Consider the following 241687-nt stretch of genomic DNA (forward strand, 5'->3'; position numbering starts at 1 on the left):
CCATTAAAGTTTGATTCCCTGCAGCCAGCTGGTTTATACCACCAGTGACAGCATACACCGTTCAAGCACGACAAACCAAGGGGAAGGAACAGACGACAATCCAGCTGAAAAGGTTACAGTGAAGAACGAGGAATCTGTTGCCTCAATTTATTAGCCTTCACCTTTGGGTTTAATACCCCAACTAGTGTTTGTCAAAGGCATATGCAGGGACCTCGGTTCTAGTTTTATTGTCCAGGACAAGCTAAGCACAGTCAGACCTGCTCTGCACTTGGGAAACTATTATAGAAAACGCCGAGATAGCAAGAAGTGCTGATTTGTTCTTTCTCGCTCAGGATTAAGCCAGGCCCCCACCATAAGGCAAAAAGAGAGGCAAGGTAACCAGAAGTGGCATTCAGGTGATGTCCAAAACTGGGGAACCCACGGCATTGCCTTGACCTCCTTACAGCCCAATCTCACAGAGAAGGGGCTGTTTTTTCCATCCATGGAAATAGTGGTCTAAGTGATGACTGACAATCTTGAGGGCTTCAAATCCTCAAGTGTCCAACTTCTTAGAAAACATCATGAAGCATCCGGCCCTGCTCCTTAGATATGTCAGTTTGGGAATCCAGCAACCGGAAATCTCAAAATTGTTCTTTGACCCTGGCTGTAAACCCAGCTATAAATGATTTACCAGCTGCAACTATATATGTGCCTGTATATTCATTTAATGGGAGAGACTGCTGCAAGAGAGTAACACTGTGGGAGTCTGCCCAACACCCAGAAGCTAACAACTTCAGTTGTTCAGCTGCGTTCGTGTTTGCCAGGAGACCGTCTGGTAAGTAAGTGGGTCTCCTCAGTAAAGCAGCTGCTTGCCTGCAGAGGTAAAGCAGAGCAATGTTTTGAAACGCTGTAGGGAGAAACTTCTCATTACCACCTTTATCCTAATTTGATCATTAGGCAAAGCACAGCTACTTTTCATAACCTCCCATCCCTCCCGTCTTGCTGTGCTTGCAGGTGGGCGGTGGGGATTTGCCCTCCTCTTCTTCATATAACTAGCCAAAAATAAACTCATTCCTGGAATTCCCCCTCCTCTTCCACCATTTCCCCCAAAAAGGAAATCCTCAGCCAGCCAGGGAACCTTCCTCCAGCTTTCTCCTTTCTTCCATCATGCATGCTGATGAGAAGGGAAGACAGCAGAGGAGCTTGGCCCCTCTTACCTTCCTCCCATAGACAGACCTCACAGCTTCCAAAGCACCAGCTGGACCCCAGTTACTTTCTGGCATTTGCACACCTCTCTCCTGTCAGCTCCCACAAAAAAAGCAAGAACTATAACACCTGAGCGTATGTTATCTCTTCTGACCTTTTTTCTGGTGGTTCTCCGCAGCATTCCACGATTCACCAGCGGGCCTGCTTCCCCTCCTCGATGGCCCTTGGTGACAAGCGTAACCCATGGGAGGCGGTCCTGGGGCCAGGCAGTGCAGGGCCAAAGGAGGATGCCAGTTCTCCTTCACCCATTGCCATATGAAGCTACACAAGCATCGCTGTAGGCCAGGGGGCAGCAGGTGCCTGATGGGGCACTACAGGAGAAAGACAAAATCCTGCTTCCTGGCTGTTCGGTATCACCTGTTTAGATAACCCAAATAAACACCAGTACTTGGCACTTTAAAGCAGGTTCCTGAGTGCAAACTGCAGCTAAAGAACAGGACACGGTGGCAGTTCTGTGTCTTCTCCTCTTCTGTCAAGACTGGTTTTCACCAACCTCCTGCTCATGTCGCACTATGGAAGCGCTGCTTCCACAGAGCCAGTGATTTCTGGGAAATAACTCCCTTTGTGTAGGCAGTACAATAAGATGATTTTTATAAAAGATACAGAGAATAAAAAAACTCCAACAACAGTACAGTCATGCATAGAAAGTTTAGAAAAGCAAATGAAAGCAGAGGATGGAGAAAAATAAAACCCCTGACTAAAGCTCACATTGACGTTACTTACGGCGTTTGCAGGAACTAACAAGATATGCAGTGGACTGCAAACACTGCTCCGACTGCAGCCTGTGGAGACATGTTGAGCTTGTTACACCATTGGTCTGTCTTGACTATTTGGATGTATACTGTACAGCAAGACAAGCACTCTAAAAAGTTGAGGTGGGAATGGAGTTTTCCTTTAGCATATTTCTAATGGAAAAAAAGCACTTTTCATAACTTCCCTTCAAGAAAATCAAATTGCAGCTTGCCAGCTGCCATCAATTCCTCCCTATAGACTGATCAGTTTTCCTAGTGGGTGATCACTGAGGCAAAAATGAAAATCAATATATTCCAGAATTTCTATTCTGCTCCCTAAAATTTTGGCTTTTACCTTTTTGTCCAAAATTAAAAATTTGAAAAGAAAGATACCAACATTTTCACCAGAATGAAAATTTCTGCTCTCTAGCTAGCTACAGTGCCTAGCACAGTATAGCACAAATCACAGTGAAAGCCTGTCCGCACTACTGTAATCACAGCAATTAAAGGCTTGATGACCACAGGTACCAGAAATACCAATACAGTTGCACAAGAGTGCTCGGCAACCATGGGGAAGACTGAAATTCCTATCAGTGCTCCCTCTGTGCCTTGCTATGTTACTCTTGGATGCCACAGTGCAGATTAAATACCACATTTGCAGATAATTCACCTTAAGTATAACATACCTGCTAGCTGCATCTGTGGCTGGGTTCACAGCTAGATGGGATTAGTGGATTAAGGACATAGCTTGAGCCCTAACAATTTTAGATGAAGGCTCTATTCTGGATTAATGGGACACCAGGGAAGCACAAGAGCTTAAGTTTCTCATGAGAAGCAAATATTTTATGCCACATGATCCTTTGGCCCTAGAACTAATGTCTGTACATGGTTTAGGAGACACTTTTAGAAAAAATGAAATCTAAAAGCCTAACTGGTGATCATTTAGTTTGGCAAAACACTGATGACCAGCTGTGCCCCCAGCACGGTGACTCTGGTGCTTACAGTGCCTGTTATTCTTACCTTGGGTGAAGGTTAAATATTGCTTTCTTCCAGCATAAGACAATAATTTTCTCTTCTGTTAAAAAGTGATCAAATACATTTATTTAGCAGATCATCCACCTTTAATGCATTTTGTGCCATATGTAATACATTTTTAAAAAGACACAATCTCCCAATCAAAATACATACAACTCAAACTATTAGTTTTAAAAGCTATACATGTATACATACAGTTAGTTACAAAAAGGAGAGAGTTGCCTGAAGAGCTCCAGTTATAGCAACAGAACATAGAACCATTTACTGAGTAAGATTATAGTGTAGCGTCATTGATCTGAACCCCTTTAAGCCAGTCTATTAAAGTCAATATGGGCTTTGTCACACTACACATATTCCATTATTGGAAGTCTTGTCTTTTCAAACTGAATTCCACATACACTCTTCTTTGTGAATACAAAGTATTCCAAAATATTTACATTCTGAAGTTTAAGCACAGTGTAAACAGAATAAGGTTCTATTACGTTTTCTAAGTGGAATAGTGGCATCCAATATTTTTACCCACATCTTGGTTATGGTTATGGAGAGAAAAAAAAAGCCGTGTAGTGCTGTACATTCTCTGTACTGCTGAGAGTTGTGAATTGTACTGTTAAAGTCCAGCAGCTTGAGGCTGAACTTCCAAAAGTGCTTTTTCAGAGTTACTGTCTTCCTGGACTGGACTGCTCTATGGTGGGAACAGCTGAGGTGGCCTCAGGAACCAGCAGGACCACAGCCACCACTGACGTCGGCACTGAGCTCACCCAGAACTGCAAGGTGCATCCAACCTGTTTGTTGGCTTTTATAGCCACAATTTTAAGGCCTGGAATACTAGACACAGCTCGCATATGTGACAGTAAGAGACCTGTTAGGATTTCACTACTGATTTTCCAGTCATCATCATCAGTAAAAGCTTTATTTGACAAATGATCAGCTAGGGGACTGCAGTCTAACCACAACCTATGCTTGTCTTCAGAAAGAGTTGGAGGTGGGAAGAGAGACCACAATTAAACTGAAACTAGGCTGCCCTGAACTATGTCACAAATTATTTAAGACTTTTTTTAAAATGGCTGAAAACTGCCATTTTTCTTTCTAAAGAATACTTATTTCTCATCAGTACTATTAGGGTGTCCATATCATCTAGCAAAAAGAGACATAATGATAAAACTTAGGTAAGACAAAAGTGCTGTTTTTTCTCTTTACTTACACAAGTAAGTACACTTGGGCCTCAAGAAACCAAAATGCATGGGATCTTCTGCATTTCCCATGGGACCTTACGAAACCTCCATTTTCTCCTGCTTTCTTTTCTCCCTGAGCTTCACACTCTAAACATCAGCTTTCTTGTCAGGACCTGCTGCTGTCTTATTCCATTTGTGCATTTTCAATGCTATTCTTTAAATCAGTCTAAGAGCTTCTAAATGAGTAACATGAGCCAGGGAATGATATGTACCATCTTCTCAGTATGTCCTAACAGCGAAGCTGAACATTAACAGCAAGGCCTGTGCTCTGTATCTTCCACATGACAGTGCACAGAACTGCCCTGGGTCTGACCAGATGCTAACTGTCTCAAAAAAAGCAATCTCAAAATTTTGTAGGATTAAAGCAGAAACTTATTAGAGTGTGAAAGTATTTTTTTTTTTTTTAATATTTACAAACAGGTTAAAACAACTACAGTTGCTTACATAAGACATCCGATCAGAACCCAGCAGAGCTGTTACCTCCTTGAAAACAGATGTTGCATTTGCTAACAAGAGGCAAATTACAAAAACTCCTGTAACTAGGCCATCGATTCAAATGCTATCTTCAGTCACTTGGATAAATTCCCTGAGGCTTCTGTCAGACTCCTTAGCATGGGCAGAAACCTATGCTTTAGAACAGCCACATGAAGCCCCCTGACACAACAGATAATCATCTCAGTTAGATGCTTCTAATTCTCTCTGTAAGACTTTAGTCACAGATGTAGATTCACCTTAATGAAAACAACTACCTTCACAGGAACCTTTCTTGGCTAAAAGAGATGCTTAGCCTCCCAGCAGTGCTGCTCCAAAGGGATACTTGTAGACTACCAAGTGAAGCTTCTGTTCCACTAAATTCCTACCCTCTCCCTGCCAAATTGCTGGAGAAATTAAACATGTTCTGTCAATAAATCAGGGTCACTCAAAGCCAACATTGTCTTTTTTACCAAGTCTGCACTTATTTTGAATGCATTTCAGAAATAAGATATGGAGTTCTCCAAGTTGGAGGTGTACCGAAAATTATTTTAGCAGTAGATACTATTCACAGAGCATTGCAGTTCTGCAGACCTCTTAACAAGTGTCAAGGAAGAACTTTTCTGCATTACAACACACAGATGAAATAAGCAAGGAATGGTGGAAAAAACTCAATTTCCAAGTTCTCTGGCTAAAACTTCCTGAATGAACTTCAAGGTATGTTGGTACAGGAAAGCATCTCTCTTCTTTGGCTTACAGATATTTAGATGATTGACATCGACTGGAATAAGGTCTCCAACACCCAAATCTGTGAAAAGGAAAGAAGAGTAAACTAACAAAGTTCAGTAAGACAATCTAGACTGAGAGGCATATTTAGCATTAGCAATTTCTCACTCATCTCCTGTCTTCTGTTCAGCTGTTTTATCTTACATCAGGTAATTTTTTTAATGTGCTAAGCTGTTACTAATAAACTCTGCTAATAACTCAGAGCTACATATTGTTGCAGAACTCACCTTGGTAAGCTATTAGGCCTAGAGTTCTACTGTCTTAATTGGGAATTCACAAATGTACATGTCTCCATACAGATTCCCTTTGAATAGTCCGAACTTCATTGACAGGCACCTGAGAACAAAGTCCTGACTGTATCAGGAGGTATCAACTGTATCAAGTGTTGAACAGGGACATGGTTTAATCCAAGGTATCTGCATTCAAAAATCATCTAAATGAATATATGGTTTTCATACCACTATTAATTGTTCATATTCCTTGTAAAATACTTTGATGTGGAGATGTAGAGGACTAGTGTAGTCCCTAAATATGCAACAAATCACTAAATCACTAATCCTGCTAAATAGAAAAAAAAAATCCACAGTATATTTGCAGAATATAGTGTTCTACTTTCAGTTATCAATTTTGGGGCATGCTATAGCATTTACACTTTCCTGGCAGCAATTGCTACTACTGAACATTCCAGTTTAGGTTATGCTGTGACTGCCACATTCCAATTATTATGCATTCACTCAGCCTCCTGAGAAATCACGTATTTTGCTTGGAACTTTGTATCTTTAGCCACATAAAATGACACTAGAGCAGGATGAAGGCTTGCATGTGTGCAAGCAAGTGTATAAGAAAGAGAGAGCGCACTGCTTGTCTGCCTGACATTTGAGCAAAATACGTATGGTGTCACTGAACTGTAGCAAACCATATTGAGAGCACTCGCACACTGCATTACCTATCACCTATCATCTAGAAGAGGAGAACCATGATACAAAGTTGTACGTGCATGATGCTTATTTGTGTGCTGTTTTACCCAGTCTTTTTTCCCGTGTGTTGCTAAACCAGCAAAAATTAGTATCTAGGTTTTCAGTCCTCACCAATAAAATTGCATCAGCAACATTTTCACAAAATTTTGCATCTTGAGAGACTGAAAAATACTGCTAAATATTCACACAAGGAAAACAGGAATGTATAGTCAGCCTTTTTCAGAGCAGCCAGCTTTGCATTTAAGCCAGAAGATTTAGCTGGCAGAAAGTCTGATCTAAAGCCCAATGAAGCAATGCTTCTGCTTGAGGCTTTACAAGTACCTTAGGCAATGCAGAAGAAAGTCTTGTTCAAGGTAAAATCTGAGAGTATCAGACTTTAAAAAATTCTAAGCTGAACACCAATAAACAAAACAAAAGAACAAACTGGCTGTTTTTCTCTTCTCCTACTAAAAGGTAAAAAAATCATGAGAACTCTTCTGGAGCTGAATTCTATTTTAAAATGCATTGCTTGAATTTAAGTATTTTGACTACTTGATATATGAAAAATAAAGGATTCTTAACACTGAAAAGTAGTTTTCTGATCCATTATTTTTACTAAGCAGCTTACTAATTTTTCTTTCTTCTTTTTAAAAGGAGGAAATAGCTGGCACTTGTGGGAGCTTCTGAAACACTCAGCATACCTATACACAGATGGAGGACAGTTACTTATAATTACAAACAAAAGGACTACAACACAACATTAGATCTGGGCCTACCCTGTTCTTTTCAATAAGTAAATAATATTAGCATTTGGAAAAATCAAAACAAACAATTGCTGTACTAAGATATACACATAGCTCCCTCTGATCTCAGCAGGAAGATCATAGTCTAAACTCGGTCAAAAATTCAAACAAAAGAAGAAAAACAGGTGTATTTTTCTAGGTCTTTCTACTATAGTATTCATAATCCTTCCCCCCTCCATCAATGTCTACATTAATATTTGCAAAATTAAATAAAAATAAATGGCTATTTGACATACCTGCTGATTCCAGAGGTACAACGTGCAGTTTTATCATGCTGCCTATGTGTGTTGGTAATGTTTCTGCAAAACTTAGCACTGGAAATTTCTTTTCTTTGGCAAAAGATAGAAAGTCATCGTTCAGCTCTTTAAGGGCTGGAGAATCTGAGAGAAAGTAACATAATTTTTGCAGCATTATCTTAAAATACAGATTTCAGAATTTGTCTGAAAGACTGTGTTCCCAAAGAAACGTTTTGGAATAATTAAAACCCCAGTAAGAGGAATAATATTTTGTTTGTAGTTCCCTTCTTCAGGCACATAAGCAACACTTCAGTGTTTCTTTCTTTTTGTATAGCATGGTATTTAATTACAACATACAGTTTGTGAATTTCAGCACACAGTGAGTTATTACACTGGCCTAAACTACTCTTCTATAAACTAGGTCTCACTCCTTTTTCTTCCTCTGCAGTCAAGTACAACATTTATTCTGTCAATTCAACATACAACTGTAAATATAAAAAGGAGGGCTGTTGTTTTTAGTCAAGTATTTTCTGAGAGCATGATTAAAAAAACAGGAAAAGAATAAATAGATTCCTGCTGTTAAATGGTGACAAAGTGAGCATACCCTTGCTGAGTTCTTTAACCTCTGCAGATGGAAAGAGAAGATATCTGGCATTTATAGAATATTCAGCCAGCTGGGAACCATGGTGAGGTACGCTATAAAATATGATTCCTCTGGTGTTGTTTACAATTTTATCCATTTCTGGATTCTTGGAAGCATCCACAAGCATCTTTTTGACAAGAAGACCTGGCAGCAGAAAATGAATTAATGCAAGGATTTAAATCATTGTGAAAATAATCATCATCATGCTGTACTATCCGTGAAGCAACTAAACCATATTCTTGCTTTGGTCAATTAGTCTTTGGTTTGTCAAATATGTAATCTTAAGTCAGAAAAAACCTCAGACCTGAGGAGCAATTAAAATCAAATGTCAATGAATGGTGCAAATCCAATTCTCCAAACTTACTCTGTTTGCCTTAAGTACTTCTAATGACACTCACTATACATCTGATCATGAAGAAAATTTAGCTCCTGAATTCCCAATTAGGTGAATTTCAACTCATCAATTTTGTGTTTTTTATTAACATAGTACAAACAAAAATCACCAGTAAAAATCCTTTCAAAATGTATGCACTATTGAAATAATGCATTAAGAAAGTAGAAATATATTTTGCATTTTTAGATCTCTGTAAATTTTTGAGATAAGCTATGTTGAATAATTGCATTTCAGACTGAATTTGATTAACAGCTTACTCTAACATACAACAGCAGATAAATATGTTATATCAAACAGGCAATTTGCTTACCACCCATGCTATGTGAGACCCATACCAGAGGCCTTTCTCCAATGCCAGCAGCTCTGAGCTTGTCAAGTAGCTCATTGCTCCTATAAGCAATAGACTTTCTGTAACACAACAAACACAAGCGTGATGAATAATGACAGGTGAAACGACAGTGTTAAAACAGAATGAATCTTCAGTGCTGAATGTTTATGAAAGGGAATTAGGTATGTGTACCTGCTGACTATGCTTAATTACCATTAGCACATTGAAAATCGAAGATCTTAAAACCTTTGCAAGGTTGAGTTCACAAGGACAACAGGAACTGAGCTAAATTCAGTTTTTCAGTCTTGCTAGAAAGTAATCTTTTAATTTGATTCACCAGTCATTCCCTTTAGCATTATTTCTGCACATCCCTTTATGGGTTTTTGAATAACCTCATTTACATATCATTAAAAAAAACTATCTTTTTATTTTGGAACGTGTCATCAATGCATAATAAACTCTGTACCCTGAAACAAGAATATACCGAAAGTCTGACAAACATGTGCTTTGCTAAACAATGCTCAAATTGTGCAGCAATGCACAAGGAAATGAGTAACTCAGTGCATGATCAACCAATACATTCAAAAATAAGGTATTTTTTTCTCTTCTGTCATATTTTCCAAACAATAATCTTCAAATCCTTTATACGAGAATAATATAAAATCTTAATAGTTTTCATTTTATAAATGAAGCGACTGAGGTCCAGAAAGGATAGGCTACATGTTAAAGGTTGAAAACGGATCTGTGGTAGAACCAAACATAAAAGTAATGACAGTTCCCAGTCTAAGCCTGAAAGCTTGACATCGTTAATCCTTGCAATGTAACAAGAATTAAACACAGGAGATCCCTAGATAATGTAACAATTCGTAAAATTAAATGATCAACAGAAACAGAATATTGGGTAACTATTGTGAAAAAGTCTAATTTGCTTTATTACTACTGGTTCCTCAAGCATACCATGATTGTACCCAAAGTTTTTCTAAATTTGACTTTTGTATGCAGCAAGAAAAGTAAGTTGACTGTTTCACACCAGGTGACCCCAAGGAATAGCTTTACGGATCTCCCTCCTTCTGCCCCTCCAAGATTGCACTTCATTTGTTACCTGTGAGCCTCAACAGGACATTTTGCTTTCCAGTCACTCAGACGGGTGTCATACTCCACAGATATAATTCTAAGGGCAGGACAGTCTGATGCCAACCATGTCTAAATTAATTAAAAAGACAGCATAATTAAATTCGATCCACAGCCATTTGTTCTCAGCCATCACACAAAAGACTAGTAATCTACTGTTAAGCTTGATACTGCTTTTATTTGGAAAATAATTCCACCTTATATTTTACAGATTGTTAAAATGAGCTATGTAAGAAATGATGCCTTTTCCAAAAGTGTGTTCCCAGTGCGTCTTTTAAGGCAAGAAGTGCTTTCTTGAAAATGATTCCCCCCCCCCGTAAATCTTTTCCTCTACTGTTAGCATATTATACTTCCGACAATTTATAGAGAAATAAACTGCTAAATTCTGATTTTAAGAACAATTATTATTGGTAATGCCTTAAAATCTGATTTTAAATACTGCAGACTGGCAATAAGAGAATATACTTTTTGAGCTTATAATTGAAGTACTTAAGCAAGCATTTTACCAGCAATGAAGTAAAACTGTTATTATGAGAACAAGTCAAGGAAGATTTCTGCTCTTCAGTTAACCCTCAAAATACATCTTACACGTAGACTATTATTCTTGTATTACATGCCAGCAAACTCTTTAGCCTGTTCCCTAGCCACAAAGTAGGCAAAACCTGGAAATGGATTAGTCGTGCATTCCTGGCTCCCTCTCCTGGGTGATATGAGAATTACTAAGATTACCAATGGGGACCTATCAGTATTTTTTACATATATTATGTATTTTTACAAAGGTACTTTGCTGGTTATACAAATGCAACTTGATTAAAGCAGTAAGTACTTATTTATCAGGAATGTTTGTGCAGAAATCTGCAAAAACTCAGGTACTCAGACACCTATGTATGAAAATATACTTAACTTTTATAAAATATAAGAGAAAGAGCAGACATTGCTTCCTCTTTTAGTAGTAGTAGAATGCTATGAAAGCATTAAATTTAGGAGGAATGTTACTTTGCAGGAACAGCTTGCTCAAAATTTCAACTTGCTAACAAAAGTGTACCAGAAACTCAGAAAGTGATACTTGTGTAATCAGAGGTGTTTAGATCCCAAATAGGCAAATTCCAAACAAGTTAATTCCAGAACCTCTGGACAGCTCTCCTTAATGGGAAAACAGTAGTCCTGTGTGAAAATGTTATTGCCTTCTTACTTTTGGCCAGCATTGGCTATAATCCTCTTCTCCTTCTGAAGCCTTTGGAGCCAAAGGCCGGTCTATATCTTGTTGCCGCCAGGTTTTAAATGCTGCTCCCAGAAGACCATGAATAAAAAGTATGTCCGCTTTGATGGGCTGTCTGATACAGAAAGGAAATTTTATGAGATGGATGGTATGTATTCTTTTAGCAAATTACAATTTACACAGAACTTTCACCCTAAGGGATGCCAAAATGCTAGTTTTAACACTAGATACGATTCCTGATCTTATGCAGGACAAGATATTGCAAACAGGACACTCGTATCAATATGAGAACCAAAGATCCATCCAGCATAGAGGCAGAAAAAAAGGACATGGGTACTTAAGTACTAGTCGTAGGGCAACCACACACGCACCCTGACTTTTTGGCAGTAACTCTGCTGCATTTTGAGACATAATAGTAATCGAAAAGACACCTTTTTAACTTATAAGATGTTTTGGAAACTAGATCAACCATCCCACATCTGCAACATTCAAAGGAAGGAGAACTACTATTTTCATGAGACATTAACTATCCCAAAACATTGAAAAGTATATTGATTTGTCCAGAAGTTCCCAACACTACTAAGGTAAGAAACATTGAAGAAAGACTCCATAGATAATGAGAAACGATTCTAGATCCTGTCACTGAACCTGACTCCTGCAGTGATAACTTCTTTTTTTAGTCATTCAAGTTAATATTTGGCTGATTTTGTATGAAATGTGCCTCTACAGAAGAAGGTGGTCCTGTTGCTGTATTAATACAAGGTAGGAGATGCTGGCATTAACCAGATGATAACAGGAATTATTGTAGGAATAATTACTGAATATATTTCAAAGATAATTCAGTGAGAAAATTTTACTGCCATGCAGAAGAAATGAAGTTAGATGGGTCACAGAGAACAATCTGTATGTTTTCAATATGAAGGTTTGTCAAAATTTTGCAACAGAAGTTGCAAACAGGAGGCGCACAGGTACAGTGCTGTTTCAAATGCAGCACAACCAACTTTAGGTGAAACCCTGTATTGGAAGGGTTTGTATTAGAAGTACTGGAAGTACCAACCTCATATGTTGTATTCTTCTATAATGAAAAAGACCACTCTCTCTCCACCTGCTATTAATACAGCCTGATACTACAAGCTATATCATCAAATTAAACTTTTGCTTTAATCTGACTAACACCAGTAAGCCAGGGAATATAGCTGCTACTAAATGACGTATCACACTGGAAACTGCTTCATTCCCAGATATACAATCACAGTTAAAAGAAGCTGACAGAATTTTATGGGATTTCTTAACCATAAATTAACTGCAGCTTAGGCCAAATGTGCTGCTCCCAACAGAATGATTACAAGGCACGGTATCCTACGAAAGCCAGTGCAAAGGCTACATGGTTGCAACGTATGCAAAGTAGTAATTCATTTCACAGTTTGTATTTGGATTTTTACATACAATACAGGAATACTTCTTTCAGGGCTATGGACTGCTCTGAGCATTTCTGTTGTTCTCACATTTGAGAATACAAACCTCATCCCTTCAACCCATCAAAGATTAGGGAAAGCAGGTGACATGAGTACACCAGCATCTGGACTTCACTGTCATGAAGTTTTCTTGTAAGCGAACAGCATAGCCAGTAGCACAAAGTATGGTGCGATCTTTCTGCTTTACCTGCTACGATACTGCGGATGCAAAACATAAACACCATCTGGATACTTTTCTTGCACTGTGTCCCTGTCCAGGTTAGCCAAAGCTCTGGATGCATGAGAAGACTGAATGACATGTGGAGATTTCATTACTTCAGCGAGTATAGAAACCCAACCTACATTGCAAAAATAAAGTGGCTATAATTAGGAATATCATCCAAACAAGAGAATTCAGAAACACCATCCTTCAAATTGGTATTTGTGAAAATAAATGTTAGAACATAAAATGGTGACATCAAAACAGATTCACTTCTCTTTACCCAAAAAAAAACAATGGCAGATGAGAGGAATCTCCAAAATTGAACATGAAAAATCCAAAATGGTGAGGAGGCAATGCATTTTTCTATTATCCAGCTTATGATCTGAAGGAGGATTCCTTCTCAAAGGGAAGAGAAAGCATATCCATAAGCCACAGCAGTAGTCAGAGAGGGAAGAGACGTCTAGTTTGTTTCTGAAGGCAAGTCATTAAAAAGACAGAGGAGCAACGTCCTCATTCCAGTATGCAGGAGAGGAAGTGAGGCTTCTAACAGGAAATGCATACAAAAAATATAAAAGTAGGAGTAATGGCAGGTGTAAAAATTGATGCTTGTTTTAAGAGTACAAGCATCTCTAATTTTCTCCCATCACTGCGACTGTCTTGTTTTCCGAGGCTCCAACTAACTTGCAGAAGGACAGCAACATGGCTCCTGCCTGCCCCTGGGTTTCTCTGCTCTTCCCCTCTGCGCTCTCTCTTCCCATGTTGGTGCGCTCTTAGCACCATCGCAGGCCCTATCCAGCTCATTCTCCTGGCAAGGCGTCCTGAGATGCCCTGGTCATTGTGAGACCTTCTGCAGAAACTGTTCAACTAAGGAGAAGAAAGGAGCGGAAAATACATTTAAAATGCTTGAGAATTCCTCTCCTAGAGCATATCATGAGTGAACATATTAAAAAAAGAAAGGATTAAGAATGAACACCAGAATACTTTGAGCTTCCAATATTTTTAAAGCAGATATACATACTGCTTACATATTATCGTGTTTTGTATCAGATGTCTCCATCTCCTCCCATCAACCAGAATCTGAACCTCCCAAGCTGCTCAAGGTTTTTCACTAGCATTTTGGTTCACATAAGCCAAAAAAAAAAAAAGTACTTAAATGGAACAGAAAAATAAGCAAACTCAAAGCAGAAAAGATTTAAAAGTCTGGAAAAAAATTTAAAATCAAAAAAAGTCAGGAAGTTATTATTGTGTGTGTTATTTCTTCAAAATTCTGCATAATCCTTGTTGCTGCTAGCTACAGCAATCCATAAATCACAAGTATGTTAGAATCAATTTCATAAATAGAACCTGAAATGGCTGAAGAGAGATCTTCAAGTTGAAGCTGATTTGAAAAAGAGAAATAATTTATTTATTGAGCACTGTTCCAAAATCTTTTTCAGATTTATTGGCATTTGAAAATAGGTGTTCTTCTGTCCAACCAAACTTTTCCTTTCTACTAGATTTGGTAGTTAAGTCCTCATCACAAGAGGAGTCATTTCATAGTACTTTGCAACTAGTATAATGAGCAAGTTGCTAATTCAAGATACCTCACTCTGCAGAGCTATGAAAAGAATGGACTGATGTGGTTTTTGTTTAAACATAAGTATCTTTGATAACTGGCAAAAGTAACTTTTTTTTAAGAATAATTAATTCAAATTACACTTCTAAAGTGGAATGTATGTTAACCAATGTCCAACTTCTTAAGAATACTACTAAAAATTTATTGTCAGTTCTGCAAATACAAAAGCTAATTTTAGCATGATTAGAACTAGTAAGGTCTATGTGTTTTTCTCTCTCAAATGAATCAAGAGGAAGGGCCAAAAACTGTGTTGAGAATCCTTCTGCCTCCAGACACCACATCACAGCCACTACATGGTGTATCACTCTTTCCTTCTCTTCCTGTGCCAGCAGATTTTGCAAAAGAACCTCAGAGGCTCCTTCTTTTGCACATCTTCCAGTAACAGAAGGGTACTGTACTCATCAACTCTTGATCAGCAGCATCCAGCTGCTCATCAACTCTTGATCAGCTCTGCCCCAAAGAGCTGCTGACTCTTCTTTTATGATCTCTTCCTTCACATGTGTGGTTTTAGCAGTCATAAGAAAGAAAGAATGGTCCTATAACTCAGAACAAAGGCTTTTGCTGTCTAGTAGTCTTTCTCCAAGAGTGAGCAGTAAGGAAATGTGGGGAACAATTAAAGAACAACGGGGAAGTACATAGCGCTGTTTCCCCCCTCCACCCTCTCAGCTTCCTGCAATCAGTTTGGGATTTTCTGAGAAAGAGATGGCATCTGTGTATACAGCTTTATAGATTATTCTTTGAATTAATATGTCTAATCACAACATTTTTAAGACTTCAATATGCACAATACTCTGTAGCAAGTTTTACTTTAGTTATGCATTGTATTATATATACTTTTTTTGTTTTGTTTTGTTTTGTTTAATGTACAAGAACTTTGGTCTTGTATTATGAGAAACAGCAGATAGCCTCCTCCCCTTCTCCAGGCCAGTGATGATTTTATATTTTATATTTTCCTTTAGTTGTTTTTTCTAGGAAAAGTCTTAATCCAGTTTGTTTGAACCAGAGCCATTTCAAGCCTTTAGTCACCTTCACAGTCTTTCTCTGTACCTTTGTCATTTCTCCTTTGTGAAGTGTGAAGACTAAAAATGTTTACATTTTTAAACACTGCCATGGAGGTATACAATAGTACATTGGTATTTCCTATTTTGGCCTTTATTTGTTTCCTAATAAAATATTGGGAATTATTTGTTTATCATTAGAACTAGAAGGAATAATTTAACAGTGGTCTTTAAAGGATATGAAAAAAGGTGCACCAGAGGAAGGTTTAACACAAGTTCCTAGCTTAATATGAAACAAGAGAGGGTAGGAGAATATGCTTCAGTTTATTTTGAAAGGTAAGGACTGAAAGCAGCTTTGTTTCTTTATGAGATTAAAACACAGTCGATAAGAAAAATTCTAGTTTACAATGCAGCCAATCTGTGAGAAAAAGAAACTCAAAAAAACCTGTTCCAGTAACCTGAACTGGACATTAATCATGGCCAAATTTTCAACATCCATTAAAGACTTACAGTGCCTCTGAGGCACTGACATATATTGGCTAGACAGAAAGAAAAGTTTTTAAACCAACACTGTCTAAACTGTCTATATTTTTTGTGTTTAAAAAAAAATACACCTCTACCTCTTGCATTTTACAAAAGCACCAAATCCACTGAAAAGCTTTGAATAGAAATCTGGCACTCAGACTACTTTCACTTGCTTTCCTTTTACCTGCATGTACTATGGATGAATGAAGACGTTCATCCAAAGCCATATTTCCAATAATGCGAATTATGTTCCTTTGTATTTTTGCAGAATCTTTACGTAGCTGGTATATCCTCTGTAGTAGTTGCAGGCCTCCTTTTGCTTCAATTTTATCACAGTGTGAAGAAACCTAGCATTATATAGCAAATACAATGTAAGTTGATGTTCTGCAGAAGGTTCTTTGAGATGCTGTTAATACACAGAGTAGGGAACTTTAAAGAGCTAATATAATACAAAGCACTTACTACATAGAAATTCTTACTTCATCTAGAATTTGTCATGCCATACAATTGGAAAGGGAGTAAATATTTTAAGATGTTAAATGTATGACTCCTATGGATTGACAACCTAAAAAATATTGAATATCTTCACTTCACTCTCACCTATGTCTGTGGGAGGTGAGATTGCTCTCCACTTGGCATGATCAAACTTCAAGTAAAGTTCAAGAGTCTGAAGAGAATTGTCTGTATTTGTGAAAGCATGGAGCTACTTGTCTTCCTGTCCACCATCTAAAATTCAACTATAATGATCCTTTTCCTTGAAAAACAAGAGTATTTTTACTTTCCAAAGAGTATGCAATGATCTTAAAGGCAACAACAGAATCTAGTCCAAGCAGAATCTGGGCCAGCTGTAGTGTCAAAGACTGATTCTGGGCAAATGCTAGTGACTTGAACATTTCATCTACACTGCTTAAGGGTGTATTGTAGGTAGGCAGTTGCTAAAGTCCTCAAGTTTTTGGCTTTCAACATAGACAGATACTTCGCTTTCTGGCAACCTGGCCATAGAGTTAGATTAAGAGCCATAACAAGAGATCACTTGTAAGCTTTTTGGTCTGATGTACACAAATTCACACAAATCCATGCACACACTGCACTGAGAATTTCATGTCATCAGTATCTTGCTTACTGAAAAGCTGCAAAGCAGAAAAACTTAGCTTCTCCTCATTAAATCCACCTTTCACCATTTGACCATGCTAGTGGGAGGTGAGCCTGCACAGAGTAACTTGGTAAAGCCATCCTGACTCCAGTCACTCTCTCTCACTTGCCTCTGCCAGAGCTGCCCTAAACAAATTCTTAAAAAAACACAAGCAGATATGTTACAGGGGAACTTACACGGGCTAATTAGAAACAATACCTACAATAGCTAACATTAGATCCTATGGACACTTCTACCAGAAAAAATGAGTCTCGGTTGTCTCAACATTCTTATAAAAGGGGTGTGGGGTAGGAGAAAGGAAACAATAACTCCTTCCCAATATATGAGAGAACATTAGAATAGAATGTTTAAAAATGCAGCTTTTTAACTAGAGTTTGAAAGACAGATTACCTTAGAATGTTGCACTAATGCTTGCAAGCAGAAGAGTTCTACCGTCTCTGAAGGAATTTTACTCAACGTCTCACAATATGGAAGTCCATTTCCTCCAAAACACCATAAACCTCCCTGAAATGATAATCAACAAAATTACACATTTAACACTTTGGTTTAGAAACGCTTACTTTATGTAGCCATTTGGAACGTGGTGTAATGATCTGTAGAAGTTGCTATAGACAGTGCTCAGCAAATACATGCTTTTTAAATTGTGCAAATTATGTAACAGTACACCATAAAAATGTCTACCATTCTTAACTGAAAATACTAAACAGCTTTTTAGATCAGTAGTCTTTATAGTTCCTTAACTTCAAAATACACAAGAAAGGGTGTGTGTTGGGGAAATGTAGGATTTTCCTTTAGGTTAGTATGTGTTTTATTTTAAAGTTATGCCTAAGCTCCATTCTCTTTTATATTTACTCCTGAAGCACAGGAAGTTCAGCCTGACCGTGAGGGGGAATTTCTTCCCTGTGAGAGTGACAGAGCACTGGCACAGGTTGCCCAGAGAGGTTGTGGAGTCTCCTTCTCTGGAGATATTCAAGGTCCACCTGGATGCAACCCTGTCTAACATGCTCTAGGTGACCCAGCTTGAGCAGGAGGGTTGGACTAGATGATCTCCAGAGGCCCCTTCCCACCTTACCGATTCTATGATTTCCATGTGATACCTACAGAGCTTACATTTTCAGAGGTGCAAACAACTTGTCACTTAGTTTGTTAGTAAGACTTAACAAGGTTTTAATCATCTGAGTAGTAAAAAAACCAAACAGCAGTAGGATAAAATGTGACAAATCATGGTTCTGGGTAAAATGTTGAAATACGAGGTTTATGGGAAGGCTTGTAAGTAGAGATATTATTGCTCACTGTATCAGCTAATACAGCTGGGAAGATAAAAAAATAGATTTTAAGCACATAAAAATAGATTTTAAGCACATAGACTGTACACAGAAGTGATTTTACTTAAGCTGTAAGGTTCCAAAGTCTCTGTATTTCTCTCACTCTTAGAATGCTCATAAATAGATTTGTATCTTTGTATATATAGGAAATAGATTTTTATCTTTGAGTGCTGCAGGAAAAAAAGAACCCAAATACTTCTATTCTGCAGGTGGGAACTCACCCTTTTTGCAGCAAGAGTCTGACTACTTTCACGTAATGCGAGAGATGTGAAGTACTGGACACATGGATCAAGATCAGTCTGAGGTAAAGATACTAATAACAAACGAAGTTCATCTTCTATGGGATAATCCTGTGACAAGCGAGCACAAATATCTCTTAATTCAGTCCACAGTACGAAGCAAAACACAATATGAAAGAAAAGGAAAATCTGAAGCAATGGAAGCAGCTACATTAATAAAGTTGTAAAATAGAAAGCCTGGACTTCAGTGCTCTGCAACTTAACTTTAATAGTATCTCCTGTAAAGAATTTGGGTATGTAAAATTCTAAAATCAGCCAGTAGAATGACGAAAAATATACTTTAAACTTCCTGCTTTGATAGCCTTATTCCAACAAGTATAGAAGGGCAAAAGAAAGGTCGCTCTTGGAACATGAAGCTTAGAAGTTCAGCCTCAGCTACATGATAATTTTAGTGCAGCAGCACTAAAATGAATGTATAAATTACCAGTCAAATATACAGACAATTCCTTTAGATTTTTATCTTCAAAGTATTCATATAGATTTTCATTTAAAAATCCAAGGTAGGTGACAGGAAAACAGATTCAACAAAGTCATGTTATTTGCCCGCAAACATAGAGCTTGCAGCCGTTGTAATCCTTGCTGCAGTCAGATAGAGATGTATCTGATGTGCAGAGCAACAGTTGCTGCTAGGATGATTTGCTTCAACTTCCTAAGCTGCAGATTGGGAAGTCTTAGCTTCAAATATCCAGCAATCATACTGCTGTAATAGTAAAATATATACATAACCATACACTAGTATAACCTGAGTACCTCTAGGCTGACAGGTAGAAAATAATGTTACAAAGACAAGAAATCAAAAAGTTGTAACTACCAATAAAAGCTGGATTTCAAAGTTTTGCTGGCCAAAATGTACATGTATTCTACGACAAAAAGACTTCTTCCAGTATTTATTCTATTAGCATTATGAAAGTCATATATTACATTTTGAGCACCAATATTAAAGAAACTGATACGATGAAAGGACTGCTCACACTGTCATGTGTAGATACTTACTAATTAATACAAAAACAAAGTCAAATCTATCCAACAGATACTTATTCTCACCCAAATGCCTGCGATAAAAAGATAGATGGTCTTACAGCATGCCTAGACATTGAGAAAACCAGGCTGGTAGATTTTACTTTAAGTAGAAAGGATGGGGAGACACATATCCCATCTTCAGAATATCTGCAGGCATTTGGGAATTTAAGACATAGTACTTAACATCTAGATCAGCTTCAAATATTTGATCATCTGATTAATTCCTAGTCACTGCATCAAGCTATAATGCATTTCAGCAGCTAAAATCCCACTTAATGAAGTTTCCATTGGAATACTATTCAATTAAATCTACCAAGTACTGTTGTAAATGAAGTAAATTAAAATTTAGTTTATAGTAATAATAGTAAAGTTCATCTCCAAACCCTTTCTATGACTGCTAAAATCAAGAACAAGCAGATAAAGATGTAAAAAGTAGGACAGCAGAACCTGTGGTACTATGTTACAAACTCTGAAAGACAGTGTGTCTACATGAGTGATTCAGTGCATTGGAGCTTTTCCAAGCAGCTAATTTGCCTTGATTCTACACCTGGGAGTCCTATGGTATACTCAAATTTTCTTCTCTATGTTTACAATCAAGATTAAAGCTTTGTGACAGCTTTTATCTATGACACCAAACTAGTAGGATGGCTGCAACGTCTTCCAGCAGTGTTCTCTACTTGTGGGATTCTGTCAGTAATGACAAGATAAACTAGAATGACTGTACGTAAGTATGCTCTCCATTGCCTGTTAGGTACAGATAGGAAATGTGTAATTCAGAATAGCAAGGGGCACAAACATCAATGTTGGTAATCATGTAATGTGGACACTATTGTTCTAATCTTGGACAACAGTGGCTCAAATCTCAGTTCTTACTTGTCTGCAATATCTGCAAATCTGTATTCACCAGTGCAGATGCACCCCACGGCTGTATTGCTATAATATAGTTTCATATTTTGGTCTTTATTTTACAACTCATTAATCGCTTTAGAAGAACTCCACTTTAGTATGGTTACTAACAATGAAGGTACTAAACAAACAAGCAACAATCGGCTAATACCTATTTTTCATTTACTTACATCCTTTATTTTTGGCAGCGGTGGTGGAGGCAGGAAAAATCGAAGGTCGATATCTTTAGACCGAGCCAAACCTATAGCAGTCCTTTGATCACAGGCTTGAGCAACTGTCCTGTACTGATAATCTGCAGCACAAGAACTTCAGAGTCAGAGTTAAAACTAACCATTTCAATTAGTGTTAAATGTAGTTACTGATCTTCTTCATAAATGTAATTGAATACAGAAAAATCTCTCCAAAATTAGCTCTGAATTTGTAGTTACAAATTTCAAAAGGGAAAAATAGTAGTTGTTAGACTAGCACTACACTGAAATGAAATATACCTGCAGGGCACTAATTGTTCATCACAGACCAGTTTGATAAAGGGCCTCAGATATCAGATGAAAACATATGAAAGCAAACATTCAGTATTGCCACTGTGAAAGGAAAACAAGGACTGCAAAGCCAAGCTTAACCCCCTGAACTTGAGTCGAAAGACATCTGAAAAATGTTTTTCTACATACTGTATTAAAAAAACCATGAGCGTTAAATCTAAATGTTGCCAAGATTTGCATAGACACTTAACTTCAAATGCTATAAAAAGCTACGTTTCAATAATATTACTGAAGTCATAAAACCCTGTAACCTTAGAAAAGGCAGGAATACATCACAGCACAGTTTTAATTAGCTCTTCCTTATTGAACATACAGGATAGACCTTCAGTCACCCAACTGAAGGGAAGTCAGGCTTAAATAGTGACTGCTGCTCCTTTCCAAACAGTCCCTACTTTTTAGCTGGACAAATTGAAAGGCACAAAATAAAAATCAAGTGGGAAATGAAAAGAACAGAAAATAAAATATTAAACTTTTCTAAAAAAAAAAATGTTTCTAGCCTTGTAACTGTTACATAATTCCTAAACAAAACCATCAAGCCATTTAAAACACACTTTTCACCAACATTCACAGATTGGGCATCTTCCTTGGTGCAGATCATAGCTGCAAACTGAAGTCAGTGAAGCTGTACTTTGGACAAGCAAAATATTTATGATAACATTTATGCTGAACAGTTCGCTCCTAGCTATCAAAAGCTAGAACATACTTTCAGCTTTAATCTTCCTAGGACTCGGTTTTGGAAAATCAGGATTAAAAAAAAAAAAAAAAAAAAAGCAGCCAATTTCCCTTATGAGGTTGTTAGCAAAATAATTAAAGTTTGTGAAGCGCACAAATACAACAGCAATGAGCACTACAGTGAACAGAACACAGAGAAAAGGAGAAAACAAAGAGCAACTTGATTCCTGAGTACTGCTCATCCTACGCACTGAAATGAGACCTCTAAAGAAAGGATCTTGAGATCATCTGCTTACAGGTTGTGTTCACATGAACACAAGGAGGCTACACTAAATTAGTACACACAACTTCAGTTTTGTTATATCCTGGCTTTCAAATGTTTTCAAACATGTTTTTTGATGTAAACTGGTTGGGGTGATTTATAGAGAAATAGAGTTTTAAAGAGGAAATCTGAAACAACATATATTGAAACAATATAATTCCCATAATGTGGAATTACACTGGAAGAACTCCTCAACCAACTGGACTACCAGAATAATCAGGGTCAAGATTCAAGCGTCATCTGGTTTATTGACTAGTAATGCAGTGGGGAGAGGAGGCACATACATGCACATACACACAGACACACACGCCTTTACCTAGGGTTTCATCAATATTGGCTACTAGAGGAACAAGGAGACACAAGAACCTTAAGTTTGATACCAGGCTTTAGAGGGCTGTTTACATGATAGGAAGGTGGATAACAAGGGGAAAAGGATATTTATTGAAAATTTATAGTATGTAATGTAATATGTAGCAATAATATAATGTAAAATATCAAATATTAAGCCAAAGTAAATTAAAAAAAATTATTTGGATTATTTCTGTGGGAGGTTTTTTATTAACTGAACCATAGCCATAATCCCATTCCTACAAAGCCTTCCCCAAATCATTGCCAGAACTGGTGATCCTGTTGGCAGACACAACAGTAAGGCCAAGGAACTAATGAATATGAAGTGCTCCCCTACACTGAGGCAATATCATTCTAACTGGCGGTTATGATTCGCTGGTGGAAAGATAGACAGAGGTGGGCAAACACTGCAGACACACACACTGTATCAGGGTATTACGAGCATATAATTGCTTGAGATGCAATTAAAAGGAGATTTTAGACCAAATATCAGAGTGTATTTACACTCCTTGCAGTTATTAGCATTTTTTCCACATTAGCAGCAGATTTGCAGCAACTGAGATCTCGTTGCATTTGAGATGAATTAGGATACACCAGGATACATTACCATGCCAGTGACTGTTCTTTGCAAGGTCTTGGACAGCCTGCAGTCGAACCTCTTTGTCTTCTGACTGGCTTCTCTTTAAAAGGAGCCATAAGGCACATTCATGATCTTCTCCATCAAATGTGCTGAAGTGTTCTTTACCAGAAAAGAAATAAAACTCAAGTTAAAATTAAGGTGCATCCTGCTGCTCTGCTCAGCCCTGGTGAGGCCTCATCTGAAATACTACGTCCAGTTCTGGGCTCCCCAGGACAAGAGAGACATGAAACTACTGCAGAAAGTCCAGCGTAGGGCTACAAAGATGGTTAGATGACTGGAGCATCTGTGAGGAAAGGCTGTGAGAGTTGGGCCTGTTTAGCTTGGAGAAGAGAAGACTGAGGGTGGATCTTAGCAATGTCTACAAATACCTGAAGGGAGGGTGTCAAGAGGATAGGTCCAGACTCTTTTCTGTGGTGCCCAGCAACAGGACAAGAGGCAATAGGCACAAACTGAACCACAGGAAGTTCAGCCTGACTGTGAGGGGAAATTTCTTCACTGTGAGAGTGACAGAGCACTGGCACAGGTTGCCCAGAGAGGCTGTGGAGTCTCCTTCTCTGGAGATATTCAAGATCCGCTTGGATGCAACCCTGTCTAATATGCTCTAGGTGACCCAGCTTGAGCAGGAGGGTTGGACTAGATGATCTCCAGAGGTCTCTTCCAACCTTAACCATTCTGTGATTCTGTGTGATTCTGCATTTTAACATTATTACAGCAATATTAGCTGTTAATAGTCATTTGGACTGTAGTATTTTAAATTAGTTGAGTAAGAACAAGAATAAGCAATGAAATAGAACAAACAATGAAAAAATGACATTAGAAAAATGATGATTCTTAAATTAATAGAAGTTTTTGATTCATTTCAGTGGCACCAAGTCGATATCCCATATATTGAGAGGGTTTTTATTTGCATTACGCATGTATACTAGCTGGCACTTACCAATCAGAATTGCCAGGTTTCAGCAAGAGCTAGAAACAATTAGCAGCTTTGAGGCTCAGACATTGAATTTCATAGCTCTTCTATGAAGGTACATAGTGTTATAACCATTTAACTGATAGTTAAGGGAGAACAGGTAGTAACTTGCCTCAATTACATCAAGGAACACAGTCTCTTAATATGAATTCAAATTCTTATTTTAAATTAGTCTAAGAAACAGTGACACATAAAAAGATCATGCTGCTTTCGGTTAATATGTGCAATCTGATGAAAGCACAACATACTTTCTCAAATGACTCTTAATATTTCATCCCCCTAAACAACTTCGGTATGAAATTTTACTTTGGTATCAAATTTTAACTTCATATCTAAATCTTCAAACCTCTTCTGAAAGGAAACACAGATTCCCCTCAGACACTCATACTTAAGCATCACATTTACTGATTTTAAGGACAGTGTTTAATACACAGAAAATATGTTAATATTCTTTATTAGTACAGAAGATTCCACTAAACACTACCATTACTACTAGTAATATTTCTACCACTGTTTCAAACAAAAAGGAAGGTATTAAGTTTGTAAGAAACAATTTTACTTCCTAAAAGATTATTATTTTACTATTCAAAATATTAACCACAGGTAAATCCATTCTTTTAATACCTACCGTTAAAAGGTCTCCGGAGAATTTTAGCTTCTGTTTCTAGAATCTTCCTCACCGCTCTATGGATTTGCCTTCTGGCTTGGTATGTGATGCCTGAAAGAGTATTTTTAGATAATTTAAAGTTCGAAGGAGAAGTTCTTACACTATTACATCTCAGAATGCCTTAAACAACAAAAGGCCACCATCTTAAAATAAATTCTGCAAAGGCAGTCAAGAGTATTTTTTTGTTTTCCTAACAGAGCTCAGGAAATATATCTTTCTTGATGTAAGAGCTACTTTTAGAAAAATCAAAATATTTGTGCAAATTTAGGAGAGGTCTTAGATGTGGGTTTGCAGACTAACCTATATGCTTTCTGACACTTTTCATGAGACTAGGGGTTTCTCACCAGCAGTATTACCCCTCCATACTCTATACTTTATAAAACTCTATAGTTTTTCTCTATTCTTCCCCCATACACTGCATGGTATATATTGCTTGGACGGAGACAATCTGTTCAAGTTGCCTATGTAACAGCACTGCTATGACTATGCAAATGGTAAAAGGTTTTGGTATTCCTTGAGAAGACAAGGACTACATACATTTGTAAAAGAATAATAAATATAGTTATATAGAGAGAATTATAGTTTAAAGACAAGATACTGTGGTTTTTTCCCTTCTTAGGAAGTATTTTCACAAACGATAATGTCAGATAATAGCAGACCACCCTAAACAATTGTTCATATCATGGTCTATGTATTAAGAAACAGTAAGTCTCGTAAGTTGGTAATACTCCTTAAAGAAAAATGCTTCCTTTAAAGATGCATAGTATTGATTTGGGTCTTTACACAACATTTCATCTGTTACATGTAAGAAATTGAAAGCTAAATTAACATACAAGATGTCATAATAATCTAACTTCAGTGGGTTTCTAAAGAGTATTAGACATGCACTGTCAGATAAATTTGGGTGCAAGGCTAATGAAATAAAAAGTTTGTTATGCTTCTTGATCCATACAGGTTTGCTGAGACTAGTGACAGATGAAGCAACTCCATAAACAAATGTTCTATCTAGTCATGTTGCCAAGTAAGAATGATAAAATGGGACTGTATGTAAGGATTCATGAAACGAGTAGTTTACTCAATAATCAATTACATCACATCTGATATTATTTTAAAGTTAAATATAATACAAATCAGTATCACCTTTACCGTTTGCTTTCGAAAGACAGAAAGTTGAAAGTATACTACACGTACCTTATGCTACTCAAGTATAATAGCTGCATTTCAAAAAAAGGACAAAAGTTTCACACCACTCCATGCCAGGCAAGGCACAAAAGCTGAAGAAACGTAACTTGTAAGTATTGTATTGAAGTAGAGGAGCAATATTCTGGTGAAGATGTTATGGCAGACAGATATGAAGTCCTCCTGTAAGGCTTCCAGTGACACTTACAGCATTAAAAGGTAGAGGACTGTGTAGTGGCACACCACCGGGAGAAATGTGTAAGGGCAGAATTGCAGCATGACTGGATGACAAGATCCCACGCTGCACTAAGGCCCAAGAATTTGATTACAGAGAATGCTGTAAGTCTGTCAACTCTCAAGGCTGTCGGATTACCTGAGCTTCCAAACAAGCCTGCAGTTGAAAGGCACAGGGGGGATTAAAGTGCCCAGCATAACAGAAAGGGAGCCATACACTAGTGGAAGAACATTCTGCTATGTCTGTAAAACTAATATGTTTGCTGTTGATATTATCTGGTTCTTTTTTATCATCCCAATATATTTGAAAAGCCGTTTTCTTAAGCTTTTACTTTTTGCATCAAGAAAAGATTATACATCTTACCTTGATAATCACTTGGATCCAAAGAAGTTGTACGTACATATATATAAGATTTAAGTTTTTCTTGATGTATAGCTTGAGTATCAAGTTTCAGTAACTTCTTTAAGGACAAAACTTCATATGTAATGAATACAAAACCTCTTTAAATAAAAGAAAAATGTGTATGAATATCATTAAAACATAAGATGACAAATATATGTTAACAATTATTTTGGTATAAATCAGTTTTTGCTTGTACATACCTAATTTTATATATAATAGCCTACAGATTCTTTCAATTTAGCACAGTAAAGGAAAGAATTTAAAATAGTTAAAATAGCTACAAGAAAAGTAATAGCTACAAGAAAATATGCTTCAAAAAGTACGTTCTATCATGTCTAATGGTCTCTTAATGTCATCATATCTTTGGAAAGTTACATGACTTAAAATTTTAATTGTATATGTATACTTCTTAGTTGCAACTTACCCTAATATAAGCGATCCAGCTACATTTGCAATTTTTCCTTAAAGAAAAAAAAGCCCATGAAAAAAAGTTGTGTGCATCACCTTAGTATAAACATAGTTAGCATTTGATTACCAAAGATAATAAGAGTTTCAGCAACTACAATTAAGCTTTCTAGCATTTATTTTTCTATTACTCTTTGATTTTCAGAAAATCAAGACCTAGATTTCCAACAGAGAAAATGTTATTAATTTCCTGCTCTCCTAAGCAAGATGATAAAACATTATCTTGCTGGAGACTTTTATTATTATTATTATTATTTGGCAGCAGGGGTAATATTGCTATCCTATCAATTATACTCATTGCTCAGCAGCAAGAATCACTTATCCTGTCTATATTATTAGCATTCACTTGGAACTCCATATTGTTTTAAGGAGTTAACTTTTTCTTCTATGACTTGGATATTTCTTCAATGTATATGAACACATATAGCACTATATATGTTCTTTGTCAAGTCCTGCAGGATGTCCCTAAGAAAATACTTTTTAAAAGGTAATTCTATCAAATCTAATTTATTAAGGCAAATATCTGGAATAACACATTACATACACTGCTTCCCCTTTTAAATCTAAGGATTCCTGTCAAATTTGAGCTTTTTTACTCAAATTTGAGATGATTACCTGGATGAAAGGATCTCAACACAAAGAAAGTCTGTTATTATTAGTAGCAGCAAACCCAATGCAACACATCTCACTCTACCATGAATAATTCCTTTTTCTCAGCAAGAATTGGAGATTTGCCTCATGTGCACTCCTACCAGTTCTACCTTTGTTGGGCTTGAAGAATTCGGTCATGGAGACAAGAAGCAGCTACTTGCTGAAGAAATAACTTGCAGAGAAGGTAAAAAGGCAAGAAAGGAAATGCTCACTGCATAGTAGAAATGGAAATAACCTGTTTTTTAATGCTGGAAAATAAACTTTAGAATCCTAGTAATATTTATTCTATACAAAAGGAGCCAAAGAAAACAGAGACTAAGCCGGGAAGATGATAGAACTACAGTAAACAAGGAGGAAGAAACAACAAAAACAAAGTTTATTAAAGTGCCATCCTGGGCATTAAGGTTTTATGGATGCAATTTATTTATGGCTGTAGAGGGGGAAAAAAAGTTACAAAATTGACTAATCCTGTAATAACTTAATGAGATTTTAGTTTGGGGGGATTCTTATCTTTTATCTACCCCTTTTTCCCAGAAGCAAGCCTCCAACAGGCATGAATATAAACTCCAGAACATGAACCAAGTCTAAATCAGTGTGAGGATATTCACCTGAGAGACGAGAATTACCCAATTCACATTAATGATATGCTGACACTGAAAACTACTAGAATCATTTTACATATCACTATGCTAAGCATGTTCAGACACAGGCATACACTGCAGAAGAATATAAAACCTTTTGATCAGAAAACATTCAAGGATTTGGAACTTTTCATATAATTTAATAATGCAAAGTGTCATACCAATAAAGAATTTTTTTTTATTAAGACCTCAGATTGATTTTTATAGAACTGTAAGAATTACACTTACTGGGTAGGTGGCTTTTTGTGGCTGGACCAGAGGTTCCTATTTTTCTACAGCAAAATACACAGTAGGCTGCCACTGACATTCTGTACATTCAAAAAAAAAGTTAATTACTGATTTGCAAAAGATAACAGACAATCTGTAGCAGGTTTTTCCCCTTGTCTTTTCACAACAAAGGTTATGATAAACACTCTTTGTATCATTTTAATATTATATATAAAAGCTCTACCTTACAAAGTGTATGAATTACTGAACACAACAGTCTACATTTCAATTACAGAAAAGTTTAAAGCAGTATTTCATACAGTTACATGTTACTGTCAGTTTTAATGAGTATGCATCTCCAATTAACTTCTCCTCTCCGCTTTCAAGTCCACTTTCCTACTTCTTGATAATTCTCCCTTAAGTACCAGATGTGGTCACATCTCCAATTCATTACTCAGTATCACACATGCTTTAGTACAGCTTAGTAACCAACTACTTTTAAAGTTCATAATTGATTCTGTGTTATCAAATAAGCTGGTTATTCTGATTAACTGGGCTCCAAGAACTAATATACATTTTTATCTTTTAAAGGTAAATCAAACTAACATTTATAAGTCTTTTCTGCTGAAAGAGTTAAAATTCAAAAATTCAAAAAATTACAGGTACCAAGTATTCTAAAATGCTGAGACTCCATGGGCTGCTAAAACTCATATAACATGCTTACAGGTAAAACATAAAGGACAGATACTTTCCTAGAAAAATTCTTAAGCATGTAGAAGAAAACAAGAACCTAGAAATAGTAACTAAGAGGAGAAATTTTTCTAAAATTAAGACCACAGCAAGTCAACGTTACAAAGACAGTATATTGGCAGACTAATTGCACTGCATTAAATGAACGCTGAAATCAAACATCAGGCAAAATAGAAAATTGCAGATGGCAGTTGCAAACAAACCCACAAAACAAATTTTAGAACTATCAAAGGTTTGAATATGTAGACCAATTTGCAATCAGAACCTAATACAATTACTAGTCTTCTTAACTGCAATATGGTTTCCATGAAGGTAGCATCAAAGTGCTTCAGAAATATTAAAGCACTTATTTTTCTTATACACCTATGATGCAAGGCAGTGCCTTTTCCCATTTTACAGATAGGAAACTGAGTTAGAAGAAGATATGCTGTGACTGCCTTATATAGTCTAGATACTACCTTACATCTCTAAACATTAAGTGGAACTATTCAGGAAGGATTGTAAAGGTGTCATGTTCCATAGCTCACTGATTAATCTCTGCACAACAAAGTTCAAAGAAAGTATGGCTGTATTAGTCAAGCCTGGAAACCCCAGGCACTTCAGGCCAGGCAAAACACCAATTCCTGTTTCTACAGCTCACACTAACTCATTCAAACCACCACACTGTGCTGCACAGATGTATTGTAAACTATTTGTCCAAAGTAATGAGAGGTACATCCAGAACCATGCAGCTCCTCTGACTCAGCTTAGTTTCTTTATTATAAAAAACATCATTTCTCAACACACGTAATCTATATATTGCTTTTAAAAATTACTAAAGTCTACTTTTACTTCCCAGTAGTAAGTTTAATTTCCTCCTTGTTGAATTATTATGAACACTTCTGCTTTCCTGATGTATGTAAATTGCATAGGAAATGTAACATCATTTATAGCAGAGTTAATCTATGGCCAGATCCCTACATGGAAATTCATTAGTAGATGAGCTGCTGCTCCCCAGCTTCACTGCTCTTAAAACACTATTGGAAAAAAAAATAGTAACAAACTGCAAGCATAACTACATGTAACTGATGGAGTGAGAAAGATGCACAAACTTCAGGACACTACACTAAGTAAGTTATGCCAAAAGCACTACCTTTTGAAAGAGTTTGTTTACATTCTCCCCGCTGATTTCTTCACTTAACTCACAAGGCATTTACATATTAGCAGATGTTACTCCCTTTACCTTTTTATTTATACTAAAAAGAATTTACCTAAAGTTAGGAAAATATATAATTTAACTTTGGCAATCCATATGAACAGCCAATTATGAACATTCCTTCTGCTGAAGACTTCATGTCAATTCTTAATAGATACACGCAGCATTTTAAGTGCAACAATTATGTTGAATCCCAAAAAGAATATTCCATGTTTATAATAAATACACACAGAATCTGTTGCTGCATATATTGTATAAGTAACATGAATTTCTTATTTTATGATACGCAAAGTTCTAATGTCTGCACTTATGCTGACAAAAATATGGACTTTTTATGTATTTAAATATATTTTAAAATGCATCACCATCACATTTAACAAATGAATTTACTGTAAACAGTCATTTTTAATTAAAAAGGTCAAATTAGATCACTGTATCACCACAATGACAACTCCAAATCATAAAATATGTGTTAATACAAATAGATACACACTCTGCAAGTGACTGATTTTGAAATGTAAGAGTCCTCAATATTTTCCTTGAATTTAAGGTGATCTCTTAAGAAAAAAAAAAAGCATACATTGCTGTTACTGTTACTGTCCAGTTCCTCAAAAAAGGGATTTGTTTTTGTTTCCTTCCTTTAACATGCCTTCCTGTTTTTCCTGTTTCCCCAAAGGTTTTGATTTGGCCTGCTTTCCTCCTTGTGGTTGAGAGATTTTGGAAAAAATGTCAGCATTACCTCAGCTCTGCCACTAACAGACAACTTTTTGCCACCTGTCATTTCAGCATTGTGATTATCCATTCATCTCAACAGAGTACACAACACCATGAAATATGCCTAAAACTAATCATCAGTCCCCTTGAGAAGTTTGAAAAAATGGCACACCCCCCCCCCCCCCAAAAAATCTATTTGGCCCACAGTAGTTCCTTTAATACTTTCATTCATAGAACGGTAATAACCACAGACAAAACAGTGTGCTTTGCAGCATAAAAGCATCTACTTTTTTTCATCTCTAGGATAAACAATCATGCAGTCAAATCTTCCTTACAAAAAGATTTGTATACTACTTAACCACAGTCTAAAATTTCAGTAAACACGTAACACAGTAACAATTGTGCCACAACTTCCTAAATTCAAAACATATATGTAAAAAACACAAGAAGTAAAAGTAACTTCTTGTTATTAGATGCCTTGGCTTAGGTCTGACCTGAGAACAAGTATGCTCACATATATGCAAGTCTAACACAAAAAGCACCGTTTTCCATCCTGTTTCACAACTGGTTCAACAAACTGCTGAACTCTGCAAAAAACTCTTGCATTGGGTTATTCCGTGGTATTAACCCTTCCTTCGTTCCAGCAGCATAGGGCCCTAACAGAAAGGCTGGATGCAGAAATATTGCTACCTTGCAAGTGTTTAAAAAACAAAAAAACCACAGCAACACTACACCTAAATGGCCGAAGTGCAAAGTGGGGATAACTCTGTGCTTCCTTCCAAATGAAAAACCGGGCTTGCTGCCTTTTATATGCTCGCACAGAGTGAACAGTGCTTACAACGCTGTTTTTATTTCTGGATCTTTTTTTCACTGCAGGCTGGCCGCCCCTGGGGGGGACTTCCCAGGCCTGGCGCCGCGGCAGCCCCGAGCCCCTCGGCCTAGGCCTTTAAAAAACCTTAGTAACAACAGTAACAGCGTTAAAACAGGAAGAGCCCCTCCGATACAAACAGACGCCCCCATCCCCCAGCCCGCAGTGACGCCGGAGCTGGGGCGTCCCCTCCCTCCGCGGAGCCCGGCCCCCGGTGCGACCCCCGCCCCCGCGCAGCCGTTACCGCCCCTGCGCGGCCGTTAGCGCCCCCGCTACCTGCCCCGCCTCCGCCTCCGCCTTCACGCACCCAGCGCCGGCGCCGGCGCGGCCGCCCACGCGCTTCCGTGACGCTAGCACGCTTCACGCGGCTCGGCCAATCCGGAGGCGGCGGGGAGGAGGCGGGGCCGGGCCGGGAGTGCGTGGCGGAGGGGGGTGGCCGCGCGTGCGCTCTGCGCGGGGCGGGGGGTGGCGCGCGTGGCCGTTCGTCATTCGGGCGCGGAGGGGAGACGTCCTTAATCTCCTGCGCGTCAGGCGCTCCTTCCGGCCGGTTAGCCGGTAACCAGGCAGCGCCGCGGGCCCGGGGCAGAGGAGAACGGCTTGTGCGGCGCTCGGCCTGCCGCGGGCCACTGCGCGCGGCTCTCGCAGCCGTTGCAGCTGCCCCGCGCGAGCCGTTGGGCCCGGCGGGGCGGGGGGAGGGGAAGGGACCGGACCGGACCTGTGGCTGTGGCTGTGGCTGTGGCTGTGGCTGTGGTGTCTGCGCTTGGTTGTGTGTGGGGGGCCGTCTAAAGCCTGGCCCTAAGGCCTGTTCTGATGGTGGGGTTTAAGTGTCTTGTGGGCTTCTGCTTGCTTTCCTTGGTGTCATCTTGGAGGATCACTCGATGCAACTGAGGCTCTGTTTGTTTTTCTTACAGATTTCCTCTGTTTGTGGGTGTAATCCAAATCAGGGCTTTTTGTTACCTGTTCTTTTTGGCCTTTGTAAGAGACCGAGAAGATGGTGAATGTCCTGAAAGGTGTTCTGGTTGAATGGTCAGTAACATCATTCATTGCTACTCCCCGATGATTTCTTTAGCTGTAGAAACATTGTAGGTATTTTAAGAGTGTAGACTAAAAACTGGAATTTTTGAAGAAACAACGATACATAACCAAACAAGCAGAGGAAAGAAAAGTACATACGTGAACTGGGGGGAGAGAGAGGCAATTCTAGGTAATCCTAATTCCAAACCACCTTTTCCATTTCACTTGCAAATTTTTGGTACTCTTGAGTGAACTCTTTACTAGTTCTAGAGGGAAATGAGTTTTTTTTTTAAGTTAGTTCCAGTCCAAATTCTGGTTAAGACTGACATGTATTTGTTTGAAGTTCATACTCTAAAAACAATGTGCTTGCAATTTATAGAAGTAAGCTATTGTGCATACATGTTTACATGTAGTCTGAAATATCTAGACTAAGGATGAGGTAATTACTCCAAAGTAAAGAGAAGTACTGGTCAGGATCTGTGGAGTCATTTCATGGTGTTATATGACATGCTTTCTGTTGTACGTTTACATTGTAAACCTCCTAACGTAGATTATAACTGCACAAATGGGGAAAAAAAAAACTAAATCTCTTATTGGTGCATCTGTTTAGTGCGTACAGCTGTGTGCTTGCTACAGCTGTGTCCTGAGATGACTGAATGTGAGTCAGCTCAAGTATAGATGTCTAATGACTGTATGCGAGCAGCTCGGACTCTGAATTCTGCTATAACAAAAAACTTATCTACTCCGGTTTGGCTCTATGCTGGTATGTTGACAAACCTGAAGCACAAGAAAGTGTCTGAGTGCAGGGGATTATTTAAGCATACTGACAACAGAATTGGTGACTGACAGTGCAAAAAGCTCTGAAATCTTAGGCAGTTAGAAAAATGTTGTGTTTTGCACCTTATTAAACTATTTATTTTACATTTTCTTGCATATATGCAAGTAAATTGCTCAAGTTTTGCATGTTCTTCAGCTCTGTGGCCCCATCCCACTCAGTATTAACAAAGTGCTTGATAGATGTTTGCATACAGGCATTTGCAGTTCTTTCACTCACCTGTGTTTTTCTTCCTAGGCTCCTAGCAGGTAAGATACTAAAAGAAAGGGTACAGAGATGCTGTCATCCTAGCTGTGTGAAAACTAGTCTATAAGTAATCCCTAACATCACACAGGCTGCTCATACCAGCTAGGCCAAATATCATACCATCTGGTATACTACTTTGGGTCAGTAATGTACAGCTGAATGAAACAAGCCAAAATGAAGCTTCCCCTGCCCCTAAAAAAAGAAGGGTGTGGAGGAGTTGGGAACCACATATTTCTGGTGTGCAATTTTTTCCTAACTCTTCCTTTGATCTCTCTCTTGATGTGAACATAAATTATGGCTTCTGTAAAGAAGATATAGGTTACAGGCTTTCTCATTCTTCTTGCCTCAAAATTATTTTGTGCTTTGCAAACTTTTCTTGTTCTAGTTATGCTTCTACAGATTTGAGGCTAATATTAAGGATTACTTTTGTATTGCCTATGGGGGGTGTGTATTAAGGATTACTTTTGTATTGCCTAAGGGAGGTGGGTGGGTAGGGGTGTGTGTGTGTCTGTTGGGGAAAGGATTTGTTTCACAGTGCCTTTGCACTATATGTACTTATAAGTAGCAGAGAACTGGTTCTTCTGCAGAATTTAAAATAAATTACTCCAAGAATTCTTTTTAAGATGTTATTGCTGATTACTACATTGGCAAACCAACTGCATTAATCATTTTGCCATTTAGTTCCAATTTTCTGTATGTTTTCTTGCATTGGTGGCCGTAATGAAATACTCATTTTTGCCAAAGAGCCTGCTTTTCCTGTTTTTTGAAAACTGGTGGTGTTGGACTAATAATAACTTCTTCAAAATTACAGTGAATCAGAGTTCTCTGCTTCTGTTTTTTAGAGAAAATAAAGTAGCTTATCTAGCTGCTTAATAGAATGCAGCCATTTATGTTATGCTGTAATTTATAAACTCTGGTATGTTCTTTTTACTTCTAAACATTTAACTTACATGCTGACATGAAAAAGAAGCAACTATACAGTTGTAAATGTACAGCTGAATTCAGTTGAAAAATGTACATTCATAAAATACCACTTTTTTTCCTGAGCTATACAACTTAAGTGAAGTATGTGCTCACCTGGATTTTGGTTACCTTCAAACAAAAATGTACTTTAAGAAAACATATTTTTGTGGTGCCATTTCTGAAAATAGAAATGAAGTTTAAACTCACCTTGTTAAATTCTTCAAGCTACTTTTTTTTAACAGCAGTGTGCTGGCACTTCTGTGTCTATCAAGCAACCAAATCTTCTGTTTGGACTTTCTTAGTTAAATTTTAATCTGTGAATTATTCCAAGCGGTCATTATTGCTAGAGAGACACTTTTGAAAAAGCTTCATAAACTGTTGTTAGATTGTGAACTAAAAGCCATTTATGAAATTAACGTTATTTCCCAAACAAACATTTAATATGTCTTTAAAAGCTTTTTTGTTTGCTTGTTCTCAAATTTATTTTATTACAATGAGGTGGGATCTGATGCATATTTGTCTCCATAGCGACCCTGCAATGAAGCAGTTTCTGCTTTACTTGGACGAGTCAAATGCCTTGGGGAAGAAGTTCATCATACAAGACCTGGATGAAACTCATGTCTTTGTATTAGCTGAGTTGGTTAACTTCCTCCAAGAGAGAGTGGGCGAGTTAATGGACCAGAACTCGTTTCCTATCACTCAGAAGTAAAGACTAGAGAAGTGAGATGACTGCGAGTTTTAGAATAGTGAATTTCAATAGAGTGGGTTGTTACTGTTCTGATAAATACACTGTGGTTAGCAAGTTGTATGTGAAAATGGCTACTCTAGAAAATGGATCATTTTCATAGATGAAATGTTCTTGAATTGGATTCTGATTCTCTCTTTGAAAGATTATATCTTTATTAAAATCCTTAAAATGATACATCAAGGACTTGCCTAGAAGATTTTTGATGCATGCTGTGTTCCTTTAGGATTTTTATCTTTCTTGTGAAATGGTATGACCCTAAAATTAGAGTGGTGTTTCTACATTGGAATGCTATATGAACTCTACTGACATGTTATATTCCTGTGGAATTAATTAAATCTGGTTATAGTGTGACTGACAGAATGTAATGAATGTCTGTTAAAGTATGATCTGTGCTTGATGAAACATCCCTATAAGTTGAAAGCATGATCTGATGAAATCAAATGCTAATTTAACATCATTGTTTTTATACACCATAATGAAGGTGGAGCTTTTAGTTTTTGTAGGTTTTTTCTTTTTTTTTTTTTTTTTTTTGGTCAAGCATTTTATAGATGCCCTGTAACACTTGCCTATGTGTCTAAGTATCAACAGTAGCAAATTAAAGAGAGAACATTAATGAGAGACTTATCTTTTGAATGTGACTGCTTGTCATATTCTTTCCCACCCTCTGTTCCTCTCAAGCTAATACCTAGCTGCAATAAAGTGGGTGAACAGGAAGAGGAAAAGACTGCTTGCTCTAACTATGAAAAATAAAAGCTCTTTATTTTTCTTGTTGATGTTATTTCAGCTTAACTCTTCCCTATTGCCCTTTACAAAGAAAAGATTTCTTATGGCTTTGTACTGAGGGTGAAAACATTTTAGTTTGCATTTGTAAATCACTATCTCACATTGGGGCAGTAGGTATAGTAGTATATTATGATAAGACTTGTGAAGATTTCCATCTTAAAAACATAGCAGATACAGAATACAGAAACAAGAAAAAAAATACGTTAACCTTTCTTCTTGTTGTTGTCCTGCCTCCTGCTCAAAACAATAAGATCTCTTGGATTTGTAAGTGTGGATGAAGGACTATTAGGTTATTACTGTTACAAGGGACATGTGGTTTTTCAAAGCTCTTCCTCAATGGACATCAGAGAGATGGCATCTTTTTCTTTGGAAAAACAATAGTAAAATAGAAATGCTTTTATAAGGAACAGTTTTGCTTTAACTGACTCTCCCACAATTGCTTTCTTGCTTTTTGATGTTTTTCATCTGAAACATCTGAAACATGATTTTTTTTTTTTTTTTTTTTTTTTTTTTTTTTTTTTTTGCTGGAGCGTAACAGATTCCCAAAGGAAAAAGTCCTGCAGAATTACATATCTTCAAGCTTATAAATTTCTAAATCAGTGAATAACCTTTGGGAATTTAAGTTGTGGTGGTGGTAGGTTTTTTGGTTTTTGTTGTTCAGATTTTTTTTTTGAGGGTTCTTCCCCCTACTTCTGTCTGTTGTACTGAACAAATACATTGGTCCAAGTAGTTTGGTCCCTTAGTTCTGCAAGTGGATGCTTCCACAATGATATAGCTCAAGATCCAGCTACATATCTTCACTTAAAAAAAACTTGAAATCTAGTACCTATGTAAATGAGAAAGTCCCATTGAATAGAGAGTAAAAATGATTTATGATTTTTTTACATCTGCTGAGGTTGTTCAAACATTTACTTTGTAACTGTAATCTTGCAGGAGATTATTGGATGCTCTTCTAATGAAGAGATAAGTAATGAAATGACATGATGGATGAATGCAGTTCATTCTTTCTTTGTCATCCTAGTATATTTTTCATCCAAACTTTGAAAGGTAAATGATTCCTTTCTTCAAATGATGATCTCTGAAAAGTCATGTTAGAATTACACCATCTCTGTTTAGTGAATCTAATGTTACAGTATCATTGTGATTTTTTTTTCCTTTTGAGTCTGAAAAATTTTTTGTAGTTCTCATCTTTTTTTCTTAGTTAATTATATAGCCTTATTGTTGCATTAACTGGATGTAAGAGTTTATTTCCATGTATATTTACAGTGATACATGGTTCATGTAATAAGGAGGGATAGAAGTTCTAATCAATAAACAGTTATATGTGAGTTCTTATACTTTCTGCTTGCATTCTTTGTAGAGCAAGTATTTATGGACTTGAATCTCCAAGCCTGATATCCCCCCAGCAATCTAATCAGGCTTACCTCATTCTATGCTGGAAGAATAAACAGGTTGTTAACTATTTTTTTTATATGTTTTTTTTTCTTTATGAGGTTTAACGAGTTGAATCCAGTGTAGTTTCTATGGAAAAAGCCTCTTTAGTGATACCTTAGTTGAAGTCTACTCCAATACCTGACTTCCGTTCTAGAAACTAATGTCTGTTTCTTGCAGGGCAACATACAAGGAAGCAACCATGTAGCACAGGATTTTTGATTATGACCCATAGTTTGCCTAGTAAGAAGTCCTGTGGAACACATTCCCCAGATGTGCTTTAAATATAAATACTTGGGTTTATTACCCTTCACTCATGCAGCATTGCCTGTGTGAGAGACTTCAGCCATAGAGATGATACCCATAAATCATTGTAAATCTAAGCCTGAGACCTCATCTACCCTGACAGAGGCAGCGTGCAGGGATAACAACTGGCATTATCCAAAGAGCTTAGGAATGACTGGTCTATGATGAAAAGGAGTTGCTGATAAATTCACTAATGAAAATTATAGGATATTTGGGTACTTCTTTGTTCTGCTCCTGCTACCACTATAGGTGAATAATGCACATTGGAATGTATGAGAAAACTGACAATAGTTTGCATGTTGTGTACTTTATTTCTTGGATTTTTCTTTCATTTTGCTTAGGAGTTTATTAATTTTTGAATTGATATCTCTAGAGGCAGGGATGCTAGCAAGAATTTAAGGAAATTTGTGATGACACTGAAATACTATGATGCACACTTTCTAGAGGTTTAACTTGAGCAAAGATTGTTTTTTTTATGCAAGTTTCTATGTTACCAAAATTCCACTTAAAAGATAAAGCTCTAATCAACTGCAGAGGGAGATTATTGGCAGGAATGCTGACGGATATTGCTGCTAAAAGCTTACAGGAATAGGTATAGTTGCATCTGTTAGTTTTGTAAAGACAGGTATTTTATACTTTGATTAGTCTGACTTGTAAGGCTAGTACTAATCTGATGTCAGTCTCAGAGGAAGTAGGCAGTATTTTACAGAAAAACTGAAGTCACCTGGATGTTAGTGAACAGCTTATAGACTGAACAAAACTGGTATATACATTTAAGAACTACTGTATTCAAGTTTTCTAGGTGCTTGGCCTGTGGTGCTGTTGTCAGCGCAATAATTGGGCTTTTATGTGTTATTAATATGTTTTGCTTCCAAGCAAATACTGAACAAATACATAAGAAAATCTGCTTTTGTTATTAAATGCTACTTAGAAGGGTACTGTTTGATTTCACATAGAGAAGCCTGATACACTACCCCTTTGTGAGCTGTTGAGAATCCACTTATGAGTTTATATGGTTTGACATGGACAAAAGTACGTACGCATTTGAATCAAACACTGATAGCATTGTGTTACTGTCATTAGAAATTCCTGTTGTTTGCCAAAACCCCCCTACAACTAGGGGAAAAGAAAGTTGAGATTTTTTTTCTTTAATGCTGTCTTTACTATCGTATATACTACTACCAATCAGTACTTTCTAGGTCTCTCTTAATATAGATCGTTGTGATAAATTTTTTCATGTATTCCATCATACTCTATCCTGGTAAATAAGCTATGTACTCTTTTCTGCTTGTTTTTGTTTCTGTAACTCTTTTATTATGTCATTCCCTACTCCCGTTCTTCTCAGTAATATTTCATGTTTTCTACTTTCTCCACTTTTTTTTTTTTATCTGACCTTTATGTTAGCAGAATAATGGAAGTTGTTTGGGGTGTCAGTACTGGGCTTGCACAGAAGCATCTCATCCTAACTGGTGGAGCTAATAATGCTTTCTGGGTGTAATACCTTTTTCTTTCTTTTTTTCCCCTCCAAATTGCAGAAACTTAGAATGTTTGAAAAGACCCCAAGTGACTACATAGTTTCTTTCTTCTGGCATGAAACAGCATTTTTCTGAGATGCACATCTAGCCTGTTCTTAAAAACCTTCAGTAAAAGGAGATTTCACAACCTCCCTAGTCATCTGTGTTATTTTTAATGTTTCTAATGGTATATCTAATTAAAGTTTCCTGTGCTGTACATCAATTTCTTTCTGTATTTTCTTGGTGAATGCAGTGAACAAGTGATTAGCTTCTTTATAAATCTAATTGGAAGACTCTGTTTTGGTGAGACTATTTTCAGTTGTGATGTCTATATTCTTACAGAATTCTATATTCTCTCTCCCTCACCAGTTTATACACCCTGCCAAATGTAGGGAAGGAGAGTTTGGCTTGGCTTCTATGTTCATGCATGATAGTCTTGTACATTCCAAAATTTCTTCATCATTTCTGTGTCATTTTTGTAATAAGCTACTGAAAAAGAAAGCAATCTTTGGTAAAATGTATTTTCAGCAGTATTCAGATGAGGAATACTTATACAGCTTTCTCTGTTCTTTGATGGAAGAGTTCTTGCAAATAGATTTTGTAAGATTATTTCTGTCCCTCTTGTGCCACCTGTTGCATTACAAACTGGCATTATAATCCCAAATTGTACAGCTGCATAGGTGTACAATCAGTTTGCTCACTGTAAATGTTTGCAGTTTTCTTTTGAGTTCTAAAGGGTTTTGGCTTCTGTTTTCAAATAGATGAAATGAAACAGCCAAATTCTTTTATCCAATTTATAGCATTCAGGAGTATCATCAAACTTACTACTTCAAAATTAGGAATCAGATAGTTAGAAATGTAATACATCATGGAGATATCAGCTAGTTTTTGTTCTCACCAGGTAAAGTTTTCCTTTTCACTGCGGAAGTCATGGGGCATATGCATCTCAGCTAGGAAGCTTGTTTTCTTTTACATTTCTTGTCAGCAAAACAAATTTCTACACACAGGTGTGTGGATTCTTTCTTTTACCACACACTATTTTCTGTGATGCATGTTCTTAACTAGAAAAAACTCCTGATGACTTCAAGTATTGTTGCTTGTAGCTCTAAAGCACTTGATCTTATAGACAGAAAGATATGATTGTAGGTCATATGATGATATATACTATATATATGTGCTAACCAAGCCAAAGTTATTTTTCTTTAAAATACAGCGTGCATGATGCACATGATGATATACAATATAAAAGCTGCTCAGCATTCCTTTGCAATGGTCTTATTTGCGGCAGGATTCAAGAGGTAAGACACCAAAACCTATGATCACTGGCACCTAGAGAGATGTTCAGCTCATCCTAATGTAGATGAGTCTAGTGACTGGATCAACTGAATCACTTTTGATTATTTTATTTAAGAGCTCAGATTAGTTGCCCCCACATGAGTGTCTAATGCTATTTGAGATGCCGTGGAGTATCCTGTCCAACTTTCAGCTGCTGCTTCTGCAGGATGCAGATCCCTCATTTGTCATGCCATGTCTGAGGCACCCATGTGGATATGCTGGATATCCTGTGGCATCTTAGATGATACTAGGTGCCTAATGTGCAAAACTGAATTGAAGTCTACATCCCTAAAGACTGTAGTGAGAGCTTAAGACACCTAGAACATACGTAAAAATCTACATGTAGATACCTTAATTTAGGTACCTTATCTTGGACTAAATCCTGCCCTTTATGTTTTCTCTTCAACTGACACTGGTAAAATCTTTATATCATATACTTTGCTAGCATGCATGTAGGTATGTCCACACACACCTATATGAACATACTTTGGAAGGGGAAGACCAGTCATTTTATTTATTTTTTTTCTAGGTTGTATAAGCATTTTCATGTGAGCCAGTAATTCATGTGGTATGGTAAAGGAAGTCCATAAGGAAGCCTTCAGAACTAATATATATATGCATAAAAAGCCACGGTCCCTGGGGCTGAATGAACTTGGATCCCAGAAAATCTTCTGAGAGTTGTGACTTTCATTCAGGGGTGAAGTATTGTCAGTGGACAGAGCTTGACAAATAAACTTTGAGTTATGAATCTCTTTTCAGTAGTTGGGAACAGATTTGAAATTGAGAAAAAGCTAAGGACTAAATTACCTTACATTAAATATGTCACTGTGCAGAGTGAAAATCAATGCCAACTTTAAATACATTTTGCTAAATAAATGTGTTTAAAATGTTGCTAATAAGAGTTACTACGGTTAGTAACTGGTAAAAATGGTAGCTGGTAAAACTTACTTTGGTGCTTGTATCTATTATAGGGACTGTACTCTACTCGGGTTGTACTTGGGCCCTGAAAATAGAGCTTGAATATTAGACTTTTCTCTTACTTCTTGGTAAAGCAGCAGATTTTATCTTGATGACGTTTCACTGTTAGGGGTCAAGCTGGTATTAATTTTTTGCCTTCAGTTTGAGCTGAAAGCATCCAGCCCACTGAAGGAAGAGCACGATAGAATAATCATCTAAAAGTACCTTTGTCTGAATTTCATCCCTCTGTTGTTATTTATTTATTTATACTTGTGAGGTCTAAATAGACTTCTAAGCTCATTTGATTGTGTCTTGTGATGTAAATGGTTGCTTTTGATTAGTTACTGTAACTTTGGACAGGTTTGTAAATATGAATTTCATCAACCCAAATGCAGAAGTCAGTAATACTCAACACAAAGATGCAAACGAGTCTCCAGGTCTGTTTTGTAATTCAGCTTTAGTAAGGCTTACATGTGCTATACAAAATTAAGGATTCAGGTAAGCTGGTGAAGGCCATAATGATGGAAGAGCAAATCCCTCATAAATTGAGTCATTATCTTTGGTTTTATGACTTAGCAACAAATGAGCAACAAATTTTCTTTGAGTAATTTAAAACACAGTGTCTCCTCAAATACGATGTGAAGCTGTTCTTTTCATGTGGAATAGAATTAGTATTTTATGCATTTTTCACTTCAGAACAGGTTCAGCACTGAAGGCGTAACAATTTGAAGGCAGGCCGCTAAGGGGAGCTCTTACCAATATTTTGAACTGCTTTTTGAGAATTGCTACGACATACACAATGGTGGATCACAGGTTTAACAGGCTTTGGAGCATTCATATCTATTTGGATATGCTTTAGTCTGGAGAGGAACAATTTTACTTCAAATAGTCTTTCTAGAAAAATACTTGTAATGGTGAAATTTATAATGCAGTATCTTTAATTCTGAAATATATTAAATGCTTAATTGTTCAAAGTTTTCTTTTAAGCTTAGATGCACAGTCCTGTTATGTTACATTGATGTGTAACTTGGTCTTCCCTTCAGATATTAGTGCCAGGTTTGAGCATCTCCACATCAACTGCCTGCTGTAAGAATTGCTCTGTAATTAGTTGTGTCCTGTTTAGTGAGTATAAATCACAGGAAGACATTGTTGCTTCAGTCAGAAATAAGTCCTATGAAGGTTTTTTTTTTTTTCATTTTATTTCTTGAGCATACAAAATGCATACAGTTTTTAGGGTAGCTGTTCCTCGGTGATGTGCACCATACTGTATGGTGTGCATGTGCAGGAGCTGTTCAACTTTATTGTATTTTAGTCTGCACTGGGGATTTCTACACACTATATTCTAGGGTGTTGCTAGTCATATGCAGAATGAGACACAGCAAATTTTATCCTTATTACTCTCCCAGAGTGAACAGTTTTACTGGTTTACCCCTATATAAAGATAAAATTAAGCATGTTCTCTAAAAAAATAAAAATAAAAAAATCTAACAGCAGCATCTTTCAGCTAAGTTTTAATCTGAGCAAAAACTCATACCTTGAACTTTAGTGGTTGTATTTTCCATACAAAAAAACCCAGTAATTTTCTCTTTCCTAGTTTTGTGCAGCAGTAATAAGGCAGATTAGTCTGTTTCTATTCTGCAGTTAAAAAGTGCTGTCAAATGAGCAAAGGAAAAAATGAAAGCATTTAGAATATTGTTACTTTTTAGCTTTTTTTCTTGAGCAATTCTCGGGGTTGCTGTAACAACAGAAAGTATAAGATTCCTGGAAGAAATGTCACTTTCAAATTGATATCATTCTTTTATTAACAGGAAAACACATTTATAATACACGTGTAGGAGCATGGTCAAATACATAAGAGAAAATGCACACAGTACCTAAACCTCTCCTAGATAATTGATTAGCCCTAAAACTAGTCTCAAGACAGAAAGCTTCTGGCTGGTTGTAGACTGAAGGAGCTGGCTGTCAGAGCTATGCAGCTGCTCACGTTTTCATTACAAGACAGACCCAGTTGTACAGTACAGGCCACACTGAATGATATGTGTCTGCAGCTGTGGAGAGACCACTTTTGGATAAGAAAATACATAATTTTGCGATATTGGCATAGCTGATATCCTGGCAGTAGTAACAGGTAAACATATTAAGCAAACCTCTGTAATATCTTAATATTTGGTTGATGTTTTCCCACTGTTTTGAAGCTATAGATAGGGGGTGGCAGTTGGAAGATGAAAGAGGGGGAAGCGTTATTTAAGGCTTGTAACTAGCATTTCCTATTAATTCTGAAATTAAGGAACAAGATTGCTAGGATCACAAGAACAAAATTAAGACAGAGATTGTGTTCAAAAATTAATTTCAGTTTTGTATCCAGGAAAAGAAAAAGCATTTAACTAGACTTTAATTGGATTACTGTGTCCTGTGTTTATCATCAGAGCCAATATGTCACAAGGACTGAGAGCGCAAGTTTTCTTAAAATTATGCCCATTATTTTACTTTGCTTCTGTCTTGCATGGGACTGCTCTTCCACATGGAACAATAGTGTAGTTTTGCTTCCTTTTAATCTCTGGATTCTCCTACATTGGCCATTTTATTGAGCGTAAAAAGTGATTTGTTTGTGTGTGGAATGTATATTATTGGGTATATAGGTATTGCAGAAGCTAGAGATTCAGAAGTGAAGAATAACCCTGAAATAATGGAGCCTTTTGTATCATCAACCAGCTTGAATTAGGATATGGAAGAAAAATCTCTCTTTAGCTGTCATGTGAAGCATGATTCCTGTATTTGATTTTTCCTTACTAGTGGTCTAAGTTGAGCCTAATTATATCTTTTAATTTCAAGAAAGTTATAGAATCAATGTAAATTTTATGGGAAAAGAGGCTTGGTTCCTTGAGGACTGTTTGAAATGAATATTGTCAAGCACAGCCATGGGAAGGTCAGCATGATAGGGGATTATAAGAGCATCTTGTGGCTGTCCAGGTTGCCATTGGGCAAAGGTATGTGGCAACCAGATGTTAAGAGGAGCAGGAGGGTAGGGTGAGGAGCAAGCAAAGCTAAGCATTTGAACAAATTGTCAGAAGGATGAAGGAAACTAAACTCTGAGAACTAGTGTTTTCCTTTCCTGCTTTGCATAGCTTTTTTTTTTTTTTTTTTTCCCTGTCGTTTAAAGCCATTTGTGCCTGCTTAGCCTGCAATGTGGCTGCAGGAGTTGGAAGAAGCTCTAAGAAGTGAGAAGAAGGGATTCTGAGAGTGTACCTGTTTTAGAAAGTGGGTTGCTGAAGTTGTTTGATGCCACTGTTAGAAACTAGACCAAGCTGAAACTGCCTTTTCAATATGCAGAATTACTATAGTTTATTTCTTTATTTCTTTAAATGTACTACAAAACAGAAGGAAGTATGAAAGGACTGGAGAGAGCTTACCTTATTCAAATTGGTAAGTATAAGAAGCAACCCAGTACACCTCTTGAATTTAGAGCAGTAAAGTAGGATTTAATTTACTGGATCTTTTCATGATTGTCGTAGTTACATAAAGTACATAACCAAAGCAAGCTGTAGAAACAAAGTGAGAAGAGTGATATACAATGTCCCAAGTTTAAGACTAGTAGTCAGACTTTGGCAGCTCTTCATCTTGCTCCAACTTGAGTTTAATCACTTGTGCCAAAACTTACAAGTTTCCACTACTCAGGTGCTGTGGGACATATGGGGCATAATGATAAACCAGATTTGCTGCAAATTTGACCCTTTTGAGAAGAGGAGACATCAGGTTATAGATGTTTCAAGAATCAGTCCCCAAAACCGCTACACCAAACATGACAAATACTTAAAAGATTTCATTTCTTCTTTGGCTTAGTACTTAGTATGCAATAATGACGACCATGCTTACTTCTAATGCTTGTGAAGGTGTATTATGTAAAATGATGATGATGTATCATGTACAATTGTGTTAAAAGGGTGATGTATGTACAGATTTATCTTCTTCCTTTCTGAAAATGTTATAGAAGTAAAAATACAGATGAGAATAACTTGTGTGTGCATCAGTAAGTACTGAATGCAATTCCTTTTCAGTATGATCTCTGGTGCTAAATGATTGTTTTTTTAAAAAAAATACTCATCCATTAAAAAATATGTAAGTTATGTAACAAATGTTGAGAACAGACAAAATGCCAAGTCATTAGTTCCAATCTCTTGCAGATGTTGGTAAGAAAAATCATTAAACAGTCTAATAAATATACAAAGCAAATATTATTAGCATAGTAATTAGGGGTTTGTTCAGGCAAATGTGAAATTATTACCAAGTATAGTGAACTTACTACTCTGAATTCTGTTAGCTTTCAGGACCTGCTTATATGTGATACTCAGCACTGCATTTAATAGTAACTTTTTAACTTCTGTCTTACTGTTAGAGCTGTGAAGATTAATCTTCTCTGAGAGCGGAAGATGCCAACAGCTTTATTTTGGTAAGAATGTCTTACTACATAAAAAAAAAAAAAACAGGTCACGTTTAAGTGAACTGGTATAATCTAGTGGAGAAGTGAAAAGTCTTACATTGCTCAGTGATCTCCAGCAGGTACCTTCCCTTTGCTGTAGCATAGATTTCTCCATCTGTAAAATGGGGATAAGAGTACTTTTCTGTTAAGTAGTTTGGGATCTAGCTGGTAAATAGCATTTGTTACAACTATAATTAAAAGAAGTGAAAAGGATACTCAACGTACATTAAGACTTATAAAAAAAAAAAAAAAAAAGAGGCTGCTTATTCAGAAGGGTCTTAATCCTTTGGGGGGAAAAATCAGAGAACTGAAAATCACTGAAGTATTTAAGTGTGTGTGTTTTTCTTTCTTTCCCAAATGAGATTATCTGTGGGTTTGTTTCTGTGCTGTATGTATCTTTGAGTCTGATCCTACTTCTGCTTTGATAAAGCAGGACTGTGGTCTTTTCTGTATTCTATCTAAACAGAGAAAATATACTACAGAAGTCTGTTCTGCTCACTGTTATTAAAATAAAAGCTTTCTCATGGTAAAAATAAATGTTGGGGTACTTCCTAACATATATAGAAAAATATGAATTCAGTTGCAGGGATCTTACTATGCTAATATGCTAGTTCACATGCATGTGTAGTAAGTATTTTTGTCAATCTGACGTTAGTAAGTATTCCGAGCATTGCATCCTGGCCTAACCATGATTCTGAGTAACAGTCTTAGAATACAGTGATTTTTCTGTGTGTGTGTGTATGTGTTTATATACACATATATATACATACTTGGGTATAAGAAACACTATGCATGTACATATATACAGATGCACACATGTATAAACACCACTGGGTGTGTGGATACATATACAGTGTATACACAGTATATACTGTATACATTGTGTGCTTGTGTGCCTAAAATCACTGCAAATACAGTACTGTCACCTCCTGAGAGAAAGATAACCTTTCTTGTCCAATAATGTTTCTTTACAATTGAGGAAGGAAAATAACGATTTTGTAATCCTTGCAACTGAGTAGTGTCACCAGTAAGCCTCAAGCTGATGGTGGGGTTCTCAAGAGAGAAAAAAAAAAGTAAGATATTGGGGTGCTAAGTGATACTCAGAACTTTCACATCTAGAAATTGTGTCCCTCTGAAAACAGGATACAAATGATCGGTGATATGTTTAATCAGGCATACATGAAAAAAGTTCCTTGCTTTGTGTATACAGCTGCATTTTTATCATTGTATTTTGCTAAAAACAGAAAAATCAGGTAGAAGATTCAGCATATTCCTTATAGAGTGTATTTTCCTACTTTTAGATCTACAGATTACAGTTATTTTATTAGTACAGTTAAAGGACTTAAATATTTCACCATGTACCTTCATAGGATTATCCACAGCAAATGCAGATGTCATGCTGTAATTATGTTATTTATTTCTGGATGACTGATAGAAGATGTTTGAGTTTGCAAGTCTCTTTATTTTTGTTATATTTTCTACTATGTAGAGTGAAACACAAAACTCACTCATTTGGGGCCCTGACTGTAACTGCTGTTACAATTCTGATGCTTAAAGCTTTGAATAACTTGATGGCTCATTTCTTATTCTTTCATATTTTTGGGGAGTTCTGTATTTATTTTTGTATTTGAGTGTTATCTCCGTTGAATTTGGGGGAAAAATTTTATCTCAGCCATTAAGGCACTTGTCTGAAAAACCTAGGGACCTTGGAAGTATTTTCACCAGCTGCTATTTATTTTAGTATTATACTATGGGTTCTGTGGAGAAAGTTGTTTTAGTTGCTTTTTCTTTTCTTTCTTTTTCTTCTCTCTCTCTCTTTTTTTTTTTTTTTTTTTTTTGTATGGTAGACATAGTCAAAGGCCTCACTTTGAACATAATTCTAAACTTTATATATATATATATATATATTTATATATATATATATATATAAAGAGGTGGACCTAACCTAATCTAGCAAATGAAATTGAGGAAAAAAAGAAAAAAAGGGGAAAAAAAGACTATGTGAGTAGGTTTAACAGAGTAGCACATAGTTAGAAGCAAAACTTTCAGGACAGAATCCTGGCCCTTCTCTGTGCCTATTTCAGGCTGAATTTATCAGGTTGAAGTGATCACAACTGTACACAGTATCCCAGGTGAAGTGGTCACAACTGTACACAGTATCCCAAGTGAAGTCCTCACAGTATTAATGCAACAGCATTTATATTCCAGATCTCTGTTGGAAAAACTTCCTGGTTGCCTAAGCCTTTTTCATGATCTCATTGGACTGATGACTCATAGACATTTTGTTGTTGACTGGCAGATCCAGATGTTTCTCCTCCTCTCTTTTCAATTGATGCCTCCATTTTTAAATGAACAGCTATAAGTTCTTAAGTTCATGAACTTGAACTTTATACTAGAATAGTTTATTCAGTTTTTAATGAATTTGTTTCTGTGGTCGTCCATTTTTTTCTGAATGATAGAGATTCTTATTCTACTCTATATTGTTGCTTCTCAAGTTTGTGTCATCAGCAAGTTTTATTACACTCATGTTTTTGTTCTAAGGTCAACTCACAAAAATATAAATCAATCATGATAGTGACCTTTTCAATAACATTTCTTTAGTCTAGTATTTTTTTCTGAGCACAATCCGCTGCCATCCGTATTAGTTCCTCTCCCTTGCCATCTGTACTAGTCCCCATCTCTTCAGTGTGTTTAATTTCTCATGTGGCACCATTTCAAGTGCTAAGTCCAAAAAAGAAAAAAATGAATATATTTCCCTTGTTTAGTAGATCAGTTATCTGATGAAGAAAATATGCAAATAATTAATACATTTCTGTTCAGCTTGCAGTACATATTGACCTCATTTTCCCATTTACCTCAATGTCTTTGTTCTTTCCTACAAAATGTTTTTTCAATTCCTTACATGCCGTTCTCACCAGATTAATAACTCTTAACATGCCCTCATTATTTTGTCCCCACTCAGGTGCCATGTCTTCTCTTATGAATTCTAGGATTGGCAGACTTATTTAAAAAAACAGTGTTGTTGTTTTTAACATATCAGTTCTTTCAGTAACCTGAGATGATATTTTGTGTTCCCTATTTAGGGTACGTTAAGCACCCTGAACAGGGAAGATGCACGTGGAAGATAGGAGCTGCTTTCACAAAGAATATGAGGCAGGAGGAAACTGAAGCAAACAGCCAGTCAGCTTGAGGGCCTAGTTCAGTGTTGTTCAGCCTGGCTAGTCTCCTCAGCTACTGGGGAGATCTTTGCTCTTTGGGGGAATCAGCCTAGGCAGGCTGACTTCTCATCCCCTGATTTATTCCTGTGTGGTAGAGGAAAATTGTGAGCTTAGGTACCTTAAAAGTGAAATGTCTTATAGAATCAGTTGGACGAATGTTTAAAATAAAAATAGTAATAAAAAAGGTAAGTTTGCATGTGAAACTGTCCAATGCATTAAAAATAGGTCATATTTGTTGGAAATGCAGACAGAGAGTAAGAAAGAAGATAGAATAAGGGATACGTCTATGAGAACAGATTTCCTATCATAATACAAGACACTTAAATAGGCTATTCTAGTTTAGGTCCTACAAGGTAGTGTTCTGCAAAGTGAACTGTTTTTGTCCTTTTTTACTTCTATAAAGATGATCAGGCAATTCTTTAAAGTAACTATGATGAATCATGAAGGCAGATGATAGATCTCACTTGCCTATCAGCAATTACATGAACTATTTTTGAATGTGGAAATTTATTTCAAAAAGAAAAAAAACAGGAAACAATGTCTTCAACACACCTTCCATAGTCTGCCCAACCAGAATATCTATTTCTTTTTTCTGTCCAGATAAGATATTCACTGTCTCATTAAATTGAAGAGTTTGTTGTTGTTGTTTGGTTGGTTTTTTTAATGTTTCTTTTGGAGATGTAGCTCTTCATGTTCAAAATCATCCCAAGGACAGTTTCGTTCAAAGCTGGAGATCTAGTAAGTCCAGATAACTAAGGGCAGAAAAAAGCAAAACAAAAAGTTCTTGAGTTATCTAAAGGAAAAAAGTGACCCATTTCTACAATAAAAAGTATTCCTATCTGTTGCAGCTGTAACTCAAAAGCAGGTGAGGGAAATAAGTTCAACATTGGCATGCAGTTAAGTCCACCCTCAAGCCTTGTTATTATAAAAACTTATCAATAACTTTGAGTTGAACGAAATAATGTGCCTAAGTATTTGCAAGACTGAGGTCTTTGCCTTAAAAGTTTGATATGATTTTCTGTAAATAGGATTAAAATGATGCATTTGTTAACATGCAACACAAAAAATGACTTGATGCTGTTTCAGTCTTGACCAGAGTTGCAGAAGGAAATCCTATTTGTACTGTTATTGCCTTGGTGCACTGTTTAAGACCTGCCTCCGTCAGATCACAACTGCATTTTTTTTTGCTGTTGGCCAATGACCTTTGGGAGAACTGCACTGAAACTGCAGCTTTATAACTCATGAGCTGGACTACTCAATCCTTAGTAGAAAGGATATGGAAGGATGACATATGGAAGGATGACACCGGCACATGCAACAAGCTTGACAGCCTGACTATCCTAGGAACATGTACTTTTAAATGTAGCTACAGAACAAGTACAAAATAAAGTTGTACAAGCCTGATAATGTGCAGTAGAGGTATTCTCCCCAGTTGTGATATGCCTTTGCATTTATAGAACAGCAGTGTTCTGCAGGATAAACTTAAAACAGCATGTGCTACTGCTGTAAATAATAGAGGCTGTAACTTCAGCTTTTACTTTGGAAGCTTAGGAAATCTTCAACTGCAAGGATACTCTTGGGTTCCAGTCTCTCAGATTAGGGACTTAATTTGATCATGCTGTTACTCCCTTCTGCGTATGAGTGAAGGACTAGTGCGGTAGTCTCACTCTGATGTGGAATCAGTGTTTGTTGATTCACGCTTGCAGAGGCAAAAGATAGGGGTTGTTCCTCCATTGCAAAGTTAAAATATGGTCTGAAGTACACTGTTCTAGTTTCAGAAACTCTTGTGTGTCTGTGTGAATTTATATGATGAATTTGTCATTTGAAAATTAGTATTTTATATGGATAGAATGAGCTCCAAGGCTGATAAGATAGTTCATCTTCCTGTGTATTTTCCTTCAGCATGTAATAGGTTGCAGGATGGGTAGACTGTTGCAAAATAACTTCCAAAAAGTCATGACCATAGTTTACGGAGACTGGTGAACAGTTGTCAGAGGTAGCTTTTTCTTGTCAATGCAGCTTCTAAAGACTATTAGTACAAGTGAGGAAAGAGACCAGTAGGCAGCACAGTGAGACTAATGTGCTAAGGGTGGAGAGGACAGGATTACAAACTGGGTTAGAGCTATAGTTGTTACTGTTTTGGAAACATTTCTGTGATGCTTTTTGCTCTATCAGATGTTAATCCTTATGACAGCCTGTAAATTAGGAACTGAGCTAAGGCGCAGATGGCTTAAGTTAAATCCACAATATGATAAAAATTCAGTAACACAGCTTTTTAACTGTTTTGACCCCTCAATTTTCCAACAAAGAGGAGATCCCAGTATAACAAATTTAATAAGGTGGCGTTTTGTTCTGTTACCTTTTGCAGGTATCCTGGAGGTAGTTCAGGAAACCTGTTCTCTATGGACAGCACATTGAAACACACTCAGAAATGGAGTCCTAACTCCTTGATAACAGGTTTTATTGCACTTTAGCTATAGGACTGTAGGATACAATAGGACTACTATTTCATCTTCAGAAATGCCCAAGGCTTTACCTTGAAAAACTTAAATAAAAGCAACAAGTTGTTTCTTAAACAAAGTTAGATAAACCAGCAGAAAAAAAATCCATGCTAAGTTCTAACATGTAGCATCTCGGGCTTCAATCTAAGGCTTTCACAGATCTAGCTCGTCGTATGGCACAGTTTGTCTTCTTCTTGCTAGAGGCTGCAAGATGAAATCCTTACAGAGCCTTGGGGAATATATGTGGAATACAGCAAAAATACCCTTTTACCTTTTCAGTTTTTGAAATGCTCAATAATTTGTCATTGCCAAAAATAGTAAGAAACTGGGCCTTTTCATTTCCTGCTCCCGTACTGTTGTTTAGATGGCCTTTTTAGAGCTGATAATTATAGTTTGCTTGTTTCTACTTTCCTTAAATTACTAAGTTGAACACTTCTTATGTTCCGGCCTGTCACTAGTGCTTTCTGAAGAATGCAATATGAACTGAACGTACCACCAGAAAAAGAGCTGAAGTGTTTGCAGTGCAAACGTCTCCTTACTGATCACCTGGCTTGTAGCGTCGATAGGGCCGGACGGCACGTTGTGTGTGCCAGCATCAAGGCCGAAGCCATTCCCCCTCATAGGACACCCCCGATCTCTTATGGCAGGCTGTATTTTCTGGGAGCAGCAGTTACCTTTAGCAGGGGTTGCTCATCTTGCTTGCTAGTCAGCGCAGTTATTTCTCACTCTCTGTGGCTTTTGGTTTACTTCAAAATCGAGGCCTGCGGTGCCTTTGGATTTTACTAGGAGCACTGTGAGATGTTATTTGACTTGTTGGTGCTCAGCTCCGGGCACCAACCTTTTCCCTTCCCTTTGTTTTATCCCTGCAGGTAGCAGAAAAGTGCTTTGGTATCGAATAACGCCCAGTATGATACATAGCCCTGGTTTTCCAGACCGCATCTCCTCCTCTCTCGGGGGAAAAGTCGCAGGCTTGGCGGGGGGGACGCGGGCACGAGGGGGCGGCCGCCGTGGGAGCCCTCCGCTGCCCCGTCGCCCGGTCGGACGAGCCGTTACCGGGCTGCGCGGAGAAGGTGACGGAGGCGCGACGCTGCCCGCGCCCTCGGGCCGGGCCGGGCGGGGGCGGGGCCGGGGAAGTGTGGTGGTCACGTGGCGGGGTCACGTGGCGGAGGAGTCGGGCCCAGCCGCCGCCGCCGCCGCTCCGGTAGCGGTGAGAGACGGAGCCGGGCGGGCGGGGGAGGAAGGGCGGGCGGGCGGGAGGGCAGGAAGGAGAGGCGCGCGCGGGGCCGGGCCGGGCCGGGCCGGGCGGGCGGGGGAGCGGCAGGAGGCGGCGGCGGCGGCAGCAGCAGCAGCAGCCCGGGGACAGCGGGTGGCCGCTGCCCGCCCGCCGCGCCGCGGTGAGTGCGGGGCGGCGGCGGCGGGTGGGTGGGGGGTGCCCCCTTCCCCTCAGCGGCCGGCCCGGCGCCGGAGCAGGGTGCGGCGGGGCGGGCCGCAGGTGAGGGGGCCGCCGCGGCGGGCTGGGCGCTGTGCGGGGCCGTGGCCGCGGCGGCGGGGCTGTTTTTCTTTTGTTCCGATGGGGCAGTTGTGCGTGTGCGTGTGTGCGCGTTTGCGTGAGGCAGAGAGACCGGCAGCCGCCGGGGAGGCGGCCGGGGGCGTGGGGAAAGAAGTCCATTTTGTGCCGTGGTTACAGAAGACCTTCTGAATGTGTGTGTGCATCCTTTATTTAGCCGTTGCTCCAGCGTGCCTCGTTCACAGCGACCTGGGTAGGGAGCCGCAGCACCCCCCCCCCTTCTTTTTCTTCTTTTTTTTTTTTTTTTTTAATGCTTCCTTCTCCTAGCCAGTCTCAAAAACTAAAGGACAGGTGATCGGCTAGAAAACCTGTTTTTCCCTTTATACCTGTGCACTAAAATCCGGATGGTGGGATGGGGACGTTCCCCTTCCTCCAGCAGCAGCCGTTGGGGTCGGGCGGCTCCGGGCTGCCTTCTGCATCACCTGTGACCCTCCACATGCTCTCTGGGTCGCTGTTAATCTTATTTTACTTTGTTTCCCTTCCTCCTTCTCCCCCTTTTTCTTTCTCTGGACAGGGGAGAGCAGACGGTTAGGAGATATACCCAGTGGCGCTGTAAAACTAGCGGAGCAAACGTACCTTCTTTGTATTCTTTGGTGTTGTGTCTTTACATCATACGTGTCCGTAGGCATCCGCATGTGTACATGTTTGAGCGCCCGGGCTTGCTGAAGGCTGGCTAAAGAGTGCAGGAACCGTATACCAGTTCAGTACTTAATTTTGAATTAGACCTTAAAACTTGCAGTGGAAACAGCTTCATGGGGACAGAATGAAGGTCCACCTAGCTCCAAATCCTGTTTCTGAAAGTGTCAAATAGCAGATGCCTAGGAAACAGCATAACAACAGGGTGCGCATGTAGTGAAGCTTTGGGAAAGCAGCCAGGCCTTCAGCAATTTGCGGTCAAGGGACTTCTGAAGTTAGATGTGATGCTTTAGTATTTAAGAACAGTTTTTTCTTCCACGACTTAGATTCATATCTTTTTCAGAAAAAGAAATAGACAAAAGCCTCTGAATAGCAAAAAAAAAAAAAAAAAAAAATCTTTCTCTGCTTCTTTAAAAATATAATTGCAGTCATATCATTCCTGTAGGCAATTCCATTTTGCCAGGTTGAAATCTGCCTGCCCAAGGATTACTGATTCATGAGCAACATACTGTGTTTTTAAATAGGTTAGATAAGAGCTATGTACAACTGAGCTTGTCACATATATGGGAGCTGTAAATAAAATTGTTTCTTAATGGCTGTCTTTACAAATTGTTTGTTAAATCTGAGACTTAGAACTTAAAATATCTGCTTAATGACACTCAGCATATAACCTCAAAATAGCATGTACTCTACCATAATACAGTGTTGACATCTGTAGGATGATTGTATGAATGTGAACCTTAAGCCCCTAGCATCTAACTGTATTTAAACTTAATTTTCATAAAAAGAAGAGATATATTAATGGAGCAGACTTATTATATCAAGATTTCTGGTAAAACTATTTCAGTAATACCGTCACAAATTTTCCCATAATAGTAAAGTCATGATATTCCCTGGGGATTCTAGCTATCAACTAGATCCTGCAGTCTTCATTCAAGAAATAGGAGCTCCTGGCATGAAGTTAACTGAATTGCTCTTATAAGGAAAGTTTGCAGGAGTGGGCCTCATTTTTCATAGGCAATATGAATGTCAAGCAAAGCAGAACTGCTTTAAAAAAGATTGCATATTTCCTCCCCGGATGGAATCCTAATTAGGAGGTCATTATCAAATTTTGGCTGAAAGAAAGTAGTAGGTTGATGCATATAGATAGATAGATATTTAAAAGATTGGAAATAGCTTAGAAAATTGACAGCTGTAACTGTTGTGAATGACTTTCAGGGATTTTTTTTTTATACAGTACTTCTTGCTGCTTCTAGCAACAGATCGTGGAATTTATTCTTATATAGTCAATGGATGTTTACTGTAAAACTCTTAAATTTGTAACTGTTTTGACCACCGCACCCCCATCTTGTGAACTATATTGAACACATGGACAATCATTTTTCTCTCAGTAAGTTAGTGAATAGATTTTTAAATGTTTCGCACATAAGCTAACACCAAGAAAATGGTTGCAATTTAACTCCCATTAGCCCACTGAATCACATTTTTATCATGAAATAATAACTGATTCAGCTGAACTTTCAAGCAAAGTAAAAGGGCCTAATGATAAAATCAGGTGTTTGACTTCCATCCTTATGATAAAAACACAAACTCATGTTTCTGTTTAATACAGATTTGTGTTATATGAGTTTTGCTTTGGTTAGTGATGCATGAATTCATTTCATATTGTACGTTCCATGGTCAGGTTGGAAGCTAAGCTTGAGCTTTGGTAGATAGAGCAGATGTCTACTTAGTGGCAGAAGGGATTGTCCTGAAGACTTAGTCCAATTCATTGATGAGTTAGAGAATGATTCAGGATGGGCCTCTGTTAAGATGATTGAAGTAAAAGTGGTGCATGCCCTACAGTTCAGTTACCAAGGAGCTTGGCTGCTAAGAGAGTTTGTACAGATGTCTCTTGATGTTTATTAGGAAAAAAAAAAGGGAGGGGGATTTTGAATGAGTTATTTGTATGGCTAGGCATCCTTGTATCTCCTTGGTTTCATTCACTTCCACTCTACCATGTTGCAGAACTGATCAGAGATAGTGATTTGGAATCTTATATTTCATTTATTTTTGACTGGAGCTATTTCTTTGCCATAAATATCCCATTTTTGTAGTCTGTATGGTAGCAGAACAAACTTAACGATACTAGAGGTGTGATGTGCATGCTCTTAAATGGTTGTTTTCCAGCCACCTTTGTCAAATCTGGTGTTCAGATGATTATCACTAATTATATTATTGGTGCATTTTAATAGATAGTTTGATTTAGGACTTGAGGTTCTCTATACTGCGTTAATATTTTCCAAAAAAGGACAGAAAACTATTTATTTTGTTTTTAATTCAAGTGAATACATTGTCATTTAGACATAAAATACAAATGAGGAAGTAGCTTTTCCATTATCAGAACTTGTGTGTATGTAATTTGTGTAGGAACTCATTGTGTATGATACTTTCCAGACACATGAGCTCATATAACTTTAGTTGTGAAGTCTTTAGTAAAGGGGGCTAAGGCACACACTGTAGTGAAATGCTTGCCTGTGGTCTTAAAGGTGTAGTCAGTGATTTCAGCTTCCTCCGTGGAAAATCAGGGTCTGCTTGTAGGCAGAGTAGGATCTAGACTCCAGTTAGATCTCTGTGGATTTAGATTTCTTTTGCACAGATCTAATGCCAATATTGAGGTCCAGAGGGAAATGCAAATATATTACATATTTCTGCCTAATTCTGTGTTCATGACCTAACATCCCTACTCTTGTGTATGTGACTCTTACTTTGATCCATGTTTATATATTTGATCCATTATTTCTATTTTGTATGTGTTTTTTAAATTAATGTCTTTGTTTACATTCTTTTACAGTACTTAAAACTTTATTATCAGAGGTCATTTAAAAGATACTAGTTTTTGCTTTGTGCTTATATTCACAAAAGACCTTAGTATTCCTCAGCTGCACATCAAATCCTTGATAATCAAGGATTTTGATTATCAGTCAGATATATATTAAAGCTGATCTGGGGAATCTCCAACTGGAAAACTGGGCTATTTGTATAGCATGGAGTTTGTTTCATTTGTGATTGCTACTTTCTGCATAGCTTCAGAGCTAGCAGATCCAGTTGAGTCATATGCTTTCCTAATATCCTGACTAGTATCCTGAGTTCAAATTCTCTCCAATGTCCATGTCTAATGTAAAGTACTCTTTGCAAAATATGTATTTGAGGATTAGCTCTCTCATTAGCATGCAAGAGATTTAGCACTTCTTGGTACTAGTATCAGTCCATCCTGTCAGTTCTTCCTTTGCTTTGTATGTGTAGTGGAATAGATTTCTCTCCTTTGAAGACATTCTTCTCGTTAAATATTTGCTGAATTGAGTATCTGGTCTGCTAAACATATTTCTAAATAAAATCTTCAAGTGTCTCTTGTTTTATTAGTTAGAATAATTGCAAAGTAAAATTTGGAAGTAGGCCAAAATCTGATCTATTTGCATGACCATTTAAAGAAAATTACTACAAATACTTTAGCAATGATATTTTATCAATGGTACCTGGCTCAATTTAAGCAGAAGAAAAGCATAGAAAGCAATCATAAATTTCGGACACAATGTGAAAGAAAAGGGAGCTTTTCCATGTATGCTATAAATACTATAGAAGAGCAGTGGTTTTGAAGCTAATTAACAAATAAAGTTGTCATGAAAAACAAAAGTTGGCTACCTGCTGAGATTCTGATGGGTTGTAATCTACAGAAGACTTTTCAGTTGGAGAAAGACCATGGATAACAAAACTTTAAAATTGTGAGAGGAAAAGCTCTCATTTTTATTCTGTCTTTAAGCAGTCTCTAGTACAGTGGGACTGATAAATTGGGCACCTAGCTATTGTTACCAATCTTATTACTACTTGTTAAAGAACAGATGTCCCTATTCTAACGGCACGGTGGAATAACTTCTCAGAAATCTTTTCAGTTGTAAATAATTAGAAAAGACATCCCCAAAGCTGTGTTTAAAATCTGAGTAAAATACACACACTAAATAGAGACTGACTTGCACGAATCATCTCTTGAAGGTATTACAGGCTATGGATAAAAGTTAATGTTGTATGGAAATATCAAGAAATTTCATAAAGCTATTTTTAAGCATTAAGCAAAACTTGAAAGGGGGAGTGTGTTCAGCTAAGGGAGAAGTAGGAAGAGTTATGTATTTGTGGTGTCTTCCCTAACTCTCTTGAGTGATAAAAGTATATTAAGAACTGTTACTATATAAATATCTTGGCTGCTATACAAGTGCACTACATAATGTTTGGAAATGAAGGAATTGAACAGTGTAGGTGTTGAACTATCTTTAGATATTTCGCTGTCCTTTTTTCCATGCATAAAAATAGGGACCTTAAGGTGATATGTCAGGTCAGACCAAAGGTGTCTTGCCATTTTACCAAGCTGGGAGGAGTGGCTGATACACCAGAGGGCTGTGCTGCCATTCAGAGAGACCTGGACAGGCTGGAGACTTGGGTGGAGAGGAACCTCCTGAGGTTCAACAAGGGCAAGTGCAGAGTCCTGCACCTAGGGAGGAATAACCCTAGGCACCAGTACAGGCTAGGGGCTGACCTGCTGGACAGCAGCTCTGCAGAGAAGGACCTGGGAGTGCTGGTGGATGACAGGTTGACCATGAGCCAGCAATGTGCCCTTGTGGCCAGGAAGGCCAATGGTCTCCTGGGGTGCATTAGGAAGAGTGTTGCCAGCAGGTGGAGGGGGTGATCCTGCCCCTCTACTCAGCCCTGGGGAGGCCTCATTTCGAGTACTGTGCCCAATTCTGGGCTCTCATGTACAAGAGAGACATGGAGCTACTGGAGAGAGTCCAGCGTAGGGCTACAAAGATTATCAGAGGGCTGGAGCATCTGTGCTATGAGGAACGGCTGCGAGAGCTGGGCCTCTTCAGCCTGGGGAAGAGAAGACTGAGAGGGGAACTTATCAATGTGTATAAGTATCTGAAGGGAGGGTGTGAAGGGGATGGGGCCAAACTCTTTTCAGTTGTCCCATGTGACAGGACAAGAGGCAATGGGCAGAAACTGAAGCACAGGAAGTTCCGCCTGACAGTGAGGGGGAATTTCTCCCCTGTGAAAGTGACAGAGCCCTGGCACAGGTTGCCCAGGGAGGTTGTGGAGTCTCCTTCTCTGGAGATATTCAAGACCCGCCAGGGTGCAACCCTGTCTAACATGCTCTAGGTGACCCTGCTTGAGCAGGGGAGTTGGACTAGATGATCTCCAGAGGTCCCTTCCAGCCTTACTGATTCTGTGATCTGTATTTTGATTTTAACTGTGGACAGTAGCAGATGCCTGAAAAAGAGCATAATAGGGCAAGAGAGAGCGATACTTCCTCCAGATATCCAGCTAGCTTCTGGCAGATTGCAATTTAGGGGTCACTGAGTAGATGTTTTGGTATTTAAACATTTGATATTTAATACTTGTAGTGAATTTATGCAATCTAGTTTTGAACTCTTGAGATCTTTAGCACCCGCAGTGTCCAAGATGCAAGAAAGAGGGAATTGAAAGTGCTCATTTTTTAGGTAGACTGATGGCAACTTAGAAGTCATGATTCTACCACTCCTTGTGTTTTGCATAGTGTAAAACTATCGTTTTTTTAATTTGTAAAACCTTATATCAAATTTATATTGGTGAAGTTAACTGATATATAAAAATGAAGTGTCAGGACTTGTGTGTGGACTTCCATATTTACAGAAAGATATATAAAAAGAACCATCTTCTCACTTTTCATAAAGTTTGATTTGTGTGCCATATATGTCTATCTTACATTTTGAATTTCTCTTGAAATGGAACCTGAAAACTACTTATAGCCAGTTTTTCTTCCAGACACGGATCTCTCTCTCTCTCTCTCTTTTTTTTTTTTTAAAGATGACAGTTTGTATCTGTGTATGAATTGTATCTGTAGAAACATTACAAGTGTAAAAAGCTTGCTTTTGAAAAGTAATGATCAAGTTTGAATGTCTATTAAGAATGAAGAAAGTTTTGATTCAGACTTCGAATGTGCAATATCTGCCCTCTGCTACTGCAGAAATTATACCTCTCTTTATCGTGGGGTCATCCAAAAACATTCTAAGACATTCCAGAATAATTTGGAAATAGTACGTAATGAAATGGTACTCTCCTGTATTTATTAATTGATCTAACTTTCACTGCACCTGTTAGAAATAATGTATATAAATCAAACAGTTTTCATTTGCCTTTCCAGTCCTAATTTGATGTGGACTCATCCCTTATTTGGCTTCCTCCTTCTTCCCCTTAAGTTTTAGGGTTTGGTAGCAGATTTTTAAGGATGTTTTCTTTGGTGCATGAGGCAAAGGATCCTTTATGGCAGTGTACGGTCTTTTGATTTTTGGCAGAAAAGAATAGAAAAAGGGGATATGGCACTCATCATCCAGTAACCCTTTACAAAATGAAATAGATAAAGCAGCAAAAGTGGTTGAATTCTAGGAGAGAGATTTAAGTAGATACGTTTGAATGTTATAATGGCATGGGAAGCTATGCAGTGAAAATCTGCTATTTTAGATAAATGATCAATGGATAAAATTAAACCAGCTCATTCTACAGGTGTGGGATTTGGAACCACTTGCAGTTTTTCCCAAGAGGAGATGAAGATGAAAAAAAGATTAGAGGGATGGGGGAAGGGACATGGTTCTTCAAAACTTACCTATAGTAAGTTCTGTTATTGATTGTAATAGGCCACCATGAACAATAATTAGTGTACTTCTCATAAGAACAAAAATTCTGTGTAGCAACAGGGCTCTGTTAAAAGCAAATTTGAATTACGGAATTAAGTGACTCAGTCTTCTGCCTATGAGTTGTGGACCTTCCAGAGGTAAATTGGAATTTCCAAAGTCTGCCAGCCTGTTTGCAGAGGAAATGCTCTTCTCTGTCTTTATACCAATATAATGTCTCATGTATTAAATCCAGAATATTTCCTACATTGTAATATTTCCTACATTATTTCCCAATATTGGAAAGAGAATTTTGGAGTTTTATAGTCTGTTCAATGGACATAGAGTAAGATTCAGGAGTATATTCGTATGGAACGGTATTATTTGAGCTAGGCATATGCCTATGCAGTATTAGTTCTCCCCTGATATTTTCATAAGTTTGTTTAAATATGGCTTGAGATGATGCAGGTTGAATGGAGAGAGCACTAGAGAACATAGTAAACGGTATGTAATCAAGTTCACAAACTCAGAGAAGATATATAGTGAGATTTTTTTTTTACAATGATTTTGGCAATAATTTTTCATTTCTTCTGGTTATGAGTTGTGATGTTGGCAGTCTTGAATGCTGATATTGTTATCCTTGCCTTTATTGAAATAAGAATTTTGCAATTCTGTTGCAAAACTAGGCAAGACTGTATTTTATTATTTTTTCATTGTTTCCTCTGTAGCTTTATAGCAAGTATAGCCAGGAGATAAATCTTAGGTTTTTGTTCTAAAGCACCTCATTATGTAGTTGATGTAGAAATCTAACTTGAAAATTGTCCTAACTTAAAAAGAAAATAATTGCACACATGCTTGGCTGTACAGCAAGATCTGTTTTTTAAAAAAGAATTCTGTCATGTTTTTGTTTGACTTTAGTAGCCTTGGGTTTTACCTTCATTTGAGAAATCCTAATTTTGGGGGTCTTGTCCAGTCCTTCCTAAATGAGTCCTCTGCATCAAATTTCAGAATAGTTGATATAGGAGAAGATCCACTTACCTGCAAGATAACCTCAGATATTTCAGTAATTCCTGGTGTGTGTTCTAAGTGCTACCTCTGCTTGTTTGGTGTTTACTGTAATGATGTTTTGTGATTTGGAAGGTGGAGCATGTGGTAGGAGGTTGCCGAGATATAACATTAAAAAACAGCTGCAATCCAATGTAGATTAGTATTCTGATGATTTTTTTTTTGAATGAATCTGTGTTAATGTGAATTAACAGTTGCAGTTGGAATTTATTTTTGTTGTGTATTAGTTGATGATTACAGCGGCAGTCTGCACTTTTCTCCCAGTTCTATCACAAGCTTCTGTATTGCCTCAAGATGCTTTAACCTTACTCAGCAGTATAATGGGAATAATGTTCTCTTCCTACTTTCCGTTTGAGCACTGAGGCTAATAGAGCACTTGGAGGAAATTGAATAAAAGATTCAAAGTTTAGTGTAACATTAAAAAAAAAAAATTGTCATGCAGTTGGAAATGGTCCAAACATACACTTAACTGAAGATGAGCAGGTTAGGTAAAGGTAAAAATAAAAGTGTGCAGAAAAATGGAAGGGGAAGAAATGGCTATAAATGCTCTTAAGTGACTCCTTGTTTCCGTGGTCTCATGTTGATTCTTAAAATTGTGAGCTCTTGGGGCGGGGGGGAGTCTCTTACATGTCTGTAAACCACCAGACAACAATGATGCTGGAGTAATGATAACTTGAAATAAAAAGATTAGTAAAAAGCTGCATGCCTGAATAAGGTATCTGTGTAGGTCATAACTGGGCATATATGCTAAAGCACTGATGTAGATGAAAAACTATCAGTTTGTAGCAGATAGTGAACGAAGTAAAGGGTTCAGAGTATTGGTGAATTAATATGTAGTATGTTGAGAGTTTGGAGAGAAAGCAATGACGAGTTTGTGTTGATCATTTATTGCTGAGGGTCCGTATGAGATGGAAAGGTTGAGTAGACAGTCTTACACATTTCTCTCCCGTCTGTGTAGTAGTAAATGCATCTACAGACTATTCAACGTTATCCATGGAGATGTCCTTTTGTCATGGGTTTTTGAGTAAAGATGTAGAGGATTTCACTTTCGCAACCCTTTAGAAATGTCTGTTTTTTTGAAACAATGTGAATAAGGCATGGATGCCCTTTCATTGAAAAGTCTCATCCTACTTGCTTGGGAGTGTTTCTGGCAGACAGAATTCCAGTTCCTGTAACAATTTTGTCTAATACTTATTAACTTAGCTAATATTCCTTGAGTTTATGTTTGAACAGTAGAGTATGTGGCATGCAAAATATAATTTATTCATGTCATAGATCTGTTAAGACTAGAATTAAGCATTGGGGTCATGTAAGTTTTTGAACAGCACTGTCTTCATGTTTGATGTGAAGTAGTTCAGCACTTTGGTTAAGCTGTGGCAGTGCTTTTTCCAGAGAATGTAGTTATGGGATTTTCTGCTGTCGTTAGTCTTAAATTCATGATACAGGTATGAAGGTGGTTCCTTCACTTAGACAACTGTTGATTGGTCTGTTCTTTTTCTGTGTGGAGTCAGATACCTTGCAAAAAGAAGTATACTTCAAGACAAAAAGGCAAAGATGAAATTCGCTAAGTCACAGAGAAGAGTAAGAAAAAGCAAGAAGGTCATTATGTCTTGTATTGATGCCCATCAGTGCTTTGGTGCAGATGGTTATCCAGAAGGGGTGGTGGTCGTGGGAGGGGGAGGATGTCATTCTTTCATCTTTCATGATAATTTTCCTTATTAGATTTCCCAAGTTGTGGTGCAGGGCTTCCTGGGTGTGTCAGCCTGAATTACTTGCCAGATCTCTTTGCAAGGTCTCCTGTTTACCCATCTTTTTCCATTCTGTTTTTGGAAAGGCTTATTCTCTGTCTGCAGAAGTTTACTTGTCTGAGTAGCTGAGCAAATTCAGGGGTGACTCAGGGATTTTAAATTTGTCAAATGATAATACTACTGTCATATTTCTTGACTCTTTCTCCTGTGCTGTTGAGATTTCCGTTTGGGACGCTCTTGTGACTATGCTGCTGATACTCTGCACTGTTCCCCTAAGACTGTTAAGGCTTGTACAGTCTGCCTGTGCTCTGTTTGTCAGGCGGCCTGTACCATTGCACTCAATGGCCTTTAGTTTAAGTTTTTCTTGCAACGTGTTTCAAAGCTATCTATTTTAAAGAAAGGATAAGTGATAATAGGGAGGAAGAAGTTGCAGGAGATGCATGTTTTCATACCAAGTAAAACTTTCAGAAGTGTACCGTTTGTTTGTCAGAATTAGGATATGTAGTGTGTTTTGCAGCATGTTTGCCATAAATTTACAGCATGTTTGCCATAAATTTGCAGCAGAAGAACTTTTATTCAACTTTTAATAGAAAATTAGAAACATTTCAGGCACAGAACTTTAATGTTGATTTAGATAAAATGCTGTTAAGACAAAAAGAAATGTTTCTAGCCACTGATCTGAAAGCCAAAATACTCTTGTATTGAGATTATCAGACTTAATACAGATGGTTTCCACAATGTCTAGTGTTTGAAGGATCAAAGAAACATTATGGTACCTCAGATTCTGAGAGTTATTTCTTACATGCCCTAGCATTCATAGGGAATATCTTGTGCATATATTTTCTAATATTTACAAACAAATTGGACAAAAGCTTAGATGTTCCTGGAGTAATTTGTTTAGTCTGTGTTGGGTTTTGTCCTCTAAATTCTAAAAATCTTTTAGTGATGAGTCTAATTATAAACAAGATATTCCCCTGTGCTGGTCAGAAGTGTGCATCTGCCTTGGGACAAGTGCCTTTTCCTTAAAGTGTTGTGGAAGGCTTGATAATGCTGCAGCAGAGCAGCTTTCCTTCTAATAGAAAGAAATGTTTATCATCAGTGGCTGGTTATATCCTTGGTAAAATATAAATTGATTTCATGTAGGGTAATATGGTCATAACTTCCTTCAGTCAAATAGCCTGGCTTTTATCTTGGTGGTTATGCCTAGAATCAGTAAAGTATCTTAGTGTGCTCATAACTTAAGCATTTTAAGACACACTTTGCTGAATCTTGGTGTTGGTCCGTTGTGAAGACCATTTCCTGGTTTCCATGACTTTTTTCAAAATGCATGTAAACGTTTTGTACAGAAGCAAAAATGAAATACACACAGATTTTGGTTATATGGGCAATTTTGGGTTGGTGCAGGCATATTGATTGTCAAAGAGATATTTTTGTCCAGCCTGTCCCATCCTCCTTGGTCATGGTATATGATTACTGTAATAGCCAAAACTGTGTCTGGAAAGCTTCCAGCATGAAGGTAACACACTGTCTTCTCAGGAGTTTGCATTTTTATTTTTTTAAAACAGATACCTGTTGTATACTTCTATCAGTTAGGTCTCCACAGAAATAATGTGAAAGGAATTACTGCCATCTTAATTTCTTCATCAGTATTTAATCTCTGTTTTGCTTGATTACTCATTGTACTTTTGAGTTCATATTGGGAGAAGAGAGTATATTATTAGAAAAACAAAGTGTCTAATTTATTGAGACAGGATTATCTTGCTTAGTGGATTTTATGAGCATGTCATTTCTCATGTCAAATGATTTAACATTTCATTGCAATGCTAATAAAAATGACTTCAATAACTTTTTTTTTGTGTAACAGTGTCTTAAAGTACTGTTGCTGGAGTGAAAGTTACAGATTCTTTTTTCTCACCTGTATCCTGACTAAGCTAATTAATTAAATACCTTTTAGATTAGATGCAGATGATACTGTAGTATGTATGTATAGGCTGCTGCCCTGTTTACTCAGTTTACTCAGCCTAGGAAACTGATACCATGTCTGAAGTCTGGTTTAGGTCTTTTGCCTGAGAGTTTTAGCACTATATCTTCAAAATAAAACTGCATAAATTTTGCACGTTAATCTAATCTAGTACTCTTTTCCCCATGAGGCTACAAGGGCTTGCCTGTTCTCAGTGTGTCCTTGACTGACCTCGTTGTCCCAGAGGGAAACTTGCTTCTTTTGTCTCTGCTTTTCTCGTGTGTCTGTGTAAATTTGACAAATAACTGTTTTTGTGCAAGTAGATTGCTTTGATTAAAATTTATATATAAATGTATGTGTGTGTATACATGCTGAAATACTGATTTCAGCACAGCTTCCCTATTATGAACTTGACATGCATGTATAGCTCATGCCATATGCCTCCATCTGAAACTTCGTGTATGTTGAGCTTCACAGTATAAAAAAAGTCTGTCCTTTCCTGAAGTTACAAAGAAATAAAACCATAGTATATCTAAAGGGCTTTAGCAGACAAACTGTATCAAAGTCTAACTGTGACAATTTTTATCTTCTTTCCTCATATCTGATAGAGGCTACCACCGCTCAACTTCTGAAAGGTTAAAAGAGAATGTGTGCTGGCATGTCAGGCCCTTCAGGTTATAGTTTGACTTTTTAGCTCAGTCCTTCCTTTATTGTCAGTTTTTAAGACCTTTTGTGTTGTAGTGATGGAAGTGCAGGCATGGGTCCCTAATGGAGGTGGAGCCTTTCTGACACTCCTGGAGCTAAAAGTTTTCATTGTTAGAGGCATGTTAGAGGGAATTTACGGAGTAGTTAAAAATGGTTGTAGAAAAATACTTATTTTTAACTGCCACTTTCCATCTAAATCTATTATAGTAGTTTACTCTTCAGCATTACTTGGCAATTTAAATAGCTTTTAAACTAAATAACATAAATGTATTTTTTCTGACATATTAAAGTATGTCAGATCATTGAAATGGAGGAAATTACTGGGTAAATATTTGGATGCAGTTTGCTGAAGGGGAAGATCAGCTTGCAACAGATTTTCTTCATTAGGCATAGACAGAAAATTGTATGTTTATTTTGGTATAGTTTAAAGCAATTTTCTTCAAAATTAGAAACTGAAAAAGTGTGTTTTCCTCTTACAAAATGTAATAAAAATTAAATGTGATGTTGAGATCAAGTGCGCTCTACTAGGGATGTTGTGACCAGAAGCAGTCACCTTACTTCACTAGCTGAAGATGAGACTTCCTTTGTTTAAAAAATATCGATTTAGTTTTCAATGCAAAACATGATTAATCAAGTCAATAAAACATTAGTGTAGCTTTATTTGTAACACCCAAAACTTGGATTTGTATTTAAATCAAATTTTAGTTGCCATTTAAACTGAGTTGACACATTTGTGAGTTTAAAAGATAACTCAAAAACAATCCTTAAAATATCGCGACTTTTTTTTGTTATGTGCAGCAACAGTGGGAACATTGTATTTGATTGTATACTCCCCCGTGTTACATATGTACATTTTGCATGTGTCAGTGGTATGTGTATGGTAGTTTGGAGGAACACCTGGTCCGAGATATGACAGGGCCATTTGTTGTTAACATCAAACATGAAATTCATAAATCTAAATAAATGTATTTAATTACTTAAATGTGAATGTATTACAGCATTCCAGTTAGCAAAAAGACTTACCATATTTGGGCTAAAAGCTATACTTACTTGCAAATCAACATCAGTTTAAGGTTACGATCTAGTGATAGATTGTCTTTTGGAAAATGAGTAGAGATGCAAAGTAAAATTAAGATCTGTACATTTAGATCAAGTTTTCCTGCTTGATGATTGAAATCTTAACTGTATTTGGTTATTGTAAATCATTTTGAATTAATCAGCTTAGCCTGTCAATCTTTCTGCAGTAAACTGGAAGAGAAGCATTTTGACCTAAGATATATTTCACCAAGTAGTGATGGATGTTTTTAAATATGAGAGGAAGAAAGCAGAATGTTGGTTATGGCTTTTCCTGTGAATCCAGGTAAATTTGAAGCATGATAAAATAGACAGGTAGATGTCAGATGAACTAAACTGAATGAGTGACATGGTCTTAGCACAGGACTGCGAGACACTAATTGTAAATTCTGACTTCTTGCCTTGATGCAGTCTCCACTTTGATTTTAAGAGAAATGTTCCAGCACCATCTGATGGGAAAGTTCCCTGGTGCATCCGAGTCAGTCTGACATCTTGCTGTTTCTGAAAGGTCTCCCTGTGCTGAGTCTTTTGGGTCCTGCCTGCTCCTTTTCTTCAGCTCTGACACTACTTTGGCCCTTCAGTGAGTTGATTCAGCTCCTTAAGCTCACAGAATTCTACTCATGCATATTTATTTTCTGATATTTTAGGAAACTGAATCTGCCCAGTGAGGATCAGACAGGCACCAGACAGTGAGCAGACGGAGGAGGAGGGCAGGATCTGGGAAAGTAAATGGGAATGGCTTTGGGAGAGCTTGGAGAGGGGTGCAGACTAAGAAATCTTGCTGTGGCATAGGCTGCTGTGAACAGTTGCTTTTATTGTAGGCCTGCACCCTTAGTTTCTTTGTCTTTTAAAGCAGGAATTATACTTGCCTGTCTTGCAAGATTGCTAAAGTGATTTGTAATGTGTATTCAAGACATTATAAGTGATGAGAAAGGGTTTATAGGAGCAGTACTACCTTGGTATATATTGTAAGTATTGCTACTTTAGCCATAAAAGTGTATTTGTTAAGAGATAAGATATAAAGGCATTGAATTTAGATAGCAGTAATTCTGCGAATCACGTGTCAGTTCTATCACTTAAGAGGAAGGAAGAATGTCAATGTCCATGAAGAGGTGGCTGTTTTGCCCTATAGCTTTGTGCCTTCATGGATGCACTAGGTGAAGAAATAATAGAGAAATATGTGAAGTTCCTGTATATATTAATAGATTTCACTGTCAAACTTAAATCACTTCTGAAAATACTGTTATATAATATGCACTCTTTCCTTAACATGTGCAAATTATTTAAATATCATGAAAGAGAATGTAGAAAAGTGAATCTTTTGAATGTAATTAAAGTGCTACAATAGGATTTTTTTTTTTTAAGCCAAGGTACTGTCACTTTGTCATGGTGCCATGAAAAATCATAACTAAAGATAATGGTAAGGCCTTACTTGCTGTCAGAGCAAAACGTCTCGGTGCCCTGACATAGAGAAATGGTTTTCTGAGAAGGTTGTTCTTCTGTTGTTGTAGAATGGTGAAGCTTTCCTAATATTAATAATTATGTGGGAAGAAGGGGGCTAACTGCTTGAAACGCTACTATGAGAAACTCAACAACATTTCCATAGAGCAAACCAGTGTAATTATGTAACCCTCTCCTGAAAGTTGCTGTAATTTCAATTATTTGTAGCTCTTCTTCAGAGCAAATAAAACAATAAGAAGTGTTGAGAAAAGGACACAGCAGATGATCTTCATCAATCTTGATTTTCTTCGAAGAGAAAATAGCAATTTTTTTCTGAGTGAGTAGCTGTGTTAAAGAGTTTATCCTTTCATGACTGAAGTCTGCAAATTTTCTGTGGAATCGTTCAAGAACTCTCCTGGTGTTCTTTCAGTTCTCTTCCCATTTATCTTTTGCAACAGCATGCGGCCGCAAAGAAGATAGGCTTGAGTTTCCTTTTAGTCATTTAAGGCCGTGGCCTATTCAAGTACAGTTCTGAGAAGTAGCGGTGAAGGACATCAGCTATCAACCCATAGCTGTTGCTTTGTACTTGGTTTTTGGCTATTGCGAGGAGAGCGTCTGACCCAAGAGTGAAAGAAAACAGTGCATACGCAAATGTTACCAAACTGTAAGTGGCTCTATATGCTCTGCTTAAAATTTTTGATACATTAAAATATTGAAGCTTTGAGAGGGAATAATCCCATGTCATCTTTTAGTTTGTAAAGGAAACAACATTGTTTCAGTGTAGAACATTCCCACCATTCCCAGAATAGACATTCTCCATCCCTGTGGGAGATGCAGGCAACTGCCTGGCAGAGGGATATTGCCCATAATCAGATCCTTGCACTTCTGTATTGCTGTAGTACATCTATCTAGAATCTAACATTGTCTTGTTTTAATTTGCCATTAATATTCCCCTCTGTAAGATGTATTTCTTTATCTGAAATGAAATTTTGTGAGCATACAAATGCAAACTAAAGCTCAAATGACTTGATTTTTGTGAATTAAATTTATATATATATATATATATATAAAGCCCTGCATTACTGGGTGTGATAAAAAGCAACAGAAATATCAATTTAACATATACAATAGAATATTCTGGATGAAAACTTTAGATTATCATACTTTAATCAACATTGGACATACAAAAGGAGATGATGCATGGCGTACGTTTGGCTATACTACTAGTTAATCTGAGATCCGTATGTGACATTTTGTTGCTCATATTAGTTAAAGACTTCACAGAGTACTTTGCTTCAGGTGCTAATAGCAGTTTAGCAACTAAAAAGGCATCCGTTGAATTAGATGATATTATAATTTTATTAGTAGTTGTCCCTTAAAGGAAAAAAAAACAATCCATGAATCTTGTTTATACTCTCTCCCACCTATTTGACATCCAGTAGCAATAACAAACACACTTAATACGTGCAAGAGGCTGAAATGGACCAGGTAGATGTCACAGACCACTCATAGCTGTCTTCAAATTCAGGTGAAGAACAAAGGTTGAATCTCTCTTTTTACATGGATGTAAGATTGACATGTTTATGGGCTTTGTTCATATGTAGCAGGGATGGACAGGAAAGGATGGAATATTTGTTTTGGTTTTTTTTTTGGTGGTTATTCATCAGTAAAATAATGTTTACTGCCACTGATTATGGTAGATGGATGACTATAGCAGTGGCTACATAGAGAATATTTGGAAAATGCAATTGTGACAAAATACAGATCTTTCAGATGAATTAATTTTTAATATTGTTATTTCCTCCATAATTATTATCTTAGGTGTTTACTTTTTTGTGATTGTAGTGGAACATTTATGTATTTGCTGTCTGTGTTATAGTTGTTAGAAGTATATTTAATATTTCTGGAACGGTGTATGCCATTTCCTTATGTTCTCTTTCAGTGCATTAATAAAACTGCAAAACAGTAATGTCGTGCTGGAACATGTTAGGAGTTGATTACTCGCCCTTCTCCCAGAAAATCTTAGAAGCCTCTCCACATTCTACTTTGACCAGTGGCACAGGCATTACACAGACCCTTCAAGTGCATTTCCATGTAGATACATGGATAGATAACAGTAGCAGTAGTAATGTTGTTGCTGCAGTGGTCTACAGTCATAGGCAAGACAAGATATTTAAATATAATATCTTTTTCTAATATCTTTTTTTAAAAATAAGCTGACTTCAGGCAAACAAAACGTTCTTTAAATTATGTGCAAAGGATAACTTAATTTTTTTTTTTTTTAAATTTTCAATTTATCAGTTTTAATCAACTTTATCACCAGCCAAATATAGGATTGGTAGGCTCACCATTCACTGAAATCAGCATCTGTATCACATATTATTTGAGGTTTTAGAGCTTGCTCAGTAACTAGGTTTTCCCATGTTTATTTTAGGTTTTCCATTTCATTTCTTTCAATTTTTTGTATTCTGACATTGTAATTTCTGGTTGTTCGTCATTTGTCTTTGTTGCATACTCTCTGTATAACAGTAAGTGAAAAGTAATACATTGTTTTTGTGTTGAAGTAGAATTTTCTTAAAATGACATCCTTAAGTTACTTAATTCAGAGGCTTTGTATCTGTTTTATCAAATATTACATATTTCACCTTGTTGTCTAAGTAATTATTTTATGCATTCATCTACTAAAGTTCAAAGCTGAAATGTTCTTTATAGTATCTTTTATAATGACAGTTTCAAACAAATGCTGAAGAATTGATTTTATTGCAGTTTGATTAATATAGATAACAAAAAAACAAATAGTTTTCTTCCATTGTCCTGTTATTCTGTGGTCTGTGAATAATACATAGTTAATGGATGAAGCATTGAGGTGTCATGACAGCATTAAATATGAAGGTATACACTGTCTTGTGTTCCTTGAACCTAAAAGGAACTGGAGTATACTGATCCTCTTAAGCTTTAGAGTTGAAATCCCGAAGAAGATGTTTTCCTGTAATTTGTTTTAATAGACTTTGTGAGCTCAAGGAGACCACTGACACTGTAAGATTAAAGATGCTACCTTGCCAGGTTGCTTACCAGAAAAAAACAGCAGCATATTCCTCGAGCAGTTTACAAGCAGACTTTTCAATTCAGAAAAGGAACCTTCAGTACAAATAGAGTTTTATAGAGGGAACGCCCAACATGGATTATATATGTTACCGGGTTTTCTTTTTGTGATTGTTACACTTTTTCACCCTTGCAGATGGACATAAAGAAATAATATTTAATAAGAATTGTACTTTTATGCAGCTCTGAAGCTATTCTGCAAAGAATTTATTAAATGGGAAAATAATTGTAATAATTTTATATATAAGACAAAAATATTTGTCTAAATATATAGTGATTCCAGATGTAAGAGGAAAAAATTCACTGTGTGTACGATAACTTTGAAATTTCATGACAAATGTAGTTTTTGCTTGAAAGGATTTTAATTTCCTTTTATATTCTTCTTGTTACTTTTGACTAGAATCTGCAAACATGATGGTATTCTAAGGAACTTGCATTCGTGTTTATTAAAGGGAGGGGAAAAAAAAGCAAATTTTGTGCATGAGTGTGTGCAGGAATATAACCTATATTTATCAAATTTGTCAGTGAAAGCCTGATAAGTTAGACATGATCTATTAAGTGCAGTCATATTACTTTTGCAAATCAAAGTTCTCATAATTAAGTAGAAAATGTGTGAAATTGGCATTCCTCATCGGTAGGTTCAGTCTTTCTTTTGGCTGTTTTGAAAAGTTTACCATGTTCGTCTGAGGATCCTCACACTTGGTCAAGGCAGTAAGATGATACCAGCAATGGGGAAAAAAGAAAATCTAAACAAAGAACTTTGTTTCTTTTCTCTGTTTAGACATGGATAACTTCAGCTCTTTGTTGTATTTATCTTCTCTGTCTAAAAGGTATAATCTACTAGGATGAATCTTCACTTTTGATTTTGATGCTTCATAGATTCTGAGCCTGGGCTTTATCAAAAAAATCTTGTAGGCATTGATTAGAAAAAGATAATGAAAGGTATTGAGAGCTTGATGTTGAGAGCTTAGTGTTGAGGAAGAGAAAAGTTGGTCTGAAAAGTTTGAGAAGTAAGGCTAGTAAAAGAGTAATAGTAAACAAAAAAAAATTTTAGTAAAACTAACTCCTCTCCCTAAATTTTGTAATAACATTTACAGCATTTGTTTACTTTCTTGGTGTAGTCTTAATATTTGCTCAAGGGAAGAGCATCCTTCATAACTTTGAGATTATAGTCAACTGGAAGCAGGCACTGTCTGGTTGTTGCAGAATTGCACCATAAAGTCTAGTTATCTTAGGATGTCACTGAATTAAGAAAAGGATGCATCAGTACAATGTAAAATGAATAAATTACATATAAAAAAATGACATCTGCCAAAGACTTGCTCTTAACAGACTGACAAAGCTAAACTGGAAGGATAGACTTCTCAACTAAATATTGAGTTAATGGTAACAGTAAATTTTATTTTAAAAAATTTGTTTTTGAATTCTATGATACTATTCTATGATACTAATTCTCTCTCTTCCCTGCTCTTCCTCCCCTCCCCCCCATGGACAACAATCAAGTGAAGTTCTCTTAAAATAACTTTTATTGCTCCTTGAGGGTGCTTTTCTGTAGTTCCTGAAAATCTTTTTCTCTTCTTAGGTTTTGTTGTTGTTGTTTTTCTCCAAATGCTTTTGGATTCTTGATTCTTTGCCATATTTGCATAATGAACACTTGATGCAGGGTTTTCAAGCATCAGTAATAATAGTCTATGAAGAAACACAGACTAAGTTTTTGATTTCAGTGTTCATAATTTTCCCATAAAGTGTCCCAGTATTTCCTACCCCATATTTTTCTTTTTGTTCTTCTGTCAGTCTAGACTGCTGGGCATAGTTCTTTTCAGTAGATGGAGAAAGTACAGCAGAATCTACCTGTGCTATTTTTCTTGTTTCTTCCTGACTCAGCATAGTTCACCTTCATCAAATAAATCAACTTTACGGTATGTAAGTGTATTTTTTTTAAATCCATCTGTAATCATTTTAACAAATGTTTTTTCCATCACATCTAAGAAAATAGGAGGAGGACAGTTCTCTGTAGTTGTCTTTCCACTGAGCACCTTTGGCTCCAGCAATCTCTACGTATTTTGGACTTTTTTAATAAAAGGGCTGCAGTGTCACGTTGTTATGCAAGAGGAGTGATAGTACTGTTTGAGACTGCAATGTATTGAAGCGAGGATAAGAAACAGCAATATTTTATATTGTATGTACCTAAATCTTTGATATCCTGACCAGATACTTTGTTAAAGATGAAAAGAGCATCAGCTGTGAAGACCTTTGTAAAATAAACAGTTGGACAGCAGACTGCTAAGCTAATTTACCTAGATGCAGATCTGTCTTGCAGGCTTCAGCAAACCCACCAGGATGTTACTGTGCCTAGGAGCCCCTGCCTCTTGCTGACCTCCTTGCTCCTGTCTGTGCAGGTGACCAGTCAGCACTTGACATATTAATGCAGACAGCACAGCTCAAAAAGATCATTCACCTTGCTGGGCACATCTCTATGCAGCTAATGCCATGCCCTTAGTCTTGCTAATGAAACAAATAACTTGGTTCTGTATGTAAGTGTGCTTTGCTACAAACGTTTGTTTAAAGCTCTCAGCTTTTACCTTTTACTTTACTTGAGACCTCTACAATGACTCTTGCTTCTCAAGGAGAAAAGCCATATAGCAACCACTTTTCAAGTCTGTCTGTCTTCATGCAACTATATTCTTTTTAATCCAGAGCCATTTGCACAAATTTCCAGAACATGGAGGAAAAGTACAGCATTTAAAACAACAACCAAAAACAGGACTGGTATGAAGAAGGGATAAAGCTGTTAATAAGCTTTGCATCTCTTTTATGTGAGGATGAGGAGCCATCCCTTCTTTTTGCATCCAGATGATCAAGGAGTGATTGTGAAGTGGATGCAAATCCTCCAACATGGATTGAAATCTTATTAATGGCCCTTTCAGGGGACAGTCAGAATTACAGTTCAGTTCTTGATCCCAAACACTGAGAAATTCAAGTTCTTTGACGACTGTGACTCTTCCATTTTTATTAAAAAGTCCAATCCCCTGGAGGTTTGTTTATTTTTATTTTTTTTAAGGAAGTAGCTTGCTTAGCAGTTCCAACAGAACAGTGTGAGCAAAGGGCTGCACAGTGGGGTGTTTATACCCACAGTCTATTTCACACCTGTAATTCAGCCTGCAGATATCACCAGCATCTTCCCTGCAGGCTGACTTGGCATCTTTCTCTGCTGAAACATAGTACATAGGAATTGTGTGTCAAATTTGTGGCTGAAATATGTTTTACGGTCCAACCAAAATAATTCTTTGTTTATGGCTCTTTTGAGTAGCTTCTGTTATTTTTCTCCCTTCCTCTGTCCCTCCTCTTTTTAAAAAAAATTATTTTCAGTGTTGTAAGGTGTGTGTTGCGTATGAAGGTGTATTGGGAGTTTGGGGTGAGGATATCAAAACTTCATCATGTGTTTTTAAGGCAGTTTTAGAAGAGTCTGTGGGTAGATATTGGAGATAATTAGGAACTACATAGAACTGCTGCAGGCTCAAGGGATGTTGGCAGGCTGCAGAACGTTCCTAAGGGAGAGAAATTGCTCTGTAATTACAGGCAAGGTCAGTGCAGACAGTTCCATGGAAAAGAGATAGTAAGAGTCTGTGCTATGAGGATTTTGGCCCTTTTCTGAGAGACAAAATGCATGGTTGTAAGTGAAGAGTTGTTCTTGGTCACTCTTTACATTTCTTTTGTTATCTCTAAAGATTTTTAATGGGTGCTTAATTGGTGTATAGCTACAATAAGTATAAAAGTATAATATCCTTTATTTGTATATTTTTTCATCTCTGAAACAGGTTTTTTGACATCTACCTCAAGTGTTTCACCCACCAAAATTAATTTGAAAGTGGAACATTTTTCCATGGCTGATAGGTAACCTTTGCTTTAGGACAATATGTTAGCCATCTCAAATTTATCCCTCAAGACACAAACTTCTTTCTTCCCCTTTTCTGAGGGCAAAACCCTGATATCGGAAACACGCTGTGGCCAAAATTCAGGAGAGCAAGCATTCAAGTGGCAGTACTAGCTCATTACTGCTGTAGAGCTCCACCACCTCAGTTTTGCTAGTGCAACTGCATATGGGACTGTGCTGGGTATAGTAACAGGGACTGATTCAGTTTAAAACAAAGCAGAAAAAACCCTTTGAGTATGGTTCAAATTGACAGAAATCAGGCTGCTATAGTGTGCCTCCCACTGCCTTTCGTACACAGGTGGTAGTGCTGTTGCATGTGCTTGGGAAGGTTTTTACTCTGTTGTTCCTTTGTCTTTCTAGGGATAAGTACATTTGCACAAACGTTAGCTAGGTTCTTGATATTTGTTTAGAGTTATATCCTCCAAATTAATTTTATGTTGATACTTGTGTAATATAAATGGAGGGTGATAATCTTGGGTGTCTTATACCATGATGGAAAGTGACTGAGGCAAAGATAATTAGAGGAGATGAGTGAAAAAAGAAGAAAAGCTACTTCTTCAGGCCAGAATTTACATTTTATCTTTATGGAATTGTCTCTTATTTAAAAAGATTTTTTTTTTTTTTTTTTACCCCCAAACTAGTTATCCTGTTGTATTTTAGGGTTTGAGTAGTTCATTTCGATAAATCATTTTCTTTCCTTTTTGCACAGGAATATTTAATGCTTTGAGTTGCTTTACAAGTTGGGCTTGATGGATGTAGGTGCCAAAATGGATCATCTGATCAGCTTTCAGCCCTATAGTATAGCACGTAAAATAGTGACTGTATTGCAAGACTTGTACAATATTGTGTTTATTAGTAACATTGAAGGTGACTGGTGCAGTTGTCATTTGATATTTGGTGGGATCATCTGCCATCAGCCTGTGCAGAACCGATTAGAATTGACCTTTCAGAGTAAAATACAAGTTTTTGTGATCTCAATTTTAAGTAAAATACCTTGCCACCTTTTGGATACTGGTATATACTTTTTGCTTTCCTGGAATGTAAAAGGGGGGAAAACTGCTGGGTTTTTTTGGCTTCTTGAACACTTAATGGAAGGAACATGATTAGGCTGAAAAAGCCTGAAATTTGGTAGCCTAACTTTTCAAAGATTCTTTAGCTTTCATTTCTTTCTGTAAGATTTTTGGATGGTCAGAATTTTTAAATGCAGACTGTAAGTCTCTGCTTTCTCTGCTCCCCTGAATTTTCCTTTTCTGCTTTCTCTCCTGTCCTAATCTTTTATCCTCACCTTTGGATATTCTGCTTAGAACCATGAAGAGTGGGTTGTGCAATAAGCATAAAATACTGACGAGCTTGCTGCTGTATTGGTACACTTGGCTGTGCATGACTTCTTTCTCTCAACAAGAGAGAGATGCCTCAATGAAAGATGCATGAAGACAAGCAAATATGTTTCTGGTTGTCTAACTGCGGCTTAACACTTACATTCCTATGGAAGTTAATGGAAACAGTTGGGCAGTAAAAATATTGAGTTAAACATTGGTGCTGAAAAAATGAGAGCCACTGTCAATAAGTTCATATTTTTAAGTTAATACCTAAATTTACTCCTATGATGTGGAAGCATAACCTGCTGCTGTTCTTGCATTCAAAAGGAGCTATGTTGGCACAGCAAGATCAAACAGCGTAATTGTGGATCCTTTCTTTCGTGTGTCAAAAGTCTAATATGTTTTTGTCTCATTAGGTGTCTGTAGTTAAAGAAGTTGTTATATGACGTTATCAAAGGATAGGTTCAAGCAGCAGCTTCCTTTTTTACAGGGGAAAATTCAGAGCAAAGGTATTTTTAACTGCACTTTAAGTGAGAGTATAAAAGTAGATTACTGCTATTTGTCAATATTTAGTGACCTGCTACTGCCAGAAACAATTTACCGGCAAAAATGAATATTTTTTCAGGATCGGTGAACTTCTGTGATTAGCTCTTAACCTATTCAGGAAGAAAAATGTGTTAAGCTTGATTATAAAAACCTATAGTTAGAAGTTTAGTTTGGAAGAGTTTTATCTGAAAAGCTGAATACACTTCATGTAGGGAACTGAATTCAGACCAATGGTAAGATTGTGTCAGTAACACCTAGCTCTTTATATATAGTGCTTTTCACCCTCAGCTCTTTCAAGTGCTTTACTATAGAGGTAGTAATTTATTTATGTTTTGTGGTGGGCAAAAGAAGACAAAAATATTGGTTTAAATGTGTAGAAAGGAGCAGAACTGCAAGACTGCTACAAATAGATGCAATGGCAACAGAACAAGGGCAACTAAATGAAGTACGTATCTTCTTGAGGGAAGACTAGCAACTGAATCTTTTAATTAGATTATTTCATAAGAAATATCAAATGAGTGAAACTGAAAGAGAGAGGGTGAACTGAGATTGTATAGAGGATCTGTAAATCTTTCCATTCTTGTATTGAGTGCTTGCCACTACAACCTTAAAAGCGTTCATCTGTCTACTGAATACAAGTACAACATATAGGAAAGCGCTGACTTTCACTGATTTAAAGAAGGATATATTCCTGTAGGGATTGTTGTATTCCTAGTGACTGACTTTCACATTAACTTTCAGGTATTTTCATTCTCCCTGCCCAGCTTTCCTAGTGCGGTTAGGACCTTTTAAAGAACAGAAGGCTTTGAGTAATCCTGGTAGTAATGGTAAAAGGAACTCGGAATGCTAATGGCCAAGAGGCTTAGGGTCCTTTTCTCAAGCTTCATAGTTTTATATGCCATGAACAAGGACACAAATTGTATGTAGAGTTGTGCAAAGCCGCTGGCTCTATAATTGTCCATATTTTAAAAACCACTCGTAGAGATGTAGTACTTGTGCAGTTCAAATAATTCTGTTCAAGGCTTACTCATGTACTCTTACTGATGTTTCAGACACTTTTTTTTTCCTGAACAAAAACAGTTCTGTTACCTCGCTAGGATTAGCAAAGACCTGCATCAATACAGGCACTGCTGTCATTTGAGGGAAAGTAAAGCAAAATGTCTGCTCTTTAATGCAGATTCTATTGTTTGTTAGGAAAACCGTAGTGGATATTCAAATAACAGCTTTGACTTTACAGATATGGAATCAAGCTTGCATATTGGGTAAGCATAGAGTTTTTTCTTCAAATCTTTGTATTCAGAAAATTTTTGAAATTTTCCTTTATATGAACTTTCTTTGGAAGGTAATTGATGAATATGTCTGGAAATCTAAAGGGCACTTCCCAAATCCTCATCATGCTATGATAAACTTCTAACAGTCAGTTTTAAAATCAGTTGTTGCTTGGTTATAACACTTGAAAGTTCTGATAGAGATTTGGTTGTAACACTGAAAAGTTCTGATAGAGATGCACTAGGCCACACAGACAGAGTATTTCTGATAAATATGTTATCCAGATTGTGTAAACTACTTTATGGCCTTGCCTTGTTATCTATAAATTTTGTGTGTTTTTTTGTCTCTCTCTCTCTCTCTCTCTTTTTTTTTAATTCTCATTGGTATATCTGCGCTATACCAAAAAAAAAAAAAAAGTTAATTATTCCAAATATGAGGTGAGTACAGAGCCATATGTGATTTAGATGAGATCATTTTTACAGTGCTGATGAATGTGATGCATGCAATTCTTAATTTAAATGAGTGAGTTTTGGCAATAATTGTATAGGTACAATAACTATATCCATGTGTGCTTCAGATGCATCTTTTGGAATATCTTGCATACTTTTTTGTTTGGTCTCATCTCTGTATAAAACTTTTTGTCCTTTCTCAAATAGAGACTTATTCAAGATTTGAGCAGTCTTGAAAATCAGTAGATTTTAATAGTAAGGTGTAGTAGATTTTAATCTCTACTAAATAGAAAATAATAGATTTTAGTTGTAAGAGTAGCATTTATTCAAACTTTTAAGCTTTCATCTTGCAATACTTTAGGTTTCCTGGAGATAGGAATTCAACTCCCAGAGGAATCATTCCACTCCTTTATTCTTTTGAGGCTGATAAGTTTAGTACTGTACTTCATGATTTGTGTCTCTTGGTGTCTAACTATGCATCTGCTTGGTAACTGCCACCTTTCTTCCCTAACCTCACTTCAAAAAGTTGTGGAATCTTACTTTAAGAATTTGCCCCAGTGGCTGTGGCCAAAAAAAGTTCTTTTTCTCTAATGTATCCTTCCTGGATGCATTTTATTAGTTTTGAATGCCCACTGTGGAAAGCTTTGGGAACTTAAAAAATGAAAGAAAATTTTATTTTGTGTGTGTGTGTGTGAAAAATATGAGTGTATATGTCTGAATATTGCACACAGGTATTACAGATATTTTATAGGAGTCAAGATAAAATATGTAATAATGCTTTAATTGCTGCACAATAATCTCTGTCTTTCTGCCTAAGCTGTTTTGTGGCATATTTTTTCACTTTTTTCTTTGTGTGTGTGTGCATGTTGTCTTGCAGAGTTGGAAGAATCCAAGGATTTCAAGCTTGGAATGACGGGCATCTTACAAGATCTCTACAGCTAAGCTGAAAAGGCAGATGCAGCTCTTTGTATCAGATTGAGTGAACTTGTGTGTGTACTGTGTGTACATGAATATACACACATTTCTGTCATCACAAAGACTTACTCTTGTATATTTCTGAGAGCTTTGCAATTGATGAAAATTAATTTAAGAACCAGATGGAGCACCTTCACAGCGCAGGAATCAGTAAGTCATGGAAGGACACCTGCCACTAGTGTTCAACTTTCCACATGGTATTCACGGGTGAAAAAGGTGTGCAAGAAGAGGAAGAAAAAACACCCTCTACACAGAAAAAAACTAATAAATACCTCCCCAGTCTAAATCAGTAACTATAAGGGAAACGAGAGAAGACAGACCGACAGACAGACTTTGTTATTGCAGAGGAATAATGAATGATCTTTGGCACATTTTCCATTGGGCTCAATAGATTGTGACTGAACTAATAAACCGTAACCATATGTTGAGTAGTGATGACTGGAAGTAAGTAAGTTCAGGAACTATGGGACAAGTCTGGGCATTGAACTGAACAAACCTCGTCATTCTTCTCGAGTTAGCCAGGTCATCAAACTTGCATATTCTTTCTCCCTCTCCTTTTTCTTCTTTTCACTTACTGTGGTATAAATACTAATTAATTGAGCTCATAAATGTTATTCAAATAAAACGATTGGAATACTTCATATGTTTCCTTCTTGTACAGCTGCAAATGTTGTGTCTGGAACTATGAATCTGTGCTGTAGACAAGCATCAAGAAGGAAAGATCCACTCAAACAAGCAAGGAAAATATCTAGAGAAATAGTGAAACCTGGAAGTCAGATTTTTAATGCTGCTTCTCTTTCTTTTTTAAATGATTATATTTCTTCCTTACGTGAATTTTAGAAGATTCAGAAAGATTGCTTACTTGATGTGCTTTAATTCTGGCATTTGTTTTTACAGTAAGATGAAAAATCTGTGATTCTTTGTAGCAGGAAAAAAAAAGGGAAAAGTAAAAGAAAACCATCTTGTCATTTAGCCTGTTTTGGAAGAGACAGAACTTCATGGTTCACCTGAGGCAAACTTACCAGCTTTAAAAGCTAAAAGCTTTAGAGCATTTTTGATTCTGCTAAATGAAGAGGGGGTTTCTTTTTCATTTGTGTATGGCAGCAAAAAGTGGGAAAGCAGGCAAGATAGCGTGATAAACAGTTCAGGCTGTGTTGGGTCTCTGGTGGAAAAAAAGTGCTGCAATGAAAATTGGATTGGCTTTGGATTGCAAAAGCTGTTGAGTCCAACGAGTGGTTCAGTACCAAGAGGCCATCTGGTCTGGCACACCAGTGCCTGCACAAGTTCGGGTCTGTTTCGCACGGTTTGTGTGCCTTTTTTTTCCCTTTATGCAATCTCTTTCAGCTTTAGCAGCAGAAATACATCGAATGGAAAAGATATGCCAGAGGGCGGCTTGGAAAAGATGAATGTCATATATATACATATATATGTATGTGCGTGTGTATAAATTTCTGCAACTGAACTTTTGAAGAAAATCTGACTGGAGGAAATTTTAAAAGCCTTAAGTTACTTGAAACCTACACATTTGCAACTCTTTGTCTCTGGAATTGCATTACGCTAAACTGGAATCTCAGGCTGTATAAAGATTATATCAAGTTGAGCAAAAAGATGACTTAACTATTTCTTGAGCGCCTCTTATGAAGTAGCTGTTTCTCCAAAGGATAAGTGCACCCTCATTCTATGGACTCAAAAACAAAAATGAACCTGAATTTTTTTTTTGAAGTGTTACTTTTTCTTAGCCAACTGCCATCATCTTTTATAGAGGAATTTTTCACTATGCATTTGGTGGATATTTATAAACACTGACCCCATCCTCCTCCCTTTCAATGATCTATCCCAGGTCAGTCTTATCAATAAAAAAAAAAATTGATTTAAATTTTGTGCACTAGACATATTACTTTCTTATGTCAAAAAATAAAATACTTAAAAAGCATGTATGCAGCAGTGGAACATGGGCCTGTTCTTTGCAGCGATTCCAACATACTCTGCCTCTCCTGGAAAGGGAGAGTCCCCAAAAGCGAGAAGGAGAAACCGGTGTGCAGGAGGCGATACTATGAGGAAGGCTGGTTGGCAACAGGCAACGGCAGAGGAGTTGTAGGCGTCACTTTTACTTCCAGCCATTGCAGGAGAGACCGGAACACCCCTCAGAGAATCAACTTCAATTTGAGGGGCCACAACAGTGAGGTAAGCAAACTGTGTGTTACCGTTAAAGGTTGCGTTTGAAGACAGCTTTACAAACACTAGCAGTAACATTTCTGTAGTATTTCTGCTTGAAATTTGATGTGACAGTATAAAGGAGGCTCAGGCCTGATCTGAATGTGTTTGGAATCTGTTTGAGTCTTTTCAGTAAACTCAAAAGTATGAGGTTTATGGCAGGGAGGAAATGGTGTGAGATTCTTTGGAAGTGGATCTGGTTTTGATTTGGCCTGTCCTTTTCTTCGTTCTCCAGCACCTCCCAGTCTACATGCAAATTCAATAAATGTGTACAAGGTAGTTAAAAAAAAATTGTGATAATTGAGTGCTTACATAGTATTAAAATCTGGCTTGGAAGACTTATGGAAAGGCAGGGTAGTGGGAAAGGAGCTCAGATGAAGTCTGCATGTTTTTCAGAAGTGGCAAAGTGGAATGTCTTATAGCAGGCTGGAGTGACATGTTTTAATTGACATCTGAAGAAAAAAAATGTCATTTTATTGGTAAAGGGTCCGCGTGGGACTCTACAGAAAAATGCTAAGATGCTCTGCATTAATTTACTGTAACTTCGGTGCAAGGCATTGTCCTGAACTGCAATGATACAAAGCCTTTTCCTTTTTTTTTTTTTTTTCTTTCTTTCTTTTTTTTTTCCCTGGAAGGAATGTAAGTTGATATTTTGGCTGTGTTTTACCATCTTCTTGGCACCTGCCTGTGTCTCTGCACAGAGCTGCATGCATTCCTTGCTATGGAAACTTGATGGAAAGTATAAATGATGCCCAGTAGCATAGAGAATATCAGGTACAGATGTTAGTTTTGTTTTGTTCCTTACTATTAAGTCTGCTTTGTAGTAGGTCACATTTAGATGGCCTCATTGAAAAGAATCTGTCTGAATCAAAGTTTTGGTCTTAGCATAGTGGGTGGAATGACAGCAAATGTACTAAAGTTAAAACCAAAGATAAAATGCTGTTTTTCTTATCTTCTGCACTACTTAAGTATTTAACTAATATATGTTGCGCTTTTAACATAAGCAGCATCAAAGATTAAGAGGTGATTGGTTTTGGTCCTTTTGTTAACATTACTGGCAATCCTCTTTAAAAAAAATTACACTCATAAATAAGAGCTTTGACACACTGTGTCTGTCTTTACACAGGAGCAAGGATGTACTGTAAGTTATATATTTTTTGTGTCTAGATGAGAGAGATTTATATAAATGTATTTGTATAAAGTTCAGTCAAAAAATTATAGCCATGTTTTTTCCAAATGGAAGAGTGGTGTTTGAATCTAGAATTCTGGTTTGGGCCAACTTTAATTGTCAGTAACATTTTCAGTTGCAAATTACATTTCATATTTGAAAAGTGATATGCAGTGATCACTTTTTCATGTCTCTATATTTTCTTATTTAACTGTTCTATGAATCTGGTCACCTATTTTTCACCTGCATAATACATGTCTTGGAAACAATAGAGAACGTGCTGTTTATGGGCCTGTGAAGCCTTGTTGCGGGACAAACATGGAAATAGGCAACTAGGTGCAAGTCTGTGCCGGCAAAGTGGTGAAGATGCTGGTGTTTGCACTGCCCTGCAACTGGTGTTGGCTTGTTCTGCATTGCTACTCGGTTGGCTGCAGGATTCTTTTTCTGGGTCACTGCACCGTTGCTTTGCGGAGTGTGCTGTGCTGTTAGCGCAGCCTTTCGCTTAGCATTTATAGGTGCAAGAGAGAATCTAAAATGAAGTGGAAGTATTCTGTGTGAAATTTGGGCAATTTGAGTTCTTCAAATGTGCTGGGTCAAGCTGTCGTTAGTGAAGAGAGTTATGTTTGTGTAAATAATTTTCCTGGTAGTGGAAAACGTGCAAATGACCAGAACAGAGGCTGCCAATTCACTTCTATATAGGGGTTACAAAACTGGTATGCTGGTGCCAGAAGTGAAGAAAAACAAGTAACTTAGAGCACCCAGCTTTCTATAGTGAGTCTGTTACTGTAATCAGACATTCCTGCTGGCATAGTTCTTTGAGCACTGGTGTAAATGAAAGTTGGTCCTTAAAAGATGATGTAATATGTAACACTCTTTGCCAGGTGATTTTTTTTTCCTTAGATTTAGAGAGAAAGGTATTTTGTTTGTTGAAATATTATTTAAAATAGATCAAATTCTTGAAAAGCACCATTATCTAAAACTATTTCTAATGTATGTATAAGAAGAAAAAAATTTTGGCTTTCCCTTTCTTATTTTAAAAAGCAAGCCAACAACTGCCATGTCTTTTCTGCTTGTCACCTTACACAATGGAAAAAATGTTAATTTTGCAAGCATATCCTGGTATGTGTGCTGATTAAAGCTACATTTGTATAGAGTGTGCCCAAAGGGATGTGACTGACTTAAAACTAAAAGCCTGAATATTTCATTGACCAGTGCTAAGATAGTGTTGTGTTTTGCTTTCAGAAATGGTGATTTATACCCCTGTATATTCTCTCTGAGATAAAGCTAATGCCACAAGTCAAGTTTATTGCTTTTCTGACATACATTGCTGCCTTAACATTAGTATACATTCAATTATAAAATGTGAATTGCTGTAATGAACAGAGTGGAAAGGGGAAAATACAAAAGCTAAATGCTTTTCATTTGAGATATAATTAGCAATATGCTGTGGGCAGAGCAGTACACAATATTCCAGTTTTAGGGTGAAAATCTGGAAAAGGTAATGCAGCACTGTGCTTTAAGCAAGAACGTGACACTATTGTTAAGTGAATGGAAAAGGTGGATGCTAGTCGTGGATTTTCGCAATATTTTTATGATTGCTGAAAAGATTCACTGAAATCTATTGGTACACAGCTCTTTTTTTGTGACTGTAATAGGATGCCTTTAGCATACCAGTGCAATTATGAATGAAGAATCCCCAGGACTGAATTACTGACATGCACGCTGCAGTGGTGGAGTCGCATGACTCATAACATCGAACAATAATTGCGAATGAAGTGCTTAGCAGTGTGAGCCATGGTTGTGTTTTAACAATTCCTTCAAGGCTGGTTATTAGTTTGAAACTGGGAAGCGGCTGCCAAATTACTTTAACGGGCAACCTGATGTTTTTGTAGTTTCTAAGGAAAGCTGTAGAGATTGAAATAAGCAGGTTCCACTTATTCTGTGACAGGAGATGAAATTACTGCATTTTTGTAATAGAGCTTGTGTTAACTTGGGATAACACGTTATAGTCCTGATCCTTATTTGCAGCATTCTAAAATGAAATTTTAAATGGACGTATATCAAAGGCAGGAGCAACTTTGACGCGAAAGGAAGGAGAAATGTGTGCAACTGTGCCTGTTCTGCGTGTCACAGGAACGCTCCTCCGTTCCTGACCGTGGACGGGGAGGTATGCCTCTCCGGGGGGGTTACACAGCGGACAGGGTGCACGTGAATGATTGCAGCTGGGCGCGGAGGCGCGTGGTTTGTTCTGGCTTTGGAGCTTTCTCTTAGTCTGGGAGAACGTGCCAGCGGAAGCTGCTGTTTGGTGGGCTTCTTATTTAAGTCTAGCACGAGTTTTAAACGGCAGGAAGATGTGCTAGAATGTGTGAATTAGCAGCCAAAGAGCAGAGACGTGGTTGCTTTAAAATGCCTTCCCTTTCCCTGCACGTGTAAACGTAATGCTGTGCAGAAATGAAGAGCAAAATTTGGAAGTTTTTGATTTTGACCTAACTTGACTTTCCTTGACTGCACTGGGGAGCAGTGTTAGAAAAGTGCCTGAGCACAATCCTTTCATGACTCTGGTTTCTGTAATAACTTAAGGATTAAATGCAAAAATGCCTGTTTGCTTCAGCAAGGTCAGGGTTTAACACAGTGTAAGCATCAGCTCTGAAGCATGACAAACTTTTTTAAAATTTTTTTATTTTTTCTATTTTTTTCCCCAGTGACGTGGAGGCACACGTTCTCAGCTTCTGGTCCATCCTGAGATGGATTTTTTATTTTTTATTTTATTTTTGTTTTATTCTCAGGGAGATCTATGAAAGATATTTAGGGGAAGAGGGAGCTTATCTGCAATAAGCTTCAATTTCTGTTGTAGAGATCTTTTCTGCAGGAAGAAATTGTAGAATGTCTGCGAATCAAAACAAGTTGGATGGTGCTGCTATAGCATTTCTTTTAATGTGTTCTACTATGTCTAGTGTATTAAGATACTAATGGTTTTTATGGCTCTTAATGTTTCTTAAGTTATTAGTATTTTTTTTAAAACATGTTGCAGGTGTGTATTCTTTTCCTTTTCACTGTGCTAATATGATAATTTTGATATAGCTAATGAAATTCAGTATGCTAATTAGTGGACTGAAACATTAAAAAGTAGTGCAAGAATATGCAAATGCTGATGCAGTGAATTCACTAACATGCTGAATACATCATTAAAAATGCTTTGCATACTCACTAATGTACACATAAAATAAATAGCTCATTTATTTATATTTGACATTTTTAGAGTGTCTTTAATAAATGACTGTAATCAGCTGCAAAAAAGATGCCTACTTTGTTTACCCTGGGGTTTGAAGTAGATAAGGGCATAAACGTGTCTTAACTGAGCTGTCGAATTTATTTTTAGATGCAGATTTTCAAAGGAACACTGTCCTTTAAAAATATCAGTAAGTGTTGCTTCTGGACAGATCTTGGTTTTGTTTTGTTTTAGAGTGGAAGGTGGTTACAATTTCATTTTCCTTTTCAAAAAGAAAGCTTTTTTTATTCTCTCTGCCTTTTTGGGGATGTCTGTAGAAGTTTGAAGGAACTGTGGCAGGGCAGATTTTTTTGCAGTAGTTGATTGCTTGCATAGGAGATAAATTAAGAAAAAAAAATCAGTTTTCTCTCTTTTTTTTTTTTTTTGTAGGCTTACCAATTGCACCTACAAGTAAAAACACTAATGAAAGGTTTGTCTGTCCATTTTTTTAAAAAACTTTGATACCTGTTTTAATTTGTGTTTGAATCTTAAGTGTAATTTTTATTATTATTCCTGAACAGAAAAAACAGGTTAGAAAATGAGCCTGGACTGCAATCACTACAGTCAAACACTTCTGGAACAATTGTTACAAGTGAAGACTTAAGAAATTTTTTTGAGATAAGAGATAGCATAGTGATGCCTTTTGGCTACGGGACCCTCAGTGATTACAGGAGGATAATACTGCAGCTCATCATTAACTCTCCTTTCCTGCTTTTCTGTTACTGCATAGGGAAGAAGGCAGGGAAAGATTTGTAGGCAGAAATAATATCTTCTGCTAAAGCAAGCTACAGTATTTGGAAAAGTAAGATAAGCTTTTGGGTATACAAGCATCTGAGGAAGGACTTGTGTTTCCAAAAGCTTGGCTAATTTTTACAACCCCACTAGCTGATGTAATAAAAATTGTTAAATCTGTCTACAAGCCAAGCCTGCCTCTGTCCTCAAACTGTTATGGCTACAGCAAAATCCATCTGAAAAGAGAGGCAGAATTAGAGTGCTTCTGTGTGAAGCCTTGTTGAACACACCAAAGAAAAGAGGAATAACTAGTAGGAGAATAAGTCCTGTGCCTGGCTGACCTGACTCTGGTAACTTTTACTAGTATTGCTATCCTCTTCTGAAAACTTTCAAAAAGGACAAACATGCTGAGATTTCCTATGGGTTCCTTATTCTACCTTTTTGAACTGCCTTCTGTGGTCTCTGAATATGTGCCTGAGTGCTTTTAATCTCTTAAAGCAAGTATTAAAGGACCTAAAATAGATTTTAATCCTCTTTATGTTGGAATTTTTCTTACCATTTATTTAAACTGTTAATTTTAAATCAAACTTCTGATGAAGCTTAAGCATGTTCTGTGCCTTTTCTAATGCAGAGAATTAGCACAGAAAATAAAGCTAAAAGTTGTAAGGGATTGATCCTCCTGCCTTAACTGACGAATGCTACTTTCTGTCCCTGTTTGCTACATATCAGTTTGCAACCTCAAAGTATGGCCTGAACTGTGCCAGTATCCCTCATGTACAGTTTGTTTAACAAGTTTAACCACTCAGCACATCTTCTAGCTTTTGTTTTGTGATAATATCTTTTTTCAGCCACAGTCAGATTTTACTTCCACAACCATTTGGCCCTTTCTGTCTGTCTGTCTTCCTCTGTCGCCTCAGAACTGCAGCCTCTCTAGAAGCTCTCCAGGTTCAGGGGATTTTGACTGCTCAGCACACTTTCCCCCTCTCCCTTACTGAGATAAGTTGTTCCTTTCCTTTCCTTTTTTTTTTAATCATTTATTTTTTAATTCTGTGGTCATATGGCTTTGAAGGAAGCTGTCCAGTATTGCTGCAACTGTAGTCAGACAACAAGAGGTGGTAATGCTGCACTGATGCTTCTTGAAAGTTGCTTTTGTATGGATCAATAAAGTATTTCTTGAGCCTGGTAATACACAAGTATCTTGTTTCTCAGTTCAGAAGTAGCCTGAGAACATACAGAAAGCTGTGTTTTCAACTGCTGCACAGAAGTGATAATGTTAAATGTGTGATTAATTAATAAGCTGTGTTGTTGTAGAAGGACTTGTATTTATCAGAGAGTGGCAGCTGAACATGTGGTCCCTTGAAAGATAGCATCCTTAAAAGTAAGCAGACGACTAAGTGACTAAGAAAGTTTGAGAGTACCTGTCACTTCTTGTTCTGGTAATATTCTTGAGTTAAGAATATATTTTATGACCAAAATGGGACCAGTAATGAAGCAAGAGTATAAACTGGAAGAAGAACATTTAATGTTACAGTTACAGGCACAGATTACTTTAATGTACAAAGCAAGCAGTTAGCACAAGTTAGGTTTTCCAGTTCCTAAGACTAATGCTTTCTCATGTATGTCATTTTAGCAATTCTACTTTGTCCACTGACACCCTGTTGGTCGCAGATGTTAAAGTAGTAGTCAAGGGGAAAACAGTAATTCTTACTAATTGTATATAAAACTTACTTAAATTTCATTGCATTTCCAGCATTCTTACCTTTTCCAGAATAGCATCTTCAGTGGTATCTTTAGATTTAGTAGTTCCTCTGCTAATTAGGAAGCCTAGACCCTGCACTCCACTTGAGAGAGAAATCTGCACCTCATAGGCCCTCTTGAACAGGAACAGTATTTATGTAAGTTGTAAAAACTGTAAGCAATACTTGTTTATTGAGAAACATGACTGAAATATATACATGGCTGTTGTTTGAAGGCAAATCAGGTATCTTCTGAGCCAGTGCTTCAAATTAAGGAATGTTGTTAAGGATAAAATTTATCCTGCATTAAGTGGTAACATTGTCCATAAGAGCAAGACAAGAACTCAGAATTTAGGCCAAGGTGGGCATGAGCAGGACCTGGGGGAATACAGCAATGTGAAAGATAGAGTGGGAGTCTGGGACTGTTTGGATGTGAGAAGCATGAATAATTAGAGGGGAGGGGAGGCAGGGAGAGAGAGCGAGCTTGCCTGCTGCTGTTCTTGGAACAAGCTTTCTTCTAGGTCCTTGAAGTGGACCTACTGTTCTGAAATCCTCACTTTCCTTTGTTTTGCAGATAGCCATCAGATATTGTCAAAATAGCTTCACCCTCTGTAACGAATGATCCAAAATAAGGATGACAACTTTCAATAGCTATTGCAAATCAAATGCAGATAGTAGAGCTCAGTTCTGCTGATTGTTTTGTGAGTAGGTGGCGGATGTCAGGAGTGACATGAAATTTTTCTCCATTTCTTTTGTAAAGCTTCAGCAATTTGGCAGACAGCCATTGCACATCAGAGAGAAAGGTTAAGCTTTCAAAATTATGAAATGTCAGAATTATATACAGTTGTTATGTCAGTTCATTTTTTGTGTTTGTTCATACATATTATTAATCATATTTTAATTACTTGACCACATTTGTTTTCTTTTCCCCCTTGGAATTGTGTTCCAATCAGTACATGGATGGTACCCTGTGGCTGAGGGAGAGTTGCCTGAACAAACTCTGTATTACTAGTTTTGGAAATTAATATACAGTGAAGGACACAAAGGATTGCTAGAAGAAAAATGAATCCCATGGTTGAGGCTACTGAATGATGCTGTGGAGAAGTGGATTTTTAATGAGCTTTCGTCATAATCAGTATCTGTTTCTCATTTTCTGGAGTAATAATTGTACCATCTTAGGTAGTGTGAAGTTGAATTAAATGAATTCTCATTCAGTGCTCAAATCCCATAATTCTACACATATAACATTTACCTCTTTGAAATGCCTATACACCAATGCACACAGCATGGGGAATAAACAGGAGGAACTAGAGATTTGTGTGCGGTCGCAGGGCCATGATCTCATTGCAGTTACAGAGACATAGTGGGATAGCTTGCATGACTGGAATGCTGTCATGCATGGCTGTGTGCTTTTTAGGAAAGACCAGCCAGGAGGGTGAGGTGGTGGAGCCACTCTTTATATGCGAGAGCAACTGGAATGCATCAAGCTCTGCCTAGGGGTAGAGGAGGAGGCAGTTGAGAGCTTATGGGTGAAGATCAAAGGACAGGCTAACATGGGGAACACTGTTGTGGGTGTCTATTGCAGGCCATCTGACCAGGAAGAGGAAGTTGATGAGGCCTTCTACAGACAGCTGGAGGTAGCCTCACGATCACAGGCCTTGATTCTCACGGGAGACTTCAACTACCCTGATATCTGCTGGAAGGACAGCACAGCTAGGCACAGACAGTCCAGAAGGCTCCTGCAATGCATCGATGATAACATCTTGTCACAAATGGTGGAGGAGCCTATGAGGAAGGGTGTCCTGCTGGACCTTGTCCTAACCAACAAAGAAGGATTGATTGGAGATGTGAAGGTTGAGGGTAGACTTGGCTGCAGTGACCATGAGATGGTGGAGTACAGGATCCTCCAGGAAAGAAGTAAGGCAACAAGCAGGATTACAACCCTGGACTTCGGGAGAGTGGACTTTGGGCTCTTCAGAGAACTAATTGGTGGAATCTCATGGGTTAAGGCCCTAGAAGGAAGGAGGGTCTAGGAGAGCTGGCTAGTATTCAAACATCACTTCCATCAAGCTCAAGAGCAGTGCATCCCAAAGAGAAAGAAGTCTAGCAAAGGGGGCAGAAGACTTGCATGGATGAGCAAGGAGCTCTTGGCAATACTCCAACAGAAGAATCATAAAATGGTAAGGTTGGAAGGGACCTCTGGAGATCATCTAGTCCAACCCTCAGCATAGCCCGTACAGGGATTGAACCTGTGACCTTGGCATTAGCAGCACCATGCTCTAACCAACTGAGCTAAACCTGCACAGGTCAGTCAGCCCCACCTCTATCCCTGGAAAGGTGATGGAACAGCTCATTCTGGATGTCATCTCCAGACATATGGAGGAAAAGAAGGTGATCAGGAGTAGTGAGCATGGATTCACCAAGGGGAAATCCTGCTTAACCAATCTGATAGCCTTCTACGATGGAATGACTGGCCGGGTAGATGAGGGGAGAGCAGTGGACGTTGTGTACATTGACTTCTGCGAGGCTTCTGACACTGTCTCCCATAACATCCCCCTAAGCAAGCTCAGGAAGTGTGGGTTAGGTGAGTGGACAGTGAGGTGGATTGAGAACTGTCTGAAAGACAGAGCTCAGAGGATCGTCATCGGGGGCGTGGAGTCTAGTTGGAGGTCTGTGGCTAGTGGTGTTCCCCAGGGCTCAATACTGGGTCCCATCCTGATCAACTTTGTCAGTGACCTGGATGAGGGGACAGAGTGCCTCCTCAGCAAGTTTGCTGATGATATGAAGCTGGGAGGAGTGGCTGATACACCTGAGGGCTGTGCTGCCTTTCAGAGAGACCTGGACAGGCTGGAGACTTGGGTGGAGAGGAACCTCCTGAGGTTCAACAAGGGCAAGTGCAGAGTCCTGCACCTAGGGAGGAATAACCCTAGGCACCAGTACAAGCTGGGGGCTGACCTTCTGGAGAGCAGCTCTGCAGAGAAGGACCTGGGAGTGCTGGTGGATGACAAGTTGACCATGAGCCAGCAATGTGCCCTTGTGGCCAGGAAGGCCAATGGTCTCCTGGGGTGCATTAGGAAGAGTGTTGCCAGCAGGTGGAGGGAGGTGATCCTGCCCCTCTCCTCAGCCCTGGGGAGGCCTCATTTTGAGTACTGTGCCCAGTTCTGGGCTCTCACGTACAAGAGAGACATGGAGCTACTGGAGAGAGTCCAGCGTAGGGCTACAAAGATTATCAGAGAGCTGGAGCATCTGTGCTATGAGGAACGGCTGCGAGAGCTGGGCCTCTTCAGCCTGGGGAAGAGAAGACTGAGGGGGGATCTTATCAATGTGTACAAGTACCTGAAGGGAGGGTGTGAAGGGGATGGGGCCAAACTCTTTTCAGTTGTCCCATGTGACAGGACAAGAGGCAATGGGCAGAAACTGAACCACAGGAAGTTCCACCTGAATATGAGGAATTTCTTCCCTGTGAGAGTGACGGAGCACTGGCACAGGTTGCCCAGGGAGGTTGTGGAGTCTCCTTCTCTGGAGATCTTCAAGGCCTGCCAGGGTGCAACCCTGTCTAACATGCTCTAGGTGACCCTGCTTGAGCAGGGGGGTTGGACTAGATGACCTCTGGAGGTCCCTTCCAACCTTTTTCCATCCTTGCCAATACTGGAAATACCAATATAGTTTGAAAAATCAAGCTGTTCTCTTAATCCTCACCAATAATCAAGGTTTTGTAGGTTAGTGTAGGTCTCCTGTATTATCTGCTCAAAACAGTATCTTCAATGAGTTTAAGCAGGCATAAGGAAATAAACTACTGTGTTTATTAATAGAGAGATTCCTTTGCTTATGAAAGCAACAAATTACATATATTCTTTTTCCCTTATTATGTTAACTGTGCAGTATTAACTTTTTGTCTTGAATGTCAGCAGAGGGTAATTTTGAATACACATGAGGAGCAAATTTATTGAGTAAAGAATTGGTACTATTAATCACTTAACCTTTAACACTATAGTTGAATTTTAAAGCCCTTATATTGCCAGAATGAGGCAGAGGTCTGAAAAATTGCTTGCAGAAGCTGTGCAAACTGTAGAGGAGGCTTTAAAAAGTGGGTAAGAACGCTATGTAAATCTTTTTATATACCTTTTATACTTCCAAGTGGTTGTGGAGAGGTCTTTTGTCTTTGGGTTCACTGCCTGGTTTGCCTAACTTCCAAATTATTTTTGTAAGTGTTCTTTAGCAATGACAATTCCATTGTATCCTGCTGTGGCGCTCAGGGATTACTTCTTTCTGTCAGTATAGATTTAGCTTTGTTGTGAAAGTCAATTATCCCTTCGTAATTTTCCATAACAGGGTTTTTTTGGTGATTTTTTTTTTTTAAGTGTTCTTCTGGATAGTTCTGGTTTTAGTAGGGCATGTAGATTATGTAAAATTTTAATCTAGTCTAAGGATAGTGACAACTTTCCATTTGGTTTTGGGGATGTTTTTTGCTTTTCTTCCAATTTCAAGGGTGAAAAAAACCCAGAGAAATCAGGTAATAAAAAGAGTTTGTTTTTCTTTTCTAAATTGAAAATGTTTGAACTTTTTTACTTAAAAGAAATTTTTTCAAAACCCTCAATCTTTGTAATTCTGATTAAAGAATGTGGGCTGCTGCTTTCTTCACAGAAATCATAGAACAGTTAAAGTTGAAAAGGACTGTTAAAGATTGTCTGGTCCAACCCTCCTGCTCAAGCAGGGTCACCTTCATTCACTGCGTGGGATAAATAGGGAAGAAGAAACCTTGAATATAGTCAAAAATAAAATTGAAGACAAATTTTTCATTTCTTGGAGCCAAAGATACTTTAAGGTGAAAAAGAGAGTTGTTTTGAAATTAATATGTATTTTGAGAATTTCTTCATCAGCAGGAAGTTTGTGAAATGGTTCTAATCATGGTGTTGACATAGTTGTTTGATGGAAGGCACCTGTCTGTCCACCTTGTATTTGGTTTTGGGTGGTTATTAGCAAACTAGTAACTCTGATTTCTATTTGAAAATCTTTTATCTTGTAATTTTCAGTGGAAACAGTCAGTGTCATTGCAAGGAATTAGCCAGGCATTTTATACCACATTTCTCATAGGTAACGAGAAGTGCTTGACAGTGGAATATATCTAGACCAGTGATGCCCAGGCTTTCTACTCGAATAAATCAATAGCTTATTAAGAGAAAATGATGTGCTTTGGCTGCTTCTCTGTCACATGGCTTTGTGTGTACTTGAATCATGTGCTTTTCAGAAGTAATAGATTTAGTAGTAGATTACTATCCATGTACATCTTATGTAGGGAGTAGGAATTGCTGACCCCTGAGAAATGGATGTTTAGCAATGGGCTGCTGCCAGCAGAATTATTCATCCCGCTGATCACAGAGGAGCATGGGGTGCAGAGTCAGCAAGGAGCGGGCCATGGATTGGATAAAGTGTTCCAGCGGGTTGCGTTTAGCCCTTGGGTAGGCGATGTGGGGCCTTGATCGACAGATGCAGAGATGTAGAGAGTGCTCAGTGCCGTGTTTTGTTGAATGTGGTACAAACACTGAGTCCGTGTGTTCTGTCACAACCTTGTTAATGAAAGAGGTTTGACTGGCCTTCTCTTTCATGTTACTATCGCTAGCAGTGATAAATTGTTATACCTTAGGCAACTGCAAGAGCCAGCAGACTCGTATAGTGGTAGCACTTTGTGTTACAGTTAACTAAAGTTAGTCAATTATCAGAGATGAGAAATTGAGTTGTAGCAGGACCTTTAATTTGCAGCCCCCCTTTAGCAGTGTTTTCCATTAATAAAGGATCCCAGCAGTACGAGACTGAGCTCAAGCTGCACAACAGAGAAGACTGAGGCAGAATCTCCGTCACAAGGATACCGAATTGTCTGACATCAAACAGCTTTTAAATATTGCATGTGTATGGCAAACTCTAGTACAAAGTGCATGCTAGGCCTCTTAAAGTATTAATCTATTTTATGATCTCCTTTTACAAGTAAAGCTATATAATAAAGTGCTCCAGGGTCCTTTCAGATGAAAAACATTAGATAATGGCGCCTTTGGATGTTTACCTCTAGTCTGGGCCTGTTAATTCGTTTATCACTGAAATGCTTTATTGTAACAAATCTTTTCTTGCCCATGTGTGGTGTAAAACTATTAGAATGTCATCCTTATTTATCTTAGCTCATTTATTAAGTTGCCTGTTGTGAGACATGTATGGACTGAATTAAAACAAATACGTAACACTAAAACCAAATCCCTACATAAAACTGCCAAATAAAATATGCAGCCAGGCAAGATTAAAAATAAATAAATAATTAAAAAAAGGCTCAAGGACAAGCCCAGTAGACCTCTTGCAAACCACCCACAAAGGAATTAGTTCCAGGCTTGTCAGAGGAAAGGGAAAAACATGGCAGTAGAGACAAGAGCGAAGGGAGGGGACCCAAAACCAGATAAAAATAGTTTAGCTGAAATAAACAAGGCTTGCATTAAAGGCAGCCAGAAAAGGACGAGAAAAGAAACTCCTGGTGAAATGTTACATGAAAATATAAGTAGTTGTACATGGGTGGAAGTCACCTTGCACTGACGGATCCTGATCCTGCAATTGGTAACAAGCAGGCAGAGTGCCTACTGTCAGGCAGCCCCTTGACTTCAGTTTGATTTTTGCCTGGCCATTTCAATCTGCCTGCAAGTTATCAGCTGCAAGGAGGGAGACTGCAGTGCTTTTAAAAATCAGGAAGATTCTTTGCAGAAATACGAGTTTGCTTTCTTTGATTGGAATTACAGTGTCTGGGCCCTTGTTCACCCATAAGCACAGATGACTAAAGTGCTGAAATATTGTGCAGGATGAGGTCTAGAGTTTAAGAAAACTACAAAAACAAACAAAAAAAACCCCAACACATCCTTTTGAAGTTTGGGATTTTCCTGGCCTTGCTGGTTTGTTCTTGTCTTTTCTTTCCCCTAAAAGACTTTGGTAGCTGTCAGAATGCTATAGGCAAAGCAAGACGAAGTACAAGTGCTCATCTAAAACATCCTCTGTTTAGTGGATTATTTCTCCACAAATGGACCCTACTTGTTATACGATCATTTAAATTAAATTTGTTTTATTTTAAGGTTTGTAATCTGAAATGTAATTCTTAGCCCATGCCAGATTATTGTCCCAAGCAGGTTAAATAGCAGGTTAAGTTACTGAGGGCTAGAGAAAAGTTTAATAAGTGGTTTGGCATTTCTGGTAGGGTCCACCCATGCTCCTAGCTCTCAGTTTCCAAAACAAACACACCCTGAATGTTATTCTGCTGCTTTATTATACCTTTTGGCAAGCTACATTTGGTTTGTGCTTTGCATAGTTGCCACTTCATGGAATTCTTTCTGCTGTTGTTTTTTTCCACTTGGCCTATTTAGATCTTTGCTTAATTGGTACAAAAAGCATCTCTTTAGTTCTGCTACTGGTTTCCTTCAAGTAACATTCCTGTTCTCTCTTCCTCCTTCCCCCTTGCAATCATTTTACATTAAGAGTATTTTAATATGTTCATTCAGTTCTTACCATCTTTGCCCTTTCTGTCTTCATTCCTTTTGAATCTCTCTATGTGAAATTGATGCTTGTGAAAACTAGAAGCTGACTATTCTGGAGAATAATTGGAGAGGTACTAATCACAGTACACGTACAAAAGGCAATGGTTGTAGGAGCTCCCATATCTTACTCCACTGGTCTCCATGACCTTTACAATTTATGCTAACCAATTGCCAGCAGAGCCTAATGGTTGCTGGCAATTTTAATACAATTGTCAATACGGATGCGAGGGCAGCTCCTATGTGGAATCCCCCTACCCATGAGGACAGGAACATGCTGGTAGCAGTCATCAAACTAGAGCAATTTCCAGTCATTGCTGTCTTGTCTTACAGTTGTGACCAAAAGCAGTCCAGAGATGAGTAAGAAGATGGTACAAATTCTTACCTATATATTCTTGTCAGTGGCATGAATTGAAGAATCATACCCCTGCTTGTTTGTGACAAATGGCCAAGGCATATTATGAACAGTATGGCATGAGATAGAAGTAGGGGAACAGCAGGTTTATAAAACAGTGCAGCATTGCAGATTTCAGTTCTTCTTTTACTAATGTGCTTGGTATTTGTAAGTTAAAGATAAGAATGGCTGTGCTCATTTAAAACATGTATTAATTAAAATAGCTAAGAAAACATAAAGTGACAGTTTCCATTGCATCACATGGAGCTCTGACTTCAATAAAGCTCTCCTTGATCTCACAGTTGTGTACATAAATCGAACTGCATTATTTCCGTGTAAAACCCCATCCTGTTCAGTGGAACTCTGAATGCAAGGATTGGTACTATGTTCAGATATGCAGAAGCACGGATGAAAGAAGTATGATGAAAAGAGTAGTCTGTTTTACACCGTAGTGTGTAATTCTCTGTTTAGAATTTTTTGATTCCTAAGTTTTCTTCTTTGGTAGCATGCTGTGAGACTTCTGAAAACTTTTACTATGTTACTGGATTTGTGGTTGTGATAAAACATACCATAGTTTTCAGAGCTTTCTGATAATCTGATATTTGAAAATGGAATATAAATAATTAAGGTGTTATCTGTCATTACCACATTTATACATTGTGCTTTGCCTGTATTCCTAATAGTTTCCTTTTTCCTTTTTAGAATGTGAGGAGCTCTTCAGCTGTAGCTGGTGCTTAGCTTCTGTTTGTCTTACTGATGTGTGTCGTCTTAATTACATGAGCTGCATATATGTATTTCTGAAATAGTTCAGTTCCACTTTCTGACTTGCCAACTTGATTCCCAGTTGCTTAATGATAGGCTTGTTTGGATCATAGATTTCTACTTGTACTTTCTGGTGATAATCCAATGAAAGGAGCCTTGGAAGATCTTGGAGTCAGTATTCATTGTAACTATGGTCTGTGGCATTTGGTCTGATGAGGCTCTGTGCCAAGATGTCTGTACTGCAGAAACATGTGAAGCTGCCTGCTTTATTTAGTTATCTTGCTTGTAGTACTACTCAGTATTCTTAAAATGTCTGTTTTTAGGATTATAACTTAATTATGCAGTTGGACCATTTGAGGTGAAGTGAAAGAAGAGATGGAAAGTTAAAACCGTGAAGATTGGCCTTTTGAGAGAAGGGTGAAAAAGAAATATAGAGCAGATTTTTCCAGAAGTAGAGAGAGAAAATGTTAATGCAAGAACTGGCATTTAAAAAATTCGTTTCTAACTGTATGTCACCAGTTTGAGATAGGATAGATGCAATTTTACATATTACAGGCCTTGTAGTTAATATATGATATAGAATCAGACCAAATGTCCAGCTAGCACAGTGCCCTGTCTCAGGAAATGACCAGTCACAGGTACCTAGGAAAGAGTAGAAGAACCAGTAAGCATGTAGCTATACTTTGCCGATATATAGGCCCTTGCTCTGTGGGTGTCTGTAGCTCCAGAGCTTCCTGAGCTGGGTGTGTTGACTTTGTGTTCATGGGTCAGTCTTATGTGAATTTGTCTAACCATTTAAACCTATCTTATTATGGAGAAATATATATTCATATTATGGAGAAATACATGTTCAGAAGCAACCTGCTGATCTTCTGAAGTATGTTTGCTTTTTGGTGGGGAACTTGTGAACAGCATTGAGAAGATACTTGGTGGTTATTACTCTCTGGGAAGCTAACTGTTCTCTTGGTGGGATCTGCAGACTTTTTTTTTCCAATAAATTATTGTTATTTTTTAAACTAGAAGAGAAATATTTGTGAGAGATTAATTGCAATCCAAATTGGACTTTGACAGGGCTTTAGGTGTAAATCCTTTGGTATTAGTGCATGATCTAAAATGATGTTGGCATTAATACTAAAATATGAAGTTCTGGCGTTTAAAATGTCTCATTTTAGGAGGAAATATTATTTTAAAGTCAATCCTTCAGTATGAGCTGCAGGCTGGAGAGAACGGTACTGTCTTTTGAAAGGGGCATGAACAACACCAAAGGTTCACTGAGGGACAGAATCATTGTTGCAGGCATGCAAAGTTAGACAAGGTAAAGCACTTTAGAGAGTGAGATAGAAGAAAAGCTTGCTTTCAGGCAGTTAGAGTAGGTTTTATGAGCCAAGGGAAATACAGTCTAATTGGCTGACCTTACAGAATTTTCTATGAGTTTTGGCCTGAAAAGAAATAACTTCCATTTGAACGAAATTATGTGTATACTTCTTTGAACTCAGTTGTATGACTTGCATTTGTAACTACTGATGTAGATTGAGCTGAATTATGACTTTTTATTTAGGGGTATAGTATCTTTTGATTCTGATTGGTTAATATTCTTACAGTGTTTTGAACATGAAATATGCTATGTAAATGCAAAGTGTTGTTAGGACTTTGAACTACTAGTCTTCATATACTCGCATGAACTTGTGTTCCAGTTCTGATCTCATTGTAATTCCCTTTACCTTTTACCATTTATGTTACTTAGGATAGATGATTTACCCTCTCTTCTCTCTATTAGTGAGACTACAGTTGAATTTTTGATAGTTTTCTCCAGAATCATATAACTGCTCTTTGTGATGATGGTTTCTTTAACTGCTGGACTACTTTTTTTTTTCCCCTGTTTCCTTTGAGTAATCAAGCCTTCGAATTATGTCCCAATGTTTTAATGTCAATTTTAGTATTTCTTTACTTCTTTGTGGACTGTCATAGCTATATTTTTTAGCTTTTTTTTTTTTTTTAATGCCTTCTAATACTCAAATATATTGCACCTGATTCTCCATATGAGACATATATGTAGCGCTTGAATCTTCTGTGACAGTAAAGGTTAGTCATGGTTTGTTTTGATACAGAAATTGCAATATTTTAAAATACAGGATCTTGTTTCTTATATTGATTCCACACCTCACCCAGTTTATTCTAACTGATGGATGCAAATCCATTTGCAGTCCAGCTGGCAGTCGTCCTTTTGTCTTGCTGCATGCAGCAAGACAATTTTGATTTCTTGTGGAGCAGAAATCAATATTTTCAACAATATTTTAATAAGGAGGAATATTTAAACTTACAAAGAGGAAACTGGTTTTGCTGTCTGAGAAAAACATGTTTTTTACCTTTATAGGTCTCTCTGTTCAAAGTAATGGACTGGGGAAACCGGATGTTCTCATTACTATACTGAACAAATCAAGGAAAGAAAATACACCTTTTTGTTGGATTATCAAGAACTTTTATTAGTTCATAAATAGAAAAGATTCAAAAGTTAACTGCAAGTGAAACTGGTCAGTATTAGATTGCTTCAGTCAGTCAAAGGGAAATTTTATATATACATAAAGGGATATAATATGTGTGCATATATTTATATATACATACATATATATAATATGCCTACCTACATATATATCTATCTGTATCTATCTATCTATATCCCTTAGCAGAAGTTATTAACAGCAGGAACTTCTCTTAGAAAATCTGGTAAGAAAGCACCATATAGCTAAAGGCCTTGATTTGATGGGGGAGCATATAGGAGACTGGCTCTATCTGCCTTGTAGTTGTAGTGCTATGAGTGTGGTGAAAGAAATGAGAGGGAAGAACAGAGTACAAGAAGAAAGGAGATTAGAACAGAAGATCTCACTACAGTGAGACAGAAAATATTCAACAAGACCTCCTTTACATTTGCCCTGCCTATAGTTTGATGGTATTGAAAAATTGCTCGCACCAGAGCAAGAAATTGTCCGTCTTCTCAGAAAACGACTTCCAGGAATCTCCAGTAATGGCTAAATAATTTGCTCATGGCTAGAGCTTGATATTTCTTTTTATAGGCAAAAACTGTTTTTGTTATGACCTATTTTTAAAGCTTTATTTTCTTTAGCTCGCTTGTGAAAAGTAGCTTATTTTTTGTCTGAGTTGTCTTTCAGTAGTCACATTTTCCATGGCTTTGGAAGCCTCTGTTGAAACAAGGGTTTCAACAGTGGTTTTTTGGTTCATAGCTTAGAGTTGCAATAACTTCTTGTGAGGAGACAAAGGTAATTAGTGGTTAGTAGAGTTATTTTAACATTAGGTGATTTTAATTTTATCAGAAGTCCTATGATGGCCAGCACTGTTTAATTCTGTCATTATTTGTAGAGCTTTCGTTTTGAAAGTTCCCTTTTGGGAGTCCGGTAAAAAACAAGCCCAAACAACTTGGTGACTCTGGTTTGTGCAGATGTTAAGGAAGTGATTTGAACAGCTATAATTTAAAGCTGAAAGACTGAAAGTTGCAAAAGTCAACAGGCTTATGTGATCTCACTGAGAAAGATTTACTCTGCAGACTAAGTGAACTAATGTTCATTTAAATTGAAACAAAGTTCATTTTATAGCAGTATTTATTTCAGCTATTTCCATAACATCAGTGTGAACAGTGTTGAGGTTCTTTTATTGCTATTGTTGATACCTACATTGCAATTTGAAGAATGAAACTTTTCAAATCTGTAAGATTACAAAGTAACAAGGGACCAGAGCATCATCTAGTTTGGCCAGTTGTATGTCATGAACCACAACGCACATCTGCCACGGTGCAGAACTCAGGAATTTGTAATTTGATCACACAACATATTTTGGATAAAAATCCTTTCTTCCTCCACTTGAAAAAGGTATATTCCATTTGTCCCCTATGTTCCAAGCGTTTGTTTTACTGAGGAAATGCAAATTGTAAGCCCTTGGAATATTTTATCTTACCTTTACTTAAATATCCAGTGGTAACATTCTTGAAATCTGTAAGTTACTTGAAAGTACTACTAACCTTCTCACATGGAGCTGTCAAGAAACATGCAGAAGGCTATTTGAGACAGATAAAGTGGTAGGAGTTACTGAAACACTAAGGCTGCAGGTTCATAGTTTTAAGATCAAATAACCAGATGCTCATCTCTATATATAATAGTGTCTTTTTCATACTATCAGGACTCTTTTTAAATGTCTATCATTGTTCTAATGTAAGAACATGGAAATTTCACAAAATCAATTATTTCTGTATTTTTCTTTGGGGAAAGAGAGATTAAAATAGTGTTTAATTTAATTGCCTAGTTGACTACCAAAAGCTCCCCAAACCAATTTATATGAAAAGATGTATCAGCACAAGCTATAATTTTTCTGCTTGTATATGGATTGTAGAGAGCTTAAAATGTGAGGGCATGCTGCGAGATTATGCCTTTTAAACGTACAGTGTGATGATCTTTTAGGTTATCCACTAGTTCCTAGAAAATGAATGTATTCAGGTAGGATTATTTAAAAAACAAAGAAAAAAAAGAAACAGGCTATGTGTATAATTGTAATTCCTGGAAGTTCTTGTGTGTTCACATAGGTGGGAGAAATTTATTTGTTTTGTAAGTCTTTTTTTTTTTTTTCATTGAACTGAGAGTATATGGTTGGTCATGTTTGTGAAATCGGTAAACTCCATACGAATAATCTTAATATGGTTTATATTTAAGATCTGTGTACTGTCTTGGCATTTTTATATTTTTGGGGATTGTCCAAATAACAGTTGAACCTCATGTAGTAATGAAGTGCCTTGAACTCGTGCAGATATTGTCACCTATGTGATGTTTCTAGGGCATTTTCTAAAGGAAGAAAATGAAAATTAAATCTAAGCAATGAACTTATTTGTGTGGAGCTCAGTGAAAAAAATCGATTTAATTTCTGCTCATTCTACTTAAACATGATTTGTATTCTGCCTCTGGGGGAACAGTGCGACTTTACATTTTAATAGCGTAAAACAAGTTATTAATTTTGGAGTATTAACTTCCCAGTATTTCTCTTCAGTTACAGTTTTGTATGGATTGGTCGCAGTGCATTCTTCTTTTTTACTCTAGCCTTGGGGTGGGACTTCAGAACTGTGTCAATACTGATTCACACTTGGCCAGAAGAGTAGCAGCTGAGCTGAGCACTGTCCTAAGAGCGCTGCTTCTGTAGCACTCCTGGCTTCTGCTCTACCAACCTGAGGAACTTGGAGAAAGAGCCAAAATTTACCCTCAAAAATCTCAAGCAGCTTCAGTAAAACTACCGGGCCTTGGAGGCTGCTTAACAGCTCCGTAAATCAGGCCAGTTGTGTAGGTGCCTCTTTGTGGATTGTGATGCTTAACTGGCTGCATCTGCACAGCTTGTAGGTGACAACGTTTGTCCTGGATGAGAGAGGAGGTTGCATTGCTTTCCTCCCTTTCTCAGTACACTGTGCCCAACTGACACACAAGAATCGAATTCAGAGTTGCACAAAGCTGGTCAGCCCTTCAGGAGTTGGCGAGTAAACCACAGATTGGGGGTAAATGCTCACTGGAGGCAATAAAAATTCTCTTTTGATTGCAGTAGAATCAGTCATGTTTTTAGCTTTATTATAAAGACCTCTTTGTGAAAAGATACATATCCTTAAAAGTATTCTTTATAATATTTTCCAGTTTTTATGGTTTGTTCTTTAAGATAATCAGCTAGTAATAAAAAAAATGTTGCTAAATTATTATATGGTCTTTTATTGCATGCAGTTCTTTAATAGAAAATGACAATTGTTGCAAATTTCATGATGACTGAAGCAGTAGCTCTGAACTGAATTTCTTTTTTATATCGTCATACCTTTGATCCTAATTGAAAGGAGAGTTCAATGCCCAAATGGATTGGTGTGTTGAACCTGAAAGCATCTGTGCTGGCAAACCATCTTCACACTCATGTCAACAGAAATGCGTTCATTTTATCTGAAATGGGATTGCACTAGGCTGTTGCTTGGCATGTTGCACCTGTTCTAGTGTTGAAATGAGTGGGTATAATGTATTTTAAAAATTATGAAAGAACACTCTGGCAGATGAAATACTGAGTGCATGAAAGTCACAGAATTGCTGAATTAATTTTGGCTGGGTGACATTAATTCTCTACCTCGTGCATAGGCATCAGGAAATAGTCTTTAATTATACAACCACATACTGGAGTTTCCTCACTTTCAGAGTGTAGAATATCCAATCTGCTTGCCTTGACTCTGGAAGTCTCCGAAGTCAGCTTGGAATTATCACTTAGGGTAATAGTTGGTTTTCACAAGTGAAAAGACCTTCCCAAACACTCTTGACAGGAAAAGTGTTAGATCAATATCAATTGTGAAGACATTGTAGGATTCCAGGCAAATATTTAAAAAATTAATGTTTGAATCCCTAATTGGCTCATAGTAAGGAGTTTGTTAACAAAGTTCAAAGTCTGGTCTGTAGAGTTGTTTCACATAGGCTGCGAAAAGTCTTTCCAAAAAGAAAACCTTCTTTAAATTTTTAGGTTTTGAATAATTGGAATCATATTCATTTCATATAGGAAACTAAAAGGTGTTGAATCTTTAAGGAATGATTGTTTATATGTGTTTTCTACTCTGTATTACATTTAAAGCAACTGAAATTACAACATCTCAGTTCTGGCTAATGATGAGGGATCAACCTGAGCAGGTATTACAGGGTTAGAATTGCACTGGTAAGAAAGGATATTAGACTTTAATCCCACAGTTGGCCTCATTTTAAGATACGATACTTTCCTGGAGCCAGTTACTGAATTGGGGCTGTTTCCTAAATGCTGCGATGTGGACAGAATTTGCACAGGCTCAGATACGAGAACACATTATGGAAGATAATGAATTGATGTGCAGCTCTCCAAATTATGGTTGTATCCTATGTGTGCACTCTTAGCCTGCAGCAAGTCTTAGATGATTTGTGTTGTGTAGTGAAACTAACTCTCAGTAACTAAGTTATTTTCTAATGGTGATGTTTGCCATTAAAGGTGAAATGATCTTAAGGGGGAAAGAGGCAGTAGTTCTGCTCTCACCTCGGCACCAGATCTAGCGCTTGTCAGCTGAGCTGGTTGATCCCACAGAAGACTTATCCTTTAGATGAAAAACAAAAGTTGTTTTCTTCTCAGAGAAAGGCACCAATCATTTCTTCCATTTCCTAGCTTTCAGTCTGTCTTACTATTAGGATTTTTCTATATATGAGCTATTCAGAGTTTCTATTTGTGTAGAGCTTAACACTTTGCGGACACTCCAGTTTTGCACAGTTAAGACGAATCTGCTTGGATAATCATGGAGTTTTTATGTGGCAATGGCTGGGTATTAACATAGTCTGTGTTCTCAGTCTATGCACTGAGATAGTCTGACACTATTTGAAGAAGACAGACCGACAAAACCAGAGATAGGGGAGAAACTGAAGGAAGAGCCTGTGTAAAGCAGTTTCACAGAATTTGAGAGGGGATTTTCCTAACTCTGGCTGATCGTCAGAGTAAAAGATATTTTGAACTTATGTTGCTACAACCTAGAGAAATAAACTTTAAGAGGAAATAGGTTAAAATTTCAAAATCAGTTAGTCAATAGACTAAATTGCTAAAGGAGGTTGTGAAATTACTATAATTTAAGTGTAACCATAGGATGGATCTGGCTCCCATCCATTAGGGCTTATGGACAGTAGAGTCATTTCTACAGTGCAGCAGAACTGGCTGGCTGAGCTGCTGAGGAGTTCTTCTAAAACTGAAAACATGAACACGGTAAATATCAGTTACTTAATAGCTGCAGTAAAGCTCCATTTAGAGGCTGTCATCTGAGCTTTATCTTCCGTATCAGCTCAGTTTAGCAGGTTTTGCTTATAGATAGAATGGAGTTGCTTTCTCCAATCTCTTACTCTGTCATCGGATGAGGTATTTTCTCAGTCTTTTTTTTTTTTTTTTTTTTTTTTTTTTTTTTTTCAGTGAATTGTTCCCGCTCTTTTCGTTTGCATGTAGGTTTTTGAGTGTGGATAAAAGGCTTTGCTTAGTCAGTTTGACAGGCGGCTCCTCTATGGCCAAGAATGCTTTTTCCCACGCAGTGGGAAATCATAAGCCTCTAGAGTTCCTGTAGCATTTATCTATAAAAGCTCACAGAAGAGGAGGACACTTGTTCTGTAAGCCATAGATCATGATTCAAGGCTGCTTCCACTTTCTCATCTTTTGTAAGTGACTGTTTTGGCCACTCACTTTTTCTGGTTTGAATTTTCCCTGTGTAAATTGTGAATAATATTAATTCTCTTTTGGAGAGAATTGTTTAGTTCGTTTGGTTTGTTTGTTTAGATTGTAAGCTCCCGGGGAATGTTTATTACTGTGTATTTACACAAAACCTAGCACTTTGGGATCCTCATCTTAGCTGAAGCCTCACAGCCCCATCATAGGTAATGATAGGAACAAACAGTTCCGTATTTATCCTAAACCTTAAGACAAGTAAGAACTCGAGATTGATGCTTAGCATAAGACTGAGCAGACTGTAGGCTTCATTGAGAAATTATTGTAAGTACTCACCAGCACAAAAATAAATTTGAAAGCGTTAATTTTTCAACCTCATTTGTATATTCCCATTTAAAACTCTCATTAACATGGGATGTGTGTTCAGAATCTACATGATTAATTTGGGTAAATTTACAAAAATGTTGTAAAGATTGGAAACAAAACAACCCAATATTAAAGAAAGAAAACCAAAATACTAGAAGTTTCTTCTAAGATCAGAAAGTCTTACTTAGTACACATGAGCTAGTCTTCTGTGATGATGTTTAGTAATCAGAAAAGTGACTATGAGTAATAATATTGTATTTCCATTGTCGATAGATTAATGTAAAAGCATAAAAATCTGCTTTTTCTTTCTTTTCTTTCTTTTTCTCTCCCTGGTTTATTGCCAGACAACAAAAATAAGGTCTTGTATGTGTGTTAGCAAAGCCTTAGTGTGGCATGTTTTTTCCCTTATGGAAGGTGATGACCATTTCGAAAGAAAGGACCATCATCTTTTCTAAGGCCAGGTTGTTTCACTGATCTTTTGCGCTGGGAGGTGGCTGTTCGTCCTTCTTAATGGGATTTTCTGTTACGGGGCAAAAGTCTGTTAATTTAAAAAGAGTGGGGGAAGGTGACAGGATCGTTAATCCCTGAACAAGTAAGTAAAATTTCTGAATGATGCATGAGATTGGAGGGAGCTTTTACAACTTGTAAGACAAAGTCTTGCACTAAGATCATTTGGGACACAGTAATGATTTAAAGTGAGATATTCAGTGTTTTAGTAACCTGCCTTTAATTTAATTGATATCTGAGTTTAGCTCTAATATCTACGTTCTATCTAAATCAGAATCTAAGTTCTGATTTTTACTGGAATACTGTACCTGGAATTTTGGTAGTATATGCTTTATTCTTCACACGTAATAGTGATTAAATCTTTGGCTTATGGAAAGCCTTACAACCTCTAAAAACTTCAGTTATTACTTCTGCAGTACCAGGAAGATCAGAACTTGAAAAGCTTGCAGATAAACATAGGCGCCTTATTTCCCTGTGTTGTTATAGCCACAAATCTTGAAATACTAAATATCATTTGAATCCCTACTGAGAAAAAATGTGTTAGAAAATACTTCATTTTCTGATTAGTAGTCCTTTCTCTTAATCTGTGATTCATGAATACGCAATTTAGATTTTTGTCTCATTTCATTACCAGCCACATGTCTTGCCTTTGAAGTTGCAAATAATCTTTGATTGAGCTAAAATGTCAGTTGTCCAGTGGATCACTTAAGCAAGTGCCTGGGAAGACCTTCGTATGTTCCTGGTTATTTGAAAGAACAGAGATAATCTGCTGCAGAAATAAAAATAGTCTGCATTATCCAGAGGAGGGAGAATATAGCTGCCAGATTATAACAATGCTCATTTGTATGCAAATGTACCGTATTTTATTCCTGAATTTGATCCTTAAGAGCTGTAAATATGGAAGGGTAAGAGATGAAAAAAATTGATTCAGACAGATATGGGTCAGCGCTGTTTGGCTAAATCATGATTTGTGTACTCGTGGATTATCTGAAAAATCCTACATTTAAAAAAGCCAAATTGACTGCCTCAGAGAGTGAGGTGCATTATCTGGCATTACTTAGGCTAATGGTCCTATATGGCTTCAGTCATATAAAGATTGTAATTTGCTAGAAAAATTGAATACCTAGAAAGTCAAATGGTAAATGCTGATATTTTTGTTACTAAACATTGCTGATTACCTGTGAAGAAATATTACTCAAAAGAATGGAAATATTTTCGTGAACGATTTTTTTTCCTTTTTTCTTCTGAATTTAATAATTTTTTTCTCTAGAAAATTGGAAGAAAAAGAGCAGCATAAAAAAGAGAGACTCTGCCTTAGAGATTAGTATTTCAGCCAAAACTGAAAATACTTATTTGCACTTTGAGTCTTGTAGAAGCTTTACTGCTCTATTAAATTATCTGAAATTCAAACTCTGCTGACTGAGTTCCAACATATAATGCACTTTAGCTCTACAGTAGAATTTGTCATTCTGAAATTCAGTAACATGCACATTTACCCAGCTAAGTCTGTATGCCTGGTTTTGTGGTCTTTGCTGTCTGATTGCATGCTGTCTATATCTAAGAATAGACAGACCCAGAGATTTTCAGTTCCCAGGTTTCCTCTGCTGTCATGATTATTCCTTATGTCGTAAAGTAACACCTGTATTTTTCTGTATTGAGAAAAAGAAAAGGAAACAAATATGAAATAAATCTGCTTATTTGAAAAGGAAGTAAGTCATTGTTTGAATTAAGTTTATTAGCCTGTCCTCAAATTTGCCTCTTTCGTATGTGTTGCTGCAGTTTAATGGCACAGATGATATATTTTTTACGTTTTCTTCTTAAGATCCTTTGTCTTGCACAGAATAGGTGTTGAGTAGTGCAGAATACAAGAGGAAACTTTTTGTAACTTTGGGCAGACTTTGGCAAATGATGGATCAGTAGCATAAATCCAGGCTAATGTTAGGCAGGAAAGCTTTAGTGCATGTGCACAGAAGACCCAGATTAAGGTTGCTCAGTTCTGAAAAAACTTAATTCTGTCATTCTAAATACATAGTCAAAACCAAGAAATGTTATATTCTTTTAGTTTTGGATTTTTTTTTCTGAATTTATGTAGCTTTTATAAGATGTACCTGATAAGCTTCCTCTTAAAATTTTAAGTTCAGAGTGTTTGCAGTTTTTACTTGGTGCATTGGACTATACTATTTTGTCTTATGGCACAGAATACTAAAAAAAAAAAAATGTAATTATGCAAATTATAAGATAAGCACTTGTAAGGAGTTGACATTTCCTAATGCTTGCATTATTACACATTAACTTAAAGTTGTTGTTGAGCTTTTTTTGCTTTTAACTAATTTTCATCTCTTTAACCTTTACATTTTTTAAAAAAGCTTTCCATCTAGTAGTTGTGGTAATCAATCTTTAGTAATTATGCAGATAGCTTTATGTTAAATGTGGTTATTGATCTGTAGCACTTGGTATAAAATTGAGAAGGGTCATCTGAAAAAATGATTATCCTGGAGGAGGAAAGTGTGTTGTGTGTATACGTGTTTACTTTGGCTAGTATACTTCACAGTCTGTTATCTCTTCATTTATGTGACTTAACCTTCTGCTTAATTTCATCTTTCTTTTTACCTTCTGGCAAATAATAATATGCTTCAGGGTAATGATGCAAGAGGGAGTCAGCAGAAAAGATTAAAAAAAAAAAAAAAAGAAAAAAGCCTTACATACCTTCCTGCCTTCCAAATTTAAAACTGTAAATAGAAATTAGTTAATATTTTCTGTTCAAAAAGGAATTTGGGTAAAAAGACTCCATATTAACATACTGTGGTATACATTCTGTGGTATGTAAATATTTTACAGGAATACAAAATAGGAAAGGAAAAAAGTATGATAGGAATGATTAAAAAAGGTTAATTAGCTTCTGGAAACACTTCATGTTTAGCTTTTATTTCAATGAGACTTCACAGAGACTTACAGCTAAACTATGCTTGAAGTATTTGCAAGATCAAATACATGGGCATATCAAATACAGTGCCTGCAGGGTATTTTGAGTCCATCAAGACTTGGATAACATTTTGAATGTACATATCCACTTTTTAGTGCTGTTTACCACTGTTCAGTAACTCTCTCATCTCCTCTTCACCACTAAATTAGCTCTCTAGGTACTGTAGCACAACTCTGATGCTGTTGTGCATTAAGTGTTTGAACGTGGGCATAGGTTGCCCAGAGCAGCTGGGGAAGTCTCCATCTTTGGAGATGTTCAGAACCTGACTGGACATGACCCTGCTCTAGGTGACCCTGCTCTGAACAACGGGCTTGGACTAGACGATCTCCAGATGTTCCTTCTCACCTCAGCTATTCTGTAACAAAGAGGCGTAGCTTTCTATTAAAAAGTGCTGATAGTGTTTGGGTAACTGCAGGCTGCCACTGAAAGAGTACCTTGGCTTATATGAAGGCAGTTTAGAAGATGTTGAACAGTTGTGGGTAATATCATACATAGCTTTGCAAAATGTGGCCAGAGCAATTGTAGAAATCATAGTAGCTGTTAAATAATCATAAAGGGGAATGAGGATCCCAAGATTCATAACCCACTCATAACTTGTGGGTGGTATGTGATGAGAATGCTGTCAATAATAGGAAAGGCCAGTTTGGGTGCTGAACAAGTGAAATGTCATAGAATAATTTATTAAGCTGATAGCTGCTTAAAGACTTTGAAAATGAAAAACTGCTGCCAGACTGTCCACAGCTAAAGTTTTTCACAGACCTACCAGCAGTTTCTCCCAAACAAAAGCTAAGCAAAATAATAATTTTAGCATTGCCTTCATGACCAAAGGTTGATTTCCATGTTTTCTTCTGTAAAGCCTGGCCAGCAGGATAGTAACGTGAATGGTACCTTTCCACTGTTACCTTGTGTTTCCCTGTTAGCTAGCTCTGGCTGGTAGCATGATGAGGGAAACGGGCTTTGCAGAGTGGCTGATGGGAAGAAGGGAAAAGAAGAGCAGCAGAGGCTTGTCTTCTGTGGCCAGGTTAGTTGCATCAGTAGGCTGGGGAACACAAGCTATGAGAGTTCTGTGTTCAGCACAGCTTCCCTTCTTCAAGGGTCATGAAGTCATCAGGCAGCAATTGTGGTTAGTTTTTCTCTTGAGCTGCTTCTTGGCCATAGGTGCACAGACTTTAAGGCTAGAAATGTTCATTATAAATAATCGGTTAAATCTTCATCTTCATATAGGCCATTGGGCATCTTCCAGTTCTTGTGTTAATGAGCCCAGACATGGATTATCTGTTGTTATGGGCTTAGTAGAGCAACTGTAGTAGAACCCATAATTATCATCACTAATACATGTTTCTTCCTACTGCTTTTCTCACCTCAATCTAACCTGCGCTGTAATCTCTGCTAATGTATGTGGATGTTGAAAAAAGAATCCAGAGGACAAACGTATGATCAATAAAACATCTAGCCAAGAGCAAGTAATTGATTAAAACTGGTGATACTTTCAGGAGTTTAATTTGGGAAGTAAACATAAAAAGTCAAGAATTATAGGACTATATCTGAGCCATGTCATTTCAAGGTCTGGTTGAAGAGATGTAGACAAGAACTGTTGTGACATCCTGATAGAAGACACTGTGCAGGTTTACTATACATCTGTGCCAGTCTAGTGGCTAATTGCTGCCTGAAGAAGCAGGCTCCTCTCCCTCCCTCAGCAGTTTTCTCTATAAAAAAGCAATTGTTTTTTCATTTGCAGGGATAGTTTCCTGTCACCTTAGCCTTTGAAAGAGGGGTTAAGTGAGCGCTCACACCAGAAGAGGTTAGACAGGGACCATTCCTTTCTGGAACAGGTTGCAGTTAGGTTGGCTCAGCAGCATTATGAGGGACCCTAGGATCTAAGCGTCTGACTGGGTACAGCATTGCTGAAAGATTTGTCTTGCAACAGAGATTTGAAAATCCATACTTTCTGAGAGAATTTTTGTTAAGGTTTAGCTGATGTTTTGGCTTCTGTAATACTGACTTTGACAAGACACACACACCCACACACCCGCCCTGAACAAATACATGTGATGGGTGTAGTCCATGCACTGGTGTTACATGACTGCTGTGTGCACAGGAGAGAACAGTTACAACATGAGGTTGGTTATAAGTGCCCTGGGTTCAGGACCTTGTACATAAGGAATGGGCTGAATCAGGAGAAAAGGTGCTGCGCTGCCCTGTGAGTGTGTGATAGGCTAACATCACAGCGAGGAAACAAATCTCATGCTAACACCTTAATTTTCTGTAAGCCTGAAGTTGGCTTTGTCACCATATGCCAAGGACTGTTAGGTTGAAACTATGATAAGCTTCTGCAGATGCATCTGCATTGGTGGTTTTGGTAGCGCAGTCATGTCAGGCTGTTCTGTAGCTGGATTTTCCCTAGCCAAGCTCTTCACCTGAGCTGGATCTTGTTCTTGAAGATAGTGGCAGGAAAGAGGAGAGTATGATTCTTTATTTCAGGTATATATTTTAAAGTACTCATTGAAAAAAGTTGTTCAACACTCCTCTCTTCCAATACATTTAAGAATGTTTTTAGAAATATGTCATCCTGTTTGTCCTCCCTTTACTTACTGATTATATTGGAGAACTGTGTAATTGGCATCCTTTCAGACTTTCATGAAAAGTAGAAAGTGCCTGAAACTTTAACAAAGAAGGATTTTCTCTGGAATACTGCCTAGCTTATATTGGACTGTAGCTTAACAAAAACAAAAAATGCAGAGTTTTAAACAGTGTGAACAAAATGTTCTTCCCTCTCCAGGTCTTCCTGTTTTAGCCTATGGTAGTGTCTGGCGTCATGTATAGTCATATATGTTATGACTGTGTCATGTATATGTCATGTATAGTTATAGCTATATATAGCTTATATAGTGATATTCAAGGCTTGACAATTCTGATGTTAATGGGTGGGATATTTTAACAATGAAAACAAAGGAAATAATCCCAGCCGTGCCAAAATCAAGCCACTTTATATTTGTGTGCATGTGTGCATATGAAGAACTTAATTCTATATATGCTTAGGATGGGATGAAGCAGGCATAGTTGTCTTCTTTGTGCTTATTTATATTTCTGTGGAAAAAATCCAAACTGCAGTATTTAAAAGGATCATGCTATTGGATTTATCCAAATCTGTAAGTTTATAAATCAGGGTAGCACAATATGTGGTGTAAATTACTGAATATTAGACAGGAGGTAAAATGAAGAACCAGGTTTTACAGTCCCCAGTTCATGGAAGCATTTAAGTGCACACTTGGATCTTACTACCATAAGTACAGTTTACGTAAGGGTTTAAGTGCATACTGAGCTGAGTCCTTAGGAATATTTATCTTCATGTAATGGTGCTTTGGCTGTTTCCTGCTGATATTGAACCTACTAGTCAATCACCAGAAGTCAGATGAACAATTGTCCATTCTACTGTTTTATTCCGTATTTTTTCTTTTTCTAGTACTGGAGGAAAGAATTATCTTTGGGACCCATGTGCAACAGTGTATCCCTATGGGCTTTGGTCAGTTGTATTGGTAGTAATTAGGAGTGCATTTTCATCTTCATTATTATAATCCTGTAGAGAAAGTATGCACTTAATGTTTGCATGTGAAGAGTTGTCATTTATTTATAATGTATGTAATAGCATTTTTAATGCCAAATGTATTTATGTAAACCCTTTGAAAGAGCAATAGGGCTACAGCAGGCCTGTGCAATAATCTTGTCAACCTTCAATTGATTTTCCAAAGCAGTGCTTCTCAAGCTGTCGTATGAAGATATTTTCATTTATTTTGCCGATGGCATTCACTATGTCCACTTCCAAGGCAGCCACAGGCAGACTTATTTAGAAAACCAGATGAAGCAGTTATATGTAGCATTCCATTTATTCTTGATAAAATCCCATGGCCTTGTGGCTATGAGGGTTGGACTAGATGATCCCCAGAGGTCCCTTCCAACCTTGCCATTCTATGATTCTATGATTTGAGTTAAAAAGAGCTGTTGATTAGAAAGGTTACCAGCATCTTATGGAAGAACTCCCTCTGAAACAGAAGGAATTCACTGCACCCTATTTACCTAAAGGGGATTTACTTCTCCTCAGAAGATTTTTACAAAAAACAAAACAAAACATGTCCCACCCTATGTGGCTTTGGACATCAGAACAGGAATACCAGAGTAATACTAGCATGCAGTATTTATCTGGATCCACAGTATTCCTTCCTGATCAAAAGAATATGAGTGAGTGTTCATTTTAATTGAGAGTAAAAGCCACTAAAAAAATTGTATTATTTGAGAATCTATTGCAGTTATGAATTTTCAGGATGAATTGAGAAGTAATTGTTCCTAACTGTACAGCCAACTTAGCATATGATACGCTGGAAGAGACACAGGGATCTACTACTGTTCATGAGTACTCATGGACAAAAGTTCTAAATTGAAAGTATACTGTACATATTCATGTCTGCACAAAGTCTGTATGTGTAATATTAGACGTATTTGCACAAAGATTGGTATGGGTATGCTGTACTGCTTTGCCTTGGGAAGAGTTAACATTTTAGGACTGAACCTAGCTCACTAGCTGAGAGATGTGGAAGGTACCTCAGTGTTTCTTGGCAGAGATAGAGTCTGTGCATGCCTGAAATTCAAGCCTATGTAATTAGTGTGTGAAAAGGCATTGTCTGTTCAACTTCTTACCTGCGCTTTTGTCTTGAGATGGAAAGGTCTAAATTTGACTCTTATAACTGAAGCCTGTAGCATTTGTAACTGGATTGAATTGTCTGCCTGAAGAGTTTGTTCCAATTGCTTTCTATTGTAATTTAGTTCTTTTGATTTTAGTTTCATAATATGCTTGCATGGTTTAATAATAATCTCTCAAAATGAGTAATTTTGCAGCTCTATATATGTTATAATAAGCACATGAAGTAGAATATATATCAGTTATACCGCACACCTGCCTGTGTGCCTTTCAGGCAGTTTCCCTACTAGAAGACTTTCTCTCTGCATGTGTTTCATGACGCATTTTACTCAAGATCAGCATTGGCTTTCTGCAAGTTCAGTTTTTCTTTTTGTATCTCTGTGATTTTCAGTACTTGGCCTAATAGATGACACTCATCTTAGAAGGGCCAACTGGTTAAGACAGTTGATTCAGACTTGGAACCAAACTTACTTGGGAAAGCACCTTTCCTAAAAGTGTCCCTGGTTGTAATGGATCTATCAAAATAACTCAAACTTCAATATCTTTACTAATTTTAATGTGGTTGTTATATGAAATATCTTTTTTTTCAAAGTTTAAGAAAACCTTTTTTTTCCCCCAAAGGAAAAAGGTCTTTTTTGAGTTTTCAAAATCTGGATACTGAAGGGACTTTTCACTTACCCAGCTGAATGTTTTGGCAGTTGTGGGCAGAAACACATGTGTAGCAGAGAGATCTTTGCTAGTTGGCATAGACAATCAGTTTATTCTAGTGACATCTCATCAGAATTGACAGAGAAAACAGTTGTTTGAAGTAGAGAGATATTACTTGCTTTTAATACCAAGAAGCTTTTACTCTTAAATTTGATGCAGTTTTGTACTAGCTTAGGTTTGGATACAAGCCTTCTAGTCTTTAACAAAAAAAAAGCCAAGAGTGACCTGGGTTTCAAGAAGGAAATAAAACCTTAGTAGGGACTCTTCCAGTTTGTTAGTTAATAATGTGGTGAATCCAGTCTTGCGGGGATTAGCTGTTGTTAAAGCTTGAGCTAAGCTCAAGACTTGAAGGTAAAGCAGGGGGACTACTACTATTTTCCTCTGAATAGAAAATAAGCATTCTAAGTCTTTTTTAATAGTGTGTGAATTTAAAAATGTTTTGGGATCCTACTTCAAGTCTTGCAGTCTTTAGGGTGTATCTTTATTTTTCAAGAGTCTTTCCATGACTCTGCAAGTTTTTTTCTAGCAGCCACGTGATTTTTGTCCTCTATTTTCCCTTTTCTGCTTAGCAGCATGATCCTAGTGATTTACTAACATAATGAGTACATACAAACCCCCATCTGCATGTACTGAGTCACCCCTTGTGTCAGTCTGTGCATGGTGAACGGGCAAGAACACCGTAACCATTAATTCTTTTACCTTTGGAGATCTTACCTTTGGTTTGGTCTTTTTATATGGGGGCTGCAATGGCAGCCACCGTGGAACTGAAAATCTGTTCTGAACTAAGTCCTGTTCCTGGAAATATGCCCTGAAGTGACGAGAGGGAATTTTATGTCAGGACAGCTCTGAGCTCTGTTTTGCTGCCCCAGCGTACACTCTGCGATGTGTTGTCTTCTGGAGGTTTTGCAGGGAGAAGCAACTGCCCTCTTGTTGAGGAGGGCAGAGGTTTGCTAGCTGATCCTTATGTGCAAGGAAAGAGAGCTGTCAGCCACACTGCATGCTGCTCAGGGGGCGGCGTTCAAGAGGACTACTGAAGGGAAGAGCTGGCAGGGAGGAGACACCCGATAGCTGAGAGAGACAAACAATGTTCAAAATGCACCTAGAAAGAATTGGATGCATGTTACAAGAGCTTTTAATGCTGTCCTCTTCTTAGACAAGCATGCTACCCTTACTACCCTTCCCATGAAGTGCTGCCTGTGCCTGTGGCTCAGAAAGCCCTGCCTTGAGCCACTGTGCAGGAGATGACCTTCTAAATCTTCATATGCTCTAAGAAAAATGGGAGGAAATGCTCTTCAGATAAGTCTTGTTAGTCTCTGAATTAAGCCTGTCATTCTTCAGCATAGATGCAAATAACAGACCAGTTTCAGGATGTGTACTATTCATGTATTTTTAAAACTGTTGCTTCAGGTTGCCAGCGTGACATTGCTGGCCATAAACAGCAGTTTCCCACTTGTCAGGTGTTTCCAAGACTTCTATTTGAAGCCATTCCTGGATGAGTATCTAGATGATAGTTGTGCCTCTGTCTTTGCACAAGCTACCATATATTCTCTATGATGACTAGCAATCTTTATAAAATGTGGTCTTTCCTATTCACTGCTGTTATGACTATGAGTCTAACTTGAATTCTAACTAGTGATCCATAAATTTAAGGTCATGTTGCTGGTTCAGTGACTAACACCGAGGCATTTGATGTTACAAACTACTTCAGGCAATGTGGGCTTGTGTGCAGCCCACGGTATGCAGACAGAAACACTTCAAACAGATTTCTAAAATTACAAGATTGTCCCAAACAGTTATTTTTATGAAATAAAGATCAAGAAAATCCAGTAGGGATCAGACGACTAAACAACCAAATCAAATTTATTTCCTATCATTTTTAGTTAGGAGGAGCCGAAAAGTTAACATCTTGGAGCAGAGGAGAACACAGTCTGCCTCCAAAGGAGTTTCAGTCCAATGTTGGATGTGACGTAGTGATAGCTAGTTACTCTCCTTTGCTTCCCTTCCAGGTTTGTATGGCATCCAAGAGTGTCTGGAGGAGCGTGTCAGGGTGCCCTGGGCAGAGTGTCAGAGCCTCTGGCTCATCTTTCTCCCTAACCTGCTCTTCCTTGGTGCACTTGCTCTGCTTCTTTTGGGCCCTGGTAGACCTCTTCAGAGTTCATCGATTGCATCCTTCTTTCAGTAGTTGATGGTGCTTCTCCATGTGTGACCTGACTTTAGGCAGATGTAGCACTCAAACCGAACTTACCTTTTCAATTTAATTAAAAGTAGTATTTTCAGGAGGTCACATAAAGATACCTTTTAAAAAATGAAAGAGGCAGACTTCAGGTGTAAACTCACTTGTTCATCCACTTTCTACTTTAGAAGAGCTTTGGTTCTCTGTCTCATATTTTGCTCTTATTTGTTTACCAGCCTAGAAAGCAGATATCAGTGTAAACAGTACACTGTGTCATTTTCGTGAAAGAAATGAAAAATAATCCACTAACAAACATCCCATGAAGATGGGAATGAAACCTTGCAGTGATTACTTCTGAGTAATGATGTAAAATATTTAGGTGAAAAGGACTGTTGTTTTTTCCTTTTTTGAACTTCTTTGTGGAAGTGTGTTAGGCAGTAATTCCAGGGAGCCTGATGAATCTGAAATTGGGTTCCTCAGATGTGTTCAGTAGCAACCTCTGTGCCCTCGTCCTGTCACATGGCTACGCGGTCGTGCGGGCTGAGCGCCTGGGGAAGGGACTTGCATCAGTGTGATTCACCTGGCAGTTTGAAACGCAATAGTTGTTCTGTAGCTTTCAAATAGGCACAGAGAGTAAAAAGGAGTTGTTTCCTTGCTTTTCAGCACCCTATTGTTAACTAGGAAACAACAGGAATCATTGTAAGAAAGAAAATAGGGAGAACAGAAAAGAGAAATACAAAAGTGAGAGACATACAGATAAGAGATGAAGAGTCACAGACATGAAGTAGGTGAACAAAGGTGAAGAAAAGATACGTGCTGTGAAAACTCAAATTTGAAATTAATAGCAGTTTATAGTGTAATGTTCAGAGTGTAGTTTATAGGTGGAGCAAGAATTCTGTCATCATAAACTCAGATTAATGTTTGGTCTTCAAGTAGTGGGCAGAAGAGTGATTCATTCCTTCTCTGCATTTATGTGCTCTGTTCTTGTTGATACAAGATTGTGTCCCCTGTCATAGTCACTGGGTGTTTTGAATGCCATGGAGTTTCCCTGTTGAAGGCCCTCATTGAACCTCATGCACTGGTTCATGCTGTGAAGTGATCAGCTATCTGCCTTGGGATATTCTGCAAAATGCTGTCTATTTTGAGAGTGTCTACCTCTCTCTTACAACTTTCCTCTAAATTGGCTTGAAATTCTTGTTGATGTAAGCTGGGTTAAGGTAAAAGAAAATGCAAGTGTTTATGAAGTTCAGATTAGACAAAATTTTTAAAATGTAAGTGATGGAAAAGAAAGAAAACCACACAATTATCTGCATATTAGGTTAGATCAGAATATTCCCATCCACAGTAGTGTGGCCACAATCCTCTTTTCTCTAGAGAAACAGTTTACTATTTTACCTTGACTGTTTTCCTGAAAGTATGTGTATCCCTTGCTTCCCCTGTGATGCCAGTGGAAAGCAGTGATCTCCATTTTAGACTTAGTTTCTTGGTCTGTGATTTTGAAGCTTTTCTGATACAATGATGAGGCATTTCTGGCTGCGCGAACCTGTGGCCAGGGCAATGGTTAATGCACTCTTGTATACTCAGCTTTTAGAATTGAGGTTATTCTGCCACCGAGTTTCATGTTATGGACTGAAAACAGCGTTAGAACTCCGTAGTTGATTTTCATGGGCCTCCCGGCAGACGTCTAACTGAAAAATCTAGTGTAGCTACTGAAGTCAGAAGGTTTGCCCTTCGTGCTTTAAAGGGGACGATTCTTATATTACTCTTCTTAACCTTGGGCAAGTCTTCTAACCTGCCATTGCCTTAATTTCTGTAACGTGGGGCTAGTAATAGTTCCTTCTTTGCAAGGAACCATTGTTACACTTAATTAAAAAAAGGACTTCAAAGTGTTTTGCCATCCTGAGCTATAAATATGCTGTGGAAATGTGAAGTAGTTCTGTAATCCTTCAGGTGTAAGATTAGCACTTTAGGACTGTTCAGTGGAACTGCAGTGTTGGAAAAGTCTTTAAATTCAAGAAGGTGACATTTTGAAGTAGGAGTAAAGCCATGCATGTTTCATCCCCAAAGAAGTACATTTAATGTTTCAATAACCATTCTGACTGAAATGCTAAAATTGTAATATTAAATTTATTTTTAACACCTATTTGCTGTCTGTAGTAGATTTTTAGAAGAGTGATGATCCCATCTCCTTGTGTGTCTTAGATGGTTGGATGATTGTATTATATGGTTGGGCTTTGATATACTTCCAGTCTTTACTTTGTCATTTGGTGCTAGCTTGAAAGAAAATATCTGCATACCTCATAGCTAAGGACTGTTGCCTAATGAATCTTTGCTCTTTTGCTCAAAACCAGTGGGATGAGAGGGAGTCAGTGTCAATGAGGGAATGCAGCTGCTGTTCTTCGTGCACCCTCATTAGATATTACGTATTTCTAGCAATAGTGCTGGGAGTTGAGCAGGATTTTTTGAGGTAAGGAGCTTTTTGCCCTCCATGAACTTGATTATTGGCTGTACTGCAGTAAGCCTAGTGCACTGTTTTATTAAGCAGAGCTATCTTACTGAGTGTTTTTTTTTTTTTTTTTTAATCTGGAAAAGAATCTTCTGTTTAAGTGATTGCTAGATTTGTTAATTTTTTGATGTTCTGTAGAATGAGTGCCTGCCAATGTCTCAATAAATAGCTTAGCAAAGAAGCAGCTATATGCTTATAAAGTGTTTTTTTTGTTTTGTTTGTTTGTTTTGTTTTTTAATAGTTGAGTAAATACCAAGCACCTCTGTTAACTTCAGTGGTGTGTCTTTGTATGTACTTAAGAGTTTCTGAGATAAGAACACAGCCCATAATTTAGCAGCAGAAAGATTCTTCTGAAATAATCCCTTTAAAAATAATTCATTTGTATTAATCTGGAAAATTGAGAACTGTGTATATTTGGCATATCTTCTGTTTAGGGTCTAGAACCAGTGAATACTTAATAACTCATGCTAGCAAAAGACGAAGAATAAATCAACAGCTTAATAATGTCCTCCTTTAATTACTTCTTACTCTCTTCTTGCATTTAATTTTAAGTTGAATGAAGTGTTCCTTAGAGTAATTCACATGTTGGTTAGTTAAATAGATTATTAATGATGGAAAAAAGTTACGTTGAAGTGGAAGCAAACATCTTTGTGTGTTTGTACAAATCCAGACAGTAATGTTTTGTAAGGCTTGTATACTTTTAGCTGATTTACAGTAGATATATGAAAATGTTCACTAGTTGAGGATATATTCTGATATGTTACTGAAAGCACACTTGCAGACCAGGGATTTTAGAGTTGTAGAAGTTATAATTAAACTATACATCCTTCTGAAAATCTGTTATTTCAGTGTCTTTGTATTATCTAAAATTATTGGCTCAGAGCTATTGAGCTGGTTACCCATATTTCAGCCTTGCACACACAACTACTTATTTTCTGTTCTGTATCATTTGACATTTCTCACTTAAGCTTACAGGCAAAATATTTTCCTTAGCTATAACTCTGGTTTAATTGTTATCTGTTGGTGCTAGTAGCATGTTTAGTATTGCTGAAAATGCAGAGCAAGGCCTTGTTGCTGTCCCAAAGGTGCTGCAGTTCTTTCCTGAGTATTATGCTCTTGCAGAAAGGGTTTGTATTCTAGTTTTCCTGCTAGTGTTATTCAAACATTACTCCCAGTGCTGGATCAAGTATATAATCAAGCAAATTGGAGACAACGTAAAACCGTTTATGTTTCATTACATTATATAAATGTGTGGACCATGACTCTGCATCAGAATTAAATCACTGTAATTTAGAGAGAACCTGGATCTGTTTGAGTACTTTCTGCTGAGTCTTCATGCCTTCACTTACATCAATTCTGAGGTAGCCACCATTACAATTTGGGATTACTAATGCATGATTCTTCATTGCAGCATATGGTATTTACAAGAAATTCCCTAAACTGTGCACTCTGTAAAATTAAACATCGCACAGCATCCTTGCAAATAGCCCAGGATCATTGTCATTGACTTTATTTGGAACAGTACAATTAAAACCTCAGTCATTAGTCTGAATGCTGGCAAGGTTTTTTTTTTTCTTTTTTTATGTTTGTTTTTTGTTTGTTTTGAAAACAGAATAGAAAGCAAAGCAGACATCCTACAATAGCATCTCACTGAAATCAAGGTATTATTTGGGGGGGGGGTCACAGATGTCTAGGGTGATTTGGCTGTCAGCTGATGATACTACTACAGGCTGAATGTTTAGTAATTTAATTTAAAGAGTTGGCTAGCACTTAAAATTAGTGGACCAAGTAGTTAGATGTACATGAAAGTCTATGAGTGTTCAGAAGATAGTGTTTGTAATGTATATAATTATATAAGTTGTCATTTGAAGGCAGAAGCATCTTAAATTATTTAGGTATACAATATTTTTACATTGCCTCCTTACTAGAGAACTGTTAAGAGAATGTTAGCATGTTATGCAGAGACTCTGATTCCTTAATGCTCAGCAAGTCTAGAAAAAGAACTTCTTTTCTCTCTACGAAACTTTTTCAAGCAGTGAGCGAATCTTACCTCTTTTTTCTTCTCTTCCCCTTCTCAAAATCTGATTGTTAACCTATCTGGAAGATAGTAGCTTGTAACTCGAAGCTGATGCTACTATGGAAGCTTCACTGCGTAGAGTACGAGGAGATCCGTTTTGTTACGGTTGCGTTTAGCTTGAAAAATCCATATTGTGAACTTTCACTGCAGACTTTGTTTCATGGGCAAAGCATACATTAAGCTGTTATGTCTGCAGTGCCCTCTGTGATACTTCCTTTACTGCCCCTTGGAATAAGTACAGATATGGCTAATAGACCTGATTTTGCTGGACGGGGAGCCAAGTCTCGCTCTCCTTGCTAAAGCAGCAAGCTACTCAGGTCAAAGTGCTGCCTGTTACTGAGGTTGTCTAATACTTCTCGTTAGGGGGCTGTATTTTACATTGCTTATCAGTTTGTTAGCTTGAGACGTGGGCTGAAATTTTTGACTTGTTTGATTAGCTCAGAATTATATATATTTTTTTTCTTCAACTACTTCTGTTATCACCGTATTGTGGAATGAGGATTTCTGTCTCCATATCCCCAAGTCGATCATTTGACTAACTTATAACTCTTTGAAATCTGAACATCCATACCATAGAAGTGTTTTAGCAGTTAGATTTTTGAAGATTTTTGTCCTTCCTGAGTATCTTTCTATCTCTCCTTGTACTCCTCAAATTACACACGCATCTGTCGCGCACAGTGGCTCTGTATGATGATGCCTAATGCTGCAAGGGTGAAGCTGATCAACTTCTGTAGTGGTTGCTTCTGTGTTGAGGAATATTTGAGCGCTGGTGTTAGAAAAAAGGAATTTATCTCTGTAGTCTTTTGTCTCATCACTTTCAATGATGTTCTGGCTGGTGCAGAGTGGAGGAGGAAGCTGTGTAGCTGGAATGGATGGGAGGCAGAAAGGCATCCAAGAATGAGGGAAAGTAGAAAACTGGAACATGAATCTGGAGACAATTGAGCTGACAATATGGAAAACAGGCAGCACAGGCAAAATAAGTGATGCGGACCAAGTGAGTGAAAGTAGGAATCAGTGGGAGGGAAGAGCAGTGGAGCCATATGTGATTAAGAGTTGTAGCGAGAGGAGAGAACTGAATTTGTCTGGGGAAAAGAGATTGGAAGATGAGATGAAGAATAGCTGAAGGGAGTCTGAATCTGCAAGCCCACAAAGAGAGACTAGGAGTGGGAACTGACAATAGGAGAAACAGGGAAAACTTCTTCACAAGGGAATTGGAAAGTGTGAAGTGGGAGGAAGGGAGACTAGAACAAGGTCAGCCAATGATTAGGGGGTGAGGAAGAAACAAGTTGGGGACAAGGACAGTTTGGAGGCAAAGCAGCTAAACAAGTTAAGTGTGCTTTAAAAGGCAGAAAATAACTGTAGTAAACAAGGTAGCCTCCCACAGCTATGATGAAACCTTGCACTCAGGATTCTCTGTTGTCAGCAAATATCTGTAAAGCCCACCTGTAAAATCTCCCAACACTGTGTAGCCTCCTATAGGGATGACAGGCTGCTAATGTTAATTATCTATTATCTAAATATCTATTAATTCATTTGGCAGATATGTGAGATTGATATGTAAGTGCTGTTACACTGGTAAGTGCTGGGAAGATCAGTTGTTTAGTTATCAAAATGGGAGAATTTAGGTGGTTCTTTTAACCCAGCATAACATACAAGAACCTGAAAGTATCAGTAGAATAACCACACTTTATTCACTAGGTGCCATTTAAAAAAGGAGCATTTGCAGTCTGTTGCTGTACACTAGTGTCAGAACTTCCTTATACTTACAGTTAATGTAGGAATTAACTGCACCCTTGTAGATATTAGTGTTTTGAGACTCCAGAAACATAGGTTTTAATCTGAGTTTTGTCACTCATAGGCTGTATGACCTTGGACTAGTTAATTCACCTGAATGTGCTTCATTTTCCTCATCAGTAATTTAGGGATAATGGTCTCTAACCACCCTCTGTACAGGCCATTAAGCTCTGTAAATCCAGCAGTTTATGTAAGAACTAAGAGATGCTCGTGGTGTTATTAATGAAAAGTCCTTTGTATCTCACCGGTGACTGCTGCTTTTCTTTTTCCTCTTTGGATCATTTTCTAAAATGTGGTAGGACAGAAACTGAGATGAAAGGAAATGCTGAAGGATAAGGGCTGTGGTGTAACTGTGACAATGTTCTATTACCCAGACTTATTGTTCCAGCCATCACTGAATGCATTTGTGTCTGCAGCCACACTGACTCCAATCTTTGTAAAGAGTTTTTTCAAAGACACGTAAGCTTCCATAATGGCACACATTTTGTATGAAATCATTTAGAAGTATCTGGCCTTATTAAGTAATTGTGAATGACTGGTATTCTGGAGCTGAATGTGTTTTTTTACAGTGGGTATGATAATACTGTTTGTACAAGAATTACATAGATTGGGGGATCATGAAAAATGGCAAGGTGAGAGACTGGACTAGAAGGAGAGAAATTGCAGAGTAACGTGTTTATTTTTGTACGTTGATGCATGAGTGTTTTGAGAACTTGATTTATACAGCTGCTCTTCATTTGGGCTTGGTAGTCTTTTCCCTTTCAAGTTTATTCTTGCACTTACCATTCACAGCTCCCTTCAAGCAGAGAAAGCAGTTAAATGCTATGCGGAAATGGTCTAGATTCTGGTTTGTGATGTAATTCTGTGTTTTTGAAATTGGACTTGAATTCAGATGAGAATCTGTTTCAGTGTCTTTGGCATCTAAAATTCAGAAGCATTTTTATCAAACACATTTCTCAGTGGTTTATGTCTTATATTTAGTATAGCTGTTATGAATATCTCTTACCCTTTCATCTTGTCATTCTGTCGAAGTAGTCATTGAGCAACGCTTGTGGGTCAGGGTTTTTTGGTATGTCTTACTGTTAGAGGAGGAGAACATGTGGCATAGAGATTGAGAAAATATTTTAATATATCTCATTTACTACTTGTTTTAGAAATAAATTTAGTGAATCACTCCATCCTCAAGAATCTATGCAAGTAGTCAAACTTGAAAGGCAGTCTGCTGAGTAAATTCTTTCAAGCTTTTACTGTAACAGCACCTCTCCCATTAGATTAAGATATTTGCTTCTTTCTTGCCTTTTTTTTTTTTTTTTTTTTTTTGTACTTGAGGCTTAATGTTGATGAAAATGAGTCATGCCTGGAACCCAACAAACTGTAGGTTGGCTCTACACAAGTTGCCTGTGCAGCTCTGTATTTGTGCTTATCCTTTGCGTGCAGAAGCTAATGCAAGCTTGATTCTGAACCAAACCTTTCAACTCTTTGTGATGTTAATATGAGAGTAAAGTTGTTAGATGTTCTTTCTGGGAACCAGCCCAAACTCTGTTAGTTTGGAAAAGCCATCTACTTGTGAATTTTAGACTCTGTTATCTTCCTCAGCTGCAGTATTTACTCTTCTTTCAACCACTTTCATTGGTTGTTCTGTCCTTGCTCCTTTTCCATACCATGTACAAGGTGAAGCAAGTGGAGAGTTTGGACAAAAGTATTTTGACAAATCTGGATGAAAAGTTACAGATAGTGAATTTGTGCACAGAACAAAGTTCTCAAAAACGTTATATTGGAAGCATGCTAAGTAAATTACATGTTATTTTGTATTTCCATGTAGTGTATCATTACTATATGAGAACTATTAGCTACTTGCTGTAAGCCCAGGTCTTCCTTACAGGCCAGGCTCTGTGGCTGGGCTACATTTCTCATGATGTGCCTGCACTTATGTTGAGGAGTCTCTAAAATTACTCTGTCAAGTTGATATTCTATGCTCATAACACTTCCTCAGTGCATTATATATTGAAAATAGACACTAACCCAGTCCAGAGTGTTCAATCCAGTACTGCAAAATAGTCTTGTTTCTGCAATGACCTCATATTACAAAAGAATTTGCTTTGGATCTCCTCCTCTCATCTGTTTTAAGAAAAGAGAGGGTGGTAGTAATTTCCTGAATGCTATTCATGACTCCCAAGTTGAGAATTTCTGTCCTAGAATAAATACTTTTTACTGATGTGGTGCAAGAACAGTCACAGTTGCAGTAGTGCTGCATTGCTCTCAACTCTACAGTTCTCACAAAATACAGTGCTTTAAATTGCAGTTAATACCATGTAGTGAAGGTATAAACTGGACACCAAAGCAGAGATAAGCATGTGCTTTAGGAATAGAACATATAATTAGAAAAGATGGATTTAACTGCTGTGCATTTGTTTTAGCAGTAAAGAAGTTAATGAACTAGCCTTAGTCTGTGATCTGTGGAAGACCATTAATCTTTCTTTCTTTTCTTAAGAGCACCTTTACATTCCTTTTATCTTAGAGACTGTAGATTAAATAGCAGCTCTTTGCCGCTAAAATGTGTTTTGTTAATTTTATCCTTGTTTGTAGAGGTCTTCTCTCACCTTGCTGAATTGTGGTAACTCCTTGTGAAATACATAGGAATTATTTGTATCTTATATCCAGAGGGTCAGGTTCACCAGAAGGAATGGTCAAAATATGATGTAGCCTTCAAAGACTTGGGTTGTATAAGCAGGTGTGAATCTCAAATGAGAACCTACTTGAATTTTGAGAATATGCGTTGCTTGAATCTTAGAGCAGTGTAGATTTAGCCCTCAGAAAATCAATTAGGAAGAAAATCTTAATGTAGATGAATTATCATATCTAGCTTTGTGTCCTTGTTGAGTGGGTGGGTAAGTAAGCCTGGAACACTTAGCTGCTTGAAAATAAAGTTTCTGTAGGACTCAGTAGTGGAGTGGAGTGTGCATTTCTGGCCTTCTTCTTCTTCTTCTTCATTTTTTTTTTTTTTTAATTTTTTAATTCACTTTGCATGAAAACTGTGTGTTAACTTCAAAAGGTCCTGGAGAACTGGAGAGGTGCCTGAGAACTGGAAGAAAGCCAGTGTCACTCCATTCTTCAAAAAGGGCAAGAAGGGGACCCAGGAAATTACAGGCCAGTCAGCCTCACCTCTGTTCCTGGAAACGTGATGGAACAGCTCATCCTGGATGAGCTCTAAGCATGTGGAGGAAAAGACGATGATCAGGAGTAGTTGCCCTAAGAGGGGATGACCCCCTGATTTTATCAGTGTCTACAAATACCTGAAGGGAGGATGCCAAGAGGATGGGGCCAAATTCTTTTCAGTGGTGCCAAGTGACAGGACAAGAGGCAACAAGCACAAAATGAAACACAGGAAGTTCCACTTGAGTATTAGGAAAAACTTTTTTACTGTGAGGGTGACAGAGCACTGGAACAGGTTGCCCAGAGAGGTTGTGGAGTCTCTCTCCTCTGGAGATACTCAAAACCTGCCTGGAGGCAATCCTGTGCAATGTGTTCTAGGTGACCCTGCTTGAGCAGGGGATTGGACTAGATGATCTCTAGAGGTCCCTTCCAACCTCAACCATTCTGTGATTCTGTGATTATTTATAGCAAATGTGAGAGATGGAGAGAGTACTGTTGAAGAAAGAGAAAGAAGCCTTTCAATCATGAATTCTGTTTCTGACTGATGCCAGTCTGGGGCAAGATGCCAGTAATTTCTCACCCAAAATAGAAGTGCTAAAATCCCCCAAATTCACCAGTCTGATTCACGATCTGAGTATTTTCTGAAATTATAGTGAGGAAGCAAAGCATAGAATCTATGAGGCATGTGTGAGCCTCACGATGAGAACAGCAGATAATCCTCTTTGAATTCATGAATATCTGAATGCTGTTTTGAATAGATTTTATTGGCCAATGATGACCTTTATGTTCAGGTGTTGTCAAGATTACTGGGTTGTAAAAATGAACCATGAGCCATCTCAGCTTTTGTGTTCTGCAGTATTTGGTGCTTGGTGCTCCACATGGTGGACCATCCATCAGTAACATGTTTCCTGGTGGTTTGGATCAAGAAATGTGGAAGGCACCCCAAGTAGACATGCAGTTGTTGGTGCTATACAATATTGTAGCCTTTCTTCACCCCCAGGATTCAACAAGCCAGACAACTGGTATATGAATGGAGTTGAGTTTGTCATATGCAGGCATTAAAATCAGGTAAAGATGCTACACTGCGCTGCAAGTTTGGTTTTTCTGTCAGGCAGTGTGACCAAAGAAGCAAGAATGCCGTTCTATGTACAGCTTTTTTTGTATCAGAGCTTACTGAAGAGCTTTATTCTCCTGTACTGCAATTCAGCATCACTTATCATATCAGCATCACTCACATATTAACAGAAATGATTTCAGTAATCTGATTAACAATTGAATCAGCACAGATGAAGGAGCATTAAGATGTGAAACAGGTGTGGGAGTAAGCAGCTGAGATGGGAGCTCTGTCCACTGAAGAAAATTATACAACATCTTTTCTTGAGTCTCATACAAAGCATGGCACCTGGCAGGTCTGATTCAACCAACCTAGGAGTGCTTATATAGCAAAGATCCACTACATTGCCCTGGCACTATTCAACAGTTGTAAATTTTTGTTGAAAGCATATATGAATTCATACTCTTTCACACGTGCCTCTATTTCTAGCCCAACTAAGTTCATTTGATTTAGTGCTACGTTGCTTACATTATGAATCAGTTTTGTAGTTTAGAAAACTGGAGTATTATGTAGACCAATGGTCAAGTCACATTACTTTTAAGGCAAAACAATGCTCCTATTGTTAAAGCAAGTCAAATGTTATTTATTTTGAGTCTGCTTGCAGAGTAGCCTAATAAAGAATTGTTCAACTTACAGAACTTGGGACGTAAAGGCATTTTATGCCTGTCAGTAGTGAAAGGATCAAACAGTATGGACTTTTCCTTTTTCGTACGTCTTGTACTTTTAATGTACACTGTGTGCTCTTCCTCTGTGGCTTTTAGAAGCCATGAGGGTGTACATTTTGTTTGGAGTGTCATCTGCATAGATACTATATAAATGTGATAATAAGGCAAAGAGCAAGAGGCAGAGATTCAATCTGAATCTAGCATGGAGCCATTGTTTCTCCTCATCATCTAGGAGAAGAGGAGAGGCTGTAGAGAGTTGTCTCATTAAAGCTCTTGCATTTCTAAGTTGAGGTATAGTATTCCTTTACACAAACATTCAAAATTCATGGCTCAGACCCAGAATTTATGATATTGTCTTAAAATATGAAAATTCTCATTAGTTTTTGAACTTTTAATAGTCACGTTTCTGCTCTAGATGATGTATCAGCTTCTGATGGCTCAGAGACCAAACAGGGAGAGTTACATTAAAAGTGTGAAGTTTTGGACATTATGATGATCCCTTATATACCAAGAACATTTTCCCCCTATATTCCTGCACAGAGAGGATCAAGGAAGGAAGAGGCTTGGAATTATCCTTTCATAGCAGATTTTGGACAGTACCTTTGCACATATCTGCCCTACAGTCTTACATGAGGGATTCAGTTGCCTTTCTTACGTGTACCTTATGTAGACTAGCAAAAGTACAATAGAAAGGGAAGCTGCTGTCTTCAGCAGTTTCTTAACTATACAATTCTTAAAGGAATGTAAACGACATAAGGAAGTCTTAAAATGGGTAAAAATGAACAGTAAGAATGGCTGAAATAAACGCTGTGGACCACCTAGTTGAAGGAATAGAAACAAATAATAACACTTTAAGTGAATCAGAAGCCTAGAAGTTGGTGAGAAAATTGGTGGATCTACTGGAAGGGTGACCAAGCTTAAAGGGAGCAATTATAGAAGGTAGAATATTGCAGAAATGTTAAATTATTTATTAGTAGCAGTCCTCACTGCAGCTATGCATCTAAGTTTGTTGAGTGCACATCTGAATGAATTGGCTGAGGTACTGGGGGAGAAAAGAAAACATGTAAATTCTTACTAGAAATAACAGAGCAAAAATGTGGAACCAAATGTATTGGGAAGTTCTAGGAAGCATCCAGAGAATTGCAGCCTGGTAAGTTTATACTGATAGCTGGTAAATTAGCTGACATAATTGTCACTGGTGGATCATGATTCCTAAGTTCTACCCATCAAGATTGCCACAAAGGGAAATAGTGTCTTGCTAAAACGAAAAAAGGGAAGAAGATATCTTGGCAGATAGAAAATCATTTGCTGTAATTGATGCAAACCTTTAGAAAGTTTCAATGTCCCCTACAGATGATTGCTAACATGGTTGTACTAAGATAAGAGTCAAGTTACTGGCAGGGCTCAAAAACTGTATTGGAGACAGAATCGAAAAAGTATTTTAACCAGTTAGGTTCTGCCAGTTGTATGTCAATAAAACCATGCTTTAAAGTGGTGAAGACTCTTCGATTCTTAAAGACATGAAGCACCTCTTGTAGGGGTTGTGCCAGCCATAATAGCCCTACTGCAAGGCAGAGTTTAGCGGTGTTTAAGTGGCTTCTGATTCTGAGCATGGAAAGTTAGGAGGCAGTCATAGAGCTCGCCACATAGACATCACTTTAGGAAAGATCAGGACATGGGAGCAGAAAGCTTACTAAACTCCTTCACAGTATGTAGCTGACTTTACAGTACAGTAGTGTTAAAAAAAAAAAAAAAAAAAAAAAAAGATCAGATCTGTGATTACATTATAAAAAATGTTACAGCAGTAAGTTGCTAGGCTTAAGAATTTAACAAGGTTTTAAAGGTATTATTTCAATGGATATCAGAAGTATTTACAGCTGCTGTAATCCATGCTAATGAATTTTGAAGGGGATATTTAAACCCATACACTTGAAATTTGAAGACTATTTCTAGCTACTAAGGACTTGCATCTTACTATTCCTTTGCTAGTTGCTGTTCTTATTCCTTCCTAAGGTAAAGTGTTAGTTAGGAGCTTAATTTATTTAATTCCTATAATATTTGTATAATAGATGTGAAACTAGTTTTAATTCTTAGTAACATAAGCATTGGTAACTATCCCAAAAATTGTTCTATGTGGGTAATGTCTGAATTTAGAGAGGTACAATCTATTTCTGGGAACTGGTTGAACAGAGAGTAGCCCAAAGGGTCATAGCTCTGGTTCTTAGCATCTCCTTGAATAACTAAATTCTCTGACTAAATAGAAGTGTTGCAGGTATGTGGTTCTAGGCATGTAGTGTCAGGAACTGAATGTGCTTGTAAATTTGTGTAGGTGTTGAATTGCTTCTTTTTTCTTCCTTTACATGCACGTTCTGTGAATGAGTAAAAGCTCTTCATCTCTTAAAAATACCCTTAAAGCAAGAGCATTTTCTGCACTTATATTCTGGAGTTCATTTCACTTCTGATAACTGAAAAAGTTGATGTAGCAAGCATTGTCTTTAACTAATGTCTTCTGTTAAATTTTTGAAGTTGATAGGCAAGCATAAAGGAAAATATATTTTATCTAGCTATAAAAGCACTTTTTATTGGTGCTGTAGGTGTAGTATGCATGTCTTTAATGGGTATATATTCACGCTTATTTGCTTATGTAGTGAATAATACATCAGTTTTGTAAACGTTTCAGTTGTACTGAATGATACTAGTCCCTAAATAATTTTGACTCTGTGGCAGATGTTTACGAAACATCAGTCGGTTCATGCGGTCCTGCCATTTTTGCTTCATAGTAACCTTCTCAGGGATCTGTATTTATTTCAGTGTTGGAGTATACCTGCTCTGCATTGTGCCTCTTTTTCAGATGACATGATATTTTAGGACAATTCAAGAAGACAAAAGAGTAAGCAATGCTATTGTATGCAGATCTTAAAGGTATGAAAGGGATATTTGAAAAGACTATTGAAATTAAATCCCCTTAACAAGGAAAAGCTGTATTTGCCAAAAAAAGAACCTGATTTCTGCTTATCTCAAGGAAATAAGGTTATTATCAAAATATTAATGGAAAATTTTGATATTTGGCTTTCAAATGGCAAGCATAACGTAAAACATGATAGTTAAAAAATGATGGGGAAAAAAGGTACTGCTTGAAAGTTTTAGGTAAGTGAAGGGTAATATATTGTGTCTATGCAGTCACAATGCAATAAGAGTTTAGGAAAGTCAAGAACTATCATTATAATTTCTGCTAAAATACATTTTAAACTAACTGAATCATAAATGCAAATAAAACTGTTAACTTTAGGAGTCTCGCTTAGTTACAGTATCTCAGCTATCATGGTTTCACTGCATTACAACAGGCTGTACAGTGCATGAGTGCATCACATGGTTTTATTTTTAGGACTGTTAAATCTAATATTTTAAAATCATGTGAGACTGGTAGGCTGGCTGGGCGCGGGAAGTTACTCAGTAGTCTGCCCGTTCCTCATTCGGTCATCATCTTGGTGAAAAGCAGTCTTCATTGGATTGTAGGTCCCATTTCTCATTCCTCACTTTTGATCCATCTCCCTTACTCTTAAAATCCCCCCTTTTTTTTTCTGTTACTGCAGGAGGAAGATAGTGTAATTTATATATTATGACATGAATCATTCAGAGCCGTGTCATGAGATTAGCTTTTTTTTCCCCCCAGAAAGATCGCTAGCTGTTCAGTAATAGAAACTGTTTAGTTAAAATAATAATAATAATAATAAAATTGACTTGTTTGATCTGCTAGTGATGTCACTGCTGCTGTTATTACAAGTTTCTGGGAGCGTGAATGACCCCCATGCTATTTTGCTTCACCTGTTGTTCTTTAGGAAGGTGCTGTACTCCAAAGATCCTACAAGACATGACTGTAACAAAGAGTACCCACGGCACAAAACTCACTGTCCTGACTGATTGTTTTCAGATCTGCGTGCAAATGTGAAAATGGCTTGAAGCCACTCTAGACAGCCATTAACTAGACTCCTGTGTATGGAGAGACACCAAAATTGTGATTTAATAATAGCTGTGTAAAGACACAGATCATTCGCCCCCGCTCTGTGCATATAACAGAACTCTTATCGTTTTTTTTTTACCACATACTTACCATACTGACTTTAAAAATGATAGCGTTCTACTTAAAAAAAAAAAAAAAAAAAAAAGGAAGAAAATGGAAAATCTGTTGTGTTAGTTACTGATAAAAGTGTATTTCTTAAATCTCAACTAATGAGAAAATGTTCTAATAATAGAATCAATAAATCACATTAATCATCTGCAGTCAGTTAAAAAAAAATCCTGCAATATACCTTCTAATGCTATGTAAAAATCTGTATTAAGTATTAAAGTTTGGCTTCATTCCACCTTTTTCTATAGAAGGCAGTTCAACTATTGCTTTCATTTGTGGAATCTTTACTTGGTATTTAACTTAAAATATTATTTCCTGAGTATCATCCTATTACTTACAGTAACATTTAATAATGCCTTACTTTCCTTGTTTTTCCACATCATCTCAGTATTGCTGACTGTTTTTGTGACTCTACTTTGCCAGTGTGCATATTTTTAGTTTTATTATTTTCTTCTAAGCCAATATCTTGAAAATTTTATTTACTTCTATTGCTTTTTAAAATCCGGCAAGAATGTTAAAAAAATACTTAAAAATCTGTAAAGTACCACAAAGAAAAGTAGCAAACAAAAATTTTCTTTAGCCCAATCTAAAAAAATAAAAAAAAATTTTTTTACTTTCCAGTGATGCGGAGCTTATAAGCTAGCTGGCTCAGGTTCTTGGATATGGATCAGAGAACTTTCATCTCCAGGCTGTGGTTCGTATACTGGCTCAGTTAAAGATTGAATGTTCTTGCTCTTTGGTCTATGAGAAGCAAGTCAATTTTAACTCATTTCCTTGAAAGCTGCTCTCTGCACCAAAGGTAATCAATACCTTTGCTAATATTTACAGCAGATGAGGTTAGATATTATCCTAGACAGTCTAATGTGTGTTTCCTGAGCTATCATTCTTACGGCTGACAATCTGGTAATCTCACGGTGATTTTTGCATTACTTCAGGGTGCACAGGGTGCTTCAGGTCCCAAACTACAGTCCAGTCCTTGGCTGTGTTGTGTGAATTCAGTCATTCTGCATTTTCGGAAGAGCTAGACTTCTCAGCAGTACTATTCCTAGTCTGCTTCTTGGTTTTGTTTTCTAGATGAAAAACTTCAGGGACAATCCTTTCTAATAAACAGCAATTCCAACAACATGAGGGTCTCTTCTGGTTGAGGCTTCCTTATGCTACGGCAATAAAAAAAAAAAGTGGTAATTTTTGTTTTCTAGGATTGTCTGGTTTGCATATTGTGATCCTTCTGTGTGTGTAATTGATTGAATGCCTTATAGCTCCCTTGCCTTTATAGAAATAAAATTATTGGTCCCTTGGCCAACTATATCAGTAGTGAAACTAGTGCAAATTTTGTTTTGTAAGAAATTGAAGATAAAACTGCTTACAGAAGTTTGCTCTGAATACAGCCTGCACGGAATTATGGGTCAGCCAAAGCAAGGGTGGCATTTTCAAAATCTGCTATTTGACATTTCTTAGTTTTGCATTTTCTTAGCTAATATTCAAATTGTGAGAAACAGATTTATATCGCATTTGTTGCAAATTAAGTGGGCTGGTGGGTCTCAGGTCTGAATCATAGCCTCCATGTGGTTTAATAACTAACAAAGTAATTCTTAGGGAGTTATTTCTCCCTAAAAATGTCTTATTTACCGTAATATACTAAACTAAAAGTTTTGCATATAAACGTTAGATATTTTAGTTATCTGTATTGTGCTTGTATGTGGGGATTATGATATTTTGGAAAAGAAATGGATGGCTGCTACTTCAAAGTAAAGGCTCAGAAGAGCCAGGAGAGATTCAGATTGCTTCCTACAGATGATACACTTAGTTTTTGTGCCTACCTCTCTTCATTGACTTTGTAGAGAGTAGGAATCTAATACTCTTGAAGAGCTTTCAAGATTATCTGCATTGTTCAACCCATTCTTGATTATAGATACTCTGTCTAGATACCTAAATTTGTGTTAGACACTTTGCAAATGGCCTTAACTGTAGATTCCGGAGAAGCCTAAATCAAAGAGTGGAATCCCATTATCTTATGTGCTGTGCAAACACAGGATAAAAAGAGAGTATTTGCCCCGAATCTTAACAATGTTCAAATTAATCTTTGTGGTTGCAAATGGTGGGAGGGAGGAAGCGTGATTCCACTCTGAGCTAGATAGCATCCATCCTTGTGAATGCTAAGGTGAGAAAAGATGATGGACTCTTCATGAAGCATCTGTTTGCTTTCTTGTTAAAAGATTAATCTGTTTTGAAGAAAAACGTGAAGTGTGCTGAAAGCATGCAGGAGTACTTACGCACTTATTTATATGGCATGTTTATAAACACGGCCAGCAAACTATATGTTTTGTAAGAGTGAGAAAAAGTTGGGTTTTGGAATTTGTTTCATGCATTCCCTCTCCTAACGATGGAGTGGATTCAGTATAACAGAACTTTATCCTAACTTTATACAACCAACGGCCTCTTTTATTAGAAGAGAAAAGGAGATGTTTTGTGTTTAGGCTAGCATCTTTATACCATTCGCCAGAGTGGCACACATTTCCAAAGGGCAATTATTCTGGATTTGGGGAACATTTGGGCATCCCTAACCATACAAAGTATGGTGGAGAGTGCCCTTTCCCCACTCCTCCTTCAACCAGTTAGCTGTACCAAAGGCTTTTTGCTGAAGGAGGCTCTGCAGTCCGTTGTTGGCTCAAGTAGGTTGCAAGGGCCCTCAGTGGTATGGCAGAAGTGCATGGAGTTATACGGAGAACTGGCATGCAGGCATTGGGTTAAATGCTCTAGTACTAGTACACTGCTGTAGCAGTGTTTGGGAACCGCTTGTAACTCTTGTCTTCCATAAGCTTTCCCTCCATTTTCAGAAACATTGTGGTGCTTTCTGCCATTTGCTGATGTATTCTGTCCCTGTGCCTTTCCACAGAATCATAGAATCAGTAAGGTTGGAAGGGACCTCTGGAGATCATCTAGTCCAACCTCCCTGCTCAGCAGGGTCACCTAGAGCATGTTAGACAGGGTTGCATCCAGGCGGGCTTTGAATCCTCTAGGCGCGGAAGAGGGAAGCATCTGAAAAGCAGGTACCTAGTTCCCCTCCTAGCAGTAAGGTCTAACAGGAGATTTTTGCTTGGCTGTGGGATGTGTGGCCATTCAGATCGCTGCTGTTGGGTCCGCAGCTGGGAAGGTCTCTCACCTTCTCCGATGGTATTGTTTTAAAGGGAGAAGCCTGGGGACAAGCATAGAGAATACTCTGAACTTCTCTTAGGGGAAATCTGAAAATTGCAAGAAAAAGAAACGGAATGGACCAAGTAGTCCCAAACCCAAAATGGCGCATGGAGAAGTGACAAAAAGGCATCTTTTGTACTGCACAAGCAGATTTACGGTTTGTAGCAACTTCTTTAGGGAAAAGAAAAAAAAAAGGCAGATTATGATCTGTAACAACCTAGACCAGTTTGGGCCTTAACCAGCTACATTTATGCACTCAGAATAGTACAGATATTTAAGATGCTGACAACTGAAATAAAAATAAAGGAGGTTAAGTCAGTTTTACTACCCTAAAAATTGAGTGAGCAATTCCTTGCTTTTGTCTTACTCTTTCTGTCTCATCATCCTGTCTTTTCTCTTCTCTTCCCCTTTTCTGCATTTCTTTTAGTCTCTGGAAAGCAACTATTCCTTTCAGTTTTCTTTTTTGCTTTTTTTTTAGCTCATTCTGGATATGTATTCCTTCAAGGCATCGGTGTTAACGATTGAGGACTTTTGGTAGTGTTGATTCTCAGCAATTTTGTACATATCTAGTTAGTATATCGTTAATTTAGGATTCTCCGCAATATACTTGCGCTTCTGGCTCAGCCTGCCCTCAGACCTGGGAAGCAGATGCCTGTCTGCAAGCGCTGTAGTGTGAATTATGAGTGGCACAAAAACATCTCTGTCCTTCCAGCATAAAGAGGAGTTGCTCAGAGGCATCGGAGGGGCAGTAGCAGTTGTGGGAGGTTCGTCTGCTCCCATGTTGGAGGGTGGTTGCATTAGCAGCTTGGGAGCTGTGCTCAGCCTGGTTTTAGGCAGCACTTTCTGATGAATGAGCTGGCCAGAGCCAAAGCTGCTGCTTCACTGGAGCCACTGGGTTGCATAGTGCCAGGCAGTGAATTGGGGGCAAGACTTGTGACGTGATTCAAAGTCACTTTGGCTCTCCTCAATTTGATTTCTGTGGTCCTTATCACTCTCTCTTCCCTTCTCAGGTTTCCCTTCCCTGAAGGCAGCTGCTGGTCATTTAGATTCTCCTTCTCATGTCTTTCGTTGTCCTTAGAAGCTCTGGTGCTGAGCAGTTGTTCTGCCCTTTTTATATTCCCTATTTTACTATTTCTTCCCTCATTGGCATCTTTAGCCTTGAAAGTAGAGTATGTTTCATTTTTCACTTCTTCCTTTTCTGTGTCAGTCTCAGCAATTATATTGGCATCTTCACAGCTGCCCCTGGTGCTGCTAGCTGAGCACCGTGTAGATGAGCCCTCTCAGATGCAGCTGGCAGGGGCTTCAGGTGGCCCGTGGTGGAAGTTAGGGCAGCTGTCCTACATTTGCAAAGCAATTTGGCTTAATTTGGTCATTCTCACAAAAAGATTTGGGAGACACTGTCTCTATGGGTCATGCAAAGCTGGTCCAAACAGTCAAATAAAAATCACACAAATGCTTCCCTATCTGAATTTCTGTAACTAATTTACAGTCACTGATATTCCTCAGATGGCCAGAAATGTTCTACAATTGCATGCAACTCACACAGAAGTCTTACGCTTAGACTTTTCAGGGTAATGATAGTTTATTACTTCTTTGAGAATTCAGGAAGTCCCAGTTGAGCAGTGAAATGCCCAGTTACACCATTTATCTCCATTCTACCTTACAATTCACCTTAGTTAGATTAGTGCACAGCTATTATCATCTGAGAAATGTTAATTGATTTGAAATCCTGATCTATACTCTTATTTAAGTTTAGAATATTTTAACTTCCTTGTGTTTGAAAAAGTTCATTAAGGTTGAAGTGTTGTAGCTGTCAGAGAAATAATCGCACTTAAGCAACACTCGTTTTTATGCCTGCTGCTGAATTTTAAGATCTTTTCTTTTTACATTGCTGACAGAATCAAATTTTTATTGCAGTTCTTAATGGAGGAAGTTCATCTCTGTGAGGACAGCTTGCACAAAGGCTGTGGTGCAATCATGCCCCACATAAGATGTATTTGGAGGATTGCTGTATAGGTGCAAGCTGTGTTGTATTTTACCCAGTGCAGTATATCAAGAAAGTCATTGGCTGGATTCTGGTTATAAAATTTTCATATGCCATACTACTGGTGGCGTACTGGTAGGAAACTGAAATAATTTGTCATTTCACAAGGAGAACAAGTTTTGTTGCTTTCTTTTCTGTGTTAACGAGCACAGTTCTACAAAAAATACTATATATTACATTTCTATTGGTTTCTTTTAAAGTTACCTAGAAAGGCAACTTTTTTTTTCTTTAATAATGTTCTTGTCCAGGCATATATACATGTATGTAGTTAAAATACTATATTTCACTATTGAATGAACATTTTATCAGGAAATTTTAGCCACCAAACTGGGAAGATAGAGTGTTAGGAAGTGTGCCTCTGTCATAGTCCCTTTCTCGTGATTTTTTGCAGCAATTCACTACCCTTGGGCTATTCCCAAACAAGATAGCGTTCTCAAAATTTAAGAGGAACTGTAGGAATTCCCAACAAACTGATGTTGTGAAAGGCGAGGAGGAGAGAATTTCAGTTTGAGTAAGAATGGTTTTAAACTGTATTTTTTAATATTCTATCTCATTTTGTGTCTTGTTATTTGTTGGTGATTCATCTTTTTGCATATAATATGTGGTTTCAAACAGTATATTGTCTTTGATTGCTGTTTTAAAAAACATAGGTAATAGAAGCCATAGACTTCTGCTCTGTGGCTCTGCATCCAATATTTTTTCTGTATTTTTACCTAAGGGGAAAAAAACAGAAGGAACTTCTGGGGTGGGATGGGACATGTTTTTCCCCCCTTTTTGGAACTTCTAATAAAAATGTACATGGCCTCTGAATTAATAAGCAGTGATGATGCAGGGGGGGAGTCAGTGAGGGTCATTTAGTTCTTGTTTTTAAAGTTTGAAATTGATTTACACTCAACTGCTTCTGCACAGCCCAAAAGTGAATGTAAATATGAAGTTTGTAAAGTAGACCTAATTTATATGAGCTGTAATGTTGCATTGTAAAAACAGTAAAATAGGACCTTCATGAAATGAGCATTGGGTTTATAAACTTTTAATTTAATGTAGGCTAAATTCCAGAGAATTTTTAACCTGGTGCCTTTTTTATATTTTTTTCCTGTGGGAAAGTATTTGACCCTGGATGTTAGAACTCAAGGAATTGCCATTTCTGCACTATTATTGCATCTGTCTTATTTTTAACAGCAGTGGACCTTTCTTAATGGTGCCTTCAGTGATTGCCTAGAAAAAGATATTTTTGTATCATTTTTGGCTTAAGCTCAAATTACAGAGAGGAAACGGTTGTTTTTAAGCTAGAACAGTAGTATCTTCTTTCTGTATTGTAGTGTTTTTATTTGGACAAAAACTAAAGCAAAGCTAAATCTCACTTTTTAAGGAGGAATGAGATGAAAGTTTTTTTTATGCTTTGCTTATCCTTGTCAACATTCAGTTTTGATTTCTTTTCAGCAAACTTGGGCTCACCTGTGCTCTTCTAGAAAGTATGTGTGGGCAGTTAAGCAGAACTATCTTGCAGAAAGGCCTGAGGAGAGCAAGACCCTTACTACGAGGCAGTGGCAGTTGTGTGTGTGTGTTAGAAAGGAGTGTCTTTCACTGGGAGTGAGCCTGTTCATGGAAACAGGTATCTTTTCTATGAAAGAGCTTTGGGGTTTTTAGCGTCCTTGTGAAGGAAAGCACCGAGCCCTTCACCGCTACAGTTCTCCTGTCTCCAAGATGGAAGGAGAAACAGGCCCCTGCAAGTCTCCCTTCATAGAGTGAACTTCAACAGTCTCCTCTAGGTGGGGAACTGGCTTCGTGCTTTAATTCTTCTCAGATTACATCTACTTTCTTTAATAGTATTTGAAAGAATAGTTGAAAAATTGGTTCAAATGAGAATTGGTAACCAAACATCTTGTCGATGCATTATGTTCGTATCACTTGTCACTTCCATTTCTCATATGCAACTTCCAGTTCTGGCAAGGGCCATGGCAGAGGTGCTCAGCTGTCCAGATACATTTACTGGATATACTTTGCATATAGGCAATTTCTGTATTTTCTTAAAAATGACGCCTACAGCTTTAATTCTTTGAGGCCATGATTAAATGCAGTGGTTCCAAAGTGAAAGAAGTAATTGCCATTTTTTCTTTGAAATAGACACTGTAAGTCACCTCATTCTTAGGAGCATGATGTCTCGTTTGACATCTGTGAGGGGTATTGGGGGTGCTTGCCTCCACGGTAAGTGCTCAGGTGGCATGCTTTGTGTTCTGGGAATGCACGAAATGTTGATATGGCAAATCCTTTCAGTACTGGGGTTAATACATTTTGTAGGTGTATTTCTTAAAAATGAAGTGTACAACTTATGGAATGTAAGGTGATTGGTAAAGCTTTAGAGCCTTTCTGAGCCCTCGTTTTGGCAGTTTACTATCAAAGCTCCTAAATGTATTCAGTGAGATGTTGACAGTCTAGGTATTTTTAAAAAGACTTCTTACTCACACTAAGTACACTTTATCCCCAAAGTAGTTATCAAAACAAGTTTTTATTGCAGTTGCCTGTTTGCCAGAATCATCCCCTAGAGCCTTTAAAGGTCACACTGCTTTTCATTGAGGGTTGGATGCCAAACATAAGATACCTTTTAAAAATAGGCATATGTGATAGGTTGGATGCCAGCCCTAAGATACCTTTCAAAAATAGACGTACATGGCATTCATCTCCAAAGCAAATAAACACAACTAGTCTGGGAGCATCAAGGCTCTTCCCCGTGGATAAGCAACCATGCTAATGCTTGCTAAGGGTACCAACTGCTCACATGCTGGCATTCTTGAGAGGGGGCGAGCAAGCAAGCGTTGAGTGCTTACCTCCCGCTTGCTTCGTCAGAAGGCTAGCGCTGGGAACTGTAGGACCGTTTGAAATGAACTGTCAGGAACTTTGCACTGCTTCTGCCTGGCCTTTTTTCTTTCTGTAGCAGAGCAGCCCATTTCAGTCATTGTCAACCTGGAACATTCTCTGAGCATTATGGGGGGAAAAAAAAGGAAAAAAAGAAAAAAACATGAAGAGAGGGAGAAAACAAGAGCAAGAATTTTGAACTACCATGTTTTACCTTAATCTCGTAGCATGAATGTATTAATTTGATGCAACTTAATAGCCTCATTCCATGCTTTTTTTTCCAAGTAAATTGTTACTTGAAAATGAAAAAAGCAATGGAATAGGGAAAGTTATGTGTCTGTTTTAAAAAAGAAACAGCAAAGAGACAAGATAAATAGCATTCAGTTTAAAAAGGTATCTTGAGTGTTAATACTATCAAAATGAGCAGTTTTGCAGATATAATGATTTGTTTTAGACCATATAATTTATTCATTTTCTCAGACTGGCGGTAGTAAAGGCCTGTAGCTCAAGACCCCAAAGCAGCTGTACCAGTCAGATTGCAAGTCCATCTAGAGCAGGATCTTGTCTCTGCAGTTGACCTAACAGGAATGCCCAAGTCTGAGCAAGAATAGGGTAAACGTGCAGGATACTTATGTGAGTACTGTTCTAGCTTCCAGTAGCTCAGATTTCATGGACTTTTCTGAGCCATATTTTATGTTTTCTGTATATTTAGTATTGGCCAGTAGATTTCTTGACTGCAAGCTTGTCCAACCTTCTGTTGTAATGGTCCTGTAATGTTTTAGTGTCTGCAGTATTGCACAGCAAGGAGTGTGGCAGTTTAGCTCTGTCGTGTGAAGTGCTACCTCTTTTTGTTTGCATCAAATCTGCATCCTACTAGTTTCAGTTGATACCCCCTAATTTGAAACACCATTTTTTTTTTCTAGGCTACTTATGATTTATAAACCTTTATTCATTTCTTCTTCAACAGTCTTAACTAACCTAAAACTACAAGCATATAAGAAACAGCCATATCCTCTATCATTTACTTTGCTTTTTTCTGAATCTCTAGTAGTTCTCTTGCAGCCTTTTTGAGATGTGTCCAGAACTGCATGTGGTATTCAAGAATGAATTTATAAAGTACTAAAATAATGGTCTCTATTTAGGAAAGGAAAAGAGAGCAATGCAATTAACCATCCCAGTGTTCTTACCTTCTGAAGCCATTCTTAAGGGGCAGAGATACTCATGTATAGATTCATTTAGACTCTTGGCCTGAGGTGCTTGAGTTAGTGGTCTGTTTGGATACCTACTCCAAGCCCACAGTTCACTGAAATCACGCACTTAAAATCTGAATGGCTTTTTAAGGAATTTCTCTCTACTAATAGAGGCAGCCGAAAGTAGCTGATCTCTTAAATTAGGTACCTTAGTTGATCCACTTTAAAGTTCAGTCAGAAGAATCTAGGCATAAGTGATACGTGAAGGCTACAGAGACGTCTGTGGTAGGAGGAAGGTACAGAGTTGGACATGCATCTTTCAATGCACTGGTTAGCATCTCCATTGCTTCTCCAGCCTTACTCTGATTTCAGGTAGAGCAAGGTTAGGTCTCCAGCTGACACTTGTGTCATACTTAGCTTATTGTTAATATTACGTCATAAAATAGATTTTCGATTAAACAAAAAAAAAAAGCTATTCAGATTTGGTCCTTGTGTGGAATTTTTTGTATTTTCAAAAGTACTCAGTAGTTGTTATACTATCTCTCATGTAAATGTTATATTTGTTTAAATAGTATTTATAGAAATTAAAACTCCTTTTCAAGGATGAGAAAAACCAAGATGATAGCTGCTGGCAGAGTAATTTTTTTTGCTCTCTCTCTCCAAGTAAAAAGTAGAATCCTGGATAAAATGACAGCAGACCTTTAGTGTAAGAGTCAAAGTGAAAACTGCTGCCCATGGTAGCAGCTGTGCCCCTCCGGGCCCGCGAGCGGCTGCAGCGCCGTCAGCGCCCGTTGCTAGCACCCGCAGTTTCTCCAAACACCAGCGGCGGGGGTAAGGGTTATTAAAGGACATCCTTGTGGCCCCTTCAATATCTGGAGGCTGTTCCAGTCCTGCCAGGAAGAAAGTTAATTTTCTTATTGAGATTGAAGAAACATTGAGAAATTTGATGTTTTTCTTTTCTTTTCTTTTTTTTCTTTCTTTTTTTTTTTTTTTCCTGGCAATCAAGAAAAGCCTATGTCTCAAAGAATTTGTTCGTGAATCTATAACCACAGTAACAGGTGTGTATGGACAGTTTTTCCTCAGACACTTCCCAGGAATGCCCTGTACTGTGAGATGTGAAGTTAGGGCCCAACTCTGTGATGGTGTGAATTTCTTCAGCTCGCGTTGCTTTTACGGGAAGCTGCAGAACTTCACGTAACTGCTTTTGGAGAGCTCAAGAAAACTCCTTTTGATGTTGATGAAAGGATTCCCTGTGCCTTTCTCCTGCAGAAATGTCTGGGTGGGATGAACTCCTCTCTGCGAGTTGGTCCCCCAGAACTCCCTTGAAACATAAAAAGGATTATATGAAAATTTTAAACACTTTTTAGAGGTTCACTCTTTGACTGCTGATACAGATCTGGTCCTGTCTCCCCATTCCCTCACACATTTAACCAAATATGCAAATATGTCTAAGGCATGGCTCATTTCTAATCTGTTCTAAGGAAAATAGGTTTTTTTTCTTTCTGTAGATTTCTTAGTGAACAAAAACGTGAAACAATCTGTATGATTTCCTCAAATGCCTTAATTCTGACATTGGAGAAGTTTTTTCTGTGCTATTCAGAAGGAGCTATGACTTCACTTTGATATGCTTAACCAAAATGATGAAAGATGGGGAAAGAAAGCAAGATATCTAGACACTGACTGTTCTAAATTTGCAATTCTTTAGCTGCAGCACAATGTTTGTTATTCAAAGTAGTATTCTTCTTCTTAATAATACTTCCTTCATGCATTATTATAGCTGAAAAACTGACAGTTACGTATGTAAAGCAGAGCACTTATAGCTCGGTGTGATGTCTCTGGAAACAAAAAGTCAAAGCTCTGTGTACGCGTGAAAGACAGTGAATGTATCATTAGGTAATGCTGTATGAGAAAAGGGGGATAGCAAGATGTGAGAGTGCCACTCTAAGAGAAGTCTACCACATCTGCTTATTTTTTGTCTAGTATTATTAGTAGGAAGCATGCTTATATAATAGTCTTCGCCTGTGTGACTGAACTAGTTTGAATGGAGAGAAATATCTTGACATCATGGGAAAAAGTGAAGCTCATAACTCAAGATGCAAGTGAGAAAATTTGCAAACAGTATATAGGAAATTAGAAGGGAGAAAATTAAATAGCCTTTATTTTTTAATTATTAATACTTAAAAAATGGTTCAACTTTGTTTCACTGAACTAAACACAGGCAAAACCAGATTTCCCAAGTAATTTTGTGGTTCCAGACAGTCCATAGCTGAACTTACATCTTTTGAAACGCCTAAAAACACACCTTTGCCGTTGTGAACGCCCTGGTTGTCACAGCACGCACGCAATGAAGTCTGCGTGAATGAAGCCGGCCGCAGGATGGGCGCCACGATTTGCTGTTCACAGCCGTAAGCAAACGGAGGAGCGCGGCGGAGCGGAGCTGGGCTGGGCTGACGAGCTGCCCCGGCTGGGGCAGAGTCTGCTGGGGGCAGACTCTGAGTGGGGCTTGCCTCTTCCAGGTTTCCCCGCTGATTTTGCCAGCTGGGAGGACACTCGTTAGCTATGGAAGATGTCAAAGTAACTGGGGGAAAAGGGTTTTAAGTGCCTGGACTTGTGCGTATTGTACCAATTCCAGAGGGCGGTGTGTCCTGCCGGGTGGTTTTCCTGGCATATACTGTGGGGCTTTAATCAGGGTAACAGAGCTAACCCTGTAAGCAAGTCGTACCGCTTAACAAAAGGGCTAAGGGCTTGCATGCACTGAATGATACTCAAACTGGGCTTTTTAATCTAAGAGCAGTAAAATAGGGAGCTATTCAGATTTGCATGTCTGTTTTAAAAATTAATCTCTCTTTTTTTTTTCTTTTTTTTTTTTGAAATTCTTTCTTTAAGGATCACATCTAATAGTTTTGAATATGAGGAACTTACTGCACTGAACTGCCCAAGTTTCAGATTCTAGTTTTAAAATAGACTTGTTCTGGAGAATAAAGTTTTACTATCTCATGAGAAGTATTTGCGTTTAACAATAAGATTATTGAGGTAGATTTGCTTTCTTTATTACCTTATCTCAAAATAGATGTTAATATATTTCAGTCATCTAGGTGTTGATGTGGGTACCAAATGGGAATCATCTAGATAAATATGAGTTCTGAACTACTGCTTGTGATTATATAAAAGAATAACACTAACACATCCCTTCATCTTTGTTGTCATTAATAAAGCGTAGTATGGGCTAGTGTGTTGCATGTACAATACACACTATGTGCATGATTTCTATGTGTTTGTAAATACGAGTGGAGCTCAATCTGCTTACCAGGCAATTGCATAATATGGTTGCTCAATACAGCAGATAGATAATACTCTGATTCTAGATACCTTTTTCAGTTCCCTTTTTCGATGCTTTGTTTCAAGTCTGAAGTAATACAGTCTTTTAAAAACTGAAGACGTACCATTTCTGCCCTGCTTTTAGCAACTGTATCTCTCTGCTGCGTATTAATGTCACATCTATAAAGTTTGTTAGAGATGACTAATAATTCATTTTGCAGTTGTAGCATTTTGCATTTTATTTTAAATCTCTATCAGATGTGCAACTTAAGTACTTCCTTAAAAGTACAGGATTGTAAGAAGTCTTCGAATTACTGAATCCTGTGCTCTGCTGTCGGAGGCGTTATGCAACATAACCTCCTTCATTAGCTTCTCTATTTCTGTCTTCAAAACAGTCAGGTCTTTTACCTTCACTGCTTTGAAGGCTGATTCATATAATCACTCTCAATAGCACTGGAAATGTAATATGATTCATTAGGAAAAAAAAGGCCAGCGGTTGCATTCAGTGTGTAATGCTGTATATGCTTGATGGAGCACAATGCATCAAATCCTGTGCACCCTTAGAGTTCACCTGTAGTTTCAGAAGTGCCCAGGGCAGATACAGGAACTTGGTTCTCTGCGTGTGGCCAGCTGTTCTGTGATTGAATATTTTCAGTCAAGTATTCTCTACTCTGTATCACTGCGATAGTCCGTACATTAGCAAATCTCCATAGTCTATACTAAGAAGTGAAAATCAATGTTGAAAACCACCTGCATCTTTCACAGCATATGCCTGCTCTCCAGTAGAACTGACGGAGAATAGAAAAGGAGAGAAATGCAATTACAGCGAGTGTCGTTCATTTTCTGTAATAAAATCTATCATTTTATTCTAATTTTGGTATGGAATTCTAGGAACTAATTGCTTTTGCCATTTATCCATTTATTTTCTCTAGGTGTTTGTCCCCCACTGCTATAGCAATTATATATCATATGTTTTAAGAACCACAAAGATATGATTTTAGTAATAAATATTCTGAGGCATTTTGGATCAAGGACTTCTGCTCTTCAAAGGCTGATTGATATTTTCAACCATCTCCAAAATCTGTGGTGAATTAAGGAATAATAAAAGCTCTCAGAATGCTGTAAATTTAAGCAAAGTCTAGTATTTTGTCATAAAATATGAAATGCAGTCTAATAAAACTGGCTGTGTCATGTAATGAATTTAAATCATAGAGCCTGGTTTCCATTCGGAAGAAGTTGCATTTGCTATAAGTCACATTTACTAATCCCAAAGTATGCAGTTACTCAAAATTCCTTGTCTAAACTTCAATAAATAGTAACATAGCTAGCTGGCTGATGGTCTTTTGATGGCAGTGTCTTTCTAAGAAATTTGATAGTCTTTGAGGCCAGAGATTTATTAGACTTTGTTTTCTCATTTGTAATAATGGACCGAAAAATATTAGACATAATAAAATGAGATGAAAATGGAATTTTATAACAAAATTAAAGGTATAATTGTAAAAAAAAAAATTATTTGTTGCTTTTTTACTTAGAACAATACAGATGTTTCCCTTTGTCACATGACAAAGCTTTTTCCAAATAGCGTCTGTGAAGTGATTTCAAGCAACTGTGGTTCATAAACTATAGTTTGTTTGCACAACATTTCTCTTACAAAAGTATTATCAACTATTTTGTTCTTGATTAGCTCATAACACTTGCAGTGAATGCACAATCATGTTTATGGTCAAATGTAGACATTTTAAATTAGAGTTTTGAAGATTAATAATCCAATATTTTATTTAGATGCTTTTGGGCAGGAGAAGAAAGTGGGAAATTGGGAGACTAACAAATTAAAATTTACATGTTTTATTAAAAAGGAGTAGTGAAATTCAATGAGAAGTAATGGATTACGATTTAAAGAGGGCAGTTGCTCAAGTACATGTAGACAGGTCAAGCTGTGTAAAGGAAAACAGCAAAAAAGGAGAAATAACAGAAATCTGGTCTGGAATCATATAAGCGAATAGTGGCTTCCACTGTCTTTTCCACTGACCCTGTAAGGGTCAGTATTGCTCTAGGTGGAACAGAAATGGTTGTACAAACTAGGATGATTACTGAGCTGGTACCTTCACAGCAGAGAATCACAATTTCTTTTGGGAATCTACAGTTTCTTTTTAATTCTTTAAACTAAGCTTCAAGTTGCAAGGAGTGGTTGTGTGTAATCCCATCAGGTTTGTATTCTCGAAGCGTATGCCCTGATCAAAATTGATTGCAATCTTTTTTAAAGAGCTTTTTAGAAGTCTTTGCTTTGCTGTATCATTAAGCTTTTTGTTTTAGTGTTAGGTACGTCGGAAATACAGCAACCTTAGGCAACTTGATCAGACCTCTCATTATCTCTGAAGCAGGATGATTCATCATTCCCTGTTTTCTTCTAATAAAAATAATGATGTCTTTCACTTAATTAATACTGTGTAAGGAAAGGTATCTGCATAGGTTAGTCCCTCAATTGAATTAAGAATATTTTCTCTTTCTTAATTGGCTTCTCTTTTAATATATTATCAAGTTTTTTATGTTGAGGAGAACAGATTGTCTCTGGCCAGCCGAGATGACTAGATAAGAATGTAACTGTGTGAGAAGGCTGAAAGGAAGATAGCATAAAGATAGCCAAGATGATAAAAGTATGAAGATAGTTACTAATTCCAGATATAATCAAGTTCATAATCCATATGAATTTACCACATGACTTCCAGGGGACAAAACTTCACTGACTATTGTCTTATTGATCAGGAATGGGAAAAAGCTAAGTTACTTAAGTGCTGGGGAAGTGTTTGGGGCTGCAAAGGTCTTCGTGTTCTGAATGGGTGGCTTGGTTCTCCCTCGACCTGAATGGAAACATTTGGTTGAAAATGAAGCTTAATCAAAATAATCTTTTCATGAAAACTGTGTCTTTTGGAAATAAATATTCAGAAATGCGTAGTTTTTATGTGTTTTGGGTTCTTGTTCTTAGTTCTATATTTAAAAAATCTATAATAATCATTTGACATTTGTAATATAGGTATAAAAATTTCAGGTGATGCTTCATAAATGAAAATTCCAGAGAGGAAAACACTACATCCATTTCAAATTCCCTAAGCTGAAACTTTTGAAATCTTTACAGAATTTTCCTTTCTCAACCTCAAATTATTATTTTAACAAACTGAAACAAAAATGTTTTTTTTGTCATTAACATGCTTTTGACATTATAAATGCTTTTAACCTCAAGCTACAGTTTTGTACTCTAACCACTTCTTTCAAAGATTTCTGCTAGAAGAGTCTTTTTTATTAGAAGAAATTAAAATGAATAACCGGAGACCTAAAATAGGACTAGAAAAGGTTGTATTTTACGTGAATTTCAATAATTTACTCAGGCTGGAACATTAGCTATAAAGAAACATCTATTGATAGTAAGTTGCTCTACCTGCTTTCCATGATTTATTATTAAGATGTGATCATAGAGCCATTACTTCGCCACTGTGGTTTCACTGCTGAGCTGAATCACAAGCAGAGCTTGGCAATTAGTCTTGTACGTACTGAAAAGTGTTGCCATGCTGAGTAATTGAGATGAATGTCCATTAGAGTGCAACCATCCTAAATATTACCAGAAGAGTAATATGCCAACCAAGGAAGTGTTGGTTCTACCTGAGGTTCCCTTTCTCGTGTACAGTGGTGTTAATAAAAAGCCCTTGAGGATGCAGAAGTGAACATTATTGCATAGTAGGATTCTGTGGGAGAGAGGAAAGGAGCATCTTCAGAGTTGCTCTTCGGGGAAGTGCTCTCAGACTGGGACTGCACACCCTGTGCTAGGAGGTGGGCACGACAACCCCCATGGTACTTGTATTCTGGCCTTTGGTCCCTGCTTGGGTTTTTAATGAGCTCAGAACTTAGAGGAAACAAAAATTAGAAGCAAAACCCTGAGCATTTTTTGAAATTGTGTGTTTTCTGTTTCATCTAGTGAATTATGCCTGCTTTCTTACACAATAATATATATGTTTATGAAATCATGGTGGCTTCTGTACAATGTATCTTTCACTGATAAATGACCCTGTCCTTTTAGAAAAATAAAACCAGCAAAAGAGAGAAGTATATTGTCATTATTCACCTAAATTTAAGACTGGTGGATTCAGATGCTTAAACACCTCTCTTCTGCCTGGGGATGACTTATTCAAAGTCTGAGCATATATTAGGAGCACCTGCATTAATGTCTGGTTTTGATTTTTCAAGTGAAAAAGTTATAAATGATTTGTATATAAACCTAATAATTTTTAATGTCTAGTGTGAAACTTAGAGCAGTGTCATAAAGAAAAATCCTTAATTTGTCATGAAGAACAGGTTTCAAAGGTTTTCTTTGCTAATTCTGCTTTATTCCTGCCATTAAAATATGTAGTCAGTTTTTAGGTAGAGTTTCTTGCACCTCTGGTATTAATTAAATTTAATCCTCCAAAATGAAGTTGACAATAAAACAATAAAAAATGGTATTTCAAAACGAGATAGAGCAGCTTAGTCCTGAGTAGCTCTATGAAGATGCTAAGCTGGCAAGTAGGGAACCATAAAAATAACAGAAGTGAAAATGGGGCCTCTGTGAGTTGAAGCTGTTAGTGAAAGTAATGATGTCTTTGGATTTATGGATTAGCAGTAAAATTCCTCTTTGCAACAAGCTAGTACAAAGCTTATGCATTATTTAAATGTGGTATTAATGGGGCATATTTTCAAACATTTTACATTTTAGTCAACATTAAAGTCAAAAGCCATCTTTATACTTAGGACCGTCCTTTCTTTCTTTCTTTCTGTCTGCTTCAAATATGCTAAATGTCCTAAAATGAAACTGGAGATGCTTAAAGCAATTGTGAAGTCAGCACCTGTGGTCAGATGCTAAATGCAAATGACAAACGTCTTTAAAATGACCTCATAAAATGATAATATTGGCTTCGTGTTTAAAAAAATTGAATTTTCAAATGCTATTACCAAATTACTTCTTAATGAATGTGTTATCACCAGGCATATGAAATCGTTGTCTCGCTTTCATCTATAATTATAAAGCAGTAGGTTTATTACCACTAAAGCTTCCAGCTTCTTGGTATTTTGACCTTTGTAGCTCACCAGACAGAGATTTTGGAAGTTACTAATTTGGATCTAATTGGGATGGATGGAGAGAAGCTCTAATTAATCTTGTTTATGTTTAAATGTATCCTTGGATGTTCTATTCAAATGCAAAGAAAATACAGGTAGAAAATTTGAATCAAGATTTATCTTCAAGTTTTAATAAGGATCCTATCTAAAATAGAAAAGAGATGAGGTGCATCAATTTAACTGTTGTCACTTTATCCATAATTTATATCATTAAGTCAACTGGTATGTCTAATCTGTAAAATCATATGCTCTTCTTGAATCTTAGCCAGAGAAAACAGGCCAATTTAAGACTGATAGTAGCACCTTTGATGGTATTAATTTAAAAAACCCATGACATTATTTGAGGAATTAGTTTTATCTTTTGTTGCTATATTCCTCTAAAAATTTATTCTGTTTTATCTGTGAGATGTCCAGTCTGGGGGTAGTCTAAGCACTAAAGGTCTGACTTTCAGTGGTGAAACATATCTTCAACTCTGTTTAGAGTCATTGTTAGCCAAAGTTGTTCTCAGTCTTTAAAGATCAAGATCTTGCAGTATTATCCTGGTGTTACATATGGTGCTTTCTTCATTTCTGTTTTAATACTGTCAGGCATCACGAGGAAATATAATTACGTAGTTGTTGCATTTTGCTTCAGGGTAGATGAAATGATGGCTCTGTATATGTGAGTTATAATAAATCAAAGGAGAATTTTGAAGCATCTGTAGTATTCTTGTTTAGAGGAGAGGCACAGAGTGCAACCTCAATCTAGCTGCTTATAATGTATTCCTTCTGCATTCAAACATTTCTGAAATTTCTGTGTTTTAATAGTTTGGTACTCTAGAATTTTGTTCATGTCACTGTTGATTTGAGTATTGAAACTCAATCTTGATATCAGAGCATTCAAATTGACTGGAAGTTAGCAGAGGTCAGATTTTGACCTAGAAACTGATAGTCTTTGAAGTCATGATGAGGGAAATCACTTGAAAGTGCGTTAGATGGTTTATATGGGGCCTTTGGTTTGCTATTTCTCTAATAAAGTCATACGTTGCAATGTATAGTATGTTTTTGTAAAGTGTGTGTGATGCCTTGCAAAAAGGCTTGATGGTGAGAGATTCTGCATTGCCTGGTAATCATGATAAAATGAGAACTGCCTGATGTTGTGCTGAAAATCACTATTTTGTAGATCTTATTTAGAATTTAAACGTGGCATTTTTTGCAGTATTCTTTATCTGATTCTTATAAAATTGTTGTTGGCACTATATATAGTTTTGGTAATACTGTTTTTGTTTGTAATCTTTTTAGGTTGTGCTGGTGAGATGGAATGAACCATTTCAGAAACTAGCAACCTGTGATGCAGATGGAGGAATATTTGTTTGGATACAATATGAAGGCAGATGGTCTGTGGAGCTTGTAAACGATCGTGGAGCACAGGTTGGTATGAATATTTTTTTCTTAGTCAAGAATGGTCAAGTCTTGAGAGACCTAAAATGAAGAGGAAGATGAATAGTACTGTATACATTTAGGAAAGCACAGAAGAAAACGAAACATTTCTATGCTGAAAGCAGTAGACAAGTGTCACAAAGACACTTTATAAGGAAAATTACTTTATCCGGCTGGTTTTGACTTTCACAAATGTGTATTAAAAATTCTGCTGTAGGCAAAAAAACTTCTGTGGTGTTGAAGTTCTCTTTTGCCTTCTTTGTAAGTACTAAGTGAGAGTAAATCACTCATTGGTTTTGCAAATATATGTGTATTTTTTGAATTGGTTGAAATTGGTCAGATTGGTCAACCTGACCAATCTGGTTAGGTGGCCCAGAGAGGTTGTGGAGTCTCCTTCTCTGGAGATACTCAAAACCTGCCTGGATGCAATCCTGCCTAACATGCTCTAGGTGACCCTGCTTGGGCAGGGAGGTTCGACTAGATGATCTCCAGGGGTCCCTTCTGACCTTACCCATTCTGTGATTCTGTAATTATATCTATTCAGCATTCCAATGACTGTTTTTTGGAAATATGTTATTTTTCAGTGCATGAGGATACAATGAAATTGTGGACTTTCTAAATCCCATACTACCTCCCATCTACTCTGTTAAAAAAAAAAAAAAAAAAAAAAGGTGGGGGGGAAGAGAGAGAAGAAAGCCCTATGATTAAGATGTAGATGATGATAACGTACAGTAGTTCTATCTGGTTCTGTACAATACTGCCTTAAAGCAATAAAAATTACTATATGGATATTATAGATGTTATATCTGTTTTCTTATCTTTAAAATGTTAAGGTGAGCGACTTTACGTGGAGCCATGATGGGACTCAAGCACTTATCTCCTATAGAGATGGATTTGTGCTGGTTGGTTCAGTTAGTGGACAAAGACACTGGTCTTCAGAAATAAACCTGGAGAGTCAGATCACCTGTGGTATATGGACTCCAGATGACCAACAGGTAATGTAGTTTTTAGAGGCTATGAATGGTATCACATTGATACGCTGTGGAATATACCTCTTAAAAAGTTATTAAATAAGTTGTTTGTAAGAACATTTTCCCTCAAAACTGGTGTTTCCACAGGTGATGAAAATTTAATTCATCCCATCATTAGACAAATATGCAAATATACCACGTTACCTGTCATCACTTTTCACCCCAATTCACATGCAGTCTCATTTCAAAGTTAGTCTGAGACCAGAATCTGGAATTGTACCCCTACTATGTTGATGGAGCTATCTTGAAAATATGCAGATGAGCAGACATACAGCATTGTCTGGTAAATATCTGACTAGTCATTTTACTACATAGCTGCCCAGTTTGCAGTTACAGAAAAGGCAGTCCAATCCGCAGATACAGTTATGTTTGCCATCACATGAGCAAATGGATCGAATTGATTTTGAGTGTTAGAGACACTTACAAGATCTCTTGCAGCCTTATACAAACAAAATAATTTTAGAAGGGTGATTTTGCAAACCACTGAATCCAAAACTTATTGGACTTTGAAAAAGGCATTTATAAAATTCTTCTTCACTGCTTTTCTAATGATGCATATGATGTTGGTCATGTTGCCATTTATAGTGGGGCTTGAGCTAGCCCATTGATTTTCATTTGCTGAATTTACAATGACCCTTTGAAATTCAGCTGTTGAACTTAACTTGAGCGGTCTTTACTTCCACATGCTTGCTGTCATTATAGTTAATGTATGTATAATATAGTACTGAAAGAAATGAGGGGGGTAAACTAGTGCAAAGAGAAATTGTATTATTTTTGTATTAGATTATTTTCCTGCCTTTGCTTTGTTTTACTGGTCTAAGACTCACGATATGATTGAATTTAATTTAGAATACTATAAATCTGTACAAGATATATACAGAGTTATTTTGGGAGTTGCAGGTGGAATATAATAGCACTGATAATAAGCATTTCTACAGCAGCTTTAATAATTTTAGAGTGCTCGCAAAAAATAATGAATTAATTATTACAACACTACTCTTTCAAGCCAGGGAGTCTAACTGCCCTTTTTTTTGAATCTGGGGAAATTTAAATCTTGACAATAAATAATTTACTCAAGATCAAGAGGAAAAGACAAGCAGCAGAACTAGGAAGGAAAACCAAGATCTAATAGCTCTCACTCCTATGTTTTAAACATGAGGCTATCCCCTTTGTGTGATTCGCACTTGTAGTTCACTGCTGTATTTGGAAACATCTTCACTTGAGTGTTTAATTTGGGAGGACTGACTGCCTTTAATTTAAATTCGCCAGTATGTTTGTACTTTCTAATCTGGATGCTTCATAAGTGTTTATTACAAAAAACAAATATTTCTTCAGTGTCCAGATAAGCACATACAAACATAATGGCCAATTCCAGTTCTGTGAAAATCACTTGCTTGAGTTAAAAGATTCTGCTGCTTACAAACTTACTGAAATAGAGATAAAAACCAGACATGGGCTTGATGTTGCTCTGTACAACTTTCCAAACCATGGGTTTTGCAAGTTTAGCTGGTGATGAATCTTCCTGTTCTCCAGAGTTGATGGAGAGATCTTCTAATACGTATTTTGGTGTATTTGTCTTTGAAGGCACAAGACAAGAGACTATGCTCACAGTTCATGCTGAAAATATAAATAAAAATTTTTGGGAAAAAAGGACATTGCATATATTACACACAAGCACATACAGAAATGGATGCTTTCACTAGCTTACATGCTTATCTAATTTTTCTCCTTTCAGTAGTTAGCCAGATTTATATCTGTGCAAGTGAGGTCAGATTATTCTAAAGTAGCTTCAGCATCTTCCATATTATGTAATGTAATCTGCTTGTCTGTGCAGTGAATGAAAAATAAATGTCCAAAATTGAATTTCTGTTTTCATAATTTTCTTTGTCACCCCTCTGGCAGCTTGAAAATTGCTTTTGAAAGTATTCCTGAAAAATATTACATTCTATGTTGCCATGACCTTCAACAAAATTAGCTTTGAAAGTCAAATTTCCAATGAGAATTCATTGTTCAGTATCAGTTTTCTATTGTCCTTGTAAAATTTTGTTTGATCTAGTCTGTCTAAAATGCTAGAATAGCAATTAGTTTGGGAATTCCATTTCACTTTTGGGGGGAGAGAATGGGAAATTCAGTCTCAGTTCTTTTGCAAATGCGAAGTTTTCACATGTGTTACATCTGTTCACCTCAGTTTCTAGTTTTCTTAAATTTTCTTGCTCTGTCCTTTCCTATGTTCATCCTCATCTTTTCTTCCAGTTCTCATTTCCATGTTCTCTCCTGTGTGTCTGTTCAACACTAGTAGCCTGTCACTTACCCTGTAGCTCCTCGATGCTGCTCTCCAGCAGTTCCTGCAAGAGGAGGAGAAATTCCTAGTGCTGTCTTTCTGTTGGGGGAAAAGTGTGATTGGAGCTACAGTATTACTAACCATCTTGTTTTGTCATAGAATTGGGCTGTCAATACTGGTGTCAAATACTGCAAATAGAGAATCCAGCTCTTAACTGTGGCTGTGGTTGTGGCAGTGTCTTCCTGCCACATCTTCTGGATTTGTTTTCCTGCTACGCTCTGATGTTAGCTTGTAGGTGAAACATCTGAGATAGTGACTGATGCCATCTGTGACTGAAACTCCATAGTTAATAGTTCCCAAATTCTTTTGAGAGCTTAGAGACAGAATGATAGTTGGAAAGAAGGCTAGGGTTGAGTGTTGGTCTGTTGAAACTGAACATACAGTTTTGTGTTTTAAATAATTTGTAATGTACTTTGCTGTGAGGGAGTCATTGGCTGATTTTATTAATAGTAGCTTTATTTGTTATGCATCTCCTTTTAGGAAGGGAGTGATATGATTCATAATTTGTGGCTGTAGTAGTTTTTTGTGATATCTTGAGTTCTGCACTGTATGTTGGGGACAAACCTGCTATGAGTCATAGGACAGTTACTATAATCTGGTTCGCTTTGACACTTTCTTTCTCCGCATCATATGTCATGAGATGATGCTGGCAACGAAGGACACTGGCAGGTTCGTACTGTGCTTCACACCTTGGCTTTGAGCCTGCACATTGAACTGTGGGTTCTTTAGATGATTCATTACACAGGCCTTTTGATTGTGATTCTACATATTTGTTGTAACGGATTAGAAGTTAATTTTGTCACTTCTGCTGTGTATCTGTTGTCCCGCACGTGGAAGGCTTTAGGTGTTTTCTGCACCTGTACATTTTGTTACCCGTGCACACTTCTGGCTGAGGTGCAGAACCCCATAATCCCAGGGACTCTTGTGGATATGCAAATGATACAGCCTTCCTACTGAGTACATTTGTGTGTCCTCTGTGAGCAGCATACCACTGTTGTGTGAAACTTGGGCTGATGGGATCATCATTGGGATGAAAAATTAATTTGAAATACTAGATGATAAAGGAGAATCCTGTACCCTGTCTTGAGACAGTTCCACAGGATTATCAGGTTCTTACCATACTCGTTTGCAAAGAGGGAGTGTATGTACCAAGTAGATTGAATGAATTCCCAACTGGGAAAAAAATGAATTTTGTCTAGCCTAATGGTTTATTTATAATTATAGAAGCAATGTCAAGAAATAGTTGAAGCTCCCTCCTAAGCTAACAAATCATATAAAATATCTTTCCAGTGCTTCAGCTTCCTTCCTGTGTGTTTGATGAGCTCCTAGTGACACAACTTCTGCCATCCTCAGGCATCCTCTGCTCGCCCTGTACCTCTACTTCTCCCAGTAGAGTGGACTGTGAAAAGCTTCCATTTCTTAAATTTGTTATGCTTTTAACTGATAATGAGACTTGTCTCTATTCATGGCAGAAGAAAGGTGCAGTGTCAGAGAACTGGCTAAGAACTGTAGAGGGGTCTGATTATCCTCTTACTGATGGCAATATGGTTGCCATCCTGGGGGTTGTTTCTATTCACTGTTTCTGTTTGTGAGAAGGGAATCAGAAGGAAATCACTCTCTAAGAGAGGAAAGCGTTGGTGAAAATGAATAAATACATTTTAACTCCTCAAACAGGCCGTGTTCTGTTGTTGTAGCTAATATCCCAAGAGGTGCTATTAATCTATATTTGTTCCCTGCATCTCAGCTAGTGAAAATTATTAGACTTTTCTGATGGTTGTATGATCCCATTTCTGCTTTTCCCTCCACTTTTCCTGTTTTAAGCTTTTTAGATGTTGAAATTTAGGGACTTTTCAGCATTCTCTTTGACCTGGATATGACAGACAGTGGATATGTGTGAACTTTACCAGTGTATTTTCTTCCGTTTCCTTTGAAAATAAGTATACAAGCAGTTAGCTAGTTTAATTTGCATCCTGCCAGGTACACTGTGTTAACTGTAACATATATGGTTGTATCACAATATAAGGTGAATTAGTATAAAGAAAGTGTAAATATAGGCCCCTCGTTGTGCCTAATCATATCAATTCTGTTCACAGCAGAGTAGAGAACAAGTGTGATATTAGGAACAGGTATTGTCTGTACTGCAAGGTCTTTAGAGGCATTGGAAGAAAAGAGGTGAAGAGACGTTTTGATTAACCTGTGAGACCAATAGTGCTTATTGCCTGTATGCAAGCAAGTGAAAATGATTTGTCTCAAAAAGCAGGCTGCAGAAGGTCTATATTTTTGTGATTCTTTTTAATCCTTTGCAATAGCTGTGCAGAGAGACAGTTTCTACATTGTTAGTCACTCCTGCTCCCAGCACTTGCCATCCTTTCTTCCATAGCAACCACAGAAGCCTCAGCATGTTTTTTCATGACAGCCATGAGACAGAGGCAGGCTTCAGTTCCTAAATTCACTCTTAAATATCCTGAATTTCAAAATGGAATCCTGGACCCAGAAAGGAGCTTAACATGAAGGAGAGGAAATTGCTACTTTCTCGTTCCAGTGATGCCGCCAGACCAGGTGGGTTCTGTATACTAGTATAGCAGTTAGTGTCTTACACGTCCATATTAATATTGATGCCATGTTGTACCGAGTCGCCGCAATGAGGCAGAACTTGTGCACAATTCGTACTTCAGAGGCCTTACAAGTTAAATCAACCACTCCATTTCCACTGTTAGTCCTGTCTAACACACTCTTGTCATCACCCTCTTTTTGGTTTTCTACTGATAGTTTTCACACCCTCCGTATTTATCTCCTCTTTGTAAACAAGGAAGGAAATTCTCTCCCCAGCTAAGGCAAATTCCCCAATGTAATACACCTTGATTAGATGATTGAACTTGCCTTTGGCTGATCTGTCTGATATGACAGGGGCTGTGTTGAGGCCATGTCAGCAAGATGAATGCAGATTACCATTGAAGTTCATGAGACAATTTTCATAGTGACAATTTAGCAGTATTAAATTAAGTTGGATCAACATTTTTCCCAAATCACCACAAGTAGAAGCATAGTAGCTCCAAAACTTGGGCCTAGAAGTATCAGCTAATAAACAAGAAGCATTGTCAAATGAGCACAAAGTTTTTTGCGAATTTGTCTCTCAGCTTCTATAAAGAGTTTTGGTGTGGCTTTTGTCCTTGCAGGGAATTTAATAAATCCATTGCCATTGTAGTACTATTCACTTTGGGATCCTCTCATCTTCCTCAGTAATATATGGTTCACAGTTGCTACCCCCTTTTCAAAGAAAGAGATATTTTATACACCTCAACTTGAAAGAAGGAATGATAGCCTCACAATAGGCTATCAGAGCTTCTAGAGCATGACTTAAAAATAAGGGACGTATAAATCTTTGAAAATACTATATCTACTTGTGCCCAGATGTCATTGTCCCATGTAGTCCTCTTTGCCTGGTGTTCTGGAAAAGGAATTTGTGCTTTTATTTACCCTGCCATTTGGGTTTTAATCAGGTGCTGTAACACACATCTGATTCAGACAGTTGTTACTTTGCAATAGTCACATTGATTTTTGCTCAGACTTTTTGCTCAGACTTTTTGCTCAGCTGTGTGGGAAAAAAAATCTTGAAGATAGTCCTCAAATGAGTTGACAGAATGATGAAAGAGAGCTATAAACAGGCAACTGGGATGGTGTGGAATAGGGAAATATTTACCTTAATTGTTCTGAGTGTTGGAAGGGGTAGAAGGAGAAAATGAAAAAACCTCCACACTGTAAAATTTGAGAGTCTAAGCAATGATTTTGGTCTTCATTAGAACATTCCTTGTCCGTACTAAGGACCTTTTTAGGTTCACATAAAGGGGCCTTAAAAGGCCAAGAAATACCTATGTTTTTTGTCTTAACGTACAGAAATGCATCTTTTCCCCTCTGGAATTCTGGGTGGAGAGACTATCAAATGTATGTATTACATAAATATATTTACAATTATTTCAGCCACTCATAATAGCAGTTTAAAATGCTAGTCTTTGAGAAAGAAATGAGAGCTATTTTCATTGACGGATGATTTATACAAATTATTGGGAAAGATGGCTGCAGACTTTTTATAGCATTTAAGAAGTGTCATTAATTAACTAGGCAATTTATTCAAGCCACAAGGACTGCAGATAATAGTTAAATTGTTTATAAAGATTTTTAACATTTTATGCTGCGTAATTGAATGGTACCATTAGAATGCAAAAAAGAGGACATGAGAAGGAGATTTCAGCTGTCTTTCAGGATAAATTTGTTTGTTTTATAAAGCAAACAAAATCTACCAAAGCTTAACTATCTTAATATTTTGGGCTGTTTTCAGAAGCATTTCAGGCCTTTTTGGTCGACATGCCATCAAAATTAATAATCTCTGCTTGCTTGTGCTAAGAATTCTATGAATGTTTACTATCCTATTGCATCCTTTTATAGACAAAATATGTGGGGGGGATTTTATATATATTTAAAATGTTTAAATATTTTCCCTGAGAATTTACTATTCTTGATGTATATATTTATACATGCTGGAAACCAGTAATACTTTGTTCTTTGCTTGGTGACTTTATTTTTATGGTACCACATAATAGTGACAGACGGATTTTATGAGAAAAAGTAATGTGAATTTTAAGTGCTAGTTAGCTTTTCTTTCTCTCCATATCTTTTTATTATATTGTTTTAAAGCTGCATTGTGCAGCTATTTCTGAAATAATAGATTTCTCTTTTTCTGATGTCTGTATGTATTTTCATTAACATTATCTTTCCTTAGCCATTTGGTCTCAAGTAGGTGTTTATGTATCATCCTGCTGAGACTACAGCTTCCCAAAAGAAGGAAGGAAAGGAGTTAAATAGCTTGGTGCACTGTACCTTCTTTTTTAGTTACTAGCAATGAGCAGCTACACCACTTACTACACTGATTACTCAACTGAGGATTCTGTAGGCTTTGCCTCTTGTTTTGAGAAGATTAGAGACCAAATATGTTCTCCCTGGAGCCTCTGGGGGTCATCTGTGCCTTCGGGGCCTTGGCATCTCTCTCTGGGGTTTATCCCAGACAGAACTTCTGTCAGAAACTCTAATAGGTAATGCACAATTATTGAACAAGGTAATTGAAGGAATAAGATGATATTGTAATGTGCTTTCTTCTTTGTACTAGCTTTGTCTGTGCCCTTGCCTAATCATTCCCTTAATGCTCTTTATCCAGCCCATACTGGCAAGGTATTTAGAGACCTGATCAGATGCTGCTATTTGCTCTAGTCTTGAGGGCTAAGAGATGGGAGGTGTTTGTGTGCGGATAAAATCATGGTTCATGTTTTCTCGGGAGCTCCTATGAAGATTTCATGTCAATGTTGTATCAGATGAGTCTTGCAAAGAAATTTTCCTTTAAGGATTCTGCTGAAAGGAAGAAAACAACTATTTTAATGTGCTGCTCATCCTTTCAGTCTCTTGTAGATGGCATAAGGGTATTTGGTGTTTGTTACTGCAAAAAGTGAATGACTGAATGGATTTCTGCATTCCCTTGGATGCAAATTGCTTAGAATATACAGCTCACCTCTGCAAATACATCTTGCAACTCTGTACCCTGATCTGATGTGAGACTCTGATAGGTCACAATATTCTTGGTCTTAGCTAACCAGAATCTAAGGTTTATTAAGCTCTGAGCACTCGCGCATCGGAAAGGAAGGATGTTAATGGAAATGACAAAACAGAACTTAAGGAAGAGGTGAAGGCTCATTAGGCTATTCAGTTGATGCATCCATTTAGCATTTTCATATCCAATACTGTTTTACATTTTTGGAGTGGCAGTGTTTGAGTCAGTAAAATAAAAATAAATGCAAATAAAAACGCAGCCAGTCCCTGTGTGGGACATATCAGGAAGGAAGAAGGTTGCCTCTCCTCTCGTCTTGCTGGCACTTATGTACAAGGACTCACATATATAGCCTAAAGTCTTAAGTTCCTTAAGACTGGGAATACTTATTTGAACCTATGTTACGCTTCAGCTGAGGCAAGTAATAAGAACTTGGTTGCAGATGTGCAGTCCGCCTGTGTAAAGCAGCAGCAGGTACTCAGGGAAAGAGTGGCACCTCCTGCAGAAATCTGCTTTCTTTTCAAGAACTTCTACACAAGATATGAGTTTTGTTTTATTTTTAATTTATTCCTTCAAACTTTTATTTGGTCAGAAGAGGGCTGGTGAGTCAAAAGTTTCCTTATAGAGGAAAGCTTTCTAAACTGAGAAGGTTTTACAGCATTTGTCAGAAAGACTATATGTAAGGGACTCAATTCATCAGGTTTCTGGAAATTAAGAACAAGTGTAGTTGCCAGTATGGAGTCTTGAACGAGGGTCAGATATGTTCAAGTCTGTGAATAGTTTAAATTCTTTGCATGGGGAAGGAAGATTGTAGTGATTCAGTCTGGAGGAAGAGACTTGTAGGCTTCTGCACTAAGTCTTGTCTGGGAAAGCAAGGCTAAGTTTCATAGTAAATGGGAGAAAAAGGTAGTATTTTTGGAAGATGATATCACATGGTCTTTCCGTTGTTTTGACACTAAGAGATCGTGTGTCATTAATGGGAGAAGGGTGCAATTATCTCTCTATTTTTCAAAACCATTTCTACTAGTGTTTCATCTTGCCTGGATTCAACTTGAGCTCTTGTTCTTGATCCAAGAGCCAGTTTCTTGTAGGTGTTCAGGTGTTCTTACACTCTAGGATTGCGGAAGACTACATCAGCTGAGAAACAGTTAATCCTTCCTTGCTTTCTCCATGCTTTTAGGAGGACAATCATTCTTCTTCAATGCCTCCTTTCATTAACAATTTAATACTCAGCCTATCTCCATATATACTCAGTTATACTTGGCCTTACTCATCCTGTGTATTTCCTGCCCATGCTGAGTTACCCTTCTCTGCTGAAACCCAAAACCTAAAAAGAGAATGCAGAAGTTGAGAAGCTTTCTCCCATAAACATACAGTTTGAACCAGGGGCTTCTTAAATCTGTGTTGGGAAACGAAAAGCAACAGGGACGTTATTTCTAAAATATTTTGTGTTGCATTTTCCATGGTCCAGAGTGCAAGCCTTGTTGCTAGGTAATATCATTTTCAATTGGGGGGGAGGGGGGAAAAAAGTAACAGCTCACAGACTTCTAAAATGGGGGAGGAAATTTTAGCTTGAGCAAGTACAATTATGCTATCTTTCAGGAAATAGCTAGAGTCTGGCTTGGGAATAATACTGGAGACTGCCAAGTGTATGTGAGTACTTTGGGTATCAGCTGACATCCTTTGCCTGATTGATTGGTTGCTGGTAAAATTAATTGCAGTTTCCTACCTAACACTTAGCAACAAAAATGACTGTTTGGTACTTTATCTAAAATGATCTATGTGAATAATATGTGTTTTCATAGATATGTTTGCATTTGCCTGGTGGAATTGAATGAAGAATAGAAAACTGAGCTGCTTAAAGAACATTCCAACGTATTTCTGGTACAGGAGTTCAGGGTTCCCGGGCCGATCCCCATGTGTGCTAAAAACCACGAGAGGTGTTCTCTAGAAGATGTTCCAGCTGCTAGCTTTCTATTCATTTTTCATGCTACTTTGAATGAGATTTCAAGTGTAACAAAAGAAAAAAACCCTCTTTTTCCTTGTCTAAAGTAGACTGAGACATACTGTTAATTCAGTCAACATTATGTAGAAGGACTACTCTTTTCAGTTAAAAGTCTCATTGATTTAGGATTGAAAAATGTCTGAAGAGTCAAGAAAAAATATAGAAATGTATGTGTCTGGGATTACCTAAATCAGAAGTAGTCCAGGTATAATTACAGGTACATACAGTAATCAAACTTTCTGCAATTTGCCAGAATGCTTTCAAACAAAATAATCTTTGCCTGGCCAACTGGTTTTGTCCTTGCACGTCCAGAGTAGTTTTGTAGCTTGAGATCCTGGGTTTAACACTGCTTGTATTTTTAACTCCTAGAAGAAGGTGCAACTAGAAGAAGGTGCAAGGCTGTATGTCATTAACAGTTATTTTAGAGAGGAGTAAAGCCAGTGCTATCTGAATATCCAGGTTTTAGGATTTCAATCTCTATTAAAAAGATTTCTCACCAGGATTTCCAGTGTATTTACTTTGTCTTCTCACTTGAGGGCTTTGTAATAGTTATCTAAACCCAAAGGACTTTGTAAGGGAGAAAGGGAACAAACTTGAAAGTACATAACTCAACCAGTGCTACTTCTGGAAGTTGTTAACACTGTTGAATGAGAATTTCATTGCTCTGTATATATGCAGTTAGCTGTGTGATCTCCTGCTATATTACCCGTGTACTCGCTGGTAAATCCTCATTTCTGAAGGAAAAAAAAAATGCTTTTCAGATTTTTTAGACCCAAAGACAATCAAAGAAAACCAAGTGCTTTTATTCCCCCCAAGCTTTTGTGTGAACTGTGGCGATATCTGTTTGTGTAGTTGAAGAAATCGTTTTACAGAAGCTGAATTTTTAATGGGAATAAATGTATTCAGCAGGAGAGCAGCTTTCTCCCTCTGTCCAGATTCTCTCTGTTTCTCTCTGCATTTTGAGGTAAAAAGAAGTAAAAACAGAAACACCACATTCGGGGTGGGGGGAATCTTTCATTTTTTTTCTGTATACTAAGAAGCTGCTGCTACATCATCTCATCCTTTCTGATGTAGAAGTTATAAACAAGAAGAGCACAAGAAATGCAAAATGCTAATACCACGACTAAATGGACCACAAAATGTGCTAAGTAAACCTTTGCAAGAATGACGTTTTTATGTTAGACTGATACTAGGGAATGAAAATATTTAAAGGCAATAGTTTTCCATATACTTTCTGTGTTATTAAGCATACCTGCCTAAGTAGATGTTAGACACATCATTTTATATTTTAATCAGTTTATAATTCAGTTAATCTTGAATCACAAAAATAGATTTATCTCTATTAGTACGATACAGTGTGGTGAAGACTGTAAAGCTTGTTCCCCTCCTGAATACTAATGTTTGGCCTTATGGTTAAATTAGAGCAAACAGGACTTCTAATTCAGCTTTCTTGAACTAGTCAGCATACTTTTAGCAATGCACATGCAGTTGGCCTTTTCTATAGAATGTCATTTTCTAAAATACAGTTCTGACTTTTTCCCTTTTGGGGAGATGGAAGGGGAAAAGGATACTAAAAAAAAATTATGAAAACACAGTTCTAAACTTTGAAAAGAGGTATTTCAATACCATCAAGGCAAGAAGGCTGTAAATTTAGGTGGATGCAGAGTAGAACTGTTAGTGGCAGCATTTGTGGCAGCATTGATAGTACCTGATAAACAATACTGAGGTTTCAGCAGATGGGTATGCTGATCCGAAAAAGGAACCAGAAGGGCAAACAGTAACACAAAATGCTGAAAGAGCAAGGTTTGCCAAGTATGTAGCTCAAAAAGGAATCCTTCAAACATTGGAAATACAACCCTAGAGAATGTCAAAAACCAAAACCGTAAATCACAGTAGGCAAAAATAGGCGAGAAATTAGAGGCCTCAAGCTGGAGTTCATAGAACAAATTGCTGGTTCACTGAACGAAGTTGTTGCAGTTTTAAGAACAAGCAGTGCAATAGTTCAAGTTTGAAGGAACGGTAACACTGAAAGACCCTGTATGGTTTAGTTGATCACAGGGTGCTGATGAGCCCTCTGGCCTGAACTTGCTCTTCACCATTAAGAAACTCCTCACAGAGCTTGAGGTAGTTGAAAAGCAGATCTGGAAGAACTGGTTAGTTTGAAATACAGCAAGTCCCTCTGTCTGACTGGTGCATCCAAAAATTCTGAAGGATCTTTAATATGAATTAATTTGTCTGCGAGCAGAAATAATCGAGTCTCTGTTCCAAGCCTTGAAGGGGCAACACTTTTTACCTGCACTATATTTAGAAAAGGTTGTAGAAGCATTTTAGAAATGTGTAAATAAGATTTACGTCTGTACCTTGAAAATGATTAAAGTGAAATTGAACGTGGAATCACCAAACACCTATAAACTGATTTGAAAGGACCTAGATGGGATTTTTTTTTCCAAAAGAAAATCATGTCTCTCTTATCTCTCATAAGTCTAGCATGTGTTAGTAAAAGTGGCTAGCAAAAATTATTGGAAATTGTTTAGTTTTGAAAAAGTCAACAAGCTTCCTAATGTAGTTTTCCTTGTATTATAGTTTAGGAATGAACTGTAGAAATAGCTGTACATGCGCTTTGTGAAAGTCTGATGTTGCAGCACACATTCACTGCACACTCACTACATGAATGATTTAGCAGGTGTAGTAAATCCAGTAAATGATAATGATACTGTTTGCTTACAGTGTACGTATTAGCAACGCATAGAGAAAAACTGGCTAGGATCCAGTTTGCAAAGGGATAGGCTAAATGGTCAGTTTACATTATAAAAATGGACATTGGGCTTGCTTTTTCATCACACTGTGTATTAAAACTTTTTTAATATTTATTGTTTTGAGTTAACAACATTTACAGATGACACACAGATGTCTAGATAAAGACTGTAGAAATTGGCTTGGAAACTTCAGAGTCCAGTACAGCAAAGTATGGTATAATCAGCAACTTGCAGGACACATCCCTTTGTCTTTTTGTAATATGAACAGAAACTTTCTGAAAAAGACTGCTTGTGGTCAGATGCGTTGTCCTTCCAGCTGCCACTTATCCTGAGGAAGAAGGAAGACACACAACTAAAATTGCTTAGTGAAATTACCATAAGGTTGGCATCTCAGCCGCAGGCTAAGCCAGGAAAGACTGGACCATCTGAGTTTTTGTGACAGATGGCATTAATTTTCAGAACATTTTGCTGTATCCAGGAATTCAAATGCAAATTGTTAATACATGTTGCATTAGGTCCTACACTGAATTTACAAGTTAGCATTTGGGACTTCCATGTCTCACTGTCTTAGTGAGAACCTACTTGAATTTCTATCTGCAGTCAAAGACTGTAAGGGTATATCAGACTGCAAAAGGAATACAAAAATATTACAGTTTTGTTACAGAGTCAGTGTTTGGTCTTAGCTCAAATGTGTGCGGTGTAAGTCACGATCTCACAAAAGGCGTGTGGAGGAGGCTCAAAGAAGAGCAACCAGAATGGCCAGGAGCCAAGAACTATTTCTCATATAAAGAGAGGCTGAAAAACATGGAACTAGCTTACCCTAAAAAAATAGGCAAAAAACAGTGAATAACTCTAAGATATTGTAGGATATTCTATACAAGATAAAAGTCAACCCAGCTTCATTGACTTAATGAAATTGTTATGATTTATGGCTGCTGAGACTATGGACCATTATTTGGAAGTAAACATTTCTCAGCATATAATCAGATATGGTAAGATGGCAGGATCTCTCCCTTTCCTACCGAACTAGTGTATTCAACCTAACATAAAACTTGAGCCTTCTCATTGTTACTTAGTTCTCTTTATGTACAAAAATATATATGCAAAAACATATTTTTATATGCAAAATATGTCTTTATATGCAAAAATAACACTGCTGTGAATAAATTATAGTTCTATTATGAAGTAGGGGGGCCTCTCCAGCTGGACCTTTTGTGTGCCAGATCTTTGGTAACTCATTGTAGTTCTGTTGATTTCAATGTTACCAAACCATTTTCTGCTAGCACTGTATCTGGTCCAGACTCGTTACAGCATTGCAACAGATCTTATGGGAATAGCAGCAATTCGACACAGCAGATATACACCTAACAAAATCAGTGGTCAGGTTAAAGTTATTTCTTGTGGACTGAATTATTTAGCTTCTTGGATGCACTAAAACATTTTAATATGTTCATGAAAAAATAACTTCACAGCAGAATACCCCATCTTTTGACTACCATGTGTCTTTTAGGAATTGGTGCATTTCAAACTGCAAATGGAAGACTTTATAAAATCTTGAGCATTTAAGGGTATGGCAGTCTTGAATGACTTTTTCATGGATCCTTGATTTAGCACTGATTAAAGGAACAGTGGTTTTACATATCAAAGCTAGCTTAAGAAGCTTATTGTCTGAAGTTACTACAGAGGCTAGGAGGTTAGCAGATTTCAAAGAAGAATGTTCTTTGGATATTCAGGTTTGTTATGATAAATACGATTTAACCTGGGCTTCCTGAGGAACCCAGACACCTGTGTTTCAGGACTTAACCTAACTTTCAGTTCTTAGCATGCTTAGAAGACTGTGTGTGGATTATCCCATGGCAAACTCCAGCAGGTTTCCCTTCAAAGCATCCAGCAGCAAGTCACCACTGCAGACTGTTGCAGAAATGGTAGCTCTTTTGCTTCCTGTGTTCTTATGACCTCTTGTCAGCTGCAACTTCACTGTGGTGCAGGATTTGTTACATTGATATGTTTTGTAAGGAAATACTGTATTTATGCTTGTAACTGACTCACACTTTAAATGTATGGATAGATTCAGATATTTTATTATCAGATTCTGCGTAATTCTGTAAAACTTTCAATAAGAACACTTACAAATAAAGTGGTTAAGATTTTTTAAAAGTTGTTGTTATCGTTTAGGTTTTGTATTCAAGGATTAATGAACCAGTGTAACCTGTTCATTACATTTTTGCAACGTTCTCTCAGACATTCCAGATCTGCAAGTACCTGAAAAATATGAATTTAGGCAGCTAAAATACAGCCATTCAAATTGTCTTTTACTTCCTTCGGGTATACCCTGTGCCTTAACCTTTTTCTTGAAGGTCAAGAGAGTTTTATTCATCTGGCATAAGTAGCTTGACTATGGCATTTATAGTTTGGGTAATGTTATGGTTGACAATAGTATTAGATAATTACACAGCTTCAGCAAAAGTTCAGCCAGTAGGACTATTGGCCTATAAATGCTTTCATCTTAAAAGTTGTATAGCTATAATAACTCCAAAACTTAAAGCTGTTCCTTGAAACCTATAGCCTGGCTAAAGAGGTAAAGAGTGCCCTCTGACACTTCTAGGTTGTTGAAGACCTGGATTAGGTCCTAGTGCAAGAATTAGGGTGTCAGTGTGCAGTTGGTCTGATTTGAGTTGGAAATTAATGTAGAAGTTCATAATTTTAGCACTACTTGAAAGAATTATTTTTAGATGGAGCTTAGACTGAAGCCTGTGTGATGAGTCTCAACGTTTTATTCCTACCCAATGATGAAGTGTTTCTTAGTTCTACAGAATTTTAGGGGAGAGAGAACTGTGATACTGATTATTTCAAAAACTATATAGAGTCTCACCTCCTCTATATAGGTATATTGTTATAAAATTGCAAAGAGATTTGTCAAAACCCTAGTCTACAGAGGTGGTTGAAGGTTGTGTGAGAAGCTAGCAGTGGCAGTCTTCACGATTTTGACTTTGTGGAAACTTGTTTTGTATAGAGGTCTGAAGGAAAATGGTTATGTTCTGAAAGTGGATCATGAAAGTGGTTATGCACTGGTCATGCATGTAAAAACAGGTGAAATGATGAACAGTGTGAAAGGAGATGAGATGATAAAAGTGGAAGAAGAATAGGAAAAGGACAAAAAAAGAAAGAAATGTGAGTTGAGCAAAGGGTGAGTTCTTATTTTTCTATCTAAGAATGATAATCGATGGCTTGTAACTAACACAGCAACTGTTTAACACAAAAACATTTGTTTCATGTAGTGATTACGCTTAAGTAGACCAGATAGTGTTTTTTCGTTATCAATGTTAATGAGAAATTACTCTGTTTATTTTAGCAATATTTTAATGACTTCACTGGAGTTCTTCTGTTAAACCACTCTTCTAGTTTATAGCCTTCTGTGATTCTTGATCATCACCCACAGAAAAATGTGTAGTACACTTTTTTTTATCTGAGATCTTTGAAAAAAATGCTTCCTTTCTGAAACTTTCAAAAATATAACCATTAATGATTGCATCGTATGTCAATACTGTTGTGTAAACCTGCTATAAAACTTGGTTTGCATGCTGTAAGTCAGTAACCACGTCTCAAAAGGAAGATAGAATAAGTAAAGCAGAGGTCAAAAAGGGTGACTGGAGGCTTTGGACCACTTCTGTACAGGGCAGTTTCAAGTAGGCTGCAATTCTTCAGTTTGGAGAAGGGATGACTGAGGCATTATATAATAGAGGTCTATGTAATTATGACTCATGTTGAGAATGTAAATTATTCTGTCTTTCTTACAGTGTAAGAGGCAAAGGTTACCCAGTGAAATTATCAATTAGCAGGCTGTAAATAAGGGAGAAGCAGTATTTTTTGCCAGAAACTACGTGACTATTCAGTGCATTCTGTTCTTTTACTCTTCCCTGAGTATTTCACTACTGTTAGAGATAAGATACAGGCCCAGATGAATTTTTCATCTGGACGTTTAATTAATAGACCCTTAAATTTACAAGTAATGTTGCTGAGAAATGGGAAAATCTATTTTTTTTTCCAGTCTGTTCAGTTTGGTCTTTCTCTTTCCAATGTATAGGCAATTTGTTCTTCCATTTGTATGGTTCTTTCACATGGCAAAAGGGAAATTATTATGTGGAAATGTGATTCTAAAACAGGAAATAGATGATAGATTGAAGGGCAAGTATAATTTCTGGCATTCCTTTTAACTTCATTTTTCAATACTGACTACATTTCAAGTTGATGATTGTCTTTAAACTTGCTTAAAGCATATTTGCCTCATGTAGAATTATGTGGTTGTAGAAGCAGCCTTGGCTAATGCATTTGCCATTTCATGAATTTATTAAAACATATTTCCTTATGTTTTTCTAAAATTCATCAAATATGCAGGGTCTTATCTTGTTCAAAATGGCAAGACAGAACATGCTCACAAAAGAGGAACTGTCGGTTCCAGACAATCTGACCTTAATCTTTGGCTAAACAGCAGTTTAGGTGCAAACCCCCCCACCCTTTCCCCCCCCCACCTTTGCATGATCCATTTTGTATTTGAAATGGTGGGTAAAAGCTCTTCTTTATCCTTTCCTGAACTTGTAACATATTATCTTCCTCTTGGGCTATAATAATCCACTTCCAGTTGATGGATTGTGCTGCTTTTTGCCTCTGTTTTTGGAAGAGATTTTCCAACTTTTCTTTGCTTGTTGCTCATCAGTTGAATAACCTGTCCTCTGTTCAGCTTTGTTTCCCACAAGCTGTTTGAAATCTCTGCTAAGACCTCATTTTTGTCAGGTGTACCTTTTGATATTGTTATAACTGATGCCTGCTATTGTTTCTTTCACCAATTTTAGAACCTTCTGTATAGTCCAAAGATATTGGTAGAATCATTGATAGCCCTACTGCCAGCTCATTTCAATGGTAGTAATGGCCAAATTTAAATTAAATGCAAAGACTCCTATTAAAGTAAGTGAACCCCAGTGTGAACCATTATTTGCTTACAGATTTTAGGACCTTACCTCTAGCCCCTGTCACTTCTTGTTCCTCTATCAACTTTTTTCTCCTCTTGCAAGCATTATCAAATAGGCAGGCATGTTTTGTTTTGAGATAAGCAATCAAATAAACTACTGTGGTATTTGTTTTGTACTTTCTCTGTATGTTCTACCTCCTCTCAGAAGCTCCAGTTAGGTCTCGCTTACTCCTCTCTGTCTCTCTCTCTGCAGGTACTAACTAGACACAAGATATTTTTTCCATGTCTGCTGTCTCTGAGTCACTGGAAACTGCTTTTAATATATGTGCCCCAGAGGGACAAATTCTGATTGCTTGCTTCTGGCATTTCTTGATTGTAATGATTTGATTTTGCTGCTTTGACTTTATGTACATCTTTGGTTGCAGTGTCCTAGTGTGGCACCGTTTAAAATCTCTGACTGCTTTGGCTGTGATTCATTTCCAGTGTAAATAGTTAATTAAAAGTTGCACTCCGCGGAGACTCTAGTCGCTGATATTTGGTTGGGCTGAGGGCCGTTCTGTTTTTTTCAGGTACTGTTTGGCACTGCTGATGGTCAGGTTATTGTCATGGACTGCCATGGCCGAATGCTGGCCCACGTTCTCCTTCACGAGTCAGATGGTATCCTCAGCATGTCTTGGAACTACCCCAGCTTCCTGGTGGAGGACAGCAGTGAGAGCGACACAGACTCCGATGACTATTCACCTCCGCAAGGTAGGGTTGCTTTCAGAGTTGTTCTCTCTCAGTTTTTGCCTGGATGTCTGAAATGGCATGAAGCAGTCACACCATATTGAAACAGCCAGATGTCTACAGCTTCAGCTGGCAGAGGCTGAAAGGTTGTGCACTCTTGTGGAGTTAACACAGAGGGGTAAGCAGAGTGCTGGTATGGGGACGTGGGTTCTACTCGCAGCTCTGCTGCTGCCCCCTGTATGGCTTGGGCAAGTCATATCCCATCTGTTCTGCTGAGCCTTCGTTTGCACAAATGAGATAAACCAAAGCTTTTAGTGAAGCAAATAGTACTAGATAAGAGTGTATCAGGTTTCACTGATAAGCAGATGTGAGATATTGCAGTGGTCCATATGTATGGATACAGTCAGGAGACAGTCACGCAAGTTAATGTGTTGTTATTAAAGACACCAGTACTAGATATAGCATAGCAGAAAGTGCTACATCCTTCATTGTTAAGCAGAAAGAACATTCATCAATATGGTCCCATCCTTGATAGTACTGACATAAAGAGCTCAGTGAATTTCATAAAAGGATGAGAAATGAAAATATTTCCTGCAATTACATAGGGTAGAAGAATAACTGGAACTGTCCGGAGTTATTAGTTCCCATGCTTCAGAGCACATTGCCAATTTGAGGATGTCAGAAAGAAATTCTTCCCTCCCCTCAGGTATAAATACAAGTCCATTGGGTAAAATGTTTTGGGTTTGGAAATTATAGATAGCAAAGGCCTAGCAAGTCACTGTATCCGTGCATAGGCTGGGACAGGATATGATCATTGCTCCTTCTTCTCCCACCCTTCTTATTCCAAATACTAGATTCTTGCTTCTTTGGTTAATGTTGTTGATTAGCCTATAAGACTTAGGTTAGCTGTTGCTGTGTTCCAGTGTGTGAAATCTGAACTAAGTTAAAGAATAATATAAAGATGATTGTACAATGAAAAATTGAAGCATAATAATTAAAAATGAGTCTGAAGCAGCATCTGAACTATTGAATTCAGGACTCTTGCATTTTTAGGTGTAATTTGGATGCAATCCAAAACTCATCTTTCACAGAATATTTTGTGTGTATGTCAGTATCATAATCATATATTTAAAAATAATGACAGAAGATAATGTGTTCATCTGAAATGTTAGCATCTTTTGAACTAAGATTTGTTTTGGCTTTCAAGTAAATTTGAACATGATGCCACAGCCTCAGTCTTAGTACTGCATGAGATTTATAATCTTAGAAGAAAATGAAGAAATTATTGTAGTCTCTTCAAATTTCCTAGCAAGCTTCTAATGAAGGACAAGGAAACCATTACACTGTTTTTTGTGGCACTTTTGTAATACTGAGACTCCAGCTGTGACATGGTGAAATTTGAGAGTGCATGGAAGAGAATTTAAATGATCCAAACATGCTGAGTTTCTCTGAGTTGAACGGGAGTGGGTGGGCTCATTACAAGCCTGCTTCTAATGAATCCTCAAATATCATGTGTTTTCTTTAGAGCAGATGTAGCATAAACCTCTCAAAGGTGACAAGCCTTTGACTCACACAGATATGTGGGAAGGACTAGGAGTTTGGTGGGTTTTTCTTACCAAGTTATACTTGATGAGAACACGCACACACATACACACACTCACATATGCAGTAATTACTAGACATCTTTCTCTGAAGTGTTTTCTGATCAGTTTTTTCATAAGTTCATGAAGTGATATCACTCTTAGCTGACTCTGTACCTTTCTGATGACTCAAAAGGTACTGGTTGGACTCGAGAACCACTTTTTGGGGGTAGCTCTATCTCCTGTCAAAACTTACAAACAAAAAGAACTAAATAGCAAATTCTATAAATGCTAATATTGGTCATTGTGTACTTGGCACAGAAATGTCAATGAATGCTGAAAAATAAGCCCAGAGGAGCAGAGACCTTTTAGGAATGTTTTTGAAAGCACCTTTGAACTCATCTCTATCTTTGAGTGCACAGAATCCTCTTATGTCGGATGGCATATAATTTTTCATTCTGTTGCCTACTGCTTAACATTTAAAATATAGCAATTTGTGAAAGGCCAGTACGTTCTCTTAGAAGCCCTTAGGATGTCTCTAGTGGCTTAAGAGGAGTACCCAGCACTTGCTCAAGCAGAAAATTTACCTAACAGATAACTTTTAAAGTGGTTATATTATGATACTACTTTTCAACTTGGGGCTCTGGGAAGCCTTCCAAAACACTAATTTTCAATTTGTGAATACTTTTGGGAGTTGACAGTGGAGAAAGATTGAAAAAACACTGCTATATTACATAACAGTATATCCATAAGCCACTTTGGGTATGCTGCTGTTAAAAATGCTTGATGCCTCATTTCAGTTATTTTCTGAAACTTTGCAGTCTTACTTTTGTGTAATTTTAAGTGATCTGTAAACATCGGAAAATTAGAGATCAGTTAGGTAAAGATATTTAATTCCTAAAAGGATATAGAGAATTAGAGCCAAGGAATGCAATGATGCTTTGATTTTTTTGTAATGCTGTTCCAGAGCCACTGCCCCAGGAATAGCAGCAAAGATGAGGTAAGATAACTCGGATTTCACAAAAGCAGAGAAGCTAACTAGTTATACCTGCTTTGCTTTTGTCACTGACACTACAGAAATAACCAAGCAGAGGCAGTTTGAGGCTCAGCGCCATTCCTGATCACAATAGACTAAAGCACAGTGTGTTTTAGCCTAGGTTTAATCTCTTCTGGTAGTTCACTTTTTGCTCAATCCAGAATCTTGTTTTTGCAGATGGACCAGCTGCATATCCAGTCCCGGTGCAGAATACCAAACCACTACTTACTGTCAGCTTCACGTCAGGAGACATTAGTTTAATGAACAATTATGATGACTTATCTCCTACTATCATCCGCTCAGGGTTGAAAGGTACAAAAGACAGATATTTTACCCCCTTCTCCTGCTCTGTTTTTCTTGCATTTTTAATTATGTGTTTATACGTTAATGTTTTCGAGTCTCTCTCTCCTTATCTCTTACCACTCAAAAGAGTTTATCACTAAATTTGTTACCATTATCAGCAGTGACACCTACTGGTGAAAGTGTAGTGCTTGATTAATAGATTTCTTGTATGGGAAAAATATTTAAATACTTGAGATTATAGAGCAAATTGATGTTTGCCTTCCTCAGCTTAAAGCACTAATAAATTTATAGTTTTTTTAGGAATGCTTATGCTACATAATTCTTTGTTTGTATCTTTAATTCACTGTGTCCCTTCCCATACTTTTGGTAACCATGTATGAATCACAATACTGTTTTTAAGTATCTTACAAATTTTAAAAGCTTCCTAGAATTTTTAATTGTAAAGAAGGAAGTTATTGTGAGAGAATAAAAATCCTATTGATTAACTACGATACATCTTGCTAGGTGGTATTCATGTATACATGTAAAATAAGTACTCCATGTGAAATCTTTAATCTATAGCAACAGTTGTACTATTCTTAGCTGTCAAAAAGTCCTTTATTTTGCCAATACTCTCCTTACAACTTATGGCTGTTTGCATGGAGAGAAGTTTTGATTCGCTAAGGCACATAAGCACACACTTCAATTTTAAGTTCCATTGATTCTTTTTCAGCTCTGCAGGTAGATTGGTATTGTATTACATGCAAAAAAAATGTATATATATATATATATAAACTGTAGAGCACAATGTGATATTGTTGATGAAAAGTTACCCTGAGGTTTCTGTTCTATGCCAGCTTCCACTTGTCCCAACACAAGAAGCATGGCTGGCAAAATATAGCATCCTGAGGCAACCCTGTGATCCAGAAAACTTCTTCATCCAGAAAAGGCTCCTTAAAGTTTGGGAAATCTGGAACCACCTTAGAGAAGCTTTTGTGATAGCCATCAAGGGATGTAACTAGTATCTGTAGAATTATAGTGAATAGGGTAGGAAGGAATCTTGAGCTGTCGTCTAGTCTGACATCCTGCTCCAAGACAGGATAATCTAAAATGAATCCATGACTACTCAGTCAGGGCCGGTAGACACAAATCCCCTCTTGTTCTCTGTTCAGAGTTACGTGGCTCTAACTTGCTGATGATGTCCATTTCTCTTTTCCCATTGACTTTTACTAATGGAAGAAAGACTCCTTAATCATGTCACACTCTTCTAGCAAAATATTAATGCATAAGCTACAGTACATTTTTATGGATAATAAACTGGACTGTGTAGTAAGTAAAATAAGAATGGACAACATCTTGCTGGAATGGCAGTGTGCATGAGACAGAGAGAATGGTTATTGAGGTGTCACTGTCTGTTGATTTGAAGCTATCTATTGTACAGTAAGTTTTTAACATACAGATGCTATATAGATGTACACGTTTTCTGTATCTTATCAGAAATGTTGTCAAGCAACTGTCTTTTGATGGTTGTTACCACATGCTAAACACTCAGCTCAGGGTCCCCATGCTCTTTAGCCTATTGGATTTCTACTAAGAGTGAATGGTCTTCGTATTGTGTAGGAATCTTAATTCATGTGTTTTTGTCTGAAATCTGTGAGTGTTGTTTTGTAGTCTCTGCAGAAGATGCCCTTGTCTTACGAACTGATAACACTGCTCAATGAACTTGTAAAGCAGGCTACTGTAAAACTATTTCATACAACACTAATATATTTTTACTTTTCTACTACCTTTGTGTAGGTATTTTAAAAGACTGTCATTTTGCTGGGAATATTCACATTGAATTGATTTAGAACAAACTTTTGCAGTTTGATGAGAATTTGATTGTCCAAACACAAGTTATTCTTTTCATCCAGCTTTAACACTCTTGGATTTTGTTATCGCTTCTAGTGGAGGTCCCAAACTGTTCAGTAGTGTTCTTTCTTTTTCTATACTTTTTTAATTCAGTGATTTGCAATGTGCTGCTGCCTACAAAACTGCTGAGCTGCAGCGCTACAGAACTAGCTACAGCTACTACCTGCATGTTTAGGGTGCTTTATATTAACGGTTTATTGATATACCTGCCTCTAGTGGCTTGCAAGTAATTTTGAGGAATAACTGTGATCCACTGATTCCTTTGCAGACCATTGCCCTAGATGAAACCTCCATCTGATTTTTTATCTCTGTGCTTGCACAGAGACCTAGTTGTCAGCTGAGTGATTTTACTTCAAGGCTCAATAGTCCTTGAAGATACAGAGCGCAGTGCAGCGTGCTGTAGAACCACACTGTCCCAGAGGGGCTACTGCAGGCAACATCTAACCACTCTATGTGTTTGCAGTAATCTAATTCTGGGAATTTTGAGAGAAAGAGAAAACTGCTGGATGCAGTAACCACTCCTCCTCCTCTTGGTATAGGGAACAACTGAGAATTTTATCTGAAGACATTTACCCAAAGGAGATTATTTTTTATTGTTGATGGTTGTGTAGTTAAGCAAGTTACTAAAAGTGGAGTTGATCGGCTTGCCTTATTGATTTTTGATGCATCTATCATCATACTCTCTGGAAAAGATAAATTAAATCCATTTGTAGATTACTTAGAAGGCTGAAGACTAAGAGCAAAAAACAAAAACACAGTGCCTATGAAACAATTACCTTGAGAAACATGCGTCTTGGTCCAATATATACAGAAGCATAATTCTTTTGAGAAATATCATCAGAAAGGCAACAGTTGAAATAATACAAAACTGTTTTAAATTACACATAAAAGTCCCTGACAATGACAAGTTGACAACTTGAAACGACTTTGAGAGCCTTCCTGCCAACTCTCATTTCTCTACTGCTTCTTCATTTGAAGACAGCTTTTCGCCCACAAATGTCTTCAAAAGGTTCTTGGCAGATTGAGCATCCCAGAGCATGAAAGTTTTGTTTTTGCCTTCACTTTGTCTCAGCACAAAATAGCTGTCTTCCACCTCTGGTTTAAGAGTAAAACAGTTTAAAGACTAGCTCAGTATTCCTTGCACATGCAAACCTGCCTCTGAAACAAGCAGAAACACAAAATACTATTTTAGTACTCTTGATGAAGCGTGACAAAGAGCTGAAGGATTTAAGGATTTTAAATTAGCATCCCTGAATTAAGCTGTGGGCGTTCCTCATTATGAGTTGCCTGTAGGAGAAGTAACTGATATGTATATTCATATCTACATAAATGAGAGACTGATCAATCCCTGTGTGCTTCTGGCAAACTCCTGCTAGACTGATGAATAGATTTTCACAAGTGATTTGTCAAAAGAAAGCCTATGACATGGAGGCCATATATATTTATAGTCAAAAATCCAAAAGTCTTTCAAGTTTGACATTGCAGACCTGAGTTATGCTAAAAGTTATGTTCACAGCCAGTGAAAATCCAGGGCATTGTCAGATATGCTGCTTCTACGCACTGTAGGCCTTTACGAACAAATAGTCTTTGCTACCATCTTGGTTAGTAAGATTTATTCATCTGTATGTTTGTTTGATGCCACTTATCTCAAAGGATGTGAGTAGGATCTTTCACATTATTCTTAACATCTATAATAAATTCTTTTACTTAGGTGCAAAATATAGTCTCTGATTTACATTCTAAACTCTCCATAGAGATAGAGAAAATAATGCTGTTAAACACATTATTTGCAATTGACTAAAGAAATCAGAAGAGACATTCCCAGAAGTGCATATGTGCTCATATTTCACCAAAAGTACTGAAGTTTCTAGGTACTTAAGTAACCTTTGAGAGCATGATTTAGGTTCTCAAATCACATAGGTGCATCTGGAAACACTGTTTGTATTGAATCTAATAAATGATTATTATCCTTGATTTCAGATGTGGTGGTACAGTGGTGTACACAGGGAGATTTACTTGCGGTAGCAGGCATGGAAAGGCAAAGTCAGCTAGCTGATCTTGGCAACAGTTCCATGTTGAAAAGTGCACTTGTCAAGTTCTACAACGTGCGGGGGGAACATATCTACACTCTGGAGACACCTGTTCAGGTAAGGCATATTTTTTAAGTCAGTTCTTAATGCTTTACTGACATGTTCTTCCCACAGTAGCTCTTTGGTACAGACCTGCAATACAAAAGGGCTTGCAAAATGTTCTTAATGTATTCTAAGATATGATTTACAGAAAAAATACAATATAAGTAATTACTGTTTGCATTAGTGTAGAAGTCCAAGACTACACCTGATTCTAAGACCCATTCTGCTAGGTGTTGTTCATAGCTAGCATTGTGCATTTTCTCGTACAATGAGGAACAAACAGTCTGTTCCCCCAAACCATTGCACTGTGAAAGCACAAGATAGAAAAAAGAAATTCTATTTTTTGCAGAGAAATTACTTAGGAGCAAAGACTAGATAATTTGCTCAACATTGTAGCAGAAACAAGATTTGGACTGGAATATTCCAAGTCCAGTATCATAACCACAAGATTATTTTTTGTTTTTATGTAGTTTTCTAGTATACAATCATTTTTTCTGATGCAACATATTACTTTTTATGGCATCAGATAGAGAAGGATGGTATTGTCCGTATATGCCAGGCCTCTGAATCAGGAAGTCTTATTTCTGTTCCCACCTTCCACAGAGACTTTCATTGTATCCATGGTCATGTTATTTGACAAGTGAATGTCAATACACAATCTGTGTCCTGCTTAAGAGCATAAAGTGTTTGATAGGTTTTTGCTGATATTTCAGAACAAAGCTGAATGTCACTCTATAGCTTATTCATTTTCTGTAGAAGAGAGATGACTCTGTTTTGATTTCTGACCATTACATAATGAAACTTAATTAATTTATAATGGCCTTGAAATCCAAAAGTGAAGGAAAATGTTACAGATATATTTAATTATGATTAATGATGATACTATTTATTATCATTTCTCTTTCAGTACCCTGATCTGAGATGGACACAAAAGGATGACATAGTAAACAAGCTGCTAAGCTTTTGTGTTTGCTCATATTTAGAACTAACCTGTGCTTATTAATGTTAGCACTTTAATTTAGGTAAATTATTTATTGTTTTGTAATATAAAAATCTAAAAAATAATACATTCTAAAGCCAACCTAAATATATAGAGAGAATCTAATGTTGATTTAGGTATCTAAAGGACTTACCTATACACCTAGCTTTTTTGTCTTAAACATAGCCATCCAAGCAAAGTAGCTTTTACTCTCTGTATCAGTTCTGGCAAAAACGTATTTATGTCAGTGTTGCTTATTTCCTGGACCCGGTAAAAACAAATTACTGTCACCACATTCTGTTTTCACTACTAGACTACAGTATATCCGTATTAGTCTTTTAACCAGTATAACACTCTGGAAAAATCAAAATGTTCTTTGAGCAATTGAAAATGAAGAAGTCTGATTGCCTTAAGATTTACATCTGTGCAGGCTCCTCTCTTACTGCACTCTTCCCACTTTATTCCCAATAACGTCAAATTTTCTTTCACTTAAATACCTTTATTTCCTCCAGTTTTCCTATACCTCTTCAACTTCTTCTCAGATTTTCAGTTCTTCTCCTTTCTCCTCTACTTAATCAGCTCGGAGAAGGTCAGCACATGCTATGGCTGACGTGAGGGCTCATTATTCTGCCATTGTATGAGTGCTTATGGACCAACTGACAGGTCATGCAGAACAGGTAACTGTCAAGGTCATTCTGCAGTATTTCTCATAGTGAAAATATTAATATGAGCCTCTCTCCTTTTTCTGGCTAAACCCTAAACATACAGCTTTCTAATGTCATGGAGATTTCTTCCCCCTTTGACAACCTCAAATGGAATTCGCCAGCAGCTTCATAAGTTGTGAGGGAAGGGGGGACAACTAGTAATTATTAGCAAAATCACTGAGTTTCATTTCCTTAGGAAACAAGGCTAAAAATAACATTCAAGCTGATACATTAACGGAAGAACTATATGTATAAACCTGTCTAAAATTAGAGCTAGCCCTCTTCTCTCCTTAGTTAATGTTTAATTCTCTTCTTGTAGTAGTGCATTTAAATTCTGATTTACTCAGCTGCAGGAGGACGTGAGGAGGTCTCTAAGAAAGGCTTATTTGCTCATGTGTATGTTATGCTTCTGTGTATTTGAATGTTGGTCTAAGAGCATTACCAGCTAAGTAACAGTTATACTAGAACATTGCAAAGCATTTGGTTTACTAACAATATTAGATAGAAATTGTTTTTGCAAAAAAATTGCTAGTAGCTTCTATTATTCTGCTCCAGTGATGCATATCCGAAGATGACAGAGTGAGTCAGTGGTCCTAGTAATTTGTCTGATGATAAATTCATCAGAGTAAATTCATTAATTTTCTTTAAAATGGCAGTCAGCCTTGTAATTGGATTTTATAAAATTCATCACTGATTATTAAAAGCAAATGGAAGAGAATTTTTGCATCCCAAACTCTTTTAGTGAAACTGTTTCTTCTGAAGCACACATATGTGTAACTGGAAAGGTGCATTTATTCTATATAAGTATTGTTCCTAATATAATGGTAAAAAAAAGTAAAGCAACACCGAGCACAGAAAATAGCAGGTTACTGGTGCAAAACTGATTTTCTGTGTGGTCCTCTGTTCCAATCCTTTGATAAAGCAGATGTCTGAAATTTTATTACTAAAATGCACTCAACTGTCAAAGTTTGTGCTATTTATCTATCCAGAGTGTCTTAGTAGGGTTTTCAGGTAAAAATGATTTTTTGACTTATTTTTAACAAAACTTGATCTAAAACTGATGCAGGATTTTGATGCAATTTGACTGGAATGTTACTTAACATAAAGTCACTGCAAACCACAAGGCAGAATAGAATCGGTTACCGCAGTTTACTCATCCTGATGGTTACTTGGCATGGTGTAAAACACCTTCAAGGTATTTTATATGTCACCTTCTCCTCCAGCTTTTGAATGTTTTTGGCATCCTATATATCGTTTGATTAACTCTCTTAAACTCTTTCCATCGGTGTAGGATTTTATGAATCATAAACCTACTTTGTTGACTATAAAATCCTAAACAGGGAAATCACACTTATTTAGAAGTATCCAAATGAGCACAGCAGCTTTGTATGAAAAATAATGTTCATAAGCAGAACAGTAGCATTAGCGTAGTGTAACAATCTTTCTCATTCACAGCCACCTTGAAATTCTACAAAAATATATTTACTGAATACAGTGGAAAGGGCTGAAAAACAGTGGTAGAGACTGAGCAGATCAGGAACTTCTGCTACACAGAATCAAACTTCTTTGAACTCTGAAAGACTAATGAAGAACTTTCTGAAGGGACTTCAGAAAGCCACAACAGACTTTATTTTACTGGGAGCAGTTATATAAAAAGCGGGTCCATATTGTGACTCCAAAGAATCAGTACTGATTAGCTATTATACACAACAAGCATATCTTAAAAGCTGCTGATCAGCTGCTAACTGTCCAAAAAATAATATCAATTTCTGTAAACCTTCTCACCATCCTTCACTTTTGTGTTTACAGACACAAACCTGACCAGCCAAAAATATGCCCAGTTCTGTCAGCTGGCATTTATTTTGTAGTGGTCCAGCTTTTCCAGCATCTAAAAATGCAATAGAAACAACAGGCTGCCCCGCTGGTCATAATTTTTTTTTTTAATTGAAGGTGTATTTATTTCTTACATTATTTGTTAAATCCTCAGCACCTTTCCATGGCACTTTAATCTGAGATGGGAATTAGAACTGGACTCATTCAGGCTCTTTTACAGTCCTTCTAAAATTGATTACTGGAAGTGCTGCAGCCCAATTCTGTCACTTCAGAAGGTCTTGTTTGTTGTGCAGCTGGGTCTTTGTTATATCAACTGTACCTACCGTCACAAAGCTCTCTTCTGAATGGGACAGCTGCTTTGTATCTTCCCATTTGGACTTGAAACAGAGGAGCCTCCTTCAGAATTGCCTGTCTACTGACTTTACCAAATCTGTGAAATTATTCTGCCTGTTGGCTCAGATGTGTTGCTCTTATGTTGTTTCCTTCTCTGGTTTTTATAATGTCTTTCTTATGTGTCCCAGAGAGGATGAAGGTAACAAGAATGTGGACTCAGAGATCCTGATGCTGATCTCATCTATACACCTTTAATCCTTGAGTAAATTTACATTAGCTTATGATTTTATACCACTGTATAGCTGAGGTAAGAACAGATTCAAACCTAAAGTGCAATGAAGAAGAAAGAACCGAGTCCAGTAAGAGACAGAATCGGTTGCGTTAGATGCATATTTCATTGTGGGTAGGCAGAAAAGCTGCAATCACATTTTTCTCAGTGTAATATTCAAAGTGGTGGACCAAAGACTAAGTCTTCATGGGAGAGATTTCTGAGAGTCTTTGGGAACAAATCCCACCTGCCATTGATGTCGGGCAGCAGAAGTCTTCACAGCATTCAAAGGGCTGTTTCTGTGCTATAGAAGTTCCAGCATCTGAGCAGATAAGACCGTTGTAAGTCAGAAACCTGGTAATTGTATAAAATCTATTTTACAAAAGCTTGAGGAGAAGAGTAAAAATTTTAGGTTAAATTCAGATTTAAAGGACTTTGAAAGAAGAGACTGCTTTTTAGGTTACCCAGCATTGCTGACATGCCTTACTCTGTCGTCATTCACTCCACATAGAGCATTCAGGTTTGTTGCATCTGAATTGATGTCACCTTCCATTTGTGTCCTCCGAAACTGGGGATATAACTACAGCTGGGGAAATAGCTAGATGCTATTTAGCTGTTATTGGATGACACCGAAGCTTCAAGCAAAGTTTATTCTCTTACAGAAAGAGCAACAAGAGCAACAATTTAGAATTAGCTAGTGAAGCATTATTTGGGATTAGTAAAAGCCTTGATGTTCTCAGGTTAGAGAGAACCACAGTTAACTCTAACTGCTGCAGAAATGGATCACGACCAGGAATCTTCAGAACTTGTCACGATTGCAAAATGGAGTCTGTCTTTCTACACTTGTCTAGGAAAAGACTCATTCTGTTAAAATCGAATCTCGCAGTTGTACTGAGATCTGAAAAAACCCAGATTTCTGTAGAAAGAGAGAAGATGTAAGAAACAAATCTGCATATTAAAGAGTTTGCTCCATAGAAAATCATAAGGCCCCATCAGTAGAATTTCTAACCACCTGATAGTCTTTATTACTTTTATCCCCACCAACTCTCTTATTACTCTCCACTGTAAATATGAGGAACAAGAGAATGAAGAAGTTAAGTGACTTTGCGACAGTTACTCGTAAGAGCCAGGTGGGCTCTCCAGCCATTGCACCTTCCAGAAAAAAAAAAAAAAAAAAAAAAACGAGGGAAAGACAGAATGTGTATCTATAAAACAGCAGTCTTAAATAAAAGAAAGCAGGCAACATATTCATATATATATATATATATATATACACATACATACACACACACACACGATATATAGTTAGAGTTTTTACTCATGCATATCATTCACTAGATACTGTTTTGTGATTTGGTTATCTCTCCTGAGGGACCAACATCAAAAAATCTCACTTGTTACTGGACGTTCTGCCCTGGAATATCATTTTATGTTTATTTTCATAACCAGTGGGACTTTCAGTCCCAGTAGTCAAGGGATCAGTGCAAACAACAGGCAAACCCTAGGGCTCAAGATTTCTGAGCACAAGGAAAGTATTAAGAAGCATAGCCTGCACTTTGTTTTCATTGACAGTGTACAGGAGATGAAAAATATATAAATTATGTTGTTCTCTTGTAAGAAAGATGGTTGAATGACTTGCAGCAAGGAATGACAAAGCGCTACCTTGAGAATCCAGTTCTGCATGTTTTTCTAAGAGGAGTACACATCTCAGGCAGGGCGTACAAAATTAAGTAGGCAATCTGACTTTCAAGCCCACCCTAGGTAAAACAAAAAAAGGCTAAAGGCCCTAGGAATGATTTTTGAGATGTGTTTATAGTCAGTATTTCTCCTGATAAAATATCTTATTTTTGGCCCTTAAGAAATTGCTTTTAATATATAATGGTCAGAGAACTGAATCCTTTCTGTGTTTGTATAGTAGTAGTTCAGTTTGGCCTCCGCGTTTGCATTTAAACCCTGGAACTCATTTATTCATTTACAGTTTGTTGTGAGATCTTTCAAAATCTAATAGGATTTTATTTGGAAAATGAGATTAGAGGTCACAGAATTTGTAGCTGCGTTTCCTTGTTCCTAGTAGAAAAAATCAAGTGTACAAATATGAAAAATAGAATTCTGTCTTCTGTGCTAGAATCTGCTTGTTCATTTTTTTAGCGAGTGCAGTATAATGTAGGTAAAGCTTATGGGGTATCGAAAGCTTCTTTCCTGCCTTCTTTTTTGCTAAAATCATACAAAATAAGTGGATTGCTTTATGAGGAGCATTACTTTTGCATTGGGCATTGCAGGTCAATTGTTTTTCCTCAGCAGAGCTTGGAAGGAGCACTGAGCGAGCTCGTAACTGGCTTGCTGCAGTGTATGATCCATATCCTTGTATTTCAAGGGGAAGAGTAGGAAGGACAGTTATTGAGAAATATTACTGGAGCAGTATGTTTAAAGGTCAGGTCAGATCTGGCATTTGGGTGATCTTTTATTTCCCCCAAGCCTATAATGTTGAACTAATTTTCCCTGAACCTCATTTTAAATCCTGGCCCTTCACTGTGAATGAAGTGTTGCTGGACACAACACTTGGTGGAAGAGCACTACGGAATTGACCATGCCGTAGAAATGCTGCCCTGGAAAAACTGCCAGCAAGGCATCTCTGGCGAATCAGCAAGCAAATACAAACCGACACAGCACAAGCGCTGTTCGCCGAGATTGGGAATGTTGCGATTAAAATGCGTGAGGTGTGCGCGGAGAGCATTGCAAGCCATTTTATCTGATAGGGAGACTAAATACACAAATGGAATCTGTGATCTACAAACAGTACATCACTGTTCACTAGCTGTTATGTTGTGTGTGTATTTAAATGTGTACCCGCTCACATGTGTAATTGTTTACATAAAATACACAAACAGAGTGTAAGGGAGGCAAACATAGAAAAGCTAGAAAATGGCTGAATTAAAGTTGCGTGTTGGGAAGCTGAGATGAAATCGTTCAGTGAGGCAGTGTCTTGTGACTTCTGACTTTTTACTCTTCTTCAGTCCCACAGTGCTTTATTGCCAGAGGCCCCATCCTGCATTTCAAAGCTTCTCAAAAACCTGTTTCTAAGGGATGTGTTTAAGATGCAAAGTTTATTGCACTGGTACTGTCTACATCCCTACTCTTCTCAACCTGCAGCAGTTACCTGTGGACAAAAATGGTTTTATTTAGCTCAATTAAATGGATGAGCAGTGGGCTATCTGAATGTGGTATAATGGGTTATAATGTTGGAATATTAGAATTAATAATCTCTTCTGGCGTTAAACTCTGCAGTAAACAAAACATTTTGGTGCTGAGCCACACATTTGTTTATTCCTTCACCTTCTTTATAGGTATGCTTTAGTTGAGGCAGTGGGAACAGAAGGAGGTAGTGTGGAACCACAGTGATCACACAGACAGCTCTGCTTATGCTGTAGTTCACTCCTTAAGGCAGTCAGGGTCATGACTACTTGTGCTTTTCGTAGGCTGTCATATAGTATGGCAGCGCCTAACCTTTGTCAATGCCTTTTCAGTTCTGTTTCTTTTTTTATTCTTTCTTTATCAGTAGTATGAACTGTCTCATTGCTCTCAGACAGTATGAGGGTTAAGCCATGCTCTTGGGCCGTGAAGACTGTATTGTGCTCCCTCGTCAAATCCCCAATAAGCACTTCAAGTCTACTCTGTAAACTTACTGCACAAGAGTTTTCTAATTTATACATACTTTGAGTGTGTAAAATTAAGTCAGACTCAGGACTGGCTGAAACTGTCCCCAGATGTAGTTATAACAAGCTATGCAATAATTGTTGATGGTACATGATGGATTTCTCAGTTCTTTTGAAGTTCTCCACAACAAAATGCCTTTAGCAATTACTGTGAAAATCGTAATGTTCACATGTTGCTGCTTTCCATTTGCATATCAGTCAGCCTGAAGGTTTTTACCTCCATGGAAGAGTGTGTGTGTGTGTGTGTGTGTGTTGCCTGGATGTAATGAAAAAGAACCTTCCTCATTCCTCCCACTTTAAAACCAATATTTTTCTTGAAACTTAGATTAGGATAAGACGACATAGCAGAGAAATTTTTTTTCTGAGAAAGTTATTTCATCCTATCTTTTATCTTGATGATAGACATTGATCTAGTGTCATGCAGCTGCATTTTCCTTTATATCATTCACATAAAAATGTCTTGTTGCATTTTCGTGTCTTTAAACTTTTTGAACTTGTAATTGAAGGGAAAGCTTTTTTACCAGGATTTGTTAGTAACTTCTAGACTGATCTAACCCAGGTATGTGGGTACCAGGCTATACCAGAAAGGAGTGGGTAAAGATTACTGATGGTGTGTTGACCTTTATCTTCTGTATGGTGAATTCTTGATTGGTGCGTCTTGTGAAAGATTCAGGCATTTCAAAGTGATCTGACCTTTCAGTAATATGGACCATAATATCGCTAAAGAATGCTTTTGCTTAAAGTTTTGGGTGTCAAGGATTGTGAAAAGAAGGGAGCACTTCACAGGAAGGAGTAAACATTTGGTAGTACAGCCTGTTGCACAATGTTCTTCATGGAATAAGAGTTTCTTTATTACCCTATGCTGTTTGTTTATATAGAAATAGCAGCTATGGGATTGATATTCCATACTCTGTGCGTATATATACAAATATGTATACACAGAAAGCAAGAGATGACAGGCTAATGCAGCTAACATTGATGAAGGGCAAAAGTACATAGTGATAGAGCTATAAGAGGTGGCAACATATAGGTGCTTTGCATAAAAAATAGGCAAGGAGAAAATAGGAAGAGAGTTTAGAGAGCTCCTTGCAAGCACAAGGAGCTGTCTGGAATAAAGCTAAAAAATGTTTGTGTAACAGTTTTACTCATGAGGATCAACTTACACTCTGAAGCTTGAATTTACCCTTATCTTAGCATGCATAGCCCTTAAAGTTGGTATTTATAAAAGTATCCAGTCTATTCGGTTTTTAATCAGGCTGTTATTTGATGCCTGCAACAGAGGGGCAAATGATAACGCTGTCAGGAAAGTCATTCCTGTTAATTGCTCTGAATTGGTGCGCCACTCACTATTATCATGTGAACTCTTAATATTCATGCAGCATGGTCTAATGTGCAAAGGAGGGCCTTTGAGCTGTTTTTTTTTGCTCTCTGAAAATATTCAAAACCCGCCTGGATGTGATTCTGTGTAACATGCTCTAGGTGACCCTTGTTGAGCAGGAGGATTGGACTAGATGATCTCCGGAGGTGCCTTCCAACCTCTGTGCCATATTGCTCAGAGTTCTAACACTTACTACCAGTCACTTCTGACTCTTTGTTTTTGTGTTTATTGTTGTGAATTTCTGCATTTATGACTGTAGAGAAACAGAGGACTGAAACGGTGTTCTTCATTTTGTTCATGCTGGTCCTTTAAGATTCACTTCCTCTGAGAATGTTTCAAAAAAGATACTGTGCAGTGGAAGACTTAGGCTGGGACTGCGGACAGAGAGCCAATTGGATTTTGTCCACTGGTTCACTAAGTGACACTGGGAGAATAATTTAACTTTTCATTTGTAAAATGTGAGCCCTTAGTGGGGGATTAAAATTGATTAAATGAATAAATAATCTAAGCTGGGCATCAAAAGATTCTACTCTTTAACGTTATGTGACTTCAAAGTCACTTATCCTCATAGTGCTTCATTTCCCCCATATAGGTAATGAATTCAAGAAACAACTACTTGTGTAAAGAACTTTAAAACTGATGGGTAAAAAGTATTGCATAAACATCAACTGCTGTTTATTGATAATTTCAGAGGTTCACATTTCTCTCCATTCCTTGTGGGTAATAGCATGCTCTTTTACATTTCTAGAAGACTTAGGGTGACGTAATTGATGCTGAATTCATATGCTATACAATTGAATGGAAGAAGGTACATGCTCTTTTACAGTTATGTCTTCTTCCTCTTCCTGCAGCGTCCTATCATCTCAATCTGTTGGGGTCACAGGGACTCACGCCTGCTGATGGCTTCTGGACCTGCACTGTATGTTGTCAGAGTAGAGCACAGGGTCTCCAGTCTGCAGCTTCTGTGCCAGCAGACTATCGCTAGCTGTCTGCGGGATGACAAGGATATCAGCAAACTGACCCTGCCTCCTCGGCTGTGCTCATACCTCACCACTGCCTTTATACCAACAATCAAGGTAAAAGGAAACAAAGTGTGCGGGTTGGTTTCCTTGATTTTTCCCCATGCTGCTCCTAAATGACAATGGATAAAATCTAATAAATGAGGTTAGAAGAGCTTTATTAAGGGTCCCTCCTGTTCTCATCAAGAGCCCAGCATACTACCTGCTGATTCCCAGATAGGAAAGAAGAATAAGAAAGATGCACTCTGTTGGGGGGGAAAATGGATTTATTTGATGCCTATTAAAACTGAAAAGAAAGCTAGAAAATCCTGATCTGCATTCTTTTGTGGGGATGATCTGTCCAAGAACATCCCAAGGATAAAATACACTTGTGAATCATGAGGGTTTCTGAAGAAGGTTGTGCTGATGGTAATATTGTGTCACGGTAAAACTATTGCTTCTCTACTTGTTACGTGAGTCCTTATACTGCCAGGGTAGTTACGCTTAAGAACTATGACTGCTAAAGTTACTGCCCAAGTATTTTTACCAATACTCAGTTCTGCTAGTCTCACTGCTTCAGCAGTGCTATGGAGAAATGAATCAGATACTGTGCCTTTGCCTGTACCACTAGTATAGCTGCTTGCAGAGCCATCTGCTCACCCCCCTTGTGTTTTTGCCTCCGGTCACATCTCAGGATTTCAGAACTTTTTTATCATGGGCCAGAATCAGAGCACTAGCTAGTAAATGCCCTACTCTCCATGTTTTTTTGTGTTAAGTATTTTTTGTGTATATATTACAATATTCTCTTGAGCCAGTTTCGGTTCCTTGTCAAAACATTATAAATCTGGAGAAACTGATTTGAAATCTGTGGAGTTGGCCCAGCTTAAATGAGGGAAATTATGCCCATAATATAATGATCCAACTCAGTTACATTTGGGTATAGCTAAACAGTAAATTTATGCAAGTAAGAAGCATTTTATTTGCCAGAGAGGAATAAATGCCTGTTGTAACCATAACTCCTCAATCTCCAAAGGTACAGTGTGTAATAGACCAGTGATTCTCAAATTTTTTAGCATGTCTCCTTTTCCCCAGGATGCTTTCCATGTTGTTCCAGGCCCTCCCTTCCTGCTCCCTCCTCTTCAGCCCTCTCTAGTTTCCATGCTGCTCGCTAGGCTGTTGTGGAGGACAAGGAGAGGAGGTTGCCTCTGTGGAGCCGGGGGAGCAGGGTGAGGGATCCTGGTAGGGAAGAAGGAAGCAGTTGGCTCTAGTAGGTGCTGACTGAGAGGTCAAAGCCAGGAAGGACATCGGGGGACAGAGGGATATAGGATTATATCCTTTCTGACAGCCACTCTATCCCCTCCCAGAGGGGATGCTGGGCTGGGAAGCAGTTGCTGGGGCAAAGGTGGGGTTTCCAGAAGCTGCGTGTCCCTGCTGTTTCATGGGCATTTCTAGAGCCTTCTCAGCACAGCTTCGTACTTTATCCTGGCTCTGCCCCAGCCACCTATGCCCACCCATATCTGCTATGCCTCCAGTGCCTGGCAAAGCACTCTTTTTTTTCCCTGAATATATTTCTTTTCCCTCTCCAGCTTGAGGAGCAGTCCAGCTGCATTATACATCACTACTTATCTCGTATCTGTCTTTCCAGGTTAAGAAGACATCTTTTTTTCCATACCTTTTTTTTGCCTCTGCATTTTCATCTTGAAAGAAACTGTGTTGAGTTGTACATATTAATAGTATTTGTGTTATATAGGCTATATTGTGCTAAACAAAAGCATTCTACCTGCTTTAGGACTATGCTGTGCATGGATTAATACAGCCTGCTGAGATGCAGGGCAAAGTAACCCACACTGAGTTTTGTGCTCATATTTCTCTGCACTACACTTCACTGGGCCTGGCAGTGCAGATATGCTCTCAGCACGGGTGGCTCATGCCTTAGAAGTGGATGGGGTGGGTGCAATCTTTTTTCAGAGCTTTCTTCATCATCACATAGTGGCATAGCATGCACCAGTGCTGGCCAGGACTCGGAGCATGAGTGGCAAAGTTCACTAGAGAGGGCAACAGGAAGCAATTGATATACTGGGACTTGGACTTGACCACGTTAATTAAAACAGAAGTCTGCGATAGACGCGGGACTTGAATACAGATTTCTTGCCTAACTCAGTGCTCTGACTGCAAGTCCAACCTTCCTCTCTGATGTAGCTCTTTTTATTATTCTATGTACAGCTGCTTTTGATCTAACTAAATAAAATACAGCTATTGTCCCTTGCATGTGAATCAACTTACACAGTAACCTGCACTAATCCTGACCTGTTAAATTAGAGCTGGATTCAAATTCAGTTAATTGGGTTGGGATTAAGTAACCACAGGGAAAAAAAAAAAAACAGTAACCTGTAGGAAACTTTCTTTTTCCTTCCTTCATTCAATTAAGCCTCCTATCCCAGACCCAAACAATATGAGAGATTTTGTCAGCTACCCAACAGCTGGCAACGAACGGCTTCACTGCACTATGAAGCGGACGGAGGATGATCCGGAGGTCGGCGGTCCATGTTATACGCTGTACTTGGAATACCTTGGGGGGTTGGTGCCTATCCTGAAAGGACGTCGTATCAGCAAGTTGCGGCCAGAGTTTGTCATTATGGATCCTAAAACAGATGGAAAAGCAGGTAGAAATGAATTGTAGCTCTGTATAAAAGATGATGTAGAATTACTCTAGATGTTAAGTCTCACTGAGTTACTGAAAATCTCCATGTGCAACATGGAAGATGGCATCTGAAATGATTTTTCTGATGCGAAAAGCTCTTCAGCATAACCTAGGTTCAAGCCTCTGAAATTATACCACACTGTCTTCTGTTTCACGAAAGGGAACTTCTTGTATTCTGACTGGTGGGGAATAGATTGCTAATTTGCAGAAAATACTCTTTAATGTCAATTTTGAAGCCACTTGAATGCTCTTCACCCCACTGAATGCTGTTCACTTCAGTTCAGATTAATGGAAATTTTGAGTTTGTACTAGGCAGGGTAAAGAACAGTTAATTACCTCTGCACAATTTTATCTCAGCTACTGCCGCTGGATCAGGTTTATGCTTCTGATGACTGTAGTTGGGTCAGTTTTCTGAAGCAGCACTTATATTTTTTGGGGCCTGTCTTGATAGATGAAATCTATGGAAACAGCTTGATTTCCACTGTGATTGACAGCTGCAACTGCTCTGACTCCAGCGATATCGAACTGAGTGATGACTGGGCAGCAAAGAAATCTCCCAAAATCAGCCGAGCTAGCAAATCACCAAAACTCCCCAGGTAATCATTTCTTGGAGATTTCTTCTTTTTCATGGGTTTTCTTCTTTTCTTTTCTCTTTTTCTTTCTTGCCTTCTTTTCCTTTTTTTTTTCCCTTTTTAAACAGTGTCTTGACACCTCATGAAATTAAAAGCAAACTTCTATAGACAGTAATTTACCTGAGCAAGCTGCACATTTTCAGGAGGTTGGCCTTTTTCCCCTGAGAGGAGCAATGGAGACTTTCTGAAGCCTTTAAAATCCTCTTCTGTATTTAGCTGCAGCAATAACGTAGGCAAAGTCCCAGGTTTGGTCCATCTCTTATGGCAGTTTATCAACCCTGAGTAAATTAAGTGCATGGTCCACGAAAACCAAGAAACATTATTTGTATGAGATTCTGTAGTTCAGTCTTTGGTCTGCCGTCTCTCCTCTCCTAGTTACATACCGAAGGGTATGCAGTCTTTTTGATCTCAAAGTATAAGTCAGAAAAAACAGTATCTGTTCTGTAATGAAAGGGTCAAATTTAAAGCAGTTTGGTTTTGAGTTGTTTTGTTTGTATAATTAGCAAAATAATTGTGTTTCAACTGAAATTTTATGATCCTGCCAATTCAATTCTACAGCAGTGTCCAAACATGCTTTGATGAGCGGTGCAGAGGATGAAATAATAAGTATAATATTATATTGAGCATTACGTGCTGGTTTGTTGCTTGTAGAGCGTTAGTACCTATCTCATAGCCCTTTGGTGTATCTCATACCTATACCTCATAGCCCCAGCCCTGTGACTGGGGTTTTCAGTGTTCTTGGTGCTGTGCAGACAGGATTGCCTTAACTGAAGTGTCATTTAGAGAGGAAGTGCTTCTGTTTTGGTTTTGTTGTGTATAAGGTCGTGCAGTATAAAAGTGCAGATATACAGGAGAGAACTATTTCCTCTTTTTTAATTTTGGCATTAGGAGTCTGATCTGCTAGAGGCTGCCAGATCTGGTGGATTTCGGGACACGTGAGATTTCTCCTCTCCAACCTGCTAGAGCAGTCTTTGATGTCCACCGAGACCAGGAGCTGCTTCCATCCCAATCTGCTAGATGCAGCTGCTGCAGTTCCCTTTTCTAGGTCCATCCAGGAATGAGATTGAGGAACTGTTCCCAGTAGGTTCACACAGAAAATGCAACACAAGCACAATCTGCCACACATGTCAACACAGAAAGAGATCAGTGTCTTTACTGACAGCCATGTAAACACTCCGTGAATAGGAACAGTACAGATAGCTTAATCCTATGCTCTTGCTCTGGCTCATCGGGATTGAATTTTGCTAGTAGAATATGAGCATGCACACCGTATCTCTCCATCAGCTGATCTTAAACACTAAAGCTGTCCACTAGCTGGCCACCGTCTCCTGGTTAGAGCTCTCTAGTTGACTGCCCCCAGACCTACAGGCTGGACCCTTCAGGCTCGTGGTCCCACTCTAGCTGCTGGCGCTCAGACTTCTTATCAAACTTATCACCTAGGTCAACCTGAAGTTTGCTAGCATACACAGAGAACATAGCCACACAAAACGTAGCTGTGAATATAGTTTAATATACTAAGAAGGTGAGAGCATACCCACACAGAAATTAGTTATGGATGGAATTTAATGAAAAAGTGGGATAGGCTGTACTGATCAAGTGTAGGGCACAGACAGACCAGCATACTGGCTAGCCCTCATATCCTCTTTTTTCTGTATTTCCCCTCTCTTTCTCCATGTTTGGCCCTCCCCTTAAACATCCCATAAAAAGTTCTGCAAATTCCCACAATCCCCATAAAACACCCCTTAATAAGTATTACAGAAATCTCAGAATTCTCTTTCCCTTGCATCCTGTACTAAGTCCTACACACCTTTAGGCAATAACTCCTTTAGTCTGTAAAGTATTCAGGGGAGAGAGTTTCTTTAGCTAACTCATCCTGGGAGATTTTGCACTAGGGACAATGTTTTAATTATCCTCATTTGGCAGTCTTAGGAGTAGCTGAGTGCTCTGTTTTCACTGTTTAGGTTGTTAGGGTCCTTCTCGCATTGTTCCTCTGGTCTTTATGTTTAACGTGATTAGCCTTTAATGAGATAACCTAATGTTCTCCCACTTAATAGTAAAGCCAGAGAGGATGACACAATCTTCTCACTTGGTATAGCATTTTTGTAGTCTATTTTAGCATTTTCTATCCTACCTCATAGAAGGACTGCAGTTCTGCAGCAGCAGATCTAGTCTTGCTATGATGCACGTCTTAGAGGCTTACAGATCTAAGCAGATGCATTTCTTCTGAGTTTCCTGTGTCTGTTGTTTCTTGGTCAGCTCACAACATCCTAAATACATTTAGTGTAGTAAACCAAAAGTAATGATAGTTACACTTGTGAATGACGGTCTAGGTGATATGGCGTGGTATTTTCTTTCTGTTGGAAAAAACAAATTCACTTTGCAGTCTTCAGGGATAGTGACGACATGTTCTTAGCAGCTCTCTGAAGCCTTGGCTTGTGTGGTGAGGAGTATCCTTTTTCTTGCCTTGTGGTTGATATTCCATAGCTGCTGTTAATTTTTGTCCCAGTTCTGCATGTTGAGGTAGGACACCTTGTTGCTCTGGTCCATTGGTAAATCAGTTCCTATAGTTAGATTTTCCTGGATTATCAAGGGTTAAAACAGTTGGAGCAATTAACCTGCATGATGAGCAAATGGGCCCCCCGGAGTTTGGTGGGGGACACATTAGTTAATTAGGTGTGCTTGTAGGCTGGTCCCATTTGTCCCGTAGGAGGGTAGCATTTTCCTCCCAACATACTCATGGTTGGAGAGTAAGCCATATCTTGTTACAAATGGGTCAAATGCATGAAAGTTCTGGTGGTTGTCAGAGCCATCCTCCCCAAAGAGCCTCTGTTCCAATACAGATTTCTTGATCTCAACTAAGGGTGTTCTGCACGAAAAACTCATACCAATTTGTGATGTGGATATCCCATACCTCTAGTGTACTACACAGTTCCTTTCACACTCACCTCCTACTACTGGTTGTAATAGCTGTATGTCCATGCGCCTTGCACTGGATTTGGCAGATACTTCCTTTACATTCTTCCTGAGTAGTAGTCCAAGTATTTCTGAAAGACCACTATGATTTCCTATCTTTCAGTAAGTCATAACCCCATAAACACAGTTGCCACAGATATCCTTTGATATACTATATCATACAAGAAGAGTATTCATTAAGAGCTAATTGTAATATTAATGTACAAACAGCATCCTAAGTCATATTGATAAAAGCTGTGCAGACTGACTGCATAAATTACATTGTGATTTTAATCACTTTTAAAGAGGCTATCAATACAATAGAAGATTTTGAAAATTGACTGGATGTTCTCTATCTTTTGGTAAGGAGTCCTGCACCTGCGTGGAGATGGCTAGTATGAGCAGATATAATCTGCAGTATCTTTCAAGTGCCAAGCTCCGAAAGCCATATTGCCTGCCTTCCATAGAGAGCTGATAAGATCTTTTTTTGTGTTTTAAACCTTGGGGGCACTTTGATAAAATCCTAAACAATTCTAGCCGTGTCCACCATAGGGTGGTTTCAACCACATGGGTAGCATTAGTGCCATTAGGGTAAAATGATCAAATGAACCATGACTGTGGTCTAAGCTGAATACAGAATTATAATTGTACAGTTGTATCTGCTGACAGCACTACAGAAACCTTTATTTCAGTCCTCCACCATACCAAGAAGTTCTTCAGTACAAGGTAACTTTGGGTAGTGCCTAATTCAGTTAATGATGATCTCCTATTAAGAGATTATCAGCACGGCACTTCCAAATTACAGCTCCATTATGCCCCAGCTGTAAGTATGTTGAGTCCCTTTAATATAGCCTACCTCTGCTGTGGCTCCCTGATGGTCCGTTTTTCCAGGAGAAAACATGATTCTCAAACAGCTGTGGCTGCTTATGTTTTCATACGAATTTTGTGCAGACTCATTTATTTCCCATGTACCAGTTGTGCCTGTTTTCAAATGCTCATTATTCCATAACCAGTGAGACTGAAATTTCTGAAATTAGAATCAAGTTATCATTCTCCCCTGTTCCAACAATTTTATATATTTTTCCATTTGTCCCAAGATTGAATTATTAATATAACCTTTGGGCAGAGTTCCCTTATGTCATTCCCACCTACAGGTGGTATGGGCCAGTAGAATTCTTCTGGATGAGTGGTTCCTCCACTGTGCATTTCTAGGGGGACCTCAGAGTCTGGTGTTGATGTGAACTCTAGGGAAGATTCTGAGGCAAAAGCTAATGGGATGCAATAGGGTATCACTTCTCCCTGAGCACAGTCTAAAGGAAGAATACTGAAAACTCTCCAAAAACTACCTCTGCCACGGGTGGACCCTTGCCATCGTAGATATATTTTATCCTCCAGATAACCCGTGTTTTTACTTCCTCAATGCTTAGGATTGCTGGTATAGTTAAAGCGTTTGCCTCCTCGGGTATTTTCAGAGTCCTTAGTAAGTCCATGCTCTTGATCATGGGATAGGTGGCACTGCGGCTGTGGTGAAGCCTTAACAAACAAATCCTCCTAAACATGCTGGGTTGATGAGGTTCTCTAACAATATGCAGAATTCTAAGCTATTTATTATTCTGGTCTCTTTCCTGCCTATTCAGTACGTTCGTAATGTGCATAGGCAGAGCTCTGCATCTGCACAGAGCCTCACTGATGTCAGTGATGCTTCTCATAGGCACCAGTGTCTACCTGCTGGCTTCATCTTGCAGGATTAGGGCCTCGATGCCTTCTAATTGCAGCTGATGTTTTTCCAATGACTTTATATTACGAGATGCCTAGAATGAAGCAAAGGAAATGGAACCCTTCATGCAACAATGTGAAATACCCAAGTTTCAGTTGAGGTATTTCACAAATGAATCATCAATTCCTGAGCCTAAAGTAGAAATGGCTCAGGAGAAAATACCTATGTACTTGCTTTGATTCATAAAATGTACTTCTGAAATATAACTTTTGTTTGCTGTTTTTTTTCTACCAGTGAGCTTTTTCAGTTCCTTGATCTCACATTCTATACACCCTTTATGTAACAGGAGAAAGGAATAATAACTTCTGGCTTAGAGCGAGAGCACGAACTTGGCAGAACCTTGATTTGCCCTAATACTGCTGAGCTCTGCCAGCTGGGATGTCACCTTTCCATCTCCACAGGCTTTACTCAAAGTCTGCAAAGCTGAAATAGTTCAGCCTTGCACATCTTTGTGGATTAGCGGAGGCTTTATTGCATCTGGCAGAACTGCTGTAAGCTTTGTTAAATGAATCTGAGAGTGTATGATCTGAGTTACTGCAAGTGCGTTGGGCTTTATACGTCATCTTTAATTTGACCCATAGTGCTCTGCCCTGTAGACTAAACAGTTTCCATTGGGCACCTAGTGAACACCATATCAGTTTTTCTATTACCATCTGTATATTTGAAGTCACGAATTTTGTGCATTTTCCCATGCCAGTTGATGATTCTAATTATTGCTTTATATACAGAATCAATATAGAAGCTCGCAAATCTCCAAAGATGTCACGAGCTGCACAGGAGATATCAAGATCTCCAAGGTTACCAATAAGGAAACCTTCTATTGGTTCACCAAGCCTAACCCGAAGAGAGTTTCCTTTAGAAGATATTACTCAGGTATAGTGCACGTTGTTACTGGACCTGAATACAAATACAGCTTGCTTCCTCTGGAAGGAGATATGATGTGTTGATCCAGTGATCACCAATAAAACATTGTTTTTTAGTTACAGCTATTAGATAAAACAACTGTAGAGTCTCATTTTTCAGTTAAATATTTATGTTAGGAATTGCCAGTGGAATATTGGATGTCATTGTTTGATAAATCCTGGCCCTGCTGACTTCTCTTAAAAAAAACTTATGTGAGAGATTTTGTTCTACCTGAAGTTTTTTGCTGTTGAAAAGCATTGTTAAAATGGTCCTTATTCAGTTCCTCAGAGCTATCAGCATGCAACCATAGCTACTTCACTAGGAATTTGCAGAGACAAAGAAATCACTGGGTCAGGGGGGCAAATGTTTCCTCTTTCATAATTACATGGAACAGCCGTAACTGGAAAAGTCAAACAATTATCATTTTATGCTCTTTATGTTATAGTCTACAGGTGAATGAAATTCAGCAGGCTATCTGGAAGCCTGCTAGAACTGTCTGGGCCACATTTCATTAGTACTGAACTGCGTTCTCTTGCTTCTTTCCTTTTTCCTCTCCATCTCCCCTCCCCATCTCCATCATTTCACTTTTTTCTTTACTGTAAGGTGTTCTAGATCACTTATGTATCTGTAACTGTAAAAAGGGCCAGAAGTGGGATAGGATACCAATGGCTTAGATTGTGTTCCTCATGCTAATAGCACGACTCTTGGCTTTTGAGAAAATCGCTTAATCTTTCAGATCCATAATTTGACTACTATGAATGCAGTGGTTTGGGAAATTGCTTTGGTAGTGCCAGGAAAAATATTTGTCACTGTGAATAATTCACTTCTATCTTATTTATTGTTTATAAAGTGATTCTTAAGCACAGAATGAAAGGGCAGGCAATACTACTTCACAAAATACCAAATAACTGCATTCTGGTGTTGTACAGGAGGAGGAAACATCTGAACAGTGCTATTCCCGTTAGATAGTGATAATATTCTTCAGTTCTTCAGCAATTGTTAACAGTCTATGTGGTTGGTTTGGATATCATTTCTGATGATGTTCAGATATCAAAACCGGACTTCATAGTGACAAGGTGTAACAGTTGATATACATAGACACAGTAGGCCGTTTCTAAGTAAGATAAAAACAAAAGGAACTGTATTATCACTTGCAATAGCTTGATTACAGGATTTTATTAGAGCTTGATACAAATTTTATTAAGTGAAAACAAACTTCTTTCTTTTCTTTGCAGCAAAACTACCTTGCTCAGGTCACTTCTAACATCTGGGGAACCAAATTTAAAATTGTGGGTTTGGCTGCTTTCCTACCAACTAACCTTGGTGCAGGTAAAAGTAATTTTTTACTTTTTTTGCATGTCAAGCTCTGGCTAACAAGTAGCAAGCTTACATGATACGATTTTTTTTAAGTGATCAGAAGGCTTCTTTAACCAAATGGTTATTTTCTGTGGACAGTAGGAATTAGATTTTTTTTAAATTGCTGTAATTAAGAGATTCAAATCTCTATATAAAAAAATGAGACCTCAACAAGATGTTAAAGGACTTAGATATGATAAAAGATAAGTCAAGCTGGATCTTTATTGATTCAGTTTACTTGAACAAAGATCAGAAGAATAAACAAAATTTTTGTAAGACGACTATAAAAATCACAGTTTCCAAGTTTCAGTAATTGTCAGAAGTATTTTAAGAGTTCAGATCTTCATAGTCATTCAAGTACTATAATTATTCCAAAATAATATTTAAAAGGCTTTTTTAACATCCTGCTCAAGATTCCTTATGTCATTGCATAGCATTATCACATGGTTCTTTTGCTGAAGCCTCTCTTACTGTGCTAACAGTCCTCATTAAAAGTAGCAGTTCTCTAGTTTCTTGTGTAGAAGTTTTAAGAGCTGTTTGGAAAAAAAAACTTTTTTGGCTGTGTTTCATTATCTAGTTAAGTTAAGACTGCATAATAAGGCCCTCTGTGCAGAGTTAATTAAATACATATTTTTTTGTGACCATGTTGACTATTCTCTGACAAGAGATGGAGTCCCAGCTGCGGGGAAGAGGAACCCTCTCTGGCCCAGCCTTCAAATAAAAGCTGTCTTCTTGGGATCTTGTCATCCCTAGGGACAATCAGGGCTACTATTATAGGGCAATATCAATGACAAATACCTAGGAAAAGATATAAATACAAGAGCAAGTATGGGATGATAGTTCTTTCAGATATTCTCTCAGTTTCCAACAGCTTAGGTCCCAGGGACTTCCTGAGCCAGGAGGGATTTTGTTATATATAATTATCCTCAATAGATTTCCTTTCTGAGAGCTTTCCAGTTTTCCCCTCAACTCATATAAATCTATAGAATCCTGTGGTGAAGAATTTCAAAAATAGAATGGAAAAGTTGTTTTCATTCCCTAAAAAGAGAAGAAAGATCAAGAAATTTTGTTATTTCTACAGATTATTTGTAATTTTGTGTGATTATTAATCAATTTCTTTCATCTTGACCACGCAGAGTAGTACATAATGATGCGGTTAAGAATGGCCCACACATGCATTTATTTGTTCATTAAAAAATTATGTGAAAATAATCATAGGCCATCTCTACTTTGAAGTGATTCTTTCTTAGCTTTAGATTCTCTCTGTATAACAATTTTTTCTTTTATTTCTTCTTATTCTCCATCCCTAGTAATATATAAAACCAGTTTGCTGCATCTTCAGCCCAGGCAGATGACAATATATCTCCCAGAAGTGCGGAAGATTTCAATGGACTACATTAACTTACCTGTCTTTAATCCAAATGTTTTCAGTGAAGATGAAGATGATTTACCAGGTAAGAATGAATTGGAGCTCTACCATGTTATGGGCTAAGCTAGCTGGAAGACAGATCACGTGTCCCTAGCCCCCTCTGGTAAGCACACAACTCAAAATCTTCTAATCTAAGGGAGCCCTGTGGAACTGACTTGGAACAAGGATAATATATTTTATGGATAATGTTTAATATATGTATATATATGTATATCTGTGTGTATATATGTATATATATATATAAAATCCATATAGTGCTGCTAACTTTAAAGTTAATTGGAAAATCAATCATCTATTTAAATCATTAAGAATTTGCCGTAGAGTGAAGCTTTGTATTCTGCGTCTTGGTAGAACAGAATAGTTTTATAATGTATAGGAAGCCTATAAGAGTCATTTTTGTGACCTGATAGCAGCAAAGCACAGTCTGTTTGACAGATGCTTCAGTTGGAGGGCAGGTAAGGTTCTTGTATAACACAGCCACTGTTTGACAAATGTTAAATGCTCATTTGGACTTCTATCAGTACCAGGTCTTACAGAGAGCCTAAAATAATTAAGTGTTCTTTAAACAAAGAGGATCAGGAAGGAATTTCTCATTTCACTGAGATGTAAGGTAGCAAAAGATTCAAATAGTGCCAGGGGAAGCTGGATGCAAATGATGAGTATTTGACAGATAAAAGGACTAGAAGTACCTAGGATTTCCTCTATTGAAAAAATCATGCAAATAAAATCAATACGTAATAGCCAAGAAGTTAAATTCCTTCTGCTAGGTCATGTTTGTTTGGAACTTCAGGAGTGGTCTTCATAGGCACCGAGGACTCTTTAAGGAGGAGGAAGTCTGAGAACTGCAGAGCAGTTAAAAGCTTGGGCTAGAGTCTGTTGAAATTAATAGAAATACTTCCATTGTATTGGACCAAAGGTTTGCTGCTGAAAGCACCCAAACTTGTATATGACCCAAGCATCAAAGTAGCCCTTTGGACTCCCATAGAGTTACTCATCCACTTAAAACGAAGCTCAGTCTCCAGTGATTTGGGGCTTAGCTTGCCTATTTTACATTCATACGTTGTTTCCCTTTAGGATCTGAAGAAAACAATAGAGCAAATTGATAATCATATAGATGCTATGCATAGGAAGCAATCAACATTTCCCAATATGAAACCTAATCCCATCCCTGACCAAATAAAGGTTACTTTGATTTAAAAAGAAAATAAGAAAAAAAAAAAAGAAGAAACTTTCAGCAGTATCCTCTCTGAAAGCCTGTATGTAAAGGAAAAACTTATCATATCCTAATGAAATTATATTGCAGTGTAAGTAACAATTACATAGGAGATGAAAGAAAAAACATAGTAGAAAGTTGTTCCTGGGCAGTGGAGTGTTTAATAGTGAGGTACTCTTGGGACAAGTGCTTTTTAAAGTAGTCAGTAATGATTTGGCAAGGCAAATGGACAGTGAATTGATTTAGCTTGCAAATTATGCAAACAAATCAATTAAAAGTCATTGGAGGAATACGAAGAAGCGTTGGATTTAAACATTTTGTGATATTAAGCAGTACCGTGATAAATGAAATTTTATTTGCATAGACACTTAAGACCCATGACAACAACATTTTAGGTTGTTCAAACCAAGATAACAATTAAATCCCAAGCTCTGGAGGATAAATTGCTAACTCACAGGCATCGAGATGAATGCATGGCAAACCAAGCTCATACTGCCTTTGAGTCAGTTAAGTTTACCTGTTTACTCTTCTTCTAACAGAATGAGCAGAACTACCATAAAAATTTGCCAGCTTATTTGCAAACATCTACATGCCTCCCGCCTTCTACTATGATGATCAATGTTGATAAAAGCCTAATGCTACCAAAAATGTAATTATGGTGCATGAGTAGATTACTAGAAATTTAATTAGGAATTAATTAGGAATTGGCTAGTGACCAGAGGAGTCCTGACTAATGTATCTCTTGTCTGATCTGGTTTATCAAATTGCAATTCTCCACAGAATTTGTTCACTTAAATAATCCTGGATATGCCCATAGTCTCTTTTCCTGCCAGAAACCTGCTAAAATAACTTGTTGATCATTTTCCATGTTCTCTATTTAGAAAAAAAACAATTAAGAACTGGCAAGATTCTTGGATTTTCTTTTGTGTAGACAGTATTCGTTCTCTTCCCTTATGTTTCTTAGCTTAACTTCTGCACCTGTACTTCATTTGGATGTCCTCATTTCCCTTTTGCTCTCAAGCTTCTTAGTGATAGTCCTGACTGGAATCAGTGTTGCCACTATTTGCAAAAGGAATTGGAGCAAGTCCCATGCTTTCTGTGATCAGAAATTGCTTCTTGCTTCATTATCCCCTCTTCATCTCCATACATGGGCAACTTTTCACATATTCATTATCTTTTCACTTCTGTAGTTGTGCTGACTACAATACCCACTTTTTGAATCTTTCTGGCCTCCCATCTATTTCCTCACATCATTTCCTTGCAAACCTCCTTTCAAGAACTTGCAAAAGTCTTCCCTGTGTTTCATTCCCCATATTCCTCTCTTGCTATTGTATCTTCTTCCTTTTTTTTTTTATGTTACTGGTTGCTTTGTCACCCATTATGCTCAAGGGGCAATATTTCCCTTTTCCCAACTGTTGTCTGTATTCTCCATTTTTTTTTAAGCTCTTTGAGTTAGGGAACATTTTACTAAATATTTGTACAGTGCCTATAATGCAGCTCTTCTAACTTCTTTCTTTCTTTTTTTCCATTCACCTTTTTTTTTGTGTGTGTGACAGTAGTCATCAGACATCTAAGTCAAAGCTCGTAACTGTTGTCTAGCTCATAGAGTGTCATTTCATCCTGCTCCTGAAGGTCCTTGCAGCATGACGCAATGACAGCAGACTGGCTCCAAATGGAGTCAGCCTGGGCCAGCTGGGCCAACTCAGACTCCTTTGTGCCTAACCATCGTGCAGAGGCAGCCTTGGAGAAAGTCAGGAAGCCGCGTCAGTGGTCCTAGGATTAGGAACAAAGACGAGGTGGTAGCAGCCACAGATCTCTGAGTAGATTTTATTTTCTATAGTTTATATGATGTATTAACTATAAAAAAAACTCCCCTGAAAACTGATGTGGCTTTTGATTCAGCAAAACTTTAATTGATTTGAGTGGCACTTATATAAATAGTTAAAATTGGACAACAGATGAAAGAACATTTAGGCTCATTGGGTAAAAGCCTTTCTCCATGAAAGTCAGTAAAATGAAAGGGAACTCTGAAATTTTAACTGTGAAGTATCATTCAGGAAAGGTTACGTTAATGTTGCTATTACCAGCTGATATAGATAGATACTGTGCAATGGGAATCTGTGGTGTTAGGCTGGCTTACTTATTCAGACTAATGTCTTATTTATTGATTTGAGGATAAGATAGCAGCCCACCCTAATGCAGCAGAGCATGTAAGCAAGTGCATAAAGATAAGCAAGCAATTTAAAAAGTTAAAGTGGAATGACAAAGTACAAAAGCCATGTAGTGATTTTTCTTGCAGCAATTTTAGAAAACAATTTTTTCTCCAATCTACGAATTGTATGGAAATGCTGCCATGAAATTTTCCAGTTACACATTATTAGTGACCTGAGTGTCTTCTGCAAGCACTGAAGAAAAACAAAACGTACACGAACCACTACTGTAGGGAAATTCCTTATCTTAATGCACGTTACCCAAGCGCCTGCATAAAAGCTGCGGTTCGTAAGGGCTCGTCCCTCGCCGCGCTCGCCCTCACGCAGCCCTTGGGCGCTGCAGGCAGGAGGCCGGGCGGCGCGAAGGGCGCCGGGAGCCTCTGGGGAGAGCGGGGGGCCGCGGGGCCGGGGCGCTCGACGGCAGGTGACGGGCTGTGTTGTTCGTTGCAGTGCCCGGCGCGCCCGGCGTCCCCGAGAGCAGCCCGCCGTGCACGGTGAACATCCCCATCGCCCCCATCCACAGCTCGGCCCAGGCCATGTCCCCCACGCAGAGCATCGGCCTGGTCCAGTCGCTGCTGGCCAATCAGAACGTGCAGCTGGACGTGCTGGCCAATCCGCCGGCGGAGGTGGGGGGCGAGGGGGCGGGGCCCTTCGCCGCCCCCGCGCCCGGCCGCTTCCCCAGCCCGGGGCAGGTGATCTTCGGGGGCGTCGAGGTGGGCCGCGCCGCCCCGGGGCCCCCGCCGCCGCTCGCCCTGCCGCCCCCGGCGCCCGCCGACCATCGGGACCGCGGCGACCACGAGCACCTGCCCAAGGGCAAGCCGCCGCGCCCGGCGCAGCCGCTGGTGGAAGGGGACGCGGTGGCGTTCGGCGAGGCGCAGCTCACCAAGATGAACCCGCCCCCGCCCTACCCCGGCACCATCCCCGCGGCGCTGACGGCAGCCCCGCCGCCGCCGCCGGCCGGCCCCCCGCAGCCGCCCGTGGACCTCTGCCTGAAAAAGGGAGAGTTTTCCCTTTACCCGGCCGGACACTATCAGACGCCGCTTGGGTACGAGCGCATCACCACCTTCGACAGCAGCGGGAACGTGGAGGAGGTGTGCCGGCCTCGCACCAGGATGCTCTGCGCTCAGAACACCTACACCCTGCCGGGGCCCGGCAGCTCGGCCACGCTGCGGATTACAGCCACCGAGAAGAAGATTCAGCAGGCCTGTTCGAGCGCAACCCTGAACAGGCTCACCGTCCCTCGCTACTCCATCCCGACTGGGGATCCGCCACCTTACCCCGAAATAGCCAGCCAGCTGTCGCAGGGCCGGAGCATCATGCAAAGGCTGGACAGCACTATTATTCATGCTACTCTGCGGAGGAACAGCAGAGAGGCAGCTCTGAAAATGGCTCAGCTGGTTGACAGTCAACGAGCCACTTTGCAGCTTCCCCCAAAAGCCAAGAGCAATGTTGTAACAGCGCAGTACCAGCAGAGAGCACCCACAGCTTTGTACACCTGCAGCCAGTGCAGCAGCAGTAGCAGCAGTGGCAATGGCAGCAACAACGCAAGCACCGGTGGTTTGGGGAATATAGCTAATGCCAATGCCTGTAGCAGCACTTCCAGTATTAGTGGTCTGAGACCTGACCTAAGCACGGGGAATAGTTCCCAGCACAGCTCTGTCATTGCTCACTCTGTCAGTACTTCGCCTCTGGCCTCCCAATCTTCCTACAGCTTGCTGAGCCCACCTGACAATTCCCGCGACCGGGCAGATTATATCAACTCTGCCTTCACAGAGGATGAGGCCCTTTCTCAGCACTGCCCAGTGGAGAAATCAATACGGCATGTCCCAATGACCTTGACAGAGGGTGCCATTGGTGTAAAACGGCCACCACCATACCAGTGGGACCCCATGGTGAGCGAAGAGATATGGGTTCCTCAGGAAAGGACATCTCAGAACTCAGTGCCCAACCCTCTAAAACCTACTCCTCTTATCATTAGTCAGACTCAGCATTTGGATATGTCTCGAGTGCCATTCGTTTCCCCTAAGTCTCCAACCAGTCCCACTGCCACGTTCCAAACAAGTTATGGGGTTGGAGTATCTTATCCGGGAAGCTACAATGCCCCCCCCCTTCAGGGAATGCAGCCCCCTTGCTCCCCCAAAGAAGCTCTGGCACCAACACAGTTTGCACAGCAGGAGCCAACAGTAGTGCTTCAGCCAGGTTATCCATCCAACCTCTCCTATTGCCCTTTGCCACCCATGTATCCAGGAAGTAGCACTTGCTCTAGTTTACAGCTGCCACCGATAGCATTGCACCCGTGGAGCTCCTACAATGCATGCCCACCTGTACCTAATCCCCAAGGCGCTTTGCCCCCAAAGCCTCTCCTTGTGGTGGAGAAGCCAGTTTTGTCTCCCCCACCAGCAGAGCTTCAGGGTCACGTGGGCACAGAGGTAATGGTGGAAACAGCAGACACCTTTCAGGAGGTGCTCTCCTTAACAGAAAGCCCTGTTCCTCAAAGGACGGACAAATTTGGCAAGAAGAATCGGAAGCGTCTGGATAGCCGAGCTGAGGAAGGAAATGTACAAGCTATCACTGAGGGTAAGGTCAAAAAGGAGGCAAGGACGCTAACTGACTTCAATTCACTAATATCCAGTCCTAGGCTGGGGAGGGAGAAGAAGAAAGTCAAGAGCCAGAAAGACCAGCTGAAGTCCAAGAAGCTAAACAAGACAAATGAGTTTCAAGATAGTTCAGAGAGTGAGCCAGAGCTTTTTATTAGTGGGGATGAACTGATGAACCAGAGTCAGGGCAGCAAAAAGGGATGGAAAACCAAAAGAAATTTGAGGACAGCCAGCGAGCTGGATGAGTTCAAGTGCCGGAAGGCCAATGAAAAGGAGGACGGACGACTGGGGAGCCAGGGCTTCGTGTATGTGATGGCCAACAAGCAACCTTTGTGGAACGAGGCAACGCAAGTGTATCAGCTGGACTTTGGAGGGCGAGTGACCCAGGAGTCTGCAAAAAACTTCCAAATTGAGCTGGAAGGACGACAGGTAGGGGGGCAGCAGCAAACTGCCTGGGGAAGGTGAGTGGGTGGTGGGATGAAAATCTGTGTCAGAAAACCCCTCTGCCATTCTCACCCTGCAGCGTGCTTCGAGATTGTGTTAGCTGCTCTTTGAGAAAACTTAGCTACAGAAAGTAATTGATTAAAAAAAAAAAGACGGTGGTCAAAGATCTGGATTCAGAAGTGAGATTAACATTCACTTGTACAGTAGATGTATAAAATGTGTCTTTTGTCTTACAAAATATATCTTTTGTCAGACCCAGGGAAAAGGGCCTCCTTTTAATCTCACTAGCTCTCACTTCTGAAGGTAGGTGCTTTTTGTAATAAAGCAAGTGGGGAAAAACAATACATTTCCCCAACTGTAGTTGCACTTGAAGTTAGCAATTGTGGACAACAGCTGGTTGAATAAACATTGCTAAATACCCACGATGGTTACAAAAGTTAGCCAGACATACACTCCAGTCAGCAGACAGCTAAGATAGAGATGATGGGGAATTAAGTTCTCTCCAGGCCAAAATCTCCCCTTATGGGTAGCCAGGCCTCTGGTGCTGACCCTTGAGGTTAAAAGAAAGGCTCTGACCCTCCCCCAGAGCAAGGTGCTCACAGGCTGCTTCTGAACAGCCGACAGATAGAGAGGAGTGTGTGGACTTGTGAATGTTTCAGAAAACCAAAATGTTTAAAGCTTTCTCATATTGGTCTGAGTTGTGTGTTACTACATCAAAACTATTAACTGGCTTCAATCAGCAAGATATTGGACTGAGACTCAGGAGACCTAAGTTTAATTCCTAGTTTATCTGTACAATCTCTCTGAGTCATTTTGATTAATAAAGACATCAAGGCTCACAACTCCCACTGATTTAACTCAGGAGTTAGGTATCTTAGTTGTCCAACATGCCTGATCAGTGGTAGTGTTCTTTTTTTTAATCTCTAATGACAACTCATTAAAAGGGCAGTGATAAGTGCCATTTATACTGTTTCATCTTCAGTTAAGTGGTCATGTATACGTGCTCATGGATAGCTGTGTAAAGTCCCTCGGTCATAGATTTGGTTAATGGTAGAGCAAAAGCCTGGCTCCACTTTTACAGGCAGCCTCCATTCTAGCTTGAGAAACTTTATTGTAGACAAAAAATGATCTGGGCTTCTGATTAAGCAAATGGAAAAACAGTAAGAATAGGCCAAACTTCAGGTGTTCCCTTCAGAACAACAAAGAACAACCTGACTGGCCTTGCTTTGCATTTCGAACAGCTCCCACTGCCCTTTTGCCAATTCATTCTCAATGTAATTATGTGCTAGTGAAGTTTATGCAGAGGAAGACAGAGCTGCCAAGAAAATACAGCTTACTGCATATGCGATGCTGTAGTCAGGAGACTGGTTATTCCCATCCCCTGAAAGTTACCTCCTTTGAAAACAAAAACTGTTTTCCTGATAGGGAGATGATAGAATCTCTCCAGGGGAGAGAATGGTATTTTGAGGCAGGAAGAATGATTCGGCATTCAGATGTGACCCACATCTGTTGAAGACATTGATGACAGTCTGCTCACACCAGTGCTGTATAAAGTCTAACATGCTTTAAAGCTCTATTTACTCTATAGAGTCCAATATTTTAAGCCAATCACAATGCTCTAATTCTTCTTTGGCATCAGACCCCATTCCGTGAATAGCCTCCTTTATATTAATCTAGTATAACTAACAGATATTTTCTGACAAAGGAGCAAAAATGTTTCACTCTTCCTCTTTTCTGATTTCTTTTCTGTGATTCATTTCCTTTGACCATGTTCTTTTTTTTCCTTCCCTTCTCCTCTTCCCCTGCTTCCCAGGTGATGCAGTTTGGAAGAATTGATGGCAATGCTTACATTTTGGACTTTCAGTATCCATTTTCTGCAGTGCAAGCCTTTGCTGTTGCTCTGGCTAATGTGACTCAACGCCTCAAATGAACAAGCAGAGACTGGAGAGTGGAAAATGTTAACAAAACCTTCTCATAAAGTCCAAACCGGAAAATGTTAGGGCAGCCTGCTTTAGGTGCGCAGAGGTGCCTGGGAACGAAGAAGGCAGTAAAACTGGAAAAGTCTCTTGGTGCCCAAAACAAGGGCATTAACTCTAATCAGTCATGGGGTGGAGGGTGGGGGGAATATTTTCTGTTTTGTTTGTTCATTCTTATTTTCTTTCTTTTTTTTTTATGTTGTATTGGGTTTCAGAAAGAGTGAAGGGTTGAGAGCCATTCAGTGTTATATGGAGAAGTGTGGCTTTTGGCTTGTTGTGGTGATTCTGCTGTGTTTGCTACAATAGCTCATGTAAGCTCATAGGGGGATTAAAAAGACTGCTCTTTTTTATAGACTGCCTTATATCATGCTGTTCTTTTTAAAACAGGGAACATAACTTTTTTTCTGGTCCGGTTTGTACTACTACCACTACTACTGCTACTACTATTACTACTACTACATCATTGATAGCAGCAAAAAAAAAGAAAAAAAAAAAAGAAGCTATAATACTTGAAGACACATGTTTCTTCTCTGATCTCTGATAATAACTGAGCACCACAGGTACCAAGGAGGCTTATGTAGGTCAATGTTAAATTTATAAATAATGATGTATTATTCAGAGCATAAGCAAAACTGTTACCATTGGGTGATTTCAAAACCCACTGTATCAAAGAAGTTGATGTCTGCTTGTTTTGTGTGCTGTTATTGGGGATAAACATGTTTTAGTAGGTGACAGAAAATAGGGAAAGAAAGACTCGTGGGCCTTACTTCTTTGCTCGTATTGATCAGCAGTACTTTTTGATTTGGACTATAGTTGGGTGAGGTATGTTGTGATCAGGTGTACCTCACAGGCCAGGCCAATACACCTTCCTCTTTTAAACGTGTTTACATTTTTGAAACAACAGGGCCTAGTGTGTTCAGTCTTCTTAGGAATCAATAGGAATCAAGTTCCACAACATTATATCAGTGCTTGAATGGGGAAGGAGACAAGAGTATAGCAGGTCATTACAAGAAGCAGTTTCGCATCATGACTGACTGGGAGAAAAACTGAGTTAAAAGAAGAAGGAAAAAACAAACAGAATCATCATTTTTATCACCTTGCTACTTGAGTACTCTATTTGTGATTGTAATTTGAGAATATAACACTCCAGATAAGAGTGGGAAGCCAAAGTTTAAATGGGGGAGGACTTTTTTAACAGTAGCATGACTGTTTCTGTCTGCAGATTTTTCTAGTAGACATCCTGACCTCTTGAGCATTTCAGAAGGGTTGCTTGTATAGAAGAGTGTTTACGTTGTCCATTTAATGTGCACATATTTATTTGCTTTCTCTCTTCTTGCCTGCATTTTGCTGTAAAATATGTTTTAATATGGAAGTAGTTTCCCCAGTAATATACAAAAACCTTAATTTTTCATGTTGCTATTTGGACATCAGATTACAAAATATAATTGCAGATTTCCTTCAGAAATTACTCCTTTGAAGTGCTAGCACACTGTTGATAAGGAAATGATGGTTGAGGTATCAGTGGCTGCTTTGCCTTTGCTTTTCATCCACAGTTTAACTTTTTACTAGAAAAAAACTTCTATAACTTAAAATAGATAGGTATGATTTTCTACCCTTTTTTTTTTTAATCGTAACAGTAAGGCAAATGTGTTGCAATTGATTCGTTCTAGAGGAACACATCACATACAACAGGACCCGCTGTAGTAGAGGTTACCAAAAGGTAGTGTGCTAATAACTTCTGCCTCACCTGAAAGCTGTACAGTGCAGAGGGAATAATGCTCGTCAGAGAGGAGTTTCAAGGAGTTACCAAGAGGGATGATGAGGCAGGTTGTCTACAGGCAACTTCCAGCAATGTGAGTCCAGAAAGAACCATCTGCAAGATGGTTTCTTTGGAGAATGGGAGTAAAGGCAGGAAGGAAGGAGGGCAGGAGGTAGATGGTAGAATGCCTCTATTATCCCACTTCAGCAGCTTCTGGTCGTATGTGGAAGTGGTCAGGCACCGCATCCCCCCTTGGCATTTAACAGATTACTGTTTGCTTTTGTTAATTAATTTTGTTGAATTTCTTCAGTTATTTGAGCCCATTTGTGTTCCTTCTCACACGTCTATTCAGTAGTTTATGACTGACTTTATACTGTGTGGGGGACAAAGGATCTCAAATGGATTTGGTCCTGTTCTCTTTAAAATGAATAGGAATTTCTGCCTTTGATTCGTGTAGAAGAAGCAGTATTGAGCCCTTTGTCTATACGGAGTTATGTGCTATGCAGAACAGTAAGTTGAATTCTTATTCCACTGATTTCAACACCCATGGAGGAAATTTGCTTGATTAGAGTCCTTCCCTGCCTAAAGGTCCATGCTGACCAGTTGTACCCTGGTCAGAGTATAACAGGCATATACTGAACACCATAAGACCAGAAACGTATTGTGGATTTGTTTCTTTCTGAAACAAGGGCCATTCGGATATTAGAAACCTTCAGCAGGAAGGAACACATTGCCTGTAGTTTTAAGCCAAAAATCGCTATTTCATGAAACAGGGTCCTCTACATGTATGTTTTTCTGAACTAATGCAAATAGAAGGACTTTGATGTGCAGGTTTTTTAACCTTCCAGGGAACAGTGTACCTCTTCAATCGGTTCATAACCAAATTTTTCCATTTATCAGCAGTTTTATGCTAATGTAGGAGAACCACAAAATGAAACTGGATATAACAAATAGCAGAATTAATAATTTGGTTTCATTGGCCTGGGTCATGATTGCATTGTTCTGGTGGTGTTTACAAGGAACCCTGGTGTAGGGTCTCTGCCCCAAGAAAACGCAAGTGATAAGTATCATAAATAAATGTCATTTTCAACATCCTTCTCATTTACTTGTCAGGAAATATTATGGGTAAAATATTCTATTTGGAAATATATTGACAGAGTCCCTTTACTTGAAGATTTTAGTGACATAGAGAATATCCAGTATTAGAGGTTACTTTAATCTCAAATATGTAGAATTGTAATGAAAGTAGTGGGAATTATGTCGATGACTGAGAGTGGAACTGGATCCTAAATTATACAAAAGTGAGTGACAGTTCTTTTATTTTTGATTGAGATAAAATATGAGAAAAAACTTTTAAAGCCCTCCCCAAAGTAGTATCACTTAAATCCTAAAAATTACTGTTGCGTTCAGCCAAAACAAAAATCTTACATTTTATAGTTAAGTAGAAAAACACAAGTTTTCTGTAGATAGATAACTGAGTTCTTCTAGGAAGAATGTAGCAGAGTGTTCAGAAATATATAATTCTTTATATACAGTAATTTCCAATAGTTAAATTTGAGTTTCCAAAGCTTTTTTTTTTATTTTTCAGTTGTGCAATAATTGTGACAGTCTAGGGGTTTTATGGGTTTTTTGTTGTTTGTTTTTTGAGGGAGTTTTGAGTGATTTTTTAAAATATAATTTAATGCAGATTTCCTGTTGATGTCCAAGAGACAAATTATTTATCTTGCTTAATGTAATAAGTGACTTAGGGATTATTTTATTACTATGTGTCAGTGACTTAAACACACTTTCTTATTTATATTTAAAGAGCATCTTTGTAAGCAATTGTTTCTAGCAGTATGTTTTGCTGCAAGAACTTAAGAATGCATATAGAAAGACTTGTTTTTTGCTGGATAGTATGCAGAATTTCATAATGCAGGCAGTCAAAAATACTGGCCGCTGAAAGCAGTGAGTTTGCTATGGAGGATTGTGTAGATTACAGAGAGTGTAGATGACCTCTTTGGGACCTGCAGAAATCTGTCTTTCCTTACTCTGTATTTTCCTCCTGTGTTTCTAGCTATATATTTCAGTTGGAGGCGGTTTTAAAAATACAAAGCTTGATTTGCTTTCCCTCTTTTTCAAGTGTGTTCTCTTGAGATAGGAAAGAGAGTATACGATAGACTCAGTTTGTAAGAAGCTCATTGTATAATTTTGTAGGGCATTTAGTAATGGCAAGATGCAATGTTAGAGATACCCAAACCAGCTTGGGATGAGCTAGCTGAGGCCCTAGGAACTGTAGATAGCTGTAGATGCCCTGTGCTCTGCTCAGACACACCTTTCTCAGCGAGGCTCAGCTGGTTCTGACAACAACGCTTCTGATACCCGAGCTAGCGCTGCGCAGAGCTGTGTGGCTACGCCCCGACATTGCTTGCAGCAGCTTAGTCACTTTGAGGTCTTCCGTCAGAGACCTGGTGGAGCACTTCGCCGCCGTTGCTTCTGGTCCTGCTCTATGAGTGGCAGGCAGTTGCTGTAAGGTTTGGCTGTGACAGCTCCAGTGCCAACTGGTGTCCATCATGGCTGTTTGCAGGCAGAATCTGCTCCACTGAAATTGTGGAAGGACCCAGAGGAGAACCTGATCAATTTGAAAATATGTCTGGTATCCTCAAAATACAGCTCCTAAGGGAGTCTAGAAATTGATACTTCAAGCCTTGTGTAAAGTGGACTATGCATAGAGTGGTGAATTTTATCTTGGGACAGCAGAATTGTTCAGTAGGAATATCATGTTTCTGCAATGTTAGAAGAAACTATAGGAGGGTGGAGGCTCAAAGAGGGGGTGGAAGAGGGAAAAGAGAATTGCCACGTTAAGAATTTTGCACTCAGTTCTAGATGTAGCAGTAACATGCCATGACCAGCCTGAGTATCAGTTTTATGATAGTAGATCTGCACACAAGCTCATCTCAGTTACACTTTCTGCGATACAAAAGCAGTAAAATAGTTCCATATTTCTCCAGTTTTTTTCTATGTTTTTATGAAGATGTATAAAGGTATCAGACAAAGGTATCCAATTTTGTTGAAGCCTTCAGTCTGGACTCTCCGTAGGTCCAGACTTCCCTTAAAGTGTCTTTAGTGTCCTCTCAGAAATTTCCAGAAAGCTCCAATTTGTGAGCTTGCCTGGTCATTGCCTCAGACAACTTCTATGTGTTTGTTTTTTGCAGCCTCATACGAGTGATCCTATGTTATCCTGGGGCCCTCTTGTCTGTCAGCAACAGTTTAAATCCTCACCTGAAGGAAGGAACATGTACTAAAGCTGATTTGATTGAAAAGAGAAAGAGAGACTAAGTTTTTTACTAGTTTTTAAAAATGTGTTTGCCAGAGCAACAGTTAGTAGCACTGTTTGGAAATGGCACATTTCTGCAGAGCCCAGATCACTCCGGACAAGCAAACCTATCATGTAGATCAGTCACAGACAAGTCATTGTGTGGCATGCTGGCAAAGGGCCAAGTTCCAGCCTCGTCATATGGTTGCATCAAGATATCTGAGAGAATAGAATCTGACCCAAAATACGCCTTCCCCTTACTGTATGATTTTAAAGTAAGAATGATTTGAATGACTCCTGCCACCCACATAAGAAAACTTAAAAGCATTAGCCTAAAACTATTTTGACAGTTCCTGCCTCTCCCCACCCCCTAAGAATGCTAGAAGTAAAATCCTGGACACAAGTTAGTCATTCAAAATTTTGCCATTTTCCCCATTTCTAGGATTCCATTACAGGAGAGCAAGTATTTATGTTATTTGAGGTTAATACCATGATTTTTTCCGATGTAAGAGATAAAATACTATTATACCGTTGAAAAAAAAAAAAATACTGGCAGATGGATTTTTCTGCTTTGTAGTCCCTTCGCCTCCAAGACAAGCACAATCCTCCATCAGCAAATACCGATTTAGAATCTTACTAATTTAAGTAGTCTGCAGGAATGCACTGCAGGCCCTCTTGCAGGATTGGAACTTACATGCATCATTCTGGAAAGAGTAAAGTTAATTACCATTTATGAACAATGGTCTAAATGAATGATTTGATTATCATATATATTTAATTTTCTTCCAGAAATCCTGCAGAGAAGTGTTAAGATTAAAAGACTCTAAGCTTTACATGTTGCCTGTGATCTCTGAAGATGTATCAAGAGAAAATTTCTTTGGGCTGTTTGTTTTTTGCTGTATTTAGAAATAAGATTTTTAAGACAAAAGCAATTAACCAAATAAAGAGAACAGAGGATTCAGTGAAGCAATTCTTCTTAGGAAAATTAAACCCCACATTTTTCAACTTCTGCTGTTGCAAATGGACCCATAATGAGAAATTGCTGCTCCAGGGTGAAATGATTGTTATGGAGCACTCTGCAGTACACAGGTTTGCGGATACAGAATTGATTGCGGGATCAAAACAGCCTGACTGTGTAAGATTAAAAAATAAATGAAAGCACCAAATACTTACCTATCCAGAGTGTGCAATGAAAAGATTGTATGGTATAATATTAAAGCCTGCCTCTTTGATCCTAATTCTTGCTCTCCAATTTACATTACTATAAATTTAAAAATAAAATCTGCTGCAGCAGTTCTGAATCCTGATAAATGTTTTCTATTTGTGGGATGTCTATCTTAGTGGCCAAGTAGATGGTTGGTTCTGATAATATGGATTAAAATTAAAATAATAATAAAAGCAAAACATTTTAACAGTGTGCATACATCTGAGTTTCTAGTATTTCATGAGAATCTTTCTCAGCTTGTAATTCCCACCTATGTTGTTCCACCTGTTTGTTCAGAACTTTATAATTTTCCTTCAGTTCTTTTGTTTGTTTGATATATGTTTTGCCTTTAGGTTTTTTTTCTTTCCCACAATTTCTGCATTTTTTTCTCTTCCCTTTTCCTTTTTGTGTTGTGTGTGTTTGGGGGAGGGTATGTGTGTTTAAGATCTTGTTGTTTATTGTGGATAAAATATATAGTGTTGTGGAATAGCATGGAGATGCATTTGATTGAAAAGGCACTGTAGTGTTTCCTGAAAAAGTAGGGGAGTTGCATTTGTTTATAAATGCATTATTTAGGTACTATAACTATGAACATGATTTTGGATTTGTTTTTATTTTATTTTATTTAGTGAGCATGTAGTCATGCAGGTGCGTGCATTCTTAAGCTAGCAAGCCCAGCATGGGGTTTTTTTAAGCCTTTTGAAAACTTGGTAGACCATTTGTGTACTTTTACACAACTACACTGTTTTTTAAATATATTTTGGGGAATCTCACTTTCTTCTCTCTCTCTCTTTTTTTTTTTCTCCTCAATATACCATCCAGAACCTAGTTTCCATTGTACTTAAAAACTTACCCTGTTCTGCCTCTCCTTTTATGTATCTTGTGTAATAGATTTTGCAGGAGGTGCCTAGAAAGCATTGTTGGTTTCCCTATAATAATGTGGTTTGTCCAGATTCTTTACTGTCTACATGATTGAGAGATGGACTGATTGCCCTATTTTTCCTTGATGATTTGGAATTGTAAGAATTGTCCAGCTGTTGCTTAATAAAATTTTGCAGACTAGAAAATTCATGATTTGTTTCTGTTGCATTCTCAATCTTCAAGCACCGTAGATACTTCTAAAACAGATGACAAGCCTGAACTGGAAAGACTGAATAGTAAATATCCAGATGCCATTATACTTGCTCTTCTCAACAGCTGTATTCACAAGCTCCTCTGAGCCTGGTCAGTATACTTGCCCATCACAATTGCTGTCATTCCTATGGAAGGATGGATGGATGGCAGAGTTTTCTTGGTAGTAGTGTTCTGTCTGCTTGGATATGAGTCAATTCTTCTGCTCTTTCTCCTCTGCTTGCTCTTGATTTTAAGAAAATTACCTTTGGGATTTGTGGTACTTTTCGTACTGCCTTTGACATACCAAAAGCTATAACATTATTACAAAGGATTCTGCTGTGCTGTCATCTTTAATAATTCAATAAAATGCTGTGATGGCTAGCCTACATCCTCTGTTTTTTTTTAACTAAAATTAATATTTTGGGGGTGAAGGAATAAAGAAAAAGAAGTAGTGAAGTAGCTTGCTATTCCAGCTATGCCATAAACAGGAAAATTCTGGCATGGATACATTTAAAGATAGGAAGCAGAAGATAGAAATAAATGTTTGTTTCTCATAATGGACTCAGGTTACCGGTAGAATTTTGCAGAGATCTATACTGGATCCTGTCGCATTTGCAGGGACAAGTGGCCTGGAAAGGAAGCTGAACAGGGAGCTGACAAAGTTTACTGATGATACAAAATTATTCAGAGTAGTAATGGCAAGGGCCAGTCATGAAGAATCTCAGAAGGTCCTTGTGAGACTTGGCAAAAAATGGCAGATGAAACTCAGTATAGATAAATGTAAAGTGACGCACATATGGAAAAAGGAAACCTAACTTTGTGTATGCAATGATGGTCTATGAAATGACCTCTGCTAGTCAGGAGAGCTCTGAAAGTTTAATAGCTAGCTCTTTAAAAGCATTATGTTGGTCCTCAGCAGCAGTCAAGAAAATAAAATATTAGTAATAATTAAGGAAAGAGTTGGTAGCAAAGCAGAAAATAAATGGCTATTTACGAACCACAGAATACTATGGAACCTTTTCCGAGTTAAATTTCAAAGTGGCCTGTCCACTGGCTCAAATCCAGTGAGCATCATTTGGAGACCAAATCACTACATCCAAGCTACAAGCTCAACCAGAAGGGAGCTGGGCAAGAGCAAAATTCAGCATGTACAGAAGACTGAGCAGGCTCATGTTCTCTCTGTGAAGAATTTTGCTGTTACCTTCCTTGGAAGGACTTCACATACAGAAAGTCACTAGTGTGTTATTATGTGCCAATTAAAATTGAACATCCATACCTTTACTGGTAAAGATGTGTATAATGTCCACGGAGGACAGTAGGGCTCTTCTAGAGAAGAGCTTCACTATCCTCTTCATGCAGCTAGAAGAGAGTCCAAGGTCAGTGAGGCATCCTTTATTGCCTTTATACCACTTTCCACAAGCGCCGATCGGGAAACCCACGAACTGTGCCTCTTTGGTTTTTGTCATTTCTTTCACTTGTTCTTCCAGATGTTGGTATTTCCGGATATTTTCTGCCACCACATCACTCAAGTCTGGTCTTGGCATCTCACAAAAGGTGTATTAGATCTGAAGAAGATTCCCAGAATAGCAACAGGCACGGTCAAAGGCAGGAAATGGCTTCTGTATGAAGAATGACTGAGGAAACTAGGACTCTTCAGCTGAGAAAAGAGATGGCTTAAAGGAATTGCTAGAGAGCCAGTAAAAATGAGTAATGTGGAAAGGTGGGTAGGAGTTGTCTTTTGATTGTCTCTTCCAGCACAAAAACAAGAGCCATAAAATGAAAATAAAATCAAATCAAAGTGGGCTAGGAAGTCAGACAAAAGGAGGTGGTTCTTCATTCAATGGTAGTAGACCACTTTGCCAGAAGATGTTGTGAACGCAGAAAGTTAACATGCATTCAAGGGATCCTGGAAAAGTGCTTGAAAGAGATCTGTTGGTATACTAAACAGACAAAACAGGGACAGAAAATTCCCTGAGCTGAAAATAGTTAGAGGCTGGGAGAGTATTAGGGGGCAATACCACATGAATGTGCTCTGTTTTTGCCCTTCCCTAGGAATGTGCAAATGGCTATTACAGGAGAAAAAATGCTGGACTTGTATGGATACTTACGTTGAACCAGTGGGCTATTCTTACACCAGCATTTCTAAAACAAGCTTAAACCTTCAGTATAATGTATACTGGGGAGAGGCCCTTTTTCTTTCATTCGCTATTTGTCATAGTCCAGGATTTGTGTTGCCACCCATTGCTGGAAGAAATTCTGCAGGTTTGTTGGCTTTGTGTTTTAACTGTTGGTCTCGTGTGTGTATAAAAACAAGCTTAGCAGAGCGGTAAACCAGTGCTCTGTTACCTGCTTACTCTGGAGATGTCTCTGGTTTGACTTTCTGTTTCCAAAAAACCAGTGAAGTGACATTGACAAAACTAATTGGTTGTCAGCACAACAAGCAGCATAGAAAGAGGGAAAAGGACCAGCGTAAGAATGTGAAGAGGTACAGGAATATTAACATTGCTTGCTGGGCTCTGAATTTGAGAGGAAGGAGCAGCTTGACAGGAAGCTGGCAGCTTCTGGCAGCTGAACAGGAAAAATCTTGAGAAGGTCCGAGTTTTAGGCCTTCTTTCTACTGCTGTGTTGGCAGTGAGGCTGGCTGAGATTTTTCAGTGGATGGAAGACTCCTCTGCCTTATTGATGCTTTGCATGATCAGCCAGGCTTTTGCGGCTTCATGGAAAACAAGCCTGTTTGTAGGGAGATGAAGAAAAGGGGAAGGATTCCTAAGCTGGAGTGCTTTGCACTGCAAACATGGAAAGTCACCATCTTCTAGCATCACAGCTGCCTAGGGAATGAGTGGTGGGAGCTTGGCAACATTCATGAAATCTCCCTTAGCTCCAGAGGAGTTTTCAGTTAAAAATTAAATGTGTTTATTCTATTGAAATGCAAATTTTATGAAATTAGTTGTCACTTTTGGAGACAGAGAAATGGAACAACAGTATAGATTCTGGTCATAGCACTCTGCTTTGGCTTTTTGGTTTTTTTTGCTTTGGGCAAGTTTCTGTGTTTCCACAAGCTAGTAACTATTTGGGTAAGCTACCAAGTTGATTCCTGTGGATCCAGGATCCAATTTTCAGGCTGTGCCTTCTTTGTGTAGGATTCTGACTTAAAAGATACTCACCTGCTGCTTCCCCTCCCTTTTTAGTGTAAATTTGGGGGTTTCTGACAGCTACAGTATTGATAATTGATTCAAATGAAGCAACAACTCATATCTTCTGTGCTCATGGAGTTGAACTAGTGCCCTTCAATTTGTTGCTCTGTAAGGTTATTTTTGGAATGTCTTGCTGCTTGGTAGATCTAGCGAACTTAACACATGGATTCAGTTGCAGTTTGTAAACAAACATCAAGTTTGTTGCATGATCTTGTGTGCATCTAAGTACATAAATATGCTTAAATGAGCATACCAGAGCTCTAACTAGCTCTAGATAGAGAGTAGCCATGAAAGAAAACAAACAGATTTGGGGAGATGATGGTTTGTCTGGGAGAGATTACTACAAAGGTATGCCTGCCTGGAAGTGACCGCACTTCCATGATGCAAATGCAAAATGTATCAGATAATAGAGGTTACAGTAGCCAAAAAAGTTAAAAGTGTCTGTTAGTGTTTAAGAATATATCATAGAAAGGTTTCTATAATTATTTTCTTGCCTTGTAGAGGGGAAAAAAGAACACTCTTAGCTGACCTTTATAAATTAATGTGGTTCTTGTTGGTAATAGTGACATCTTATTTTTATGATTAGGTGAATACCAGGGAGTTTTCTGTCCAATACTCTGTAGTTACGCTATCTGGTTTAGTGGCAAGAAGGGTGTGTGCAGAGAGGGAACAATATTTGAGCAGGGGCTTTTTAAAGAGATACTGCAAATACAGCAACTATGCATTTAGCCAAGCTTGCATGTGTGATTTAATAACTACTTAGTTAGACTGTGATCTTTTTTTCACCAAGTCAGGTTGTTATTGTAAGTATTCTTTGGTCAATGGCATATTCCATTTTTATTGCCATTACTACCAAAATGAGTGTCAATAACAGCATAGCAATCTTAACATATTGTTAATTATTTATGCAGCAGCTCAGCTTTCAATATGCAATCTTAATGGGATAGACTGAGGAGCTAAGCACTTACCTAATGATGAGGGAGCTGTATAACATTAGAAACTAAAACCAGACCACTTTATACCAGTTGAGGTTCATCTCAGACCTTTCATCTAGCTCCTCATCCATTATAGCTCTGTATTCTGTATTATCATTTTCTCTTCCATTTAAAACAGGCAAATTTCTTCTTTTTGTTCGTTTGATCAAAGGGAAACCTATTCATCCTAGGGGAATGTTTTGCTTTGTTGCATCCCCTGATATTTTTAGCCTTTCCAACTGTTCCACATTTTTTTCCATTTCTCCATGGGTAAGGAGAAAAGTTAGATTTGAACTGCTGTAAATAACATTTTTTGTTCTCCTTCTTCCTCCCTGCATTGTGTGGTGATAGTTGTCTTTCTCAAAACAAAGGTGTCTTTGTTCCCTTTGCAGAGTTTTTGGTGAGATTGATTTCTTCCTTCTCCTTTCAAAACCATTTAGGAGATTTTGCTTTTTGTAATCTAAAAAGATGTTTATTTTAGGAAAGATTCTCACTATATGAGGTGATTATAGCAAAAGGAAGATACCAAAGATGATACAAAGATCATAGAGGCTCTAATTGTCTCACTGGGAGAAGCCAAATACAGACACTCATTTTCCAAAGTCATGTAATTGTAGTTTGAGTCCTAAGTGACTTCTATATTTCACATTATCTTATTACGCTTTCTAATAAGGTAAGCATCCTAGTTTTCATCATATCTACGACCATAGCTTAGACTTTTCTTTCTGAACTGGTATAGTAGCTAGTATCATCTGAGGTGGCAAAAATTCATTTGGATAGGCTTTATCTATATGGTTTAGAGAATCTTTTGTAACTTTCCCATATAGTCACCAAAACCAAGATGTTATAATGACAGTTTGTTCATAGATCTGCTGCTGCTGCTTCTGTTTACAGATATTAATAGCTTTATCTGCAGATGAACAACCTTGGAGAAGACTGCTTGCATCTGTGAACTTACAGGCAAGTCAGTTAAGAAAAGATCCAAGAAGTGCAGCTGTCCTAAGCTGGAGGCCAAATCTGAAAGACCAAAACATTGAATCCATGATGATAAAGCGATATTTACATGTTCCTAAGGTTGTTGATGCTGAACTCTGTGTAGATTAGTCAGTGCAAGAGGTAAAGTCGAAAACAATCAAATCAGAAGTACAGATGTTTAGAATGGTTCTGACGGTATCTGATAAATGATAACACCAACTGTCTTTAAATTGGATCTCTAGATCCAATTTAATTAATCCAATTCCTCTTCCTTTAGAGGAATCTTAGCGTAGCAGGCAATTGAGAAGTAATCAACTTAAGATGTTAGGAGAATGGGATGTACAAAGAAATATACTTTTCAAATAGTTTACATTAGTAATTATACAGGTGGGTTAGTAATCATATGAAACAACTGAAAGGCATGATTGAACTTATTTCAAGATAACTCTTGGAGATCTGCAAGTAAATATAATTTCAAAAGATTGAGCAGATGTCGAAGCTGTGAAATATTTGAAAGCCCTGGATAAATGCAGTGAGTGCTAATGAGGCAGATTCTATCAGTCTGTTAACTGCTAGGCCCATCTCCTCTCTGATATTGTTGATAACCTATTGAAAGCATATCAAATAAGGGAAGAAGCATATAATGATTTCAGGAGGAATTGTTCTCTAAGTGGTTCACCTTCACAGAAACATTATGACTAGCTGTTCAATTTAAGATATTTTCAAGTACCAACAGAAAGAATGGAGTTGGAAAATGCTCAAGAAAGGATATTGGAGAAATTTATTAAGAAAAATATCAATTGTTATGTAGAGCAGAAAGCCAAAGGAGTCCCTGTGTATTCTCTGGGCACAGGCAACATTGAATGGGCTACAAATGTGAGCACCACTGAGATCGTCTCTAGACCATTATTTCTGTTAATACAGAATTAATTTAATACAAAGAATGAACAATGTTATCTAGCCATTTACATTACTAGCTTATTAGCACTACCGAACGATACAGAAGCTGCGAAGTTCATGTATGTTTGATATTTCCAAAAGATGAAAATAAAAGATGCTGAGAGATGCAGCAGAGGATCTAAAGCAAACATTAATATCAAGAACATAACTGTGCAGTAATAAAGAATGTTTTGAATCCCATCAGCAACTTAGACTTCATCAAATTTTTGGTAGAAGAGAATAAACTTACATGCTAAATTCTCCATGTTATGTATGAGTCCTAGAGCTAATTAGTGACCATCGTGAAGAACTCAGACTTCCTGAATTCTCTTATGAAAGTCGATGGGATTTTTGCACGTAGTCTGTGCCTCACATGAGGGGTGCAAATTAGCCATAATTACCACTGAAAGACATAGCTCTTCCTGAGCTTAGCCTTAGATTCAGAAATTACGTGTCTTGCCCAAAACATCAGGTGATTGGCACATAAACCTGGACAAGATTCACAGGCATTCTTGAAATATAATGCTCCTCTGAGGTTGATGTTTCTGCAGTGGTGAAAAGCCTCTGTGTCTTTTTGGAGTGTAGCACTGATTGTACTTTTATAATAAGGAGAAGTTGGCAGATAGAAAACTCATGTAGAGCAGATTTCATCAGATGTCTTTGAAAAACTTAGGTAACATATGAAATCCTATGAAGGGCACTACTTGACATCAGTATTTTTTTTTTTTATTGGCCCCTCTTCCAAAAGGAATCAAATAGGTCCTGGCTGGCTTCGGGCATGCTAAGATTGTCCCTTTCGGGTTGTATATGTGCAATTACACTGGAATGCAGAGCCGGTTGCAGTAGTGCAAACCTATTGTGCTCAATAATGCAAGTTGTGGCAGACCAGCTGATGCCAAAGAGGATCTGGATATTGCCTGTCCACATTCGGATCATCAGCACAAAAACACCTACCTTGCACGTTTAATAAAGTCAGCTGTGTCCTTCTCTGTCAATGCACATGTCCAAAGCAAACTGCAGCTCTGTACCAACCAGAAGATTAAAGATGAAGAGCAGACACTGGAAAAGATCATTTCACTGAAGATTTGCAAGACATAGAAGTGAGGGTTTTTGTCTTTCTGAAATAGAATTTTACGAGTGCTTTATAGTATATTTAACATGTTTTTGTTAAGGGAAAATGATTGTATTCTCTCTTTACAGTGCTTTTAAGCAACAAATGTAAATGTCATTCCTGTTGTATTAAGAATCAATTTTTGACTGACAAATATGTAAAGCTTAAATTTTATAACACAAAAAGGTATTTGTCACCAACAGGCAGGGTACCTTTGTTAAAAGCATAACTATCACCAGAAAGCAGCCAAAGGCAGTAGAATCTAAACAAAGCCTGGCAACACTGATGTCCTCAAAAAGCATAGTTAAACTTTGTTACTTCAAGTGACATTAGTAGCTGAAATTTCTGACCTTGACTCATTGATTCCATGAAGAGAATGCTATTCCCAGGAGTGCTACACACAGCAATGATTTTTCTAACTTGGTGATACAGAGAAGCCCTATAACAACTGTTATCTGTGCCTGACTGAGGGCAGTTGAATAATCCATTACTTCAGTTCTTCAGCATTGCATTCTAATAGCTTTCCCTTCATCTGCCCTATTCTTCATTTCCCTTGATGTACCCATCAAGCCATAAGAAAAAAATCAAAATTTAAACATTCTCGACACAACAATCTGGCTTCATAGTGCATGATGCTCACAGCACAGCAGTAAGCCTCAGAGGAGTCTTCTGCAGCACCATTCTTGCAGCAGTGGTAACAGCATGGTGGGATCAGGGGTTCTTCAGGGCAGGCCCTGAAGAAGGAGGAGCATCTGGTGCAGCTGGAAAGGGGCCAGGCATGTCAGCAAAGCAAAACCCAGTTCAAGAGGTGGTAGGAATAGGAAGGCAGGGCAGAACACCCTATTCCTTCATGCTTTTGCAGATTCCCTAAGAAGGCAGCCTTCATACAGAGCAGGCGATGAACAAACATTCAGGGTGCAGCTGTAGTGACTAAATCTTGTCCTTGGAAAACCAGGGGAGCTCTTGGAAATATAGACTGCAGCATTATGTCACAAAAATAAATCTGAAACACAGATTTGTACTGCAACAGAAATCACTTGGGACGGCAAAGCAATGAATTTGAGGAAACTAGCAGGAGGAATGTTTTTTGTGATTCTTTGAGGGACTGCACAGTACACCTACAGGCAGCCAGGAGTGGCATCTTGAATCATCAAAAATGTGAGGTTTGGGAGCAAGGCAGAGATGTGAAAAAGCAGGCTCCATTGTGTCCAATTGCTCATAGGGCAAATGTGATGAGTAGTACCAAGGAGGTGGACTTTCTCTAAACTATGACTGATCTCAAGAGCTGTTTTAATACTTCCCCACTCTTTTTTGTGGGCAGCAGTAGCTGGGTGCAATATAGCTTGAAATTTACCATACACATCAAAAATAAAATGCTTTTGAAGAAATGCCTTTCTCACACACAGAGGCAAGATACATGAAGACACTGAGCAGTGTGTCAGAGATTCCAAGCTCAGGAGCTAGTTTTCAACCTCTCTATAAGAAAATCTCTCAACAGACAAAGTAAATGAGCTACCTTTAAGGAAGAATTGTGGCCGTCTACTAGCTGTGCTTTGTCACCCCTTGCAATTCAAGACATTTTCACATAGTATTGTTTGGAGAATATATCGCTAGACTGGAGCACATTTAATGCCTTACTTGCTTTTCTGCTAAAATAGATAGGTTGACTCTTGTGTTTAAAGTTAAGCAAAAAATTAAATGTCCTCCCAAACTCATCCTTAGAAAGTATAGTTAATGAGTTGCAGTAATAACCAAGTTGATTTGTTTCATTTGATCCTGTTCCATCCTACCTTTTTTCCAGAGGTTGAGACTTGGTCTATTTGTAGTCAAAAGTAGCAGGGAACAAGCTGAAGAGAATGCTCATAACCAGTGTTCATTTTTAATAACATATATAACTGAGAAACTCCAGGAGCCTGAGAAAATGCTTAACTAATAATTGAAAAAAGCAAGTAGGTAGCAGGCCAGCCATGCTGCAAAATAATAAAAAGGAGTCATAATATGGGAGTCCATTATAAACTGTGAAATATAAGCATGTAAATCATGAGAAAGTAATTTGAGGTGATATGTTCATATGGAGAGAAAAGGCCTTATCCTAGTTTGTCCTCTGACACCATTATTTGAAGCTATTACCCATTTGGCAGTAATACTAAATTTATAGATAAAACTTTCTTACATATGGCATTGGACTAAGTACACCCTAGGGTTCCAGTAAAGAAGTTAGCAGACACTAGTGTGAAGCATGAAGCATGCTTTAAATTGCTTAAGAATGAACTGACAAATGTCACAAAGTAGCCTATGACAAGGAGTCGTCACTGAACAGGGCGTTTCTGATACGGTTTTACAGAGACAGATGTAAGATCTTATAGCAAACAGACCAGAAAGCAAATACAAAACCGTGGTTGATAAAATTTGAACATATCTTCAGAATCAGTAATTTAGCTCAGAAGGCTGCAGCTCTGATTAGGATGTAGGGGTCAGAGCAGACAAGCATCTCAGTGTGGTATGTTGGCAATCCCGAGAGGTGCTGTAGCAGAAAGAGATAATACAATCCTTGGATTGGTAAGTAGGGCAGTGAAACTAGGTAAGTGATTTCACCTAGTACAGCAATACTGAGTCTACTTCTGTTGTCCAGGTTTTTAAGCAATCTTGGAAAAAGGGAGTGTATTCAAAAACTGTGAAATTCGAAAACTGAAGAAAATACCTTGCAGCAAGAGATCCATCCATTTAGTATGTTTCAAAGCAGAATATTCAAAGCAGAGTATCTTAAAAAAAAATCTGAACTAAACTAAAATACTGGTACCAAAGGGCCATTCAGCACAGAAAGGCACAGTAAGCAATAATGACTGGGGGCTAGAGCCAAGTACAAAGAGAAGTAAGACACATTTAATGATGGAAATAATTAACATCAGATCAAACTCAAGTCATGGATTCTCCATTCTGTGTAGCTCCATTCTGCAGCCAGGCTGCAATCAAGACTGGTTTATTTAAATGCATTTGGACTGGTGAAGAGATAAATGTGTGAAATACACAATAATAAATGCTGAATTGGCTCCAGAGGCATACGTCAGTATATGCCAAGGTTTTGGTGCCCCCATCACCCAGACACGGACCCGACTGGAGCATGCTCCTTGTTTCTTCACAGTCTGCATCACCAGGTTTCTTTCCTTCCCACAAGGAAGGGGCTGAAGATGAAGAGTGCCCTGTCTTGTGTGGAATCATAATTTAGTCCAGGTGTGGGAGTTTAGAAATGCTTTGAGTCCTTCAAATCAACTGTACTCTTAAATGGCCGAGCTGGAGACAGATTGGTTTTTACAAGGGCAGGGCAAGCAAGAGCTCATTCACTCTTGTGGACTGGTATTTTTGCAAGGGGCTCCACAAAACCTGTATTACCTACGTTTTTCCATTACATTGAAAAAAATGTTGCTGCAGTCACAGAGAACATGCAATATATAACTGCATATTCAGTTATATTATATAGTCCAGACCAGAAATATTTGGCTGGAGAAAAAGATTCTCAAGCACAGAAGACTCCTATTTTATTGCGTATTTCTAGTTAGATCTGACAGTTCCTTAAGTTTATGCCATTAATTTATGTGTGATTGAGTATACAGACAATAAGTTGTTTCTAGAAGGGGAGGAGAAGCTTTCCAAAATGTTTACCACTTTTCAGTATTTCCACGTTAGTTTTAATTGCTTCCCTTGAGATGGTATGGAAAACAGATCAGAAACAAACAGGAAATGTATTATAAATAATGGAAAATATTATGATGTATTCTGAACAATAACTTATTTAGTCTGAGGTGATACAATTTGCATTATTGTTATTTGGTTAATCCTAAACATTCAGGAGAGATGTGATTATATCTCAGAAGAGACCTGACTTTCAAAGGAAGGATAATAAGCATCTTAAAATCAAAACAAAGGTAGTGTGCTTAAAACACGTACAATAAAGCTGGCAGCACATGTCATTGCACATATTTTCTTATTTTTTAAACATTTTAGAAAAATAATATTATGTGGTTTGAACCTTGTTATTAAAAGCTTTTCTGCAGAATATTGCAGCATTATACTGCATGAGGCATCCGATTTCTGCTATAGAGCTACATCTTATGTTGAACACAAATCCATGTCAAATGCTTATAACTTGAGATATGAAGAAGGGTCATATGGAAAAGATATAACCTATGGACTCTCTGCCTTCCCCTATGTGAGCTGGAATCGCCCACTTAAACTGTCTGGCTGAGAGATCTTTGGGCTGTGATCTAAAACCAAAAATGACGCTTGTAAAATTCAGTTTGCGTGTTCAGCTTCATGACAACAGCACAGTAATTAAAACATTAAATGCTCTATTGGATTTTCTGAACAAGAATGCAAGAAAATCCATTTCTCTTAATTCAATTTCTTTTTTGTATTTTCAAATGTATGGCATTTCAGAAGACAAAACTGGCATCATTTTAAGTTCAAATGAGTATAATCTTTGAAAATCCAGTGAACAAGTTGGTACCAAATTTCACTCCAGATTTTTCATAAAGTTCTGTAATTTTTCTGTTCTTCACTTTGAAAATCATCTGACTGTTTCTGAGTTACCAGCACTCTGAAATAATAGTCTGTTATGTGGCTTTAACAGTAATGAGGAAATCAAGGATTGAAAGTATCCCTAAATAAGCAGGCCTAGGCTCAATGCTAGTAATTTAGTCACCCACTCTAGGTATGGATAAACTTACATTTTGGAATCTAACTGCAAGGAAAAAAAGGAGGAAAACATGGCAAGCTGGTCTGTTCTCTTTAGGTAATTTGTTTCCTTCAAGGCCAGTGGAAAAAGGCACCTGTGAAGGTCTCCTGGGATGTATCAAGTTGTCTTGGTCATAGGATCTGGCCTGCAAAGTCTCCTTGGCAATTTAACACAGAGGGCGAAGGATGAAACCCTCTGTACTTCCTTTTCTTCACCAATCAGTGATACTGAATGGCAAACTGAAGGGACTCTAAGCCTTTTAACAAGTGACTTTAACAAGACTGCTAGCTGCAGCTGGCTGTGTAAAGCTGTGTTCCTCACAGGTATGGCAAGAGGAGCTGTGGCCCCAAGACCACTGTCAGTTCAGAGGTGATTTGTAAAGGTGATGTGCCAAGGGCTGTCCTAGTTGCTGTCTCTGTGCCACCTTTTCAAAGAACGAGAGGCCACAGCTCCCCTGCGAGCTCCATGTTCGCGCTGAGCACGTCCTGACCCTCCTGTCCCAACACACTCCTGCGATCCCCTACAGGAGCAACGGGGGCTACATGGCAACAGCTGCACTCACGTAACTTATCCTGGCACAGACAAGCTGTGACAAAGTCATTTTCTAACAAAATGAAACAGTCGAACTGTGATGGTCTTGGGTAAAGTGAGGGTGATTCCCTTACGGAATTGAGGCAGCGACGAAGAAGAGGACAGGCTGGACCCAAGTCCTGAGGTTTTTGTGGGGCTTAGCATGGTCTCTCTACCCATGCAGTATGGGGCTACTCACTGGCAACTCCAGCACGTAGGAACTCCAGGCCTAAAAGCATACTTGCAGCTTGGTGGCAGCAGCAAAGACTCTTTATCTTGGCAGAGTCAGTATGGATGCCTGTTTTTGTCTATGTGATCTGAAGTGTTAGTGTTCACCTCCACTCTACTGGAAAATAGCAGTTCTTTTCAGTTTGCAGCTGACACTGCAGCTCAGAACAATTGTGGAGAAAAAAAATCTGCTAAACAGCTGGACTTTTGCTTATTTAGTTTTTTCTTCCTTTGCTGATAAAAGATGGACTTTAGCTGACAATATTTATTCCCCTGCCTTCTCAGCGCCAGCTGCTATTGTTTCTGAAAGAGCCCAGATTAATAATCCTGATGCATTTTGCTATACCAAGCTTCCTATTTAGATACCATGACTATCTAGTATGTGTGGCTGATGCTATAAAATACTAATTATACACAGGGGGAGAATCAGAAAGACACATAATGTTGGGGACTTCTGTTAAATTCCACCTTCAAAATAAACTCCATCCGCATGACATGATACTAAGGGTGTACTGAACAGATGTTAAGGGTTTGATCATATTTTAATCTTGGGCTCTGGGGCTTTCCTCTCCCTTGCTGGAGTCCAAAAGCACCTGGGGATCTACTGAGTTCCAGAAGTTTAACTTCTAAGTGAGATTTACAGGGTTCTCAGTGTTACCTTAGATTACCTTGTTCTTAGATGCAGCCTGAAGTTGCCCCTCTTTTTTGCTGTACTGGACAGGAAAGAACTACAAAGGATAAAGGTAGAAGTGTAATCTCTTAGGATTGGCAGGGCTATGGTAAGAGCACAACTAATTAAAATGTGCCGTTCATTAGGTTTTGACAAAGTAAAATAGATCAGCAGTTTTAATATAAGTGCCAGTTTAATTTAAAAGAGTCTGTCTTAATGTTCTTCTCATTAAAAAAAAATGAAAGCCTAAAATTTCTTTGAGGAAAACGTTTGGATGGAAACTAATAATTTCATTTAAAATATTAACTAAGAACAAAAGCCTTTTTATGTGTAGCAGTAGCCGGACTTTTATTAAAAGCTGCAGAACAAACTTGTAACTACAGTATCATTTTCTCTGAGTCATTTTCACATGACTGAGCTTCACAGACCGCTGATGCGCTTGATCTTTGGAGTCTTCTTGGCTGCCCAAGGCATGGATAGTGTCTATATTCTTTCAGTGTCTGGTCATTTCCCAGGAAGAAGGACATACACTGAGAATGTTTGATCACATACTAATGAATGCATACAACTCCCAGAGCATTGCTTGTTTTATTGGTGTGTTGATCTTTGGAGTCTTAGAAAGAATTCCTTACGTCCTTGGAGTCTTTGAGACAGTTTATACAGACCTCAGCAAGAGTATGAGTTTAGCCTGTGTCTTCACAGAGATATTAGTTACGCTGTTCATAAGCCTGGAAATTTTAATACTGTAATGTTTGGTATTTGTTAATTGAAACAATGTCTGTTTAGTTTGATAGCAGAAGTTGCTAAATTACTATCTTGTCAGTGCTAATACCTTCTCTGTGCAAGTAAACTGCAAACTTGCTTGCCATCCTTGTACACTGATTTTTTTCCTGTGGCATTATACTGCATTCATGGTGATGTAGGAGAAAGACACAATTTGAAGCCAGTCTGAGTAATGTTCAGCACAACAGGAAGGAAGCTGGATTGCGTCTTTCTAATGATGCTGCTTTGGGCCCTAAAGTAAACCCTGTTATTATTTTTTGAGAGATAAATGCAACAGAGGTCATTTAGCTGTAAATAATTAAATGGTAATCAGTTTTCAGTCTTTGAGCTTATTTTTTATTACTTTGCTACACTAATTACATAATACCCAGCAGTAAATGTCTTTTTACTCAACTGAAGCCTTAAATGTTTTATTTCTTCCTTTCGTAAGTATTGAAAAATCCCACTGGTAATGCCTACCTCTGAGCCTGAGATCTGCAAGCAGTATATTCATCCTATGTACGAATTTTAATTCTTGCTTTAAGGGAAAACATCACTAAATCTTGAGCACAAATGGAAAATTGACTTTGAAATAAACACTTTCAGTAAAACCCCACATCACTGTATCATCAGCCAAATGTATCACAATGAATAGAAAGGCTCTTAAGTCATAAAATACAGAAGATCACAGAAGTGTGAGGGGACATCTGAGCCCTGTCCCTAGGTTTCAGAGTAACCATTAGAACACGATCATGCTCTACCCTAAAACTAGTTTGGCTCCTTGTACCACTCTTCTGTTTTTGGAGCCTATTCTAGACCCACAGTCCCTTGGTTGTAGGGAACCTTCTAGTTTCCAGCCCAAATGCGCATGTAGTTTTTATCCTGTTGCTACATCTTTTCAAGCATAGAAATGTTCAGAGTTAGGAAACAGAATTTCTCATTTCAAGGAGATTCTTCCTTTCTGTCCCCTGCCTGCTAGCAGATATACTGTCCTTCTTCCACTACGCCTGCCAAAATAATCATGGCTTCTTGTGCACCACAGTCCAGTGAGACATGGAAGTGGGCTTTTAACTAAAACTGCAATGTTCTAGTGATAGTATGGGAGAAACTACAGATGGAGGGCAAGAATGACAAAAAAAAAAAAAAAAAAAAAAAAAAAAAGACTTTCCTGAATGTGAATGGGTCAGAGCTTTAAGTAGAAGGAGTGTAAAGCAAACTTTTTAATTTATATTTATATTCTTTGGAAGGAACAGTGGCATATCAATAGTAACATGTCTTCATGTTTAATGTAAATACCACAGCTGACTAATTCATGCAGAATATTAAGTTTTGAATTAATACAATAATTTTGAAAATAGTTTTAAACGTGAATTTGTTCATAGAGTAATCTGACAAAACTTAATTATCTAATTAATTATCTAATACAACACTATGCAAATTGAGTAGAGCTTCTCTGAAAAACTAAGCAGCTTCATTCAAGTCCTGCCCCTGGAGAGGGATAACCTCATGCACCAGTACAGGGTGGGAGCTGACCGGCTGGAAAGCGGCTCTGCAGAGAAGGACCTGGGAGTCCTGGTGGACACCAAATTGAACATGGGCCAGCAATGTGCCCTTGTGGCCAAGGCGGCCAGTGGTGTCCTGGGGTGCATTAGGCAAAGTGTTGCCAGCAGGTGGAGGGAGGTGATCCTGCTGCTCTACTTAGCCCTGGTGAGGCCTCATCTCGAGTAGTGCGTCCAGTTCTGGGCTCCCCAGTACAAGAGAGACAGGGAGCTACTGGAGCAAGACTAGTGAAAACCAACAAAGATGGTTAAGGAGCTGGAGCATCTCTCTTATGAACAGATGCTGAGAGAGCTGGGCCTCTTTAGCTTGGAGAAGAAAAGGCCAAGGCGGGATCTAGCCACTGGGTATAAATATCTGATAGGAGGGTGTCAAGAGGATGGGGCCAGACTCCTCTCGGTGGTGCCCAGTGACAGGATGAGAGGCAATGGGCACGGACTGAAACGCAGGAAGCTCCACTTGAACACAAGAGAATGCTTCCTCGCTGGGAGGGTGCCTGAGCACTGGACCAAGTCGCCCAGGGAGGTTGTGGCGTCTCCACCCTTGGAGATACTCAAAACCTGACCGGACGCGGTCCTGTGCGACGTGCTCTAGGCGACGCTGCTGGAGCAGGGGGCTGGGACCAGACGCTCTCCAGAGGTCCCCGCGAAGCCCAGTTGTTCTGTGGTTCTGGCTTAGCATGGGGTTCCCTTCGTGCCTATGCTAAAGTGGGGTGAACTGGCCTAATTTAGGTAAGGTAAAAGAGGTAATGAAAATCAGGGCATTAATTTTGTGTAGAACTGGTATGATTTAAGAATTAAAAAAGATTTATTTTTTTCCTTATTTTGATTTTTTTTTTTTTTAAGCAGAGGCGCTAAGCAGTCTTCACTCTCTCCTCCGGCGCGCTGAGGGCGGGAGGGGAGGAAAGGCCGCGGCGCCGGGAGAGGCGGCGGAGGCAGCGCGGCTTCCGCAGGCGCGGCGGACTGCGGCTGTGCTCTTCGGGCAGCGCGCAGGCGGCCGCGGAAGACCAGCGGCCGCCGGCCCCGCCGCAGCCCGCTCCGCCTCGCGTCAGCCGCAGAGGCCGCAGCCGCGGCGGCCACGCGCCGCCCCTCTCCGTGGTGCTGAGGCGGCTCCGGCGCCACCGCGGGGGGCGGCGGCAGGGCCGGGCCGGGCGGCGGCGGCGGCGGCGGGGCGCCATGGCGGAGCGCGGCGCCTGAGGCAGCGGCGGGCGGCGGCGGGATGGAGGCGGATTTCGCCGCCTTGGGGAACCCGCTGTGCGGCGAGTTCAAGCGGCTCTGCAAGCGGGTGAGGGAGACGTACCGGGAGCTGAGGGAGGACCTCACGCCCTACAGGGATGACCGTTACTACCGGTACGGCGCGGCGCGGCGCGGCGGGGAGGGGAGGGGAGGGGCGGGCGGCGCCGGGGGGCTCCGGGCCCTGCAGCGGGGCGCGGGCAGGCGGGCGGCGAGGCCCCGCTCACCTCGCGTGCCAAGGGCCGGCGGCTTGGAAACGTGCGGGCGCAGTCTGGAGAAACGCATGAAACAGTCCTGGAATGGTGACAGCATCGGCCGGGAAGAGCAGAGCAGTCGGCTACGGTTGTACTGACGAGGCTACACAGGTGTTTCTTCTGCGCCCCGCTTTCTTTGCGGTTTTTTGTTAATTCCAGTGATGCGAGTACAAGCTTTTTTGAGGTTACACAAAACCAGAGAGGACTCGAGACCTGTTGGAGGATGGGCTTCTAAATTAAAAGAAGCTTTGGATTGGAGAAATGGTCTGTAAAGGTGGAATGAAACTGAGGAAAAACAAATGCTAGGGACTACACGGGGAGGAATATTCAGCCACACACAGGTAGGTTGGGGAGTGAACAGTTAGGTTTCCATAGAAGAGGATTTGGAAATCACTATGCGTTACGTAAGCAACCTCTTTCGACCATGTCATACATGTGAAAAAGGCAAGTGTAATTTGGGGTATATATCAGAAGTACAGTTTGCAAGACAGGGGAATTAAGTCAGCTACTGTTGTCACCACTCCATACCCTAGTTGGAGTTGTGACAGTTTTGGGCAACACACTTCAAGGGCCTGGCACTGGAAGAGACCGAGAGGAGAGAGAAAAGAATGATCAAGGGTCTAGAAAATGTAACTGTGGGGAAAATTAGGGGTTGCTCACCCAAAAGAAGAAACCTCTCAGTAGGGGAATGTGAGTGTCTGTAAAATGAAAGGGAAAAATCTGTTCTTCATGTCCATATTCATGCTGGGCAAAGGATTATAGAGGGACATAAATTGTAGCAAGAAGTATTCAAGCTAGACATTAAGAAAAAGCTTCTGAATGGGACAGGTGGTAAAACACTACAGAACGGCTTATCCAGGGAGACTGTAACATCTCCAGCACTGGAGATCTTCAAAAACTTTTGACAAACATATCAAAAATGACATCAGCCTGACTATCAGACACCTGACTATCTTGAGACAGAAGGAAAGACTGGGTGCTTTGTGAGGTCTCTTCTAGCTCTTTTTCTATGAATCTAAGCACAAGCGTTTGCCTGGGTGTTTGTGAACAGTGTGCCACAGTTCTCCTACACAGACCCTTTAACTTCAGTATGCTGTGTCTGTTTTCCCCAATGAAGGATGTGGTCCATTATATTGAATTTGTCTCACTGCTTACAATAACAAAGCCTATAGAGTTACACAATTTGACAACATTGCTTGCCTGTCAGCTTGGCAGCGTTTAGCATAACCACAATCCCTCCTGTCAAAACAGCAACTCCTTCACAGAATCACATAATCAGAGAATCAGTAAGGTTGGAAGAGACCTCTGGAGATCATCTAGTCCAACCCCCCTGCCCAAGCAGGGTCACCTAGAGCATGGTAGACAGGGTTGCATCCAGGCAGGCCTTGAAGATCTCCAGAGGAGACTCCACAACCTCTCTGGGCAACCTGTGCCAGTGCTCTGTCACTCTCACAGGGAAGAAATTCCCCCTCACGGTCAGGTAGAACTTCCTGTGGTTCAATTTCTGCCCATTGCCTCTTGTCCTGTCACATGGGACAACTGAAAAGAGTTTGTTCCCGTCCCCTTGACACCCTCCCTTCAGGTACTTATACACATTGATAAGATCCCCCCTCAGTCTTCTCTTCCCCAGGCTGAAGAGGCCCAGCTCTCGCAGCCGTTCCTCATAGGGCAGATGCTCCAGCTCTCTGATCATCTTCGTAGCCCTATGCTGGACTCTCTCCAGTAGCTCCATGTCTCTAGGGAGCCCAGAACTGGATGCAGTACTCAAAATGAGGCCTCCCCAGGGCTGAGTAGAAGGGCAGGATCGCCTACCTCGGCCTGCTGGCAACACTCTTCCTAATACACCCCAGGAGACCATTGGCCTTCCTGGCCACAAGGGCACATTGCTGGCTTATAGTCAACTTGGCATCCACCAGCACTCCCAAGTCCTTCTCTGCAGAGCTGCTCTCCAGAAGGTCAGCCCCCAGCTTGTACTGGTGCCTAGGGTTAATTTTCCCTAGGGGCAGGACTCTGTACTTGCCCTCATTGAACTTCATGAGGTTCCTCTCCGCCCAGCTCTCCAGTCTGTCCAGGTCTCTCTGAATGGCAGCACAGCCCTTGGGTGCATCATCCACTCCTGCCAGTTTTGTATCATCAGGAAACTTGCTGAGGAGGCACTCTGTCCCCTCATCCAGGTCGTTGATGAAGAAGTTGAACAGGATGGGACCCAGTACTGAGCCCTGGGGAACACCACTAGCCACAGGCCTCCAACTAGACTCCACGCCACTGATGACGACCCTCTGAGCTCTGTCTTTCAGACAGTTCTCAATCCACGTCACTGTCCACTCACATAACCCACACTTCCTGAGCTTGCTTAGGGGGATGTTATGGGAGACAGTGTCAGAAGCCTCACAGAAGTCAATGTACACAATGTCCACTGCTCTCCCCTCATCTACCCGGCCAGTCATTCCATCATGGAAGGCTATCAGATTGGTTAAGCGGGATTTCCCCTTGGTAAATCCGTGCTGACTACTCCTGATCACCTTCTTTTCCTCCATATGTCTGGAGATGACATCCAGAATGAGCTGTTTCATCCCCTTTCCAGGGATGGAGGTGAGGCTGACCAGCCTATAGTTGCCTGGGTCCTCCTTCTTGCGCTTCTTGAAGACTGGAGTGACATTGGCTTTCTTCCAGTCCTCAGGCACCTCTCCAGTTCTCCAGGACTTTTCAAAGATGATGGAGAGAGGCCTGACAATAACATCCGCCAGCTCCCTCAGTACCCGTGGGTGCATCCCATCTGGTCCCACAGATTTGTGGATGTCTAGGCTGCCCAGAAGATCTCTAATCCTATCCTCCTCAACCATAGGAAAGGCCTCCTTTTTCCAGACTTTCTCACTTGTCTCCAGGCTCTGGGATTCATGAAGGCTGCCTTTAGCAGTGAAGATTGAAGCAAGGAAGGCATTCAGTAATTCTGCCTTCTCTGTATCCTTCGTCGCCAGGGCCTCTGTCCCATTCAGTAGCGGGCCCACATTTTCCCTAGTCCTCCTCTTGCTACTGATGCATTTGAAGAATCCATTCTTGTCCTTAACATCCCTTGCCAGACTCAATTCCAGCTGGGCCTTAGCCTTCCTCGTTGCATCTCTACATACTCTGACAGCATTCTTATAATCCTCCCAAGTAGCCTGTCCTTGCAGCTGAGCATGGTGTGAGAAGTCATGGGAGATGATAAGAAATGACAGAAGTATACCTGTGTGCATCTGTCAGTTTGGTAACAAATATTGGCTCAGAACGTATTGGGGGGGGGGGAGAGAAATAAGCTTTGGATTAACATCTGAGAAGTTCAGGGAGATGCACTTGTTCAGCCTTTTCTTCCAGAAGAAACCGGAGTTCTCTAAGCTAAATTTTCATTAACTTACAGTTGTGACTAGAAGTGTGTATGGAGGGACTTTCTGTATTGTATAGAGGAGACACTGCTGCACCAAATCAAATGAGCATGTAGAGTTAGTGCTAGACTGACTTTTTTTCTGTGAGTCTCCCCAGGGGATATCACCTGCAGAACCTTTAAGATGAAAGGTACTGAAATGGAGATGTATCATGCTCTTTGCAAGGAAACACAAGGTTCTGACACAAGGTTCACAAAAATATTTCTCTGCATTCCCAAGGTCTTAATCTAACAGCTATAATAGAATAACATTACTCTTACTGTCACTGTATGCCTATTATTCTTGTGTATTTTTCACTTTAGCATTATTGATGGAGGTAGCAATGCCATCTGCTTCTTAGATTCCTGGTAAGAAGGAGGATAACTGGTCAATAGTTCTTGATGTTGCAGTGCATTCTTCCTACAGTCAGCTCTCATTTAGGGGAAGAAGAATTTGATAATTATCCTCTTTCCCTCTGCTTTATTCAGTACATTTGTTCAGTTTATAACTGAATGTAATCAGGGATGTAATGGAGAACCTTACTGTTCTGAAGACACAAGGGATTTTGGAAATTTGACCAAGGAAATCTTGTGTTGTCTGTCTTTACTTCAAACTAAGGCATTTCTCTAAAATACAGTTACTAAGAGGAAATAATATCTTATACCAGACTAATAAAATGAAGAGACAGAAAAGCGCATTTTTCCTCTCACATATCGTATACACAAATGTACAGCTGTCAACTAGTGCCAGTTGTAACTTTCCTGTCTTGCTGCTTGAGCAAACCCACTTGGCATCAGCGGGAGATTTCCATTGCCTCTATGGAAGTGGAGAGGTCTAGTCCATTAAGTGGCAGGGAAGGAGAGAGAGAAGAGCAAGAGTTTGCAAGTAATCAATTTGCCAGGGAGAAAAAAAAACCCAACGTACTGTCTGCTTTGTGACTGGCAGAGAAATAGCTTTTCTTGACTCAGGAATGTTCTTATATTTTGTGTTGGTATGTGCTCATCCTCAGTGACAGGGGATTAAGTGAGAGGGGATGACTTAGCTCAGAGACAGCTGATGAAGTTGTTACCCTGAGTATCTGCACTCTCACTGTACAGGTGGGTGCATCATTTCTGATTCAGTTCTGGGGCTGTCCCAGTTCAGTGACATCTTTTTGGTGACACTTTCCTTTGAAGCACAGTGCTCTTGAGCATGTGTTTCAGCAGCTGTCTGTGAGATGCCTGTTCCTTGGGCATGGGGCAGGCAACTGGAGGTGACAGGCTTCTCAAGCTATGCTATCCTCGCTGAACAGAGCCCTGTGCTGTGCAGATGAAGGGAGGGCCGTGACAGTGAGTTTGTTCTGCCCAATAACCCAGATTATTGTACCTAAATTTTTGTTAATTAACAGTTGTGACTAGAAGTGTGTGTGGAGGGACTTTCTGTATTGTATAGAGGAGACACTGCTGCACTGGATCAAATGAGCATGTAGAGTTAGTGCTAGGCTGACTTTTTTTCTGTGAGAGAAAAAATACAGAGTATGTAGAGATGTGACGAGGAAGTCTCTAAATTGTACCTGCTTGTGTACTGCCTTATGACCAGTTCACCCAGCTAGCTCACCCAGACATCCTCAGAGAGGACAGAGAGAACAGGGTTAGCTATCTCTTAGGACACTGATTATTTGTCTAGGTTAATAGTTCTCTTAGACAGACATGGCATTTTATGGTATGCTTATAAAAGAAAGAGGTTTGTATTTACAGATTTATGGAAGTGATACCAAGTAATTCATTGATAACTCCACTCTGAAGTTGGTGTGGATTTACTACACTCAAGGTTAGCCTCTGTGGTGCACCAGATGCTTGGGGCACTAGACAAGCTGGGGGGAGGTGGGAGAAGGGAGAAGGGTGCAGCTTTGATTAATGCTTGATGTTGCTTATAGAGGTAACAGAATAGGTTATTTTATGTGATATTGGTAGTGTTACTTGTTAATTTCTTAACATCTCTTATCTCCTATTAGCGTTTCCAGTTGGTTAAAACTGTGTTAAACTTCAAAATATTTGGGAAAAGTTCATTCACAGCGGTTCAGCTGCTTTTGAGAATAAAGCCAGAGCAAAACACATAGTTTGACTCAGCAATAAGGACAAATTGGTTTGTTTTCCCTTTAGAGAAACTCTAGTGCCTGCATGCATGGCAGAAGAAACTTGAAGTTTGCCAGAGACAGCTCTTGGGATAAGGATACTGTTCTTTCTGCCTTCTTAAAATCCTTCCCAGGTGCTCAAAGTGTCAGCCTGGATTCTGGCAGGATCTGCATTGGCTGCTCCAGGGCACAGCTTGTACCTTTGTCTTGTTCTGGCAGCTGGGGAGAGAACCTGAATGACTCCCATGTGAAGTTGAGGAGAGGTTTGGAAAGCTTGAAGCAGCAGCTGCAGGAGGAGACTAACACCATAGTTTCATGATTGGTTTAAACCACTGTAAGCTGGCTCTGCCACTTAAAGAAGCAGTTCCATCTCTCCTTTCCCTAGTCACACATTTCTGCTCTTGCCCTTGTCTGCCCTCAAATGCTCATGTAGCCGCCCAATGGTTAAACAGCTGATCCAGCTGAGCAGTATTTTTTTTTCTTGAGTGATTTTTAACCCAGATCAGTTCTCTGACCTGGTTTGTGATTCAGCTGCACAAAACACTCGTGCTGGCAGAAGGCAAAAAGCAACAGAGGGGCTGGATTACTTCTTTTGTCGGTAATTGGGGTAGCTATGAACATGAACTATGAAACCATGGAATAAGTGTTAGGGTAGTTGGAATAAATAGAATCAGGGCTGAGATGGCATTCAGCCTGCTTATTCATAGATCAGCCTGCCTCTTCTGTCAAGCCTCATTCATCAGCTACCTTCCAGTTTCTACACTAGATGAAGCAGACGGTAGTGTTGTGCACTAATTCACGCCAGAGCAGCTCAGCAGGGCACTGAATGAAACGAGTTCCTATAAGGAGCGATGTAGACCGAGATTGTGACTGATGGTGTGTGAGGAAGGGGGTGGGTTTTGCTAGCACCTTCACTGTAGCAGGATCTGGCCTCTGAGCGTTTAATTCATAAACTCAGCAACATTCTTTCCCCTAAGCTTACAGGGTGCAATGATTGTGTTTAAAATGTACTCACAGCCCTTTGGGAACTGGCAAGGTGGTGAAGACGAGCATGGTCCCGTGGCTATTTGAAGTGAATTGGATTTCACGCTCTGCCACGTTGTTCTCCAGCTGACCTGTGGCAAATCTTAATCTCTCTGTGCTTCAGTTCCCTACGTGCACAATGAGGACAATATGTTTTTGTTTTGGTGGTGTTTGAGGAGAATAAATTCATTTGTTTGTAAGGTGCTTGACTGCCAGAGGGACTGGAGCAGCATGTGAATAGCTCAGATGTATGTACATAAATAGCAGCAGCTGTGTCTCTGCAATTGTGCTTCCCAACACGGTGGAAATAGTCACAGATGTTGTAAACATCATTCCATCTTCTTTGGCCACAGGGAACTTATTGGAGAGGCCTGAAACGGGCTGGGAGCTACAGGCTAAAACTACAGGCCCCTGGTGACCCAGTCACTTCAAACTGTGGCTTGGCAGTGCTATCTTGTTCTGAGCAGATACAGTTTGTTAGATTGTCCTGATTACCCAAAGATTTGTTTTTTGACTGAGGGTATTTATTCTTGTTGATTTATAATTTATAAATGCCTTTTCTCAGTCACTTGGTATCATACATTGCTCAACACAGCCTTTTTATGAGATTAGTAAATGATTGTCAGTGTTGTAATCACAGTTCTAACGGACTGGGTAAACACCGATATCACTGACTAACCTAATTCCTAGAGTGTTTCCCTTGCATTCAGTGGAGTTACACAAGAGAGATTGGGTCCCACAGGTCACCAATGAGATAAAT

General features: G+C 38.4%; 3 protein-coding genes across 8 annotated transcripts; 2 read left to right on the plus strand and 1 right to left on the minus strand.

The window, feature by feature from the left end:
* Window positions 1-3086: 3086 nt before the first annotated feature.
* On the minus strand, window positions 3087-32519 carry SERAC1 (serine active site containing 1). Of its 3 annotated transcripts, XM_062572427.1 has the most exons (17): window positions 32470-32519; window positions 28688-28767; window positions 27127-27163; window positions 26664-26800; window positions 24848-24937; window positions 23217-23348; window positions 20899-21020; window positions 18725-18853; window positions 17569-17682; window positions 16210-16372; window positions 12873-13023; window positions 11184-11325; window positions 9963-10063; window positions 8843-8940; window positions 8100-8282; window positions 7496-7639; window positions 3087-5522 (listed from the first exon to the last, which is right to left on the minus strand). In XM_062572427.1, exons 2-17 carry the CDS (start codon window positions 28764-28766, stop codon window positions 5386-5388), a joined length of 1959 nt encoding a protein of 652 aa, XP_062428411.1. In that variant the 5' UTR covers window position 28767; window positions 32470-32519; the 3' UTR covers window positions 3087-5385. The 3 variants fall into 3 exon arrangements, with proteins under 3 accessions (XP_062428411.1, XP_062428410.1, XP_062428412.1); XM_062572426.1 differs by lacking the exon at window positions 32470-32519 and having other exon boundaries at window positions 28688-29157; XM_062572428.1 differs by lacking the exons at window positions 3087-5522; window positions 32470-32519 and adding an exon at window positions 5890-5916 and having other exon boundaries at window positions 28688-29159.
* A 133-nt stretch (window positions 32520-32652) lies between these two features.
* Window positions 32653-38110, plus strand: GTF2H5 (general transcription factor IIH subunit 5). Of its 2 annotated transcripts, none has more exons than XM_062572436.1 (3): window positions 32653-32740; window positions 33105-33219; window positions 35780-38110. In XM_062572436.1, the coding sequence occupies exons 2-3, from the start codon at window positions 33185-33187 to the stop codon at window positions 35958-35960; spliced, it is 216 nt and encodes a 71-aa protein (XP_062428420.1). In that variant the 5' UTR covers window positions 32653-32740; window positions 33105-33184; the 3' UTR covers window positions 35961-38110. The 2 variants fall into 2 exon arrangements, with proteins under 2 accessions (XP_062428420.1, XP_062428419.1); XM_062572435.1 differs by having other exon boundaries at window positions 32656-32748.
* Window positions 38111-53674: 15564 nt separating this feature from the next.
* On the plus strand, window positions 53675-217146 carry TULP4 (TUB like protein 4). Of its 3 annotated transcripts, none has more exons than XM_062572422.1 (15): window positions 53675-53728; window positions 80887-83168; window positions 152929-153057; window positions 153900-154061; window positions 172328-172508; window positions 175278-175412; window positions 179274-179440; window positions 189485-189709; window positions 192060-192294; window positions 192784-192928; window positions 198422-198566; window positions 199832-199925; window positions 201263-201406; window positions 205255-207830; window positions 209659-217146. In XM_062572422.1, the coding sequence occupies exons 2-15, from the start codon at window positions 82917-82919 to the stop codon at window positions 209773-209775; spliced, it is 4707 nt and encodes a 1568-aa protein (XP_062428406.1). In that variant the 5' UTR covers window positions 53675-53728; window positions 80887-82916; the 3' UTR covers window positions 209776-217146. The 3 variants fall into 3 exon arrangements, with proteins under 3 accessions (XP_062428406.1, XP_062428405.1, XP_062428407.1); XM_062572421.1 differs by lacking the exon at window positions 53675-53728 and adding an exon at window positions 53826-53915; XM_062572423.1 differs by lacking the exon at window positions 53675-53728 and adding an exon at window positions 53955-54013.
* Window positions 217147-241687: the final 24541 nt, after the last annotated feature.

The sequence above is a fragment of the Rhea pennata genome, chromosome 3 (assembly GCF_028389875.1).
Source record: "Rhea pennata isolate bPtePen1 chromosome 3, bPtePen1.pri, whole genome shotgun sequence".
Lineage (NCBI taxonomy): Eukaryota > Metazoa > Chordata > Aves > Rheiformes > Rheidae > Rhea > Rhea pennata.

Excerpts from the sequence above, each read along its gene's own strand:
- GTF2H5 (XM_062572436.1), top strand. The coding sequence starts at position 33,185 with ATGGTGAATGTCCTGAAAGGTGTTCTGGTTGAATG. Across the intron at positions 33,220-35,779 it reads AAAGGTGTTCTGGTTGAATG|CGACCCTGCAATGAAGCAGT; the intron begins GTCAGTAACATC and ends TTGTCTCCATAG.
- SERAC1 (XM_062572426.1), bottom strand. The coding sequence starts at position 28,775 with ATGTACAGAATGTCAGTGGCAGCCTACTGTGTATTTTGCTGTAGAAAA. Across the intron at positions 8,941-9,962 it reads TGTCCTGTTGAGGCTCACAG|AAAGTCTATTGCTTATAGGA; the intron begins GTAACAAATGAA and ends GTTGTGTTACAG. Across the intron at positions 5,523-7,495 it reads TGTACCTCTGGAATCAGCAG|ATTTGGGTGTTGGAGACCTT; the intron begins GTATGTCAAATA and ends TCCTTTTCACAG.
- TULP4 (XM_062572422.1), top strand. The coding sequence starts at position 82,917 with ATGTATGCAGCAGTGGAACATGGGCCTGTTCTTTGCAGCGATTCCAAC. Across the intron at positions 192,929-198,421 it reads AAATCACCAAAACTCCCCAG|AATCAATATAGAAGCTCGCA; the intron begins GTAATCATTTCT and ends CTTTATATACAG. Across the intron at positions 198,567-199,831 it reads CTTTAGAAGATATTACTCAG|CAAAACTACCTTGCTCAGGT; the intron begins GTATAGTGCACG and ends TTTTCTTTGCAG.